A 254,067-nucleotide genomic window follows, 5' to 3' on the forward strand; every position below is an offset into this window, starting at 1 on the left:
CAGGTCCTTTGGCTTTGCAGGCAAGTTCCTTAACTGCTGAGCCATCTTCCAAGCCCTGAGCCTATCATTTTTACCAGCGTTCAACAATAACTCTTGGCAGGCACACTTTTGGAAGGTGCAGGTTTTGGACAGCAGTAGGCTAGAAATTACTGCGTTGTCTCTGGTGGCCTGCTGTGGGCAGAGAGAGAGAGAAGGCATTTCACGGTCCTTCGTTAACAAAGTGCCTAGTTCCCAGCCTCCTCTCTGGCTTCTCTGTGGTTTGTCTTACCTGGACTGTGGCTGTGCTCTGACACTCGGCTGTTTCTATGTCATTACTCCTGCGGAACTCCTATACTGTAAGATATCTGTTTGACATTCCAATAGGGACACGCATGATCTAATGAGATAATACCCTGGCCTGGAAGGATGCAGCCTACCCCAGTGGCTGGAGAAAGGACTTGTTTCTCTCTCAGTGGTGCCTTCCTCTCTGTACCCTGCACTCAACACCATAGGGCTGCTTGAGGTCATTTCTAAAGGTGCTTTGACATGGGGAGGATTAAATAGATATCCTCAGAGTGTGTTCTTTTGCCAGCTCCTTGGGATACCCCCAATCTAATGTCTCATTTATTATTTTCTTTTTAGAGAGAACCCATGTAAGAGAGAGGAAGAAAGAGAGGGAGAATTGGTGTGCCAGGGCCTCGGCCACTGCAATCGCACGTCAGACACTTGCGCCACCTAGTGGGCATGTGTAACCTTGCACTTGCCTCACCATTCTGGCTTAAGTGGGATCTGGAGAGTTGAACGTGGGTCCTTAGGCTTCGCACACAAGTGCCTTAACCACTAGTCCATCTCTCCAGCCCTAATGTCTCATATTCAACAACATCACCATCTTGAAGGCAAGAGAGGTTGGTATGTGTGTGTGCTGGCTGAAGACATGTGAGGTAGGGTGGAAACACATTGCCCCCCTGTGAGAATGCAGTGGGTGCAGGGTTGGCTGATAACTGATGCTCTCTGCTGGCTTTCTCTTGGGGAAATTTCTCGCAGTGAAATTTTCCTCCAGGTCAGCCTGTACGCAGCAATTGGATACTTAGAGGGTATTGAGCCTTGGCTCCCAACCTCAAGACAGGACCTGGTCTCAAGGGTCATTTATTTGTCTGTATGGCACCCTGTAGGAGCCTCTGGAATCTATTGGAGGTCAGCTTCCCTCTCTGCTTACTGGTGTTTCCCTCACTCCTTACAGAAATTTGTCCCTAAGAGTGCTTCTGTGTGCAGATCTCAGTGTTGCATCTGTTTCTCAGTGTCCATGAGCCAGGACAGTTGGTATGAAAGGTGGTCACAGTAAGGAAGTTCTACAATGAGATTTTTTTTTAAATTTTTATTTTTATTTATTTATTTGAGAGCGACAGATACAGAGAGAAAGACAGATAGAGGGAGAGAGAGAGAATGGGCGCACCAGGGCTTCCAGCCGCTGCAAACAAACTCCAGACCCCCTTGTGCATCTGGCTAATGTGGGACCTTGGGAACCGAGCCTCGAACCAGGGTCCTTAGGCTTCACAGGCAAGCACTTAACCGCTAAGCCATCTCTCCAGCCCCTACAATGAGATTTTGACTTGAATCCCTCACTGGCAGGCTGATTATGAAAGGCTCATCACATGATGTAGGAGAAGCACTCATACACACTCTCTGAAAATCTCTGATAGTCATTGTTGCATCCTGTAACTAGGTCAGGTCACAATATAGCTCAGCTGGGGAAGTCCTAAGTGTAAGAGAAGGAAGGAGCTACAGAGCCTGCCGACATACCGGTGGAATCTGGTAGAATATGTTTGTGACTTGATCCTGAGAGTTGTAGCATAAGGTTTGATCAGAGAAAGTATACTAGTTATCTATTGCTTTGTAGCAATACAGCCACAGGCTTGGTGACTTGAAACAACTCACCCTTATTTTCTCACAGTTTTTGAGGGTCAAGAGTTCTAGCACAACTTTGCTGGGCAAGTCTGTAATCAAGATTGCAGCCCATGCTGAGATCTTATCTGAAAGCTGGTCTGCGAGAAGGAGCTACCTCCAAGCTTGTGGGGTTGTTGGCAGGATTTTCAGGTCCTTGCAGACTTTCAGACCAAAGGCCTTCATTTCCTGCTGCCTGTGTGCTGGGGTCACCCTCCGCGCCTTGCTACCTGCCTTTTTCCATAAGGCCACTTGTACCATGGTGGCTTCCTTCTTCAAATCTGGCAAAGAGACAATGGAGCAGTTACCTTCTCGTTGATGGCACAAAACACCCAACCAGACCAGCCTATGGGAGGAAAAGGTTTATTTCAGCTTTCCAGTTTTGAGGGGAAGTTTCATCATGGTAGAGAAAGGGAAGGAGAGAGAGAGAGAGAGAGAGAGAGAGAGAGAGAGAGAGAGAGAGAGAAAAGCATGCATGAGCTAGCTCTGAACATCCAGTGGGCTGAACTGATTAACCTCAAGGCCTGCAGCACCCCTCCAGCAAAGCTGTACCTCCTAAAGGTCCCACCAGCTGGAGACTAAGTAGACTCAATCATAGACACGAGGCTATGGGGAACATTTTATATTCAAACCATCACAGAGAGTCTTGTAGCAAGAGCAATATTTCAGTCTTAGGTAGAATAATCACACATTCTTGATTCCAAGTATCCCAGCATGAGTTCTGATATCATCAGGGGAGGGAACCCACAATGTGAATACGGCAGGGAGGATCATAGGGGTCACTACAGACAGTTTATAGAACTGTTAGCCAGATGCACATGGTGGCACATGTGTCTGGAGTTCATTTGCAGCGAAAAGAGGCCCTGGTACACCCATTCTCTCTCTGACTCTCTCTGTCTCTCTGATAAATAAATAAATAAAATAAAAAGCCTCTGTCTACTGTAGGAATAATGAGTGAGAGGCAGAGAGGGAGAGATTGGGGGAGTGAGGGAGGAGAGACAGAGAAAGAAAGAGAGAGACTATGAAGAACTAGGCTGTAATAATGATGCTCAGTAAAATATCTGATTTTATGAACTTTAGAGCTGGAATATACCTGTGATGGTTAAGTTTGTGTAGTTTGTGTCAACTTGATCTGTTTAGAAATCCACAGACATTCCTTATAAATGGATCTCTGAGGTTGCTTCCAGGAAGGATTAACTAAAGGAGGAATCCTTCCCCCAGGGTGAGCCCTTCCCTGAGATTGGATGGCCCCTCTCAGAGTGTGGGGGGGGGGAGCTTTATCTAAGGAAGCCCTGGGAAGGAAAGTCTCCCCGCCTCCTGCCCACCTGGCTGTGGGTGCTGCTTGCTGCCTTCCAGTGTGGACTGAAGACCAGCGTGGACTGAGGAGTAGAGTCTCTTCAGGGCGCCTCCAGGCTTTCAGTGCTGGATTGGGACTGCTGAGGCATCCAGCCTGGTGGACTGAGCAGATACTGGGTTCCTTGACTCTCAGGCCTGCTATTGTTGGACTGCTGTAAAACAATCCAGTAAATTCCCTGTTAATATAATTCAATCTATTGGTTCTGTTCCTCAAGAGAACCCTGACTAATACGATCTCCAAAGGACTTTAGATCAACATACTATAGCAACACATCACAAGCTTCATGGTAGCCCGAGTCATCAAGAAGCCTAGATGTCCATCAACAGGTGAATGGAGAAAATATGGTACATGTGCATAATAGATTTTTACTCAGTCATAAAGAACAAAAAAATTATGTCATTTGCAGAAAGATGGATACAACTGCAGATCATCATATTAAGTGAAATAAGTCAGACTCAAAAAGAGAAATGTTGCAAATGGACTCCAGACACATGCCCTGGTGTGTCCATTCTCTCTGTCTGTCCATCTCTCTTCTATCTCTTTCTGCTTGCAAATAAATAAATAATATAATATTAAAAATGAAAGACAAATATTGCATGATTTCTATCATTTATGGATCCTAGATTTTATATTGCTACATAAAATTATATATATATATATTTGTGTGTGTATATGTATGTATGTACATATGTATATATATGTATGTGTGTGTATATGTATATATACACATACACATATGTATACATATATGTATATATGTGTGTATATATGTATATATGTGTCTATATACACATACATATATATCATAAAAGTAGAAGCAAGACTGTCCAGGGGAAGAACTGGTGATAATAGGAAGGGGAAAGGAAAGAAATGGAAGGGATGGGGAGACAAATGTTGTGAACACACATCATATATTTGGATGAAGATGTCCTTAGGAGCAAGCCATCACTTTGTACAGGGAATATACACTGCTATGAATTTATAACTTTGTAATTTTTATTTTTTTATTTTAGAGGGAGAGAGAGAATTGGTGCACCAGGGCCTCAGGTACTACAATCAAACTCCAGACACTTGTGCCACCTGGTAGGCATGTGTAACCATGCACTTGTCTCACCTTGGAGCATCTGGCTTACCTGGGATCTGGAGAGTTGGACATGGGTCCTTAGACTTCTACAAGCAAGTGCCCAAATTTATAATTTAATAAAAAGAAAGAATGAGGGCTGGAGAGATGGCTTAGCAGCTAAAGCACTTGCCTGTGAAGCCTAAGGACCCCGGTTTGAGGCTCGATTCCCCAGGACCCACGTTAGCCAGATGCACAAGGGGGCTCACATGTCTGGAGTTCATCTTCAGTGGCTGGAGGCCCTGGGGTACCCATTCTCTGTCTCTCTCTGTCTGCCTCTTTCTCTCTCTGTCACTCTCAAATAAAAAACAAAAAAGTTTTGTTTTGTTTTTTTTTTTAAAGAAAGAATGAGAAGCACTCTGTAGGTAATGTCATCTAATCATGTGGGAGTTCTCCATCCCCATAAGCTCATAACTCTCACATGGACATCTCTTGCTGAACCTTTCTCCTGAACTTCAAAATAATATATGCAATGGCTGTTCACATCTCTATTGAGGTGTCTAACAGATATCTTGTAGTCTAGGGGTGTGGCAAACTAACAGCACGGTAAGAACTGAGTGTCAGAGTGTAGCCAGGCTTTAGACAAGACAAACCATGGAGAAGTCAGAGGGGGCGTTGGTAATGCGCAGACTTTACTAATGTGGGACAGTGAGATGCTTTGTCTCTCCTTTCCCAGGATAGGCTGCTACAGACAGGGCAGTAATGTTCAGCCCACTGCTGTGTGATCTGTTTGCTTTCCTCCTTCCTCTGTGCAGAACGACATTCTTAGCAGCTCATTTACAACACACATAACCATTAGTCTCTACAATCTTCACCCTGCCATAGTTTTCATATATTGTTTGTTTTCTTGATACTCTTCTACCCCACCCCAGGATGTAAGTCCTATGAAGGCAAAACTGCTGTTCACTACTGCGCCCCCATCACCAACAGCAGCATCTGAACCAAACTGAACACTCCACAAGTATTTTTTACAAGAATAAATGATTGAGTAAGCACACTTCTATGGTAGAGACAGGACATGAAAGATTTCTTTCCAGGTTCTTAGAAAGTATTCTGTGAAAATCAAAATCAAAGGAGAAGGGACCAGCCAGTGTAGTGTCGTGTGTGTGTGTGTGTGTGTGTGTGTGTGTGTGTAGGGATTTCCCATCCTGTGTTTGTAACTGGTTATCATCTCATTTAAACTACAATTCTCAAACCTCCTGGCTTCTACCCAGACCAACAGAGTTTATGACATGGCCCAGGCAAACCCTTTCTTCTCCATCCATTTCCCAAACATTCATCCACATCCACACCCACACTTAGCCTTAGCAATCAAAATCCTCACAGAACACATTAAGCCATCCTAATGTATGAAAATCTGTATTTACAGAAAGATTAGGAAGTGTTTATTCATTTCACAAAAGGGTCCTTTGCTTTGCACAGAGTCACCACAGGAGTCCTTTCAATGACATGGTCACCAAATAAAACAAAAATAGGACTGGCTTCAGACATGTCAAGGAGAAAAGGAAGAAGGTTATAGTCATCAAACACCCGCATGTTCTCTTCACTGGGTCTGTACCACTAGGGATTACTTAATCCTGATACTTTGTGGGAATGTGTTATACTAGGGACTAATCTAGTGATCTTAACAGTTTAGCTGTATCTTTTTTTGAGTTTCTTTGAACTTTACAATTCAATTCATTTCATCCAATTCATTTCAAAGGAAAATATAAAAATATATAACATTGTGAGCTCTTGAGTTTGAAGAGCAAATAGATTTTATATACCCAAAGAGACAGCTTTCATTTCTACCCATTGTGGAATAACTAGCAACAGACTTATCTTTCTGTTGTAAACAACTCAAATTGGAACGAATATGTAAAATAATTGTTTTCAGAGTTTTAGACAGAACTGTGATTCCCAAAAGAAGGGAAGCAAATAAGATGAACCTGTCAGCTTCTCTGGTTATGTCATGTGTACATGTGTACATGACATAACCTCATACATGCTAGGTAAGCACTCTACTGTTGAGCTGTGTCCCTAGCTCTCTTTTAGCTTTTTACTTTGAGACATAGTCTCATTAAGTTTTACCCAGGTTGTCTTGAACTTACTCTGTAGCCTGGGTGGACCTTGAACATGTGAGCTTCCTGCCCCATCATCCGGAGTAGTCAGGACTACAGGCCTGTACTGCCTGCCCTGGGGTTTTGCTTGGAAGTGCCTGTACCCAGCATTGCGGGGCTCCTTCCAGCTCAGGTAGTGCCGAGGGAAGGACCAGGCCTGCTGGTTCCTCCCTAGGGGTTGAGGGGATGATGAGCATCGGACGACTCAGAAACCTCTCCTGGCCACCGGAGACAAACCACACTGAGTCGGGAGTCTTTTCCATGCAGGAACAACTCGCTTTATTACTCTGAGCAGTTGCCTATATCATGTTGGGGGTGAAGGCGGGGATTTTAGGATGGGGACAGAGGTAAAGGCCAATAGTAAACTGTAACTATTGAAATGGTAATTACAATTGCCACTTGGAGGTGGCAGGCCAGGAGCCCTTAGGCGTCCTGCTGAGTCATAGCTGGCCAGAGACAGGTCGCCAAACTTTAGCTAGGCTCAGGAAGTTCCACTAGGCCTCATGCCTGGGCCTTTCAGGGCCCAACACAGCATGGTACAGGGAAAATGCTCATAGACAGCCCTGTTGTTTAAACAAGACGACAGAGACCAGAGTTCAGGTCTACTGGATGTTGGAGTTTCTGGCCAGAGAAGTAACTCTAGAAAACTGCTTCAAGGTTCCTTTTTTTTGTTTTTAAGGTGAGTATTAATATCATGGGGTAAAAGACCATGTGTCTGGACAAAGAACCACTACCAGAAAGAACAGTGACTGGGTACTATGAACTAAACAGCTAGTGAAACTGCCACAGGACTAGGAGACATTTAGGTTCTGACAATATGGAAAAAAATCTCACTGGACACTCCAGGCAGTCAGTATAGAGCCCAAGAATGCCACATTGTAGGGGCAGGGTACGCTAAGGAAGCTTCAAAGCAGATTTTAGGCTGGGTGAGGTGGTGTGTGCATATAATCTCAACTACTTGGGATGATGAGGCTGGACAATCATGAGTTCAGGCCCATCCTGGACTATATTGCAAGATTCATCTGAGAAACAAATTAAGATGTTGGACCAAGTGTAGAATCCCAACATTGGAAAGCAGAGGCAAGAGGATCAGGAGTCTGAGGTCATTCCTGGCTTCATAGAAAGTTCAAGGCCAGCCTTAGCTATATGAGACCCTGCCTTCAAAAACAAAAATCATAAGATTAAAAAAATCTATATGAGACCCTACCTTCAAAAACAAAACTCAGAAGATTAAAAAAAAAAAAAACAACAACAAATAGGTCTCACAAAGTTAACTGCTTGAAAGAATGAAAATCAACACTCTGTTAAGGATAAAACAATAACAGCAACACTGATGATGCCCAGCACCCACTCAAAAATTACTAGACATCTAAGGCAGCGGGACAACATAACAAAAACAAATACCAGCCAATAAAGCTTCCAGTGTTTCCTCTGCAACATGTGCATATGACTTTTGCTTTTAATGCTAAAAACTGCACATTTGGCACTCACACCACCACAATCATGGGCAAGGAGCCCTAAAGATCATTTACTGCCTTAAGAGAGAGATGAGAAAATGGCTGGATAGCTTTCCAGATGTAAGCATGTCCCATGCTGCCTTTAAAACCATCTTGTTATTTTTTTAAAGTCCTACAATATTTATTATAGATCTGCAAAAAGAGAACTATGTTAGGCACTAGACATAGAGCTATGACCAGTCTCTGTTTCATGGATCTCTAGTCTAGTGGAAACATCACAATAAGCCTCTTTCCCCCTGTCCCCCCCAAACTACACAAATATATAAGAATTCCAGATTAGAGCCGGGCGTGGTGGCGCACGCCTTTAATCCCAGCACTCGGGAGGCAGAGGTAGGAGGATCACCATGAGATCAAGACCACCCTGAGACTACATAGTGAATTCCAGGTCATTCTGGGCTAGAATGAGACCCTACCTCGGAAAACCAAAAAAAAAAAAAAAAAAAAAGAATTCCAGATTAGGGAAATTACCATAAGGAAAAAGGGGCAGGTAGGGAGTGATTGGGGAATGATAAAGTTATCTGATTTGGTTTGTATGGTGAGAGAAGTCTTCTTTAAGGAGGTAATAGAGAGGCATGAATGGTGACAGAGAACCATCCATATGAAAATCTGGAGGGAAGCCATTCCAAGAATGGGGACAGCCAGGGCAAAGGCCCTGAGATAGGCGTGGGCTTGGTAAATGCCAGAACAGGGAGTGGAGAGGAGAGCAGAGATGATAAGCCTGGGATGCAGGTTTGCATCCTCAAGCTGCTGCTAATTTACCGCATTTCCTCATCAAGTCTAGACCACCAAGAAAGTCCCCATTAGGCTTCAACTTAGAGTTATCTTATTTATTGAGTTCCATGTTCCAGGTGCTGTGTGGAGGGAGTTTCAAGTAAGATGATATCCTATGATATGGTAAAATGAGAAGAACTGAGATTTGAAACCCATCAGACGCATATGGATCTATGTGTATAAATCATATTTGTTTGTTTATTCCGCTGCCTCAACTTCTCCAGTGCTAGGATTTTAGGCATGGAGTTCCTTTGCAGTGGGAATAAGTCCATTCTCTCTCTTTCTCTCTCCTTGCAATAAATAAAATGTTAATGAGAGAGCACTCTTGCAGTAAGTGGTGGCAAAGATCCTGGTGAGATAAGAGGAGCCCTGACCTGTGGGATGTGCTGTTTATGTGAGAAATAAGGACAATTTAGACTAGTATGGTGTTCATACAAATGGCAAGAAATGGAATGTGTTTGGAAGTCAACAGAGCTTGCTGGTAAGACTGCCCGAGGGGTGCCTTGAGCCATGGGGGATAGTGGTACCACCAGGGCCCAGAAATTGCTAAGATAATATACAGCTGGGCGGGTCATAGGTTTTATGCAGGTTTCCTATAGCAGAATGTGAAGGGTGCTGGGGTCTGGAGGTGGTGAAAAGACCTTGCAGATTGGGAGAAGGGAGGAAGCAGTGGTCAGGGCTACAATGGAAGGACAGTGGTTGGGTCTGTCTCCTGACTGTTGCTTCAGTTTTTGTCCAATATGGATACCACTGGCTTGCTGTGACCTGACACCCTTCACATGCTTCCATGAACTGCTTTCTTGTTGCCTGTGACTGTTTCTACTCAGGAACCTAGGAGTCTCTGTCATACACAGTGGTACTCTGAAAAATAAATCCAAAGGACAAAAACCAACCACTCAAAACAGGGACTCTGAGCTGGGTGTGGTGGCGCACGCCTTTAATCCCAGCACTCGGGAGGCAGAGGTAGGAGGATCACTGTGAGTTCAAGGCCACCCTGAGACTACAGAGTGAATTCCAGGTCAGCCTGAGCTAAAGTGAGACCCTACCTAAAAAACAAAACAAAACAAAACAGGGACTCTGGGTCATATCTGTCACCGCTTCCTTTGTTGAACAATAAGGGAATTACCTCTGTTGGATCTCTGACTGCAATGGGACTGTGGAGCATGGTGGATCCCCCAGAGAAGGCTTGGATGGAGGCTCTACAGAGTAATGAGTGGGTTAAAACATGTTTTCCTTTCATGTCTAATGTCTAATTAGGAAAAAGATGTGATAACTAGACCCCTCGGTGGAAAATCTCCTCACGAGATGCTGCACTTATCTCTAAAGAATGGTGCTCCAGGGTTTGGGGACGTGGCTTAGTAGTTCGAGTACTTACTTAGCATGCTTAAAGACCTGTGCTGAATCCCCAGCATTGCCTAAACCCAGGCATGGTGGCACACACCTGCAAATCGAGCATTTGGGAAATGGAGGCTGGAAGATCATAAGTTCAAGGTCATCCTTGGCTATATAAGAATTTTGAGGTCAGTCTGAGCTACATGAGACCCTGTCTCAAAAAAAAAAAAAAGCATCTGGGGATTGGTTCAGTAAATAAAGCACTTCCCATCCAATTCTGAGTTTGGATCCTCAGACCACACCTAAAAGCTGTGGCAAGTTCCTGTAACCTCAGCACACCCAATGGCACATGGATGAGAGATGGAGTGAGGAGAATTTTCCAAAAGTTCACAAATGAACAGGAGGAGTGGTAAACAATTAGAAGCCTTGCTTCAAATAATGTTGAAGGGAAAGATTAACCCAAAAGCTGTACTCTGACCTCACATACATGCCATAGCATGTGTGACTGAATCACACACACACACACACACACACACCAAATAATTTTTAAAAGAAATGATGCTCCAGAAGTTTGTGCTTCTGATGAAGATTCTGGAAGCTCTGTCTATTAGCACTTTGGGGATAGGCTGGTATTATCTGTATGAGGTTTAAATAACAACAATGGCTCCCTATCTGTCCCCTCTACCAAACAGGGTCTGTATCATTTTCTCCTTTCAAGCTGCAGCAGTATTTCAGTGCTCATGTTAAGTACACAGTGTTATTTGCAGGAACTGTGTCTTGGGTACTTGATGAACCAGGACAAGTAACAGACCAGCAAAAGCTGCTCCACCCAAGTGGTTTATGGCCACTGTCAGCCTTGAGTATTTGACTGGTTGAGTGAAGGAAACCAAGTTGGGCTTTAAAGCTGAGAAATTTGTCTCCTTGGCCATTCCCTTCTTTTTCAGATGCAGGTAGTTTAAAGGGTTATTTTGTGTAGAAAAGAAATATTGAGAATGAGTCAATTTAAAGAGAGAGACCTGGTGGTTCATGCTTGAGAGGCTGAGGCTGGAAGATAAGGAGGAACTTGAATTTAGAGTTAGCCATCTATATAGTGAGACCCTGTTTTAAAAAGAAGAGGAAAATTAATTTTAAAAAATAAAATGACTGAGATCTGTGTCATCTGTGAGCTTGCACAGGCAAACTGTTTCAGATCTAGTTGGTCTTGGTAAAAGAAGACTGACCCCAAGGTTTCACCAGGCCAAAGAAAGAAAGGTAGACAGATATAGAATGAAACAGTGAAATTTATTGGAGGACTTACTGATAGAAACATGGTCCCATGAAGCAGCAAAACCAGTAGGATCTCCATAATTTGGGTAAGAAGGGGTATAATTTTTATTTTGTATAAACGTGACCTACTTCACCCTGTCTCAACTGTACCTGGTATATCTTCAGACATTATCAAAAAAATCAAATGCATTCCTGCAGCCAGGATTCTACTGTAAAGTACCACATGTGATTTTAATAATTATTGCCTATTTATAGTATGCAGGGAAACTATGCAGGAAAAACCAGCTACAGTTACTGAGAAGCCGTGGTTACAACTCAAAATGGCTGCTGTCATGTCAAGCTGTACCAAACATTCCACCCTGCCAGGCAGAAGTTGAATGACTGTGGATGACCAGGAGTTACAGTGTACCTCTTCTCTGTGCTGTGGTGTCTAAAGCATTGCTCAAGAACTGAAAATGTCATAGCCTCTCCCTTGGCTCTATGCCTGATTTTCTGGACTTAGATAATACATCTTTCAGAATTTCTTTGCCTTCACTTGGGAGTAAAGACAAAAGACATTCCCCAATGTTATAATAAGTTGCATTGTACTGATGGCATTATGATAACTGGTGGTGATTAGACTGTTACAGGACACAGTGGAACAACTGAGCATTCATCTGTGCACAAGGGGATGGGCCGCCCCAAGATCAATGGCCCTGGACCACCTATGTACATCTACTATTTTGTAAACTAAAAAATATATTTGATTGAAAAAAATAATAGAATGAATGGAGGCTCCCTACATAGATAGATAATATTACTTCCAGAAACCATGGGTTATTAAACAAAAATATCAGGGCCAGGTTGGATATCTCCTTATGAGTTGTTAGTCAAGAAAGCCTTAAAGACCAACAAAACAATATAGGCTCTTGGTTGCTCACTGTAACTGAATTATATAAAACTATTGCTGAGCCGCGCATGGTGGCACATGCCTTTAATCCCAGCACTCGGGAGGCAGAGGTTGGTGGATCACCATGAGTTCAAGGCCACCCTGAGACTACATAGTGAATTCCAGGTCAGCCTGGGCTACAGTGAGACCCTACCTGGGTTGGGGGGGGGGCTCTGCTGCTGAAGATACAGGTTGCAGGCTGCAGCAATATCAGGCTAGAGCTAAGCTGGATGCTTCCTCGCTGCTAGGCTAGTTTTCACAGTGTAAGAAGTTGTTGTGTAGGCTACCCAGGGGTTAGGCAGAAATATTACCAGTGCTCTCACCCAGAAGTGGACCTTATGTGCAACAATACTGACCGATCAGGCAAAATGTGCCCACTGCTGCAATAGTACCATAACTACTATGAGGGTAACCAACAACTCCCTGCTTGAATTTAAAGCCCACTCTACAAGAGGGAAGCCATGCCCAGTTCTGTAAACCTGGTCAAAAGCCCATGGTTGGGGAGGCCATAGACTTGAGGAAGGTATTTTTGGTTTGCATGTGAAATGTCCCCCGCGTGCTCATGTGTTTGAGAACTTGTCCTCACAACTGATGGCACTGTTTTGGGAGGTTGTGGAACCTTTAGGTAGTACAGCCTTGCTAGAGGAAGTGGGTCTGGTAGCAAGAATTGAGGTTCAATAGCCCTACCTCCTTTATGCTCTGTGATTTCTGTTCTGCCAAGGTGTGAGAAGATGCAGTGTCCCTGCTGCACTCTCTGGCCACCATGGAGATGCCTACCACCATGCTGCCCTCCATGATGGACTGGATTCCTTAAAACTGTAAGCCAAAGTAGACCCTTCCTTCCTCAAGTTGTTTTTTGTGAGGTATTTGGTCACAGCAACAAGAAAAGTAACTAGAAACACAGGTTCATTTCATTCCTGTGGTTCATCCTCTAAATTGTTTTGTTTTTCATTTTTTTTTTTTATTAGAAGAAAGAGGGAGAGAGAGAATGGGAGCACCAGGGCCTCCTGCCACTACAAATGAACTCCAGATACATATGCCACTTTGTACATCTAGCTTTACATGGGTACTGGGGAACTGAATCTGGGCTGTCAGGCTTTGAAAACAAGTGCCTTGTACCACTGAGCCATCTCTCCAGCCTGTTTTATTTTTAATTTTGTAATGAATTCTCGGAGGTAGTAAGTGGAGAAAATCATTAAAAATCAATTCAAGCTGTGGCCTTCTGAGGAAGGGAGGTGATGTCATATGACCTTTTTTTTTAAGTGTGAAATCAAATCTACATAAAGTATGGAGCTCAGTTCCTCTGGAAAAGCTTAGATGGAAAATTAGAGACAAACTTAGACAATATGCCAAAACTCAAATGTTGGATTATTAATGACATGTGTAAAAATTAATCCAGCCATTTTCCTGGTTTTCAGACAAACATGTTACCTTAGGGAAGAGCAATGCTGTAGGCTTGGCTTGCTATGAAACAATGTGAAGATGCCAATATTTTTCTTGCAAATGGTATTTGGTAACATTTCTTCATTTTACAGAATTATTATAGTATTCACAAGTGGTTGGAAGAAACCAATACTTTTAAGAATGATGCTTGATCTATAAATTTTTTTCCATTAGTATTTATGGGGAGGAGAAAGAATATATTAGCAAGTGATCAAGGTTGCCATGTTGAAATTGATGTGTGGAGTACACCTAACATCATTCTGCTTTTGATTTACCAACTTTTCATAGTTCTTTTTTGGAGTAACAGGAAAAAAGTCATTTAAAAAAAAAAATCATACAACCCACAACTCTTAAGCAAGTCTTAGAGCTATGGTCTTTTTTAAGGACATGGAATCACTTAAGAATTTGATGAAAACTGTGACCTGTTTGCATATGTTAAGAATCTCAGCAAGAGACATCTATTTTTTATTGTTGCACTTGTCTGGTTGATGAAATATGTTTAACTATTTCTGTGCTGGTACCTTGTTATTTTTGCTTTATGATTTTGTACCAAATGTTATGTCATTCCTAATGCATGTGTTTATTCTTACTCATTTTGTCTGTCTCCAGTGGTCTTGCAATATTTGATATTTTTCAATTTCAATCTTTCCTCAATATAAGCAATTTATAACAATCAGCCCTTCATAATTTACTACTTTAGCTGCCTATTTGCATAACTTTTTATAGTTTTTCAAATCTATATGTCCTGTGCTTGATGTGACATGTTCAAGCTATGCATTATTTAGAAGTGTTTTTAAAATTTATAAATGTATTGTGTATTTTAAAAATATCTTTTACATACTTTTAAACTCTTACATTGTGGTCAAATCAGTGTGGTTAAGTTCTGTGGTATTTGCTGAGACTTCCATTGTGGTTCTACTAGTGGTTTTTTTAAAAAAAAATTCATGCATACAAAATTCTTACATTTGGGAGCTTGGAATCTTACATGTGCTTTTTAGATCAAGCTTAATTGCATTGTTCAATTCGTCCACATCCAAATGCTTGTTTTGCTTTTGAGACAGGGTCTTGTTATGTAGCCCAGATTGTTCCTGATCTTGGAATCTTCCTGTTTCAGCATCCTGAGTGCCCCACCACACCTGGCTCTCCAAGTCCTTCTCATTTACCAGTCTCTAAGTATGATGAGTTAACATAATGATGCAATTGGCTGTTGCTCCTTATGATTTTGGCTTTAATGCACTAGAATAAAAAGAGGTATACATACACACACACACACACGGGTAAGTAATGCAATTCAACTGTTTGGCAGAAACTTGATATAATACTAGTAATTCTAAATGTCTAAATGTCCATTAGTGTAAATAGGATGAATTAACTATAGGAAATGGTATGTAGCCACAAAAGCACAAATGGGCATTCTATCTACTAATCTAATGGGAGACCTGTGATATACAAAAGACATGTTGTAGGGTATGTGACTGTGATCCTATTTTTAGTAAACCAAAGAAAACCCCTATGCTTATGAACATATTTCACGTTTGAGTTTGGAAAAGAAAAAAAAAAAGACTTTAACACCAGTTCTTCCAGGGAAGTGACTGGAGGAGATGGGAAGGATAGCCTTATATACCTTTGTTTATTTTTACCTCCTACAAAATGGTTTACTTTGGCAGTTTAAGTTGGTTTAGTAAGAAATGATTTGTTCAGCACTCATCTGAGAGAATGTGTTCAAAATCAGAAATGTCATAATTTTTTTTAAAATTGCAGTGACTCGTGCCTACTGATATGAAGTGTGTGGACTGAACACAGGCCCTTAAGCATGCTGGGTAAGCTCTCTACAGTGAATTACCCCCAGCCCTTTGCGTTCCTTTAACACATATATTATGAACAAGAAAAATAACGTTTAGTTAGAACACACAACTGCAACAGGGTTCTGGGACTATCTCAGGAAAACCCATAACAGCCCCCCACTCCCCATCACCCCCCCTTCTCTTCCCTCATCTTTCTCATCAACATATTTGGCTGAGGCGTAATAAAAGCTGTTAGCAGACCAAGGTGAGAACTGAATTATGATCAAACAAGACACATATTTAATAATTGATATATATCTTTTATTATGCACAGATAAAGGACTTAAACTGTGGTTATCAAAACTATACATCTAAGCATGTTCACAAAGGAGCTGACACACTGCACAGAGGAAAGATTGCGACGGGGCGTTCAAACTGGCCACAGGGATTTACAGGGTACTCTCCTACCCTTCTGCTGATGAAAACAGCAACAAAATCAGGCTCATTCAGGAAAAACCAGAAGAGAGAAGTATTGTACTTGGAAACTGATAATAGTCCCTTTTTAGGAAAAAAAAAAAAATCTGTCAGTTTTATGAACAACCCCCAGATAAAACAAACAGGAAAAAAAAATGGCATACACAACTCACCCAACAAAATGTGCTCTGTTAACACAACCAGCAGTACGTTCATCATTCAAACCATGAGGTAGTTACAATATGAAAAGACTGGCACGCCCTGCGTACCCCCATACACACTCAGTCACGCCCGCGAAGAACACACAGAAAATGGATTTGCAATCTCATTACAAGACGAGGAAAAGACCATTTTGTGTTTAGAAAATGCAATGCACACAGCTCAGACAGAAACAACAATAAAAAAAAGAAATATCTCTGGCTTTTTAAAATGCAGGGTAACTGCATATGGTGAAAAGCTATAGGATAGTACACAGATGATCTGCTTTGGAGCTCCAAACCCACCAACATAGCTGCAACATCAGGCAACCAAACAAAATGGGCTCTGCGAATTATTGGTGTAGCCAGTGGAAATCATGCAAGACTTTGCAGATAGATTTCAACTAGAATATAACAAGAGCTGTAAAGAAACTTGCAGAACATGTTACAAAAATTGAACTTGTACTTTGTATTAAATCTGTGAAGGCTGAAGCAGTCAGAAATGTAATAAGAAGCTAGGGAGAAAACACCCTATTTTTAAATGCTCATTTTCAAAGAAACATTGCAGAAATTCTTAGTGACATTCAGACTTCAATATGGGATTAGGTTTCTTAAGCTGAGCAATACCTCTAACAATAAAACCCAAAGAAATAAAAGGTGATTTTCTTTTCTTTCTCTCTTTTAAAAATCTTTTGGTTTTCATTTATAAATTTGTAAATTAATCTAAGATTATTTATAAAATCATTGGCAATGTAGGCTCTCTCTCAAAAACATATATTTAAATATATTACAGAAGTTTTAAACCCTCTCCATCTAAGAAATGAATCTTTTAATACCTTCTCATAACTAATTTTCTTTTTTAACAAGATGGAAAAAGTAATTTTTTCTTTTTAAGGCAAAGAACTGATCACAAGAATTCACAGTAACTGAAATCAAACATTTCATATGGAGTAACTTAAATTTATCTAAAACATTTAAATATATATTTATACAGAATTTTTGTAGTAAAATATAGCTATAAGTGACTTAAAGACTCTAGTCTTCTTTGAAGACATTTTAAAACTTTTTTATACATAGAATATGCTAAAACAATACATTCTGCTGAAGGTTAGGAAAAGCGCATTATTTTCAAACACAGGTAGCGTAATCCAGGTCTTCCATTCCGATACCTTTATGTTAAAATAATTAACTAAATAAAAATATTTCCTGTAGTTGCATATCATTTTGATTCATACATGGAGATCTCAAGTGTTTTTAATGTATCAGCCAGGAAATCTAAGCCCTGAAGGAATCCATCTTGGCTAAAATAACCTCAATTGCAGGTCCTCATTTATCCAATGAGGGAGACTATTATTCAGACTGGATAGCAGTGACTGCCCATCTCTGCTAGTTTGCTGTGTTTTGAATTTCACTAACATTTCCCATCCACAGAGGACCAGGCCCAATTGTTTTAAGGGCAGTTGGATTTTCATGTGAATATTTTGGGATAGAATCTACTTATGAAATTTTAAGTTATTTGGGGAGAATTCTGGATAAAAAAAAAATACTATCATTTGATTTGCAATGAAGCCGTCTCCCACGGTAAATGATCTGATTTGGAAACTGCCCTCTGGCGTCCTATTTTAGCATAGAGGTATCGGTAAGCTGAGTTGATTTATAAAGTGGCCTCATAGGATTGTTTCATAAAATTCACCTGAAACCTCTTTTGAGTTTGAGATTCAGTAAAGCTATCCAAAGAGTGCCCCTTCCCTATCTCACCACGCCCCTGGCAGCATTGGTGACACTCAGATAACCTACTAGAATCCACTGGGAAGGGCATCTCATAAGAATTTGGTGTTTATAAAAGGGCTTATTAGGAAGGTTGAAGTGTTTTGAGTGGAAACATTCATTCTACTAAATATAACAGTAAGTCCCAACTCTGGAAGCGTAGGGCATTTTCATTTTTTCTCTCCCCCACCCCCACCACAAGGTAGGATTTTACTGGAGCCCAGGCTGACCTGGAATTCAGTATGTAATCTCAGGGTGGCCTCGAACTCACAGTGATCCTACCTCTGCCTCCCCAGTGTTGGGATTAAAGGCATACGCCACCACACCTGGCTAGCATAGGGCATTTTCAAATGGGAAGATGAGGAACTCTCAATGCGCCAGATGACATATGACATGCTTGGACTTATGTACCTACACACACACATATATCACCTTGCAAATTTCTCCTCTGACAACTGAATTTCCCCTCCCAATTTAGATATTGATTAGAACAAAATGTCAGAAAGCGGGCACAAATCTGCTGTTCAGGATTTTGACCATTCCCAATTTCTATGTGCCTATTGGAAATACAAAATGCATTTTAAGACATTTTGGTAGTCAACGCGTTCATTGAGAAACAGGAAGCTGATGAAAGTAATCAGCATCAGTCTTGGCCCGGGGCACAAGAAAGGAATGTTGCCTTGACGCAGCCCCTGAGGACAGCACCCAGCAAGCCACACAAGGGACCAACGCAGGGCGTGGCAAACCAGACCAAGGTGCACATTCGACCCAGAGGGGCGTTTAGAAAACCCAGAAGCATTTCTTGTGTTTTACGGCTTGGTTCAGGGAAAGAGAATTTGGCCGCATCTCCTCATTGGTTCTAACGTCTAGCTATCCTTTCTTGACTCTGGGTAAAACTCAGGACCCCAATCATGGATGTTCTCATCTGGACAAAGCAGCATTTTTTTTAAAGAAACTGGCATGTGTTTCACATTGAAAACCCCCAGCCTGTGAGGGGCTGGTGGAGAAGGCCCCCACCTTAGCTTTTGCACATGAATTCTAGTGTGTTACGGAAGTTCAGGGGTCACATTGGTTGTTGGCTGCAGCGAGGGGCGGATACAACAGCTGATCTCCACACTGAAATGCAGCCTCTCTTTACAGGGGAACCCAGGTCAAGCCTTCTTCCCGAGTGCGGACACACGCCGCCCGGCATCCGGCCCTGCCGCTGGCCCCGGCGGGCAGCTAGGCCGCGCTGCTGCTGGAGCAGGGGCTGCTCTGCGTGCTGCCGATGCTGTGCGCCGCGCTGCTGTTCTCCGAGGCGGGCGGCGAGGTGGGCACCGCCTGCCTTCGCGCCGTCTCCCCTGCAGGACGTAAGGAAAAGAAGCAAAGGAAGACGTTACGCATGTGCACTGGGGAAAAGAACTTTTCTCTTTGTTTTGTCATTTGGTTAGATTTTTTTTTTTTCCCTACTCTCAGCAGAAAGTAACTAGCCTAGATCCCAGATGGCTGCCAGGTTTTTACACCGTAAGGTCTTCCTGTTTGTTCTTGTTTTGTAAGCCTCATGCATGGGGAAAAGAAGAGAGTTTTGCATCTGGAGAACAGGCAGGTATGGTGGCTAAAACTTCTGACAGCTGATGACAAATCCCCTAGATCTCAGGGTTGGAATGGCATGTCACCACCATCTACCAGGGGTGTCCACTCTTCTGATATTGTGACATGACATTGTCATCTACAAATGGGCTGGACTCAATAATCAGTTATCTTGGGACACATGCACACAAACTGCCAGTTGGACATGCATAATGATTCCACATAAACTGACTGCTCAGCACCTGTATTTAGGCACACACTGTTAGGAAAACATGGTAGAGTTTAAAGGGTGAAACTTGCCCGGCGTGGTGGTGCACACCTTTAATCCCAGCACCTGGGAGGCAGAGGTAGGAGGACTGCTGTGAGTTCAAGGCCACCCTGAGACTACATAGTGAATTTCCCATCAGCCTGGGCCAGAGTGAGACCCTTGAAAAATAAATAATAAAAATAACTAACTAACTAAATGGTGAAACTTTTCAATTATAATAGAGAACCTTAGCAGTTTTCTTTTACTTCCTGATGCTAGGGATGGACCCTAGGGCTTTGCACATGCTAAGCAACTCCTTGTGGCTCTCACTTGAATGCCCTGTTTAAAACTGGGATCCTGAAATCCCAATGCAGCCCTGGCAGAGAAAACTCCGTGTGCTCAGTACACTGCTTGCCTGAGAAATGGGGCTGAGGAGGGACTGCTATGGGAAACAGCTTGAGGGGAAGGGGCATAAGCTGTGTGCACATGAGGACCTCAGCGGCTGCCAGGAGACACCCCCCTTGTATGCTGGGGCTCACTGGTGTGTGCAATGTGAGTATCTCCTAACACATTAAGCATCCCACTTTTCATTACACACCCCACTGCATTTCAGCTAAACCTGTGCTTTGTGCCAGATGTGTGATGCTACGGAGAGGGAGGAGACCCCGGGTCACACACATGGTTCGCATTTAACTGTGCAAGAGGCCCTGCAGTTGAACAGCGAGTCTCCTCTTCAGTCGAACTGGCCTCAAAAATAATGGCTCTAGGTCGAGAAGAGTGATGGGTACTCTCCAGTGGACAACACTGCATTTCCTTTGAAAACTCGGAACATAAACTTCATAAACTTCTTGTAAGCAGTCCCCATCTCCCCGCAACGTGGGGAGCCACAGAGGGCCAGGTCTGTTTACCAGCGGAGGCTTCTCCTTCCTGTCAAGCTGCAACACACGTCTATCAGCAGGAGATAAGCTGCCCTCTCTTGTGCTTCATTAAAACAAAACGCGCAGCGAAAGGCTCTGCCCTCTGAATGAGAGAGAGTGGGAACTCCAGGCCACTGCTTCCACTCCCTCTGTGGGCCCCTCAAGTCTCTGCCAAGTGAGCTGTTCTGCCGAGAGCAGAACCAGCTCATGCCCTGGGTCAGGTTACAGCTTTCCCTGTGACACCCATTCTATGAACCCTGGCTCCCTGCAAGTTTGCATCCTCCCCAGCACACTTACAGGCCAGTTGGATATTCAGTCTTTGTGTTTCCTCTTAATTATCTTCTCTTCTGGGATTGAACGGATGGAGAAGGGAAGGGTTCAATATTCTTGAGGAATAGGGAAATGCTCTTTTTCTTCTTTTTTTTTTTTTAAATATATGTTATTTGTTAGAGAGAGACATATAGAGAGAATGGGCATGCCAGAGCCTCTAGCCACGGCAAATGAACTCCAGTCGCATGGGCCCCCTTGGGCATCTGATGTGAGTCCTGGGGAATCGAAACAGGGTCCTTAAGCTTCTCAGGCAAATGCCTTAACCACTAGGCCATTTCCCCAACCTTATTTTTCTTCTCCTTTTCTAGCAATCTGTATTTCGGACCTTCCCCAGTATTGTCCCCTACTCTTGTAATTAAGGGTGGGAAGTTTGTGTGAAGGTTGGGGATGTTTTTGCCAAAAAAGTCAGTTTCCCCAAACTGGGAGCTATTTCTAGAAAAGAAGCCAACCTCAGGAGCTGAGAGATGACTTAGTGGTTAAAGTGCTTGCCTGTGAAGCCTAAGGACCCAGGTTTGATTCCCCAGTACCCATGTAAGACAGATGCACAAGGTGACACACGTATCTGGAGTTCATTTACAGTGGCTAGAGGCCCTGACACAGCCATTCTCATTCTCTCTGTCCGTCTCTAGTCTCTCTCTGCTTGCAAATAAATAAATAAAATATATATTTTTAATCCCATCTCTTTTTCTCCTCGCTTTTCCTTTTCCCTTTCCTCCCTTTTCTCCTTTTCTTTCCTCTTTTCCTTTTCCCTTCTTTTCTTTTCTTCTTCCTGTTTTTCTTTGCAGTGCTGGGGACTACATCCCAGCCAAGTGTACCACTATTTTGAGGCATGTGCATGCACACATGTTCACACACAAACTTCAGAGACCTGAATAGCTCTTGCAGCACTTTTTATTCTTTAAGAATTCAACTCCCTTGCAGCTCACTTGTTGACTCCTCATGTTACCAATTACAAGGACTAATGTGATTATACAGGATCCATGGCTTAAAAATCTCTTCTTCCCATTCAAATAAAGGACATATCAGGAGAACAGAGGGGAAGACAACCCTCCTCCCTTTTCACTCTGCTGGCCTCTTGTGACAATCTGCTGAAGCAGGATGGCCTCCTGCAGTGATAGTGCACACATCTGTCTCCTCTAAACATAACATGTGCTTGATTATTCACCGTGGGGTGGTGGTGGTAAATATGCAGTACCATGCCCTGGCCAGGAAGTTTGAATATTTGCTTTCCTGTGTCTGTTAGCAAAATATAATTTGTTGCCATCTCAGTTAATTTTAATCAGTGCCCATTAAAAGAGATATTTGGGCTGGAGAGATGGCTCAGAAATTAAGGTGCTTGCCTACAAAGCCTAATGACTCAGGCTCAATTCCCCAGGACCCACATAAGCCAGATGCAAAAGGTGGCACATTCATCTGGAGTTCGTTTGCAGTGGCTACAGGCCCTGGTGCACACATTCTCTCTCTCTCTCTCTCTCTGCCTCTTTCTCTCTCAAAAAAATAAATAAAAATGAAAGCTCTTAAAAAGAGACCTTTTAGCTTCTAGTGTTCTGGCAATTTATGTTCTGGTAATACAAAAGCATTGCTGAAAGTAAGACTTGCAAAGAAAGAATGAAGGAGTCCTACACTGAAGCCCACAGACTCCTTACCCCGAGGGCCCGGCCTGTCATCCTGCTGCTCTGGTGGCTTTGGATCAATGAAGTGTCCAGAACCTCAAACTAAGAATCTGCTTGTGAATGTTAACCCCTTCGCAGCTATCCCTCCCTCCTCTGTTTCCATTTGCATATGTAACACACGATTTCCCCAGTATAACCAGGTCTTAAATAAAACCTTTACCTTTTGGCAAATTAAGGGAAAGGTATGTGTGTGTATTTTCCCCTTTGTATGAAAGGGTGCTAGAGAACACTTCTTTGTGAGGAAGAAAGCTTAAAGTATTGATGTTTCTGCTTACAAAGGACTGGTGAGTCCCTGGGTGTTTCTGAGAATGGGCCCTTTGGCTTTCTGCGCTCCATCACAGTGACATGGATTTTAAGAGCATTAACTTTCCTCAAAATGTTCCCTTGGGAAATGAATACAACCAGGCATCTCTGAAGGAGTTGGCCCAGGAAAGTCAGCAAAATATAAGAAACTCAAAGAAGGCTTGTTTCGTATCAAACTTGGCCATCAGAGACAATGTGCTCAGTCAGCTTTGCTCCTAACATCTCAAACCACATGCAGGGCAGAGAGATCTGGGGAGGATGGAGAATGAGCAGGGAAAGAGGTGTTTATAGCCCAGGGTGCACTAGGGGGTGGGGTGCTGAAGATGAGAACACCAAGGATGAACTCCACCCATCCATCTCACAACTAATCTGTGGCTCAGCCTGGATGATGTCAGAGGTCTTTTAAGAAAAAGAAAAAAAATACATAGTCTTTTCTTTCTTTCTTTCCTCTCTCCCTCCCTCCCTCCTTTCTTTCCTTTCTTTCTTTCTTTCCTTCCTTTCTTTCTATTTTTAGGGGGTGGTTGAGATAAGGTCTCACTATAGCTCAGGCTGACCTGGAATTCACTATGTAGTCTTAGAGAGGCCTCGAACTCATGGCAATCTGCCTACCTCTACCTCCGGAGTGCTGGGATTAAAGGTGTGTGGCCACCATACCTGGCTACAGAGAGAATGGATACACAGGGACCTCTAGGCTCTGTGAACAGACTCCAGATGCAGGCATCACTTTGTGCAACTGGCTTCACGTAGGTACTGGGGAACTGAACTCTGGTCATTAGGCTTTGCAGTGCAAGCACCTTAACCACTGAGCAATCTCTCCAGCCCAGAAACTATTTATTAAGTAAGAATCTGTTTTGTTTCATTTGGTTAGTATGGTGTTTCCTGGATCTGATTTTCAGCCACACTTATTGGTCTATTTCATGACTGGCTTCTTATCTCTAAGTCTTTTGCTGTGTAAGTTTAAGGGGAGATGCGGAAAGAGATGTGAGGGGCATATAAACATCACCAACAGACAGGCTTGAGAGGAAGGAGAGAGGAACCCAAGTTATTCAGCCCAAGGGAAATAAGTGGGGAACAGAGTCCACGGGGACTACTGTGAACAGCAGCAGACACTTACTCCCTGCTGGGCAGGGCATGAGGCAGGGGCCTAGGTGAGATAGAAAAAGAATTTACAGGTCACAAGGCCTGGTTATTATGGAGGGAACTCATGGGATGTCTTTCTCAGGTGATATTTAACCACAGTATTGAAAACCATATGCCTGGGAGGAGATTTCAGTTTTATATTCCTTAAGGTCCCTGAGGCAGTGGTTGCAATTTTGCACCAATGTGCATCAATTGCTTGGCGTTCTAACTGTAAGTTCGTAGGCTGGCTTCTGGAAGGAGGGCCAACGAGGCTGCCTGCAGTTTGGAGAAGGCTTCCATCACTTTTCGTTACTTTCAAAACGGGCTCCTCTCCACTCTCCAAGCAAAAAGTTCTCTCTTTTGCAGGCAAAACTCTCCAGGCAGGGTGGGTTTCTTGGGGACAACAATAACACTCCAAAGCAGGCCAGGAGAGTCTGCCTAAAGCCCAGCACTACGGCCAACCTGCAGGCACCTGCAATTTGGTTTTCTGCATCTTCCATTAACTCAATGTCTGTGACTCTGAACAGGATGTCTTCCATGAGTCCAACAAAAAGAGTAAGAGAAGGGGGCGGGAGAAAGGAACAGGGGTGACTGGTGGGGGAAGAAAGCCATCCTACCAATGTATCTTTTTATTTGTGTATTTATTTATTTTGAGATAGAGTCTTAAGTAGCCCAGGATGACTGAAAACTAACTTACTACATAGCTGAGAATGACCCTGAACTTCTGATCCTCCTGTACTTCCCAAGTTCTGGGGTTATAGGTATGAACCACTATGCTGAGTTTATGAGGTCCTGGGGACCAAACCCAGGTCTTTGTGCATGCTAGATAAGCAGCCTACCAACTGACCAGATATACATGTCTTTACAACCCTTAGGTATGGTCTACTGTCAAAAACTGGAGTTAAAAAACATTTATTCCACTGCAGATCTTGTTCCATGAGCAAAGGGTATTAACTATAGTTCTCCTTTAGTAAACACAGAAAAGCCTCTACTTCACAAGGTCGTAGGGTAAGTTGCTTAAGCAAGAAATGCATATGAAAAGCCTTTTGCACTCCAAGATGCTATAAAAATGTCAGATATTTAAGGCTGTTCAGATGTGTAAGCAGAAAAAAAAAAAATTAAGAGTAGAAGGAACACTATGCCTCACAGAACAAAATAAAATACAGAGATTTTGAACAAGGACTGCCCGGCCTGATCCCAGAGGCTTCCGGCAAACGATCACATCACATGTTCTTCAAGCAAAAGTCACGCGCATTCCCCAAAGTTCTCTGAGTCAGGAGAAAGCTTTAATGAAGAGCATCTCTGGGGACGTCGGTGCTGTGAGAAGGAAGTGGCGCTGAGTCCCCCTCCCCCACATGAAAAGAGAAATTGCCCGAGGCTAGGCTAAGGTGTGCACAGAGCCCAGGAGTCAGAAAACGCAGCTGGAACAGATGAGAACCCAGTATGACTGTAAAGACGGAGAGAATTGCTCTCATTTCACTCCAAAGCCTCTCACGACCCTTTTCAAAAACAGATGGTTGAACGCCTTTAGCTTTCCTGCCCCTGTGTCTTTTCAAGAAGCGAGACCCTCCTCCCATAGCTGCTGTCCAGCCGTACGCTTCCCTTTCTGCATAACCTTCCTTAGTGACTAAAAGTTTAACAAGACATTTCATTCTCAGAATAATACTTTGGAAAGACCCAACTTGCCAATTCTGTCCTTCTGACAAAACGTACTAAGATGCTCTTTCCCTCAAGGCTGATATTTGTCCCCATGTCTGGGTTTCCATCTGAACCACTCTGGCCAGTTTGCTTGCCATTCTTTCCCTCCTAGTGTGCGTAAGCTCCCTGAAAACAAGGGCTCTGGTGTGAAATTCACCATTCTGCTATTCAGAAAGCCTCGGATAGTCACACGGTCCTCTGGCCTATGTCCCCTATGCAAAAAGGAAGCCGGCCAGTTATTTCCCAAGAACTCTCTTTAAGGAACTGATAACAATAACAATAGCAACAACAAAACAAAATACTGGGGGTAAGAGGATAGAGTCATATAACAGAAATACTCAGACTTGTATTTCCTACCTATGTCTCACTAGAATGGCAGTAAGTAGATTTTGAAAAGGTGTTACTCCCCCCCCCCCGCCCTGCCCCACTAAAAATACCCAAATATAATTTAACAGAAGTGAAAACAACAGCAATAAAATATGGGAATCTAGGCCTGGGGAGATGCCCAACAGTTAAGGGCACTTGCAGAGCATAACAGGCTGGGTTCTATCCCCCAGTACCCAGCTAAAGCCAGATACACCAAGTGGCACACACATCTGGTGTGTGTTTGCAGTGGCAAGAGGCTCTTGTGTGCCCATTCATTCTCTCTCTTCCTCTTGCAAATAAAAAATATTAAAAAAAAATATCGGACATACCTCAAGAGGGGCCCAACTGAAACTAAGGACAACTGGCGAAACAAGCAAGGGTGATGTTTTCCTGTGAACCGGATACCAGCACAAAGGGGAAGGAGACCAACGCAGAGAAAAATCAACTCCTACCAAATCAGAGAGCCAGAGCCTCAGAGGCCCCCCACATCTCAGCACTGAAGCAGACCAAAAATGAACCCAACATGGCTCAGGGAAATTTTGCGGAAGAGGGGGCAGAAAGAATGTCAGAGTCACATGTTGGGTCATGATTTGCAGAGACATTTATCATACCAATAACTGGGGGCTAACTCCACAATGCACGACCCATTTACATCAACAAGGAGGGGCCAATGGGAGGGAGTAGATCACAGATGAGCCTAAACAATGGTACCAAACTGCCTGTATTTGCTGAAAAGAAAACTAATAAATTAAATTAAATTAAAAAAAAATACCGGAGGCTGGTGAGGAAAAGGGTTAAAGGTAACTGACCTAGCAGACTCAAGGGAGCCCAAACCTAAGCTAACCGTGGGGGAAAACCTGAGAAATGGCTAGTGTATGTCACAGAGCCCCCCCTCCAAACCCCAACATAGTAGCACTAGGCCCCCCTGGGACAGAGGGCAAATCAATCACAGGCAATCGAGCCGGGTTGACTGAGCCTCTGTATAGAAGCAGTTTGGTTCCTTGAAGTCTTCTCTGTCCCTCTGCTAGGCCAGGACGAAGAAGAAGACAGGAAGTGTACTCTCTGACAAGTTCCAGAAATGTCCAACGCTGGCCATAGCAGAGAGCACAAGAAGGGTACTTGGAAGGGGACTCAGTGACCACCTAAATGCCTTTAGCTCCATAGGCTTCGTTGCCCAGCCTTGCAACAGCTAACGGCCTGGTCTCCTCCAGCTACGGGGCACACGTCCGTCTCATCCCGAACATGATGTGTGCTTGATGATTCATATTCAGGAAAAGTGTCAGGACTGTGCCTTGCCCGGGAAGTTAGAGTATTTGTTTTCCGGTGTCAATTTGCCAAATAGAATTTGTTGCCGCATCAGCATATTTTAATCAATGCCTACTAAAAAGGTCTCCTAACAGCCAGACCTATACATTCCAGGTGGGAAACAGGAAGGGCTGTTTTATGGGAAAATCTGATGAGCTAAAAGAGGAAGGATCCAAGAAGGTGACGATCAGGGTTCATCAATAAAATGGCCTCGTTTAGTTCACCCTAAGGAAGTTCACAAGCAAGTTGTACTACCCACAAGGTCAGAACTTTCCCGTCCTTAAGTCATCCTGTGTTCTCGTCAGATAGAAGAGACAATGCATCCACAAGGCCAGAGCAGAATGTTAAAAAATAAAAAAAGGAAACGCGTAGGAGAAAAAGTCCTTGGCATTTACAAATGTCAAGGTGGTATCATAATGGCAACTAAAAGCAGGGACAAGGGAAAAGAGGGCACCAACACATTATGTATCCATATGAAATATGTAAGAAGAATAGTCGTAGAAAAAAAAAGATAACAATGAAGATCTCTTCCAGAAAACAAAGCAGGAAAGACGAAAAAATAGAAAAGGAAGGGAAGTGAGACTAGTTGAGAGTTTCATCTGTCCAATAAAATAGCTTATGGAATAAGAGAATACAGAAAATAAAAGGGTGAGGGAAAAAAATTGAGTGTGGTGACACGTGTCTTTAATTCTAGCACTCAGAAGTCTGAAGCAAGACTACCAAGTTTGAACCTAGTTTAGGTCATGTGGACAAGACCAACCTATACTACACTGAGGGACCCTGTCTGAAAACTAACTCCAAAATTAAAAAATAATACTCAGAGTGATGTAGGAAAACACATCTAAGTCAGGTATGTTACTACAGAATTTCCTCCAGAAAGAAAAGACATGCCATATATAAACAGGATCATGAATCTTAAAGGGCTGGGCGTGGTGGCACATGCCTTTAATTCCAGCACTCGGGAGGCAGAGGTAGGAGGATCATCGTGAGTTTGAAGCCACCCTGAGACTACATAGTAAATTCCAGGTTAGCCTGGACTAGAGTGAAACCCTACCTTAAAAACAACAACAAAAACAGAAAACAGAATCTCAAAGGTCTTGAACCTCTCACAGCCAGCCCTCAGAGGTAGAAGACAATGAGGAATATTTTCAAAATTCAGAAGGGAAGTTATTTCTACTCTGACAGCACCTTGCTGCACTGCCCGCCAAGTGTTTTGTAAAAGGATAAGGCATGAGCCATACTTACCTCCTAGGTTGTCTTTAAATCAAGAAGAAAGAAGGCTTGGGATATATGGCTCAAGATATCTGTAACTCAAAAGAAATGTGAAGGTAACTCCTAGAAAATAGCAGGGTCCAGCTATCAAAGGTACTAGGTCCGACAGGAACAAGTCAGATAGCTCCAGCAAAAAATTGAGAATGGATGGAATGTCTGAATGTATTAAGAAATCAAGACAATTGGCAGAGAACCAGCAGATGACTTAATGACAAATATATAGAAAACTAAGCTAATAGGTGGGATGGAGGTTGGTTCTAAAAGACTATAAATTTCTTGGGAAAATTAAAAGACATGTAAAAGAAACAATACAAAGATTAGATTACATGACTAATTTGTGATTACCATTATAATACCATAGTCATAATCACAGTAAATATGGATCTAGCTCATATTTCAGTATAATTCTATTACTTGGGGGGGGGGGAATGGATGTACAATAGGAGCAGTGGGGTGAAACAGAGCTAAATCCTCATTCTCCATGGTAGGATGTGGACGGAAGAGATCCAAACTTGAAAATTAAGCAGCAGCAGTAGACTCATGTCATTTACAGACACAAATTAATATCCAAAGAATCAGTTAAAGAGTAAAAGATGGTGTTCTGGGGAACAAGAGAGGAGTAGGGCAGAGAAAGGATTATGATGTGTCTTCATAACAGGTCTTGTAGAACCATTAAACAATGTGTGTGCATTATTTTTGGGAGGCTTAAAGCTAAACATAAGAGCTTTGGTCCTCTAGAAAACAGATATAATTGTGCATGTCACTTTAAGGATCTCTCTGAAGTTGCGACATTGAAGTAGCAAGTCTCCGACCACCACAGGAGAACAAGATTCAATATTCCCAGACTGGCAGCCTGACCAGTCCTGAACACCCCTCCTCTCTGTACCAGGAGACAAAGATTTAGCGATGGTGTTGTTTGTTACATGACAAAGTAGGAACCCCACCATTTTAGACTAACATCCGTAACTTGGTTTTGGGCAGCGTGCTGCAGACAGAATGGAAAGTGGAAGCAGGGGGAAAGCCATCCACACGAAGAAAGGACTGCTGTTGGTGTTGAGACCGATGCTGCCTGAACCCCCAAATACACCATGTAAGGACTGAGTTCCACAGCTGAGCTTACTGTGGCAATCGAATGGACTGAGCATGTATTTGGATGGTCACTTCTGCTCACTGACCATGGCATTCTGAACCCCACACCCCAATTCATCTAAACTGTCACTAAGTGACCTCACACAGAACATGAGGAGGCTCTGTACATGAAACTCTCATGTGGTGCTAAGCTGAACATTATTTTTAAATATTTTATTTATTTGAGAGAGAAAGGCAGATAGAGAGAAAGAGAGAATGGGCACACCATGGCCTCTAGCCACTGCAAATGAACTCCAAACACTTGCAACCTCCCCCGCCCCCTTGTTCATCTGGCTTATGTGGATCCTGAAGCAATGAACCAGGGTCCTTAGGCTTCAAAGGCAAATGCTTTAACCACTAAGCCACTTCCCCAGCCCCTAACCTGAACATTCTTAATGCTTGCATGACACTGAAAGTCCGTAGGAGCAGTCTGTAAAATAAGCCAGAGGCTATAGCTTTGAACAAGAAGCAATTTGGGGGCTGTATGACAAGGGAATGCCAACAGTTCAAGCCCAAAGGACAATGTCTATAAACCTTTCCACTTCTGAGTTGGCATAACTTTTTTTTTTTTTTTTTACTGGAAAACAAAACAGAAGGAATCACTGGTTTTACTTTATTTGCACACTTATTTTCATATTAATATTCTAAGCTCCCCTCCAAGGACTCAGGATTGGGAGAAGGAGGTTAAGAACAGCCTTCAAGTTCAGAACATGCTTTGTCAAGGCTGGTGCTTGGCTGTGGGCAAGTCTAGAATCACCACGGAGAATCTCAGAGGGACGGGTATGTGCCCACAGTGGATACCACTGGTAGCTCTACATTCTGTAGAGACCTGGCTTCCCAGACCAAGATGAGCCGTGTGGGCTTGAGGGTCAGCTCTATGGCCAAGGCCAGTCAGTGGCTATGCAGGCACATGGAAAACATCCATGGGTGGCTAGCACACATAAACTCCTCAGAGCTACACACAGTCTTCTTGGAGAACATTCAAGTCCATTTCCAGCAGACAACATGGGCTTCCAAGAGCCCTAGAACCTCCTCCATGCAGGAGGCTGGAAAAAGTTGCAAAGAACTATCACTTTGAGATCTAAACATGTCAGTATTTCTGTGACAAAATTATTTACTCCCAAATGCTACTCTGCTAAAAGCCGTCTCTTCTGGTCCTCTTATAAACTTTTCATGAGGAAAAATGCTCTTAAACTGATTCATAGTTATTTATATAGTACTCAGAATTATTCCACGTCAGGGTTTTATTTTCTCTCACACACATGAAACACATTTCAGTCAAAGGTTTCTGATTGGAACACTCATTTGAGGACTCCCAGCCTCACTATTAAACTCTCCCAAACTTCTGCCAAGGGGTTGGCATTAGATTGGGTGACTTTACCCTGCCAGGTATAAAAGGGTTTGTTCCTCTCTTGCTTGCTGCCATAATCTAAAGTGCCTTAATCAGAGGGCATAGTATTTGAGTGAAATTAGAGTGAATAAAAATCTGAATTTTTGAGCTGGGTGTGGTGGCGCACGCTTTAATCCTAGCACTCAGGAGGCAGAGGTAGGAGGATTGCCATGAGTTCGAGGCCACCCTGATACTCCATAGTGAATTCCAGTTCAGCCTGGGCTAGAGTGAGACCCTACCTCGAAAAACAAAAACAAAACAAAATAAAACAAATCTGAATTTTTAACTAACAGAAGACCCTATGTGGATATAGGTTTTTTTTTTTTTTTTTTTGAGAGAGAGTTTGAGGTGTAGTCCAGCAACTAAGAAGTAAGATAGGATGATTTCCCACTGGCCTTTAGCATCTCTTTCCTTTATATCCACCATCCTTCCAGCTAGGCTAGTTGAACAGCCAAAGGTGAGGCCAAAGTTTGTAGCATTCACTGGTTGTGTGGACAATGGATGAAGTTCTAGCTTGTTTCTAATTGATGGATCTATCATAGTTTGCCCATGGTCCCAGCATAAACTACAAGTATCCGAGAATAAGCAAGACTCCAGATGGACTTTAGAAGGTAGGCCATTTCTTCATCAAGAAAGAAGCAGTAAGAGTGGGGATACAGGCTCCTAGCCACTGAGCTACAGTCTTTTTCAGTCTGTGCTGGCTTCGAACAAGTTCTCCAGTCAGGCTCAGCCTGTATGTTTCAACCTCGGACTGGTAGGCGGGAAAGGGAACACCAGAGTTTTGAAGGTTGGCACAGCAAAGTTAAAATTTTTTTTGCCTGTTTTTTTTTTTAAATTATTTTCCAGTATTGAGAATACCTTTTGAAAAATGTAAACAACTTTGTTGAATGATATGAGTATTTTATGTTTACCAAAGACAATGGAACTCAGGTTATAAAGGTGGAGAAAGTGTGGTTTAAGTCATTGATTATACTGCGACAGGTTTGGTAATAAGTAACTGGCTTTACTTTTCATTTTTTTTTTTGCACATTTATAGACCTATTCTTTTTTGTTTGGATTTTTTCAAGGTAGCGTCTCACTCTAGCCCAGGGTGACCTGGCACTCATTCAAGTAGTCCCACGCTGGCCTCGAACTCACAGCAATCCTCCTGCCTCTGCCTCTTGAGCCCTGGGATTAAAGGTGTGTACTATCATACCTGTCTTATATATAGGTCTACTAATGTCTGAGGAATGGTTTGTGTTCATTCACTTTCATTAACTCTTTTTGTTTTTAATGCTTGTGTGTATGCACATGGGAGTGCACTTGTACATGAGCTTGTGTTCTTGTATGCATAGGCACGTGTGCATGCATGTACATGGAAGTCAGCACCATTTCAGGTGTCATCCCAGGGAATGCCATCCACCTCTTTTTTTTTGTTCTTTTTTTTAAAATTTATTTATTTGAGAGCGACAGACACAGAGAGAAAGACAGAGGGAGAGAGAATGGGCGCGCCAGGGCTTCCAGCCTCTGCAAACGAACTCCAGACGCGTGCGCCCCCTTGTGCATCTGGCTAACGTGGGACCTGGGGAACCGAGCCTCGAACTGGGGTCCTTAAGCTTCACAGGCAAGCGCTTAACTGCTAAGCCATCTCTCCAGCCCCCACCTCTTTTTGAGACAAAGTCTCTCACTGGCCTGGAGTTCACCAATCAGGATAGACTGGCTGATCAGGAAGCCTCGGGGGTGCTCCTGTCTCTGCCTCCCCAGTGTTGGGATTACGGCTGTGTGCCACCATGCCTGATGTCTTTATGCAGGCTGCTGGAGATCAAACTCGGCTCCTCACATTTCCAAGACAAGCACTTGACCACCCGAGCCAGCTCCCCAGCCCCTACATTCTCTTTCATTAAATTCTAATGCCAAAGTGGCTTTATCACAAGCTGAAGTTTATCAAAATCACCATTAGAGTCAACAAAAATCGGTTAAATATCCCCTTTTCATCACTGTTTAATACAAATTACATATTTTTATAGAACTCAATTTATAACTAACACAGAAGTATAAATAGTGGTAGCAAACATTCTCTTCTTTTCACTCATTACCTCACACATTCATTGGTTCAATCAACCTAACACCAAGGCTGTCTCGTATAGCATGTTCCTAGGTCAAGCACCAACTAGTGAGAGTCAACGGTCCCACTAACCTGTGTGGGAATAGATGTACCACAAGGCCCCTGTCAGGAGTGCTCCAATCACAAATGCCGCAAACGCGATGCCCATCACGGTTAGTGTGTCCAGACCATGGAAAATCGCTGTGAGGGAGGGAAAGCAATACACATGCCAAGTCAGCCTGCACCATACACCACGATGTTTTATTTTATTCATTTGATTGTATTTGTTTATACGTTTTATAAGCACTGTCATAAAGGCTAAGCAATGCCTAATAAAACCTGAGACTGTAATAAGGGTTATAATAAAAGACCCTATATTTTGTTACTTGCCAATTGTTTGGCACAAGGGGGGGAAAAATGAAAGGATCAGATTTCTAAATATTCTGAGTTTTCTGTGTAATTTGAAGACAGTAATTTTTTTTAAAAATCGAATTTGTAAATATTATAGAACTTTAAATCTGTAGTCTCATGGTCCCAATCTGAGAACCTGCTATTTGAATGGAGGGGGCTTGAAACACAGGTGAAAATGCTTTGGGAACTAAGGTAAAGATATCTGACTCATGACTTCTTATCCATGGGTCACCTCCCAAACTGTGAGACATATTCCATAGGAAATATACCTTTAGTATACGTTATAGTATTTTCTGAACATAAAAAGGCATGAAAGTTAAAAGGAAGATAAAGGGGTGTGAAGAAGGAAACAGAATAGAATGAACTATTCTCACAGATTATAACATGTCACTGATCTCATATTAAATCCCCAATCTAACAACTATACATTGTGTTATTTTAAACATCCTGCTTCTTAGCACTTTTCCAACTGTGGACTTTCTAGGAAGGGGGAAAAAAACAACTACTACTTCTTGGTGGGTTGGGACATTAGTCTCATGGTCATCAAAACATATAAATAGAATCAATTGTTCTTCCATTTGGCAAAGATTCTTTTTATATTTGAAATTAATTCCAGGCCACAGAAATGTGATATTTCCTCTCATTGAAGAGAACTATCCTCTTTGAGTTAGAATTGGTTTTTAAGGGAAAAAATATTTTGATAAAATAACAATATAAAGTCTTCTAGGGTTTTTTAAAATATAAATTAAAAGTATAAGATCTGTTCACTATTTAAATACATTGTCTACCTTCCACTCCATTCACAAGCACTTCAGCGGATCCCATTACTACATATATTAAACCTCTGCTTTTCAACCCACTTCAATGCAAATGATTCATTTCTAAACAAATGTGACCCTTGAACAGCCCCAGTACTTCAAAGGGCTTGGGAAAGTATGCCCTGATGAAGAAGAGTCTGGAAGGACTCACACTCCCAAATATGGTCCCTATTCCCTGTGCCCTCTGGTGTATTCATTTACATTTAAAAAAAAAATGAGGATGACTTTACCAACCAAAGGCAGGGGCTGTGCAAATGTAGAAAGACTCCTGGGGGATGGGGAGATGGCTCAGCAGTCAAACACACTTACTGACAAAGCTTGCCGGCCCGGGTTCAATTCCCATTACCCATGGAAAGCCAGATGCTCAAAATGGTGCATGGGTCTGGAGTTCACTTGCGAAAGCAAGAGGCCCTGATCCACCCACTCATTCTCCCCTACCCATAAATAAAAATATATTTTTCAAAAAGAATAAAAACTGGAAAGAGCTTGATGGGGGTGGTGATGAAACAATTCAGCGACCTGCTTAACTCAATCCAATCTATAGACACTAAAAGATGATGCATCTTTTTATGTCCACAAATGCAAAGATGGAACATGATTATGAGTTTATTGCAAAAAACACTCTAAAATTCCAAAGATAAAGATGTCATTTATGAAGATCAGACTAGGGAAGTATGAAAGAATGTGCCCACATGGGTCTGTTTCTGAATTCATGACAGTGTTTCATAACTGTGTCGAAATAATCCACTTAGGGTGTAACAAGGGCTTTGTATAAAGTCACTGTAATTGTGCACATGTGGGGGTGTCTCAGAGAAGAAAAAATGACTAGGTTCTCCTCACAAGGACACATCCCTTTGGAAGAACCCTGGGTGGGCGGCTGGGAAGCCGATGTGGAATCCAGTGATAACCATGGCAACTCGCTGGAATATTTCTTGTTAACATACAAAATAATGAAACTGACCCGCCTACTTTCCAGCTCATCATTCTGTAGTAATGGTGTCGTATTCTTTATTTTCCTGCGTGCCCTCCCTTTCTCCCCTGACCCCTCGGCCTAGAGATTGTCTTGAATACATGGTGGCAAGTTTCCCTAGCACTGTCCTTGGAGTAGGCTAGCACTAAAGCAAGTCACTCGTCCAGCTGGATGTCACATGTAAACATTCTAAAGTGAAGTTACTCCCCTTCTGTTCAGGGTACTCATGGCAATGGGGCAACAACTTAGTATTTTAATGTGGGCAAAATGAGTTGGCAAAAATAAAAGAAAAAAGAGGATAAAGAAAAGACAGAGGAAAAGAAAAAGAAAATATGAAAAACAAAAAGGGAAAGAGGAATGAGAGCAGAGGTCTCCTTATCAAGACTTGGTCTGGCAAAGCTCCCCTAACCCACTCATTCCTATAAAAGCCCAGGAGGCTTTATTTTGAAATAGTTGCATAAAGACTTACGTGGAGAATTTGGGGTTGGCTCCTTCACATTTGGAACATTTTCTGAAACAAAAGCATAAATCATCACAATGCATTCCACAAAGAAACAAAGATTTAAGCAAAGGGTTATCGAAATCTCAGCAGAAGTTGCTATTTATTAATAATGGTTTCTCTTTATTAATAACTACTTCATTAAGGCATGTCTGTGACTTCCACTTTACACATCAAACCTATAACCCAGAAAGTTTAAGCACTTGTAGGTTGTAAATGATCAATTGTAGAGGTTCTCTAGTTTGCAGAAGACTTGAAAGCAAACATCTAAACTTAAGGAATTTGAGCCTGACAGTTCATATATAAAGATGCATACATATGTATATTTAATCGTAAAAGGACTCAACACCTTTAAAAATCATGCTTCTCTAATATGTTCGCAATGCTATCCCATTTTAAAAAAAAATTCCTCCAAGGATTTTAACAAGTTGTATCTTCATTATTCTCTCCTTAATGGTTTGCCCTGTGGTTCAACTCTCTTCCACTCATCCAGATGTGTTTCCAGAGGTCTCTTCTCCACTGCTACCTTCCTCCCAAAATACTTCCTTCTCCACATTTGTTCTCAAAGTGAATTTTCCAGAGCCCCTAAATGACTTCCCTTTTTTGTGTAGGGAAAACAAAAAGAAGTCCAATCTGTTCATGAAATAAATCCAAAGAGCTCCCTCCCTCCTTTCCTGGGTCCTTCACCCATGCTGGCTCCTCATACTCCGTTATCTCCGCAGGCTCCTTCCTGTCCCGTGTCGTGACACTTGGCAAGCCATCCCCCTAAATGGCCTCCTCTCGACCTGTTTTCCCATTCATGCAGACAGGCCTTCCCTGACTCTCACCAGCTCCGTCCCCTCTCTTCGCCAGCCTGCCCCCCCACCCCCAGTCCCCAGTGGGGATGGCCTCCCTCACCACTGCTCATTTTCTAGAAAACTTGTGCCATAGATCACATCCTAACTCGCTGCGGGAGGACGTTGTTCTGCCATTTCTCTTTCTCCCCTTTGGGAAGATTTCACTCTGTGTTATTATCTTCAGGGTTGAGAATGGCATGGACTCAGTCTTCCAGAAATATTTGTTGAAGGCACATTACAATGTTGATATTATTCTTAAAAATGAAGAAAGCAAGAAATAAAACTATGAAAAATACTTGTGGGGCTGGAGAGATGGCTCAGCAGTTAAAGGTGTTTGCTTGTTAGCCAAGCCTGAATGCCTGACAACCCCATTTCACTTTCCCAGTACCCATGTAAGGCCAGATGCACAAAGTGGCATATGTGCCCGGAGTTTGTTGGCAGTTGCAGGAGGCCCTGGCATACTCACATCTACTCTCTTTCTGTCTGCCTCTTTCTGCATCTCTCTCAAATAAATAAAATAACATCTTTTAAAAATGCTAGTGTATTTCTATAATGCTTCATGTTCATAAAGTACCACACCCACCAAGATCTCATTTGAGGTTCACCCCAGGCCTGTGAAGGAGGCAGAAAAAGAATTTTAAATCACTGTTTTACAAATGAGCAGCCTGAGAGTCTGATATTCTATGACTAGCCCAAGGTCACAGCTGGAAAACATCAGGGCCTGGGTCGGATCACAATTCCATACTCCAGCCTCACGGGCTAAATGATTGGCCAGTGTGACTCTGTCCTGAGCCAGGAAACACTGAAAGAGTAATTGCCACTGCCCAGTACTCACTACCCTCGGCAGTAGGAATGGCATTGACCAGGGTGGAGAGACTACATACAGTCCATGAGCTAAGACTGGATTTTATATGTCGAAATGGTTTCCTAGAAGTCAAAGGAAGAGGACTGGGAGAAGGATAATGTGGTAAACTGTTTGTTGCATAAGTGTGAGGACCAGAGTTCACATCTCCACATCCAGGTGGATGTGGTAACCCACCTGTCAGCCTAGCACAAAGAAGGCAAAGGCAGGTAACTCTGGTTGCAAGCAGGCTAGCCAACCTGGTGTGCTCTGGATTCAAGTGAGAACCCTGCCAGTGGTGGTTTGAATGTAATATCTCCATGGCCTCAGGTGGTTTCGATTATGTGGAGGTGAAGCCCTGCTGGGGGAGGTAGGGTATGGGTGGGGGGCCCTTGGGGGTGGAGTCCAGCCCCAAAGTGTGCTCTGAGCCAAAATCAAAAGACAAGAGTAGTGCATGACATGAAACTCAAATTTATGCCATCCATGAAGTTTTATGTGATCATTGCATAGGAAATAACCTATGATTACTTTCCTGCTACAACAGTCTGTGCCCCCAAATTTCTGTCTTTTTCAAGAAAAGGAGCGCTGATCCCTGGCTCAGACTCTAGCCTTCTTTTTAAGGTTTAATATATGTTTGATGCTTCACTGTCTAAGCTCTGATTTCATTCAATAAAGAAGGAACATACACTTTGTATTGAATCCACCATGCAGCAAAAAAGAACTTGTAGAAATTTGAATGAAATAAGCAGCATGTGAGTTGATCTTTATAAAAAGTAAAGAATGTGCTAGACAGATGGCTAAGCAGTTAAGGCCCTTGCCTGCAAAGCCAACAGACCCAGGTTCAATTCTCCAGTACCCATGTAAGCCAGATGCACAAGGTGGTACATGTATCTGGAGTTCATTTGCAGTGGCTGAGGGCCCTGACATGCCCATTCTCTCTTTCTCTACCTGCCTCTCTCTGTTCTTTCTCTCTCACTCACATAAATTAAAAAAATAAAAATTAAAAAAAAATACTTAACAACATAGAAGGTTGGCAGTGTGAAAGGAGACAGGATGGCGGAGTAACCCCCTCAACTAGACTGCCAGGCATCCCGGCTGCCTGCCACCCCGGCACTTGAGAGGTCTGAGTTTGCAACTGGCTTAGGCAGCACAGAGAACTGCAGGCCAGCTATGTAAGCTACATTGTGAGGGAGCCTGTCTGAAGAAAAATGAAGACAAATCTAAGTCAGTATCCAGCACATGCAGGCATGATACTGACTACACAATGTGCTTTCTGAGGAGTTTGGTCTTGTTCGCCTGTTGGCAGCAGTAACAATGGTGATACCTTACATTTGTGCTTTTCTGTCGTGTTTTACAGTTGACAAAAGCCCTTCGTTTATATTATCTCATTCTAAACTCCCAAGAACTCTATGAAGTAGGAGTATCTCACCACAAAATTCGCCTACTTTCAAGAAGTAATAGTTTGATTTGCTGAACTAAGTCCAAAGGCATTTGAAGGTCTCACTAGTGTGCATCATGTGAGAAGCAAACACACGCTTCTGGGAAGAGTTCCATCCAATCCACCGCCTGTGGTTAAACTCTGTCACTCAGAATCCCCCGGCGGTTTGAAAAGAATGATTCTCTCCTAAGGAGACCTCACATGTAAGAATTTAGGTTTTCCGACAAGGCCTGTGTAACAGATGACATTGTTTAAGAATTCTTAATGGACTTACTCTGTAACCTAATCATCTCCCACCCCAAAGAAGGCCTTCTCAGAGAGCTAAACAGTTCTTGCCTACTTCTGGGTGAACTGCCTTTATGACTGGGCACAAGCAATAACAAATGGGCCCTAGAACCGAGGTTCAGGGATTTATCCTCTAACTTTTTGCTCCCCATCCCCCCCCACATATAACTAAAATAGCTCCATCCCCTCCAGAACCCTATAATTCAACTGGCTTGTGGGAAGGAAAGAGTGGATGTAACAATATTTGCTTTGGGCTCAGGGATAAGATTGTTACAAAGGAATCCTAGCTATTGCAGTACAGAGAATTTAAACACTAGATTTCTTTGCAAAAAAGAGAAGCTGTAATCAACATTTTGATTCACATCTTTTCATATTTCTCTGAACAAATTTTGGTCTACCTCTAGAACCAAAATTTGTTTCCTCAGATTGTCACGTATGGTTTTCATAAACGGGGTATTTCTGAGGTTGTGCATGAGTAACTGATCACAGCTTTTGGCTTACAGTTTTCAGTTCAGTTCTCCTCAACCCCGTAAGCCTGAGCAGTCCCGCAGGGAAACACAGCAACACACTGGTACCCACATGTACGGACACCCGGTGAAGGCGGGGGATGGAGAATGTGCAGGCTCCATTCAAGACATAGCCTTCACTCACCTAAACTTCATCATTTCTAAACCCCTCTGTGGGTTCTTTTGGTATGTATGGCCTGCAGTATAACAGCCTATTCATTTCCTGTCAATAGATAGTCATTCTCACCCCAGGGAGACTTTTGGAAACTTATGTCTAGAGACATATTAGGTTCAGAGCCAGACTTCCTAAATGATCTAAGGATGGAATACTTCCTCAAGAGTTTTGATGGTTCTAAACCTTCAGAGGTACCAACTGGATTACTTATGGATGAGATTAAGTGTTTGTGTTTCTCTCCAAACAATTCAGGAGGCAAGAGGAAGTTAAAAAAAAAAAAAAAGATTCGGCATGAATAGGTTTTGTTGGTAAAACCAGATGGTGGGTTTGTGGGCGCTCATTCTATTTTTGTACATATTTGAAATCTTCCAAAATAAAGTTTTCAAAATGAGAAGCAGATGGAATGATGAAAATCCCTGAAATTCCCCCCTTCACCAGCTGGAGACTGAGTGCCTTGCTCTGTGAGTTAAGCATTGCTACCATTTTTCTACTGTTTCCCTTATCTCTACCCTCAACCTGAGGACAAAAGCTAGCTGTTTTTACAGAATATTTTTGGTTCTGGAAAACCTCAATGTGTTCCAAAAAGTAACGCCTCTCTTGGATGAGTTTGCTACTGACATCCACAGCTTTCTTTTCCACTACCTCTTTCCTTCCCCTTCCCCCCAAAGAGCCCTAGCTTGGCTGAGAGGAAAGAAAAGAAATTAACATTTACTGGGTGTCTATGACATGCAGGTGCTTTTATCTTTAAACGCGGTGGAACTATGGAGACGAATCCAGAGTATTAATGTGCTAAGAATTAAATGCCATATATAAATCATGGAGTATCTGGGAAAGCTACTCATTATTCTCTCCTGACCACACTTCACACACATGCACTGCTTTGGAGAAATGATCGATCATTCCTTCTTCTTGCCATTTTGCAAAATCATCACCAACATGGTGTAACCCTTGTAATCGTGCAAGCCCAGGTGCTCTCATAGGCTGTGAAAAAGTCGCGGCCAAAGCAAACAGCGCTAACATGCCTGGGTTTCAAAATCTCCCAGAAACGATGAGAGGATGGCACCACCTCAACTATTTTAATTGTTTTGCCATAAGCCATAATATGCATAAAGTATGTATGGTTTCTTTTAGGGTGACTTATAGTACAAAGTCACAGAAAAGCCTCCTAAACTTACATTTTTGGGAAGTTCTCAAAGTTCTTAGCCAGGCATGGTGGCGCACACCTTTAATCCCAGCACTTGGGGGGCAGAGGTAGGAGGATCCTCATGAGTTCGAGGCCACCCTGAGACTACACAGTGAATTCCAGTTCAGCCTGGACTACAGTGAGACCCTACCTCAAAAAACCAAAAAAAAAAAAAAAAAAAAAAAAAAAAAAGCCTTAAAAAGCTCATAAGTTTCTTAACATTTTAACCCTTTAGAGGAATACGCTACCTAAAATTTTCATCTTTTCAGTTTATATTCGTTAGAACAATTGGGTGAATATTTGAATACTGATGTGCTATGTGATAAAGGGGGGGAAGGAAGAACAGAGGATGAGGGCTGAGAAGCTAGTTCCCTATGTTGCTGGCAGCTTTTATTAAAACTAATTCTAGCTGTCATGTGTGAGGAAGAGGCAAATTTACATAGGCTGTAAAAAACTGGGTTTCAGTTTCAGATCTGCCATTCATAGGTTGTGTGGCCTTGGTTAAGTCATTTAGTTCCTCTCTCTACAGAGGTTCCATGAGGATTAAGTTCAGTGACTTCATAAAGCATTTAGCATAGAGCCTTGGACAAAAATAAATGCTAGGCTTGGAAGCCCGCCAGTCCCCACTGCCATCAGCACCGTCACCTATGGCTGACAGCTTAAGCAGCACAAGGGCGACCACCCAGTGCTCGTTCCCAAGGGTCTTTAGAGATCCGAGGTGACAACCTCAATAAGGTTCCATTAAAAAACAGTGGCCCTAGGGAGCTGGGGAAGATGGCTCAGCAGTTAAAGGTGCCTACCTACAAAAGCCTGCTGGCCTGGGTTCCATTCCCCATGAAAAGCTAGACCCCATGTAACACATGTATCTGGAGTTTACCTGCAGTGGCAAGAGGCACTGTTATGCCCATATTTGTTTATTCATTCTCTCTTACTCTCTTGCTTTCTGCTTGCAAACAAATAGGAACATTTTTTAGATGGCGGTCCTTTGGAAGGACTCAGAATTATTTGTACAATATTGACGTCCACTCTCCCTCATCACAAAGGAAGAAACACTGTCCAAAGGATGCCCGTGCTATGGGCAGTGGCAGACAGCATTCTCTCCCTGTCTCTCTGCCTTTACCTGCTGTCCTGAAAAATAAGATGGACCAAATGGCCAGGGACAGCTAAAGCTATGACGTAACCTTCAAAGGGCACCTACGTACAAAAACGAAGCATGCTGGGAAGTCTTAGCCCAAAGTTCATCCCTGATCTTCTACTCCCAGGAAGAATACTGGTGATCCTGTTATTATTCAAACAAGCTGATGCTATTAGGTAAATGGATACATGCTTTTTTTTTTTTTTTTTTTTCCTAATGGTATTCCAGCTCTATGTAAGGCTGAGAGAATCCCAGACTTTAGTGGTCTGCTTGGAGGAGAAATGATTTTCGGGCCAAACAAAATAAACATAAAAGGTGAGAGGAGTCATAAGAGAACTGAAAATGTCCAGAAAAATCTACCCATTCAGTACAAAGGAGAAAGTGAATTTGCACAGCTCATGGGATGCTGGTCGGTGGTTTAACCTCCTCAACCTCAACTCTGCTCGTCCACATGCTTCTCCACAAGAAGTCTAGTCTCAATTAGTAAATCTCATGAAGTTGCCTCGATATTTGGTAAAACTTTCCTCTTGAGCTTTTATGTGAAGAAAACACTGGCTTTTTGGTGTAATCACGCTGCTTTTAAATAAAAGTAATGACCTAATTTACAAGAGAAATTACTTAGAAAAATACCACCAGACTTGAAAGAAGAATGAGAAAATGGCCAGAAGTTATAGTGCTGTAATATTAATGCCTAATTATTGTCTGGCATGGGGAAAAGCAAGCTGCTGCCTTCAATTACCCACAGAAAACCTCTCTCAACATAGGCCAGGGGAACAGAAGGAGCACGAGGTGGTGGAGGCTGTGAAACCATGTTCTTCACAGAACAAGCTGTTGCCCCGGAATGACTTCGTCACAACACAATTAACTCCTGCTTATTTCTTTTCCCTACATCCAGGGAAAAGAAACCCATACCTGGGTAACCCAGTTAACAAAAGACTATCTGTTATAACTTATGACTTTCAACCCATGAAAGTAACACAAGCCATCCTACCAACAAAACCAATGAACAACTGACATGTACGTTGCAAGTTTACGATGGCTGGGAAATGAGTTAAAAATTCTTTTGCACCTTCCAACAGCATAGTTGAGGGCTGTAACCGAAAGGCTTTCTGCCTGTCTATCCAAACCACTCTTTTCAAATAAACAGCACGAAGCTCAACAAGGTAAGGAGAGCTCTGCAAAGCCAGTTGGGGCGGCAGGGTCAACAGCAGTGACCAAAATGTTGGGCTGAAAGTCAGTGCCACTTGGAATGGTATAGCTACTGTTTTTAAAAAATGTGTGCTTAGGGCTGGAGAGATGGCTTAGTGGTTAAGACACTTGCATGCAAAACCAAAGGAGCCAGGCTCAACTCCCCAGGACCCATGTAAGCCAAATGCACAAGATGGCACATGCATCTGGAGTTCATTTGCAGTGGCTGGAGACCTTGGTGTTCCCATTCTCTCTCTTATCTGGCTCATTCTCTCTTCCTTTCTCCCTCCTTCAAGTAAATAAATAAAAATAAATGTATAAAAAAATGTGTGTGTGCGCACAAATTTTCACATGCATGTGAACACATGTGTGTGTATGGGTGCTCACAGAGGCCAGAGGACAACTTCAGCCATCATTCTTTGGTCCATCCATATACCTTTTAAAAAGTTTAGTTACTTATTTATTTATTGAGGACAGAGAGAGGAAAAGAAAGAGGGAGAGAGGGAGAGGGAAAGAATGAGTGCAACAGGGCCTCTAGCCAGTGCAAATGAACTCCAGATGAATGCGCTACCTTGTGCATCTGGTTTACATGGACCTGGAAAATCAAACCTGGGTCTTTAGGCTTCACAGGCAAGTACCTTAACCACTAAGCCATCTCTCCAGCCCCCATACACCTTTTTTGTTCCAAGGTAGGGTTTCACTCTAGTCAAGACTGACCTGGAATTCACTATGTAGTCTCAGGGTGGTCTTGAACTCACAGTGATCCTTCTACCTACCTCAGCCTCCCGGAGTGCTGAGATTAAAGGTGTGTGTCACCACGCCCGGCTCCATTCACCTTTTTGGACACAGGGTCTCTCGTTAGCCTGGAGCTTGTCAATTCGAATAGACTGGGAGGCCGAGGAGCCTCAGGGCCCCACCTGTCTCCACATCCCCAGAGCAGGTATTACAAGTGCATACCACCACTGCCATTCTGTCATAGTTCCTTGAGATAGGGTCTCTCACTGAACCTGGTGCTCACACTGCTTGGTTAGATTAGCTGACCAGTGAGCACCAGCAAGTCCTCCTGTCTTGGCCTCCCGCACTGCTGGGTTTACAGCTGTGGGTGCTGGAGATTGAACTCAAGTCCCGAGGCTCATGCGGTAAGCACGCTTACCCACCGAACCATATCATCCCAGGCCCTAGACCACACAGCCATGGGAAACCAGCCAGCACCTACCTGTATCTATCCATCCCGGCAGGTCCTGCCTGCTGCAGACCCAATGCCAAATCCCAATCCAGCGCTCAGGGTTGTAAGTGCCAGCAGAGTTTCATCCCAAGCCCCAGATCTGGTACCAGCCCCAGTCACCACATCTCCTCGCTAACGCCCAGCAGCTACAGCCAGGCTGTTCAATGGCTTTGGTTAAGGTTCCTGATGTCCCGGGCTCCACTCTGCCCCCTTAAAATGGTGGGTGGTGGCCTGCGACTCCAAGCTTGAAATATCTCACCCTAGAGACTTGGCCCCGTCTTTCACACCCCCAGCCTTTTCTCAGTTTGACACATTTAGACAGCAAGGCTCCTGAAAAGTGACAGGCTGCTTCTAGACAGGGACAATTGTATCTGCCCAGATAGCCCAGGTGACATTTGCTCTCACCCCTCAGATGTTGACAGCTGTCTGATAAGTCCCGGCCTGTTCACGCCCCCGATGCTTTGCCGTGATGAGGTCCCTGTCTGATGGTCTCCTCACAGTCTGTGGGGTGCCCCGCAGGTCCTGCTGGTCCAGACTATGCCATGTCTAGACCTACCCCAGCTGCCCTCCCCGGTGCCACCACCATGCCTCACAGGACCCATCTTTCCATTTCTCCTAGCAGATGCAGCTTGAGGAATGGATTCTGCCCATGTAGAAAGGGGAAGCCTCTGCTTTGACTGTCAAAATGTGGTTGTGAGAAATTCTGAAAACCCAACTATAAGACCCATCTGGGCAGTGATTCTCAATACTCTTTCTGACAGAGCACCTAAAATGGACTCCAGTGACAGACAGAACCTTCTCCGCAAAGGAACCTGTGGTTACGACACAGCAGGACAACAGCTTGTAGCCGGCACAGCCACTGGTGGTGGGTCACCGACAGACGGCCTATGGATGGGGTCAGGACCCAGCAGGAACTCCAGTCCTTTCTGGTGAACTCAGAAGTACAACTCACTGCAATGGAGAGTGCCATGACAGAGACAACCTTGACCTTAATGTAATTATATATTATTAGTTTTTTTTTTTGTTTTTTTTTGTTTTTGGCAGGGCTTGGGATTGAACCCAAGGTCTCCAGCATGCCTGTAAGTACTCTGCCACTGAGCTCACCCAGGCCAGGTGTGACCCAGCCCCAGGATCCAACTCTCCCTCCCTCCATCCGTCCCTTCCTTCCTTCCTTCCTTCCTTCCTTCTCAGGCATGGTGTATGCATGTGGCCACACGTGTGCGCATGAATGTGGAGGTCAGAGTTTGATATCAGATGTCTCTGGCAGTCGCTCTTTACCCTCGGGTTTTCAAATGGCATACCTCCTTTTATTTTATTATGATGTTTGTGCATGTGCCTGTCAATACATGTGTGTTCACACGTGACTGGGCACGTGTGTAAGGGTGCATGTGCACGTGGAGATTGGAGGCTGATGTTGGGTATCTGACTTGGTCTCTACTCTATATACTGAAACAAGGACACTCAGTGGAACCCAGAGCTTGCTGATTCAGCTAGCCTAGCTAGCCAACTTGACCTGGGGCTACCCCATCTTGCCTTCCAAATGCTGGGATTGTGGCTAGCTGGCTGCTATGCCGACCTAGCATTTACATGCTGGGAGCCAAACTCAGGTCCTCATGCTTGCAGGGCAAGTGTTTTACCTATTGAGCCATCTCTCCTGCCCTCCACCTTATTGTTGCTATTATTGGATTTTCAAGGTAGGCTCTCACTCTAGCCCAGACTGACCTGGAATTCACTACAGAGTCTCAGTGTAGCCTTGAACTCACAGCGATCCTCCTACCTCTGCCTCCCAAGTGCTGAGATTAAAGAGTCTTTTGCTGAATTTGGAGCTCACTTTTTTTTTTTTTTTTTTGGCTAGACTTTCTCCTGTCTTTGCCTCCCTGACACTGAGTTTATATATATGTGTCACCATGCTTGTCTTTTATGTGGGTGCTGAGGATTTGAACTCAGGTCCTCATGCTTGTGTGGCAAGCACTTTGCCCACTGAGTTATGTCCCCAGCCCCAGATCTAATTCTTTGCCAGTGTATCTATCACAACTCAGCTACAATGCCAGCAGGAGAACCAGCTAAGGAAAAAGAAGGGCCTTGGCACAAAGACCTTCTAAAGTCACCGACTCGCTCTTCATTTATCTGTTGGATAAAACTGGACTTGGATTGAGAGTATTTGAGCTTTCTAAGAGCAGTCCTTAGGGTCCCTGTCCTCACCTTTAGGCTCTAGTTTGTGGACCACAGCCAGGGGCTTGGTGAACGTCCTCTTATTCTGAATCATGGCCCAGATCATGGTAGCGTCCAGGGAGTCGCAGGCCTCGTCGGTATGCACGCACTGTGGGGAGTCAGAGCAAAGCAGTCAGGACTCCAGTGGACGCGCCTCCGGCCGCCCAGAGCACACAGCTGTGCCATGGGCCCTTATCACACAGCTCCCAGATGTTCACCACAGGAAAACAGACTTGTGTGTTTTTTCAAAGAGCCCTGAGCAGGAGATAGGTATGTTTTCAGCTACACTGAAAGACGCAAGCATCACTGAATGACTTATAAATATTGTCCTCCCCTTCTCTTCTTCCCACGGAACAGCTTGACGTCTCAGAATTAGTCTGAAAAAATAGGAGAACTTAGTCATGTTGCTGGCCCCTCACCAAGATGGCTTCATATAAGCTGTGTGGTGGTACTTGCGATGTCTCTGATTTAGGGTTGTGAGGAAACTTCACTTATTTTGTTGTTTGTGTAAAAAATGGACATTGGTTACCTAAAAGATAATCATATTGTCAAGTTTATTTGATTTTTTAAGGCTCTGCAGAATTAAATTCTTCAGGATCATTTAGTTTTCTTGTTTTTTTTTTATTTTTTTATTTTTATTTACTTATCTGAGAGTGACAGACAGAGAGAGAAAGAGGCAGAGAGAGAGAATGGGCACGCAAGGGCCTCTAACCACTGCAAATGAACTCTGGATGCCTATGCCCCCCTGTGCACCCGGCTAACATGGGCCCTGGGGAATTAAGCCTCGAACCAGGATCCTTGGGCTTCACAGGCAAATGCTTAACTGCTAAGCCATCTCTCCAGCCCTTGGTTTTTTGTTTGCTTGCTTGCTTGGTTGGCTGGTTGGTTTTGTGGGCAGGAGGGAGTGTAAAAATTTAACTCAGTGTTTCACACATGCTAAGTGTGAACTCTATCACTGAGTTACACCCATAGCTTAGGATATTTAGTGGACCAGCACGCAGGTCCCAGGGAGTGACACCCATGCATGTGGGGGCCATGAGATCAGCAGCTTCTTATAAAAGATATATCTGGGGGTCACTACTTCTGAAAAAAACGTATGTTGCACTGAGCCACACACATATGAAAAGACAATCCTGGGGCTGAGGAGATGGCTCAGTGGTTAAGGGCATTACTTGCAAAGACTGACATCCCAGGTTCGATTCCCTAGTATCCACATCAAAGCAAATGCACACAGTGGCACATGCATCTGGAGTTCATCTGCAGTGGCAAGAGGCCTTGGTTCACACCTTCTCTCTCTCTCTTTTTCTCCTTTAAAATAAAATTAGCACTTAAAAAAAAAAAAAAGAAGAAGATAATCCCACTAATCAGGGCCCCAAAGAGCTCTCTTGTAGAGGGAAGTCTTGAGTTTTCCGTGGAGAAGCACAATTATTGAAAAGAGCTGCATTTTACTTCCCTCCTTTATTTTACTCTTACCATCAGTTAAGTAAGAATGTATGATTCTGCCTCTGTCTTGAAGGGCAGCCCTGGGCCAGACACTGAACTCTCTGGGCCTGCCTTATCAGCAGTGGGAAGGGCTGGATTTGGTGATCTTTGAGGCCTCTTCCTCAAAGGTTGTTAGGCTCTATGTACTGAAGTCACTAGAAATATGGAATTACTCCCTTTAAGGAGAGGTCAGGGGTAACACCTCCTCCACAGCCCCTGCTGCGTGACATCTATTGCCTCATTTGCTCTTCAACACAGGAGGAAGGCCAGATATCCTTATTTTGATGTTCAGATGAAGTTGTACAGATTCTGAGACAGAGAGAGAGAGGTCTAGACTTGCCTGAAGTCCTATTAGAAGGGACAAGGCCTTCCTTCTCAGCTCCCATTTCTCTCTTCTGTGTCCTACCTTGGAGGTAAATACTGACTTGAGGTTTAAGGTAATGTCCCCATCATTTCATCCCCTTAGAGGAAATATCAAGTTGAATTTTCAGATTATCACACTGTGAAGTAGGGTGGTGCCTGGCCAGGCTCAGAGAAAGGGAACAGCAAAAACTTCCAGCAAGGATCCCTGGTAGCTGCCAGGACTTCTCTGCTACCCTCCCTAACCCCTTAGTGATTCTTCCACTCAGGGGTCATCTGGGTCCCACAGCCAGGCACCAAGTTCTCCATGACTTGGAGAACCACTGTCTTGATGACTACAAGGCTAAAGTACCACAGCTTCCAAAAGCAAAGAATGAAGAGTTTAAGTCACCTGCTGTGTGTTTCCTAGGGATAGCTGTTTGGCTGCATTTTCACAGGTAGCCAAAATTCTCAAGGAAATGAGTGTTCAGGGAAATGGGGCAAAGGATTTGGATGAATGTAATCTAATTGATAATAATACTTTTTTTTTCTCCTTTTATATACCATTTTCTTATAGTCTATACAGACAAGAAGGCAGCTTACACTGTGTGTGCCGTATCTGCTGAATGAATGCACACAGGAAATTACACATAATGATGGCAGGTCACAGACACCTTTGACCCACAAGGCCAACCAAATAAGGTATCATAATTGACCTTACGGAGTCCCTGCCGTAGCTACTCCAAGAAGGTCAAAGGGTTCTGATTTCTGTTATGGCAACAGAACGTCCCAGCTCAATATGGGGGACGACGCAAGGCAAACCATGATCAACTGATAAGAAAGTCAGCAAAAGTAAAATATTTGTTATTTTCTCTGAGAAATCCTCCTGAGACAAGGCAACCTTATGATTCAAACAGACAGAAGGTCAAAAAACAATTGCAATCCAAGTCTCAGTGGGACCTGGAAAAATTAATCCTCACATTGAACTTGTCCTTTCTGCTGGCTTTGCTTCCGGCACTGCGTCCTATCTGAGCAGCAGAGATAAAGCCAGGCCTCTCCCCCAGTGGAAAATAGTCCTGATTTATCACTCAGAAGGTACAACTAAGTAGCTCACTCCAAAAGGGGAAAAAAAAAAAAAAAAAGATCATATGGTGGGGACTTTTTCTCTAAGACTCCATAAAGCTCATGGTTCCCTGGTCATACTTGCTTCATTAATTCAACTGGTTATTTCAAAAGCCCAAACTTCAACCTGCTATAGCTTGGATGAAACTTTCCCAGAAGGTCACTTCCTTATCTTAAACAAACAAACAAACAAAAAAAAAAAAGCCAAAGTTACAGGCCAGATGGATGAAAGCCACTCACCCTGGGCAACTGCTGGGGGCCCTTCTTCTTGGTGCAAAGCGTAAGCTCACACTGCAGGAAGAGGAGGGAGGTGTTGAACATGGACCTGAAGACGAAACTGAACCGCTTCTTCTCAATCTCAGCATCTGGGATGGGAAAGTGCACTCTCTTGGAATTGTACATCTTCACAGAGTCATCTGTGGGACAAATGTTCTCAATGATGGTGTAATCAGACATCCTATCAGGGTTCGAATATGGAGAGATGAAGCAGGTTTGGATGGCAAATCCCAGATCTTGGTCAGCCTTTGTGATAGACACCTGCAAATGAACAGAAAGATTCACCCAAAAAAGGGTTAGCATCTGATTTCCTTTAGTCGTGGGAATGACATGACAGCATAGCCCTTCAGATGAGATATCACTTTACTTCCATAACATTCTTTATTGTATAGTCTTCTAACTAAAAGAATAACACAGACCAATTGAAGAAAGAAATGGTTTCCATTTAAACTTCATATGGGGGCTGGAGAGATAACTCAGCAGCTAAAGGCACTTGCTTACAAAACCTGAGGGTCCAGGTTCAATTCCCCAGTACCCATGCAAAGTGGTGCATCATCTGGAATTCATTTGCAGTGGCAAGAGACCCTGGCATGCCTGTTCCTCCTCCCTCCCTCCCACCCGCCATCCCTCTCTTCCTTCTTCTCTCTCTGTCCTTATAAATGAATAAATAAAAATATTAAAAAACTAAACTTTATATGGACGATGACAGCAAGCTGCTCACTTCAAATATCACACTAGAAGCTTCAAATCAAGATGAGTAAGTCTCTTTGACCTCCCATAAGTCTGCTGAGAGATAAAAATAAAAGCACACTGTGCACCTAAGTGGATTTTCCAAAATAAATAAAACACAGGCAAAGCTCCTACCGTCATAATAGAGTATTACTTACAAAACAAGCTTTCCAAAACTACCCAAAAAGAACAGTACAGAGGCAGAATCTATCTAACCTAGGCAAGAATGACACAGCAATGGTTCACAGCAAACCTGGAACATTTTAGCACAGTCACAGACTCATCCAAAGTCCTCCTTGGTCAGCAAGTGAGTAGAGCTGATCTTTGGTGCCATATGTCAAGGACAGTGCAATCTGGTGGTCATCCAGCATCTGGCAAAGTGTCCCAGCTGTTCCCAGGACCAACCCAGCCTTGCCAAGTACTCTTCCTTCGGTCTTAAAGCCCAGGGGTATTTTAAGGGAAAGCTAATCTGGAAACATTTCCAACTCATTTACACTTCCCTCTTACAAAACACTTGTGTGGGCTAGGTCCAAATCTTACTAAGGTTTTTTCCTTTTCCTTTTTTTTTTTTTTTTTCTGTAGAAACAGGAAGTAGTGTTTAGCCAAGTGTAAACAGAATTCAAACTTCAACTCTCCTGAACTCAGCTAAAATCCCTGGAACAGACTGGATTCGCCATTTGGTGACACAGGGATCACAGTGTGACCTCCCGCCCGCTCCCCCCCACCCACCTCCCTCTCTGACTAAACTTAGGATCAAAATAAACTTAAACACTTTAGAAATAAAGTTAGTCCTTACTCATAGGCCAACAGCCCCAGAATGCTTTTGAAAGACATGGAGAAATAACCTTTCCATTCAGAGGTGCAAGGGCTCTGAATCACAGGCTGTGACTGATCCCTTCATGGTCATCCACAGGACACTCACCACGAGACAGTTGCCAAGATGGAAGATGATAATGGAGATAATTATGATACTGTCACCTTGTGGTGACATTCTATAAAGATTTGCATTTCATTATCTTTGCAGCATTTCTGCAGGATAAGATATCCTATCTTGGAAAAAGCATAATTACATAAATCCTATTGATAAAAGTGCCATTTCATATAAACTCAGAGCTCACAATGCAAAGTGTGTAACTCTTTTCTTACTCTCAAAGACCGTATGTCATGGCAGACTATCTAGAGTATCCCAAAAATCTGTCTTACAGAGGAAAAATTATTAACCAAGTCTCTTACAACATAGTGGACTGAAAATGAATATTAGAAAGATTACAGGCTGCAGAATGAGACTAGTCCAAGGAAATCACATGCTCTGCTGCTCAGACGCACACTAAGACTCGGTTTCCCCACTTTTAGAGCAACAAGAATAGGTGCAAGATACAGTTCTTGTGAGAAATATTAATGTAAAAGTTATACGTGGGGGGGCTGGAGCTATTGCTCAGTGGTTAAGGAGCTTGCCTGCAGAGTCTAACAACCTGGCTTCCATTCCCCAGGACCCACATAAAGCCAGATGCACAAAGTGGCACACACAGCTGGAGTTTCTTCGCAGCAGCTAGAGGCCCTGATATACTCATGCTCTCTCTGTGTGTCTCTCTCTGCTTGCAAATAAATAGTTTTTAAATTACACATAGAGCTGGAGAGATGGCTCAGAAGTTCAGGTGCTTACCTTCAAGTCCTAATGACCTGGTGTGGTAGTTCAATTCAGGTGTTCCCCATAAACTTATATGTTCTGAATGCTAGGTCCCCAGCTGTTGGCAATTTGGCATTTGGAGCACCCTGGAGGTGAATTATTCTTGGGGGTGGGCTTATGGATGTTACAGCCAGCTTTGCCTTGCCAATGTTTGGCACACTCTCCTGCTGCTAATTGTCCACATGATGTTGGCCAGGAGGTTATATCCACCCTCTGCTCATGCCACCATATTCCCCTGACACCATGGAACTTCCCCTGGAGTCTGTAAGCCAAAATAAACCCTTTCTTCCCACAAGCTGCTCTTGGTTGGGTGCTTTCTACCGGCAACATGAAGCTGACTGCAACACTCTAGTTCGATTCCCTAGTACCCATATAAAGTCAGATGCACAGTGCTGCATGCATCTGGAGTTTATTTGCAATGTCTGAAGGCCTTAGCATGACCATTCTCTCTCTCAACCTCCCTCTCTCTCTCTCTCTCTCTCCCTCTCTCTCTCTCTCTCTCTCACACACACACACACACACACCTCTACTTGCAAATAAATAAATAAACATTCTTTTTTTAAAAAGCTACAAACCACACAGCTTCCCGGTCATTAGAAGCTCCCAGTACTAATTAGTAGGATGATTCTAGATCTTTTTTAAGATCAAATTCTTGGGAGTTATATGCAGTTGGGCTGTTTTAGTTCACCAAGGAAGAACTGTCTCATCACCCTGGCCACCCAGAAATGAACCAAAGGGCAAAACTGATAAGGTCTAGGATTAAAGCAAGGAACTGTGTTCTAGAGGGAATGGAAGATTTCAGGAAGAGATAAGGGGGATGGCTGGAGCAGAAAAAGATTAACTCAATGATTTATTAAGTTTTACTAAGTAAAAAAAAAAAAAATTCCTACCAGTAGTAGTGTCCAAACTGGGAAAGAATGACAAGACATGGCCAGTTGCTATCCCATTTAACAAAACATTTACAGATTCTTGGATTTTAGGTAGTTTAAATCAATTCTTTAAACATTTTCCCAAATTCTCCTTAATGCACTTGATATTTAAAATGGCAGCAAAAAGATTTGGTCTGCTTTGTACTTTCTACCAAATTTAACTACTAAAAATACAATATTTTTAAAGATTTAAATGGAAAAACAAAGCAAAAAAAAAAAGTTGGGAGGGGAAGAAACCTAGTAACAATGTAGATCATGTAGGCCAGTGGTATGGAGATAGGTGGGGAAAAAATAACCAAACTATTCAGGGTAGGCTACCTAGAGAAGATTACTGATTAGCATAAGTCAGCAAAGCTATCAATTGGCAAACCCAGCTACACATGGAAAAGAACAAACTGTGGGGCTGGAGAGCTGGCTTAGTGGTGAAGGTGTATGCCTGCAAAGCCTAAGGACCCAGGTTCGATTCTCCAGGTCCCACATAAGCCAGAGGCACATAGTGGTACATGTGTCTGAACTTTGTCTGCAATGGCTAGAAGCCCTGGCACACCCATATTCATTCTATCTCTCTCTCTCTCTCCCTCTCTCTCTGAATGCAATAAATAAATTAAAAAATAAAATCTTCCAAAACAAAAACAAACTGCGGTTAATCACCCCTAAGATCCCGAGCACTAGGGCGAGTCACTGACCAGCAGCATGGGGGAGGGGGAGCAGAAAAGACTGAGGAAACCAGTGCTCTTGCACTGGGAGAGAGAGAGATCTGGTTAGGAGCAATATCATGCACCCAAAGAAAGAGAAGCATCTCAGAGCAAGGAGACCAAGAAGGGACAGAATCCATGGGATCAAGAAAAACAAACCTAGTCAGCAGGCTCCGCCCCAGAGCCATGCTTAGGCGAGTCCTGAAGTCATTGTCCACCTATGAAAGGATATCCCATTTCGACCTCGCCCTCCCACTGCGAAGCAAAACACAGCCTGAGACTTCCCACCCCCGCTAAGACCAGCACCCACAGTTTGCTCAATGACAACAGCGCACAGCATATGGCCCGGTGCTGTTGATTGTCTTCCCCAGAATGGAAGCTGCGAACCCAGAGATTCACATGATCAGAAGTCGATTCTCTTCCCTTTGAAGTGAGCAATTGTGTTCCAGTCTTACCTCAACGTAAACAGGTCCATTCTCGGCCACTGAGAAGACCCCCTGGACGGGCACCAAAAAGAGGTCAGTATTGTACAGTTCCATGTTGAAGGTGACGTGTTCATTGGTCTGATCTTGGAAGCTGCTGGGATTCCTCAGCTGCCGTAAGCTGCAGTTAAACTGGAAAAAAAAAAAATAGAAGTCAGTCACACCAAGAATAAAGATGCTATAGCTTTAAAGAGCCCTGGCCTTTAACATACCATTGATTTTCTGACAGTTCACAGTGGAAACCAACCAAGTGTGCAATATTGTCCCAAGGGAAACCAACACCTACCACCACGATTTCAGGCCGGCTAAAGAGGCCAGGTTCTCCCTCATCCATGTCTCCTGGAAATCCATTGTCACCTGACTCCAGGTCTTCATAACCATCTGGCCAACCGCTACTGTCCCCAGGAGACGGAAGCTGTATCACAATCTGAAAGGCAAAGGAAACACAGGCATCGGCAGAGGATCACCACACCACGTGCATCTGGTTCAACTGCCCGGGAACACCCTGCGACAATTCAAAGGCAAATTGAAAATAAGTTTTTTGTTTTGTTTTGTTTTTTTGAGGTAGGGTCTCACTCTAGCCCAGGCTGACCTGGAATTCACTATGGAGTCTCAGGGTAGCCTCGAACTCATGGCAATCCTCCTACCTCTGCCTCTGAGTGCTGGGATTAAAGGCATGCACCACCATGTCCGGCTTGAAAATAAGATTTTAATACAGAAATCCTCCTGTCCCAAAATCACTAATCTTTTTTTATAGTTCTGATTTTAAAGTGATAATAATAACAGGAAGCCCCATGCAGCCCAAGAGCGAAACTAAAATTTGTCTTTTTCTTTGTAAATTTAGATATATTTTAAAGCTACATTGAAGAATCATAAATTATTTCAAATAATGGGGAACGTCAGACACTGAAATAGAGTTGCCTGGATTTGTAAGCAGGCTTGTTTGCTCTGTGCAGGGACTTCTTATGCATTTGAAGGAGCTTTTGTTAGTTGTACCCTTAAAATTTTGTACAAAGTCTGGTTTGAGTTAAAAACACAAGATCTAATAGTATCACTATGGAGCCAGTCCTCTTTCTTTTCTTACACTCCTCTTTTTCTCATTTCTTCCCCACTGTCTTTCCACATAGTATATGGATGCAGAAAAGAATATGTTCTACTTTATGAAAATCTATGTCAACACTGGCTGAAATTATTGTTTCTGGGTTAGTTCTAAATAAGATTAAAACGTTCACCCAAGAACCTTGACTCCACAGAGCCCATCCCAATTTCTTTCCATTTCATATATTCCAATTCTGAACACAAAGCAAATTACAAAATATGTGCTAAGTTTGAAAGTTACTCTCAACAGTTATAATGGGAACAGACAGTTAAAATACTGAAGGGAAGAGAATGGGAAGGAAGAGAAGGAAAACTAGAAGAAAGCATGGGTTTGACTGGAAGATGTCCCTAAGGACTGCTCACTGGGACATTCCAATAAAGAAAATACAAATACCTGAAAAAAAGAACTTTTACATGTAATAGTATAATCCTCTCCTAAAGCTATCTAAGCATTAACAAATTACTATACCTTCTTATCCAAGTGTTAACTTGAACATCAATGTTAAAATGCCCAACCCAAGTATATCAGTATTATATGATGTTTATTGCATTCAGAGAAACTGGATAATTGTAAGCAAATTATTATAATTAGCAAGAAGTCAGCTGTTAATCAAGTAGTTATTTAAGTAGCAAAAAAGATCACGAAGCCAGGAAAGATGGGGGGATCAGAGATTGGAAAGATGGATTTAGTCCTGTCTCTCTGCTAACTAGTCCCTTGCATCTGAGCAAGTTTTGTATCTCTCCAGAACTCAATTTCCTCCCTTGTGAAATGAGGAAATTGAGTGAGATCATCTTTATACTCTTTCTAAGGTCTAGTCTTCTGAGGGTCTCTGAGGAGCAATGCGCTGAACTACAGAGAGCCACTACCCATGGAACACTGGCCAGACCATCCCCTCTCCAGCCTCTTCTCTTGATTGGGTGGGCATGAGCCAAAGCAGAATGAACCAGAAGTCCAGAGTCTCCAGACCAGGCCAGTGCTGGAGAACATGCTAAGAACATACACCTGCACATACCGTGTTCAAGACTGACACAGGGCCCTTTGAGAATTAAAAATCAGAAGTATAATTCTAACTGAAAAATTGGTGCTTTGAAGATTTCATGTTTCAATTTTTTAAACATTTTGTTTATTTTTATTTGAGAGTGACAGATAGAGAGAGAAAGGCAGAGAGATAGAGAATGGGCGCGTCAGGACCTCTAGCTGCTGCATACGAACTCCAGATGTGTGTGCCCCCTTGTGCATCTGGCTAATGTGGGTCCTGGGGGACTGAGCCTCGAACTGGGGTCCTTAGGCTTCACAGACAAGGGCCTAACCACTAAGCCATCTCTCCAGCCCACGTTTCAAGTTTTTTTAAACTATTCACTGTCTCATCTCCATCTCTAAGAGAATAGTTTTAACCTGAAAAGATTTTGATGACCTGGGAAAATGATTTCTGGAAAGTGAAGTTAGTGACTGTAATGGATCATTTTTTGGGGGGGAAATTTGTAGAATTCAAGCCATTCAAGACCAGATATATTCCTAAAGAGATTTTCTTCCATTAGTGTCTTTCCTAGAAATGTACCAGGAGAGGTTTAATTTTGTAGAGGTTCTTGTCAGATTTTAAATTCTCCTTTTGGATCCCTATTCATAAGAGAGGAAGAAGTGCTCTCACTCAAAGGAGGTCAGAGAGATAAGCATCGTGTTAGAGCACCTTCCAGGTTCCCCAGGGCTTTGAGATGTGAGCCCCTTGAGGACCAGGCCAGATTGCAGGGTGGCCTTGGAGAGAAGCCACAGTCACCTTGCTGGGGAAGCCCGTGGAAAGAGGGAGTGGATGATAGCACCCCCGCCCCAGCTAACAAAACAGGCCCTTCCAATCCCAGAGCAAACGAAGCGGAAGGGTTCAGGGTCAAAGGACATCCCTTTTGTTGAAAACAGACACCTGGCTTTATCCTTCTTTTTCGTAGACAAGTTAAAACTGACTTTAAATCACATCCAGCAATGCCCTGACAAAAGGACAGAGCCCTGTTCTGGAAAATACTCACAGAGTTATAATAGACGACACCGTCAGGGGCAGACTGCCTGTGCTGAGTACCGCAGCCATTCAGAGGAGACTCCAGAATGAAGTGGGTGTCGTTCATCTTGGCCTTACAGGAAGGATCCAACAGGGTGAGCTCCATCCCCGAGTAGCCATTGGCCTGAAATGACAACCACCAAAGACAGGTAGACTGGGGAGCTCGCAGGCAGTTCTGCATCCCACGGTTAACACACAGGCCTAGCCTTCCAGAAAAGGCCACATCGTGCCCCCTCCCCCACTTAACCATTTCCCTGCTGACCACCTGTCAACAGCCCAAGGACTGTGTTTGCTGGCATTGGAAATTCAGTAGCAAAATATTTACATCCAGGGATCTGAGCTTCCCCTCCCCCGCCGAGAACAACAGGAACTGGGTGAGAGTCCTAGCCAAGGGGAAGTGGGGCCCATCCAACTGAGAAAACAACCCTCCAGTGTCCCGAGTTCAGCAGCGGGGGCTGGAGGGAGATCATGAGCGCAGACTGCAGAGGCGTGGGGAAGGAGAATGGCCTCTCGGCTTTTCTTCCAGAGACTCAACTGACCTGGAAAGAATCTTTTTCTACAGCTACAATCATCTTTTCACTGTCACATGTGACTGACAGGGCTACATCCACGCTCCCTTGCACTTCTTCTGGCTCTCTGGGACCAGGAAACAGTTGGATACTAGGGTGGACAGTGTCCTTTGGCCGAGGGATCCTGTCTTCTGCTCCCTCCTTCCGGCCTCTCAGGGAGATATCTGGGAAAGGAAAGGGGAGACCTCCACCTCGGTCTCCCCCTCCCCGGATGGGCGGGTTGTCCAGGCCAGGCAAGTTGCCAGGGCCTAGCAGGATCCGAAGCTCAGGAGGGATGGTATGGACTTCCTCATCTCTCATCTCCTCTGTGGTGACAGAAGAAGGCAAACCATCATTAGTAGCCAGTGTGCAGCCATAGTTCTTATTATTAGAGAAAAAAAAGACAGGAAGAATTAGCACAGGTAGATATAACATTAGGCTCAGAAATTAAGCTGAAATTCTCTCTAACTAGTGAAGAAATGGCACTGCTGGGACTTGAACTTACGCTCATAACCCTCATCCTGTCAGTATTTCACTCAGTACTGGTACTGGAGTGAGGGACAGCTTGAGCATTAGAAAGCTGGGGGTGCACATCATGTTATCTAGAAGATTCCAGATACCCTTAAGACTTGTGGAGTCTCTGCTTTTGCTAGCCAAACTGGAGTGATGGCTCTGCCTTCGTTTTCTGCATAAGAAGCCTCAGTCTGAGCTCTCAGGACCATTTTCCTATCAGATTCAAACTCTGGCCACGGGCTTCTTCCTGTGGTCCTGATGCCTCTGTCTTCGCAGCTACGAGTGACCATTCGGTCTCCTGAGGGCAGAATGCAGGCTAATCTATTCCCAGTGTGACCACAGTGGACATGATCTGCAAAATTCTCTGACGAACAGTTCTACATCACTGAAAATATGTATTACAGTCTCACCTCCCCCAACAAGCTATCCCAACTCTAGACTATGGTCAACCTTATAGTAAAACATCATCAAAATAATATTGAAATGTCCAAAAGAAAAACAGTAACACACATGTGGAAATGAGAGAGTTCCGCACTGGAAAGTTTCACTATGGTTGGGGAGGGGGAGAGGCATGGGGTTATCTTTTATACAGCATGCAGGCAAAAATCAAACTTACCATTATTTTCAAGCCGAAGATGAAATCTATTAGCCACTGGAGCCACTGTGTATGATGTCACTGGACTATAACCATTGTCCAAAGCCCATTTTATCAGATTCTCTTGAGTGGAAGGAATGTCATCTCTTATTGATTTGGTCATTGTCATGGATCTTTCACTCTCTTTTCCAAAGCCAATACTATTGGGAGCCTAAAGGGAATGACAAAAATTTCATTCAAGAGTCTGAAATTAACAAGTGCTTTGAATACTAATTATCTGAAACAAATTCTAGGCTCTCTCATGAGGGCTTGTTCTTTTGATCCCCATTTTCCTCAGGTTCCGAACACCAGCATGAAAACCTCACCTTCAGATTAAGAAACCCATTCATCTGTCTGGTCAAACCCTTTGAGTTATTTACGCTGAGAAATATGCAGTTAAGTAGCTACATACTCCATATATCTACTCTGTTACTATTGAGCTGGATCAATACTGACCTTAGCACATAGTACTAAATATGTATCCCACATTTTCTCTTATTTTTACTTAAAATTATGTACAAAGTATACAGATATGCGCAATATATTGCAAAACAAGCCTGTGTTCTTATTTCTTGGACCTCTAGATACAAATGAAAGATGATGTAGTAATTAAATGAAGGACTGTGGAGACTCCCAATGTTGTTATTCCAAAGCCATTAACTTTCACATAGTGAAAAAAAATCTTTACATTTCATCTATAATTTATGATCAATTTAGTATTCTTGAAGTTGTATTCACTTGCCAATTCAATTGACCAAATATATTTACATTTTATGTTCTGCAATATTAGTTAAGGTTAGTGCCTAAGTCTCGATACTTTATTTAGTAATGGAAGGAGGTCACAAAATTGGCCTTCATGTACTCCCTTTATCAGAAAAGAGACTAAAACTGGAGCCATGCAGAGAATAGCGTATGGACAATGCTAAAGTGATTATTTTCAGGAAGGACATAAACGGCCTCTGAATATCCAGGATATGGACAGCACATATCTATCTATATCTATATATCTATATATATCTATATATCACTGGTGACAGTGACTCGCTGCAGCAGGAGCCTGTCAAAGGGTACGAAGGCTGAATGCTACAGAGGAATCAGTGGAAAGGCGCATTCTCAACAACTGCTCTGCTGGGGCTGGTGAGACCTCCAGTGTACCGATTATGCCATTTTCATGCTGCATAAAGATCACGTTCATTTCTAGGCCCAATGACTTTTTTCTCCTACATCTCTGTTTCATTTTTTTCCCCCGAAATTCCTCTTTTTGTTCCCTAATCTGTTTGCCCCAAACGTGACTAAATATTAATCCTTTCCCACTGTAAAAATCACACAGGACTCACAGGCTCTAAGTTCCCTTGTCCTCTTTGGATGTGGGAGTTTGGCGAAGACACACAGACTTCAACTCAAAGCTCAAAGGATCTTTATCTACCTGGCATCTTTACCTATCACCCAAAGTGCTCATCCTAGAGAACACTGCCAAAATGACCAATCAAGGCACCACATGCAAAAGAACCAACTCAAACCCTATCTGGGTTCTGCTGCTGTTTGTAAACCCAATTGCATAGGTTGCAAAGAGCTCTGCTCTTGATCACAGAAATCTTTTTTTCTTCTTCTTTTTTTTTTTAAAAAAATATTTTATTATTTATTTGACAGAGAAAGAGGGGGAGAGAGAGAATGTGCGTGCCAGGGCCTCCAGCCACTGCAAACGAACTCCAGACACAGGCGCCCTCTTGTGCAGCTGGCTAGCGTGGGTCCTGGGGAATCGAACCTGGGTCCTTTGGTTTTGCAGGCAAATGACTTAACCACTAAGCTATCCCTCCAGCCCATTGATCATAGAAATCTTTTGAAGGGAATAAAAGAGAAGAGAGAAAGCATGAAGGAGAAGGATAGAGGAATGAAAGGAAGGACAGAGGGTGGTAGAAAAGAAAGAAAAGGAAAGGAGAAAGACAAAATGAGAGAAAGAAGGAAGGAGACTCATGAGGTTCAGAAGAATCCCGCCGCTCTGAGCCCTGTTGACTCAGTCAGCCAACAGCAGTTGCTGAGGCGTGGCTCCCTCCAGTCTTTCAGAGCAGCATGGGCTTTGATTGGCTGGAATCGCAGCCTTGGCATAAACAAGACTGTCTTGGCTTCATCTGCCCCAGTCTTTCGTGTTGTTGGACAGCTGAGAAAATACTGCATTTCCAGAATCCCATCATCATAATGGCCACCTGTCCTTTGGTACCAATGTGGAAGGAATAATCTGTTCACACCTTTCCACATTAAATCTAGGAGCTGTCAGCATGCCTCATATTAACTGTGACTTGGAACTTACAAGGCTAGATGCCAGACATTGATCTACACATTAGCAAAGCATATTAGTAATAGCAGGCAAGCCGATTCCCAGCACGGAGCAAATACTTTACCCTGTATGTATTTCTAGGAATGCCCAGAATTTCCCCAATGTTAGTGTAGCTAAGAGGGTGCTCAAGGAAGTCTCCACATGTTACCTCCATATTCCCCAGCCTCACATTGTAAAAGAAGATATGCCAGGTGGAGTCCACATAGCTCCACATTTTCTTTTTTTTTTAAATTTTTTATTTATTTATTTGAGAGCAACAGACACAGAGAGAAAGACAGATAGAGGGAGAGAGAGAGAATGGGTGCGCCAGGGCTTCCAGCCTCTGCAAACGAACTCCAGACGCGTGTGCCCCCTTGTGCATCTGGCTAACGTGGGACCTGGGGAACCGAGCCTCGAACCGGGGTCCTTAGGCTTCACAGGCAAGCGCTTAACCGCTAAGCCATCTCTCCAGCCCAGCTCCACATTTTCAATAGAACTAATGGTGTAGGGAGAGGGACTTTGGGGAAGGGGCAGCAGAGAGTACAGTGCACATTGTCACAGAGATTCGAAAGTGATTTTTTTTAAGGAGAAGCCGAAGTTCTGAGGCTACATGAAGCAGGATAACAGGAAATATCTAACAAGGTTTCCTCTGTCCCTTCATGTCCTGGGCCATTTTTCTACCACAGAAGTAGTTCTTCAATGTCCACAAGAGCCCTGAAGAAAGAGCCCAAACCAGATATTTCCAGTGGCCCCATTCTTGCTAGCTCAGCCCTCTGCATCTCTTTTGACCATCTGCCATTATGAGGTTACATCCTGTCCATACAGCCTGTGATGATTAATCTCAGTTGTCAACTTGACATGATTTAGAATCACTATGGAGGGACTGGAGAGATAGGACTGGAGAGATAGATGGCTCCATGGTTAAAGTGCTGGCTTGCGAAGCCTGATGGCCAAGGTTCAATTCCCCAGTGCCCACGTAAAGTCAAAGTGGCACATGCGTCTGGAGCTCATTTGCACAGCACTGATGCATCCATACACACATTCTCTCCCCCCTCCCTCTCTCCTTATAAATATATAAATGAACAAACTTAGGATCACCATGGACGTGAATATCTGAGTATGTCTGCAAGAGTTTTTAGACTCAGTTCATTTAGTTGGGAGGAACCACTCAGACGTGGGCAGTGCCACCCTGTGGGCTGTGGTCTTGGATGACTTGAACTTAGGAGAAAGTGAGCTAAGCACCAGCGCTCACCACTGTTTCCGGACTTCAGATGCCATATGGCCAGTGGCCTCACGTTTCTGCCTACATGCCTTCCTCGCCATGATGGAGTACACATTCAAACTGTGAGCCCAGATAAGCCCAAGACACAGCCCTGCCAACCAGCTCAGGCACAAGCCACTGATGTTCAACGGCATTCTTTAAATTCACCCTGTCAAGTTCCAGATGGCTCACTGAGCAGACAATTTTCCATCTTGACCTTGGTTTAAGAGGAACCTTGATTGTTCCTATGGATATACTCCTAAAGAAATAACTCACAGAAGAAAAATGAGCCCCTTCTTCTATACTAGGTACTATACTAGGAACTCCCCAAATATTCTCTAGAGTATAAGAAATTAGGTGCTGCTATTCATTTGTAACAGAAGCAGAACCTGAGACTCACAGATTAAGAAACACATATAAACTACGAACTCATCGAGTGTCTGGTGCTTTAAAGGAGGGAGAGATCCTATAGGCCCTCAACAAGTACTGAATGAATGAAGGAGCAAATGAATGAACTCAGCCAAACTGCACAGTAACTTCCAAGGTGAGTGCTATCATGTTCCCATTCACAGGTGCATAAACGGACCCCACGTTCAGTCACTCTGTCTATCACGTTCTGCGAGCGATGGTTGCGAGAGATGTTTAGCTGAGCCAGGATTCTGCATCTCCTCTAGCTAGTTGCCTCTATCGGCAATACCACAACTACATTCTCTATGAAACATCTCTCCCTCTCTCGGCAGTAATTTAAACTTTGTCTTCGCAGGTACCTGTTCCCCACGGCACAGTTGGAATTCATGGCTGAGACAGGGAGTTGGGAAGTTAAATAGCATGAAACTGGGGGAATAAAAGAGAACATCATGAAACATTACCTAACTGTTTAGTAACGCTGTCATGCATTGTCCAAGATTGGCCTGGAATAGGAGTACAGCCAGAGAGAGGAATATAAACAGATCTTGCTGGGGATGAGCTCTCGTTTCTAGCCTTTCTGATTTGTACGAGAGACGAGGACATTCCAAGTGAACTCCCGGGCTGCCGTGGACCAAGCAAGCACGCTCACTCGTGGACAGAAAGCCACGGATGGGTCAGGACTGGGAGAGTATTTACAGAAGAACTCCAGCAGGGAATTAAAATGTACCCTATGTTTTCTGCCTTTCAAATCATGATTCCCTTTCCTGTTTTTGTTATTCTACAATTAAAAACACTTGGTTGGTGTGCCAGGCAGCAAAGCAATAGACATCCCAGATCACAACCACCCCTTGCTCCGTGCCAGGGGAAGGCAACCAAAATATCTGTGACCTTACAACTCATGGCTGGGCCTCGTGCTAGACACCAGATGAATGTGGCACTGTTACACACACTGGCTTATTTGGGACAGTTTCAAAGTTCAAAAAATAAACAATTACAACCCTCCCCACAAAAACCCCACAGGAACTAGAAACAATTACTTTACAATCTGCCCGCTGCCCTGATGAGCGCTTGTTAGGTGGCAAGGCTGAGAAAACTTGGTTTTACTCATTGAGAGATCACATGGAAGGTATCTTGCATGAATGAATAATGCCAAAGCAAACTCAGCCCTCTCCTAAAATACTGAAACCCCAAAACCCACTCTAAGTGATGGGATACAAGCACGAAAAACAAATTCAGAGTCTTCAAAAGAGATGCCAAAGAAGTAATAATAATAACAATAATTTGTTCCAATCATCATCAAAATGGGTATTTTTTTTTCTAAATATATCTGAGATAAGATTTATTTCACCAGGCTCCGGCATTGAACTTTTCAGGAAACTGTTTCCTAGCCTATCAACAGCTAGGCCAATCTCGAGCAACAAGCTGGAGCATGCCTGCAATTGTTGTTTCTCTGTCAAGAGTTTTATCCCTGAAAGTTAGAAGCAAACAAAAGCTCATGCCAATACCACATATTTATCTCAAATTAGAAAGTCTGTGACATGAGCCTGGGTCAGCCTAATGTTCCCTGTCTTCTCAATACCTGATCACAGGGTAAAAGCTGACATTCAGAACCCTACCAGGAGGCTCACAAAGGACACTCAATTGGAGAAGGTGGAATTGTATGCATTATTCTACACTTACTATGGCTGGAAATCACATTAAAACATTCCAAGAGCCAGGCGTGGTGGCGCACGCCTTTAATCACAGCACTTGGGAGGCAGAGGTAGGAGGATCACCATGAGTTCGAGGCCACCCTGAGACTACATAGTGAATTCCAGGTCGGCCTGGGCTAGAGGGAGACCCTACCTCAAAAAAAAACAAAAAAACAAAAATAAAAAAAAAATTTCATCAATGAGGCAGCGGAAGGTCAGAAAACTTAAGTGACTTGTCCAAGGTCACATTTTTTTAGTGGAAGAACCAGGACTCGAACTCATGTCTGCTTGCTATTGGCAGCCATGTTTTAGCCACCACACCACCTACCCTTGTGGGGAGAAGCGCAATGGGCATCCCATTTTACACCGCAAAAACAGAGAGTCCACAGAGTTCGAGCAGGCAGAATCTTTACAAAAATAACACAGGCAACCACAGTTTAAATCATCACCCTTCATCAAAACAAAGAAACGCTTGACCAACTTACGATCACTTTCAGGTCTCCTTTAACATTGAAAGATTTGATCACCCAGTTGACAGACTTTTTGCACTTCAAGATTAGGACAAGGTTTTTGACCACCTCAGGAGCCTCTCGAGAAGGTCTTATGTCAATTATGATGTCCACCTGGAAAGCACTGAGAGTGGAAAACAAAGGCACTTAGGACCAGAATGCCAGAAAGTTGCAACCATCTCCTCTCTTCCAAGTCTTCGTGTTTCTAGTGTCTGGCCAGTTGATTAAAAAGCTGGAGCAGATCCCAGGCAAGTGACATGTGCAAAACAGATTCTTATTGTGCACACAACAAAATGGGTTTACATAACAATAGAAACACACACGCCTGCTGATAATTAGCTGCCCGAGAATTAGTCGCTTGAGTTTTTCTCTTCTTTGAGGGTGGGGGGGGGAAGGTAGTTATTCATTGCAGCCACTGTTAGAAATGGACTTCGAGACTCTAGAGGGGTTCACTCTTGAAGCAAGATTGTTGCCTTTTCACCCTTCCACACCTTCATTGGGTAACTTCCCAGCATCCTATAAGCTCAAAGATCTTGGAAACAAAAAAAATGAGCAGTTTGGTGAGGGGGCAGCTGATAGCAGAGAAGAATGAAGCATGATGGTAAAAATACCAGGAAAGTGCAGAAGCAAGCAAGAAACAAAAGGTCGGAGGATTTCTTGATTTATAGAAGGTTTGTTTAAGCCATTAACTATTGTTAAACCATCATATCTGCATTTACTCCCCCAAACTTCTGGATATATAGTTATTAAAATACAGAAAACAGATGGTCAACAAGGTGACTGTTAGAAATTGGAAGAGTGCAACCCAAACTTATAAGAATTCAGTATAAAAGAGATTTTTTAAAAACTAAACAAGCACATCTATGTCACCCTGAATCTGAGGACTCTTTTTATTTCTGTGTTGGTTTGACACACTTGTAAAGCATAATGTGAGTGCTGTACTCAAATGACACCTTATGTTTAAGATCTGAGCACATTACCAGATTTCTTCTACTCATTCCTAAGTCCTTCATAGAGGACAGAATGGAATCCAACTAAAGCTGATCTGCAGTTTATATTCAAAATTGAAACCAAAGCTTGATTATACTTTTCTTGGTTTTTGGTTTTGCTTCAAGGTAGGGCCTTTTGCTTTAGCCCAGGCTGACCTGGAATTCACTATGTGGTCTCAGGCTGGCCTTGAACTCACAGCCAGTCCTTCTACCTCAGCCTCCAAAGTGCTAGGATTAAAGGTATGCACTACCATGCCTGGAACATTTGATTATACCTTTAACTTGAAGTTCCTCTAGAATAAAAAGTTAAATTTTAATCATCAGTGCACATGAAAAATGAATCAAAGTGGGGGAACAAGCTTTACTTTTATTCTTTTTTTTATTTTTAAAAATTCTTTACAGGAAAGGTCAAATTTCCAGTCCAGGTGAGAAAGAATAAGAACAGGAGTGGCAAATTATATTTAATGGGTCCTTCATATGTTACCATGAAGAACCATTTCCGCCAATTCATAGGGCGTGTGTGTGCGCATGTGTGTGCGTGTGTGTGCGCACGCATGTAAAAGCCAGGGGACAACCTTAGTGTCATTCTTCAGGCATGATCTACCTTTCATGATAAGATAGGGTCTCTCACTGGCTTTGAACGTGCCAAGTAGGCTATACTGGTTGTCAAAGAAATCCAAGAGATTTCCCTAAATCTGTCTCCCCATGCTGGGATTACAAGTGTATACCACCATATCTGGCTTTTAAAAAAATATTTTATTTTTAACTATTTGACAGCGAAAGAGGAAAGAGAGAGAGAATGGGTGTGCCAGGGCCTCCAGCCACCGCAAATGAACTCCAGATGCGTGTGCCCCCTTGTGCATCTGGCTAATGTGGGTTCTGGAGAATCGAACCTGAGTCCTTTGGCTTTGCAGGCAAATGCCTTAACCACTAAGCAATCCCTCCATCCCTTGGCTTTTTTTTTTTAAACATGACTATTGGGGATCAATATACATGTCTTCATACTTGCTAGGTAAGAATTTTACTAAGAAAACCCTGAGATAAAGGTTTAAAGCAAATAGCTATGAGTGCATAAGTGCTCTGAAGACACTATGAGCAAAATTTTATAAAAAAGAGCATCTTAAAATAGTAACTATGGTAAGTCACACCATAAGTTCCTTAAGAGGAAACTTAAGTTCCTTAAGCTCAGTCAAAGGGACTTGCAAGAGAGGAAGAGTGATAATGTCTTATAACTTATACCCAGAAATTCACAGCAAGCTTCAGGAATCCTTCTAGAATATATGGCATCTAAAGACAGATGAAGACATAAACTATATATGCACCACTGTGTCGTCGTCCTTTTGTTCAACTCCCATGATCCACACCTGAAGCATCAATGGCTCCTTTTCACCTACAAAGAGGGCCGCCACCTCCCTCCCTTAAGTCAAAAAGACTCTGAGTTTCATCTCTTCTCATTTCAGTGTGTGCATGCACGCACCCGCATGCACACGCCCACCCCCCCACCTCACCGCCCACCCCGTTCACCTGTAAGGGTTGGAGTTGGGGGTGATTAACTCAATAATGTGTACTTCTTTGTCCTGGCGCTGGCTGGACACCATACACCCTTCAGCTGCTTTGGGCTGCAGATACTCGGCAAGGTAATTGAGTGAGAGAAAGTTCTTCCCAATGTTGCACGTGGGAGGGAACACTTGATCTGAAAGTAAAGGCACGAAGGGCGATCTGTCAAACCACGGAGCTGTATGTAACTAGACTCGAAAGAAAGGGGTAGCAGCGAATATATGATACAAGGGACCATAAGCCCTTAGAAGGCCTCAGTCTGTGACATCACCCATGGCTCTGAAAGGTCTCCCATCATGGTCACTGGTGACTTCCTACTGGCCAACTCTAGTGGCCTCTCTTTTGCTCTGCCCCTCTCCTTTCTTGTTTGCTGTGACATTTCTTGTCCACATCTGTTCTTCTGACCTACATTGCAGTCTCTTTCACTGGAGTGGTCTCTCGGTCTTTGCTGTGTGTCAGAACGTACCTGTTAGGACTCCAGCCCGGATGACTGACTCAGAGGATCCATCGGAAGGGACATGGGCGGTTTGCTTTTGTGAAAAGCTCTGTAGTCAATGCAAACCGTGGCTGACAATGCCAGCTTCTTCCTCAGCCCGCTTTTCATCTCCTGTGCTCTCTAAGTGATCTCAGTCACTCACCAGAGTGCCCCCTTTTACTGGGATCATGACGCCTATTGTGAGCTGCACATGTGGACTGTCCCCTGTCTACCAACTGGCCCCCACATTCAATACTGAATCTGTTTCCAATGGTATCTCCAAATATGTTCCTGTATATTCATTCTAGTCAATTCATTCTCGGGTCCACACATGCAGCATTCATCATTCCCTGCTGTTTACTCCTCATAGTACTTTATACCCTGAATACTAAAAGGAAGAGTTGGAGGTCTGGGGAAATGGCTTAGCTTAGGTTGAGGTGTTTGTCTGAAAAGCCTAAGAACTCAGGCTGGATCCCCCAGGACCCACATTAGCCAGATGCACAAGAGGGCGCTTACATCTGGAGTTTGTTTGCTTTGGCTAGAGGCGCTGGTGCTCCCATTCCCTCTCTCTCTAATAAATAAATAGAATATTTTTTTAAGTAGGAGTTGGGGAAAACAGGGAGGTCAGACTTTCACTCTTTCTCACAATCTTGACCTAGACAAGTGGCACTTTCCAGCTTTGAAGATGCTTTTACTAACATCATTGTGCAGCGGACTACTCACCACCTCCACTGGGGAAAGTGATACAAGTAAGAGACTCTGAAAACACTCCCCCAGTGACACAAGCAGTTTACACAGCACCGCGCTTGATGGGATTTCCATCCAGTGGCTTAAATGTTTAAACAGAGCGTGAAAGAAACCGCTGGCACGGTGACAGCTGGGACCAGTGTCAAGGAAGTTCTAGGTGCAGCAAAGCCTTTCAGAAGGCGCAATTAATCAGAGCTGGCACCTGAACGGAACGGACTTCTGTCTTTTTCATTGTAAGGATGGGGTGCCAAGGTTGACGTCCACATGAAAGTCTCTCCTGAGGGCATGGAATCAGATCGGAAGGTTCCAGGGTGGACTTGACGCCCTCCTTCCTGAACTTGGGTAACTTCTCTTCACTGAAATCACCATGGCACGCATGCAGCTCCAATCACTGGGGCATCCTTAGTGCTGCCTCGGAACCCGGAGCAGAGCAGTTCATAAGCTGTTTGCAGGCTCACTGTGAGAGTGCTGCCCCCTGAATTCTTTTCCCAGCGACCCCTTCCTCAGAGAGGACAGCTTATGGCTCCAGGACTTGGGCCACCGGTACAGCCTTCCTCTACATCTGCTGAGGGTTCTGCCAGATGTGCAGAGGAGGAATGCATACCCCGCAGCTGCAGCCTTGTGATGCTTCCCCCAGGTCACAGGATGGAAAAATGATATTGCGACTGCACAGCTGAAGTTTAATTGAGAATCAGGAGGGGTGTGTATGGGGCTAGAAGACTTAAGAGACCAGGGCCCTCCTGGGACTGTGGCCTGCATGTCCATTACAGGCGTGCCTGGCTTGTAGTTGGCACTTACTAGGCAAATGGTATAGGTTTCCTGGATCTATAAAAGATGATGTAAGATTTGAAACAGACAGCAATATATATATATATATACACACATATATATATATATATATATATATATCATGCATTCTGATTTAATTATTCAAAAAATTACTGTTAATAGGGTTCTAATCTTTAAGGCCCCTGACACTAAGCAGAATGATGGTTTTATGAAAATTGTATGTGTGTGTGTGGGTGGGCGTGTACGTGTATGTGTGTGTGGATGTGCACAGATGTGTATATGTGGAGATATATATATATATATGTACTCACATGCCATGGTGGCATATTGAGGCCTGAGGACAACCTCAGGGAGTGTGTATGTCCCCCCCCTCCCCCCGGTCCTTCTCTAAGATGGGATCTCTGTTTTCCTGTTGTTGTGGCTGTTCTTATTGTTCTGTTTCATGCACCAGTCTGGCTGGCCCATGAGCGTTCAGATTCTTTTGGCTCTGCCTCTTGTTACCGTAGTCACATGGTGATTACATGTGCATATACCACTTGCACCTGGCTTGATGTGAAAGGAAGGCTTACAAGCAAGTGCCTTTAACTGCTGAGCCATCTCCCCAGTAACCTGATCACTTTTTCTTGTGTAGGGTTCCCCCACCTTCCCACCCAAACAACTTCATCAAATGCCAAGTGGAAAGAAAAGCCACAGAGGGGAATCCCCAGTGAAAACTTGGCAAGCTTTGTGGGGAGGGGGGAGCGGTCATATGTTTAATTTGTATTTTAGTAAACAAGTGACAATTGGCTTTGAGGCCTAGAACAATGTACTGTGAGAGCAGGAATGAAGCACTGAGGTAAGGCAAATGCTTGGTTTTTCTGCTGTGGAACCTGAGGTCATGGTGATAAACTCATACTGCTTGAGGCACAGGCCCGACATTCTAAATGTTACGACACCAAGGTTTCTTATTCTAACAAATTACTAGGGATGGTCAACATTCTTTCAGGCTACTGGAATTCTGCTTCAGGCACGAGGTGCATTTACTTGGACCTAGAATCTTCATTATAAGATGGATTTCACTTTGCCTCAATAAGGCTTGGCCTCTCTTATTATCTACCTGACCACCCAGAAAGGCAAGTAACAAACTGAGGCCATCCAAACCCCACTGTCTTCTCAAACTCTTCCTCTGCAACCTTTCCTGGATAAGTCTTTCCATCTTTGCACCCAGCAGTTCATCACCTTTATTTTCAGGATATGCTAAGACTTAAAATATAGCATTGGGTGATGACATGAGACAAGTGTCAGGAAATCTAGGTTTGAGATCTGGCTTTGTTACTTGCTAATGTTATAGGTTGGGTTGGAACAAGTTCACTTAACCTTTCCCTAAGCCCTCTACAAAAATGGCTGAAACAATGTCTCCTTCCGGGAATTATCGTGGTGTCAAGTGGGGTGTCTGTGAAGGGTCCTGATGTAGCCCCTGCATGTAGCTAACTGCCCCTGTCTCACAAAACTTTAAAATAGCCTAGATCCAGCCAGCAGTGATGGTTCTTGCCCACAACCCTAGCATTCAAAAGGCAGAGGCAAGAGGATTGAGAGTTTGAGGCCAGTCTGAGCTATGTAGCACGTTGTGGGCGACTACAGGATGAAACCCTGTCTTAAATAACTAAAACTATGGGCTTGGGAGATGGCTCAGTAGTTAAAAGAACATGCTTTCAAAGCCTGCTGGCCCAGGTTCAATTCTCCCAAACCCACATAAAGCCAGAAATACAAAGTGGCCTATACAGCTGGAGTTTATTTGCAGTGATAAGAGGCCCTGATGCATGCTCAATCTCTCTCTCTCTCTCTCAAATTAATAAATATTTTTAAAAACATCCCAGATGCAAAGAAAAATGGAATCACAGCATTCAACACCCTCCCTTCCCTGTGTGGAGGTGTCACTTGCTATAGAAATCAACAGAAAAGTACTGAATATTGAAGAACTGAAGCACAGGGTTTACGTAACCACCCAACAAGGACTCATTCACAGGAGTTATTTCCTACTAACTTGGGGGGGGGGGGGTGGTTACCAAATATACTCCACTAAAAATGATGATGAAAAGTTTGTCTTTTCAAATAAAAGGCTTTCAAAATTGAGTCATCAGTATTCATATCCTCTGCAAGGCAAGGAAATTAAAAGAAGTCATCTCTTATCAAGGCCAAATAAGTTCTCCCTGTAACAGCAGCTTGTACTAAAAATATATTTGAACACCTATTCTCTGCTATTATCCAAAATATAGCTGATGTCTCAGCACCATAAGCTGCTGCTGGCCTCTCTGGTACATGCGAAGGCTTCTAGCAGCCTCGGCACACGGCAAGCGCTGGTGCTTTGCTCTGCTGCACTGTCTCATACATACTTTCAAACCGCCCAGATCCAGCCACGTGTGGTAACACTCATGTGTAATCCCAGCACTTGAGAGGTTGAGGCAAAAGGACAATGACTTCAAGGCCAGCCTGAGACTAATAGCTAAGTAGACCTTACCTGTGTGACTCACCCCATCACCTTCTCCCTCCCCCGTTCCTTCCTCACCCCCAGTTTCTCATACTCCATTCTCTTCTTCTGCTGTCCACAAACAGCTACCTTTTAAATTCTACACAGCAAGCTGCTCTTCTCTCAACCACTCGACTCCCCATTTCTGCGAAAGGAGAAAGGAAGGTGGAGCTTTAGAGATGCGTAGGTCCAGTTCTCCCCCTCCGGACTCTGGAAGGTCCTGCATTCTGGAATCCAATAAGTCCTTGCCCTAACCACCTGATCTCCGAAAAGTTAACAAGTGGCAGTTATAAACAAGTCATTAACTGAAGCTACATGAGATTTACCTTCTCCCACTTTAATATAAATGTTTCTCGCTATCTTGAGTTCGGTGAAGGAAGTAACTGCTCCGTACTCCTTCCGGGCCCAATTGAGTAGATGCTCATTTCCATGGGGGAAGTTCCTTTCTTCTGTTTCTGCTGTCAAGGAGAAGTTTCCTGATGAAAACCGGACCTCAGAACCCTCGGACACCTGGAAAACACAGATTCGCCTGGTTAACATGACACGGCCAGAGGAAGCCAAACCAGTATTCGAGACAGTGCTTACAAAACATCGCGATGGTTAACCTCGGGTTCGTCAACCTGGTGGGATTTAAAATTTCCATGGAGGGCTGGAGAGATGGCTTAGCAGTTTAAGCGCTTGCATGTGAGACCTAGGGACCCCAGTTCGAGGCTCGAATCCCCAGTACCCACGTTAGCCAGATGCACAAGGGGCCCATGCATCTGGAGTGCATTTGCAGTGGCTGGAGGCCCTGGCATGCCCATTCCCCCTCTCTCTCTCTGCCTCTTTCTCTGTCTGTCGCTCTCAAATAAATAAATAAAATAAAAAATATACATAATCTCCATGGAAACAAATCTCTTGGAATATCTGTTTAGGATTTTCTAGATAAGATTTATATTGGGAAGACCCGACTAACTGTGGGAGGTACCATCCCATGGGCTGGGGTCTTGGGCAGTATATCAGGAGAATGCTGGTTGAGCACTGGTTGGTATTCAGCTCTTTCTACTGCCCCCCTCCCCACTGATGTGACGCCCACCTCCTACCCCTGCCATGCCATCCCCACCAGGATATACCTCCCCTCAAAAAGCAAGCCAAAAGCTAAACACTTTCCTTCCTCAAGCTGCTTCTGGCCAGGCATTATGTTCCAGCAAGGATAAAGTCAGTGGTCTAGATGTATTCATCAGAGTCGGTGTGTCCCCTCTCTGTGATACAGCAGGCAGCTACTTCAATAGCTGACTCAAGAAATAATAGCATGGGCTGGAGAAATGGCTTACGGCATTTGCCTGAGAAGCCAAAGGACCCAGGTTCGATTCCCCAGGACCCACGTAAGCCAGATGCACAAGGGGCACATGCGTCTGGAATTCGTTTGCAGTGGCTACAGACCCTGGCACGCCCATTCTTCTGTCCTTCTTCTATCTCTCTTGTTCTCTGCTTGCAAATAAATAAAAATTTAAAAATTATTTTTTAAAAGGAAATAATGCAAAATCAACTTCTCCCAGACACTCCTCTGGAGTATGTCCTTTTGAAATCTGAAAGAACTTTGCAATGAGAAACTGAACTGTTCATTGCGTGTAATCAGAACCCTTCCTACTACTTTCCGTATACCTTGGTTTATTCAAGGACAATCTTCCAACTGCTGTCAGGCTCCCATTTACACTGGTGCTGCATCTATAGACTGAACTCACCTCAAGTTGAAGATATGTGGAGAAAATACATCTGTTCTGAACACATATGGATGATTTTAGGGGATGGGCCCTTTGTCATTCCTTAAACAATACAGTGTAACAACTATTTGTACCATATTTACATTTAGGGATAATTTAAAGCATATAGGTAGATTTTTATGCAGATACTGTGCATTTTATATTTCATTTTTAAATACTTTATTTATTTGAGAGAGAAAGAGAGTCCAGGGCCTCTAGCCACTGCAAATGAACTCCAGATGCATGCACCACTTTGTACATCTGGCTTACGTAAGTACTGGGGAGTCAAACCTGGGTCCTTAGACTCCACAGGCAAGCACCTTAACTGCTAAGTCATCTCTCCAGCCCCTGTGTACTTTATATAAGGGATGCGAGCATCTATGGATTTGGGTATGGGAGTGTCCTGAAAAGAATCCCCACGAGTTTAAAGTAATGCAGAAAATGTTGTGTGCTGTGAATTTATAATAGACTGCAGGGTCAGGGAAACTGATTCTAAAGTCCTGGCAGCTGGAACCTGACTTCCTGCTCTTCCACGGCTGTAGCACCTGTCAAGAGAGCGGCCACTGCAGGAATACAAGGAGAGCCCTTTCAAGTTATATTCTCCTGCGCACTGAGATAAAAAGAATGACAGCTGGGCATGGTGGCACACGCCTTTATTCCCAATACCCCAACACTTGGGAGGCTAAGGTAGGAGGATCTATGTGAGTTTGAGGTCATCCTGGGCTAGAGCTAGACCCTACCTCAAAAAAAAAAAAAAAAAAAAAAAAGCAGCAGCAGCAGCAACAGCAGTGGAACAGCAGAGGCGCCCAGACTTCTACACATCCCCCCACTTCACAGGGGCGAGGTGAAAGTGTATAACAGCTTCTCCTGTAAAACTCTCAAATTCCAACAGGTAATGAAGTCAAGAGGCTGCTACACTTACCTAATGAAACTATGCAAGTGCCACATTATTGCTGCATGTTTTTAGATCATCACTGTCCTAGCACAGCATAGTGTATAACTAGTTAACACATCGGGGGCTGGGAAGATTGCTCAGTGGTTAAGGGTACTGGCTTTTAAAGCCTGTTGGCCCTGGGTTCAATTCCTAAGCCACCATATAAGCCAGATACAAAAAGTGGTACAAGTATTTAGTATTTGTATGCAGCAACAAGGGACCCATGCACATGCATGTGCTCATGGGGGGGGGGGGAGAAAGAGAAAGATAAATAAATAACACATACAAAGGAGGAATATCATCTTGCTCTTGAACTATAATCAAGCTTAATTACGGTGAAAATATATATGCCGCTGACATATTTGTCAAATAATCAATTTTACCAATGTCAAAGTAAAATCCCAAAATGTAGGTACTAAGGCTCACAAGTCGTGGAACTGCAAATGCCTTCCATTAAATTTTATATTATCTACTTACTTTTAACAAAAAGCAAAGCATTTATGAAGGGGTTATAAATAGCCAGGCCAAACACAAGCTGAGGTTAAGGGTTCTACTAATGGTTCTGTTATTAACAACTGAATCTTCAACCTTAACACACAAACTAGGACTTTCCCAGCGATTGAGAAGGGCACTAGCCTTTCTCTGCAATTATACAGACATACTTCTCATTTGCTCATTTTTCAGACTTGAACTTGAACTCTTGATCCTCCTGCCTCAGCTTCCCAAGTGTTAGGATTAAAGGCATGCACCATCACGTCAGGCACACATATTTTTAAATGCTGATTGCTTTACTAAATTGATCCATGATCTATACTGATGTGGGGTTTTTGGCATTTTTTATCTATCTATCTATCTATCTATCTATCTATCTATCTATCTATCTATCTATCTGCAAGCAGAGACAGAAAAAGAATAGGTATGCCAGGGCCTCTAGCCACTGTAAACAACCTATAGATGCATGCACTACTTTGTGCATCTGGCTTTACATGGGTACTGGAGAATCAAATCTGGGATATTAGGCTTTGAAGACAAACATCTGAGCCATCTCTCCAGCCCCTGATGTAGCTTCTATCTTGGCTGGAATGAATCATCTAAAGAGCTTCTAAATATCCTAAGACCTAGGCCATATCCTGGACCAGTTAGATTCTGGGGTATTCCCCAGGGAGCACCCTTTCTTAAAGCTCCCTGGGTTGTTCGGTGTACCTCCATGTTCAGGAATACCTGCCTGACTGAGCACTGTGGAAGCCACCATGAGAAAGGCAGTATTGGAGCCCAGGCTCCATGTGGGGTACCTCGGAGCCTCTCCTCCACCTGTGGTTCTTACACAAGGACGATTCTAACCTCTGAGAGATATCTGGCAATGTCTGTCACGAAATACTTTTGTCTGTCATGACCAGAGGGAGGTGACATGAGCACCTATCCAGGCCAAAGGTGTCGCTCACCATCCTATATTACCCAAATCAGCTCCCACAACAAAGAATGACCCCAAATGCCACCAGTGCAGAGCCTGAGAAGTCCTGCTGTAGACACTGGCAACTCACACCAGGGAGAGGGTAACAGAGATAAAACCAACAGTGACCAAGTGTTATTACCACCCAGACGGGACATCTGCTAGACACCCCAGCATGAACCCCCAAATATACAGCCCTTTCTATGACATAAATCAGGCTATTTAGCTGTTAAGAAATAAGAAGGTCTTTCAGGTCTATACTAGCTTGGGAAACCCAGATGTCATCATTAATTAACTGGGCACTAAAGTATGTCACAGCACCGACTATCATTGCCCACTAACTATCTATTAGGCATCCACAAAATGCTGTAAGTATGGTAATGAAAATTTCTATATGTCCTCATGCCAGTTATAAGCAAAACCAGTAAAGACAGGTTAGCTCTACCCTTGTTTTGATGTTGCACAAGTAAAAGCCCCCAAACCTCTTCCTGCCTCCACTACCCTCGCCACTTCCGGGCAACTCCTCTGGGGCACAGCCTCTCATCGGTACCAAACCTCAGACCATCTTTATCTAGCTTCCTGACATTAACCCTGGAGTAAAATTTTGTCACTGAAAAGCATTTGCACTAAAAAGGCATTTTAATGAAGCTTGTCCTTGAAAGCAGAAACATAACTCACAGTGTGCAGGCATGGATACCCAGATGTTACGCTGTTCCTCTCTCATTCACATGAGAGCCATGAATGTACAGACCTGGTTTTCTTTTAAGTATTTTTTATTTGTTTACTTGAGAGTGAGCGAGGGACAGAGAGGCACATAGAAGGACAGAGAGACTGGGCACGATGGGGCCTCAAGCCACTGCAAATGAACTCCAGGTGCCTGCGCCCCTTGTGTGTCTGGCTTACATGGGTCCTGGGAAATCAAACCAGGGTCCTTAGGCTTCACAGGCAAGCGCCTTAACAGCAAAGCTATTTCCCCCAGCCCTAGCCCTGGGTTTTAAGCATGTTCTATAATGAGTGTTTTTTCACAATGAAAGAAGGGGGAGATACACACACACACATATTTATATATGTATGTATGTATGTATGTGTGTGTGTATATATATATATACATATATGTGTATATATATATATATACACACACACATGTATATAATACATATATATGTATATATACACACACATACATACATGTATATTCATACATAGATATGTATGAACACACATACACACACACACAATATCATACCTATACATTCCAAAGGCAAGAACACAGGCTGTGCAAATAGAAGAAATCAGGAGTGATTATGAGATGTAGCCTGAACTAATTAAAAAGCCACATGGTGAGGAGGCTGAGGCCTGGGGAAAGGCTGACTCCCGCAGGCCCTTCCCTTCCCTCCACGCACCATCAACCTTGCCCCAGAGCCCTCTCTCCAGGCAGCAGCTGTAAGGTTCATAAACTCAGGGCTAAAGAATTTGGAAACCGAGTTAGCACCGCTCCTCAGGCACATTCCAATAAGAAGAAAGAGAAGCTGCCAGGGGTGTGAGGTGGCCCTGACTGCAGGTCAGTGGAAATTTCCTGCTTTGGCAAGCAGTTAGCCCACTTTTCCCAACCGCTAGCTCTCTGGGCTCTAGAAAGGGCTCTCCCAGCCTCAAGGGAGTTTCAGAAGTTATCGTTCAGATGTGACTGCCATTTGATCCCAGGTGAGGATTCTGATTTCCACAGCAGAGAAGAAGAAACTTCAGAGAGGCTAATGGCCTCCCCAAGGCCAGAGAGGCTGCACTGCACCCAAGCAAGGCCAGAACATGAGGCTTGCGACTTCTACTCGCAGTGGGGGCTCTGCTCAAAACCCTTCCAGAGAGATCTCCTCATTAGCCCCCAGGACATAGGATTTCTGTTGATTCATTCTATTCATAGATTTCCCCTTCTCTTAACTGGCCCAAGTCACACCTACTGGCTCAGAGAATTCCTTCCTCATTCTTCCATGAGACAAGCCTTCAAATATTTGAGGGTACCACTAGACCTCGCTGACGTCTTCACACTTCAGGGCAACATTTCCAGCTTCCTCACCTCCTCCCCAGACACCAGCATAGTCTCTTAACATAGCAAGATCCAGGGATTCCAGTGTTTAGATAAATGTGCTGTGTGTATGGGGGGGGGGTGGGGGAGGGATTACTTCTGGGTACCAACTTGCCCAAGTGTTTAGTCAAACATCCTTCTGGGTGGTTTTTTTTTTTTCCTGGTGGAGGGGAAGATGTTTTTAGTTAAGATTCACATTTAAATCACTGGCCTAGGGAAGTAGAGCCCCCTCTTTATAGTGTGGGCCTCACTCAACTATTGGCAGACCTACAGTGAGCAGAAGGCTGACCTTCCCTGAGCAAGAGAGAATTCCCCGGCCTGATGGCTTCTGTACGGGGACATCAGCCATTTCTGGCTCAACAGCAGTTTGCTGGCCTTCACACTCGAACTGAGGCATGGGCTCTGTAGATTTGGGGATTCTAGCTTCCTTAACTGTATGAGCTGACTCCTATAATTAATCCCTTTGTGTCTGTGGACACGGTGTGAGGTCAAGATCACATTACATCAATTGAATATTGCTATGATCTCACATCCATCCATTTATGATACACACACACACACACACACACACACACACACACACACACTCAACAAATACTCTGACTGCCCATCACCCGACTAAGTGTGAGTAACATACTAGAGAGTGTGACAGACAGCATTCCCCATCTTTGCAGAGGTTATGGCCTAGGAAGGGAGTCAAGAGGTGCAAATCAAGGGAGTGTCCTATATAACATGGTAGTGAGTGATAGAATAATGAATCAAGAGAAGAAGAAAGAGGTACTCTGCTGTAGGAAGGACTGAAGGAAATGAGAAAGTAGGCCAAGCTGTTTTCAGAGAAGGAACATTCGCAGTTGAGACAGTGGAGTGAGTGCGGTATGGCGAAGGAAGACAGGAAGCTAGTGAGCAGAGGGGAAAAGGTCCCAGAGGAGACCTCTGGGTGCACAGCACCTCGGAGAGCACTGGAAGGTCTATGGTGTTTAGTCTGGATGAGCACCCACCACTGCAGGTTCACTGAAACAGCTACCAAGTGTTTTAACAGATCCTTCCGGGCTATGTTAAGTCTAAACGGAAGGGCTGAGGAGCGGAGGCCATCAGCAGACTTCGGGGATCATCCAGATGTCTTTGTGCTGCTCTAGCAACATGCCTGGCACTGGGTAACTTATAAACCACAGACATGTATTTTTCACAGTTCCGAAGGTTGGAAGTTCAAACGTAAGGCCCTGACCACTTCACTGTAACGAGGATCGCTTTCTCTTCGTGAGATGACACCTCGGCGTGTCTTCACGTGGCAGAAGGTTAAAGAGCAAAAGGTCTGAAAGCTGTGTGAAGCCTCTTCTAGAAGGGCCTTAATCTCAATCCCACCTCCTAAATTCCCTCCCTCTTTTAAAAGAATTTTACTTTCATTTTTTTTATTTGAAAGAGAGAGATAGGGAGGCAGAAGAGAGAGAGAGAGAGAGAGAGAGAGAGAGAGAGAGAGAGAGAGAGAGAGAGAGAGAGAGAGAATGGGCGTACCAGTGCAAATGAACTCTAGATGCATGTGTCTCTGGCTTACGTGGGTTCTGGGGAGCCAGACCTGGGTCCTTGGGCTTCACAGGCAAAAACCTTAACCACTAAGCCATCTCTCCAGCTCAATTCCCTCCTTCTTAACTATTGATTAGGTTCTACATTAAGTTTGGAGAGGATATGATCCTCTCTAAATCACAGCACCTGGGCAAGCAGCAAGTACCAGCAGCTTCCACCAGGGATGTGTGTCAGCGCAAAGGCACACATGGGTCTGTCTTCATTTTCTCATGCAAGGCTCATCCCCCGCTCCCTCATGCCAGTGACTCTTTCAACGTAAGTACAAAGTCATACTTTTCTCCAGTCTTGAGTTTCAAGTCTGAAAGTATATGGAAAAATCCCTACTCAGTTAGCTATAAACAGATAAATTTCTAATGCATGCCTTTTGTATTTTCATCTATATCACTAGGAGGTTGAAAAGGCTAATGTCTCTGTCACAGATGCTCTAGATGTTCCTGCAAGGACTCAGGCAGTTTAGTCAACTGCAAAGTGGGCCTACACAGCTGTTTTCACTTTTGTAAGGGCATCATGCTAGACCCTTCCAAGGGCATGCAACAAATATGCCACGCCTACATCATCCCTTGACTCTCCAGTCAACATTCTGGGCTCTGCTTTCTTTCTCCTGCATGGTGAAGATGTCTGGCTTGGGTTAAAGTTTGTGAAGGAACATAGTCTACAAAGAGCAGAGCAAAACATGTAATAAATAGAGGAAGAATGATTTTTTCAACATGAAAATTAGTACTGCAGGGGAAATAACTGTATGAGTATATAGAGAAAAAAACTGTTTTTTTCTATATATTGTACCATTTCAACAGTTTCTGACAATAATGGTGGTGGGTATTTTTCTCACATCAACTAATTCTTCAGTTTATGAGACACCTGCTGCAGCTTGGGCCATGTCATTCCATTGAACTATGACAGTTTCTCATCAGAAATCATATCACATCTCACAGGCTAAGGGCTCAGGACCACCAAGCTGATCCCACTTCAGGCAGCAATGACAAGTCTGGTGCTTCTGATTGACAAGTAATAAGCCAGAGGTTTGGGGGTTTATTTATTTGCTGCAGTGGTTGACAGAACTCCCAGAAACACTGTACTTACATTTATCTGTTTATTAAAATGGATACTTCCAAATAGAAGAGATGATTGTGGCCAGGGTGGGAGGATGGGGAGGAGCACCCATGCTGTTGCAAGAACTCCTCCTCCTCAGGACTCCATCTCCACAGGACCAACAACCAGGAATTTCTTCAAACCCCATCTCGTCATTTGGGGGTCTTGTGGATGCTCCTTCAAGTGGGCAGGATTGAATCAAATTGCTGGCCAATGGTAATGAGGTCAAACTCCAGCTCCAATCCCCTCCCCAGATACGGGAGAGTTGGCTAGTAAGTCCGACCTCTTAATCCAATGATAGGTTCCCCTGGAAACCATGCTCCAACCTGAGGACATCTAGGAGACCCCAACCAATCAGTCATCTCATTAGTATAGAAAAAGACATCGCTTTGGAGATGCCAAGGATTTGAGGAGATGTGTGCCAGGCATGGGGTGGGGGGAGGGCCAAGACTAAGTATGTATTTCTTATTATATCACAAGTGAGTGTGGAAATGCTTTAAAAAGAATCAAAGGTTAAGAACAAGGCTGTTATATTTGGATAAAATAGCAGAAATTTCCCAAGGCTATTTATGCCATCACCCATCCTCCACCTTGGCTTTGGGTCCTTACCATGCTAGTACTCCATTTCTGGTCTATCTGTCTCAAAATAAATAAAACAAAATGCTGTTACAGTAACCAGTCCTGTTCCTCAATCCCCCTCCCATACTGTCACCTGGAAAAATCTTCCTAAAATATACACACATGATGATATAGAAGAAAACTAGTGAAGAACCTTAATGTGACACATGGCCAGGAGGCGGGAGGAGTCTCTGCCTGTCCACTTTCCACAGAGCCAGTACTTGTCATAAGGGAAGAGATCACAGCTGAACATATCACATAGCTATACCATCCAGATCTTCTTACATTTTGCCTAGACCACTGCTCCGTGCCTCACCTACCTGGCCAATGGTTTCTGGTCCACCTACAAGAGTCCCTCCTCTGTGACACCTCCCAGGCTGCCTGACCTCCTCCAGTCTGCTCTGTCTTTCACTTGAAGTCCTGAAGTATACCAAACATGCCTGCCACCTTCACTTGACTAAGAACAATACCTGAGGGCCAAGAAAACACTGTGTCCATTCTGAAAATCTCTTCACCTGGTACAGCACCAGCCACGAAGCAGGACTTGATAATTGCTTGCTGAATAAGAGCACACTGGTGCCGCTTGCAGGAAAGACCACACCATACCTTCTTGATTCCCCTTACCCGAACTCCTTGCTTCCCTAACTGCCCAGGGAATGTGCTTTCAGCCAGGATTTAACACTAAGGATTTGCTTATTCGCCTAATAACTCTAGCTAAAAACCAATTATGAAAGTATACTTAGTGGTTTTGTGCCCCCCCCCCCCACAGTGCCCTGAACTTTCCTCCTCTTTGCTAATTAAAACCCAACTATGTGACATTCCCTGACATGACAAATGTCTTCCTGTGGGAATAAACAGAACGCTGAGCTCCAAGAACCTTGACTCGTAGCAAGGGTCTACTGAGGGGCAACCATGAGGCATTTCACGGTCCAGCAAATTCTAGGATGCTGAGGTGCACCTGAGACCCCTCCTAACGGCCCTGTCTGAGCCACACGTGGCATTTGCATTTGAAATGCTGGTTGTGCTACCAGACTTTTTTAAAGAGCAAAACATTATTCCATCTGCCAGCTCTGGGAGTTTTATGACAAGAACTTACGGTTAGGCGATGAGAGCCAAGTTTTATTATTTTTTCTGGATTAGATTCAACTTCATCCAAAAGTGGACAAAAAAAAAAAGTAACAGAGGCATCCAGCCCTTTTGTTTCCACACCTGTGTTTGGGTTTTAACTCTTCAAGGTCTAAGTGGGTTCACAGAATCCTCTAGGATGATCTCATGCCCACGTGAAGGGACAGAGTCCTCACGTGTGGGTCCCGCTCCTTCATTTTAGTGTTTCTCTCGGCAGGTCAGCTGACACCCAGGCCTGCTAGCCACATTGCGGTTTCTCTCTGGGTCTCACCCAAGTTAGTGTGGTCTTCAGTGAGGAGGGAGAGGGGACCTTTGATGTGGACAGTGCCATGCCTGCCCAGGGGTCTCCTCCACTTCTGGGCCTCGTCTCCTGCCTCCTTGAGCGCCACTCCAAAATGAATGCTTCCCGATGAACTGTCCTCCTGAAAACTCAGGCCACACCAGATCACGGGTGATGAGCACGTCTCATCTTCATGTCCTCTCGTGTTCTCCTCACGATGGGGCCTGCTTGAGATCGACAGCTTATCCCTTCACCTTTCTCTGCATCTCGTTTCTATAATCCCCATCACTTTCTAAAATATCACATGATTTACTTATTATGTATTATACTCACTACCAATCTCCTTCCGAAAAGAACACAAGGTCCTTAAGAGGCCAGAGTCGTCGTCCACGTTGTGCAGGGGCCTCGCACCAGGACCGGGACAGTGATGAGAACAAACAAGGCGCTTTAATAAAATGAATCTTGAAGCCCCAGAGTCAGGCAGCACCCAGCTAAAGTTCTCTACTGAGGAGGAGTCCAAGGCCAGATTTAGGAATAGCAGAGAAATGGGAATGACTGTCACAATGAACTGTGTCTGCCAGGGACTTGGGAAAGCTACATTTGCTGTCACAGGCCACATGTCATCCATAAGCACCTGAAATGTTGCTCGGTAAGTTAAGTTGGGTCTTAAATATAAAATACATACCAGAGTTTGAAGACTGAGTACAAGGGAAAAAAATGAAAATAGCTTCTTAAATTTTATGTTAAATAATATTATTTTGGACATATTGACTAAAATTTATTTACTTATTTATTTATTGCTGAGATGAAGACTTGCTATGCCATTCAGGCTAATCTCAGATTTGTGGGCCAAGTGATACTCCTACCTTAACCCCCCCTTCTCACTCCTTTTTTTTTTTTTTTTTTGAGGTAGGGTTTCACTCTAGCCCATGCTGACCTAGAACTTACTCTACAGCCCCAGGCTGGCCTCAAATTCACAGCGATCCTCCTAACTGCCTCTTGATTGTTGGGATTAAAGGCATGCATATTCACACCCAGCTTAGCCTCTCTTTTAAAAAGTATTTTATTTTTTTAGTTGAGACAGAGAGAACTGGGTATGGTGGTGCACAGTTGGAATCACAGCACTAGAGAGGCTAAGGTGGGAGCATTACCATGAGTTTGAGGCCAGCCTGGGCTGCAGAGCGAGTTCCAGGTCAGCAGGGGCTAGAACGAGACCCTTCCTTAAAAAAAAAAAAAAAAGGAGGGCTGGAGAGATGGCTTAGCGGTTAAGCGCTTGCCTGTGAAGCCTAAGGACCCCGGTTCGAGGCTCGGTTCCCCAGGTCCCACGTTAGCCAGATGCACAAGGGGGCGCACGCGTCTGGAGTTCGTTTGCAGAGGCTGAAAGCCCTGGCGCGCCCATTCTCTCTCTCTCCCTCTGTCTTTCTCTCTGTGTCTGTCGCTCTCAAATAAATAAAAAAAATTTAAAATAAAAAAAAAAGAAAGAAACAAAAGTATAGAGAATGATTGAGGAAGACAACTGATGTCAACCTCCCATCTTCACATGCAGATGTACACACATACATATGTGCACCCCCTGCACATGTGGTAACACACATATGCACATACATACATGCAAAAATAAGTGAGTAAATAAATAATTAAATAAATTAAATTCAGATTCTAGGGTAGTACAGAATGGGAACCTACGATTCATTATTTTATAGCCCATGACTTCAATGTAATGCTGCTCTAGACCAAAGATATAAATATTATTTATTTACTATTTATTTATTTTTGTGTTCCTGCGGATTGAACCAAGGGTCTTATGTCTGCTAGACAAAGCACTCTACCGCTGAGCTCCAGTCTCTAGAGAATCTTTATAAAGCCTGAAGGAGTGGCTTGAGAGGTGGCTCAGCAGTTAAAGGTGCTTGCTTGCAAAGCCTGACAGCCCAGGTTTGGTTTCCCAGTACCCAATACCAAGTAAGCCAGATGCATAAAGTGGTGCATATATCTGGAGTTTGTTTACAGTGGCTAGAAGCCCTGGTGTACCTATTCCATTCTCTCTCTCTCTTCTTGCAAATACATAAATAAAATATTTAAACAACAATTTTTTTTAAAAAAAAAAAAAGCTTGAAGGGAGCTAGAGAGGTGGCTTAGTGGTTAAGCGCTTGCCTGTGAAGCCTAAGGACCTCAGTTCGAGGCTTGATTCCCTAGGACCTATGTAAGCCAGATGCATACGGTGGTACATGCATCTGGAGTTTATTTGCAATGGCTGGAGGCCTCTGGCGCACTCATTCTCTCTCTCTGCCTCCCTCTTTCTCTATCTGTTGCTCTCAAATAAATAAATAAAAATAAAATGAAAAAACTTGAAGGAGATTGTACAGAGAATTAGTAAGAATCTCCTCCCTTATACTGGGTCAAAAAACAAAAAAGACAGGAGCTCTCCAACAGTAAGGAAAAGTCCTGTAAAAATCTCAGAGCAGTTCCAGGAATGAACACACACACACACACACACACACACACACACACACACACACACACACAATCACTCAGCTGTGGTCAATGTGGAACATGAGTTATCAGTTGAGTGAGTGCCTATTATTCGGGTTTCAGGCCCTTGGGGCTGCTTCAACCTATAACCCATCTGCCTGGCATTGGCACTTGCAGAAATTCAACACTTGCACAATGCTGGTCAGCTCCTTGCCGTTCTGTTCTGCCCCACACCCAACTGTTACTCTGGCAATTTTCTTTTCCTAACTGCTTTATAAGCAAATCTCTTTCAGGAGTTGCCTGCTCAGGAAAATAGGAAGAGTCAAACAAGGAAAAAAGTTAAAGCAAACAAAAGCACACTGCTATTTTAGAAACACCTGTCATGCTGAGAACCTGCCTCCTCTGTAAAGGAGATTGGGCATTTCGCAAAACAACAGATTTATGTTTAAGTAAGATCTGGAGCTTGCCCTAGGATGCCTAACAGCCCCACCCAGAAAGGCATTAAGGAGCTTAGGCATGATGACTTTTATGTGCACAAAGTCCAACAAAAATAAATGTATTGGAATAGCACTAAAATATTTACCTTCCCAATGAGTGTGGAATCCTGCATTCTGAAAGATGAAAATCACATTTGTTCTACCAATTCCTGGGAGCACTGTACTTGCCTGTTTCCTGCAAAGCCCTGTGATGAGAAATGCGATCTGAAACATGTTTTCTATTAACATATGTCATGACTCAGTGTTGTGATTTTTTTTAACAAAGATTTATTTTAAAGAAATAATAACTTCCATACCCATGGACCTACATTCATAATTTGCAAAACTACATATTCATGAGCCGTATGATTATAGTATTTGCCAATCATGCATTTAGGAAACACAAATCCATGTAACTGTTTTTAAATGCTTTTTATTCTGTAACCCAAAGCAGATTACTTTCCTATAAAGTGACTTAGAACATACTTGACTATGAATTTTTCTCAAAACATTCATCATGATGACCATCCTGGGTGCTTTTAAAAAAAATTGCTGAAATGTAAAAAAAGGAAAATAGAGAGTTGAAATTGCCCTGTGTCTTTCATACTCTCACATGATTACACACGCCCATGTGGAAAGTTCTCAGAGGCTGCCCTTGAACACAAGCGTACACAAAAACCTGAATGAGAGCCAGTTCCAAAGCCACGCTCGAATCCCCCGCGGAAACACTACAAGCGTGACTCTCCCCGTGAGAGCATCCACACATGACGAACAGCAAGAGCGCTCGCTGCCTCTGAAAGCTGAGCTCAGTTCCCTCAGGTGACCTGGTTAATGAGGCAAGGGCTACATTCTAACAGTTCTCCACAGCAGATGCCTGGGCTAGCCAGGGATCCTCCTGAGCCTTACAAAAGAACCACCCAGATTTCTAAATTTATCCTGCCTCGCCTTCTATTGTTAGCGGAATGTTCGGAGGAACTTCAGCCAAATTTCAAAGTACGTTTGCCACCTAAAGGACGTTTTTCAGAAAGGCTTGTTTTTAAATGATGGCACTGTTACCATCATTTGACACATTCTTCAACCTGCCGCCACCCTCCAAGTAGGCTTCTATAGAACCCTTCTCTGGAGAGGATCTTTTCTTCCCTCTCTTTTATATTACATCCATTGTGCCAAGCTAGCTTTGATTACTGATTTCTGCGTGGATAATATATGAGATGTGTGTGGTATATGCGTGTACGTGTGCTGCTGTGGTGCCCTGTGCACACACCTGCAGTGGCTCAAGCTGAAGATCTGGGGTCCTCCTCCATCATTCACCTGCCTTGTTTTCCTTGCCAGGGAGTCCCTTACTGATTCCAGAGCTTGCCAGTCATGCGCCCTGGTAATGCAGTCTCTGATCACCACAGGCCTACAGACCTGTATGGCTAAGCCCAGCTGTTTGGGTGGGTTCTGGAGATTTGAACTCAGGAGGTCTCAGGCCCCCTCATGCTTTCTCAGGAAGGGCACTTAACTAACAAGCCACCTCTCCAGCCCCTAAGCCAGACTTAAGAGCACAGAATGAATTTTACACAAATGCATGATTCCACAACAGCTCCCCAGAACCCATGTGAAAATCAAACGCCAATCATGGTGTATGCATTGGTAATCACAGTGCTGGAGAGGCGGAGACAGTATGACTCGTGGGTCTCACTGGCTAGCTATTCCAACAGCATCAGTGAGCTCTGGGCTCAGTGAGAGACCATGTCTTGAAGAGTAAGATGCAGAGTGATTGAGGAAGAACTCTGAAATTGATCTCTGGCCTCTGAATGCATATGCCCACACAGACATGCACATACGTGCACCCACACACATACACATGCCTCTCCCCCAATGAATGTCAGGATATGTAAATATAAAATGTGAACACACTGGCAATGAGTAGTTTCATATGTAAAGTTGGTTGGGCCATAGTCCCATTATGCAATCAAACCTGCATCTACACGGAGCTAGGAAAGTGCGTCGTACGCATGCCTAAAGTCTAGAAGGGACAACCCTACGGCAGGGACTTCCCGAGGTAATATGGGTAAGCTGGTCACTCAGCACAAAGCCCTTAAAAGCACAGCAGGGCCCATCTAAAGAAGAAAGTCCAGTGGTAGACAGTAGTAGCATTAGCTCACGCCTGCCTGCAGTATCAGCTCTCTTCCAAAAGCTTCCACGTGGATCTCTGAGTTGTCTTGCCTATGTGCACAATGGCACAAGCCAATTCCTTACAGCAAATCTCTTCGTGTACATCCCCTGATGGGTCTATTTCTCTGAATGAACCCTGACCGATGCAGTTTCTGTGAATGGCTGATACGAGCCCTGGGAGAAACAGAGCTGCAGATGCTGGCCCGTTGAGCAACCCCAGACCCAAGAGTGGCTTGGGAATACAGGGTCCAGAGGAAATTTCCTTGGGGAGAGGAAACAGAGATGGGACCTTCAACACAAAACAACTGGTTGAAGCCCTTTGACAATTTCTGAAAGTCAAATCTCAAGCCAAGTCAGGGTCCTCTTAGCCGGCTGTATTCCTATGCACACCCCCATTTTCTAGTGTATATTTGTCTCTGAAGAAGACCATAGTGGGCTGTGCTAAAGCCAAGAAAGTCAAACTGAACACATTTAATCTCAATGATGAAACGATCCCCAAGGTGCCAAGGATATGTGTGGACTAAGCAAGGCAGCCTGAAGGAACTGAGCCAGGCACAGGCCAACCAGGAGCCCAGAGGAAATGTGCTCTGGGGAAAGAGGTCAAAGAGACCTTTATCCAAGTGCAGTGCATGCAAGGCCTAGATCCAAGTTTATGAAAAAGTTATTCACAACACGTTTCGCTAAAAAAAAGACCTTTGCTCACCTGACCTAATGCCCCAATTTGCTCTAAGGTTAATTCAAAGTCCTGTTCTTATAATCGCAATTAGGGGTCTATGGCCACACCACTTTGAATGTGCCCTATCTTGTCTGATCTTGGGAGCTAAGCAGGGTCAGGCCTGGTTAATACTCAAATGGTCATTAGGGGCTCCATGCTAGAGATCAAAGGTACAGATGGCGTCATAGTTCTGTCTTCAGGTTAGGCAGTGTGGCTTTCACCAAAAAGGCTCCAATTTATTATTTGAAAGGGTATTATGACTAACATTTATAGAGCTCTTTATCAAGTACCATATATTATTTAAGTTTTTTAAATGCATTATAGGGCTGGAGATGGCTTAGCAGTTAAGGCGTTTGCCTGCAAAGCCTAAGGACCCTGGTTTGATTCTCCAGGACCTACGTAAGCCAGATGCACAAGGGGGTGCATGCATCTGGAGTTCATTTGCAGTGGCTGGAGGCCCTGGTGCATCCATTCTCTGTCTCTCTCACTCTCTACCTCTTTGTCTCTCAAATAAATAAATAAATGCATTATAGACACCACTTACTAGCTATATGTTCATACACATGTTGACATCTTTGCTTGTCTTCTCACATTAAAGAAGGTAACAATAGCATCTACAGCCACAGGTCATTGTGAAGATTAAGTAAAGTAACTAGGACATAGGGCACACTATTTAATGTTTATTAAATATGTACACGTGTGGGGCTGGGAAAGTGGCTCAGGTGATAATGTCTGTCCAGCCTGCACAAAGCCCTGGGTTTGTTCCCTAACACTGTAGAAACCGGGTATGTTGGGGCACATCTGTAATCCTAGCACTGAAGAGATGGAGGCAGGAGAATCAGGAGTATAAGGCCATCCTCAGCTACACGGCCAGTTTGAGGCCAGCAGGGAATATGGGAGATTCCGCCTCAAACTCTCTCTCTCTCAACAGGCCACAAGGGATGTCTGGCAGACCTCGAAGTTGATAGGCCATGATTCATTCCTCGGTGGGGGAGACCCATAGCTTTCTTGTCCAAACAGACAGAAAAGGACATAAGAAACTTTCCAAGGGCTGGATTAGTATTAGCTCCAAACAGCAGGTCTGACCATCATCCCATAGCCTATATTCCCCCAGAAACTATAAAATGTTAAGAGCAGATTCCCAATGATAAACATCAAAGGTTTGGACCTGAAATGAGCTATCAGCACTGCCGGCTTCTGCCAGGGGTGGCATAAGCCCATGTCACTTACCACCTAAATGGGACAATGACGACTCCCTGACATGGTGACATTAGCAGCTTACATGTGCATCAGACGCCACAGGCCATCTAGGCAACAGGTATTAGGGAACTAATAGTAAAAATATAGTTCTGTCTGTGCACAGAAATAATAAAAGTTAAAGGGAGTCCTTCCTCCCTTATAGAAATCAGGAGTCTCTAAGACAGAAAATGAGATGACAAGGATTTGAGATGGGAAAACCACACGGCCTCAAATAACCTGTACCCAGGAAGGAGTTGGGCCACCCTGCAGGTGCTTCCTGAGATGGGACGTCAGGCCAGCTGTGGGACCCGACCACAGCACCCGCTTGCATGTAGGTCCAGCCAAGCGCTTTTACTTCAGCCTCCCAGAGCCTCCTGGGGGATAGAGCTTTCCTCCTTCCCACTACATGAAAATAAAACATTCTGCAACCTCCCTTAACAAAACACTCACATTCCCCCCACCACCACCACCAAACTGGTCTCTGGAGGTTACCTGCCATGGTACCCATGGCATGAGAGATTAACATTTGATACAATTGCCCAGTGCTTGCGAAGGGCCGAGGCATCCGATTACCAGATTAGCCTTGCACAATAAAGCCTTAAGGGATGCCATGGGGCTCCACACAAAGAACCGCCACCCTCGCCTCTGTGAAAGTGAGTTTATTTAACCTCAATTTGCTGAATGAAAGCAAAGCCTTCACAGACATGACACAACACGTCCAGTCAGAGCCAGGAAAAGTCTACGCTTGCGTGACCCCTCCTGGACAGGATGTCTTGCTCAGGAAAACACACCAGGGCGAACCTCCCAAGGGCTCCAGGTCACTCACCCACTGGCAACATCCCCCACCTTCCTGCAGTGAGTTAGGCTAAATCCTGGGGAGTTGTTCAATGTTAGGGAGCTTTTCAAACCTTTCCTGGACCAGGTTTTGCAGTTGAAACTGACTGGAATTTCTCCAATATTCTCCTTGCCACAGTGACATTTAGGAAGTGCTTTCTTACCACAAAGGGGCCAGAAACTCGTTCCTAGGAAATATGGTAGTTGACTGACCCCAGCTCATGAGAGGATCAAGCCCTGTATAATTAAGGCTCTTAGGGACAAGCCACAAAACCAGCAGATAAGCAGTCTCTGGAAAAGAAACGCATGGTACACAACCACTTGGAATCTCCTCAGGACACAATGAGTCATTCCACCAGAGACACTGAAGAGAACCACCACCAGCCTCGAAGCGTTTATTTAATTTGCCTTCAAGAAGAGAATTTATTTGGTGAAAGACCTCACTGCAAAACCCAAAATGGTATATCCAGACCCATACAGAACATGGGGGTGACACTTTCAAACCCCGAAGAGTATGTGTGTGTGTGTGTGCGCGTGCGCGTGCAGGACCTCTGGCCCTTCTGCCACATGCCCCTCCCCAAAGTGGGCCTCGTAGGGACACCGCCTCAGTTCACATGCAAGAGTAGAATTGCATTTTCCCTAACTTCCAGGATACAAAGAAAAGGTACATTTGTACACACACACACACAAAAAAAACCTCAGCTGTTCAGATGTGATATGTATGCCTTTAATCCCAGCACTCAGGTGGCCAAGGTAGGAGGAACACTGTGAGTTCGAGGCCAGCCTGAGACTGCAGAGAGAATTCCAGGTTAGCCTCAGTTACAATGAGACCCTACCTCGAAGAAACCAACAAAGAAAAAGAAAAATCTCTGCAACTCCCAAATTCCTAACCAGCTCTGCCCTATAGAAGGAAGCTCCCGGAGGCCAGGCCACTCACCCCTTTCCTCCACGTTTCTATGGTCACCCCAATTCAAGAGAATAGGGAGAAAGACTGACTGTTGGAGGCATGAACAAACCAGGCATTCCAGCGCTGTGTTTTTGTTTTTGTTTTTAAGTGTGCCAAAGAAGGGAATGGAAGGTATTAGAAAAGAAAAAAAAATCCAGATTTTAAAAAAATGTAACACAATAGAACACAGATTTTTAAAAATCATTTTATTTATTGATTTATTTAGTGGGGAGAGGGAGAGTGTGTGTGTGTGCCACAGCTTCTAGCCGCCGAAAAACAAACTCCAGATGCATGCACCATAATGTGCATCTGGCTAACGTGGGCCCTGGAGAATCGAACCTGGGTCCTTAGGCTTCGCAGGCAAGCACCTTAGCTGCTAAGCCATCTCTCCAGCACTAGTACACAGAATTTTTTAAGGTCCCTCCTCCACACGCAAGCTTGAATGTCTGAGTTATTCACAGGGCCTTTCTGGACGTTTCGTGGAAAGCAATGGAGGCACACGCGTTGTGGTACAGGCTGAACGGTACCCTTCCAGGGGCAGCTCGAAGCTTACATCTGGGGCTGGTTAACAACTGATTGGAAACTCAGCCTTTGATTTCCAGTTAAATATGAGGCCCAGGCAAACAAATAGCACTTGTTTTTCACCAAGCCTTGTCAGTCATCCAGGCTGCAGCACAGGCCAGAGAACGGCTTGTGGTTTGGTGGCAGGGGCCCAAAATATTTGGACTTTTTTTTTCCCCCCTCCAGTTTAAGTAAAAGGAATAAACCAGATTTTGGCAAGCATGACTATTTTTTTTTCAACCACCCCTCCCCCTGCCTTGGAAATGCAGAGCTGTTTTTAAATATTAAGCATGTTCCTGGTATTAATTTACATCTTTCATTAGGATTAAGTTTTGATTTGTTTTTAATCCAAAGCCAATAGCATAAGGTTTGGTTTCTTTCATTTATTTCAACTGCCCTGCCTTGATATTTACTTGGATTTGCTGAAGACGCAATGTTCATATTGCCATTTTCTGTTTCCAATTAAGTTGGGATATAATATCTAGCAGTTGTATTATCAAAGAATCAGAGAGTTTAAAAGCTGGGAGAAACTTTGGAGATCAGCTAATCCAACTCCTTCATCTTAAGATGCAGGAACCGGAGCCTGAGTAGATGAGTCATTTTGAATAATGATGTATATCCAGCTAGTGGTAGAGGCACAACTAGTAATCGGGCTTAACCAACACCCAGGCTAAGAAGTGAACAAAACACAGAAACCAGAATTAACCTTGGAGTTACCAGATAAGATACGAGACATTAGATGGGAGAGATGGCTTGGTGGTTAAAAGTATTTGTTCTGCAAGTCTAACGACCAGTGTTTGACCCCCAGAACCCCCATAAAGGCAGAGGCAAGGAACAGGCATCTGTAATTCCAACATACCTATAGCACTGCTATGTGGAGATAAGAGAATCCTTGAGCTTGTGGGCCAGCTAGTCTGGTGTTCCATTTGCAGCAGCTAGCAATGAGAGAGTCTGGTTCAGACAAGGTGAGAACCAACACCTGGAGCTTGTCCTCTCATTTCCACACACGCACCATAGCACACGTGCACACATGGATGCACACACACACACACAACACCAAGTTAAATGTCTCACAAATTGATAATTTATTTTATTTTGTTGATTTATTTTAGAGAGAGAAAGAGGGAGAGAGAGAATGGGTATGCCAGGACCTCCGGCCACTGCAAATGAACTCCAGATGCTTGCACCCCACCCCCCTCTTGTGCATCTGGCTTACGTGGGTCCTGGAGAGTCAAACTGGGATCCTTTGGCTTTGCAGGCAAATGCCTTAACCACTAAGCCATCTCTCCAGCCCACAAATTGATAATTTAAAAATTTTTTTTAAACATTTTTATTTATTTGTGTGTCTGTGTGTATGGGCACACCAGGGTCTCTTGCCACTGCAACAAATGCCAGTCCAGCTTTACATAGTTGGCAGGGGAGTTGAACCCTGGGCTTGTATGTTTTGCAATCAAAAGCCTTTAACCACTGAGCAATCTCCCCAGCCTCTGCAATAGATAATTTATTTTGGTATAACTATGTCTAAAACATTACATAGGCATACTAAGAAAACTATTTGGCATTTATCTGAAATTCAACTTCAACTGGGTGTTCAGTATTTTAAAAATATTTTTATTATTTATTTGCAAGGAGAGAGAGAGAGAATAGGTGTGCCACAGCCTCTAGCCACTGCAAACGAATTCTGGATACATGTACCACTTTGTGGCTTTATGTGGGTACTGGGAAGTCGAACCCAGGTTGTTAGGCTTTATAGCAAGTGCCTGACTGCTGAGCCACTCTCCAGCCCCATTTAGTATTTTTTAATTTTTAATTTTTTGTTTTTTGCAAGGTAAGGTCTCACTCTAGCCCAGGCTGACCTGGAATTCTCTTTGTATTCTCAGAATGGTCTCAAACTCATGGTGATCCTCCTATCTCTGCCTCCCAAGTGCTGGGATTAAAGGTGTGCGCCACCACACCAGGCCCCATTCAGTATTTTTATTTGCTAACTCTGGTAACTGTACTTAGAGACCACCATTCCCCTCCTTTCCACTTCCCCCAGCCCCCAAAGATACACATATCCACATGCGTTTACTTTCTCTGATTTGAATGATGATAAATGGCTGGGAAAACAGAAAGCACAGAATAGTATTCTCACAAGAGAATGCAGTTGGAAGAAGCTACTTATTTCTTGAGACTTTCCTAATCTTAGATACCTGTGTTTTCTTTATGGACATCCAAAATGGCCAAATTTAGTATAAATAGGCCAGCTGTGGTCTCTACTCCAGGCATGTTATGTTAGGAGATGTCAAGCATTAGAGTCTATTTTTTTTCTTTATACAGAGTATCACTGTGTGTAGTACAAGCTGACCTTGAGCTATTGATCTTCCCACCTGTACCTCCCAAGTGTTGGGGTTACAGGTGTAACCATGCCAGGCTGCTAGGGTCTCATCTTGAAAATTTCTGTGTGCCCTCAGCTCCAAGTCAGTGGTCCTCACAGGAGATAGTGCTCAGGATTGGAATGCAAATTAACAAAGTTTTTTTTGTTTGTTTTTTTTTTTTTTAAAGGAAGAAGGAAAGAATAGGAAGAACGAAAAGAAACAGAGGGGAGGGGAGGAGAGGGGAGGGAAGGGGAGAGGAACAAATGGAAGGAAAGGAAAAATTCAGGTACATGGACTAACTAAAGAGATACATTTTAAAACCTAGTTTAGGACTGGGAGTGCAGATCAGCAACAGAACACATGCTTAGCATGGATGAGGCTCTGGGTTGGCAGTCCACCTCCACCCAAGCTTATTTATTAATTTTTTAAAAATATTTTATTTATATATTTGAGAGAGAGAAAGAAGCGGAGAGAGGGGGGCAATGAATGGGGCACACCAGGGATTCTACCCATGCAGATGAACTACAGACACATGTGGTACCTTGTACATCTGGCTTATGTGGGTACTGGGGAATCGAACCTGGGTTTGCAGGCAAGTGCCTTAACCACTAAGCCATCTCTCCAGCCCCACTATTTAAATAGATAAGGTATAAAAATCAATAATTTATTTACTTATTTCTTTTAGTCATGCCCAAGCATGATTCCAAAATCAAAAGCTGGCCCTTGTACATGCTAGGCAAGCACTCTACCACCAAGGAGCTACGTCCCCTGTCCCTGCATGAGCCCTTTTAATGAGTATTACAGTGAGGTTTTCTTGATGTATCATACCACAATCATCACCCTTTTCAACTGTACAATTCAGTGTTTTCAGCATAATCTCAAAAACAGTGTGGACTGGAGAGATGGTTCAGTGGTGAAGGCGCTTGTCCATAAAGCCTAAAGACCCTAGTTCAATTTCCCAGTACCCAAATAAAGCCAGATGCACACAAAGAGATGCAGGCATCTGGAGTTCGCTTACAGTGGCTGGAGGCCCTGGTGCGGCCATTCTCTCATTCTTTTTTATTTTTGTTTTTATTTATTTTTGAGGTAGGGTCTCACTCTAGCCCAGGCTAACCTGGAATTCACTCTGTAGTCTCAGAGTGGCCTTGAACTCACGGTGATCCTCCTACCTCTGCCTCCTGAGTGCTGGGATTAAAGGTGTGCGCCACCAAGCCCAGCTCATTCTCTCATTTTTTCTGCTGGGCAGGGTGGCACCACCTCTAATCCCAAAATTCGGGAGGCTGAGGTAGGAGAACTGTTGTGAGCTCAAGGCCAGCCTGAGACTACATAGTGAATTCCAGGTCAGCCTAAACTAGAGTGAGACCCTACCTTGAAACAACAACAACAAAAAAGTATAGTCTATTTACCACTATGTTAGGCCTGAACATTTTCATTGTCTTTTCTCCAGATGTCACAGACCCTCATAAGTATTCAGGCACCATCCTCCCCTCCCATAGGCCACTGGTGATGACGCTTGGGCTTTCTGACTCTAGGGATTTGCCTGTCCTGGTAATTTCAAATAAAGAGAATCACACAGATACATACATAGTCTTTTGTGCCTGGCTTCTTTCAGTGCTTTCAGGGTTTATCCATGTTCCAGCATAAGTCAGAACTCTTTTCCTTTATTGTGGTCAAATAATAATAGCTCATTGTATGGCTAGATCTTCATTTTCATCCATTCATCAGTTGAACATCTAGTTTGTTACTGTCTCTTTTTTTTATTTTTTATTGTTTTTGCTATTATGAAAAATGGGGGCTGGAGAGACGGCTTAGTGGTTAAAGAACATGCCTCTCAAACCTAAGGACCCAGGTTCAATTCTCCAGGTCCCATGTAAGCCAGATGCCCATGGTAGAACATGCACCTGGAGTTCGTTTGCAGTGGCTAGAGGCCCTGGTATACCCATTCTCTCTCTCTGTCTCCCCCTCCCCCATCTCTAATAAATAAACAAATAAAATAAAATTTTTTTAAAAAGAAAGAAAAATGGCGCTTTATATATTTTTAGACACGTGTTTTATGTTATTGCTCCCCTTGTCTATGTCCAGCAACATGTATCTGTCCGTTTCATCACAGCCACCCTAGTGACCCTTGTACAGGTCAGAGAAGCACTCTGCCAGCTGAGCCACAGCCTCAGCCCTAAAGAAAAGATGACTTTTTATCTTGGTTGCACTGAGAGATGGCCTTAACCTATGAGTACCCTCAGGACCATCTACATACAGTGCAGACACGTGTGTGACTCATCATGAGACATTCTTCACCCATTCCCAACTCCTAGGTAGCCACAGCCGCTTGACTTGCAAAGAAAATCCTTTTCCCCATGCTGGACATGATCTTTTCCTGTGCCATGGAATCAGGAGGAGAATTTGACAAAAAGATGCCTGTATGAGACAGTATTAAAATCGAGTGTCTTTAGATTATTAAAAGTGAATACCAGGGGCTGGAGAGATGGCTCAGCAGTTAAGGCACTTGCCTGTAAAGCCTAATGACTCGAGTTCAATTCCCCAGCACCCAATGTAAGAAGCCAGATGCACTAAGTAGTGTATGCACCTGGAACTCATTTACAGCGGCTGGAACCTCTGGTGTGCCCATTCTCCTCCCCCCCTTTCTTTCTCTCTCTCTCCTTTCTAAATCTCTCTGCTCACAAATAAATAAATAAATATTTTTAAAAGGGGAAAAAAGTGAATACCCAAGACATTGTGAGTTACATAATTATGCAAGCATGCAAGCTTTCTGTTTTGAATTTGGACAGTTGTAACAATGTCGACCTCTCAGTTTATTAAAGGTAGAAGACATGAACTTTTCTCACCATGCGATTTAAGAAAAATAAATAACTATCAAAGTATTCTGTGACTCTTCCTGAAAAGTAAAGGCAGCTTAGAGTCATGGGAACCCTTCAGTGAGTATTACATGTCAAGAGAACACAAGACACGTGTATCGTAGACTGAGGGTCAAGGGACTCATCCTTTCTCTCCACTGCAACAAGCTCACTGGAGAACATGGAAAGGAATGATGAAAATGAGGAAGCCATTTCTGGAGCATCCCGAGGCCTGACTTTGCGTCAAACAATTTAGTTATCTCATTTTCCAACTCTGGCTTCTAACTATATCAAATGGAGCGACACGATGTGCTACCATACACTGTCTACCCATCACTGGCCCTCTGCTGCCAGCCCTGAGAAGTGGAAGGCGATGATGAAATTCACCTCAGGCCTCAGGAGGAGGGCAGGGCTGCTGGGCTGGACAGAGAGCTCACATGGCCTGTTGTGCCCTGCTCTGAGAACCTGAGGGAAGAGCAGGTGTTCTCACCAAGTCTTCCAGCCAAGAAATACGCAGATGGGAGGAAATCACTTTCCCTAAAGGAAGCCTGCTGGGGGTATGAAAGTCCTGGAACTTAAGCCTATGACTTTTCCCACTGCTGCCTCTCCAGGGCTTGTCACTTCTACTTTATAACTTGCTCTGCAATCTCCTTACATGGGATTAACTCCAAATAGGGTTGATAATAGGTTGTTTACTGAAACTGTCTCCTTTTTTATTGTGTATTTTAAACTAATGACCTAGAAGCGGTTCTTACAGCTACTAAGCAAAGTTAAGTAAATAAACAAAGATACTTTCCCCTAAAGCCCATAGAGTGGACTGAAGAAGGCATCCAAAAACCCAGTAAGCACAACTATGACACTGATGGCCTATGCTGTTCAGCTGGACCTACCGCCCAGGGAAATGGGAGCCAAGACCAGCCAAGTTAGTTATTTTATCCTTACAAATGTTAATTCAACACTCTTCCCAATTGCCCTTTGCTTTGGCTAATGATAATAATAACAGAAAAGAAAAATGTCTATGAATTTACCAAGACAAATTTACTAGTGGCAAGCATTGTAGAAAATATTTTATATGGAATTTCCTTTTAATCAAGATAGCATCCTTCTGGTGCAGGAAGCCATCACTATTCCCAAATTATAATTGGGAAAAGTCAAGTCTACAAAAACAGATATATCCAATTACTGCTCGGAATCAAACATCGATAGAGATAGTCTTTGTTTATGACCTCTCTTTAACTTGGCCACTGAGGTAGCTAGTAGCCTCACATAGCTACTGAAGACTTCCGATGTGTGGCTGAAAAATGGAACTAGATTTTTTTATTTTATTTATTTTCAGTCCTTTGGATTAAACACAGAGCCTTGCACATTCTAGGTAAGCACTCTACCACTGACTCAGCCTTTTATTTCGCTGTTTAAAAGTTTTGAGAGAATCTCACAAAGTTGCCCAAGCTGGTCTTGAATTTATGATCCTCTTGCTTCAGCCTCCAAGTAGCTGGGGGTACAGGCCCATGCAACCAGGATCAGTTTGCATTCTTTTAAAAGTTGAATTGGTTTAAATAGCCATTCGTAAGGAGTTCCCATAATACTGGACCATTCTGATCTAGAGGACTGATCTAATGACTGAATGTACACTTGACTTTATGATCATGGACTTAAGTCTTACTCTCATAAATAATTTTAATTATAGAAGATTGATGATGAGGAATATGAAGGGAGTCAAGTTAGCATACTACATATGATATGGGCCACAGCTAAGCCTCTTAGTTCCTTATCTATAAGAACGTTGTAAGAATTAAATGAGATAAAGTATGAAAGCCCTTAGTGTAATTCCTGAAATGTGCTAAGTACTTGATAAATGTCCTAATGATAAAATCATTACTTTTCTGGCCTTTTAAATAAAGAAGAAATGAGTTGAAATTCTAAAAAAAAAAAAAAGGCCATAATATGTTTTTGGTAACACACACCACCATGCAAACAGGTCTTTTGAATTTTTAACTGTTTCATTTTTTAAAATTTGTTTGTTCATTTATTTATTTATAAGCAGAGAGAGAGATATAGAGAGTAAAATAGACAGAGAGAATGGGCATGTCAGGGCCTCCAGCCACTGCAAATGAACTCCAGAACATGTGCCACTTTGTGCACCCGGCTTTATGTGGGTACTGGGGAATCAAACCTGGGTTGTTAGGCTTTGCAAGGCAAGCACCTTAACTGCTGAGCCATCTCTCCAGCTCCTCAATTTAAAATTAATTCATATACACAGCATTGCTGTCAGTATACTACAAAGAGCTCTAGTAAACTCTAACTAGCTTCACCAATTTTTAACATGTTGCCACATTTGCTTTATTATTCTGTCTATACACTGTATTATTCTGAACAATTTGCCCCTTACCACTTACATATATTTCTTAGTAAGAAGGATATTCTCATATTAAGCAACAGTGCAGTTATTGAATATAAGAAATACAGCATCGATATAATACTTTAATCAGCAGGCTCAACTCTAATTTCACCAAATGTTCTCAAGATCTCTATGGCAACTGCCCCACCTCCCAATAAGATCATACATCTTTTTAAGCTTTTTAAATCTTGCACAGCTCCTTTGCCTTTCTTAGCCTTTTATGACTCGCTTTTTAAAGAAGACAAGACTGTTTTTCTGTTTGGTTCTATCTAGTGTTGCCTCATAGCTGGATCCAGGTTGCATTCATTTCTGGCTAGAGTACTGTATTAGCAAAACTATGTTCTTTCTCAACGCTCAGTTGTAGATCCATCTGCCCCATATTGGTAATATTAATTCTTATCACTTGCTTAAAACTCTGATGGCTATTCCCCACTATTTATAGCAGCCACATAATATTTTCTCTTCCTTAATTAACAAATAACTTGTGGGAAAGTAAATTTTAGAATATTGAAATTATTGGAACATTAAAATATTAGAGTATTTAAGGATTTGTTAATGATCCCTGCTGGACCTACTGTCACTGTGATGGCTGAAAAGGGACTTTCTAATCCCCTATTCTTTTCATATGCATTTACTAACTACTATTTTATTATAAAGAAGTGTTTAACCACCTCCCCTCTTAAAATTTATTTACCTACCCATTAACTGCATAAGCTATGGGTTCTTACTTTATTCAGTGGGTACCTTCAAGTTTTTGAAAATAGTCATCAAATGCAAGTGGCAAAAAACTAGAGATCTAGACTAAACTCTTTACTGAGGAAAAGTAGATTCACTAGACAGAAACAGAACTACTCAACTGAGGGCACTTTTCATCTTAGATACCAGTTGGTAAGAGGGTTACTAGCCCAAAGCTCCATAGTGAAGATTCTTGCATGAAGGTCTCGCAATAGACAACGTGACTTATCACTACCACGCTGCGGGGCTGCTCATCAACAGACATGATGTCATACCCCAAGCATTCCATCCAAACAACCCATCTATTGCTCCATGACTAGCAAACTTGAATGTTCTGGCAAACTCAAAAAGACATGATTTACAAATAGTAGGTAATATTTGGACCATTCTGCAAGGGCTGGGCTCCAGTTTTTTTTTTTTTTTTTAATAAAATACAAATGATTTCATTTTGGACTCACTGTGCCACTTTCTCAACAGACAGTTCCTCGTATCAGAAGCAAGGCCTGTGTTACATACAAATAGGAGTGGGCTTGTGCCCATTTATTCTATAGTCACAGGCCACACACCGAGTGGCTGGTTACAGTCTAGACAGTGCCCTTCATGTTCTAAGGGGGACCCAGGGGACCTAAGAGCAGAGGTTGGTGCTCAGGCCACACAGAGTATGATTGCAGGTCCTGCACCAGATCCAACCCTCCAACCATGAAACACATGTGGGTGTCTTCTGCTTTTGGGGATTAATTCTGGAAGGCTTTCCTATGCCATCCAAATACCACCCCCCCCCCCAGTGCATAAAGAAAAATGTAATACCAAGGCTGAGGAAATGGCTTAGCAGTTAAAGGAATTTGCTTGCAAAGCCTTCCAATCAAGGTTCGATTCCCCAGTACCTATAGAAAACCTGATACAAAAAGTGGTACATCATGCATTTAATCCCAGCACTCAGGAGGCAGAGGTAGGAGGTTCACCATGAATTTGAGGCCAGCCTGAGACTACATAGTGAATTTCAGGAAAGCTTGGGCTAGAGCGAGACCCAACCTTGCAAAATCAAAAAAGAAAAAAGGTGTCACATATGTCTGGAGTTCATCTGCACCACCTGCAGCAATAAAAAGCCCTGCTGCATGCACACACACACATTTGTGCAAATAAATATCCTACAAACCAAAAACATAACATCCTTTAGTATTATTTCAATGAAAAGAAATCTTTTCCCAAAAAACTGTACAAGCTGGGTGTACAGCACTGGGGAGACTGAGGCAGGAGGACTGAGAGTTTGAAGGCAGCCTCAGCTACACAGCAAGCTCCCGCCTCAGAAAAACAAAACCAAAAAGACTTTCAAAATGCATGGGTTGCTGGACATGGTGGCATGCGCCTTTAATCCCAGCACTCTGGGGGATCAGAGGTAGGAGGATCGCTATGAGTTCCAGGCCAGCCTGAGACTACACAGTGAATTCCTGGTCAGTTTTGGACACAGCAAGATGCTACCTCAAAAAAGAAAAAAAAAAAAAAAAAGAATAGAAAAGGGTCACTATAACTTTGCACCAAGATTTGTAAGAGTTTTAAACACTTACCAGAAAAAGTCTGGAGACCCCGGTGGCCAGTCTCTCTGTCTTCAGACGCCAGACCAAGGGCTGTGGGGAGTTGAGCAGGAACACAACAGGCTTGTGATGGATGTGGACGGAGGAGATGGGGTTCAGATGCAGAGTAACCTAGGAGGCAACAGAAAGCGAAGACAAGTCTCAGAGTTGGTCTTCCACACACATCGCTTAAAACAACTCTGGACACTTTTCACAGCTCACTGTTAAAAGGTGCAAGCTGGGCTGGAGAGATGGCTTAGTGGCTAAGGCGTTTGCCTGCAAAGCCAAAGGATCCTGGTTCAACTCTCCAGGACCCACATTAGCCAAGTGCACAAGGGGGCACATGCATTTGGAGTTTGTTTGCAGTGGCTGGAGGCGCTGGCATGCCCATTCTCCCCTGCCCCCAAATAATAAAATATTTTTTAAAGGTGCAAGCTATAAGCCAGTTCCTGATCTATGAATATGATCTATGAGATCAATCTACATGATGTCACCAATACTGGGCCATTGTCTTACTATCTAATGGATATTTCATATGGATAAGCCCCACAAGTCTCAACCATAGCATGGCTCAACTGCTAAAAATAGAAGACAAATAAACAATGCGTTCCCTCCCCAAAATTGGTAAAGAAGGAATAAAAATTACATTCCCTCAGTCAAATGATCCTTCAAGTCAAGTGACTGAGCAGAAATCAAGAATCTCCAAGAAATGGGTCTTCTCTCTGAACCTTCAGAGAAGCGACTTTCTTCTCTCCCAGGTAGGTTCCAACCTCTACAAAGTGAAGTGAATTCTGCCAAAGAGAAGTGCCGAAAGAGAACAACAAGGGTTCTGCCAAGGGGAGCTGGCAATGACTTCCTCACCCCAGCTACTCGCACCAAGGGGTTTCCAAAGAAATGAAGGCCAGAAAGCACACAGAATGAACAAAGACTTCCAAGACCAGAGAGGAATACAAGGAACCCGCACAGGGAACCAGTGTTCCCCTCTGACAGAGGACTATTGTACCACCACCCTCCCCTTATCATTATCAACATCATCAAAAACGACCTGTGAGCTGGGGAAAGTTAACTTGACAATGTCATTTCAGGCACAGAAGCCAAGGTCAGTCAACATGAAGCCAGGCAAACAAAAGGGTATGTGAAGAAATACTCCCTTGGTGCTTTCATATCAACATGCATCACTCCTGGCTTTCTCCACTAAGGGATGGAGCAAGTCCTAAGAATCACATACTTAACCAGACAGGGTGAACTTGCCAAAGATCCCCATAAAGCAATAAGAGTGGGAAAGAACAAAATGGGTCGTTGTCCAGCAAGGTACAGTCTGAGCACTCTGCTGGGAAAGATGATACCTTCACCATCACCCTCCTGAGGACGCAGTGGTCTAGACCTATGATCTGAGTGTGGAATCTTCAAAGACAAGAATACTGAAAGCCAACGAGTTCACAACTTCCTCCCAGCTGCCAGTCCACTTTAATCTCAAGGTAGTTCTGTCTTCCTTTCTAAGGGCAATAGACACTCAGCATCATTTACTGGAGTACACAAGGTCATTAATAAACAACGTACCAAGCTTGACTCATCATGAAAAAAATCCATGCTTTTGCATATGGCACACTCTGCAAATGTCAAGAGAATGCTTTAATTCTCTGCATTTCAATGTCATGAAGTATGTGATTCTGCACATAATTTTCACCCTAGTATATTATAGTATCTTGTTTTTTAAGTATTATGTGTGTACAACTTCCAAAATAATTGTAGAAAAAGATATGTCTTACACTTAATATTGTTCTAAACATATCATAGACAATAAAAATATTGGTTCACTACAGCAAATCTGTAAATTTTATATGTTGCTTAAAGGTTAAAAGGGGCTAAAGATAGAGTAAGTTCAAAAGGATTGAGCTAGCTAATTTGCAGAAAAGCACAAAAACATAAGCAAAACACCAACTACCATGAGCTATTTCTGCACACAGTTTGGATCACTTTTAGATTTGGCACAAGCACAGTGCCAAATCAAAGTACTAAATGAACTGTGATGTCAACTACAGCTACAGCAAAATCACATGTTCCTTGGTTCTGCAGACACACAACACATTCTGCAGTCGCTGTCTGCATCTAGAAATAAACAGACTGATAACACTGAACATGAGAGAGAGGCTGCAATACCAGAGCCCACAGAGCCATAGGCTGCACCATGATCTGAACAGAGAGGTGCAGGCTACAGAGAGCGCACACTGAAGAGTGAGGAAAGGAGACACAGCATCACGACTTGTTCATGGGCTTGAAAGATTGCTCAATGGTTACGGGCACTTGCTTGCAAAGCCTGTCAGCTGGGATTCAACTCCCCCACACAAAATCTGATCCACAAAGAGTGGTACAAATGTCTGGCCTTCTGTTTGCAGTGGAACAGACCCTTACACACACACACACACACACACACACACACACACACACACACACATATATATAAAAGAAGAATACCTGAAAATTGCAAAACAACATGAACTCTCAGAATAATAGCAAGTGTCAGTAAAAGGTTTCCCCATGGCCTTGTTCCTCAAGTGTCTAGTGAATACCATAATGGTGATGTTATCCCTGCATAAAGGACACCAGGTCTTTCTCTGCTTTGCGGTTCTCAGATGTGCAATTTTTCTTAAAGCTACCTAAGTATGCAGAAGTTTGGATCAAAACATTCAATACAAAATAAATATGTGTCTCAAATGAACAAGAACTTTTTTTAAAAAAAAAAAGTGCACGGAATGAGAAGATATATGGGACAGATATTGGTGCTCAGGTCCAACATTTTCCAGATGGTGTAAGTGTCAAGGCCTGGCCCAGACAATCAAGGCAAAATTTCTAGGAGGCTCAGCTCTCTGAGCCTTCCTGGAAATGGCTCTTTCTTCAATATGTGGCAGTGTCTGGCCAACATGAAATTCTGACTCTGGCACACAGGTTCCAGGCAGAGCCTCAAAAGCCACTCGGCATAAAAGAATTCACATTATGGTTGGGAAATTAAAAGAAAAATACTCCTTACTGTCTTTAAAAAAAAAAAAAGCTTATTTGTTGGGAACAAATTGTTCTGTAAGAACTGGCTCACCTAATCCCTCAGCAGTCCTCCTCTTCCACGTTTCCTCCACGTGAGCAAACCTTTTTGAAGGGAAGATAGAGACAACCAAAATAACTAGGAGAGGAAGGTGGTGTAAACGCTCCCAGGAATGTGGGGAGAACATTCCCAGATGTCTCAAAGAATCACGGGCTGAGTTGTCAATTTTCCTTTTGGCTGAAGACATAAGAAAAAAGATAAAGGAGAGGTAAGAGAAAGAGAAGGGAGGAGAGGAAAGGAGAGAAAGAAGCGAAGATTATATAAGAGCTTCTTTCTGATTCGCTGTAGCTCAGGAACAACACCACTTACAAACCAGATATGCTGTGCATGCCTGGAAATCCCAGCACTCAAAAGGCTGAGGCTGGAAGACCAAGAGTTCCGGGCCAGCCTAGGCTACACAGTGAGACCTGGTCTCAAAGAAACAAAAACGAAGGGCTGGAGAGATGGTTAAAAGCACTTGCTTGCAAAGCCTGGCAGCCTGGGTTTGATTCCCCAGGACCCATGTAAAGCCAGAGACACAAAGTGGCACATGTATCTGCAGTTTGTTTGTAGTGGCAGGATGCCCTGGCACACCCATACTCATTCTCTACCTATCTACCTATCTATCTGGTTGTCTGTTTCTCTCTCTCAAGTAAGTAAGTAAATAAATAAATAGCCAAAAATGAATGAATGAATGAATCATGCTAAACTTTTCATGGTTAGGATGCTCATGGTAGTGGTCTGAGGTAGCATTCAGCAAAGAGATATCCCATGGAGAGATATGACAAATGGTATGGAACAATTTCTAACAAATCCAGACAGTAGTTTTCAGAGTTGACTCCCAGTCTTTACCACACATGAAAATATAAATAACAGCTTCACAAGTCACAGAAACTGAACGTAGGAGTGATGCAAGCTGGGAAGGAAGGATCGGGGGGATAATGGGGAAGCCTCCCAAATGAAAATGCCCTATACCAGGGGCTTCTTTGTTAAGCTTTGGGAGTCACACAGCATTTGGGAAGTAAATGCAAGTATGACTCTCTTACACACACACACACACACACACACACACAGAGAGAGAGACAGAGAGAGAGACAGAGAGAGAGAGAGAGACAACATCTCATGTCACATAAAGTTTGCAGACATGATTAGGGAGACACCATCCATGGCAGGTCCCATGACCTCCAGGCTAAGTACCTATAATGCAGGTAAATGAAAAGCAGGAACATTCTAATGGCAGAAAATGGAAGCAAAATGACCCCACCTAATTAAACTACAAACCATACTTCTGGTTTCAGCATGCCACCCTTCCAGGGAAAACGTTTAATGGATGACAATTCGCAATTACTCCCTAGAGTTTCTGTAGCCTCTTCGTCCCCATATTCGGAACACACGCTGGTCCACGAAGCCCAGGCCGAGTTCCTGCTCTAGCCACGTTTGTGTCAGATGTGCTGAGGGCTCTGGGCTCCCAGTGATGTGAGAAAGCACAAGCGAATCAGGTCTGTCGCATCCCATATGTCCCTCACACCTCAGGGATCCCTCCTGTAGGAGGAGGAATGCTGACTGCACTGATGGGTTCTCTGCTTATGCCAGGTTTTCTGTGAACTTCGACAAACGTGCTGGGTGTGATTTTACAATCAAATTCAATGCAATTATTTTCTGAGTAGTTTGTCAGAGACTCTCCACACAACTTTGTCCACAGTTAAGGTCAACACTAAGGAGAGTGCAGCTTCTGAGTGGTAAGTCGGCCTTCTTGGTTTCTGTTTGGTAGGGATTTCCTGACTCATGCCATCACCAGAAGAAAAAAAAAAAAATCACAAGGGCAATTTTCTGTGAACCTTGAGATAGTGAAAACCTCTGTGTTCTCTCATGTCTCCCCTCTACCTCCTCTCTTTCTTCCCCATCTTGTTATTAGCTCTCACTGGTCTGGTACTTAATATGTGGCCCAAATTGACCTCGAACTCATGGCAATCCTCCTGCCTCAGTCTCCTAAGTGCTGAGATTCCAGGTGTGGGCCACTATGCCCAACTGGCATCTCCATTTCCTAAGTATTATTACATTTGATAAGAAAATATGTATTTGTCTCAAACTCTGTAAATCAGTTTATGAAAATGAATGACATGCTCACAGAAAGGAGGAATTTCTATGGATATTTATGGAATATTTGTGGAAAGATGCCATCTGAAAATTGTTTTAAATTTCTTGGAATTCAGTCTAGATGCAAGACATTCCTATCGTAGAGATTTCAAAAGAATTCTTACTAGTAAGACCCCTGCTCCTGAAGTTGGTTCGAACAAACAAAAGCAGAGTAAACAGAACTATATGAAAGCTTAACAGTTGCCCATTTCGGCTAACATGTCTGAGGTTCCAGCATTTCTGACTCCTAGAACAGCCCTATGGACCCAAACAGCAATGAAGTCATCCAAGACACAACCAGGGAGACTTCTATTATCTAAACCCAGACCAAATAATGCTCAGAAATGGATGATTCAATAATCAGTTTACACTAAGCTAGATAAGAAAAAAGAACTCCAGCAGCGTGCCTATAACAGATCTGTAAAACCACAGGCTGATCTGTATAAACTTATGATCTGTCCCCTCCACAGAGGTAAGAAGGCATCACTTGGCAACCATGTTGGCATCCTAACTGACATCCTAAATCTTGATCTCTTGGCACATTACACAAGAGACCAAAGCACCAACTCATCCCAAGACACTACAGTCTCATGGTGAAGCTGATGGTTTGGCATGGCATTTGGTAAGTCGCTGTAATAGTGTATTAAAGGATATTCCAGTCTGAAGAACCTACTAGTAGGCATCTTAATTACCACACCTGTCTGTCACCATTGGGAACTGATATATAAAAATATCATTTAAATATTCTTAGAGGGGTAGATTTGGAGCTTCTTTAAAATGTCCTTTTAAAAGTTCTTCAATTTGACTGCATTTTAAAAGAAACAGCAGTTAGTTGCTCTGGCATGTAAGGTATCCTGATCTCATAGTGTCCCCATTCCACCCCAAGAAGTCGTGGGATCATCCTCCCTGGTCTAGGGAAGAACTGGGGTCAAAGACTTCACACTGTGATGTCAGAGGACCTCAAGCTCTTTCCCAATGGTTTTGCCATGAAGGCACTTGCTGTGCTGAGAGGGACACAGTCCGCCAATTCCCAAACTAGGTCCAGCCCGCTCCCCTCCCCCCGCCCTCCGCAACAAAGACACGATTCTGGATTCCCTGGGAGTCTCTTAAAATAATCTACTATAACCACACAAAAGAAAAAAAGTATCCTAAAAGTCTGAAATCTGATGCAGAAATAAGTCTGTCTTCTCTGCTCCATATTTTGAATGCCCTGGAAAAATCCTGAGAACTAAATATGGGTTGGGGGTGAGGGGCAAGAACTCATATAAACAGAAGAGTATTTATGAAACTATAGGTCAGGACCCTCTGAAGGGGTCCTGGGAGCCTTGCACGGGGATTCCAGGGGCCCTGGACCTCCATTCCCAGAGAAGACCATGGTTCATCCACGACAGAGAGATAGGCAGGACAATTGGAAAGCCTGCGTCTAGGTACGTTCTGGTGGAGACACGTATCTGAGTCCCTCAGTAGGACACTGCTGATGGAGACTCTAAGGACAGTGGTGGGCACTTTTCTACTGTCTTGAAACGTGAAGCATGGGTCACTAACACACCAAGTCCCTTCAGGCTTCTGGCTTAAAATACACCATACAGCCATGTTCCCAGACTGACTCTGTGACTCTGGTGACATCTTTTCCCATCCCTTAGGCAGAGGCACTCACACTGTGACATCCTCAGGGCACATTCCTCAAGGGCAAAAATGGAGTCACATCACAGATACCTAATGAGCAATCAACAACTTAAAATAATAAAAACACCAGGAACAATCAATCAAACTAATGAAATATGATTCAATAATGGCTTCAAAGTCAGGTGTCCTTTTTTTTCAGGCCAAAGCAGAGGACCCCCTAATAAAGACTTTCACTATTCAGTACAACTTGAACTTTAAAGCAGAGTGGAGAAAAGCAAACAAATTCCATCTGCCAAGATGAGTGTAAAAGGTGCATCGACCATGTATTCAAGGTCACACCTAGGAATAAACACTCAAACTGCCATCCTCTGCTGGGTGCATAGGACAGGATGGCACAGCTCTTGTGACATATATGGGAGTCACAGGCATAAAAAAAGGAAATATTATCAGATATGCAAATTAAAATATGTAAAGCGTTAAAAAATGAAAATATTTTATGCTTCTCAAGGTTAAATGCCAAAGATAAACAAAAGATTGGTCAAATGCTCCACGATCTTGCAAAAGCATGGTGCCTTGAGTGATTTTCATTTAGGCAATGCAATACATTAAAACAACTAGAAATGGGCTGGAGGGATGACTTAGTGGTTAAGCCACTTGCCTGCGAAGTCTAAGGACCCAGGTTTGATTCCCCAGGTCCCATGTAAGGCAGGTACACAAGGTGGTGCATATATCTGGAGTTCATTTGCAGTGGCTGCGGCCCTGGCATGCCCATTCTCTATCTGCCTCTCTTGTTCTGCTTCTTTCTCTCAAATAAATAAATAAAAATTAAATTAAAAAATAGCTAGAAATAAAAATTCTAAGGAAACTGAAGGAACCCAGTGTTTGCACATCTATAAGAGAAAAAGGTTGGCTCTTATCTTGTTTATGTCAACTGTCACATTTAATAAACAGACACATTTCAGTCACTCTATTTATTTATTTATTTTTGTTTTTCATAGTAGGGTCTCACTCTGACCCAGGCTGACCTGGAATTAACTATGCAGTCTCAGGATGGCTTGAACTCATGGTGATCCTCCTACCTCTGTCTCCCAAATGCTGGAGTTAAAGGCATGCACCACCATGCCCCGTTCAATCACTTTATTGTTTCTAACACTAACCAATGACCTATTATTTCAATTTCTGCAAGAAATTAGTTTTTTTCCCACTCCTTTGCTTAGAAACACAGTATTTTGGCATGTATTAAGACTTTAGTAGTAGAATATTATTAGAATGGCCTGTGTGCCACTGCTGTGGTAAGCAGTTACATAAACAATCATCAGTATTATCATTAGACACTGATTCGTAAAACAGGCAGGGCAAGAATCCAGTTCCCACATGATCTAGGTACTGGAGTAATCATTTTCAATCAGCCAACTATTGTCATGATTTCTAGTCACACACCATCTTAAAATCAATGTATCTGTATCAGCAAAACCACAAGATTCAATGGTGTTTAGGCAGTGACTTAAGATCCTCCCAGCATCAAAGGATGATGTTTGGATTCCCTAGGGCTAAAAGATAATCTCAGAAAGTAGATTAACCTGAAGCAGGTTAGGAATTGTGAATGGGGCTATAGTGTTATCTTGCTAGCAGAAAAGGAAAACCTACAGAGGAGTGATGACTGAAATGGGCATTCACAGACACATTAGACAATAGCTGTTAATGAGAATTATGGTGGAAAACCATCAACACTATCTTCCAGGAAAAGACAACAGGTATACCTCATGGATCTTTCTAGTATGTTAAGACTTGCTGCTCTTATCAGGAGAAATCATTTTGCATAATTATCTATAATCTCATTTTAAAGATGAGAGAATTGCAGGTAAGTTATCCAAGGTCTTATGGGAGTAGGATGACTGTTTCTCATCTGGTCCCAGCCACGCTTCTCACCCCATTCTAATTTTGGGTGTGATCTTGAGATGGGAGGAGGATCTAGAAGTTACTATAGATATACTGTTGTATTGCTTGGAGAGAAGTAAGGACAGAAGGCAAGGGAGAGCACTGAACTAACTACACACATTCTGAGGAGAGAGCAGCAGCTTAGAGACCAGTGAATAGTCAACAGTGACCAGGGTCAGAGCACCAGATGTTCTCCTAAACAGAGAGCTGGTCCTCAGTGCTAGCGAGGGCAGTGAGATGCTGTCCAGTGAATCACCTTCATCTCTGTAAAAGTTGGGCATCATAAGGCTTGCTATTGTCATGAATGAGTGCCTGGTGGAACTCAGAACTCCAATCCAAGCCAGTCAAGTGTCTCCTCAGACATTTCTCATGTAGACCCACAAAGCCAAGGAGCATGAAAGCCAGAAGAACGTAAGGCTCTGGCACTCTGCGGACATAAACCCTCTTCTGGATTTCTCTAAACTCCAGGAATATTAGAGTCCACCAATCATTCCTTGAGCTGCAGGGGTCCCCAGCTGATAGGTGATTAGACATAATTCCTCTCCAAGGAAAGTCACTCTGGTCAGGGTAAGAAAACCTAGGGAATTAACTTCTGCGAAGTCTGGCTTCCTTTGAAAGCTGGAGCTGAAGTTCGCAGTCCTGTCCCCTGAGGGTAATCTTGTTCAGCCAGGTTATGATTGGAAGGAAATGGCTTTTGAAGAAACTTTACTTTCAATGTTACGTAAACTTTTTAGAGAGAGGGAGAAAAAGTCACCTTTATTGGAAGCTGGATAATATGGTTACCAACCCATGTTTGGGCGGAACATTTTTTGAGAAATACTTTCTTTGACTAAATGTTCCACTATCTTTTAGAGGCATGAAATTATAAATGATTTTAATTTAGAATAGCTATTGCAGTTTGAATGTGAAATGGTCCCCATAAGCTTTGTGTTTGAACCTTTGGTCCCAGCTGCTGGTGGTGTTTTCTAAGGTTGTAGCACCTCCCTCACTGGAGAAAGTAGGTTGTTGGGGGAGGGCATTGAGGGTTTACAGCTGAGTACCACTTCCTGTCCCTCCCTCTTCCTGACTCCAGATAATAATGTGAAGGGTTGTTGCGTATTCCTTCCACCTTGGCTTCACTGCCATGGTGGACCGTATCAATATCCCTTCAAATTGTAATGAAAATAAATCCCTCCTCCTTTAAGCTGCTACTCATTAGGCATTTGGTCAAAGCAATGGGAAAAGTAACAAATACAGAAGCCTAATGAATAATGGAGAGCTCACAGTTCACTTCTTTTAGCTGTTTTCCTACATATGACCAGTTTACGATCACCAGGGTTTGCTAACTGAAAACAGCAGTTCCAAGTCTCGCCTCATTGAAGTACGAGGATGAGCAACAGAGAAGGGCACCTGAAGTTCTCCTCGCGCCTCTGTGCACACACACACACATGCCCACACGGTATGTATGCATCTGGACAAACAAGCCCATGCACAACACATGATAAACCATATCACACATATCCTACACACATGCGCACTCATAGGAAATAAAAAATAGAAATAAATGACCTTCCAGGGGGTGGGGGAGATTCGTGAAAACTCAGGAGTCAACAAGTCTGGGAAACAGGCCGCCTAATGCCTCCCTAAGTAAATGTAAAGGGAAAACAACTGCCTGGGGAGAGATTCATGACCAACTGTGCTGCCTGTAGGGTGTGTGGCGAGCTCCAGAGATGCAGCTTCCATAAGTCGCTACCTACGCTGGGGTGAGCTTTCCAGCGCTGCCGCTGCCTCAGAGTCATCTATGCTCTGAGAAGAAACCTGTCACCCTGCTTTGTAAGTAGCCCCCAAAAAACTCACTGGTTCACCCATGCAGTCATACTTTGGTCTGTTATCTGAGCCTTAACGCGGAGTGCATAGATGTATGTTCACATCTCCCCAGGGAGAAAGTTTCCTGTGACACAAAGCTACATGCATAATGAGAAAAGTCTAAGTCCTAATAGATCAAGTCGTATTACTGAGAAAAATGTAAGTGTGACAGTGTAACAGAAAAAGAAAACATATCAACTTTCTTCATTGTTTTTCATATTTGGCACTGCAAAGTGTAAGATTCTGCCTTTATATATGGTGATTCTGTGTCAAACTTTTGCTTTTCTAGTATCATTTTTATATTTCAAATGTGCACCTACTATCTGAGTTTTACTTAGTGCTGTAAACATGGGTGGGAGGCATTTGAGGATCTGGAGTATCTGGCCGACCTGCTAAGTGAAAGCTAGCATGCTGTTGCAGTCAGGTTCACATTGCTGGTAGAAATCACCCAACCAAGAGCAGCTTGTGGGGAAAAAAGGATTTTATTTTGGCTTACATGCTCGAGGGGCAAGCTCCATGATGGCAGGGAAAACATTGGCATGACCAGAGATTGGACATCACCCCCTGGCCAACATAAGGTGGACCACAGCAACAGGAGAATGTGCCAAACACTGGCATGGGGAAACTGGCTATACCACCCATAAGCCTGCCTCTAACAATACACCACCTCCAGAAGGCATTAATTCCCAAATCTCCATCAGCTGGGAACCTAACATTCAGTACACTTAAGTTTATGTGGGATACGTGAATCAAACCACCACATTCCACACCTGGCCCCCATAAATGGATAACTATACATGATGTAAAAAGCAATGCACTCAAAACACCTTTAAAAGTCCACATAGTTTTTATCAATTCCAATGATGTTCACATATCCCCATAGTCCAAGATCTTTTAACTAAGCCATAATACCAAAAAATAACCTAAAAAAACCCATAATGGTCCAGAATAAACATTTACACTGCAAAAGATGGCATTGGGCATAACAAAGAAATACTCAAGCAATACAAGATTTAAACAGGGCAAACACCAAATTCTGTAGCTCCAAGTCCAACAACTCTAACCAGTGACAAGTCTCCAAGTCTGGAAATTCTAACCAGCAATAAGTCTCTGGAGTTCCAATTCCACCCCTCCAGCTAGGCTACTCAGAGTCCTGGAAAACTTCATCCAGGGCCAGCAGCTTTCCTCAGTAGCCATCTCATGATCCCAGCACCTCCATTGCAATCCACAGTTCAGCATTATGGCTCCGTCAGGTCTCCATGCAGGCCCCCAGCAATCCTGCTTCACACTGCCTATGACCATTTCCAAAACACAAGAACATGTTGCAAACTCAGTGACCCTCTCTTTCCTGCATTTCTAATACTCCACAATACCAGGTAGGGTGCCTATTTATTAATCCAGGGAGGACTCTGAAGAACAGGACACTTCTTGAACACTCAGCCCCCTTCAAAAGAATCTAAATTCTTCCTGTTGCCCCAGTGCAGGTCAGCTGGCTCAATCTCAAAGGTTGTAAATTCTCAATTGCAGCTAAAGGGGCAACAGTTCACCCAAAGATTTTTCTTTCTGTGCCATATCCCTGTGCTCATACCAGTTCATTTCTACACAAAGCAGCCCTGCACAACTTCTCAGGACATGGGCATAACAGCAAGCTTGTCACACCAACTACCTCTAGCCCAGTATAAGCAAAGCTCTTTCTCACCCTCATAAGCCAAACCTCACAGTCCATAGTTCTTACTGCATTCAGGTCTTTCAACTCTGCCCAGAATAGTCCATCAAGCTGTACTTACAGCACTGCAAGGCATATCTTAGTCTAAGGTTTCAAGTCCTTCCACATTCCTTTTGAAAAATCAGCTCCAAAAGGCCAACACCACACAGTTGGGTGTCTAGCTGCAAATGACCCCACACACTGGCATGGGGAAACCAGTTATAACACCCATAAGCCTGCCCCCAACAATACACTGCCTCCAGGAGGCATTAATTCCCAAATGTCCGTTCGCTGGGAACCTAGCATTCAGAACACCTAAGTTTATGGGGGACACCTGAATAAAACCACCACACATGCCCATATATAAAGAGTTTGAAGGTACAAAAAGGTTTGTTTTACCATGAAAATAGATAAGGTCCAAGCTATTATTCCATAATATATCTCTAAAGGGTTTTCTCATCCCACTAAAGTCTGCAAGGTCCTGAGATATGTCAAGATCATACTCCTTAAACTCTTCTTTATACAGAGTTATTTGATTCAGTCAAATCCCAATGCTTATTAAGCTGCTTGACTTCCACTTCACATGCTCAGCAAAACTAATGCAGTCTTTGATTCTGCCTCCAACAATTACCTTGAAATTACCACTAATAAGCAGAAATTAGAGCCAAAGTAGGAAAAGTAGAAGTCAGGGTATAGGGTTACATGATAAACATTCATGCCTTGATGATAAATTTAAATATCACAAAGTCACCAGAATCTTATAGAAATAACTGAAATTCTCCTGTGTGGTATTCATGTAAAAAATTTTAAGAGAGCTGGAGGGATGGCTTAGCAATTAAGGTGCTTTCCTGAAAAGCCAAAAGACCCAGGTTCGATTCCCCAGAACCCATGTAAGCCAGATGCACAAGGTAGCACATGCATCTGGAGTTCATTTGCAGTGGCTGGAGGCCCTGAAATGCCTATTCTCTCTCCCTCCCCCTTTCTTTCTTTCCCTGTGTGTGTGTATGTATCTGTCTCACTCTCTCAAATAAGTAAATAAAAATATAAGAGCTTGGACTCATAATGTAAAAAATCTCTTTTGAAATGTGATTTGAAACAATTAAGATATGGTATAACCCATATAATAAAATATTATTTGGCAATAGAAAAGGAAGTAATGGCAATATGTGAAATAGCATGGCTAAACCTTGGAAACAGTCTGTGAAATACAAAAAGGCCAGACACAAGATACTATGTTTACATGTTTTTGAACTCCACAGAGGTAGAAATCAGATGGGAAGTTTCATGGCCTGAGGACAGGGGAATGAGGACCTTCTGCTAGTTGGCATATAATTTCATTATGAGGTGATGAAAATGTTCTGGAACTAGGTAAGGCAATGCCTGGCTGCACACGATCATGGATATGAAAACACCACTGAACTTCATATTTGAAATGTGCAGGGTAGGGTCTCACTCAAGCCCAGGCTGAACTGGAACTCACTATGTAGTCTCAGGGTGGCCTCAAACTCATAGCAATCCTCCTACCTCTGCCTCCCAAGTGCTAGGATTAAAGGTATGTCCCACCAAACCTAGCAAACTGCATATTTCAAATGGTAAAAAATAGCTATAGCTATATTAGGAATCTCCAGAGAAAAACAACTACTTTACAGATAAGATCCCTGAGTCACTGTGGTGTGGAACCAGCACACATTCAACAGAAACCATACTGTGATGGTTTTGATTTTGTTTCTGCTAATTTTTTTTTCCCTAAGACTGAAGTCTTACTGTGTAGTCCAGGCTAGCCTCAAACTTGAAATCCTTCTGCCTTAGCCCCCAGAGTAACTGGGATTGTAGACATACCACCATACTGGCTCATACTTCACATTTTGAATGCTGATCATTTCCCAGGCTAGTGATTTATCGTATAATGCTCTTTCCCCATGCTGGGCAGTGGCAGGGAGCGGCCAGGCCCACCCCCTCAGCCTTAGTTCACAAGCATAAGCAACATACTCTACCATGGATTGTGTGGCTAAGCCACAATGCTCACAGTGTGTTACATGTGCTTTCAACTTACAGTATTTTCAACTTGAGATGGGTTTATCAGAAAGAAGCCTAGCATCTCACTTAGAAGGAATACCTGCATAAGAGGGGATTTATGATGAGAATTAGCTCATGAGATCGTGAAGGCTGGGATATGCCATCCACATCCAGAGAACCAGTAGAGCCTCCGATGTTACTTTCAGTCTAAGACCCAAGGCCTGAGAACTTGGAGTTCTAATGACTACAAACAGGAGAAACTGGGTATATCAGCTCTTAAAGAAAAAGCGAATTCATCTTTCCTCTACTTTTTTTCTATCTGGGCTCTCACTAGACCAGATGGTGCCTACCAGCACTGAAGGTAGTTTTCTCTTAGGATTTTCTGAGTTGAAAATGCTAAGCTCTTTCAGAACCATCTTCACAAACCACCCAGATATAATGTTTACAAATCACGTGGGCAGTGTCCCAGTCCACTTGATATCAAAGTAACAATCGCAGTGGTAATTCTTACGTGTATTTTGACGCAATCAAATACAATTTGAACTTTCACACGAGATAGACCAGATCAAGTCTAGAGTTTAGATTCATACTGTGAAAGACCTTCATGTGATACTATAAAGAATTCATGGTATCTTAAGACATTGGAAGATCACATCCTGTCTTCAAATGTGTGGCGTTCAGAGCAAACCCACACCAAGCTAGGTTAAATCAATCTCCTGTGCTTCCTATGCACCGTTTGCCATTTCCACAAACAGTATTAGTTAAATAGCTATTATTTGCCAGGTAACATGTCAGTTATCAGCAGTGGAAAGAGGTGTGGCATGTAGCCTTCCCCAGTAGGCTCACAGTGGGAAAACAAATGCATGAAGAGATAATGATAGCCCAACACCCTAACTGAGATGTGTTCAGGGTCTATGGAGAGAGAAGAGGATAGGAGAAGAGGCAACATGCAGCCAGGGCTAGGAATGGATCTTCCAGACAGGACAAATTAGAACCAAACAAACATCTGCTAGGAGACAGACAAAAACCTATCATCATGGAAATTTGTCTTGTTTCTCACAATCTAAGCTACATGGATTAGCTGGATGTCCAATTATCAGAGATATTTTAGGAAAAACACTTCATAAATCAAGTCTAAACTAGATTGGATGACCACGAAGAGCCCGCTTGACCCTAGCATCTAGCGAGTCTATGACTTTGTCCTGAGACACTCCTCTTAAATAGTTTTCAGAATCTTGCTACCTACTTCACATTTCATTTCTTCTCCACGGATGGTTCCTGAATTTGTTATTTAAAAGGCCATGTATTTGGTAAAGTCCACCAGAGTGTTTCTCAACAGTAGTGATACCAGCAGAAAATGACGGAGACATGATAGCTCTTTAGTTATGCCACAGAGAATTTGGGCAGCACATGTAGTAGGTTCAGGTCACACTGTTTCCTTCTGGGAATATGGGAGACTGAGGAAACTTGCTGCCTCCTATTTGAAAATCCAGATTCTGAAATTAGAACCTGCTTTAAATGAGCCATTATGTTTCCTAAAATATTGTTAAATCTTTCCTAACTTTAAAAGAGACCAATGATGGAGGATATTGCTGAAAAAGTTAACTAATTTATACTTATATAACGTAATTCTTTGTAAACTTAAGGTACGAGGAAAACTTATTAGCTCAAAAAGACAATGAGTTCCATTTTCTAGACCTCTGCATATGAACAATATTCTAAAGTAGCCTCAGATCAGAGAGAGACCTGATAAAGTCAGAAGTACCTATATAGGGTCTGGAGAGATGGCTCAGCGGTTAAGGCGTTTGCCTGCAAAGCCAAAGGATCCTGGTTCGACTCTCCAGGACCCACGTGAGCCAGATGCACAAGAGGTCACATGTCTCTGGAGTTCATTTGCAGTGGCTGGAGGCCCTGCTGTGCCCATTCTCTCATTCATTCTCCCTCTCTCTCTCCCTCCTTCTCCCTTTCTCTCAAATAAATAAAATATATTTTTAAAAAGAAGTACTTAAATATTCTAGCCATCTCCATACCCATAAGCAAACCAGCTTTCTAACCAGTTAATAGGTAACAAAGTCATATGACTGTAATTTCCTCCTCTATAAAGTTTGCACTTACCATAAAAGGCTTCCAGTCCACCCTAAGGAATAAAGTATTGATGGACAAAATGGATGTCACCCGCCTCAGGACAGCAGGTCAAGATGTGCCATTGAGGTAAAAAGTCTTATGTTGGCTCCTCTAAGAATATCTAGCACTAGGGCTGAGGAGAAAGTTTGGTCAGCAAAGCGCTTTTCTGCCTGAGTTTGCTTCTTAGCACCCACGTAAATGTAATGGTGCTCACCCGTAATCCCAGTGCGGGGAAGGTGGAGACAGGAGGATTCTTGGGGCTCACTGGTCATCAGCCATTCTAGCCTCATTGCTGAGCTCCAGGCCAGTGAGAACCTCTGTCTCAAAAAGAGGTGTGCAGTTCTGAAGACCACCACCCAAGGCTGTTCTTTGACATCCCTACATGTGTGTACACACACACACACACTTACAAAAGAAATATATAGCATGGCTTCCCTTGGCTAATAATTTAGCCCTTAAAATAGGATATCCAGAAAATGAAACATGCCCATCAATGTCACACAAGGAATTACAGTGTGGACCACCAGCATGTGACCTCATATATTTATTAGGTCCCTGAGCCATGTGACCTGGGCAAAGTTGCCTGAATTGTCTGTGCCACTGTTTCTTCATCAAAGAAAGGAAGGAAGGGAGGAAGGAAGGAACGAAGGGAGGGAAAAAGAAAACAAAGGAACTAGTACCTACTTTTTAAAAATTATGTGGAACACAAGACATTAGTAACATGGCTGTCTCATAGTTAAAAACTATGTGTGAGGGGGCTGGAGAGATGGCTTAGCAGTTAAGCACTTGCCTATGAAGCCCAAGGACCCCAGTTTGAGGCTCGATTCCCCAGGACCCACGTTAGCCCTGGCGTGCCCATTCTCTCTATCTGCCTCTCTGTCTATTGCTCTCAAATAATAAAAAATAAACAAAAAAAAAATGATGAGCGAGCTACAGGTAGAATCTTAGTTCTCCCTTGCAAAGATCAATATTCTAGAGCCTTCTCAAATGCTTTTTCTTCTAGTGAAATGTTCATTATTCATTCCCCTGGAACTCATTCATACCAGAGCTGTGTTATAAAGTAACACTGTTCTACTGTGGGTTAGAAATCATCAAAGCCAGGCTGGAGAGGTGGCTTAGTGCTTAAGGTGCTTGCCTGTGAAGCCTACGGACCCATGTTTAATTCCCCAGATCCCACGTACATAAGCCAGACGCACAAGGTGACATATGAGAAAGTTTATTCATGCACACTAGGTGTCGCACATGTCCGACATTCGATTGCAGTGGCTGGAGGCCCTAGCATGCTAATTATCCCCAACCCCTGTCTCATAAAAAAATCATCAAAGCCAAACTATAAGCAAGCTCAGAAAATTAGACTTGTCAGGTCTAGAAAGTAGCAGTCTATAGTAACATTTTTAATTACATATATGTTCACATAGGGTCAATTTTGTTCTTCCCACAGGAAAAAACGAATGCCCTATATTTAAATAGGCTTCATACTCACTAGTGCTCCCCAAATGGAGCTCTTTCCAGCAAATGCTCTTGACCCGTATCCTGCTGGTGCTTCTCTTACAGTATTTATCAACTGCTATCTCAGATTCACTTTTTACACTTAACACAGAGAAAGTGCTATAGTTTAGATACCAAACATCCCCCAAAAGGCACATATTAAGTGTTGTTGTTTTTTTTTTTTTTTTTTTCCTGGAAGGTGACCTGTAAGAGGTGGGACCTAGTAGAAAACCCTGAGGTCATTGGGCACATGTCCTCAACTGGGAATGGTGGGACCCACTTTGTCTCCTGATGGATGAGGTTTCACCAAACTGTACATTGTCTCCTTGATGTGTGACCCTGCTACAGGCTCAAAGCAAATAGACCAATCAGTCAAGAACTGGAATGGCCAAAGCTGTGAGCCAAAATCAACCTTATCTCCTCATATGTTGATTATTCCAGGTGTTTTATCATAGCCACAGAAAGCCAAGTGACACAGGAAGGAGGGGGATTTGTGTTTTCGATACCTTAGAACCTAGTTCAATACTGGGCACTTTGAGGGAAGTGCATAAAGATGTAATGAATGAATAAGTCAGCCACAAACACATTCTAAAGCACAATTTAGTTTCTTCCAAGTCAGCCAGCATCTCCTGTAACCCAATCCTGTGGGTCACTCTGCCTGCCCGTCTAAGTTACAGGCACTTTGACCAGGGAGAGAAGAACAGTGACTCAGAGCCCGACTCTGAGCTGGAATCTCAGCTCTCACCGCTATCACCATCCTTGTCCTCGGTTTCAACATGGAGATGATCATTGTACCTCTCCCATCAGATGTCAGAGAATGAAATATGCTACATGTGAAAAGCACTTGAAGAGTGGCAGTCATGTGGTAAGGGCTCTGGGAATGTTATTCTTACATTCACTCCACTAGACGCACGGCTATTGTTCTCTGGTCCCTTGGCGCCTATGGAAAGAGGTTCTTGTCAATAGCATCCTGTGAGCTTTCCTCAGAGTCCTCCAAATTCAGAACTGCTGCACTTGACCTTATCTTCCTCCTGAACTGGCCTCGTCTTCCTGGGCACTTGTGAGTAAGCTTCCCTTTGCCGTCACTCTTTCTTCCACACTTGGGAACTCCATAAACACCCTCCATCTTTCTCCTGGGTCTTACTTGGATCGTTTTAATGATCAGCAACATCTCTATGACTCACTTAACTCGCCTTCATACAGACTTGGAGATGCTTCAAAGGCCCCACAGGATTTGGGAGGAGGACAAAGGAAGCTTTTTTTTTTTTTAATAAGCATTCATCTGGAGCTATAACATATCCTGAAGGAGATGCCATGTTTCCACATATTTGGTAACACAAACCCATCACACTACTGGGCTTGCCACAAGTTTGGTGAAGATGTTCACCAGATATTATACCAAAAGGCTGAGACAGCTGCAAAGGCTTCGGTTTCCCCAGCGATGAGAATTTCATGGAAGGTTACAAATCACCACAGCAACCAGATGACAAAAACAGTCCATGGCTTCAGCCCGTCACTCTGGTAAAGCAATTTGTAGCCCGTGAAAAGGCTAGCAGGGCACCGAAGTTGAAAGATGATCAAAGTAAACACTGTTCCTCTGGCACCATTCTCTTGTGCTGGTTTCAAGGCATCATGTCACAGTCTCAGAGCCCTCTTGGCACTGGGTACCAAGGATGTGCCAGGCCAAGCTGCCCGCTCCAGTGTGAAGGTCTATGGAAATTCATCCCATGTTTTTCCAAAACAAGCATTTCAAATTTGCTCTAAGAACAGGCCCGGGTAAAAATGTATGCCATTAGATCAAGTTACCCTGCCACACCAGAACAGCTGTTGATCCTAACCCTGGATTAAAAAAGAAGGGTGGTGATTTTGTCTGATAAAATATTAAACAGAATTTCTCCTAAGCTGACCTGACATAGATTAATTCCTGCAACTTTAAGGAAAAAAACCTCTAAAGCTTATTAAACACTAAATGAGAAAATAATAGGTTCTACAAGCTCTGGTCTGCTGTATAGAGTGTTTCTCTCTATACAGTTTAGATGTAGCAATGACCGAGTGTAGCAACCTACAAGCAGACATTTTGTCATGGATTTATAAAAACCTTGAATATTTATTAGTATAATTAATTTAATGGTAAACATTTTAACTATGGATTGAATAAACAACCATTTTTAAGGAACTCAAAGTGGTACACCTAAGCAGCCTTATAGTATCCTCAGAAAGTTAGAGAGGAAAACATACTATTCCCATTAGCAAAAATACATAAGGAAAAAAATCTTCAGGACTCTGTTATGGCATCAGGACACAACACATTCATAAAGAACACTTACTGGGGGCTAAAGAGATGGCTCAGTAGTTTAAGGCACTTGCTTGCAAAGCCTGATGGCCTAGGTTCAATTCTCTAGTACCCATGTAAAGCCAAATACACAAAAACTTATTTAAAGAAATATATTAATCACAATATAGTTAGTATATGGATACTGTACAAACAGAAGGCAGCACATAAAAAAAAAAAATACGCCTGGGAAGCATCACTAAATAATGAAAAGGCTCATATGTGAACCAGAGGAGGACAAGGAGATGGCTCAGTAGTTAAAGGCACTTGCTTGCAAAGATGAAGAAGCTTCGATTCAATTCACCAGCCACCCACCTAAAGCCAGACACAAAAAGTTGTGCTTGCAGTGGCAAGAGACCTTGGTGTGCCTATACCCAGATGTGCCTATACAGACACATTACTGAATGAATGAATGAATGAATGAATGAATGAATGAATAAGATTTTTAAAAACACGAATCAGGCACAAAGTTTACCGTGGGGGCAAAAACCATTGAGCTGTAAACACATCTTGAGAAGAGGTAAGGGGAACTTGGCTGGGCTCTGAGGGTGAGCGGGACAGGGACAGGAACAGGCAGGGCAAAGGGCTGGGCTGGGAGGAGACCAAGGGGAAGCTTGAGTATTCGAAGCAGCATGGGTATGTCTGAGGACCTTTGACTCAGATGTAAAGTAAAGACAGCTAGAGATATAAAAGCAAACTAAGCCCAGATCGTGATGGGCCTTGGAAGCTGTGCAAAGACATAGGGGAGGCAACAGGAGAACACCTAGCATACAACGTGGTCTTCAGTGCTGCAGCCAGGACTTGCTTCATGAAGATAACGGGCACGCTGACTTCTGACATGTTGCCACTTTATCACATTAATGTGTGAATTCACATGAGATGCATTTCAGCCTTCTAATCTACTTGCCCAAAAGAATATACATGATTAATATACATCACAGTCTTTCATCGTAGCCCTTTAGATTGTTACTGAATTACCAAAGAATACCTCAGAAGTGAGAAAGTTAAACTTTGGTCAACTCCAAATCTCCTAGAATTGAAGACTTTGTTCCCTGGCTTTAAACGCCCCCACCACCAGCCATAGGCCCTCTGTGTTAAATTATGGGTGATTTTAATAAAAAATAACCTATGGCCCAAGCATTAGACACAGTCACCTATAACTTTCAAGCCTGTGGTTCTTAGAGCTGTAGATGGAGTCAGTTAAGTTTTCAACACAAACAGATTCCTAGGGGTAGGTAATACACAATGGGGCTGAATCATCATTGTCCTAATTGCCAGGTCACACTAAATAATTTGTGAACACAAATAAAGGAACAATCGACAAGAGCTAAACCTGCCAAAGTGAATAGGAGAGAACAAAGCAGATCTTTTTTTTTTTCTTTCTTTCAGTAACTATAACCGTCCCACCATGAATTTATCGACTTCTTCAGACCAGTACGAACATGCTGCAGAGAATTCCTTCTCCTTTTCTTCAACGCCGGGGCAGTACGTGCCCTCAAGTCTTTTATGTTTGGCAGAAGCAAAACAGATCATGAAGTAGAACTAATCCTAAGAAAGAATCTTCACTGACAGTGCCTTTCAAAATAGGCAGTGTTGACAACATAATGGTCTCAAGACAGGTTCATTTGTTTGGCCTTGCCAATTTCTTTTAGATACATTTTTTTGACAGGAGAGCTGTATGATTTACACTGGATTACAGGAAAACTGATGACATTTTCCTCATTTTATATTGAGCTATATAGCTTCCAATATCATGAAATATGATTAAAATGTCAAAAGTAAGTGCAAATGACATTATCATACTGTCAGTTTCTAAAAATACCATTTCAGGGGCTGGAGGGATGAATTAGTGGTTAAGGTGCTTGCTTGCAAAGCCTGATGGCCTAGGTTCAATTCCCCACTACTTATATAAAGACAGATGCACAAAGAGGTGCATGCATCTGGAGATCATTTGCAGTATCAAGAGGCCCTTGTACATCCATTATCTCTCTCTGTTTTCTCACAAATAATAAATTTAAAGAAAAATACTCTTTGGATGCCATAAATCATCCTTATGAAAGACAGAAGCAGCTCTTGATTTGGGGGCACAGTTAAAAACATGTGAGAAGCTATGAAGTTCTTCATTTTCTCTATTGTTAATTTCTTTTATATATATATACTTTTTTGTCCCCTGAGTACTTTATTGCCTTACCCAGAAGTAAAGAAAAGAGAAAAAGGGCTGGAGAGATGGCTTAGCGGTTAAACGCTTGCCTGTGAAGCCTAAGGACCCCGGTTCGAGGCTCGGTTCCCCAGGTCCCACGTTAGCCAGATGCACAAGGGGGCGCACGCATCTGGAGTTCGTGTGCAGAGGCTGGAAGCCCTGGCGCGCCCATTCTCTCTCTCTCCCTCTATCTGTCTTTCTCTCTGTGTCTGTCACTTTCAAATAAAATAAAATAAAAAAATAAAAAAAAAAAGAAAAGAGAAAAAGAGAGAGAGTAGAACCTATGACTGAACTTGGCTGCTAGACAAACACTGATATCTGCCAGTGAGTTTGTTGTTAGTCAGGGAGGCCCCCAAGGCCTCCAAAGCAATACAGCCTATTGCCAGTGCTCTGTAAGACCCTATTGCTGAAGACTCCTCATCCTTTGGTTGAAGATACCGAGAAATCAAGCTGGAATGGAGCTAGAAACCTCCTCTCTCCTGGCTAGTTGTCATAGTGCTGGAAAGTGCCATGCAGTCTATAGGGAGAGAAAAGCCATCAATAGTCTTAAAGAGTAGTGGACCCTGCAAACTGTATAACTAGCCAGTCAGGCATGAGGAGGCCATTGGTTCCATAGTGGTTTGACTGTTATCGGGCAACCAAGTGCTCTCATTGGATTTGAGGCCCACTCCACAGAAGGGAATTCATCCACAGTCAAAAAGCCTATGGCTGGGACGGTCATGGGCCCTAAGGAGAAAGCTACTGCTATGGTTTTGTTAAATAAGTGTGTTATACCCATCAAACTGCCCAGTAAATACTTATGGTTCTGTCTCATAGAGTATTGATGTTCTAACTTTTGATGACAAAAGTGACTACTGAGGAGGCTCAGACCTTACCAAAGAGCTGAAAAGTGACAGTTAAATGCTCAGCATTAAATGAGACATAACTCACGCCAGTCACGGCTCAGTGAACCTTACAGAAGAGGGAGCAGAAAGAATGTAAGAGCCAGAAGATAGGGAGGAGTACTTTGGAATGCTGTCTTCCAGACATGAAGTGGCCATTGCATTCATGAGTCCACAAAGGCCGTTGTGACCAGCATGAGTCCTGCACAATATTGAGCCCATCAACATTCCATCATGAAAGACTGAGGAAGGCAAAAAAAAAAAAATCATTGAAATGGAAGAGAGACTAGTTAGAAAGAAGAGGTGGTGGAGTGGAAGGAAGATGAGAAACAAGAGAAGGCAATGGGAAGGAATTATGATCAAAGTACTTTACGTACAAGAAGGAAAGTTGTCAACAAAAGTGTTTTAAAGTCTAAGAGAGTAAGATCCAAAATGCAGCATGTTTACAATAAAAATCACTTATTTGGCGAGAGAAGAGATTTTAGTGATATTCTACTTCGAGATTTCACAAGTTGCCGAAGTTTCACAACTGGTGATGGTGTTCTGGGATTCAGATTCGTACTACTGCGGCTCTGTAGTATACTTTGAAATCAGGTGTATTGATACCTCCAGCAGTATTCTTCTGGCTGAGGACACTTTTGGCTATCCAAGGCCTTTTGTTATTTCATATGAATTTCAAAAATTGTTTTTCAGACTGGAGAGATGACTTAGCAGTTAAGGTGTTTGTCTGCAAAGCCTAAGGACCCAAGTTCAATTCCCTAATACCCACGTAAAGCCAGATGCACAAGGTGGCACATGCATATGGAGCTCATTTGCAGTGGCTAGAGGCCCTGGCACGCCCATTCTCTCCCTCCCTCCTTCTCTCCACCTCTTTCTCTCTTTCAAATCAATCAATAAATAAATATTCTTAAAAATGTTTTCCTAGAGCTGAAGAGATGGCTTAGCAGTTAAGGCATTTGCCTGCAAAGCCAAAGGATCCAGGTTCAATTCCCCAGGACCCATGTAAGCCAGATGTACAAAGGGGCACATGTGTCTGGGGTTCGTTTGAAGTGGCTGGAGGCCCTAACACGCCCATTCTCTCTCTCCCTCTCTCTACCTCCTGCACTTTCTCTCAAATAAGTAAAAAATGAATTTAAACGTTTTTCTATTTCTATAGAGAATGTAGCTAGGATTTTGATTGAAATTACATTGAATCTGTAAATTGCTTTTGGTATAATGGCCGTGTTCATGATATTAATTCTGCTAATTATGAGCATGGGAGATTTTTTTCCATCAACTGGTATCTTCCTCAATTTCTTTCTTCAGTGTTTTAAAGTTTTCATTGTAAAGGTTTTTCACTTCTTTGGTTAGGGATAACCTAAGATATTTAATTGTTTGTGGCTATTGTGAATGGGATTATTACCCCGATTTCTTTCTCAGTATGTTTGTCACTGGTGTGCAGGAAGAGTACTGTTTTTTGTGCATTAATTTCATTCTTGCCATTTTGCTGAAAGTGCTTATCAGCTTTAGGAGTTTTCTGGTGGAGTCTTGAGACTTTTAAATCATAATCATACCATCTGCAAGAAAGGATGGCTTGACTTCTTCCTCCCAGATCTGCATGCATTTTCTCTTTCTCCTGCCCCATTGCTCTAGACATTAAGTACCCTATTCAAGAGCAGTGGGGGCAGTGGACACCCTTGTCTTGTACCTTAACAGGAATGCTTCAAGTGTTTTCCCATTTACTATAATATGGGCTTTAGTTTTGTCATATATAGTCTTTATTCTGTTGAAAAATTATCCCTGGGCTCTCCAAAGTATTTATCATGAAGGGATGTCATATTTTGCTTAAGGTCTTTTCTACATTTGTTGAGATGATCATGTGATTTCTGCCACACCTCTTCCTGTCCTACAAGACCCAGGTATCCTGCGTTCAAAACCAGCAGGAAGGGCTGACATTGCCATATTCACCATCTTGTCTCCAACCCTGGAATAGCGCCTGCCACAGGAAATGCCCACTTTCAGAATGTGTGATTGGATTGATCTATGAAAGGCAGAAGAACAACCAGCCATCTGTAACTTGGTGCTAGGATGACCTCTCATTTACACTTTCATAAAGTTGAAGGGAAAAGAAAATAGAAACCCTACTGGCCTCTATCTAAAGTGTATCTTCTGCACACCTCCGACAAAAGGTCTGTGCCAATCAAACAAAAATAACCAGCTTTCAAACCAGTCAAGAGATGAAGCATTCAAGATCTAGTCAGAGTATGTTTCGTGTTCACCTGATTCTGCCAGCGGGAGCTGAATTTGGGGGTAGGTGAATGATGCATTTTGTTACTGAAACATTTTCTACGATCCCTTTCCAAATTCAACTTCATGGTCTTTCTTCCCCTAAAGGGCAAAACACTAACCTGTTTCCAAGCTAGTTAGTAATATGTTGGCACAAATAATCCAGCAAAAAGAGTCATTTGTATAGAACAGTTACCCTTAATAACAGGGCACTCCAACTTGTCCCTCTCCCTAAGCTGCTCACCTATAGATGACAATCCAGCCACTCACGTTTAATTCTTACCAGACGGCCATGTCACTGCAGCTCAGAGAGACTTACCTGTGATCTGATTAAGTCAACACACACCAGAAGCAGCACTGAAGCCCATCAGCTCAGTGGAGTGGAGTAGGGGAACCTGCTGGCCATTGAGTCTTGGCTGCATGTGACAAATTCTCAAGGCATGGGTGTCAGGGTTGACAGTGCCTGGCACCATCTATGACAAGTAACAGGTTCTTAGCAAGTAATGATGTGATGGTTTTAGAAACATCTCTGTCTGGGGGAAAGCCATCTTGCCAGAGCCCCTGCCTGTCAAGTGCAACTCAGGAGAAATGTGAATCCATCTGGGCGCCATCACTTACCTCCTAGCGCATGACTTTGCGGAGAACATACAGCTTCTCTCAGCCTCATTCCCAAGCCTACATAACAGAGCTAAGAACATCCCCCGTGTTGGAGGGAGGAGAAGCTGGGATAAGGCACTGGCTTTGGCAATTCTCTGGAAAGCAGCTTACCAGTGTACAGCTGTGTGGTGGGTGACACAGTTTACTTGCCATCTACAGGTCCCTTGGTTTTGAAGCAGGATGACAGCTGCACTCAGACCATTTTGATTTTTTAATATTTAATATTTTTGTTTGTTTACTTGCAAGAGAGAGGGGGAGGGAGAGAGGGGGAGGGAGGGAAGGAGAAGGGGGGATTATAGGCATATACCAGTGCCTCTTGTATGCACCACTTAGTGCATCTGGCTTTACGTGGGTTCTGAGGAATCAAACCCAGGCCTGCAGGCTTTGTAAGCAAGCTCTTCTAACTGCTGAGCCATCCCCTCAGACCACCAATAAAGAACCAATGGCTTTCTACTATTTATCTGCTTTCCCCTCACCTTTGTCGATTCAGGGCTTCTTTGAGATCAGGCCTGAGAAATAGAGCGTGATAGGTCAAGCAGGGTCTTTTCTGCTGTGGCCAGCTCATCTCTCTGTCTAATCCTGGTCAGGCACTGCTACCCTGCACAGGCCTGGCTCTTGCTCTGCATATGCCATGGCAGTTTTGGGGACTTCTGAATCCTGAGAATGCTATCTACATTCAGCTGTTCCCCATAATATCACATCTATTTTTTTAATTTTTATTTATTTGAGAGTGACAGACACAGAGAGAAAGACAGATAGAGGGAGAGAGAGAGAATGGGTGTGCCAGGGCTGCCAGCCTCTGCAAATGAACTCCAGACGTGTGCGCTCCCTTGTGCATCTGGCTAACGTGGGACCTGGGGAACTGAGTCTCAAACCGGGGTCCTTAGGCTTCACAGGCAAGTGCTTAACTGCTAAGCCATCTCTCCAGCCCAATATCACATCTACTCTTAAAGGACTCCACATTTCTGAACTCTGCTTCTGGCTCTGGGGGTATGCCTCCTGGAGAACTAGGAACATACGATGTGCTGGAATAGACCAAGGAACAGCTCCCCTGTCCCCTGGAGTCTCTGGATGGTAATGGAAAATGACAGCTTTCTCCCAGTCTGTACAAGGGAAGGTAGAGGGAAGATGTTTGTCTTCAGAGACCTAAAGCTATACCCCTTCCTGCCAGGCATGGTTCCAGCACTCAGGAGGCAGAGGTAGGGGGACTGCTCTGAGTTCAAAGCCAAACTGGGATTACAGACTGAGTTCCTGGTCAGCTTGAGCTAGAGTGAGACCCTACCTCGAGGGGGGGGGGGGGGGAGAGGGCTGGAGAGATGGCTAAGTGATTACAGGCACTTGCTATTGAAGACTGCTGTCCTGGGGTTGGATTCCCCAGTACCCAAGTAAAGCCAGATGCAGAAAGTGGTGCATGTGTCTGGAGTCCATTTGCAACAGTAGGAAGTCTTGTCACATTATCTGTAGCTCTCAGATAAGCAGAAATATTAAAAGAGATACCCCTGCCTAACATAGTAAATGACATAAAAGTCCCTGTCCGGTGTTAATGGTATCCATTCAGCTGGCTTTAACGACCTGCAGTAGTTCAGGGAGCTAAATGCCTCTTCTCCCAGCGAGGCCACCAGACACTCGCTGTCCCGGCTGCCAAGGCACTTTGCCGTCCTCAACACATTTCGCCCTCCTCAGCTCAACTCCGTACCAGTCTTCTCCTCTGGTCTTAGAGAATTCTGCCTCCAGCCCCCAGCCCCCAGCCAAACCGCATCTCTATTTCAAACTTCTCCAAATTCTCACCTCCAGAAAGCGGTGCCAGGCTAGCGCGCCCCTGGCTCCAATTACCCCAGCGACGAGCCCTCTGCTTCCAGGCCTTTCCACCATGCCGGATTATTTAGCCCTTGTTTACCTCGGCCAGCTGTAGCTGATTAAGTCTATGCGGTTACGTTTCTGTCGTGTGTGGTTAGGTCTCTGTCCTTTCTGACCACAGATGCTGTTCTTGCTCCCTGGGACGTGCAGCGGGCAGCAGCGCCAAGGCCGCCGCCTCCATCGCTCCCACAATGCTCTGCGCACGGCCCCAAGTGATGCCCTGCGGACTCCAACCTCCTGCTTCTAATTTACGTTGGGGATGGCCTTTCCCTCAGCAAACTGAAACGATTAACTCCTCTGATCTTTTTCGATTTCAATAACTAAAAGAAAGGGAGAAAGATTTGTGTGTGTATTTTGTCCTGATGGAACAGTAGGGCTCTTGGGAAAACCATTTTTACTATGCGAGGAAGATACCCCAAAGTATTTCTGTGAAGTATTGGGAGGCCACACTTGTTCTGGGATCTGTAAATCTTATTTAATCCAGATATATATATATATATATATACACACACACACACACACACACACACACACACACATATATACATATATATATTTGTTCTTTTATGTAAGTCATCAGCTGGGCTGCTAGAGGGCCTCCTAGCCACAGTACTCTGAGAATTTCTTTAAGGATATTTTCTGGGTTCACAATTCTGGAAACATTTTCAACTCTAATTTTCTATTGGTGTTTTCACTAACTGCAAATGATGCTGTTTTTCATATTGAAGGCAGGAGCTAGCTACATTAAAAATACATTTTTAATTCCCAGTGTGGACTCAGAAAATAGTGCTGAAAGAAACCATAGAGTTCCATCGTTCCAACCTCTTTATGTTGACCAAAAAGACTCACTGAGACTCACAATGTTCTGTGCATTTACTCAGATTTAAACAAAGATCAGGCTGGGCTGGGCTGGGGCTAAGTGTGTACCTCAATGGTAAAGTACTGGCCTCGCAAGCACAGGAGCCTGACTTCGAGCCCCCAGCATGAAAAAAGGGAATCATGCTACATAGAGAACCAATGCCTGCATTAAGACTCACAAGCCATGCTGCCGTTTATCAACCAAAACTGTGGCTTAAAATCTATTACTTGGGGACTGGGGAGATGGCTCATCCAATAAGGCACTTGCTTACAAAGCCTGTTGGTCTGGGCTCAACTTCCCAGTACTTATGTAAAGCCAGATGCACAAAGTGGCACATATATCTGGAGTTCATTTCCACTGGCAAGGAGCCCTTGTATGCCCATTTTCATTCACTCATTCTCTTGTGCGCTGGCTCATAAATACATAAAAATAGTCTTTAAAAATATTCCTTTGGGTCTGGAGAGGTGGCTCAGCGGATGGAGTACCTGCTGTGCAGTTGTGACAAGCGCAGTTCAGACCACAGCACAGTGTGTCAAGCCTACATGTAACTCCCCGCACTCCGCTCTGGAGGCAGAGCAGGGCTCCCGGGGGCTAGCCACGTCAGCTGTGGCTTCAGGTGAGACACCTGGCTCAGTACATAAGGTGGAGAAATCAAGGAAGACTCCAACATTAGCATCTGACCTCCACCGGCATAAGCACACTTGCAAATGTGCATGTGTGCACGCATACATGCACACACGCCACACACATATGCACACCAAGTGAAGAACAAAAAGCATCACTCTCAGTTACACAGTGAGATCAAAGCCAGCCTGGGCTACATATGACCCTGTCTCAGAAAGAAGGGAAGGAAGGAGGGAAGGAAAGAAAATGGAGGGAGGGAGGGAGGGAGGAAGAATGATCAATGAAGGCCTCTTGGCAGAAGTAATGACTGAGCAGGACTGGGTGGTAGGAAAAAGGAACCTCCTGAATGTCTGTGCAAGATGTTCCATGCAAAATGAAGGACCTCTGGGAAGGCAGGCAGGGCATCCAGGCCAACACCTGGGTACAGTGGGAAAAGGACTGAGATCATTTAGGGGCCAGGGCACTAGAAGTCTTACTCTAATTGTGATGACAAACCAGTAGTAAGGAGTGATTAGACCTAAGTTTTTAAAGAACCAGGCCAGCTGTTATGTAGAGAATAGATCTTATTAGTTTATAATGATAGTAGTTGACACTATTTGAGTGATGGTTTCTATTCAGCCACTGTTCTAAACTGCTTGTCAATTATTTATCTGTCACAGCAACCCTGTGAAGAAGACTGATAGTTATCTCAGAAGGAAAACAATGTAGAGAATTAACTTGCCCCAAAGCAGTCAGACTGGCCTTCCAAAGTGAGCCCTCTATCCCTTTTAAGAGCTTGCACTCTTATGGTAAGAGGTCTGCTGCTTCTCAGATATAAACCCGATGGTGGGCCTGGAGAGATTGCTCAGTGGTTAAGTGCACTTCCTGCATAAGCATGAAGGCCTGACAGGGCCTGAGATCACCAGATTTGATACTCCAGATCTCACATAAAGAGCTGCAAATGGGGAGCAGAGGCCATGGAATTGCTGTGGCTTGCACAAAATGGCAAGTCATGAGACTCCAGCTCAAAATGAGGATGGGCAAACAAGTGATGGAGCAGGACGCCTGACATTCGACTCCAGCCACCGCAGAAAAGTGCCATGCTCCCTGCTTCAGGCAAGCAGATGAGGTGCTACAAGGCACAAAAATGTTCGTAAAATGAACACACACACTCCCCACACACACACGAGAAGAGAAGAGAAGAGAAGAGAAGAGAAGAGAAGAGAAGAGAAGAGAAGAGAAGAGAAGAGAAGAGAGGAGGTAGAGAGATGGCTTAGCAGTTTAGGCCCTTGCCTACAAAGCCAAAGGACCCAGGTTCGATTCCCCAGAACCCACATAAGCCAGATTCACAGGGGGTGCACACATCTGGAGTTCATTTGCAGTGGCTGGAGGTCCTGGTGCACTCATTCTCTCTCTCTCCCCCCTCTCTGCTTCTTTCTCTCTCTTAAATAAAAATCATCAGGGCTGGAGGGATGGCTTAGCAGTTAAGGCATTTACCTCCAAAGCCAAAGGACCCAGGTTCTATTCCCCAGGACCCATGTTAGCCAGATGCATAAGGGGGCACACACATCTGGAGTTCATTTGCAGAGGCTGGAGGCTCTGGTACACCCATTCTCTCCCACTCCCGCTCTCTCTCTCTCTCTCTCTCTCTCTCTCTTTCTCTCTACTTCCCGCCCTCCCTCTTTCATTGTCAAATAAATAAAAAATAAAATACTTTTTAAAAAATCATCAAATCCACATGTGTGGACAAAGAGTTAATAAAAGGAGTCTCCACTGCTCTCTGCTTCCTGACTGTGGATGTGATGTGAGCAGCTCCTGCCACCGTGACTTTCTCACCATGATAGACAGTTCCCTCGAACTGTGAATCCAAATAAACCTATTTTCCTTTAAAAACAAAAAAGAAGAGTTAAAACATTGTCTTCTTCTGCATGAGAATTGGATCTTCTATGAGTTCTCTCAATTCTATCACCCTGGCAACCTGAGAAGAGAAAATGTGTCAGCCTCAATCCAAGGCAACTCACTTACTAGGCACCAGAAAAATAAAAAAAATATCTGACAGGAAACAATGCTGGAACCTCTCCTGGGAGCACTGGCGTGGCATGATGGTCACTTCCTATATATGACAGCTCCTAGGAGAATGCTTTAAACAAGGCCACTACACACGTGCACAAGTGCATGTATGTGAGAACCTACACAAACATACACGTACACACACACACACACACACACACACACATACACACCGTCTCCTTGCACTGAACCATCAGTAAGGTAGTTCCCTGTGATTATGAGAACTAATAAGACTGTGGCCATGCAGCTTGTTGCAGTCCATGCCCTAGAATCATTCCAATACAATGAAGACACTTATGCCTCAGAGCTAACATTTCTTGTTGGCCACATGTGACCAGTGTCATTTCAGTTCACTACTTCCATTTCTTTCTCCACCAAACTCTTTACCAAAGTTACCAGCAGAGCATTGTTTCACCAGTTCACCCTCAGCTGCTCTCAATCCTGAGCATAAAACTAGCTAAAGGGGGCAATGGAGAAAGAAAACCTGGAAAATGAAACTGTGGTAAACTCACAAAAACAGAGTTGCCATTCCCTGCAGAGGACTATGTCATGCTCTCGTGCTTCTGCCTTCCAGAGGCCTCTCCTAAAGGATTAAATGCAAAATCCTCAATCTACGTCTCTGCTGGAAGTGTGCAAGTGGCCTCATTACTCAGAGCCAAGATAAAGGATAAATCTTTATGAGTACCGTAAGTATGAGCCATAAAAAATAGGAAACATGTGTAGGACGTATACAGAGTCACAGACCCAAGCCAGAGCAAGTGTTTGGGAAATGGATATAAGAACACATGGCAAAGTGGGACTTGTACATGGCTCCAAAATATGTCTGCAAAGCTCACAGCAAGGCAAGGGTTCATTATCACTCTAGTCTCTAATAAACACGAGTCATTTCCCCATTTGGAACTAGCCCCCCCCCCCACTTTTTTTAATGCAAGGAGGAGGATAACTGAATCAAGAAAAAGTTACTTGGAGTAGGCCTTGAAAGATTTTATGATTTGGGAAATTTGAGTAGCTTCCAACTAAAACACTGGGAATTAGATCTTTAACGACATTAAAAATGAACAAGATTCTTTCAGAAAAATGCTTGTTCACAATGGCACTATTACCATTTCATGTAGATTCTCCCTATCCTAATAACCAGTAAGTGATAAGGGGAGGAGAGAGAGGTGGACCCTTCAGACATTATGAAAGCAGGAAACAAAAATAAACAGCAACACGTGTGGCTTACAAGAGGCAGGGAGTAATAAAGGCCAGCAATGAAGCCCTTCAGGATGCCGGGCTTGGGAGAAAGAGCAGAGAAAAGGAAATGCTCTTGGTCCACTACACTGGACAAAATCAGGCAGAGTTGGCAATCTAAGGTCAAAGGTAATAATCAGCCCTTAAAAGTCCTTTGGAGACAAATGATTAGGGCAAAATGTATCATCACTGGAAACAAAGTTGTCCAGTTATCTTTGATTTTAGACTCCCCTCCACCACCTTCCCCCCCCCCCCCACACACACACGAGAATGACTAAGGTAAGCATTATAGCTGGGATGTGAAATGTCCTCCACGGGCTCATGTGTTTGAGCATATGGTCTCCTGCTGGTGGCAGCTGTTTTGAGAGGTTGTGACCTCTTTGGGAAGGCAGAGCCTAGCTGGAGGAAATGAGTCCCTGGTAGGTAAGCCTTAAGGTTTCATAAAGTCCAGGTCCTTTTCTGGTCTTCTCTCTGCTTCCTGATCAGCTGAGATGTGAGCAGGAGCTTCCCACTCCCAATACCACAGCCACAAGCCACTCCCACTGCTGTGCCTCCGCACCCTGGTGGCCTCACCTTCTCCCCCTAAGTTGCTTCTCTCAGGTATTTTGTCACAGCAACAAGAAAAGTAACTAATGCAGTGAGACAAGCAAAAGACCACAGCTCACACAGAAGTCCGCACGTCCTGACGGAGTTGTGGCTCCCTTACATATCAGGCTCCTCTCTTACCTTTAGAAATTACTGAGTCCCAAGGAGAGTACCATTTGGGCATCTATCTATCTACCTGAGGTTGAGTGGAATAGGAAAGAGAGGTACAAAGTATCATTTGGAATGTCACTAAGTATTAAATTTACCTAAGACTCCAAGAAACTCACTGCTCTTTTGGACCCACTATAAGAAGGAATGCTCAACCTAACTTCCACTTCACACACACTGATGGTTTCAATCCGATGTCCACCATAAATTCATGTGTTTGAATGGTTGGTCCCCAGCAGTTTGGGAGGTGGGGCCTTGCTGGAGATAGTGTGTTGTTGGGGGAAGACTTAGGGATGTTATGGTCAGCTCCCCTTTGCCAGAACTCGGCTCATTCTCCTGCTGTTGTTTTCCACATTATACATCAAGGATGTGATGTCCAGTCTCTGCTCATGCCATGTTTTCCTCTGCCATCATGAAAGCTCCCCTTGAGACTGTAAGCCCAAACAAAAACTTGCCTCCCATCAGCTTTTAGTTGAATGCTTCATTCCAGCAAAGAGAAAGTAACTGCAACACAACAGTTAAAAAAAAATCCAACTGTAGGCTGTTAAGAGATCCCCTGCAGCAAGGCTAGAGCTGAGAAGTGTGATAGCTCATGGTCCTTTGGTCCTCAGTAGCTATTGTATCTCAGGTGCCTGAGCATGTGATTATATCACTGGGGGGGGGGGGGTGGAGACCCCCCCCTCTTAAACACATCAGTGCACTTCTCACTTGTCAGATTGCAGGCACTGAGTACTGACTCATTGGCAAATACAGGGTCAGACACACAGAAAATGCAGCTGCATTTCTAAGTTACGGTAGCAAATAATTTTTTAAAAAGTATGTGCATACATTCTCAACAGGTAGAAATGAAACACTGATGTACAAAGAGTGGGTGGTCTGGGCTCCTGGCAAGAGGCTATGGCCTGGATCCAGGTCATGGCTTTGGCCTTGGCTCACAGTCACATCTGTGACATCTGATCCAGTCTCTATCTTCAAAAGAGGCCAAATCTGGACGTGGTTGTGCCCGTCGAATTGCCCTCTAAATATTTACTTTGGAGCCCATGTGTTAGGGCCGCTCTCATCTTTGGTCAGAGAAGCTTCTTTTTGTACTTGGCACTGATCACTGGAAAGGCTCAAAACTTGTTCTGAGAAGTGCCTGTCAAGTGCTCAGCTGAGTGTCACATCTCTACCGTACCCTCCAAGACCCAGGGAATATGTCAAAGACCAGCAAGAAAGAATGTTAGAGTCAGGACGGGCAGGAGTGTTTTGGAACGCTGTCCTATGGACATCAAGTGGCCCTTGCATTCATGACCTCACATGGACAGTCACTCCCTGCACAGGATTGGGCTTGTCAACATCCTGTCATGGATGCTGTGGGAGGGTTAAAAATAAAGACAAAAAAATAGAAGATGAACTAGTTGGAAAGAAGAGATTAAGAGGGAGAGAAAAGATAGATGGTAACGGGAGGCGATTATGATCAAAATACAGTATATACGTGTATGAAAATCGTCAGTAAAGAGGCTAAATCTACTTGTGATCCCATCCTCCTTCTCCAAGAGACGTAAATGTTCTAGATTAAGCTGAAAGATTCTGATTCAGGGGGAACATGTCATTCTATAAGTCTTGTGGTAGGGTTCTTAGAATCAAGATGATAGGAACCAAGAATCGCTCAGGAACTGAAAGTTGTAGCCATTTCACAGCTTTCGCAAAATCCTACCATGGTACTAGAAAATGGTGATCGATTTATAAAAGACAAAAAAAAAAGAAAAGGAATGCAAGTCTCGTGTGTTTAAAAGACTACTGAGTGTCTGGGCCTTGAAGGCAAGGTCAAGGAGTTCAGGGAAAGGATGACTTCAATTAGCCCAAGATATAACTGGGGTGTCCTAGGTGGGGGGGAATGGTAGAAAGAAAAGGGTCCATGAATGCAGTGGAGGCCAAAGAGGCAAGACTCCCAGCAGAGTCAGTCAGGTTCCTGTGTCTTTAAGAGCAGACCCTCATAAATGGCTTGCTTCTGCTGGACACCATGCTCTAAGTAAACACTCTTCTGGCTGACACACAACTTCCTGTAGGGTTCTGGTGGGTAAAGTTTGAAGAGGCTGCCAAATCCAGTGACCAGCAACTTCTGAGCTGACTTAGAAAACAAGCTACAAAGACATGAGTCCAGAGTAAACAAAGGAAAGAGCCACATTAAACAAGGAACAAATTACTATACAGGCAGGGATATTTTAAGTACTCACTGAGCAAGAAAACAAAATCAAAAAAAATTAAGTTATTAGGTATTTAATAATACACAGTAGAGGAAAATGTTCTCTTAATTGAAGGAACTTAATTAATGCCAGAACTATTAACAACTGGCTGGGAGTCACCCACTCCCCCAACGCACATATCACGTGGACAGATTATTCTCAACGGCCCAACTTCCAACTCGGCTCAGATCAAATGAGTTACCCAGGGGAGCAGCGTGGAGTCAAAAACCATTTATAGCTTTATACCCAGCTGAGGGAAAGACTAACTAGTTGACTAGAAGATAACCAAAACCTCTAAAAGAGAATTCGACTCAGAGTTGGAAATGGGCTAGAAATGAAACAAAGATCTACAGACCATAGAGTAGCAAGATGAATTAAAGGAGGTTTAATTAGGAAAACACATCAAAGCAGAAATTTAAAAATGGAAGCGCTTAGACACCCAACACCAAGTCCACTGATATAATGCAAATCAAACAAGCATACACTGTGAAAGAGTTAAAAAAAAGAAACTTACAATTAATCTTTTTTTAGAATACATTTTATTTTATTTATTTATTTGGGGGGGGGGAGAGGGAGAGAGAATGAGCTTGTGAGGGCCTCTAGCCACCACAAACAAACTCCAGAGGCATGCGCCACCTTGTGCATCTGGCTTATGTGGGTAGTGGGGAACTGAACCTGGGTCCTTAGGCTTTGCAGGCAAGTGCCTTAACCACTAAGCCATCTCTCCTTTAAATCTCATCTTTAGATACTGCTCTCCTGTTGCTCTCAAATAAATAAAAATAAACAAAAAAATAAACTCAGTTTGCATTATGCAAAAGAGACCCCAATCCCAGTTCCCATCCACTCCTAGCTGGGGGCTCAGGGTTAGCACACAGTATCTAGAAGCAAAGAATAATAAGTAAAAGAAAAGAGAGAGAAAAAAAAGAAGAGATTGTTGAAGGGATAAGACTTCAACATAGGCTTCTAACATGTAACATGGCAAGGCATGGGAGAGGCGCATAGAAGTTCATGTAGAGGGCTGGAGAGATGTCTCAGTGGTTAAGGCACTTGCCTGTGAAGCCTAAGGACCCAAGTTCAACTCTCCAGGACTCAAGTAAAGCCAGATGCACAAGGTGGTACATGCTTCTGGAGTTTGTTTGCAGTGACTGGAGGCCCTGGCATGTCCATTCTTTCTATATATACCTTTCACTTTCACTTTTTCTCAAGTAAATAAATAAATTTTTATTTTTTAAATATTTTAAGAAATAAGTTAGAAAAGGAAGTGCAGGTGGAATTCAAAATAAAGGTATGCAGCAATAGATGCAGCTATTAAGCCAGGACTAAGGCTGTTCATTGTTGGGTTTTTCTTTGTTTTATTTTCACTTGTTTATTTGTTTCTTTAATGAACAGCATCTGATTATTTTATCCAGCTGGCCCTAAACTTTGGGACTCAAGCAATCCCACCTCAACTTCCAAGTAGCTGGGACCATAAGTGCACGCCAGCAGACATGGGGATATGGCCCTGAACTCTGTACTCATAAGCATTCCCAAACAATTCAGATACGGGGTTTCATGTACCACACATGCTGATCCACAAAGCTACTTATATGACTTTCCCAGTCTCATCTTCCAGTCACAGGCCCCAGCCCAACCCTATCACTGTTTGAATCCTCTATCCCAGAGCTTGGCAAGTTCTTTCTGCAAAAGGATAAACAGTAAATATTTAAGGCTTCACAAGCCATACAGGTCTCTATGACAGTATTCAACTGCCATTGTAATAAGAAAGCAGCCATAGAGAATAACAAGTGGGTGTGTCCTAATAAAACTTTATTTACAAAATCAGGCATCAGGTTGACAAACAGATAAACAAATGAAGTGTATTCAGGAATAAAAAGAAATAAAATAACTAATACATGTTAAAGCATAAATGAATCTCAAGTTCCTTTCGCTGAATGAAAGAAGGGAATGTCACCTACTGCATGATTCCACTCACATGAACATGCCAAACTGGCAAACTGAGAAAGTACATGAGTGTGGCTGCCTTGGGCTGAGCATGAAAAACAGAAAAATGGGGCAATGACTATTAACATGTACATAGTTTCTTTGGGGAGGGTGATGAAAATGTAAAATCAGATTATAATGCCCTAACCTCTTCACTTTAAACAGATGGAATTTGGGTATGTAAAAGATAACTCTCAATGAAGCTATTAAAAACACAAAATCAAAAGCTGGGCATGGTGGTACACACCTTTTAATTCCAGCCCAGAGGCTGAGGTAGGAGGATCATCAAGAGTTTGAGGACAGCCTAGGTCTACAAAGTGAGTTTCAGGTCAGCCTGAGCTAGATAGAGTGAAATCCTGCCTCATATTAAAATAATAATAACAATAATAATCAGGCAGTAAACAAGATTTGGCCTGGAAGCAACAGTCAGTTTGCCAGCCCTCTCTAGAGAGCAGCCACACCATGTCCACCACAGAACTTCATGTATGCATGGTTTCTGGTCTTCCTGCTATGCAAATAGAGGCCCACCAATGTCTGCTTGTCTTCCTAGCCTTCCAGGCTATTCTTTTTCTCCTGGGATTCTTCCTCTCACCTCCAGCTACCATGACCATTCACTTCCTGAGCTTCTGGAAATTTCTGTGCATGTCTTGGTTAGAACCTTTGCCATGGTGTATTAAATGTATTCGCCTTTTAGTCCTAGTATAGGCGTTAAAGACATGAAGATGAGTAAGATTCCAGCAGCGTTTACCCAGCACACAGTAGGTTCTTGTTAACGAATGGGACTGTGGATAAGTGAGTGAATGAATTATGGGAATATTGTTTATGGAAGACTGGTTTTATGAAGTGGTTCCCAAGCAGCATGGAAAGAACCAGGGCCTAAAGCTGAAGACGCCAGTCCCAGGAGACCAGTTAAGGAGGCTTCATGATAAGGGAAGAGGAACAGAGAAATCCAAGGGCAGTTGCAGAGGAAATGGTGATAAAACCTTGCCATTGACCAAAAATAGGGTTTAAAGGCATAAGTAAATCTAAGATGGCTCAAAAGTTCCAAAACAGATGGTGAGGGTGACATTGATGGGACCAGAAAGCTGGCCTGAAAAACCAGCCCTGGGATAACATCAGGAGAACTGACTTATTAGAAAGGTTCTCAAATTCTGTTCCAGAGATACTTACGCAGCAATGCTGGCTAACATTTGACAGGATGCTGTGTGCCGGGCATGCACTCCAACCCAGAGTGTCCTGAGCATCTCTCAACCAAGGGCCGATCACGCTGATATCAAGATATTACTCCATTTCACAGATGAGGAAGCTAGGCTTAAGAATGCAATTGTTCATCAGGGGCACAGGCTTGGGAAGCAAATACCAGAGCCGAGATTCACCCAGTCTCTGCACCACACTGATCACTTCCCCTCCACACCGTATCTCCGTGACCCAAGAGTTCAAGGTAGGACCAGGAAGTGGGGTGCTTGGAGAGACCCCCCCCCACTCCTTGGAGCTCCACGTGAGAAGTTATCATAGTTCAACCCAAACCTTAAGAACAGACAAAGCACTTCAAGGAGGACAAAAGGAAAACAGGACCAATAACCCTTCAGAGGAAAGAAAGTCCAGCTAAGGAGGAATCCAGAAAATCAGTAGGACAGGGGTAGGAGGATCCAGATAGCATAGCTTCTGGAAACCAAGAGGGAGGTGGCAAGAAAGGGGACACTGAAGAAAGGCAATGGTAACAGAAAGAGCTCTTAGGTCCTGTTCCTGAGCGCCAGCCTAGCACTTGACAGTGAGTGAATGTCACTTCTCCCTCTGCAGGTGGGCATGCCAGCAGGGAGTCCGGACCCTCCCCTATGCCAGCAGTCCATGTGTTAGCTTAAAAAAAATGACGGCTGGCATACATGGCATCGAGCAGCAAGCTCTGGAGAGCAGAAGTCCGGCAGTGGGCAGGGAAGAAGGGCGCCCAGGTGTTTGGCCCATCAGGAATTTGGGTAGGAAGAGGAAACAGAGACACAAGGCAGTGCCCAGAGGCAACCCGAGGGTCCAAGCGCACATCAGGCCTCGTCAGCGTTGGAGAAAGAAAAGCAAAATAATTCAAATAATTCCCCGTGTCCAATTTATACAGAAATATTTAGAAAACGCAGGGGAAGGATGGAAGGTAATGTAATAAATTCTGCTGCAGAATTTGAGTCTCCAAATCAAAAGATATTAGCAGTAAATTTCCTTTTATTCTCAAACAAAATGTCAAGATAGCAGATAAGCTGGATGACTAGATACTGTACACACAGACTGGGCAGCTGTCCACTCAGCATAGTTAAGTCTCGGATTTGTAGACCTACTCCTTACCTTGGCCTATTTTCATACTCTCCCCAAAAAAAAAAAAAAAATCTAAGAGGCAAAAAAAAAAAATCAAATCATATTTTGAAATGTGAAGGGCAGGTTGTAGAAACATTTTTTCTAGTAATATTTCAAGAAATTTAAAAAGTCAAGGGCAGCTGGGCAGGGTGGCACACGCCTTTAATCCCAGCTCTCAGGAGGCAGAGGTAGAAGGATCGCCATGAGTTCAAGGCCAGCCTGAGACTCCATAGTGAATTCCTGGTCAGGCTGGGCCAGAGCGAGACCCTACCTCAAAAAAAAAGTCAAGGGCAGTCACCATGACAGCTAAAGGGAGGGTAAGGGTTGCAAATCTCACATCCAAAAGGACAAAATACCCGCTGGTTGGGTAATGCTATTACTGGACAAATTTAAAAGGGGGAAGCTGTCAAGGCCAGTTGCTTGTCCATCCTAAAGAGGCAATAAGAAGAGAAGGGTTCTTCCCCACTTGTCAGCTTCCAGCCAGCACAGAACCCAGTCTGCCATCACCTCATGCTAAAATGGAAGAGGCCAGCTGGGCTCAAGTCCTCCCCTCTGCCAGGGCAGAGGGCCATGCTCTGCTAGGGCAATTTACAGCCCGTGTCAGTCCTATGGTAAATGTGAAGTTTGAAGCGATATAGCCTGCCAGAGCCCTGGTACGAATGCCTCAACTTCTCAACTTAGCTAGTAACCTGGCTTGTTTGCTAAGCCCTGGTGTTGACCTGTAGCTCTGAGTTCTGGCTTCAGGATTCCAAGTTTGGTTTTACAGAGTCCTCAGTTGAGAGTTAGCTGCAGTCTCATGTTACACATCTTGTCCCAGCATGTTAGAAGTCGTTCTCCAATACAGGCCCAACTCTGGTTGCATCTTTCTTGCGACACCCTTGCCCTGCTGTTCCTACCCTGCTCCTCTACCCAGACCTCAACTGACATCTTTACACAACCCAGCAGGTTCCACCATTGAAACTTCACCGGGTATCTTCAAGTAAAGAGCCAACCCTTCTTAAAGGATGTGTGTGCTCTATTCATTTAGGTCCACTCATCCATGTGTCAGATTCAGTTGTCTTGTGAAATAATTTCTAGTAATGTTCAAATGACTAGAGGATGAAGGGAAGGACAGGAAGATAAGAGAAGGGAGAAAGAGAAATCCCTAGAAAATTTAATAGATCTCTTATTGGTCTGTGACAAAATGATCAGTTCAGAAATGATCTTATCTATCATATCAAGGTGATTTCCAGAATAATCACCTTTTTTAAAAAAATATTTTTTATTTGTTTGAGAGACAGAAAGAGGGAGGGAGGAAAGGAGAGAGAGAGGGGAAAAAATGGGCATGCTACGGCCTCTAGCCACTGCAAACAAACTCCAGACACATGTACCACTTTGTGCATCTGGCTTACATGGGTACTGGGGAATCAAACCTGGGTTGTTATCTCTCTAGCCCCCCCCCATCTCCTTTGAATGAATAGCAAAAAGTACTTACATATGGAAGGTGCTTTATTAGAAACCAAATGTTATCGGTACACAGTGTCATGTGTGGGGAGTTTACTTTGACATTTGCTTACTCCAGACTACATATATGCTATCACAAACATAAATAGCCCTGAATGGTATCTTTCCTTTCTGATATATACAGAACCAGCACGGAGGAGTCATGCATGAATAACAGCAGAGTAAACAAACACCCCAGGTACAGAAAGAATGTAGCTAGTTTGCTGGTGCTCACTTGACAATTTTCCTCCCATATATGTGTTCTGCAAACAGCCAGCCTTGAAATTTTTTATTTTCTTTTTCAAGGTAGAGTCTCACTCTAGCTCAGGCTAACCTGGAAATCACTCTGTAGTCTCAGGGTGGCCTTGAGCTCATGGCGATCCTCCTACTTCTGCCCCCTGAGTGCTGGGATTAAAGGCATGTGCCACCACGCCCGGCTAGCCTTGAAATTTTTAATCAGTTCTTTTAGCAGTGGTGGGTACAAGAAAGATTCACACTTATCTCTCCTACTCCAGACACTACTGTGTCAGTATTTTAGTAGGCAACATTGGGGGGGGGGAGGTTGGTTTGCCCGTGTGTGAATATTGAAAAAGCTAAAGGAAAGGCTGCCTGAGTAAGTAAATAGGGAGACAGTTATCCAGGTAGTCAGGTAGATAGAGATATCCAAAACTGCCAACTCCCTCACAGTAAGCAAAAAGATAGCCGATCAGAGAATAAGATCATTTATTTTGGTTTGTTGTGTGTATAGAACATATGTTGTAAGGTGTACATATGCGCGTGTGTGCAGAGGTATGTGCATGTATGCAGAGTATATAGTGCATAGTACATGTGGTGGATGAGGCATGTGTATGCATGTGTGTGAAGATAAACGTATGTGCATGTGTGCTGAGCCCAGAGGAGAATAATGAGTGTCCTCCCCTATAGCTCATCCACATGTTTCCTTGAGACAAGGTATCTCGCTGAGCCTGCAGCTGACCAGTGAGTCCCAGCAATTCTTCTACCTAGGCCCCACCCCTCAGGACTGGGGTTACAGGAATACAGGGCTATGCCCAGCTTTTTACATGGGTGCTGGGGATCAAGTTCATGCTGGCTGAGGTCCAACCAGGCTCTCCTGCTTATGTGGCAAATGCACTTACCCCTAAGAGATCCCCTTGCGACCCCCCCCCCACCCCACCCCAGATGGTAAAATCTTAACACTGAAGCTCTTTGTCTTCACTGGGAGCCGGAAGAGACTCGGTGTGCCTGTCCACCCTTACCCACCTCAGGCGGGCTTAGTTCCAGGAAGTGCCAGTTTGCAAGCAGTGGGCGGTCGCAAAGGCCACTGAAAGCACCAGGAATCATGGGATGGGAAGACAGACAAAAGTCCTCTCGGTGGGGCATTTAGTGGGGGATTAACAGTCCCCCCAGAACACAATGGCTCCTGAGCTCAGCTCTGAATTTCATAACTGTTGACATTTGATTTGATAAGCGACGCTGGCACACAGGCACCAGGCTTAATACTGCCCTGAAGCCGGAAGGGAATTAAAGAACAAAAAAAGGCCCCAAGGACTGGAAAGCTGTGACAATGACGAGACTATACCTAAACCCCAACCCCAACCTGAGAGATCACTGTCTCAGCTAGCTGAAGAAGCCCACCGCAGCCCTCACCCCCAGTCCAGATGGCAGGCTTGTCACCCACAACAAAGGAAAAGCTAAAAATCAGCCGGCACTGCTCGGAGGCTGGCTCTCCCGCTCCTGGTTGTAACCTTCGCAAGCCCAGACGGGCACCTGCTAAAGTGACCCTGGCTTTCAGGCTGCTAAGCTTGCTGGGACTGGCCCACCACAGGTGGTAGGCATGGGACTCGAATCGCAAGAGCTGCTGGTATTGTCCTGGGGACAAGGGAGCTGTTAAGAAGCCAATGGGACAGCTCATATTTTCACCGTCTTTCCTGCCTTCTCTTTCTCCTACTTATCACAGGTCTTTCCTGCCCTCAGAAAGAACCAAGAGAGGGATGAGTTCGTGCCCAGTCCTCGGAGAAGATCTAAAGTGGAAGTGATTTGGAGCCACGTGTGTGATTAACCACACACCCCATTTGGCGTGGCTGCCAAGAAGCTTGGAGCCAAATTTCAAACAATCACAGCAACCACATGAGCCCACACAGCCAACAAATTGCACTCCTCCTTTCTCGCGGGTCTTCGCTGGGCACTTCTGCTCACACCGTTGTCGGCGCGCCTGTTATTGGAAGTCCATCCCAAATCTTTTGAAATGAAGTCGAGAAGTCAGTGTATCCAATGAGGAGGGGTTATAGGCTCCCTGGAGGGTGAGAATCATTAAGCCCGGGCCCCATTTCTATGTCAGTGGGGCCTTGTGATCCTCCCTCCAGCCCCACAGCTGACACCCCGTTCCAAGTCCCTCCTTCAGCGTCAGAACCAGTGCACAAGCATAACCGGCGTGTCTTTGTACACACGTCCCGGTGATGGCTGACTGCAGCTCGCCCTCCGCAGCTCTTCCTAAGAAGCCAGCAATAAAGATGGGCCGGAAATAAGAAAAACATATGCCACCACATAAAAGCAGATTCCTCGCAAAAATGAGGCCACAGGAAACAAAACAGTTGCCATTCTAGCATCTCATGAAAGCTCGTTACTGTAAACAAGCCTTGCGGGGGTGCTGTGACCCTTCCCAAGAGTCAGGAAACACCCCGAGGCATCAAACTCAGAGGCCACAGGAGAGAAAAGTTGGGTTCTATTTTAACCAAAGGCTGTAGAGTATCCATGCTCTCATTTCTATTGAGTACATACCTAACAGTGGAACTTCTGACTTGAAGGGCTCAAGAGATTTTTTTTTAAACCTGTTAGCACAATTGCTACAATCTACCTCCCGTCATCTATGAAGAGGCGTATTTAATACTTCTCAGGCCTCACCTTGCTATCCATTTCTTTGATTCTTTGTCTACTAACAACCTTTACATTCTCTCTGTATACCCACAGCAGGGCTGGAGAGGGCTTAGTGGTTAAGATGTTGGTCTGTGCAGCCTAAGGACCCAGGACCCCCAGTACCCACATAAACCAGGTGGCCCATGCATCTGGAGTTCATTTGCAGTGGCTAAAGGTCCTAGTGTGCCCATTCTCTCTCTCCAGCTGCCTCTCTCTCTCTCGAATAAATAAAATAAAATACGTTTTATATACCCAAAAGATTCCAAGGTCTACTATATGTACAGCCAAATGGAGTTTTCAATTATCCTAACATCATGTTTTCAAACAGGATTGAACTACAAGTACTTAATCCTTAGAGATCTCCAAAGAAGACAATATGCAATTCCCCTCAGCGATCTAGTCACAGAAATGCTTTTAAATCACTAGCTCCAAAGCATACATACATGTACCACACAACTTTGGAAGGGGGATCAGGTTGAGGTTTTCAAAGAAGTCTGAGACTAGACTGCATATGCCTTGTGTCTTCTCTTCTCACTGAAGTCACATGGTCCCTAGAGGTTAGCTAATTTTATCCATCCTCAGTATACTGTGTTCTATTTTAAAAGTTTACTTATGTGTGTGTGTGTGCGTTTGTGTGTGTGTTTATGCGCGTGCGTGCACGCAACGCACCCATGACCACACCAGGGCCTCTTTGCCACTGAAAATGAACACCAGACCCTTGTGCCACCACTTTTAGCATCTGACTTACATGATGGCTGGGGAATTGAACCTGGGCAGTCAGGCTTTGCAAGCAAGTGTCTTTAAATGCTGAGCCATACTCCCAGCCCCCCGCCCATACCACTCTGTTCTAAAATGAATTCCATTTTGATCCAACATAGTAAATAAAAGTATAGGAGAGTTCTCCTGTCCCTCCTTGTAGTATTTTTCTCTTTCTGTAGTAGTCTTATTGGATCTATTTTCAGAGTCAACAACTGTACTGCATAATTTAACATTAAGGATTTTCAGCGGCAATGCTTCCATCACAGCTTGGACTTTCTTTTCCTTCTGTGACCCTCTGAGAGAAGCATATATAAAATGAGTAATTATTGCTGCTGAGGAATTGCTGGAGTCAGCAGCGCGCCTCGTAGGAGCTGTATTTCCTCCTCTTTCCTCCTTCCCTCCCACCACAAACTCTCCCACGTAAGTTGAGAATTAAAGGCATATTACTGGGATAAAGAAATCTGACCTGAAATATGTCTTGCAGCAACAATGGCAAGCAACCAAGGGTATTAACAATAATTTCCAATAGAACTAGAAAGGCTAGGCAATCTGCCTTAAAAATGAGCCAACCCTGCACACTTTCATCAGATTAAAGTCAGTTTGCTTTTCCTTCTGGAGGATCGATGCTTCTCCTATCCCTACCTTTTGGGGTGGGAGGGGGGTGCTTGAGCCATATAAACAAGTGCTTAGGGAATTTCACTTTTTGCCCAGAAGAAAGCTGAGAGATAGACAAACTCTATTCTGTGGGAGCTTTCCTCTGGCTTACTGTGACCAGGGTTTACTCTTTTTTTTTTTCTTAGCGAGATTATTCCTTAGTGATACCATCTCTGACACAGAAACTCAAGACCAGAAAGAATGACAACTATGTGTTATTTCGTGTGTGGAAGTCTAGCAAAGGAAGCATGATGACCATTCACCCACCATCCAGGCCATCTTTGAGTCGCAGGGAAGAATGGGCCATTTCTCTCTGCAGCTAATGACCTTGGACCTGTTTCTTCGCCTATAAAATAAGCAGGATGAAAATCCCTCGGGGGCTCACGTAGGCAGGGTTCAAGCAGTGCTGAGTCACTGGGAGCCTGTTCTACCGTTTTCATCGCCATCACCACCAAGACCACCACCATCTTGGAGAAGCTGTCTCCGCAGCCACGAAGAGCCCCCTCCAGGTTCTTGTCAAGCATAAAGTGCTAACCCCTTTGTTCTATGTTCCCCCTTCTCCTAGGTCACCCTGCAGGTGCCATACATTTGTAAGACAAAATAAAGGAAGTAGGGCTGAAGAGATGGCTTAGCTGTTAAGGCACTTGCCTGCAAAACCTAAGGACCCAGATTTGATTCCCCAGCCCTACCCATAGAAGCCAGATGCACAAGGGGGTGCATGCTAGAAGCCCCGGCAAGCCCATTCTCTCTCAGTCTATCTGCCTCTCTCTCTTCTTTCTCTCTATCAAATAAATAAAATAAAATATAAAAATATTTTAATCTTTTTAAAAGGAAACTAAATAGACAAGAGGGTCGTAGGCAAAGAAAGAAAGACATTTTACAGTTCCAGAAGAAAGTTACTTTTCTTATGGTTGTTTTCAAAAGGTGAAGTTCTTACAGAAATTCTTTCTGATCGAGAGGACTAGACAGAGGGGTCTAAAGTGATCCAGGCCACAGAGCAATCTGTTTATTCTGAGCCCCACTCCGTCTCTAGTGCGTAGACATGATCATCCTTGTTGAGCTCCAATGGAGAAGGAAAGGACTTGTTTTGAAAAGCATCTTTGCAGACTCAAGAGGGCATGAGCCAAAAGTGGCATTTGTTGTGCCTACCTCTCTCTGTGGCTGGCCTGGCCCCTGGTCCGTGGTGCGGAGGTTCAGGACGTGCACCTCTTGTGGCAGCCCGGTTGTGCCTCGGCTGGCACAGCCGGACAGGACGGTGAAGCTCTCCATCAGGGCTTGGACAGGGTGAGAGGCATTGATGGGTGACAGCTCACAGTGGGTACCAGGCTCTGGACCTGTGGATAGAATCGCAGATGTGAGCTGTTCAGTAAGATTGGGAGCATTTTGGATGATCAAGCCATTGCAAACCCATGTGAGGAGTCTTTGTAAGTAAGTACTCTCCAGAACTGAGTGATTAAAAGTCCTAGCCTATTTATCTTAAATCTTGGTATCTTACACCTCTTGAATAATTTTTGTTTAAATTCCTTTTAGACTCACAAGTCACCAGTGTATCCTCTAGCAGGAGAATGCTTGCCATTTAACACTTGTCTTCTCCTTCTCTTAGAAGAAAATATGAGGTAAAGGGAATAAATTGTTTAAAGGTCAAATGATATTATGCATACATATCAATTGCCTAAAATTATACCTCCCAAATACTTTATTTTTATTTACTTATTTTATGTTTGGTTTTTCAAGGTAGGGTCTCACACTAGCTCAGGCTAACCTGGAAGTCACTGTGTAATCTCAGGGTGGCCTCAAACTCATGGCAATCCTCCTACCTCTGCCTCCCCAGTGTTGGGATAAAAGGTATGTGCTACCACACCTGGCTGAAATACTTTATTTTTTAAGAGTTTCCCTTTGCTAGAGAAAGTAAACAAATTTAGGAAGTATACAATAAAAAAAATGTGTTAAGCAGAGGTAGTTCAGTCAGATCTGCACAACAAAGTTGGAACTAGACTTCAGAAAAATCCTCCTCAAAGAGGCAAAAATAAGACCAGACAGAGCCGGGCATGGTGGCACATGACTTTAATCCCAGCACTTGGGAGGCAGAAGTAGGAGGATCGCCATAAGTTCAAGACCACCTTGAGACTACATAGTGAATTCCAGGTCAGCCTGGACTAGCATGAGACCTTACCTCGGGGGAAAAAAAAAAAAAAAACAACAGATTCCGAAAGAGGAAAAGCAGAACTCTGGTCACACTTGGCTCCTGCTTCCTTGCTTTGTCTTTCTTGGATTCTAAACCTATCAATTCCTCTTCACCTTTACTTCCCAGACAATGACAGATCTTCCTACAGAGAACTTGGAGCTTCAAACTCTCCAAGCCATCTTCTATACAAAGGGGGTCCTGATAAAAGAATACTAAACTCCATGGATGTTTCAAATGAAAGTGCCCACCTCTACTATCCACAGGTATGCCTGACCCCTGAAAATTGCAGAGGAAGACCTGAGCTCCCCTAACAGGGCACACAACATGGTCTTCCTTGATCTAGCATCTTTTATCCTCCCAGCCCACCTCACTCCCCATACCAGTAACACCAGGTTGCTTAAAGATCTCCAATTTAAGGGGCTGGAAAGATGGCTGGAGGCCCTGGTGCACCTATTCTCTATCTCTTCCCCTCTCTCTCTCTCAAATAAATAAATGAAAATAAATATTTATAAAAAGATCCCCGAATACAGTAGAAAGGTTCCCAACTCCATTTCTTTATTCAAGTTTGTCTCAGCTACCAGAATTCCTTTGTCTCTGTAACTCCACCCCTACAATATACACCCCACGTGAAGTACTCCCTCTGTTCTACACCTCTTCTCCCGCACCCCTCAATTTCCCTACCCATCTCCACTGCTTCATTTACCCCACTGACCACAAACTATACACACCTCTCACTACCAGGCAAGTGTGACTTCCCTATATCTTACTACAGATTACTCATCTTGGGTTCCTCAGGACTGCACAGGGACACTTGACATATAGGAGATGCTAAAAGGATATTTGTTGAATGAATAAATAGATCATTGAGTGTTTTCAATAACTTCTCATTTTAAAATGATCCCTCTCTGATCAATGAGTGGGGCACTATTCCAAGGACTAAAGCTGGCTCTAAGGAACTAGTATGGGAAATAGGTTGCTACGGTGATGGGACCATAATCCCACTATATTTCATCCTCATTTTATATTAGCTGGATTGGTAGACAGACATCTAGAAAGAGGAGGGCCTGGAATATTAAGAGAATCCAGGAACTGTCACCCCTAAATATAGCACCCCAAGGTTAGTTGCTTTAAATAAAGGGACTCAGAACAGCAGGTACTGGAGAAAGCTTCCCTCTGGTGCCTTCTTGTCTGTTTAAAATCTGGACCCCAAAGAAGAAAATGATTACCTCTGGACCCTTCCCAGAGTTTCTATCAACTAAACACATACCACAAGCAGAGAGACTGGAGTTTGTCAATACACCTGGACAGAGTTAATTCACACACCATCGTCTTCTATTTTGGTCCTGATCAATATTCCAAAGAGAATCATTTACAGACCTTTGTCTGTTCTGCAGGCAAAACAATGTCTGTCCTCTGTGTGCTCTACAAACCAAACTGTGTTAAAATAATTTTCAGGGCCTGGGGAGATTGCTTGGTGGTTAAAAGTGCTTACTTTAAAAGCCTGCCAGCCTGGCTTCAATTCTCCAGCCACCCACATAACGCCAGATGGGCATTGTTTGCAGTAGTGAGAGACACTGGTATACGCATACAAACACATCATCATATCTCCACTCACTTCCCCCCCACATGCAAATAAAAATATGTATTTTTTAATATGTCATTTTTCAGGGGATGGGGAGATGGTTCAGTGGATAAAACACTTGTTGCATAAGTAGAAGGACCAGTGTTCAGATCCCTAGGACCTAACCCAAGTATCTGTGGAAACCTGCTTGTAATTCCAGCGCTTAGGGGATCCCCAGGGCAAGCCGGGTAGCTAGACTAGCCAAACTAGTGAGCTCTGAGTTCAAGTGAGAGTTCCTGCCTTGGTAAATAAAGTGGAGAGCTAGCAAGGAAGACACCCTGCATCAACCTCTGGCCTGAACACACACCTACAACACACCAACATAAATACAAACATGCATGCACGTTTGCATACCACACACATATTAAAAATAATCATTTCCAGGACTAGGGAGATGGCTCAGTGAGTAAGAGCACTTGATGCACAAGCATGAGGGTCCTAAAGAGGGCCTGAGTTCAATCCCCCAGCACTCATGTAAAAGGCCAGGCATGGCCATGCACGCCTGCAACCCTAGTCCTGTGGGCGCCCGGAGACAGGTCTAACTGCAATGACAACTCTAGGTTCAGTGAGAGAATATGTCTCAAAGAAATAGTGAAGGAATGATAGAGAGGGACACCACCTTTCTCCTCTGGCCTTCACACCAGTGCACACAGGGTACATGCATCTGTGTGCACATGCGTGTATACACACACACACACTATTAGACACACATGCACAAAAATGATTTTAAAATAAGCATTTTCAACTTGTCCAATTGTCTCCATTCCCCACTCTTCTCCCTTGTAGGAATGAAGCCAGTAATTAATCACATTCTTACCATTTCCCTTTATACTATAATTTTCCCTTCTTTGCAAGTTGTAAGTCTGCATCCTTTTCTTCTGCTTATTCTGTCAGGTTATCCCAGTGAACCTCAGAGGACAGTGGTAAGGGTCCCTTCACTCCTACACTTCATCTTCACCCACCTCGTGAGCTGCCTACACCCACCTCCATTCAGTAGCTGAGGAGCCTGGGACTGAACACTCAGCACCACTAAGCCACAACCTTTCCAATGGAGCCAAAAGGCCTGGATGCGTTCCAATGAGCTCCTCCTGGCTTCTAAAAAGCAAAGGTATTTTCTAGAATTGCAGCCTCCACTTGCAATGTCATTGTCGCTCAGACTCAGCCTCGCCTGTACCCCATGGCTTGTCATACATACACAGACACCAGTCCTAGTGGGCCAAGTCTATTTCAGGACTCATGGAAATTATCTACGTTGATAACGGCAATCTGGTCTAAATGAAGCATATGCCCTTTCAAATAATCAGTGCCACTCTCTCTGCTGTTGGACTGTGCCCAGCTGCTTTCTCAGAAAGCAGGAGGCAGGGAGAGGGACGTCATGGTCGCAAATGCATGAAGGGTATTTCTGGGTGGATCCCAGAGCCTCAATTCTGGGGACACACACTGGCTACTGCTTTCTACTCGGAAAGCCTCAGAGTTGGTCTCAGAGCTTCCAGCCATCAATTTGCAACGATCCCAAGTTCAATACAATTAAAAAAAAAAAAAAAAACCATGCTCCTAAGAGTGTGTGCACAAAGCTTTGACTGGTTTGTCCTTTGGTCCAAAACACATCTGTCAAGAGATCTACAATCTATTTGGCTCCGCAATGATGTCAACTGGAACTGGGGTCTCCCAGGCAGAAATAACAAGTCAGTGGGAACAAATCAGAAGACAAGGTCCTTCCCAGAGAGGAAGGGAAGCAGAGCAGGAAGTCCCCAGTGCCAAGAGGATCCACTTTAGCCTTAAGTCCAGGAAGGACAGACCTCTTCCATCTGGGCCATGGCCCCAGCTATGGGATGTATGAGTCAGTTCAAGGTCAAACCAAAGAGAAAGCAATGCATACAGCACAGTGTTCAAATGGTGGGACAACATCTCCTTAGGTAGCCACTGAGGTCCGTGTTTGAATGCATTCAATGCTATGACTTAGATCTTAACTGTCCCCACTCCAAGGGCCCACATGGTGAAGGTTTGACTGCCCATCTGTGCTGCTATTGGGAAGTGATGGAACTTGTAGGAGGTAGAACCTCAGGGAAGGAAGTTAGGTCACTGAGGGCGAGCACTCTCAGGGCATAATGGAACCCTAAACCCTTCCTCTCTCTCTCTCTCTCTCTCTTTTTACTTCCAGGGCCACCCTGAGAGGAGCAGTTTCCTCTGCCACCTGCTCCTGCCCGGATGTTCTGTGTCCCCATAGACTGGAAGTGACAAAGACAAGGGACCGTGGACTGAAAGTTCTGGAACTGTGAGCGACACAAAACCTTTTATTTATCTCATATATTTTGTTGCAGCAATAAAAAAAAAAAAAAGCGGGTTAACATACTCAGTACAGAGTGCTCCTGACCATCTGACACACTGGATTTGTTTTGTGTGTGTGTGTGTGTGTGTGTGTGTGTGTGTGTGTGTGTGTGTGTGTTTCTTTATTGAATTTTTTCTCATCCAAGTTGTAAAAGAAAACCAGTATGTGACAAAACAACACACCAGAAAGACATGGATGTGTGCATAAGAAATTTTCAGCCATCACTGCCTGGAATAAAATATAAAAAAACAGCGCCTTCAACAGTTCATCATACAATGTCAGACTGTTCTGGTAAAAAAAAAAAAAAAAAAAAAAAGAATGAAAGCCAGGTGTGGTGGTGCACACCTTTAATCCCAGCACTCAGGAGGATGAGGTAGGACGATCTCCATGAGTTCGAGACCATTCTAAGACTACATTGTGAATTCCAGGTCAGTCTGGGCTAGAGAAAGAAACTCGACCTTGAAAACCCAATAATAATAACGAGAGTGATGATGATAATAATGTGAAAGTAACCATTCCCATTTATGCAGTTCCCACTGTGCTCTGGGCAATGCTCGGTGCTATACACCATCAAGAGGTGGCATTAGCCTCGTCCTAAGGAAAAGAAGTGCCCATTACACTTATGCAACTGTTCAAGGTCATGGAAATCATGTGACATCTCAGTCTACGACCCCCTCTCCTAGCAGGCAATAAAGTATCCTGAAGAACAAAGTTACCATGTCCACTTTCTATGAGAATCAAAACACCATCATGCATGTAGGGCAAAGGGCCCTGAGGTTTGTAATTCACTCTGATATCTATCCACATAATAAGATGGGCTGATGGCTGGATACATATTTGATAAAGCAACTATTGCAAAATGCTAACTGTGGAATCAAGATGTTTGCTGTATAATGGTTTCAACATCTTTGTATGTTGAAATGTTTCATTTAAAAAAAAAAATATGAGGGCTGGGGAAATGGATCAGAGGTTAAAGGCATCTGCTCCATAAACCTGCTGACCAGATTTCAAATCCCCAGCCAGATGCTGGGGTACACACTTCTATAATCCCAACATGTCTAAGGCAATGGGCAGGGGGCAGAGCCAAGAGAATGTCTAAGCTCAGAAGTCAGCTACTCTGATCTTCCCAGAGGCAAAAACAAGAGACACCTTCTCTCAGGCAAAGTGAAAGGAAGCGTCCACACCCCAACTTGGTCCTAGGGCCACCACATGTGTGCAGCAGCATGTATGTGCCCCCCCACACAGAAATAATTATGTTGATAATAATAAAAACTGTAATAAATAGATAAGAAGGGGATACCCCTTAAAAAAAAAAAAACTATACAGGCCAAAATGTTTCCACAAGCCACAAATTGCAGATGAGAGAGCAAAAGCATCTATCCTTTGGCCTAGCAACTTTCCTCTAGAAATTTATCACAAAGAAATACTTGGACAAGTGTTGCAGTCCGGTTTGCATTGCTGGTAGAAATCACCTGACCAAGAGCAGCTTGTGGGAATAAGAGGTTTATTTGGGCTTACAGGCTCAAGGGGAAGCTCCACGATGGCAGGGAGAAACAATGGCTCGAGCAGAAGGCGGACATCACCTGCTGGCCAACATAGGGTGGACAATAGCAACAGGAGAGTGTGCCAAACACCGACGTGGGGAAACTGGCTATAACACCCATAAACCTGCCCCCAACAATACACTGCCTCCAGGAGGCATTAATTCCCAAATCTCTATCAGCTGGGAACCTAGCACTCAGAATACCTAAGTTTATGGTGGACACCTGAATCAAACCACCATATTCAGCCCCTGGCCCCCATAAACTGATAACCGTACATGATATAAAATGCAATGCAATGCAATGCCTTCATCAAACTTTAAAAGTCCTCATAGTTTTTTATCAATCCTAATGATGTTCAAACATCCCTATAATACAAGGTCTTTTAACTGAGCCACAATACCAAAAATCCCCCCAAAATCCATAGTGGCACAGAATAAACATTCACACTGCAGAAGATGGTATAGCAAAGAAATATTCAACCAATACAAGATTTAAAACAGCACAAACATCAAACTCTGTAACTTCAACTCCAACAACTCTAGCCAGTGACAAATCTCCAAGTCTAATAATTCTAACCAGCAACAAGTCTCTGGCATTCCAATTCCACCCCTCCAGGTAGGCTATTCACAGTCCTGGAAAACATCATCAGGGCCAGCAGCTCTCCTTAGCAACCATCTCGTGGTCCTGGCATCTCCACTGGGTCTCCACTACAATCCACAGTTCATCCTCATAGCCCCATGGGGTCTCCATGCAGGCATCCAGCAAACCTGCTACACACTGCCCATGGCGATTTCCAAAACACAAGACTGTGTTGCAAACTCAATGACCCTCTCTTTTCTGCATTTCTTATGCTCCACAATACCAGGTACAGTGCCTGTTTGTTAATCCAGGGGAGAATAAAGCAGACTTTGAAAACAGGACACTCCTTGAGCACTCAGGCCCCTTCAAAAGAGTCTACATTCTTCCTGTTGCCCCAGAGCAGGTCAGCTAGCCAAGTATCAAAGGTTGTAATCTCTCAAACAATCTGCAGGTGAACAGGCATCAGTTTGGGCCCAAAGATTTCATTTTTTCTGTGCCATATCCCTCTGCTCACACCAGTTCATTTCTATACAAAGCAACCCTGCACAACTTCTCAGGTCACAGGCATAACAGCAAACTTTTCACACAAACTGCTAGCCCAGTCCAAGCAAAGCTCTTTGTCACCCTCATAAGCCAAACCCCACAGTCCATAGTTCTTACTGCATTTCAGGTCTTTCAACTCTGACCAGAATAGTACTTACAGCAATGCAAAGCATCTCTGAGGCCAAGGTTTCAAGTCCTTCCACATTCCTCTTGAAAATCAGCTCCAAAAGGCCAAAGCCACACAGTCAGGTGTCTAGCAGCAACCCCACTCCTCAGTACCACTTTACTGTTGCAGGTTTACATTGCTGGTAGAAATCACCTGACCAAGAGCTTCTTGTGGGGAAAAAGAGGTTTGTTTTGGCTTATAGACTCGAGGGGAAGCTCCACAATGGCAGGGAAAACGACAGCATGAGCAGAGGGTGGACATCACCCCCTGGCCAACATAAGGTGGACAATAGCAACAGGAGAGTGCGCCAAACACTGGCATGGGGAAACTGGTTGTAACACCCATAAGCCCATCCCCAACAATACACTCCCTCCAGGAGGCTTTAATTCCCAAATCTCTATCAGCTGGGAACCTAGCATTTCGAACACCTAAGTTTATAGATGACACCTGAATCAAACCACCACAAAAAAAAAAAAAAAACACAGATTGTCTCAATGACACAAACTCAAACTCAGAGAGAAATAAAATAAAATCCTTTGAAACTATAAGATTGAACATGACCTCTTTTATTTTTTTTTTTAATTTACTTGCAAAGAGAGAGAAAAACAGAGTAAGAATGGGCACACCAGGGCCACTGCCAATAACTGCAGACAAATGTGCCACTTTATGCACCAGGCTTTATGTGGAGAATGGAACCAGGGTAGTTATGCATTGTGACCTTCTTAAAAGGACTTTTACTAAACTCTCGTCCTCTCCAGATGAACCACCCCAAGGCCCTGCCCCCTACTCTGGGCTCAGCTCTCATGGCTCTCTTGCCCACTGTGTTTTAGTCACTCCGGCTGAGGCACACCTGCTAGCTATCTCCCAATATAATTTACTCTCCTTTTCCCAACTGCCAGGCACATGGCTGCCCAGAACAAAAGCTGTGTGTCCCAGCCCCACTTGCAAGCAGCCATGGCCACGTCACAGAGTTCTGGCTGAGATAGGACCAAAGACTACACATATAATTTCTTCTTCTTTCAAGAACTTTCCTTATGCAAGGAAGGAGTGTGTCTTCTGTCTTTTCCTTCTTCCTGTTGACTGGAACATAGATATCACACAGAGTGTTACAGCAGCTAATTGGGGCCATAAGATGGAAGTCATGTGCCCAGGAGGACGAAGCAGTAAGGTGTCGCTTCAGTACCCGGTAAGCATGGAGCCATCTCTGAAGTCCTTCCATTCAGTTCTGGCCTGTTGTGATTTGTTTGTTTGGTTGTTGTTTGTTTGTTTGTTTGTTTGTTTGTTGAGACAGGGTCTCACCATGTAACCAAGACTGGCCTCAAACTTCCAGGGATCCTCCTGCCTCAGCTGAGGTAATAGGTGTGAGACATCATACCTGGATAGACTGCTTCTTTATACATAAAAATGAGAAAAGGTGTTTGGAGTTTTCTGACACAAGGAACTTAATTAATACACTTATCTTCCTTTACTTCAATCCAAAGAACCACCCTTCTTGCCAGAAGTCTCCACATACCCAAAGTTTTCATCTGTTTACACGTTCCGCTAACGCATTCCTTCCCCTGCCTGGCTAACTGTGCAGACCTCCTGAGGAAGCCTTCCTTGCCTTCCTCCCTGCATGGTAGGTCTCTTCTCTCACACTCTCAAGGGCTCTCCACTTCTCTTCACAGCACTCCATGTGTCTGCATGTCCACAATCAGTTGTCTAAGTATTTGTTCAATGGCTACACATGCCCAGAGACCGCAAACACCATCAAATGACTGGAACCTGCTAATTCTGTTCACGTTGGATGCCTGACCCTAGCCCAGGGCCAGGCACACATAGGGATGCCAGTATTAGTGAGGCAAGTAGAAAGAAGCACAAGGTGGCCCAGGTTTACTAAACCTCCTACCAGCAAGAAGCTGTCCATTCAAGAGATTTCCCTTTCACTCTTTTCCTAAGAACCAAAGTTTTGTTCTTATACCAAAGGAGACATTGATCATGAAATGAAGGAAGTGACATTTTGGGTTCCTAGGAATCAAGTCCCAGTTTGGACTTTACCACCCTCCATTGTTATAGCAGGCAGCAAACCAAAACTTCCTTTGATGTCTCATCCAGGAGACTGGTCACACCTCCCCAGGTGCACATCGCAAGACCCCAATCTCACCCTGTGACCTTGCATCAGTCTGAACACGCCCTGTCCCTCCCTGTTCCTCAGCTACAGTCTGCCACCATCAGGATCGTGGTGGTTCCTGGTCAGTCCGTCCACACACAGCTGGACTTGGCTCCTTCACACAAGCCTCCACCTGGGACCAGTGTGGCCCACCCTATGGGCCCCACTGCACATCCTGAAGGACCATTGTAATTAACCACCTCGGTGCAAGCACACAGTACCTCTAACCACAGGGTCCCAGACACCAGGAGAACATGCTTGGAAGCCCTGTCTGACTCATCCATCACTCTATGGAGCCCCTGTGAGCTGCTGAGCTTCCTGTACAAGCCTCACCACCAACGCCCACAAGCCACAGCCCTGCTCTTCCCTACGCGTCTTGTCACTGTAGTTACCCACAGTGAGGGGCAACCGGGATACAAATGTTCCTAAACACACATGCTGAAAAAGACCTGGGGACATAACTCAGTTGGTAGAGTGCCTGCCTACCGCGCGTGAAGCTCTGGGTTCAATCCTCACCACCACATGCAACAGGGCAGCTGAGGCAGGAGAACAGAGGGTTCCAAACCAACCTGAGCTATATAGCAAGACTCTGTCTTAAATAAAATAATAAACGTGAAAATAAACACACAGGCCATTACCCTCACTCCATATGCTATAGTTAAAAAGCATAGAGATGTTTTCTCTGAAGCTTCATGGAAACTTCGTGAAGTGGGTAGAATACATCTTAGACTATGACAAGTAAATTGTTGCAAGCCGCTGAGCTGGGCACCTCTTTCTGCGAAGCACTTCCTGGCAGAACTATACACAGAGGTCTCCCCTTTCTCACCTGTGCCTCCCCAACTGAGTCTGGTCCTCTACTACATGACCTTCTCAGGATTCTCTGGGGGTCATTTCTGAAAATAAATAAATAAGTCTAAGTGTCCTGTGGTCTCAAAGTGAGAGCTGAGGTGATCTTTGTGAGCTGGCTTCTTGGGAAATCTGACCTCAGATCGGACGGGGCACAGAATCTTATCTGAACCATCCTCTTCCTTCCTGACCTGAGGTCAGCTCCGTTCTTCCTCTTTGCTGCACCCTCCTGGCCAAGGACGGACAACCGGCCCATGCCAGAGCCACACTGACAAGGCCACCACCAAGCCAGCCTTCTTCACAGGACAGACTCCCCACCTCCCAGGCTGCTGAGCAGCTGGGAACCACTTGGTAGTGCCCAAGGCGTCCACCCTGGGAGTGATGACCCCAAGGTGGACTCTCCCTGTGAAGGATTCGCATGCAGCCACACCAGCCCTCGGATTCTGTGCGTCTTACTTCTTACGTTCCTAATACAGTATTGTTATTTTGATTGCAACACCCCCATCGGCTAATAAGGATTTCTGCTACTGTCCCATGGGGGATGCAGTAGTATTAGGAGCGTAAGAAGTAATATGCACGGTGTGAAAATTCTGATTTGGGAGTGGCGGAAACTGGCGCACAGAGGGAGACGAGTCACACTGTGCCAGCCAGTAGCAGCAGGGAGATTTGAACCTGGACTTCTCAGACTCTAGGTCCAGCATCCCCTGCTTCTGCCCTACACTTCCCAGTTCTTCCCCGAGGACTCAACTCACAGCCTTATAAGCCAAGCATGAACATGAGTTCACCTCTGACAAGGTAAAATGAAGTAACATTAAAAAAAATAAAAACCACTGAACTATTCAATTCATTCTTGTAACCACTAGCCGACTTCAAAGACTCCGCGTTCTCCATGAGGAAGCATGAGTTCCTGTCTCATTTTACCCAAGGTCCCTTTTGTCTTTTCAGTTAATGCTTGATTATCTGGACACATGGGAAACGTTCCTGAGATCTGACTGTAACATCAATATCTGAATTCCCAGTTCTACTTAAAGACAAAAATGCAAAAAGACTCACCCTTTCATTATGTCCTGGAGCTGGGACCCAGCATTCCAAGCTCAGTGACAGAACCCCCACATCCATGCTGGCGGTGGGCCAGAGTCAAGCCTTGCTAGAGTGCACACAAAGCACTTGGGAACAGAGGCATTCGCCGCACATGCTAAATTTAATCTACCCCTAAAGAAATCATTGACGTTACACCTCATGTAGCCCAGAGGAAAATATTGAGGAAAGGGTATTGTTTGGAGGAAGGGATCGTAAGTAATTTTCACATTTAATCAATGTGACCTGCAAGTGTTCAAAATCCTAATGCATACCAAGTTGACACAAACATCTGGTACCTATTGCACATAATTTCCAGTGCTCTGATTCTCCATATCACCCAGTATACTAATGAGGAGCGTGTGTTCAGCTGTAATAAAAGTAGTAAAGATGCTGAGGGAATTAAGAGGTAACATTATAGCCTGGGACCAAGACATTGCAGTGGGGAGGTTTTTATTGCAACAACACCATTGGCTAATAAGGGTTTCTGTTATTGTCCCATGGGGAATTCTGCAATGCTGTCAGCTGCAAAGAGGGACAAACTCCCACAGATTGTGAGACTGGGCCCTGCCTAGCCTATTCTATCCCTGAGCAGAAAATTCCTTCTACCCACCGTGGGATGCTAGAATCAGTAAGAAAGGGCACCCAGGATGCTTTTTCAGCCAATAGCACAGTCTGGCTCTCAATGAGGCGTAGGAGAAGGAATGTTAGGAAAACTGAGATATGAAGCAAAAGCAGCTCAAAAGAGAGAAGCACCTGGAAGCCCTGGGCTCCAGAGCCCATGGTCTGTACGGAGCGTGTGCTCATGTTTATACCATCTCAAATTACAACTCAGTGGTTCCTATGGCCCCTTGGGGTTAGCACTGTGGAATGCACCACCATTAAACTCCTGAAGGGGCCCTTCAGCCACAACATCCACCTGGGTTTTTTAATAATAAAACTTAGCTGGAAGCCGAAATTTATTTTTGATAGGGAAAACACAGAAGAGTCCTAAAACATGAACTAAGGGTTTCATAAAGGAAGAAAGCCCAGATTTTTCTACAGCCAAACTCTTGAGGCATCTCATATCAGCGTTTCTTGCACCCTTCCTGTGAGTATCAGAAGCCAAGCCTTCCTCTTGACAAAGTCGCCCTCCTCCAGGACGTCAAATGCCAATTTTTTGGGCTAAAAGCCAGGGCATATTGTGTTGAAATCGCGGTGCAACCACGTTGAAGAATTTCCTGTGTTCAAACTGTGCTTTTAAATGTTCAAAGGAGAAACAAAGCTTCGTTAAGAACCGACTTTCTCAAAAGGTGGGAAGTGCCAAGCTAGAAAGGGCCGTGTGGTTCCTCTACCTGAGTCAGCTGCCATTCCACTCCACGCAAGCACCGCGGGTGGGATTTGTACGGCTCTGGAGGAAAAGGTGTGGTTCTGTTTTGGGGTTTTTTTTGGGGGGGGTGTTTGTTTTACCTTTTATGACCCCAAGAGAAGAGGTAGCAGAGGGGGCAGGTCCATGACTCCCCATCACACATAGCAAGAGGACCCTATAAAGGGCTGAGGACGCAGCTGTGCTATAGAGCAGGTGTTTGCGCCACCAAGGCCCTGGGCTCTATCCTCGGCACCAAAATTATTATTTTGTATTAAAATGATAAAAGGCAAGCCTTACCGTAGAGAGCATGAGTTATTGGACCGGGGGATATGGGACCCTGGAGTTATTACTAAGTCCACAGCTACTGCTTACTGGTTGCTTGAGCTTGTGCTGCTGGTGAGGAGGAGGGGCTGTTCTGATCGCTGTGTTCTGCTGGAGGTCAAAGCCAGGACCTAACGCAAGCCCTGTACCACCGGGCTACACTCCTAGCCCTGACCTTGTAAGCCTTTACCTCTTCCTTATTTCACCAAAGGCTTGACTTCAAGATAAGATGAGATATTATATGTAAAAGTGCTTTACAGATTTCAAGCAGTATTAGAGACATAAGGTCCCTTGGGGGAAGGAAAGATTAGTGAATGAAAAGTATTTTCCTCAGTTGCAAAAATGTTTTCTCTGTGGCCTGTTAGAATACTTAATAAACTATTTAAGATAAGGATGTTCTTATAATATTCCCCAGCCATCACTCCCATCCCCCCAAAAAATATTTCTAAGAATTGCAGTGGGAAGATTTCAAGTAAACTATGCATTTGAAAGTCACAAGAGGGCTAGTTGGGAAGAAAGGGTTTAGTGGGATTGGAAGGAGGATGAGAGAAGGTAATGGAGTGAATATGACCAAAATACATGACATGCACGTATGAAATAGTCTAAAAGAAAGTAAGAAAAAAAAAATAGTAAACCTATGCAGGATCTTAAGAATCAAATTCCTGTGCTCTGAGCACAACCTGGAACCGCAACTCACAAAGGTGAGACAGGCCATGTTTGTGCTTCCAAAGAATGCCAGCAGTCTAGAAGGAGCACCGAGTGCTGCCACATTGGCCAATCTCCTTGCCTACTTCCCACCTGTAAGAGAGCACACCTGCTCCTGTTTGTCTGATGCGACACAAAGGAAGCTGAGGTGGACGGGGACACCAGCTAGTGTCCCTCGATGAGGATTATAATCTATGAGGGAGCACTGCGTTCTACGGGCTGGCACTGCCCAGAGAGTCATCACAGGAACCAAGAACAAATCAGGAGAAGGTTTGGAGGACAGAGAAAAGAGATTCCTTTTTTCCCCTCCTGCTCTGAGTTTGGAAAACACAAAATGACTATAAAAAGAAAATATGCTTCATTATTTAAAAAGGAAAAAATGCTTGATTGATCTGGATTTATAATATTAACCTCATTAGCCACTTAATAAAAATTATAACTCAATTCCTACTAACACAGTATTTAATAGTAAGGTGACAGTTTAAATAATGTCAAGTTGTTTCCCTTTCATGATAAGATGACATTCCCAAATTCATCCACTGCTCAGATCCTGACTTATACCCAAAGAAATTCATTGTCAGCCAGGTATAGTGGCACACATCTTTAATCCCAGCACTTGGGTGGCAGAGGTAGGAAGATTGCTATTAGTTTGAAGCCAGCCTGAGACCACTGAGTGAATTCCAGGTCAATCTGGGCTAAAGTGAGACCCTACCTCAAAAAACAAACAAAAAGAAAAGAATTTCTTCCTCCTAGCCTGGTACTGGGGGCTTGAACCCAGGGCTTTTCCATGCTAAGCACACACTGTACCCCTAAGCTACATCCCTGGCCTGTTTTGCACTTTCTACCTCCAGCAAACTGGTTTCTGATAAGAAAGAAAAGGGAGGGGGCCCAGAGGTGCGCATCTTACACAGAACCATGGAGGTCTAACACATAGCAAGGCTCACCCAGCACTCAAGAACATTCTACTAGGGCTGATGTACAGAGTCTGGAACAGACAGTATATAAGTGGCAAGAGAAGGTATAAGAGAGGGATGGACAGGACGCATGGAGGAGGGAAACCATAACTTCTGGGGACTTGAAGCAGAGCCCAAAACCACCAGTCCTGATTATAGATAGGAGAGAAGAAATTCAAAAGGAAAAATCTACAAACTTGGTTTAGCCATGCAAAACATTGCTAATTCTAGCCATGTGTACAAATTGGGTCATGAACTGAAACACATTTACTTTAAAGATTTTATATATAATCAGGGCACTCAACAATTGGTTCTTAAGGCATGAAGGAAATGTTTAACAGGAATGCCAAATTACCCTGCTTTAATGTATATGCCAAATCCCATTACCGGACTCAGCTATCCACCTGCCTCTTCAGGCCGCCCAGGTGCTTCTGTTGCAGGGAAACTGACATGCAGCCGGTGGCTTGTAGACAGCTCTGTGGACATCTGGCGTCAAGGGCACTCTTGCTCCTTTCCCAGTGAAGCTGAAGGCTCTGGAGAAGCCACAGAGCCACAGTTCCCAAGCTTTGTGGAAGCTATGGGCTCCTCAAGGAACGTGAGCTTTAAAAGGGCAGAAAGAAGCCCAGTGTGGTGGCGCACGCCTTTAATCCCAGCACTGGGAAGGCAGAGGTAGGAGGATCACCGTGAGTTCAAGGCCACCCTGAGACTCCATAATGAATTCCAGATCACCCTGGGCTAGGGTGAGACCCTACCTTAAAAAACAAACAAAAAAAGGCAGAAAAAGGGGCTAGGGATATAGCTCAGTTGGAAGAGGATTTGCCTGGCATGCATGAATCCCTGGGTTCAGTCCTGAGCACTGCATAAGCCTGCCATAAAAGTAAAAGCATGGGGGCTGGAGAGATGGCTTAGCGGTTAAGGCACATGCCTGCGAAGCCTAAGGACCCCAGTTCAATTCTCAGGTCCCACATTAGCCAGATGCACAAGGGGGCGCACGCGTCTGGAGTTCGTTTTGCAGTGGCTGGAGCCCTGGCACCTCCATTCTCTCTCTCTCTCTCTTCCCCTCCTCCTCTCTCCCCCTCTCTCTCTGTCTCTAATTAATAAATAAAAGTAAAATCTTAAAAAAAAAAAAAAAAGAAAAAGCATGTAATCCCAGCACTCGGGGGTGGAGGCAGGAAGAGAAGTTCAAGACCATCCTTAGCTACCCTGTGAGGTGGAAACCCACCTGGGCAACCTGAGACCCTGACACAACCAAAAAGGAGGAGGGTAAAGGGGCAGGAAAAGAGGGGGACGATGACCCCATGAAGGTAACAACAAAAGGACTGTCCCCAGCTCATTAGTCCTGGTCCCGAACCACACTGGCACACCTGCATGAATACAGATGCCCCTTAAACCTGTTCCATTTACGCTACTTTCCCTTTGTGGTAAATATCAGCTTTTACAAATCTACGGTTCGAGTTATTTGTGTTACACTGTCCTGTTGTTTAGTTAAAATCTCCCCCAAAATTCAAAACAAGGATAAATGGGAGACCTGTCCCACGGAGCATCTGCTGAGCATGCTCACGCCAAAACCACACACAGGGACACACTGTGGAACACACATCTGGGCCTCACAAGGCAACCTTTCAAGACAGGTGTGTGTGTGTATGTGTGTGTGTGTCCGTCCTCTCCTTAGCTGGAAACTCCATGAAGTCAGGAGCCACATTCCTTTGGCTTATTCCCTATCCCAGTACTAACCACCATGCCCAGAATGCAGCAGGCATTCACCACTGTTTGCTGAGTGAGGAATCAATTCATCAGCCGATCCACCACAAGCCAAGGCGCTGCTACGGTTCCAACCCCACAGATCTGAACCTCCCAGCAGCTCCTGAACCATTCCATGCCTGTGCCTTCACCTCTTCGCTGGCAATACTAACAGGGTTTCTCTGAAGAGTTAGTTGTTTTTATTTGTTGTAATATTCAATACAGTATTTCCCAATGATGGCATACATTCTAGGGGAAAACGCCTATTAGCCCAGGTCAGTCTCCTTTTGCATTAGGAACCATAGAATAACAGAGCTTGAGTGCCAACATAGTTCACTGTCCTCACTGGCATCTGTCCACAGGATTTAAGGGAATGCTACAAATTAGTTAGCAGAAAGACCCTTCCAAACCCTCTCCCTACTTTTTCGAACAAGTTCTTCCATGGTTTTCCAGTCCAAGAGGTGTAAACTTGATATATCAGGATTGGCCCACCCCTTAGTAAGTTGCTCATGCCCTGGTAAATTACCTACTGAGTGTGATCATGCAGACAGCCTTAATTAAACTCTGTGGGTCATTAAAAAAAAGAAAGAAAGAATATCAAAGTCGAGGGGAGATAGTTGAGAAGGAGAGAGGGTTTAGCAGGAGTGGGAGGGGACAAGAGAGGATAATTGAGTGACAAATGTGATCAAGATACATTAAAAATGCATGTATAAAATTGTCAAAAATAAATTAATTAAAAATTGATCAGTCCACCCAGTCTTCAGTTTTACCTGTAGAAAAGTTTCTGATCTAACTAAAATATTGTGCTTGTATATTTCTTTATTTTTTTTAAATTTTTTATTTATTTATTTGAGAGCGACAGACACAGAAAGACAGATAGAGGGAGAGAGAATGGGCGCGCCAGGGCTTCCAGCCTCTGCAAACGAACTCCAGACACGTGCGCCCCCTTGTGCATCTGGCTAACGTGGGACCTGGGGAACCGAGCATCGAACCGGGGTCCTTAGGCTTCACAGGCAAGCGCTTAACCGCTAAGCCATCTCTCCAGCCCTATATATTTCTTCATAAACTCAACTCTCTCTAGAAAGGAAATTAAGGGGCTTATAACAAAAAAAAAATCCCAGAAATTTGATTTGATCAATCAATTAGCATCTCTATGTTAAAAGAAAATGGATCAGCTCTTTAGACAAGAAAGTGTTTTTCCTAGGTTTGAAGTTAAGAGACTTATAATAAGGATGCAAAGATCAGTGGCTTCGGTAGTCATTTTCCATAAATTACTGCCCCATTGTTGAATGAAAGTTCCGCTCAAAATTTAAAGCTGGATGCCAGGCGTGGTGGCGCACGCCTTTAATCCCAGCACTCGGGAGACAGAGGTAGGTAGATCGCCATGAGTTCGAGGCCACCCTGAGACTACACAGTGAGTTCCAGGTTAGCCTGGACTAGAGTGAGACCCTACCTCAAAAAAAAAAAAAAAAAAAGTTAAAGCTGGGATAAATAGGATACCTGTACCTGAGAGCAGCTCCTGAACATGTTCATGCCAAAACCACACACAGGAACATGCTGTAAACATATCTGCCTCACAAAGAAACCTTTCAAGATGGACATGTTCTATGATGTTTCAAAGATGAAGCTGTTTCTTGGTTTGCTTTTTTGATTTTTAAAGTTTGTCACATTCACTCAAAGCAATGTCTGTTTTCCTAAAATCTGTGGGTGTTATTTGGGGGGGAACTGTTCTTCAGTGTTTTTCCAGTCTGAATCAACAAGCTCCTCTCTTTTCCTCCCAAGAGAACCTTCTAAAACCACTGTGCCATGGGGAATTCTCCTCTTCTCACAAGGAGACTTTTTAAATTATCAACCTGAGAATGAAATGCTTTGCACACTAGTCCTACAACAAAAAGGGCTTTGTTTCAAGATTTGCACAGAAAAACACATAAAAGGAATACCTACTATTTAAACTAATACTTTAATTTAATTCCTTCTCTCACTATTTCATATCATACTCCTATCTTCCTACCAAACAATAAATGTCTCATATATTCAACACTCACTGCTAATAAGATATTCTACATTAGCAAATTTCCCAAGTAACTACATTCTATTCCTTTCAAGAAAGAAAATAACTTTGGTCATTTTAAAGGAAAGCAACCTAAAATGTACCACATTCATACATAGATACATAAATAATTTCCAGACACACTAAATATTTTGAGCATCCTCAAAAAATATGGGGCTGGAGAGATGGCTTAGCGGTTAAGCGCTTGCCTGTGAAGCCTAAGGACCCTGGTTCAAGGCTCGATTCCCCAGGACCCACGTTAGCCAGATGCACAAGGGGCGCATGCATCTGGAGTTCGTTTGTAGTGGCTAGAGGCCCTGGCACACCGATCCTCTCCCTCTCTCTCTCTCTCTCTCTCTCTCTCTCTCTCTCTCTCCCCCTCTTCCTCTCTCTGTCTGTTGCTCTCAAATAAATAAATATAAATAAAAAATAAACAAAAAAAATTTTTAATGGTTATGACTTACTGCATGTTCCTTGAATAGTTAGTGCCATCATTATAGATACTAACTATAGTTTATTAAAAGTTGCTATGATATTTCTCCACCAAATAGCCACAGAGTTTTACACTTAATAGTTTTGTCTATACTTTTCATACTTCTGGAGTTTATTTCTGCCTCCCTCCTTCCCTTTCTCCCTTCCTTCTTTCCTTCCTTTTGTTCTTTCAACAGGGTCTTATATAGTCAAACTGGCCTTGAAATCACTATGTATCCAAGCATGACCTTAAACATCTGATTCTCCTGTGTCCACATCCCAAGTGCTGGGATTGCAAGCATGCACCACCAATCCCAGTTCGTGTGGTGCTGACATTGAATCCAGGGCTCCCAGCATGCTAGGTAAGCACTTCACCAGCTAGACTACATCCCCAGCCCACTACTGTAGCTTTTTAAAGTTAAGTTACAACTTGCAATCTCAGCCTTCCCATGTTAGAAACAGGATCTGACGATGCTCTTTGTAAACCAAACCAGACATATAGACATACATGCATACAGACAGGCCCAAGAAGATTCATTTTTTTAAAACTCTATTCTGAAATGAAAATGTTTCTCTGGATCCAAAGATACCTCATAGTTCATGCTCGATTTCGATCTTTTCTACTATAAAAAAAGTATAGGAAATTGCAAGGAAACAGTGAGTGGAAATGCACTGCTTTTTTGTTGTTGTTTGGGTTTTTGTTGTTCTTATTGTTGGGTGGTTGGTTTTTCTGAGGTCTCACTCTAACCCACGTTGTCCTGGAATTCACTCTGTAGTTCCAGACTTGCCCCAAACTCACAGTGATCCTCCTCTGCCTCCCAGAGTGCTGGGATTAAAGGCATGCTCCACCACACCCAGCTGGCAAGTGCACTTTTTTAATCAAGCAAGAACAGGAAACTTTCAGAAGCTTTTGGTAAAACTGCATTTGAGCAAAGAAAAAATAAAATGAGCTCTTTTAACTCCTAACATTTTACCCTTCTTCATCCAAAACATACAAGAACACACATAACTGACAACCATGGAACAGATCTTAACACCAAGAGAAAATTAATATTGGCAGCCTTCAAAAACGCACGTCCTCAAATTACTTAATGAATGTCTTCAAAAGCCTGCTCTTGCTTCTTCTATGATTTTATGGCCAAAATGAGTCATAATAAAACTTTGGAATGTAAAGACAATAAGTGAGGAAATTCCAGAAAACATAAAAACTGTTTTAGGAAGCCAAAACAGAACTATATTTATTTTTCTATCTAAATACATAGGAATGAATAAACCAGCAATTGAAACAGGCACTCACAAAAGTAAACTTGAATCTGGCTGCAGCCCTGCAACACAAAGTCTTCCAAATTTACCATCTCTTCCTACTAATTATTCCTTAACACAGAGTTAACTTCCAGCACCCCTGAGAATCCCTAAAGCTCTAGTATACTATGAGCAATTGTCCACTTTTTTTTTTTTCATCTTGGTAATGAGGACTGAACCCAGGGTCTCATGCATATGAGGCAAGTAAGTACTCTACCACTAAGCTGAATCTCCCTTTGAGCAACTGAAAAACAGGTAGTTTTGAGCCCACAGCCTAATACAATGACAAGCACACAACAGGGGCTGCAAGCATGTCACGTAAAGGGGAAAACGTGCATTTAATTCCCACTGGCTTTAGTCACATTACCACCCTGCCTGGGCTATGGTTCCAATCCCACTAAATATTACTTTCCCCAAGTGCTGGCAATTCCTTTCTTTAAAACAGGGACAATACTGTTTTAGCTATCCTTAAGGAGGTTATAAAAACAAATAGGACCACAGACTTAAAAGCCTTTTGTAAATTAAATCAGGAAGTTCTATGCAAATATAAATATATTACCAATAATAGTGTCAATATATGAAAAGTCAGTGAAAAAGTATCCCCTTTCTCCTTCTACCTGACTCCACTGCCATAAAAGAAACCCACAACATAATGCTGAGAACCATGGGAAGAGGAGAGATGGCTGAACTTGGACTCCACAGACCTGGACTCCACTACTCAGTTGTCCCACTTGGACACCCCCCTTCACTTCCTTTTTCCTGTGCTCCACCTGAAGCTCATACTACCTGTCTGGCCAAAATGCTCAGAATTGCTGGCCATCAAAGAATTCTACAAACTTAAGAGGGAGATACCTAAAATAGATTAGTGAATTGGATTTGTCCAACAAGAACCCTGAACTTTGGGGCTGGGAGTGTACCTCGGATGTATGAAGCTCTGAGTGAAAAATTTAAAAATTGGGCTGGAGAGATGCCTTCATGGTTAAGGCACTTGTCTGCAGAGCTAAAGGACCCAGGTTCAATCCCCCAGTACCCATGTAAGGTAGATGCACAAGGTGGTGTATGTGTCTGGAGTTCATTTGCAGTGGCTAGGGGCCCTAGTGTGCTTTCTCTCTCCCTCTCTCTCTCTCTCTCTCTCTCTCTCTCTCTCTCTCTCTCTCTCTTACATAAATAAAAATATTTTTAAGAGAAAAATTTTTAAGTCTAGACCTCAATGGCATAGGTTCTAAAGTTGATTGACAAGGAAAGAAGTTGGCTATGATAAGATCCTGAACAAGTGAGGAAGAAACCTCCACAGAATGAGCTGTGAAGAGCTGGGTTTGGGTGTTAATTATTTAGCGAAATAAGGGCTTTAAAAGACCGGAATTCTGACTGAGCATGGTGGTGCACACCTTTAATCCCAGTACTTGGGAGGCAGAGGGAGAAGGACTGCTGTGAGTTTGAGGACAGCCTGGGAGTACAGAGTGAATACCAGGTCAGCCTGGACGACAGTGAGACCCTACCTCAAAAAAAAAAAAAAATTGGAATTTTAATCTGTGGATTAGAACCCCCTGAGTCTACTTAAACTTGCAAATTGAAATATCAGGCCAGATTCTCTCTATTCCTGGTTAAGACCAGGGCACACAAACCCTAGTTCTAACTGTGGGTGCCCCAGCACTCCAGGGTAAACAGCAACTCGAGGAGAATGCAACAGAAGGGGGGCAAGAGAAGAAAATAGATCAACAAACTACAACAGATTGGTCTCTTAGTAATTAAAAAGAAAAGAAAATAACCTCTCCAAGTTCAACTCAAGGCTGAATTCCTATCTGGAAACTACCAGAAGCCAAAGACTACATCTGGATAATACTTTAAATCTGAGGCTGGTCTTTGAAAAAACATTTAACAAAGATTATCAAAACATCTATGTTTCTTTCTTTTTACTCATTTTCCTTTCTCTATTATTTTCCCCAAAATTCTGGTGAGTTACTTACCAGTCCCACTTTCTTTATGGTAACAGGCAAATGCACATGAAATTGGCCTGAACAGATACCATATTAGATGTTCCTTTATATCTGTTCTTGCTGTTAGGGTTTTCTCTTGTACTTAAGAGTGAACAGAACATATATATATATATATATATACACATAGTCACACTACCGAGCCTAAATCTTCCTGGATTAGCAAATACTTATCATTTCATCCGGCTGAGCCAGTGGGGAGGTCTTCCATCTCATAGCCTAATATGCAAAGTACTTACTGTTGCCCTAAATTAATATAAGAGTTTGACTACATTAAGATGTGATTATTTTTTTAAATTTTTTAAAATTCATTTTTATTTATTTATTTGAGAGTGACAGACAGAGAGAAAGAGGCAGATGTAGAAGAGAGAGAGAGAGAATGGGCATGTCACGGCCTCCAGCCACTGAAAACCAACTCCAGACGCGTGCGCCCCCTTGTGCATCTGGCTAACGTGGGTCCTGGGGAATTGAGCCTCAAACCCGGGTCCTCAGGCTTCACAGGCAAGCGCTTAACCACTAAGCCATCTCTCCAGCCCGAGATGTGATTATTTTTTATTACACCTGTGGAATGGCCATCCTTTATGTGTATGTACGTGTATGTGCGTGGGTAGTATATGCAGTGTGCGTGCAGATGCACGTGCCCCATGCACTCGGATGCAGAGGCTAGAGGGGGATTTCTTCTTCTATTGTTTTTCTGCCCTGTTGGCTGAGACATAGTCTCTCACTGGACCTGTAGCTTCCGGTCAAGCTGGCTGACCAGGGAGCCCCAGTGATCCTCCTGTCTCCACTCCCTCAGTGCTGAGGTTGTATGCATCACTGCCACGTGCCACATTGTACAGCGCCAGGCATTTCGTTCGGGTTCTCATGTTGGAACAGCGAGTGCTCTTCCCCACTGAGCCATCTTCCCAGCCCGATAGTGGATATTCTCATTAAAACAAGCATCTTGATGTTATCATATGTGAATAAGCACCTTATTGCATACCATCTCCACAAGTACGTATTTGACAGACTCAAATCGTGCTCCTCAGTCGTGATCTTATACCCTAAATCTGATCCTGTTCTCTAAGTCCTTAGCCTAACTGAGGATCTCAGGCTCGCCACACAATCTCTAGTTGATAGGCTTGCTTTTAAAATAAGAATGGTGGGCTGGAGAGATGGCTTAGCGGTTAAGCGCTTGCCTGTGAAGCCTAAGGACCCCGGTTCGAGGCTCGGTTCCCCAGGTCCCACGTTAGCCAGATGCACAAGGGGGTGCACGCGTCTGGAGTTCGTTTGCAGAGGCTGGAAGCCCTGGCGCGCCCATTCTCTCTCTCTCCCTCTATCTGTCTTTCTCTCTATCTGTCGCTCTCAAATAAATAAATAATTAATTAAAAAATAAAATAAAATAAGAATGGTAACTTATAACTCTATGCCTTGGTCTCACCTCCAGCCTGAGGGTGTGGTGACTACCACAAGCCTTGACAGCAATCAGCATTATCAGTGAACCTCAGTGGCCACCTTACAGCCTAATTAATAGCATTTTCACAAAGGTATATGTATTATTTCTTGACTTTCATTTAGTAGTGTCTGGGATCAAACCCAGGCTAGATAAGCCACATCCCCAGCTGACAATATTTTCACAGGCAACTCAGGGAAAAACAGAGCTTAGAATGTATAGAAACCACTTTCTGAGATGTGTATTTGATGAACTGTAGAAAAGGACTACAGATATTAGGAGAGTGTGACAAACGAGAAGTAATTCTCTCTTACCTAGCAAGGCCAGCTTCAAAGAACGCTCTGCCCTTGGCAAAGTTCTCAAAGGTCCAAACAGGGCCTTTGGGAAGTGTCGGTTTGCTTGTTTGCAAATACTGTCGATCTTAAGCACCCCCTTGGTTTGTAAGTTGAAAAGAAGACAGATGCGTACATCACTGCAGCCACCTTCCTCTCCATGTCTTCTCTTCTGCTTGATAAAGCAGCCCCGTAGATACCAACCTCAAAGGGCCCTGGCCTTGCCAGGACAAACGCTGGCTCATGTACTCCAGCAAGGCCATGAGCATTCTGGTGGACGATTAATATATGGATTGTTTCCAACCTGAAGGGAAGTCTGTGTTTCCTGTACTCAGTCTGGACTCAGTACACTGAGACAAGCAAACCAAAAACTGGGGCCGTCCTTCATTTTCACCCAGCACTTTCTGAAGGATGACACCAAGAACAATGTGGGAACATGTGAATGGCCTTGACGGTCAGACAGCCCTCGGTCTTGGCTTTTTGTTGTTACAGAGGTGCACGCAGATGCTTGAAATAATTCTGCCACTAAAAAAGATTTAGATTGAAACTATTTGGTTTTCAACACTGCTCCCAGAAAAGGCTCGATGTATTACTTAGGTTTTTCACTTTTCTATTTCACTAAGTTTCTACAAAACCCTCCTACAGCAAATGACTGACTTAGGATAATGGTTTTCAAAAGGGAAGATAAGACAGAGGAACAAGCAGCGCTGGGATTTGATCCCAGAACCCACTTAAGGTAAAGCCAGGTGAGGTGGCATGTACTTATGATCTCAGAACTGGGGAGGTGGAGACAGGCTGGTTAGCCAGTCTAGCCTACTGGGCAAATTCCAGGCCAATGAGAGACCTTGTCCCAAAATACGTGGAGGACAGCACACTGGAGGAACATCACCTGAGGTTGTCCTCTGGCCTCCACACACACGGGCACATGCATATACATATTCACACATACAAAAAGAGAAGAGGGAAAAGGAAAGCCTTTTGTGCATGTGTGTGTGACATGCAAATGCACACACCCATGCCAATGCATGTGGAGGCCAGAGAAGAATATTGGGTGTTTACTTTTATTTTATTTATTTGCAATCAGAGAGAGAGAGAAAAACTAAAGAGAGCCAGGGCCTCTTGCTGCTGCAAATGAACTCCAGGTGCATGTGCCACTTTGTGTATCTGGCTTTATGTGAATACTGGGAAATTGAACCTGGGCCAACCTGGACCAGCAGGCTTTGCAAGCCAGCACCTGGAACCACTGAGCCACTTCCCTGGGCCCTGGGTGCTTTTCTCATGTCACTGACCCACATATTTCCTTGAGACAGATTCCCTCTCTCAATCCAGATCTGCTGTCCATCCACAAGCCTTCCAGAATATTCCAGTCTCCACCTCCACCTCCCACAGACTGAGGTTACAGATGTGCCTGGCCATGCCCAGCTTTTTGCTTGGGTTCTAGGGAGTTGAATTTGGCAGTCTCTGGCCCGAGAAGTTCCCATACGTAAGTGTAAAATCCACACCTGAACCATCTCCCCAGTGCAAGCTGGGAAAAGCTTTTTGATGACTATTTCTTATGAAGTGCTAAAAGCCCAGTTATTTCCAAGCAGTATGGCACGTGACTGGAAGTCAGCAATCTGCATCCCATGTTACAAACATAACGCTCTGCTTTCTCTGGCACACTGCAATAAAAATAAATATCAATTGCATTTGTGTGTGTATGTGTGTGTGCATGAGGAAAGTGAGGCCCAGAGAAATGAAGAGCTGGTTCACGGCTTGGTAGTCAGCAACTAACGCAGCAAAACCCACTTTCTCCCGGCACCTGGTCAGCCAGCTAACCAGGCCTCAGGTTCCCACAGCTCCGTTTTATCTTATAAGCATCTGATAAATATTTTCTCAGTGGAATAAGCTGACCAGTGAGCAAAATAGTATTTCTAGTACTCCACAGTAACTAGTCAGCGGCAGACATAAAAATAAAATCCATGGGCTGGAGAGATGGCTTAGCGGTTAAGTACTTGCCTGTGAAGCCTAAGGACCCCAGTTCGAGGCTCGATTCCCCAGGCCCCACATTAGCCAGATGCACAAGGGGGGCGCACACGTCTGGAGTTCATTTGCAGTGGCTGGAGGCCCTGGGGCACCCTTTCTCTCCCTCTCTCTCCGTTTCTCTCTCTCCCTCTTTCTCTGCCTCTTTCTCTCTCTGTCACTCTCAAATGAATAAAAATAAAAATAAATTTTAAATAAAATAAAATCCATGTTTCATGATGACCAATAGCAATGCAGCTTCTATCATAGTGGAAAGAAAACCGCCCCGGGGAGGGGGGGGTGCATGTTGAATATGCACCTGTAATCTCAGCACTGGGGAGCTAAAGCTTGAGGCCATCTGAAGCACACACACAGTGAGACACAATCAGAAGGGGAAAGGGGACGGGAGGAGACAATCCTACGCTGCATTTGCACCTGTTCTCACGGTAAAGTGTGTTTTATGCTCATCTGTACACACACATGCCCTCACAACCAGAACAGAACAATTTTAGTTTTAGTTTTGAAATAGCCCTAATTGCTTTTTTTGTAAAATTTTTATTTATTTATTTGGCATAGAGAGAAAGAGGCAGATACGTGGAGAGAAGGAGAGAGAGAATGGGTACACCAGGGCCATTAGTCACTGCAAATGAACTCCAGATGCATGTGCTACCTTGTGCAGCTGGTTTACGTGGGTCCTGGGTCCTTTGGCTTTGCAGGCAAGCACCTTAACCGCTAAGCCATCCCTCCAGCCCAGTAACTGCTATTTGTTATGTGGATATAGGGGTGTCAAACAAGTCCTCAGCTTCCATGGCTATGCTCTACCCACTGAGCCAGCTCCCCATTCCCCAAGTGCTATTTTATATTTTCACCCTTTACTGCTAAGTATGTTGTTGTTCCGGGTGTAGGGTCTCACTCTAGCCCAGGTTGGCCTCAAACTCACAGCAATCCTCTTACCTCTGCATCCTGAGTGCTGGGATTAGAGGTGTGTGCCACCGTGCCTGGTGGCTAAGCTTTTTTTTTTTTTTTAATTTGAGAGCAACAGACAGAGAGAGAGAAAGAGGCAGAGAGAGAGAAAGAATGGGCGTGCCAGTTTGCAAACAAACTCCAGACGCGTGCGCCCCCTTGTGCATCTGGCTAACATGGGTCCTGGGGAACCGAGCCTTGAACCAGGGTCCTTAGGCTTCCCAGGCAAGCGCTTAACCGCTAAGCCATCTCTCCAGCCCGGCTAAGTATTTTTAAGTCTGGATCATTTCCCTTTTACCTTCAGTCTCACTCTGTAGACCAGGCTGGCCTCAAATGTGTAGCCATCCTCCTGCCTCTGTTTCCTGAGTACCACCATCTCTGGCTCTTTCTCCCTCTTTTATTAGAGAAAAAAATTAGGACAGCAGATAGCAGGGTGGAGGCACAAAGAACAGCTAACTCTGCACATGCCTTATTTTCTAATTTCATTCCAGCACAGTTGTGGTTGGAAATCAGCACGCAATTTTCCCCAGGGACCTGCAGTCCCTTGTCCCCGGGGTTTTAAGAAATTGTACTTTCTAATCCCACTCAGAGAGGTGTGAGTCAATTGTATTCCCCATGGGTGTACATGAGGCTCATATGTATGTGTGTGTGTGTATTATCTTTACAGAGGTAGCCAAAATATGTGTTTTGGGAAAAGGGGTTAAAATGGGACCAAGGGAGTATTCAGAGATGTAATTACACACACACAAGTGGGATCTTTAGTGTGTGTATTTTGGAGGTGGGAAGTTTAATGTAAACATTGACTACATTTGTGCTTTTGAGTTTTATATATTCACTGCATTACCACGCACTTGAGTGCACGCATGTTAAAAATGCTGACATGTTCTTTTCTTTTTTTCTTTTTTTGGTACTGGGGATTGAGCATTCCAAGTGGGCAAAAGGCTCTACCGCTGCCCCCATCCCTTCGACATGTGATTTGGGAATCACTGACCCTATTGTGGGAATTTAATGGGCTTGGAAGTGGTTGATATTCCCCACCCCCCAGGTTTTCTTTGATCTGGTCTTCAAGCACATCTGATAACTTCTAATTTCTACCTACTGTCCTGTCCACAGGATCCTCCTCCACTCCGTGGACTCAAGTCTCTGGCCGTGAAGTAGAGCTGATTCCTAAAGGTTGTCCCCACCTCCTCCCGTGGACCTGCAATCAAAGAGCCCATGAAGAGCTCAGAAGCACCCGTTCCATGCTGTCCTCATCCAGTCCACTGACTTTGGCAAAGGGGCCAGTTCTCAGTGAACTGAGCTGGCCCATGGGCTGAAGAAACCCTTTGACCCACACAGAAATTAACTCTGCTAAGAGCCATTCTCCACTTGGGAGATGCCTTTAGGAGTGAGGAGCCCCCAAAACGCACAGCTGACTCTACTAGTGATTTATTTCTAAACCTACAGCTCCCAATAGTGGGGCCCAAACGTCAATCACTAATGGTACATGTGTTACCTTGAACTAGTTATAGTACACTTAAAGCAGTACTGCTCACACTATGGAAGTATCTTCATGACATGAAGGGTGCTTTTTGCTTTTTGTCTTTAAAGTTCTCCTTATTAAAAATATTTCATTTGGGCTAGAGAGATGGCTTAGTGGTTAAGCACTTGCCTGTGAAGCCTAAGGACCCCAGTTCAAGGCTCAATTCTCCAGGACCCACGTTAGCCAGATGCACAAGGGGGCACACACATCTGGAGTTTGTTTGCAGTGGCTGGAAACCCTGGCGCGCCCATTCTCCTCTCTCTCTATCTGCCTCTTTCTGTCTTTGTCACTCTCAAATAAGTAAAAATGAACAAAAAAACTTTTTAAAAAATATTTATTTATTTGAGAGAGAGAGAAAGAATGGGAATGCCAGGGCCTCTAGTCCCTACAAACAAACTCCAGATGCATGCACCACCTTGTGCATCTGGCTTACATGGGTCCTGGGGAATTGAACCTGGGTCCTTTGGATTTGCAGGCATCAAAATATTTCATTATGCCAAGTGTGGTGGCTCATACCTTTAATCCCAGTACTTGGGAATCAGAGGTAAGAGAATCATTGTGATTCTGAGGCCACCCTGAGACTACAGAGTGGATTACAGGTCAGCATGGACTAGAGTGATACCCTAACTAAAAAAAAAAATCATGAAAAATATACACTTTGTGTAAATTGTATTTCAGTAAAGTTGATTTTCTTTGAAATAGGGTTTCACATTTAATTTTGTAGTGCAAGCTTATTTGGAACTCATTATGTAGCCCAGGCTGGCTTCTAACTTGTGATAATTCTCCTACATCAGCCTCTCAAGTGCTGGAGTTTCAGGTATGGATGATCTCATCTGGCAATAAGGTTCTTATATTCAAATAATAGGCAGGAGAGAGAACACCAGCAAAAACTTAGAGATAACAATCAATATGGTGTTTTGAGGATTATGAATAATTTGTTATACAAAAGCATGCATTAAAAACATCTTCTCCAATAGATGGTGTTGGGAAAACTGAATATCTACATTTAGACAAATGAAACTAGATTCCTATATCTTACCCTGTACAAAAGAAAATTCACATAAGACCTGAAACTTTAAAACCTTCAGGGGAAAATACACAGATGTAGGTATATGCAAGGACTTTCTGAAAAGAACTCCATTAATTACCTAAGTTTCTGCACAGCAAAGGAAACATTCATTAGCACGACAAGACAGTCTGAAGAATGGGAGACAACTGCTGAGTGTGGTGGGTGTTTCACACCTGTAATCCCAATGCTTGTAAGGCGGAGATTGGAGAATATGATGTTCAAGGTTGGTCTCAGCTATACAAGTTTGAGGTCAGGCCAGCCAGGGCTATGAAAGACCAGCTTCAAAATAATTTTTAAAACCCAATGATAAAAATGGGAGACATTTTGCCAAATTTGTATGTGCGTGTTTGTGTGTGTGTGTTTACTTGCATGTGGCAAATGTCTTATCCACCAAGTGATCTTCCAGCCCTAATTGTCTGTTTCCTCTATTGTTAAGTCTCACTCACATTTATTTTTTCATAGGAAATCTCTAAGGTGGGCAGTGTGATTGATTCTCCAACTGACCAGCCTAAGTCAATCATTGCAACTACATTATTCTTTGTCAGCAACTATTTCCAGGAAGGGGCTAAGCCAATTCAATCAAGGAATGGAACATGCACGGAATTCTGGGAAAGAACTTCACTCAGTCTCATGAACACTGATGCCAGCAGCTTCCTCTACAAGCATACACACATCCCTGGTAGCTCTGACACCATCCCTAAACTCCCATCAGATCTGTCTTCAGTGGAAGAGGACCTGGTGGTAAGGTGAAGAGGCACAACAACCTAGGTATTGAATGAAATTAAATTTACAATCTTCCATTGTCCCCTGCCCACCATTTAATTTACTAAAGCCTAGTGATATGTCTGCTTCCCTCTCTGGTCAAGAAGTATTTATAGAACCAGTACCAGCGCTGCATGTCTGTTTTTATTTCAGCACATAATAAGCCAATACAAGAGACATAAAGAACAGAAAAAACAATGGGCAGGCCTTATTCATCTATGCTTGTTACGTTCACTGCAAAATATTTTTTAAGAAAACAAATTTAAAAAGAAAATGGTTTTACTTAAATAAAAGTCTTCTGTATTAAAATGATGAATACAGGCTTAGGGTAGAGAGAGAAGCTAGTATGGGTTTTCGACTAAATGGGTATGTTGTACTCATGAAATTGCCACTTAATATTTATGTTTATGCCTACTGATTAGTAAGAGAAATGTCTTTTTACAAATGGTGGTGACTAATTGAGAGACTCATCACTCACCAAAGTGTTTAAAAGAAGTGACAGTGGAGACTTCAGCACTCAATGACACGTCTCTATCACATCCTCCAAGGAACAGGGAACATTGCAGAAGAGAGGGCAGAAGACTGGGGGGAGTGCTTTGGAATGCTGCTTTCTGGATAGGAAATGACCATTGCATGGATGTCATTACCTGCACAACAGTTGCACAATATTGGGCCCATCAACATGCAGTCATGGATGAGGGAGGAAGGACATCAAAATAGAAGATGGACAAGGGGTGGAGAAATTGCTTAGTGGTTAAGGCACTTGCCTGCAAAGATAAAGGACCTCAGTTCGATTCCCCAGGACCCACGTAAACCAGATACACAAGGTGGCACATGTGTATAGAGTTTGTTTGCAGTGGCTGGAAGCCCTGGCGGGCCCATTCTCTCTCTCTCTCTCTCTCCCTCCCTCTCTCTCTCTCTCTCTCTCTCTCTGCCTCTTTCCCTCTCTCAAATAAATAAATAAAAATACAATATTTAGAAGAGAGACAAGTTGGGAAAAAGAAAGTGTTCAGAATCATGAAGACAAAAAAAAGGATTATAACCCAAATACATTATTGACATGTATGAAAATTGTCAACAAAAGATTAAAAATGGTGAATACAGTTTCCTTTATTGATTCAAGCAAAGATCATGCCTTACCAAGGACAGCCTTTTGTCCTTTTCCCCTCTACCACTTCCCAAAGCACCATCATGGACTTCTAGGGTGGCAAGCTTCTTGGGGTGGGGACCCTGCAGATGTGAGGTACAATGCCAGGCACATGGCTAGCATTTGAGGTTCAACATCATAGCAACAATCACAGCCACAGAGCCAGCGGAGGTACATATGGGCTGCTAGGCACAGCGTGGAATGGTACAGGTTTCTATTCTCGGTGTGTGTCACTGACTTACTGACAAGACAGTTAAGCATAGAAAGGGACATTATCAGTGGTGACTGGGATAGAGTTCCAGGGCTAGCAGAAACAAGAAACTCAAGCAATGATGCCCAGACCTCCAATTTCTTAATAATTTCAATTTCCTATTCGAAACCTTTCTAAAACTGCTACGCATAAAGTAATCTGATTTAAACTGACTGCTACTTCCTTTCTCTGGTGGAAGGCACCAACAGATAAACAAGGAGACTCACAAGGGACTCAAGTTATCCCTTCCTAGGCTTGTATATGTGTACCACGGGAAGAAATTCACCTATGTTTCCGGTTATGGTAGCATTAGGAACTTGGATCAATGTTTACGGAATGACAGTGGACACTGAGGGACAACATCCGAGTGTAGACAGAAGAACAAGGCCTTAACTCTCCTAGGATCACTTTTTTAGCCAACCCTATTAACAACAACAACAACAGTGGATGTCATTTAAAAAAAAAATAAGTCGAAAATAAGTCTATTTGAGTAGGGCTGCTGTCCCTCCCTGCTCACTGAATGAATGCATCTATTCAGTTTCTCTGACCCACATCCAAAATGCAAGGTAGCTATGGCCAGTGCAGACTTCACTTCCACTAACTTGTCATTAGCCACCCCACTGACATCAAATAAATCCCAAGGCCAGTCCAAGGTGCTGTCCAGAATGGTATCCTAGCCAACCATCATGGAGACCTGCTTTTCATCCGCCCTTATAGCTTCAGGGCAGGACCCTCTAATAAGCCTCTTCCTCACATCTTCCTCCAAGATATCCTGGGTGTCATTACAGTTACCAAACAACCCTGGAAAGGTTTGTTCCTTCCCTTAATTACATTTAGTATGAATACTAGATTTACCAGTGTCAATATCCCCATGAGGAACTCTCAAATATAACCAACCTGCCCCCCTTACACCCTTTCATTAATAACTATTTTGGCTTCATTAAGTAGCCAGAGGAAAGGGAGTTTTTCATACAGGCGATCTCAGCCAAGACAGGAAGGAAACATCACATGCATGGCCCAGTGTGTAAATGCTCAGCACCAAAATGAATAGAAACCAACCGGACACTTGAGGTTATACTTTAACCAAAATCCTCAGTTAAAGGAAAACTAAAGCTGGTTTGGTTTGGTTTATCAACTGGAGAGTTCATGAGAAATTATCATGAGCAAACAGTGACAGCCACCTAGTAACTGCCCTGGCCTCAAGTACTGGATGGAGGAGTAAATAAATTTCATTCCCTTCTTGACAGTGATGGGGTCCCTTTGGATAAACCGCCCCCCACCCTACCACATAAGGGGCAGCATCTGGTCAAGCCCTAGGGTTCACTGCAAGTTGGGAAATGAAGGGCTGCTGAGGCAAAGGCAGACCTGACCTCTTCTAAGAAGACTCTGGCGTAAGCCTGCTCACATCATTGTCATTGAAACCAGTAGCAACCCTATTCCCAGGCTCTTTGTCCTCTTCTTCCTCAACTCCTTGACATCTAATGGGGTAGGATGAACCACTGAGGCACTCCAAGGCCTTCTGGATACAGTGAATGGATGCTGTAAGCTTAACAGCTAAGGCTGAGTCAATGAGAGTCCTTCTTTCTATGGGTCATGTTCCAGGCATGTCTTCTGTTGGAAAGTCACCAATGCCAGACCTCTCTGCCTCCCCAACACCTCCTCCTCCATGGCACTCCAAGGCCACAGGCCAAGCAGACTCACATAGATGTGGTACAGTGTGGGAACACGAGCTCTAGGATGGCATCAGAGGACCCAGGCACTGGCTCAGATTCTGTCAAGGTCAAGTACCTATGTGAGGACACAGAACATGCATGTTCCAATGACCCAAGCCATGGAATCATGCGAGAATGGCAGAAGCACCCAACATATAGCAGAATCCTGAAGGGACGCTCTGGCCTTCAACGTACACTCAAAGGTGGCCACGGCTCACCACTTCCCATGGGAAGCTCAAACTACTAGGCTGCTTGTGGACACTGAGACCATCACTTTAAAAGAAGAGGTTCATCGTTATGGATGCAGAAGGAGTCCACACACGATCCCCCCACACCGCCCCGCCAGAAAGTCTATTGGCATTTAAAGGTTGAAGGGGGAGAGAGGCAATGTGCTCCAGTAAATGACCACCAAACCATACTCATGAAAACAATCCTAAATTGACTCAGTGGATCATAAGTATATAACTCAATAAATTTTTATAAGATATGAAAGTGGGAGGGAGATTAGGTATAAAAAAAAGAAGGGATTCAGTGGGAATGGGAGGAGGACAGTGGGGGATGAATGCGTCATACACATGTATGACATTGTCGAAAACAAAATTTAAATTTTACAAAAGGGGGGATCAAAAGAGGACAAACTCTAAACTTTGTTGTTCTAGGTCCATTTGGAAGACACAGACTCAAATGTAGCTTTACAGTTTACACAAAGGTACAATCCAAAAGGTTAAGGGCCAGGGAGATGGCTCAGTGGATAAAATGCTTGTCTTAGAAGCTTGGGTCCCAAAGTTCAGATGCCCAGCACCTGTGTAAATGCCAGGTGGGATCGTGCCTGTAATCCCACAATTTGGTAGGCAGAGACAGGCTATCCCCAAGGCAAACTGGCTGGCTAAACTAGCCTAATCAGTGACTTCTAGGTTCAATCCTGCCTCAGTAAATAAAGTGGAGAACAGCAGGGGAAGACCCCCAATGTCAACTTTTGACCTCCATGCACACCTACATACACACATGCACACACACATGTACACACCCCAGACATAAATACACATGTTAAGAACATTAGAAAAAAAAGTCAGATTCTTGGTACTGAACACCACTTCCATTCCTAAAGCACAGCTAGGATGCCAGGCCTGTGCAAATGTAAGGCTGGACTCTGAAAACCTCCCACCCTAGGGCCTTAGTCTTGGCCTTAGTCTGTTTCTGACATAACCAGGCTAAGCACATGCTGGGATATTCTGCCTAGCGAATGATGATATGGGCATTTGGGCCCTGGTGTGTGCCCCCAAGGGCAGAACACTTCCCAACTACTTTTGTTTGGTATGTCTTTGTTTTGGTTTAGCCCTGGTAATCTGGCAGGCGGTCAATTTCCAGTGGGGGAGACTCTGTCCATGGTGTAGATGCCCCAGGCTTGAGGTTCTTATTCATTTTTGTAAACAGAGCCCAGTTGCCACAGTGACTTGGTGTTGTGCGCAGCTGCTAAATAGCAGAGGTCACCCAGAGCTTTCCTTGGGCCCTAAAGTCAGTTCCTATTCATCTGTGAACAGGAGCTGTGGTGCCGCCATGCAGGACGTCCAGCACGGGCACCGGACCTGAGGAAGAGCCATCAGTCTCAGCTGCTACATACAAAAGTGATCTCACCTCAGGGTGGGGACTGTCAAGGGCACAGGAGTAGCAACTCCCCCCCCCCCCGCACCATGTCTTCAACAATGAGAGGGTACATGATTAGAGCTTATAGCAAAGAGAAGGATTTTGGAAAAGTGAAAGTGGAATTGGGCCAGAGACATTTCTGCACCGCATGCGCCAATTGATGTTCTCTCCCTTTCAGGGTAAGTAGGACCCCGTTCTCCCGCACACAACAGAAAACACACCATTCCTCCCATCCAGCAGGAGAAAATGTCCAGACTATCACCCCAAAGGCCCTTGCAGGTTAGAAATTGGCCCTCCTCCCACCTTCCCAGGGGAATCTTGTGGAAAGGCCCCAGGATCTGCTCCATCTGTAATACACACTTGGTAGGTGCTAGGTACAAGCTGAGAGTAAAAATGCATGCCCACCTGCCCACCTGCCCTGGGGACATCCATTTGCAGGATCAGTAACTGTTTCTTTTTTAATTGCAAAGTGCAGCTTGCTTCCTCCAATTACAAACTTTGGAACGGACGCTACTGAAAAAAATGAGACTTGGGGCTGGGGAGATGGCTTAGTGGTCAAAGGCACTTGCATGCAAAGCCTCATGGACCGTAGTTCTATTCCCCGGTGTCTAGGTCAGGTCAGATGCATTGTTTGCAGTAGCAGGAGGCTCTCTCTCTCTTTTTCTCTGTCTGTCTCTCTCTCGCGCTTTGGATTTCTGAGGTAGGGTTTCACTCTAGCTCAGGCTGACCTGGAATTCACTATGTAGTCTCAGGGTGGCCTCAAACTCTGCACAATCCTTCTACCTCGAAGGTGAATTAATTTTTAAATTAATTTCTAAAACTAGACTGCTCAGCAGGACAGGTCCTCTTCCCTCGGGCAAAATCAAATCACCATGACTAGGGCCCTCAGACACAATGGAACCGAACTGAGCATAAGCCCCTTTAACAGTCCTTCAGACCCATCCCCATGTTAGCAACATGGAGATAGATAATAAACAGTTTCCATAAGCCAGGTAGGAAGGTTCATGCCTGCGATCCTGCAGTTGGGAGGCCGAGGTAGGAGGGCTGCCTAGGATCTTAAGTGAAGCTGGGCTACATGGTGAGTTCAAGGTGAGCCTGGGCTACAGAGTAAGAACCTGTCACAAATGTGCAAAATAGCAAGAACAAATTCTTTACCCCAGTATTGCTTATTCAGAAGTCAGTGATTATTTTTTAAAAGTTAAAGGTAAGGTTTTTCTACTTCCCAAAACATGTTTTGTCTTTACCAATAAAGAACCAGTTAGATCAACTATATTAGAAAGAAAATGGAATCAGTGTAACTCAAAGCAAAATGTGAAAATATGGGCCGAACATGCTTTGCCACAAGGATCAAAATGTCCTAAGACAGGAACTTTTGTCATTCCCACTAATGCATTTTATTACAGGCTAGAGAAACACTAAACAGTTAAGAAATTTGTCCTTACTCAAATAGTTCAATAATTTAAACTTCAAAGACTCCCTATTAACCTCTGTTTACACCAAGTAATGTGTTTCCTTTGCCTACTGAACATCAAATGCTTCACAATTAATTACCTCTGTGTTTTAAGTCCTGTTAAATATAATGGCCAATATATTTTAACAGAGGGCCAGGGGGTGGGGACAGGCAGCCAGGCATGGAATGTTCAAAATAAGCTCCATCCTCTTCAAAGACAAAGTGATAAGACAATGAATGAAATTCTATTAAAATAAACAGTTTCAAAAACATACTTTTGAACTGGAGAGATGGCTTAGTGGTTAAGGTACTTGCCTACCCAGGTTCAATTCCTCAGTACCCATGTAAGACAGACCCACAAGGTGGCACATGCATCTAGAGTTCATTTGGAGTGGATGGGGACCCTGAAGTGCCCATGTTCTCTCTCTCTCTCTCTCTCTCTCTCTCTCTCTCTCTCTCTTTCTGTCTCTAGCTTCCTCTCTCTCAAATAAGTAAATAAATTAAGTTTAAAAGAAAATTATTTTTTTCTCAGAATTACAATTCTGTCTATTTTTTAATTTCAATTTTGCCTGAGACTGCTACAAGTCTAATAATGGAAAAGTAGCTTTTCTTCAATCCCCTAACTCAGGAGCTCAACAGCTCCAACCTCAAGTAAAAAGAATAGCTTAGAAAATTCCATGTTAGCTGGATATGATGGCACATATTTGTAACCCACCACTTGTGAGGTACAGACAAGAAGAATAAGAATTCAAAGAAACCCTTGGCTACATGAAATCCTGTTTCAAAAAGAAGATGAGGGGCTGGAGAGATGGCTTAGCGGTTAAGCGCTTGCCTGTGAAGCCTAAGGACCCCGGTTCGAGGCTCGGTTCCCCAGGTCCCACGTTAGCCAGATGCACAAAGGGGCGCACGTGTCTGGAGTTCGTTTGCAGAGGCTGGAAGCCCTGGCGCGCCCACTCTCTCTCTCCCTCTATCTGTCTTTCTCTCTGTGTCTGTCGCTCTCAAATAAACAAATAAATAATTTAAAAAAAAAAAGATGAGGAAGGGTGGGAGGACAGCTTGGGTGTAAAGGAGTTTACCTGCACAGCCAAAGGACCCAGGTTCAATTCCCCAGGACCCACGTAATCCAGGTGCACAAGATGGTGCATGCATCTGGAGTTCATTTGCAGTGACTGGAGGCCCTGGCATGCACTCCCCTCTCTCTCTCTCTCTCTCACTCTCGCTCTCACTCTTGCTCTCTCTCACTCTTTCTCTCTCTCATGCTCTCTGACTTTTATTTATCTCAAATAAATAAAAATATTTAAATAAAAAAAGAAAAGGAGGAAGAGGAAGGAAGGAGGAGAGGAGAGGAAGAGAAAAAGGGGAGGAAAGGAAGCAAGTTGAAAAGTTAGATTCAAAATCATTTCATTTCCAATAAGCATTTAAACTTCAACTTCTCATCAAAGCATCCATGCCTAGTTTGTGATCTGTAGAGTATCCTAGATCTTAACACCACACCCAGGATAGAAAAGCATCCATGGAAACACGGCAAGTGGCTCTGAATGGGAATCAACTCTGCCAACACTGTCCCCTTTGATGTATGGAGACAGGTAATCCATAATCCTTTGAGTCTGTGTAAAGACTTTTCAATTCAAAAAGTTCTTTTATCTATTTTCCACTCAAGTACCTTCAAAATATCTAGATTTGCAGGGACAATATTATCACCTATGGAGTGTTAGTGTGCCAGGCTCTCCTAAATCATTTACATGTAGCAACATGTTCACTCCTCCCAACCATCTTGAGATCTGTTGTTATTCTTAAAAAAATATTTCCAGGGCTGGAGAGATGGCTTAGCGGTTAAGCGCTTGCCTGTGAAGCCTAAGGACCCCGGTTCAAGGCTCGGTTCCCCAGGTCCCACGTTAGCCAGATGCACAAGGGGGCGCACGCGTCTGGAGTTCATTTGCAGAGGCTGGAAGCCCTGGCGCGCCCATTCTCTCTCTCCCTCTATCTGTCTTTCTCTCTGTGTCTGTCGCTCTCAAATAAATAAATAAATAAAATTTAAAAAAATTATTTTAAAAAATATATATATTTCTATTTATTTATTTGAGAGAGAAAACAGGGGGCAGGGGGACGCTTGCCAGGGCCTCCTGCCATTGCAAACAAACTCCAGATGCATGCACTACTTTGTGCATCTGGCTTTACATGGGTGCTGGGAAACCCAGGCCAGTAGGCTTTGCAAGCCAATGTTTTTATTTTTTTTAATATTTTTATTTATTTATTTATTTTAGAGAAAGAGGCACATAGAAAGAATGGCTGTTCCAGGGCTTCCAGCCACTGCAAACAAACTCCAGACACATGCACCCCCTTGTGCATCTAGCTTATGTGGGTCCTGGGGAATTGAACCGAGGTCCTTAGGCTTTGGAGGCAAATGCTTTAACCACTAAGCCATTTCCCCAGCCCAAGCCAATGTTTTTAAATGCTAAGCTATCTTCCCAACCCTGAGATATGCTATCCTTGTTCCTACCCATTTTTCATAGGTGTGTACATGTATATGTGGATGTGTGTGACGTATGGTGTGCGTGTGTGTATACACACATGCATGCATGCCACAGAGCACATGTGGAGGTCTGAGGACAACCTCAGGGTGTTTGTCCTCTCCTTCTATTTTGCTTGACACAGGCTCTCCCTTGCTGCTTTGTTTTTGCCACTTATGTGCATCAGTCTCTGCTCTGCTTCCCAGTGCCACAAGTGCTTTGGGATCCATAACACATGCCCACTTTGTGTCCAGCTTCACGTGGGTGCTGGGGAAATGAACTCAGGCTAGCAGGCTTGTAAGCAAACACCTTCAACGGTGGAAACACCTCCCCAGTCCCCATTGTCCCCCTTTCACAGATTAAAATAAAATAACAACAAAACTAAAGCTGAATGGTATTAAATAATTCACTCAAAAAGTTACTGAGTTAAGCCTGGCATGGTGGCGCACACCTTTAGTCCCAGCACTTGGGAGGCAGAGGTAGGAGGATGGCTGTGAGTTCGAGGCCTTCCTGAGCCGACATAGTGAGTTCCAGGTCAGCCTGGGGTAGAGTGAGACCCTGCCTTGAAAACAAACAAACAAAAAGTTACTGAATTAAAGGATTAATCCAACTCAGGCAGCAAAGCAAGAACAGAACTTGGATTTGAAGGCACACCAGCCTTCCAGGTTCCAAAATCAAACCATGGGTTTTTTTTGTTTTGTTTTGTTTTGTTGCCACAGGAAACACTGAACCAAGACAGACTAAAAAAATGTGCCAATGAGCTGTGGCCCAAACATATGCCCTCATTCTATGGAAAGCTCAGCTCTTGATGTAGTAAAGGCTGGTACAAACACCTAAGGAAAAAACAAAACCAAACCAGGCATGGTGGCGCACGCCTTTAATCCCAGCACTCGGGAGGCAGAGGTAGGAGGATCATGTGAGTTTAAGGCCACCCTGAGACTACATAGTGAATTCCAGGTCAGCCTGAGCTAGAGTGAGACACTACCTTGAGAAAACAAAAACAAAAAACAAAAAATGAAAGAAAGGAAGGAAGGAAGGGAGGGAGGGGGGAGAGGAGGAGGGAGGGAGGGGGAGGGGGGAGAAATAAAGAGGTGCTGTGCAGTTACTTGCGTTCTCCACTCTACCTTCCCCCAGCACTCACCGGACCATGGCGGATCCCCGGGTGAGGCACATCAAGATCAACACCGGCAGTGAAGCAATTGGTCTAAGAAAAGGTGATGTATGAAGAAGAAGAAGAAGAAGAAGCAAAACAAATAGAAGAAAAGGTTGAAAAAAATGAAAGCTGAAAATGGTGGAAATTATGCCATTAAAAAGTAGGCAGAGACCCTGCCAGAGTCCCAGATGATGATCCCAGATTGCAGCCCCGGGTAGAGGCCACCTATACTAATGTTCAGCTGACATTAGAAAGTGAAAAGACTTGGGAGAATTTGAAGACTGCAAAGACACGTGATTAGTACTGGATTCAGTGAAGTTGGAAGCCTGAAACTTTCCTATGCAGGGCGGGGTTTCTTTTGTGGGGTTTTTTGCATTAAATCCTGGGGTCCATTCTATAATTCATTATTTTTGAGACCACTTCTGTATGCTTAGTAATATTAGGATGTGATTCTTTTTATGCAATTGTATATCTTTTCTTTGCATAACTTAATGCATCAAATAAATGAGTTCATCAAAAAGAAGAAAGAAAACTCAGATTTCCTTAATTGTTCAAAATTCTCAGCCCATGTCATTTTAATTTATATATATATATATATATATATATATATATATATATATATATATATACAGTTATATATATATAGGTCTCACTCTAGCTCAGGAGGACCAGGAATTCACTATGTAGTCTCAGGTTGGCCTCGAACTTGTGATGATCCTCCTACCTCTCTGCCCCCCAAGTGCTGGGATTAAAGTCCTACGCCACCACGCCCAGCTTTTTGATGGCTTTTTATAATTCATGTTTCTGGTTTCATTAACAGGGAAAGTCAAATTAAGCTCTTGTAACCCAGGGCCAGGGCTGCACTGGAGTATTCAGCTAGTCCAATTAAAAAAAAAAAAAAAAGGAAAAAAACACGATTCTGATAGCATAGTACACTCCTGACTTTGATAAGATTAGAACCCTTCCTTTCTAGGAAATCCTCACACATCAAAAGAGAGAGAGGATACTTTTCTGTGAATGTATTTGAAAGTTACAAATAGTAAGAGCTACTTCTCCTGGGATCTCATTTGCTCTCCTCAGCAGGAAGGGGGTGGGGTCTTTTTTTCAGTTCAGGCCTAAAGAATAGAGCATGTCCTACAAGAGAAGGCAGGTTTTAATTTCCTGTGTTAGATGGAAATCGGAGATTCGGAGTTAACCTGTGACTCCATCATTTGAACACTGAGCAGAATGCCAAGTTCATGCGCTGCACGAGAGAAGCAGCTTCAGGCCGGGTGGTGCCACATGCTGGTGATCACAACACTCAGGAGGCAGAGACAGGAGGATTACCATAAGTTTACGGCCAGCCTGATCTACATAGTTCTGGGCCAACTATGGGCTGTCTCACAGTGAAACCCTGCTCAAAAGCCTACCTGAATGAATGAATGAGTGAGTGAGTGAATGATAACCAGCTCGACTTCCACTTTCGTGAAGCTTCCATTTTAGCAGAACAGACAATTAACACACATGCAAAGTTGGAAATTTTAAAGCCAAAGAATCCCAATATTAGTGTTTCAATATAAAATGTCTCCCACAGACTCATGGGTTGACTGAAATCCCCATAGAGTGATGCCATGTGGGGAGGTTCTGGAAATGTTTGGAGGTGGGGCCTGCCTTGAAGAAGGTCACTGGGAATGGATCCTTGGCTCCTTCCTGCCTTGCTCACTGCCACCTGTGCACAAGGAGGAGAAGAACCACACCCCTGCCACCATGACATCTACCCCAGTGCACCAGCCCAGGAGGCCACAGGCAGAACCCTCTGCAACTGTGAGCCCACATAAATCCTTCCTCCCTTGAGTCACTGGTCACAGTGACAATAAAACTGCCTCATTCACCCTATCTTCAGGAAAAGATAAGCACGGCAACGTATGTGGGGCTCCAATCCAGAGACCTAGCCACAGCCACACACATGCTCAAGGGGACAAACCTCCATGCCACATGCCACATGGACTTCCAGCTAGCTCAGAAGAGCTGAAGCTGCAAATGTGAGGCTTCTTTTGCCAACGGGAAGCAAAGTCTTTCAAGCCACCTAAATTTTGGTACAAACTATCTGCCCTTCTTTTTAGAGACAAGGTCTCATGTAGCACAGGCTAGCCTCAAAATGACTATGTAGCTGATGATGACCTTGAACTTTTGATTCTCCTGCTTCCACCTCTCAAGGGCATGTGTCACCAAGCCCTGTTTTATGCAGTGTTAGGGGATCAAAGCCAGGACTTAATGTATGCCAGGTAGAAACCCCTATTAACTGAGCTATATACCCAGCACCTATTTGATCACTACTATAAGACAATACCTTATTGTTCAGAACCCATTTGTTCTCTGTCAACATTGAGATGGGGTTTGGCTAGCTAAGTCCTCCACAGCTTTGCAGGTCAGATCTAGGTCTAGGAACAGAGGTGAGTTGCAGTGCAATCTAAGAAACAATTTCCCAAGCCAGAGATGTTTTTTTAATTTAAACAAATGCTGGGAGGGGGATTCAGTCAACAGGATATTAGAAAGGGGCTTTTGCACGTCAAGCTTAGTTGAAACAGATAAGGACTCTTCAAATGCCAACATATGGGCTAGAGAGATGGCTTAGTGGTTAAGGTGCTTACCTATGAAGCCTAAGGACTATGCTCCACTCTCCAGATCCCACATAAGCCAGACACACAAGGTGACACAAGTGCCCAACGTCCAACAGGTACACAGGTGGCACATGCATCTAGAGTTTGATTTCAGTGGCTGAGGCCCTGGCACGTCAATTCTCTCTCTTCTCTCTCTCTCTCCCCCCTCATAAAGGTATGTGCCACCACACTCAGCAAAAAAAAAGCCAACATACTAGTAGAACCCTATGAACGTTACCCTATGAACACAAAATATTCCCCAATATAACTGACTTGAGGACAATATTGTCAGCGAGATAAAAATGCAGATGTCATGAAGACATAAGCAACCTAAAATATGCCACAAGGTAAGTAAGCAGACATGGTTGGAAAATGCCCACTACAGTGGCTTAGGAATGCTTGCTATGTGCCAGGTAGGCAAGGTGGTTTTGAGCACTTAAAGCACAGGCTAAGCTGCCATTAAATCTTCAGAGAAATGCAGTGACACAGACACTGTAATTGTCCCCATTTGACAGATGTGAATGGGGAAGCGAGCAGGTCACAGAGCTTTCCCACAGCTGAGCCGGCGCATACACCTAGGCAGCCAGCTCTGGAGTTCATGCTCCGAAGCATTAGTCTCCATGAAGCCGGCTCGTTTGTCAGAGTGGGGAACATTCCCTCTTAGGCTGAGTCACGTGGATATCCTAGAATACAAAATAGCACTTGGAATGTGCTGAATGAGACTTTTTGAATATAAGATAATCACACATTTTGAGTTTCTAGTTTTTAGCACAACATGTACTAAGTTTGCTCTCCAGTGTACAACACTATGACAAACACACACTGTGGTGGCATTTATATTGCTGCTAAATATCAGAGGTGCCCAAAATGGTGATTCGGACAGAGCTGGCCTTCAACTGTGGAAGTTTCCATTACAAAATCTACTTTATGGGAATGTAAGATCCTGTTTAAAGACTGATGTGGACTGATACTTAATATTAGACAATATGTGATTGGTTCCCCTTCCCTTCGGTTTCCTCATTTAAAAAATTAAGCCAGTGGGTTGGGGATGTAGATCAATAGAACAGTGTTTCCCAAGATGTGTGAGAACTTGGGTTTTATACCCAACACTTGGGCAGGAAGGAAGGAAGAAGGGAGAGAGGGAGGGAGGAAGGGAAGGAGATAAGGAAGGAAGGAAAAGTGGAAGGAAGGAAAAAAAAGAGAGGACTGGAAAGATGGCTTAATGGTTAAGATGCTTGTCTGTTAAGCCTAAGGATCCAGCTTCAGTTCCCCACTACCCATGTAAGCCAGATGTACATGGTGGTACATGTGTCTGGAGTTTGTTTGCAGCAGCTAGAGGTCCTGGCACACCCCTATTCTCATTATCTCTGGTGCTCTCTCTCTCACACACACACAAGTAAATAAATATTTAAAAATTATAAAAAGAAAGAAAGAGAGGGAGGGAAGGAAGGAAGGAGGGAGGGAGGAGGAAAGGGAAGAGAAGAAAGCTTTTAAGTCCCCTCCCATTTAAGCTTAAAAAAAGAAAAATGTCAGCTCCAAAGTTTGAGATTCTTAATAGATTCAACTGGCATTAAAAAGATCTTAGGGGCTAGAGAGATGGCTTAGCAGTTAAGCACTTGCCTGTGAAGCCTAAGAACCCCAGTTCGAGGCTTGATTCCCCAGGACCCACATTAGCCAGATGCACAAGGGGGCGCACGTGTCTGGAGTTCGTTTGCAGTGGCTGGAAGCCCTGGTGCGCCCATTCTCATTCTCTATCTGCCTCTTTCTCTCTCTGTCTGTGGCTCTCAAGCAAATAAATAAATAAAAATAAACAAAAAAAAATTTTTAAAGATCTTGGGCTAGAGATCAGTGGTTAAAGGTGTTTGCTTGCAAAGCCTAGTGGCTCAGATTCAAGTCCCTAGTACCCATGTAAAGTCAGATGCACAAAATGGTACATTTGTCTGGAGTTCTTTTATAGCAGCAAGAAATCCTAACAAACCCATCCCCCCATCTCTCCTTGCAAATAAATAAATTTTAAAAAGAAGAAGATTGGACTGAGGAGATGGCTAGTTAAGCCATTTGCCTGCAAAGTCAAATGACCCAGCTTCAATTCCCCAGGACCCACATAAGCCAGATGCAGAAGGTGGCTCATGAGTCTGAAGTTCGTTTGCAGAGGCTGGAAGCACTGGCATGCCCAACCTCTCTCTTTCTCTCTCAAATAAATAAATAAAAATAAAATATTTTTTAAAAATGAAAAAAAAAGATCTTGGGGTTAGGAATTTAGTCTTGGTAGGTGGTTTGCCTAGCAATCATCAAGGCTCTGCATTCAGTCTCTAGCACTGAGAATAAAAAAAAAAAAGAAGAATTTCTTTATTCATAAATATTAGTGTTGGGCTGGAGAAATGGCTCAGCAGTTATGGCACTGGCCTGCAAAGCCTAAGAACCCAAGTTCATTTCCCAAGTACTCAGGCAAAACCAGCACATAAGTTGGCACATGCAGCCAGAGTTCATCTGCAGTGGCTAGAGGCCTTGGCATGCCCATTCTCTCCCTCTCCCCCCACCTCTCTCTGCCTCTTTCTCTGAACTCACTCTCAAGTAAATAAATAAAATAAATATTAATGCTGTCTAAGGTATCTGCCTAGTAAGCTTTTTAGTTATATGAGATATAATTCCTGAGTCTGCTTATCAGTGGTTTGTTAACAATTGATTAGCACTACTGAGATAGGCAGATCATTAGTTTGAGACCAGCCTGGAAAATATAGCTAGGACCCACCTTAAGCAAAAGAAAAAGGAAAAACATTAACAAGAGGCTGAGGAGATGGCTCAGGGGATAAAGCACTTATCACACAAGTGTGAGGACCTGAGTTTGGATCCCCAGAAACCATGTAAATCCAAACATGGTAGCACAAGTGTCTGTCATATAAGCATACCTGGGGGAGGTGGAGACAGGCAAATGCCCTGGCACATGCAGTGGTGAGCAGGAGACCCTGCCTCAAACAAGGGGGAGGTGAGGACCTGCACCCATGGCATGTACATTCCCACACACAATAATGCATTTACACACCATGCATACAAAAGAGTTAAGATGGTTATATTAAAAAGTATATAAAATGAAATATTCACATGAAATTATTACCTATAACATTATAGCAGAAAATTCTAGGAAAACGGGTACTTTTGCATGTGTGATATACATAAACTGACCAAAATCTTCAGCAATAATTAGAAATCTCCTTTTTGTTATAGTAATCATTAAATCCAATGATCATTAAAACTGCTGTTTGTTGGGGGCTGGAGAGATGGCTTAGCGGTTAAGCACTTGCCTGTGAAGCCTAAGGACCCTGGTTCGAGGCTGGATTCCCCAGGATCCACGTTAGCCAGATGCACAAGGGGGCGCACGCGTCTGGAGTTCAATTGCAGTGGCTGGAGGCCCTGGCATGCCCATTCTCTCTCTCTCTCTCTCTCTCTCTCTCTCTCTCTGCCTCTTTCTCTCTCTGTCTGTCACTCTCAAACAAATAAATAAAAAGAAACAAAAAAAAATACCTTTTTTAAAAACTTGCTGTTTGTTAAGGGAACTGTAAAAGAAATCAATGTACAGGCCCCAAAGCTCAGAAGGGTCTTCCCATCTCGCGCATATTACTGCATTCGGTGTAACCTTGCACATACCACACATGTGGCATTGCCCCACGTTGTCAGTACTGGCAAGATGGCATCTTAGAGCCACTGAGATTGGAATCAGAGTTTGAGATTAAAGGAAACTTCATGATCCTATGGGCCAAGCCCTTATCTGCCAGTTGAGCAAACTGTTACTCAGAGGCTGGGGGACTTCTGCCAGGGCCAGGGCTCCTTAGTGGAGTCCTTCATGAAATCTTTACTTAAGCCAGAACAAAAGGTCAGCTATGGCTTCTGCATTACTCAGAAATTAAATTTAAAGTACAGAGGACTAGCTGGGTACAATGGCACGTGCGGGTAATCATAGTTCTTTAAGGAGGCCGAAGAGAAAGGAAGAATTGAATCTGAGTAACTGAGCTCCCCAAGGAGAGTTTGTGTATATGAGTCATATTATTATACAGAATAAATGTCATATTATATAGAACTACTCATTTACCACAACAGAAATGAAAACTGAGAATTTATTTATTGTAAAGTGTTTAAGTATGTATTGTCAAAGTATTTGAGAATTTAGTTGTTGTATTTAAGTATTTGTATTCAGAACCAACAGCAAATTCATTGTGTGTTAAAAAAAAAAAAAAAAAAAAAACTTTTTCTGAACCGGTGAGCTAGTGAGAAGCGCAGCATGGCTCTGCATTTCTGCAAATCCCTTTAATGTCTGGCTTAATTAAACACAGCTGGCTTTTCAGATCTACTTCTGCATTTAATTTGTTAGGATACATTGTTCTGGTTGAAAGGCATGAAGCAATCTGGCCTCGCACAGACATACTTGGCCTCAGGTATCTTCGACAGATTGGTTCCAAGACCCCTGGGGTAGCAAAATCTGTGAATGTTCAAGTCCCTTATATAAGATGGCACAGAACCAGGCTGGGGGTGTGGCTTAACGGGAAAAGTGCTTGCCACACAAGCATGAGGACCTGAGTGTGATTCCCAACACTCATGTAAAAACCACATACAGCAACAACGTGCACCTTAATCCCTGTGCTTGGGAGGTGGAGGCAGGAGGACCCTTAGGACACGCTGGATAGCTGATCTAGCCAATGTGAACTCGATTTGGTAAGTGACCCTGTCTCAAAAGCTGTGACAAGGGCTGGAGAGATGGCTTGGTGGTTAAGCACTTGCCTGTGAAGCTAAGGACCCTGGTGCCAGGCTCGATTCCCCAGGACCCACGTTAGCCAGATGCACAAGGGGCACACGTATCTAGAGTTCGTTTGCAGTGGCTGGAGGCCCTGGTGAACCCATTCTCCCCCCCGCCCACCATCTCTCTCTCTCTCTCTCTGCCTCTTTTTCTCTCTGTCGCTCTCAAATAAATAAGTAAAATTAAACAAATTTTTTTTTAAAGATGTGACAAAGAGCAACTGAGGAACACATCTGCCACCGTTGACCTCTGATCTCCGCAAGCCTGTGTATACGCATGCACCCACCCACAGACATGCACCCACATCACACACACTAAACAAGATGGCATAGAGCATACCTAATCCCCGCCTGACACTTTACATTCTCTCTAGATTGCATATAATGCCTAATACAAAGTGAACATTGCATAAATAGCATTATATTTAGAGAATAATGACAAAGACAAAAGTCAACACATGTTTAGCACAGGTGTACATTTTTACAGATAATTTTGGGTCACTAATTAAGTCCTCAGACATGAGTCCTACGGACACAGAGGGGTTTACTGAATAAGACACTGGAAGCTGCAAATCTTTTTATTTTATTTTATTATTTTTGAGAGAGGGAGGGAGGGAGATGGGCACACCAGGATCGCCTGTCTGAACTCCAGACACAGGCACCACTTCATACCTCTGGCTTTACATGAGTCCAGTGGAATCGAGCCCTGGCTGTCAGGCCTTGCGAGTAAGCACTTTCAACCACTGAACCACTCCGACCTGGAAGCTGTACGTCTTAATAGTCTTTTCATGTACGTGCAGCCTCAGTTCAACCCATGGTCATTTCTCATGGTTTGTTGCACCACAGCATCTGAATCGCATAATGAACTTTTTAAAAAATATTTTATCTATTTATTTGAGAGACAGAGAGATAGACAGAGAGGCAAACAGACAGAATGGGTGCACCAGGGCCTCTAGCCACTACAACTCCAGACTCATGCACCACCTTCTACATCTGGCTTTATGCGGGTCCTGGGGAGTCAAACCTGGGTCGTTGGCTTTGCAGACAAGCACCTTAACAGCTCAACCATGTATCCAGCCCACAGTGAACTTTTCCTACCCAGTTACAATGAGACCCACTGCTTGCCCCAACTTGCCTGAGTAATTTCAAAGTGAAAAATAGTAACTTTTTAAATACACAGAGAATTTGGGGATATACTATGTTAACAAGGGACCAAGGTCCTACGAGCAAAAGATTAAATCATTGGCAACAAATGCTGTCAGTTGTTTTCATTAAAGCAAGAGGCTTACTTTGTACTTTGTCAAAAATACCTGCCAAGTATCAAAATCTAGATACCCATCATTTCTCTGTCCATTGTTCATTCAAATAAATGTTCTCCATGAAAAACAGGTGAGTTCAACTAACAATTTCAACAATGGCATAAGTGTTTTCCCTAAAAACAACCAATACATGAATATGAATTTGAAGGGTCTTTCCCCTTCGTCAACAACATTCTTAAACGGAACTGGCAATTGTTTGACTGTGAACGTGTGGTGGCCTCAATTCTTCTGAGGCATCGGTGGTTTTATCCAAGTGCTTTTATGCTACCTGGAATGTGAGCCCAGTGAAAAGGCCAGTGTCTTCGTATTGTTATACAAATGGTTTGACCTCAAAGAGCCCCTGAAAAGGTCTCAGATCCATAATATACTTTAAAAAGCACTCTTTAATGAGTTCATCTGAGGGTGGAAGAGATAGCTTAGTGATTAAGACACTTGCCTGAGAAGCCTAAGGACCCATGTTTGACTCCCCAGATCCCACAGTAAGCCAGGTGCACAAAGTGATGCATGTGCAAGGTTGTGCAGGCACACAAGGTGCCATCTGGAATTCGACTGCAGTGGCTGGAGGCCCTGGCATGCCAATTCTCTCTCTCTCTCTCTCTCTCTCTCTCTCTCTCTCTCTCTCTCTCTCTCTCTCTCTCCCTCCCTCCCTCCCTCCCTCCCTCCCTCCCTCCTTCCCTCTCTTTCTGTATATCCCTCATACAAAAAGAAAGGAAAATGTCTGAACATAGAATATAGCTTAAAGGATTGCTCAAAAATTTAAAGAGTTCATCTAAAATTTTAAAGTGTCTATGACTTAGCTGAGGATGTAGCTTAGTTGGTGGAGTGCTTGTCTGGCATGCAGGAAACCCTGGGTTCGATTCCCCACAAATGAAAGCAGACACGATGGTGCATGCCAGTGATCCCAGCACTTGGAAGGGAATGCAGAAGAATCACAAGTTCAAGGTTATCCTTGGATATATAGCAAGTTCCATCCAAGCCTGGGACTCATAAGACCTTGGTCTCAAAAAAACAAGTCTATCAAGGCCAATCATGACATAAGAAGATGGAAGAGAATCGCTTTCTTTGGTGGAAGTTTAAAAGTCTAACAGAGTCATTGTGCATCTTGAGGAAGTCCTCAGACATCACCCACACTCAGAGGGTGGGATCAGTACAGAATCCTTCAGTTACAAATCACAAACAAAGCTTCAACGGAGTGACTGTTCGACCAGCAAAATTCCTCTAAGAAAAATCCAAGGAACTGACAAAAGGGTGCAACATTCAGTCTTTGGATTCTGAGACTGTCCTAAGTCTGACCTTCAGCCCAAAGCAACAAGGATGCTCCTTCCACCACAGTGAAGAAGTGCTGTGGCTATTGCTGTTCCGCAATGCGATCCCTCACTCTCAGATCAAGAACTGTGCCTTCCCTTCTACAACTTAGAGCAAAGCTACCCTGGTCAGGAAAGCAGCTTAGCAAGTGGCCTTAGTTCCACATGATTGAGCTCACTCTCAAGACGGCCAGAGGGGGCCCATTTTTCCCATCAGTACTAATGAAGGGTGGTCAGAAGGGAATAGAATTAGAGTTATAGAAGAGGTTATTGGACCTAAGTCTAAGATCAATGCGGTCACTGCTCATGCATGAGCACACTGCAGTCTTCAAAGAAACTACCAATGGTACAGCACAGTTTAGCATGCACGAGGTGTTAGGTTCAACCTTCGCTGCTGCATGTGTGTACACACACACACACACACACACACACACACAACACCCATTGGAAACAATAAAAGTAGTGCTAAACTAAAGAAAGCCTGGCCAAATGGAAGAGCGTGCCATGTTCATAAGCAGCAAAACAGAACGCAACTGGCTGTACGTTTTTCTTTTTTATTTTATTTGTTTTAATTTTTATTTATTTATTTGAGAGCGACAGACAGAGAGAAGGAGTGAGGGAGAGAGAGAGAATGAATGGGCACGCCAGGGCTTCCAGCCTCTGCAAACAAACTCCAGACGCGTGCGCCCCCTTGTGCATCTGGCTAACGTGGGTCCTGGGGAATCGAGCCTTGAACCGGGGTCCTTAGGCTTCACAGGCAAGCGCTTAACCGCTAAGCCATCTCTCCAGCCCTGGCTGTAGGTTTTTCATTCTGTCACTCTAACCCCTCTCTCCCACTCCATGTGTTTACATACAAATAACCATGGTTATTTGAGTTTCATTTTATAATTTTAAGAAAAATCAAGTTCTAAAGACTACAAACTAACTACTAGTTATAGCATCATCTCACAGCTTAACCGGGATATACCAGTAGGCCTTGGCATTACTTTTCCAAAAACCAAAGTATAATGAAACTGAGAGAAATAAAGTGGGGGGGGGGGGCTGGAGCGATGGCTCAGCAATTAAAGGCACTTGCTTGTAAAGACTGATGGCCCGGTTCAGTTCCCCAGTACCTACGTAAAGCAACATGCACAAAGTGGCAAATGCAACTGGAGTTCATTTGCAGCAGCAGGAGGCCCTGGTGTGCCCATGTTCATTCTCATTCTCTCTCTCTTCCCCTCCCTCAAATAAATAATTTTTTTTAAAGGAAACAAAGTAGCAAAGAAAAAACTAGAGCTGGGATATAGCTCAGTAACAAAGTGCGGGCTTGGCGTGCGAGGGGCCCTGGTACCACACACAACAAAATTATAGTCATTTATCAGTTCAAAGGCTGTTCCCATGTTTTAAAGTGCCTTTCATGTTTCCTCGCAGCTCTGAGAGCTTCAGTCCTGTCGTCTCCATAAAGTTGGCTGGGGAATGTGTGCAGAAAGGGTTAAAAGTCCAAAGCTGCTCCGGCAGCTCGGAGTTTGCAGAGCAGCCAGCCTCCCTCGCGCAGAGTAAACACGGAGACTGGCCGCTGTGCACTTCGGGACAAGTTCCTCCAGCAGCACATTCTCTCTGCAGCCACTCATAGAAGCTTTTTCCAATAGATTCCAAGTTGAGTAGTAAACAGAAATAACAGATTTTCTTGGGCCCTCCTTGAGCTCAGGAAGATCTGACAATACCACAAAATAGCTCAGCACAGGCCTCTGAAAATTTTCATTAGAATTCTTTTCTTCTGAATCATGTTAATAAAGTGAGACTTGGTCTGGTGTTAGTGCAGAGCTACTTACTCACAGGCTGCCCAAGCCCAGGAAAGTGGGAAAAGATGCTGAGGCCCGGCTGTGGGAGGTAAGCCAGCTCTTAGAATGTTTCTGGATGGATGCTTTCAAACAGAACTAAGCTCTGTGACTGACAAGATGTTTGACTGGCTCTTAATTAAGAGTGAAACACCTTTCTCTTACAAAAAAATATTTCAGAGAGAAGAGAGATACATACACGAGAGAGAGAGAGAATAGGCACACCAAGGCCTCTAGCCACTACAAACTCCAGATGCATGCACCACTTCATGCATCTGGCTTTACATGGGTACTGGGCGATCAAAATGCATCCCCAGGAGTGAAACACTTCTCTTCACTTTCTTCTGCAACTGTCTACAGTGTCCTCGGACCTAATAGTAATGGGTACTTCCCTCAAAACCCTCAAATCTCTCCTTTAAGGAGCACAGACTTTTGCTATCTCTATCTCTCTCTCTCTCTCTCTCTCTCTCTCTCTCTCTCTCTTTCTCTCTCTCTCTCTCTCTCTCTCTCTCTCTCTCTCTCTCTGTGTGTGTGTGTGTGTGTGTGTGTGTGTGTGTGTGTGTAGTATGTAAGATGTGTTGTATATGCACACATAAGCCCACACATGTGGGCAGATGCATACAACCCATGTGCATGTGTGCAAAGGCCGGAAGAAGGCACACCCTCAGGAGAACATCAGGCGTCCTCCTCCATCGCTCTTCCATATCCTTTCCTTGGGTTGGAGTCTCTCACGGCACCTGCAGCTGCCATTCACAGTCAGATTGTGCCCTACAGGTTCTCCTGTGTCAGCTTCCCAGAAGACAAGGGTTACAGGCGTGGGTGGCCATACCCAGCTTTACACATGGGTGATGGGTGAATTAGACCCTCCTGGGTAAGCAAGTCCTCTTTCCCACTAAGCCATATTTATTTTTATAAGTCATCAGGCATAGCTAATTCTAGGAACTCTTGTTATTTTTGTTGTTGTTGTTACGTTTTCTTGTTTTGTTTTGATACAGGCACTCATGTAGCCCAGGCTGGCCTCAAACTTGCTTTGTAGCTGAGTGCTGAGATCACAGGTGTTCACCACCACACCTGGTTTATGCAATGCTGGGACTCAAACCCAGGAGCCTTATGTAATATACAAGCACTCTATTAACTGAGCTATAACCCTAGGTACTATTATTCTATAAGATATGCCAATCATAGCAAAATAATGCAAATCTATTTCATATATACAGTATACCCTGAACTGTCACTGGCACACACTTAATTGCAAATTGAATATGTGTTTGTAAAATCAGCATTTTCTGGGGCTATTGAGATGGCTCAGTGATTAAAGGCATTTGCTTGCAAAGCCTGACAGCCTGGGTTTTATTCCAGTATCCATGTAAAGCCAGATGTGGAACATGCATCTGGAATTTGTTTGCAATGGCACAAGGCTCTGGCATGCCCATTCTCTCTCTCTCTCTCTCTCTCTCTCTCTCTCTCTCTTTCTCTCAAATAAATATTTTTTTAAAACATCATTTTGGGGCTGGAGAGATGGCTTAGCAGTTAAGCGCTTGCCTGTGAAGCCTAAGGACCCCGGTTTGAGGCTCAATTCCCCAGGACCCACGTTAGCCAGATGCACAAGGGGGCACATGCATCTGGAGTTCGTTTGCAGTGGCTGGAGGCCCTGGTGCACCCATTCTCTCTCTCTCTCCCTCTGTCTGCCTCTTTCTCTCTGTCTGTCACTCTCAAATAAATTAAAAATGAACAAAACATATTTTTAAAAAGCATCATTTTCCCAACATTGCAATAGTTGAAAGTTTCATTTTCCACTGTCCCAAGCCACCTAAACAGAGGGGAAAATACTTAAGGAGTTCCTTGGAGAGGGCAGTAGTGGAGATCAAACCAAGGCTCCACAGTCACACATGTTGGGCAAGTGCTCCACATGCTCAGCCCCAAGATGCTCCCTAAAAGCCCAAACCTGGTGCTTTGAACATTTAACACTTAGAACCTGACTTGGTTAGTAATAAACCAGAGCTCCCTCCCCTCTCTTTAAGAGGCCCTTGGGAACTATTTATTTAGCTAATGAATGTTAAGTGATTGTGTTTCTCTCACAAAACAAAAACCACACAAAACTCCCTGAAGATGCCCTTTGGGTTCTCTATGTCTGCCAGGGTCCACAGGAGCTCGATATCCCCAGGGTCTGGAATGGTAAACTGGCAATTTGGAGAAGTGTACTTCTCCGAAAAGAAAAGTAACTCCTCTCTTGGCTCAGTTCCATAAAGCAATTGAGCTGGGAATGTCCAGGCTAATCTCTGTACAGCCTCTCTGCCAACTTTCTCCTGCAGGCCTTGGGCCTTTCAGCGTGGGCTTTGCAAATAGTCTAACACAATTCATTAGCGCTTTTGAATTCGGCCCCTATCATTAATGAAACGCTGCCAGGCAGCCTTTGATAGCGCACTCTAGAACTAATTAAGCTTGGCAAAAGCAGAAACACAGGACTGTAAGGCACCCGCCACAAGCCACGCGGAGACCTGGTGGGTGACAACCATCCGAGCTGTCCCTGCAAACAATCTGGGCATGACAAGGTGGTGGCTGGCCCTTAAGCTCCTCTATAAAATGCCAGACCCAGCTCTCAGGTTATATCATTACCAAGTGCTTGAGGTTCAAGCAATTCTTTCACCCCAAAGGTATTTTTTTTCTTCTATTTGGTATTGTTTCTAGGCCACATCCCCACACCTCCACACACACACACACAACCTAAAAAGATTACTTTAAGAAAACAAACATTTTAACTTTATCTTATAAGAAATCTTATCCCCAAATTCTATTCTTCTGATCAAGGAATTCTGCATAATCCATGACTAGTGTCATGAACACGTCACCCTCAAAGGCCCTCCCCTGGGGTAAGTTGTCCTGGTCACCATCACATTATGGCAACAATCATCAAACAGGATCCCCAAATCCACCCTGGCCCAACTGTCTGTTCTCAACACAGCAACCAGAGTGACCTTGGCCACACATCCTCTTGATCATAGGATCCCTCGGCTCAAGCACTCCAATGGCCCCGTCTGGCCCAGCAAAGTACCTGAGACTTGGTGACCATGAGACTGCAGGTTCTGTCAAAACACAGCAGGAATGGAAAAGTTTAAAGAAAATGCAACATGGTCAATGGCTCTCTCCATAACTTCAAAAAGAGCGGGACCAAGGTGGGAGGAAGTAAGCAGCTTTCTGCTTCACCCCACAGGGTGACACCAAGGCTTTCAGCCAGGAAACCACACCTTTGTCACCTCCAGATGTGCCCCACTGAGAACGGTCCTCACAGGAAAGGGCCCAGCAGCCAGGGGAAAGACAGCCATGAACTCTGAGCATCCTTCAGGGTATAAGGGAGGACCGTGGGACCACTGCTGTCTCTGATGGCTCCTCTCCACACACACTACCTTTTCAGGCATGTGGGACAAAGGGAAGACACACAAATAAATGCTAAGCAGTTCGGCCGAGACTTTGTTCTTTTCCTTTCCTTTCCTTTCCTTTTTTCTTTTTTTTCTACAATCCACCAGCTACCAGTTTCCGGGAAGGGATATTCTGCAAGCAAGTACTTTCTGAAGGCCTCCAGGATCTCACCTGGTCAAAAGAATCCTTTCACAAACCAAAGGAAGACCAGATTCGACTCAAGATAAGTTTTCTAAACCACTCTGGAAATGAGTTTTTAAAGATAAACGCAAGTCAGAGGTTTCTGTGGAGGTGGAGTGGGGTGGGGCGGGGTGGGCCCATTCCTCCAGAAGTGTGGCAAGAGTGCCAGGAACAGGGCCAGTCCTGGGGGAGGGCCCCGCGCTGGGACACTTCCCAGGGCACTGCTAGCTTCTTCTGTATTCACTTCCAAAGCCAGCACACCACTATCGGTGACTCGAGATGCCCCAGAGCACTGAAGATTGGTTATCAAAGCAAACAGTGACAGTCTCATTTCCTATGTACAGGATTGTGTCAAAACAGAAGCTTTTGGCAATTAAACATCTTCCTAGGAGTAAACAGATAGCTCTTTCCTGGTGAAAACGTTGATCACTGTTGATCAAACAGACCATCACGGGTATACTAAAATAATTCAAATAAGTCCAAAATCCAGAGAATAGGGTGGTAATTACATAGCCAAGGATAAAGATGCAGAGGAGATAAATGTGGGTTCCACTGCCCTGTCTGACATGAAATCTATGGAAAATAATAGTCTTACTACCTCGATAACCAACCATCTTTCCTATGCGATGTGTCTAGCTATTTGCCCAACTATTAGTAAACTCTTCTTGCAAATGAAAAAAAAATAAAAAGTCTTTTTAGTAGTATGTACCCCCTCTACACACATCACACACTGTGGTGATTTGATTCAGGTGTCCCCCATAAACGTAGGTGTTCTGAATGCTAGGCTCCCAGCTAATGGAGATTTAGGAACTAACATCTCCAAGAGGCAGTGTATTGTTGGGGACGGGCTTATGGATGTTAGAGCCAGCTCCCCCTTGCTAGTGTTTGGCACATTCTCCTGTTCCTGCTGTCCACCTGATACTGGCGAGGGGGTGATGTCCACCCTCTGCTCATGTCATTGTTTTCCTTGATATCGTGGAGCTTCCCTCAGAGTCTATAAGCCAAAATAAACCTTTTCTCCCACAAGCTGCTCTTGGCCGGGTGATTTCTGCCAGCAACGCGAACCTGACTGCAACACACACATACACACTGAACATACAACCTACATGCACAACACAACACACACAGTACGGTGTAAAGGAATCTGAAAATGAACTCACCTTTCTCTCGAGTAACTACCCCATTTGTGTGTGGACTATATGTGGGTTGTGTCTATGCAAAAACCCAAAGGAAAAGGAGGGAAACTTCATCGCCCTTGGGTAGATATGGTATCCCCAAGAGTACACAGCCTGAAATGCAGGCCACCCTAGCCACTCTAGATCCTTTAAGAATAATTCTTTGCTGGGCTGGAGAGATGGCTTTGAGGTTAAGCGCTTGCCTGTGAAGCCTAAGGACCCCGGTTTGAGGCTCGATTCCCCAGGACCCACGTTAGCCAGATGCAGAAGGGGGCGCACGCATCTGGAGTTCGTTTGCAGTGGCTGGAGGCCCTGGCGCACCCATTCTCTCAATCTCTCTCTCTCTCTATGTCTTTACCTCTTTGTCTGTCGCTCTCAAAGAAATAAATAAATAAAACTTTAAAATATAAAAATAAATAAATAAATAAAAGAATAATTCTTGGCCCTTTAGAATATTCTTGGCACTCGGGTGGTAGTAGGTGTCACATTGGCAATTGGCCTTCTGAGTGTGTAAAAGCAGAGGTAAACACAAAAGAATTAAAGGCAAATAATCAACAAGACTTAGGAGCTGGCAAGGGAAGGCCTCTTCTCCGTTTGCTTTGAGCCTTCAAGACTATCTTTCTGCGTGTTGGTTAATTTGGGGAGTCGAGCTCAGATCCTTGCTTAAGTGTGAGCTCTACCCTGCGCTCCGCTTCCAGCCCACCACCCCTGACGCTACACATCACTTCCTGGGGCCATTCCAAGCCAGCCCCCTCCCCACCCTCTTGTCCATCATGGTTACAGCCTTTTCGTCATTCCGTGCCCCTCCCCCAGAGATTCTTCCACCATTAATGCAAAATAAGAGAAAGAGTGAAGGATGAACGGATACAGGGTCTGATACAATGGAGTACTACTACCCAGCCCTAAAAGAAAGAGACCCTGTCCTTCCCTGAACCATGGATGAAAGAACCTGGAGGACTTTATGGTATGGAAATAACTCGGCCATAAAATGACAAATGATCTCACGTATACATAGACCCTAAGAAGATCGTGATCACAGAAACAGTAAAACGGTTACCTGAGGCTAAGGGTAGGCAAGGACTAAGGCGGAGGTTAATTAAAGGATACAGAATTTCAGTTAGGAGGAATAAGTTCAAGAGCACTAAGGAACACCACGGTGACTACAGTTAACAGTATATAGAACTTTGGGCTGGAGAGATGGTTTAGTGGTTAAGCGCTTGCCTGTGAAGCCTAAGGACCCCGGTTCGAGGCTCGATTCTCCACGACCCACATTAGCCAGATGCACAAGGGGGCGCACACGTCTGGAGTTCGTTTACAGTGGCTGGAGGCCCTGGCGTGCCCATTCTCACTCTCTCTATTTGCCTCTTTCTCTCTGTCACTCTCAAATAAATAAATAAAAATGATCAAAAATAATGATAATAAAAATAGTGTATAGAACTTTAATTGTCAAAGAAAAAACTAAGTGTTTTTTTTAAAGGACACCAGTCTCTTTGAGGCAGCATAGCAGAAAGTATGAAATATGTGGGGGTTTGTTTTGTTTTTGTTTGGAGGGTATTGGGTTTTTTTTCTTTTTTCTTTCTTTCTTTTTTTGAGTCAGGGTGTTATGTAGCCCAGGCTGGTCTCAAATTTGCTGCATAAAGCCAAGGACAACCTTCAACTCCTGATCCTTCTGCCTCCATCAGCAAGTCTGGCTAACATGCATGAATTCTGTAGTGGCTGTACATTAATGTTAGCTTTTTTATTTATTTGTTTCTCCTTATATACTGAATTTACCTTCCCTAAGCCAGAGTTGCTTCGCTTATAAGAAACAGTGTTGAAATATTAACAAAACAGTCATAGTTATGAATACCATGCCCATAGGATCTTGTAAAGATAAATGAACTGAGCCTGTCTTAGGAGCCCAGGAGAGCAGCTGGCCACACTGTGTTGTGAGGTGCTGAGGATGAGGTGTTGGGGGAGGGGCATCCCATAGCGGGCACAGCTACAGTTTTGCTGGAGAAGTGTGCCTGGGTTCTGGTTTGTCCGAGGCTTGATTCATCACTGGCTTGCTTAGGCTAAGCCCATCACTTTCATTGTAGAGATGAACAAAAGACCTGCCAACCCAAGACTGCTGGGGTGTTCAAATGAAATACTAGGTATAAACCGATTTTGAATTAAAAACTATAAGTAGGAGTTCAAGGCCTGACTGGGACTACAGAGTGAGTTCCAGGTCAGCCTGGGCTAGAGGGAGACCTTACTTTGTAAAAAAAAAAAAAAAAAAAAAATTAATTAAAAAAAAAGTCTTGGAGCCTGTAATCCTAACATTTGAGACATCAGAGCAGAAAGATCAGGAGTTCAAGGTCTGCTTGGGCTACAAAAGACCCTGTTCTCAAAAAAAATCGGCCAGGCGTGGTGGTGCATCAATCCCAGCACTTGGGATGCAGAGGTAGGAGGATCGCTGTGATTTGGAGGCCACCCTGAGAATACAGAATGAATTCTAGGTCAGCCTGAGCTAGAGTGAGACCCTACCTTGGGGAAAAAGAAAAACTACAATATGATCTAATTATTAGTTCAGACTCCCAAAGCTGCCAGCCTGGCCCATTCCAGACCAAAAAGCAATTCAGACTAAAACCATCTCCACTCTCCCGTGGTCTGCTCGTGGAATTCCAGGTACATCCACCAGAATGAGAAGAAACAGGTTTGCTCACTAGAAATGTGTGTGAAGATTGTGGGCAAGCTTCTGAAAGGATGCACCTGGGCACCACATCAAGACAGGAATGAGAGAGCCAGGCATGGCCTCTCGCCCTGGCACTGATGTCTGTGGCATTTCTGTGGAACTCACCTGGGCAGACCTCCTCTGACCCGGTGCGCGGGCCAGGGGACGATGCAGCCAGGTCCCGGTCCTGCAGCCAAACTGGCTTCCCTGAGCCCTCGGTGTGTGCCTCTTTTTCTCATTACCTAGAGGCCTGGAAACACAGCCCTGCTGAATGCTGGCAAGCCTCAGAGGCAGCAGCTAATGTTTTTCAAAGATGTGTAGCAAGTCTCTAAAGTGAGAATTTAGCTCATCTTAAGCCTGAAGTGGCAAGCATTAATTTTCATACTTCCTACTTTCCTTACATTACATAGAGCACAGAACCTACATTCCAGGGCCAGTCAATAGCTGAGTGTAACTTCTAATCTGGAGGCATCCTGGTTCTTCCATGGGCATGCCTTTGAAAAGCAGGGACTTCCCTCCCATGATGATGTGCAATAATTAAGGGAGAAAAGAGGGGAGGGGAGGGGAGGGGAGGGGAGGGGAGGGGAGGGGAGGGGAGGGGAGGGGAGGGGAGGGGAGGGGAGGGGAGGGGAGGGGAGGGGAGGGGAGGGGAGGGGAGGGGAGGAAAAGCCTTTCGTGAAAGGACCTGCCAAACCCATGGGGCTGGGACACATGGGACCCTGCTGCTTCATGTGCCCCCAGTAAGCTTGTCCCTTGCCCATCAGGTATCTGCAGGAAGACTTTTGCTCCCTCGATCCCTCCCATCTGTGACCAAAGGCTGGGCACTGTCCCTCTGACTTACTTACGGCTGCACGGCCCTTTTTGGAAAGTAGGAATACAAGCAATCAAGACCCATTACTTGAGAGGCCCTCTGCTCTGGTGGCCCACGGCCTTCTCTTCTGTGGCCAAGGGGTTTCATCAAACTCCAGGAGATCGCATTAAGTGCTCACCTAGAACTTCATCAGTCAAGCCCTCAGCTCTCCCCTGCAGGGGCTCTAGTAGAGCAGCAATGGGTGACTCAAGAGCCAACTGCCTGGGCTCAAGTCCCAACCCTGCCACTTATGAGTCACAGGACTTTGTCCAAGTCATTAAGCAAATGGAGTCTCAGTTTCTAGCTTGTAAGATGATCGTAATTCCCACCTAGCAGGGCTGTCTTAGTAACACAGACGTCAGCCTGCAGCCCAGGCACGGGTGTATAGAAGCTGGTGCATCTATATTCCCTGCCGCATTGCAGGAGGCCAGAGTTTGAATTCTTAAGATTAAGCAGTGCACCTCTGACCTCAGAGGATGGAAGGGGAGAGAGTCCAAACCTGAGAACGAAATCCACAAACCCAGTTCACACCTATGTCAATGGGAGGCAGAGCCAGAAGAATCTAGAAGCTCGTGGGCCAGCTAGACTGGCACACAGGAAGCAAAGCAGCAAAAAAACATAAGAACAAGGGAGACCCTGTATCGAGCAGGGTGGAGGGAGAGAACGAACACCCTAAGGTTGTCCTTAGACCTCCAGTGGTATATGTACACCCATACACACTCATCATACACATGAACACTCAGAAACATTCACACACACACACTAAAAAGAAAAAGGCTGGAGAGATGGCTTGGCAGTCAGGGCTCTTGTCTGAGAAGCCTAAGGACCCATGTTCAACTCTCCAGATCCCCCGTGAGCCACATGCACAAGGTGACACAAGCGTGCAAGGTTGCACATGCCCACAAGATGGCGCTCATGTCTGGCGTTTCATTGCAGTGGCTGGAGGCGCTGTCATGCTAATTCTCTCTCTCACTTTCTCTTTCATTAAAAAAAAAGGAAAAAGGAAAAAGACTCCCCTGAGTGCCACATACTGTGTAAATCCCCATTCTCTCAACTGGTCAACCCAGCGTCTTCCTGGATTCAATTCAGCCTTCAGGATAAAATTTCTCCCAAGCCCATCCCAGCAACCCTGGCCCATAAGGCTTCCTGTCTGAGACCCTTGCCTCAGGTTCTATGTGGCATTAGCCAGACATTGATCTTTGGGGGCGGGAGTTACTGCTGGGTTTTGTTATTGTTGTTTTTGTGTTTGCCTTGTTTGGGTTCCTTTGGAGAGCAAGTAAGGAAGGGTCTCGTGTAGACCAGGCTGGCCTGGAGCTTACTATAGCCAAGGGTGATCTTGAACTCCAGATCCTCTTGCCTCCAGAGCTGCCAAGTGCTGGGATTGCAGGCGTGTACCACCACACCCCACTCTGCTTATTTTGCAATATGGTTAGATTTTGCTGATCATACTAAAGTACAAGCACTTCCAAAGAAGGGATAAAGTGCACATTTCTTTGTGTATTTCTGCCAAGGACTGTCCAGCAGAGACTTGATGACAGTGATTCCCTTCATGATCTAAGAAGACAGATGCTTTGCACAATTATTATCCACTAAAACCGTGGGCAGGGCTGTAGATATGGCTCAGTGGTTAAAGTGCCTGCCTGCAAATACTAACAACCCAGGTTCAATTCCCCAGTGCCCATGGAAAGCCAGATGCACAGAGGTGCACACATCTGGAGTTTGTTTGCAGCAGCTAGAGGCCTGCTGTGCCCATTCTCTCCTTCTCTCCCCACTCTTTCTATCCATCTCTGCTTGCAAATCAGTAAATAAAAATATCTTAAAAAGAGGGCATAGATGGCTCAAGGTGAACCCATTATTACTCTTCCAAAACAAATACCCTTCAGATCAATATTCTCACACTGCAGAAATGTAAGGGCTCAATGGTAGAACATTTATTTGCCTAACATGATGAGGCCCTGGGTTCAATCCCTATGACTGAAGAAAAGGGGAGAGAGAAGAAAGAAGAGAGAGATACAGGAAATGAGTATGAATCAAGGAGATATTTATAAGAAAACTACAATGCCCATCATACTTGTTGATGGTGCAACATTGAAAACATTGTCTGAAAAACTGGAAACAAGACAAAGATGCCTCGGAGCATGTTTACACTTAGCAATGTCCCAGAAGCCAGAGCTAGTGGACTGAGGCAAAAATTAAAAAATAAAATCTCATAACTTAGAAGTTTATAGACTTACCAAAAACTACCATAGTTTATGGTCAAATCTGCCACTTATTAGCTATATGATCTTGAGGAAATGAACCTTTCTATATTTCAGTTTCCTCATTGATAAGCTGGAGCTATTCAGAATATTCACACTCAAGGTAGTTCTGGAAAAAAAAATGAGGTACTACCTAAGCAACACTTTGAATGGGGCCTGGTGCCCTGCACTTACTCTATAGACATTCATTAACAGTATCTCTGGAAGTTCAGCTCAGCCAGAATGTTCCAAAAAGCATCTGGTGAGCCTACATAGAAAGTCATCAGACATCGGCACATGTGAGAACGAGCTTCCCCCTTTCTTCATTCATTTGGTCCCCAGGTTGTGTAAAACAACAACCAAAAAACTCCTACACTTAAAAGGCACCGTGACTCTGTGATATTAGTTTCCATATGCTTGATAAAATGTGTGACTGTAAAGTGTGTGGTTTTAAAATGTGTGACTTTATAAAATGTGTGTCCCTTCTACCTCTGCAAAGATTTGAGTGTGTACGAAACTGTGTATGTTCTCCAGTGGCCCAAAAGAGAAAGGAAGATTTTCATCAAAACTGATTTGAAATCTTCAAGGCTACACAGCCACCATGCTTGGCACTTTCCCACAAAGCACCTCTTAAGTTGTGTCTTCTCTGCCTGAGCCAGATATTAACAAAAGCAGAAAATCCTGCCTCAACTTACCTACCAGCCATGGTTCTACCCCTTGTCACCAAAGCAAATTCTCTCTCTCTCTCTCTCTCTCTCGCTCTCGCTCTCGCTCTGTCTCTCTTTCTCTTTCTCTTTTCTCTCTCACTCTCGCTCTCTCCACTTTCAGGTTAGGATCTATTTTCAGGTACACACTAAATAACTTCAATCATGACACAAAGTGAAACTGCTGATGAAACTGCACAGAGAATGGGCAGTTGAAGTTCACACACTGGCATGCAAAAAGAAAAGAAAAGAAAAAAATCAAACCTAACAACTTTCTTTTGACATATTTATAATGAGGGGACATGTTCTGCCCTCCAGTTTCATACACCAGTTTCTGCCAGCTGACTTTTCCTCATTGGTGCTGCAAGTAGGCCCTGGTTTGGGTCTCCAGGCGCCTTCATAGTGAGATGGTCTTTTCTGTCCACCACACAGATTAAAAGCATCCGTGTGAAGCCTGGTTCATCCATTTCCTGGCTATATGACAGCGCACAAATTACTTACACATCTCTACATCTCATGTTATATAAATTAGCAAAATATATCTTTGAATTGTGATTGTACGAGCTCATTAAATGGAAATTCCCTCAATTGTTTTTATAGTCTCTGATTGCTAAGCCCCGGGACTGGCTGTAGTGCATACGCCATAATGATCATCACATTCCCACTCATGTGGATGTTCAGGTCAATAGCCAACATCAAGAGGCTGGTCATTTTTCAGGTTACTCTCGTTTCCTGAGAGTTTCCAGAACTCATCCAACAAATTCCTTGCAAGCAGTCCATCACAGAACAGGCACAAAGCAAATGACAACAAAATAAAATAAAATAAGCTTCCAAATTTATTAAATAACCTTGACGCAGCACACTAAGAGTTTACTGTGGGGGAGGGGCACCGATGCTCTCACTGAAGCAGCGAGCACAGCGTTCTAACCACATCATCGGCCCCCCTGAGTTACAGCTGTATACGCTGATGGGCTCCAGGAAACTCAAGGTATTTCTCCCCCAGTATCAGGGATAGAACTCAGGGCTTAACGCATCACCACTGAACTGCATACCTCAACCCCTTCCACCACTTTTTTTTTTATTTTATTTTTTTTAATTTGAAAGCGAGAGAAAGACAGATAGAGGGAGAGAGAGAGAATGGGCGCGCCAGGGCTTCCAGCCTCTGCAAACGAACTCCAGACGCGTGCGCCCCCTTGTGCATCTGGCTAACGTGGGACCTGGGGAACCGAGCCTTGAACTGGGGTCCTTAGGCTTCACAGGCAAGCGCTTAACCGCTAAGCCATCTCTCCAGCCCCTTCCACCACTTTTCAAAGAGTTACTTATTACCTGAAATCCTGGCAGCTGAGGCAGGATTACAAATTCAAAGCCAGCCTGGCCTACGATATGCAACCCTAGCCTCAATAACTACATAAATAACTTATTAACATATCTGAAGTATACAAAATGAAACACCTTTCAAGAAATCCCATGACAAGAGTTTCAGCTCTATCTAGGTCTAGTTATTTTCTAATAAAGAAGAGAATAAAAAGGCTCTTGGGATTCTTATTCTAATCTATGAATAGAACAAAATCAAGCAGGATTAATCAGTAGCCCATTTGTCCTCTGCCTACGTCACCTTGGGGTAGCTGGTATCTGTGTCATTTTTATTAGAAGACCTAGCACCAGCCCAGGAAAATATGACACAGACAGACAGAGTATGCATCTGTGTAGTGGACAAATCTTGCATTTACCTAAAGAACATAAATATTCAAGTTTTACATGAACCTCCTAGGGCCTAAATTTTTCTAGATTGAAGAGAATGAGGGGGGAAAGTGTATCGAGGAGAAAATAATGGACATGCAATTTGTAATGTGCAGTGATACCTGCAGTAGCCAGACAGGAACTCAGCAGGGCAAACATGACAATCACAGAGTGGGACGTCATCTTTTTTTTTTCTCCAACAGTGTGTCCCCTCTGGTCACCTTATCCTCTTGATTCTTCAGATCACAGTTGAGCTCACAAGTTGGAAGTGACCTGAAAAAATCCCTCGTTGCAATTTTCAAATTGCCCTGTAAATAAATAAATAAATAAAATAAGAAAACAATGTGGAAATTTTGTAAACAAACACACATTAAAGTTAAATTGAGGGTTTCTGAAAAGTATGTAAGAGTAGAAATATGACTTGAAAAAATACCAAGAGTTGCACTGCAAAAGCAAATTTGAGTAGGGGCAGTGATTATCTAAATATGACTTTTATAGCAAATACTTTTGGAAGTGATATGCTTATAGTTGACATTTTAAATCTTTGGTGGTAGGAGAGTGTCATTTGTTGTTATTTTTTTAAATATTTTTACTCATTTAGTTGAGAGGGGGTCAGACAGAAAGAGAGTCCAGGGGCACCAGGGCTTCTTGCCCCTGCAAACAAATTCCAGACGCACGTGCCACTTTGTGCCTCTAGCTTTATGTGGGTACTGAGGAATCAAACCCACGTCATCAGGCTTTGCAAGCAAGCACCTTTAACCACTGAGCCACATCTCTCCAGCCCCTCATTTGTTGTTTTAAGACAAGGTTTCACTATATTGCCCAGACTGGTCCTGAACTCCTTGGTTCAAAAGATCCTCCTGCCTATATATCAACATGCCCAGCTAGAACTTTGGTTATATAGAATTTTGGGGACTCTAGGACAAACTTGAGGTACACTTGTAATGTCACCAGCTATATATATATCACAGTACTAAGTAATCAGTGACACTCGATACTTGCAGTTCTTAGTGCCAACAGGCAAACAGAAACAGCTCTGATTAGAGACTCAACCCAATGTCATAATGACAGGGTTATCACAAAGATCAAATTGAATTACACTGAGAATCAATCTGGAAAAAAAAAAAAAAAACCACAGAAAGGCAAAGTTCTTATTTCAACTGTCCGCCAACATTTACAGAAGAGAAAATCCTCCACGCCACCGTGCTGGGTGATCCTGACACTAAGCTTCACGCTCCATAACAGTGCTTCCAACCCGTTCCGTTCCTACACAGATATCTAGATAGCTATTTTGAGACGGGTTCTTGCTTTGTAGCCTAGGCTAGTCTTGAACTCTCAGTTCTCCTGCCTTAGCCTTCCAAGTGCTGGGATTACAGACATCTATCGCCATGCCTGTCTTGAGCCCAGGTTTCGCATGAGAATCTCACTGTGGTCTGCTTCATATGACTATCTCTCGTGGCCCTGACATAACTTCCCAGCACTGTATTCCTGAGCCTGGCACAACTCACACAGGTTGTTCAATTCGCTTCATGTTCACTGAGTACCCGGCACCTACTGTAGTCGAGGCAGCACACTTTCTATCAGCATGAGGTAATCCACCTGCATAAAAATGTGAACACCTGGGCTGGAGAGATGGCTTAGCGGTTAAGCACTTGCTTGTGAAGCCTAAGGACCCCGGTTCGAGGCTCGATTCCCCAGAACCCACGTTAGCCAAGTGTACAGGCACATGCGTCTGGAGTTCATTTGCAGTGGCTGGAGGCCCTGGCGTGCCCATTTTCTCTCTCTCTCTCTATCTGCCTTTCTCTCTCTGTCTGTCGATCTCAAATAAAAAAATAAAAATAAACAAAAAAATTTTTTTAAACTGTGAACACCCTTCTTAGTGTTAGCCTTTGGTAAGGCAAGACGATACAGTTTCCATCAGGTAAGGCACAGTTTCCAGGTACTGTCTCCAACAGCTGGGGATTGCAGCCTTCATTCCTCACCCAGGGAACACCCTCCAGATAACCCACCTCTTTTTTTTTTAATTTTTGTTGTTGTTGTTCATTTTTATTTATTTGAGAGTGACAGAGAGAGAAAGAGGCAGAGAGAGAGAGAGAGAGAGAGAGAGAGAGAGAGAGAGAGAGAGAGAGAGAGAATGGGTGTGCCAGGGCCTCCAGCCACTGCAAATGAACTCCAGACGCATGCGCCCCCTTGTGCATCTGGCTAACGTGGGTCTGGGGAATCAAGCCTCGAACCAGGGTCCTTAGGCTTCACAGGCAAGCGCTTAACCGCTAAGCCATCTCTCCAGCCCCCCAGCCTCTTTTTTTCATGTAGCTATCACACATAAGTTTTTAATTAAATGATCTTCTTGCATCGTGGCAAGAGCTAAGAGAAGAATGTGGAAAATGGCTCCTCACAGCTATGAGCGCCACATGGCACAGGGGAACCAGAAGATGGGTAGGAAGGAACAGGTGGTGGGTTTTGTACCATGCACCAGAATAATGACAATAAAGTTTAAACTTCAATAGTTTCTTACATAGATCTTAAAATTAAATTCTTATGTGTGTGTGTATGTGTGTGTGTGCATATATATATATATATATATATATATATATATATATATATGGGAGGCAATGTAGTTTGATCTCAATATAGTGACTGAAAGTCATGGGCTGGGAAACCCTGGAATGACTAGAACATGCGTTATGGGTGGTTGGCTGGAGAGATGGCTCCACAGTTAAAGGTCCTTGCTTGCAAAGACTGGCACTTGAATTTGATTCCCCAGTACATACATGAAGCCATATTCCCAAAGTGGCACATGTTCCTGGAGTGTCTTTGTAGTGGCAAGAGGCCCTGGAGTGCCCCTTTGCCCTCTTTCTCTCTCTTTATAAATGTATAATTTTTTAAAAAAAAATTCTCCTGGCTATAAATTGACTCTGCAACCCACCAAATGCGAGAGATTAAACCAATTACTATTTACCTTTTTTTGAGATAGGGTCTCGCTATGTAACCCAGGCCCAACCTCCAAATCCTCCCACTTCAGGTCCCCAAGCGCTAGGGTTACAAACCAGATTAGTCTTCAGGAGCAATGACTCAATTTAAAACAAATAGACCACCTGGGAGATGAGTGTGACCAAAGAATGTTGTGGGTAAGCATGGCATAATGAAACCCACTACTTTACATGATTAATATATGCAATGTTAACCCTTTATTTTTCAATTTTTTAGTATTTTATTTTCATTTATATTTGAGAGAGAAAGAGGCAGAAAGAGAGAAAGAAAAAGAGAGAGAGAGAGAACGGGTGCACCAGGGCCTTCAGCTGCTGCAAATGAACTCCAGAAGCAGGTGCAGCCTTATGCATCTGGCTTATGTGGGTCCTGGGGAATCGAACCTATAACCCTTTATTTTAATTAGCATGCTAAAGATATTTAAGTGATTTTTAACTTAGAAGCATTTAACATGATCTTAGGTTAAAGAAGAGTCCCAAACCCCAAGACTAATGCCAGAAGTAATATAACAGAGTTAAGCCTCCATCATATGATAGGAGATGGTTTGTAAAGATTGAATTAGCTTACAGATACACACACACATACAATAGACCACATAATAAGCAACTGATTAAAAAAAATGTCAGCTACTCTTCCTGCTATTTCTTAATTCTCTTTTAAGTTCTTTATAGCGATAAGCTGGAAAGATAAGGGGGTGGTCATTTATGCAACTCTTAGATACTGTCAAACAAGTTTTGTTTGCTGCAAAATAAACATTACAAACAGACAAAAAAGATAAGCTAACGGGCTGGAGCACTAACAGAACAATGTTGCCAAGGAAGCTGGGGTACCCATCACTGGTGCCACAGTGGTCTGATCTCAAAAGCTAGCAAGGGTGCTGGGGAGATGGCTCAGTAGTTAAAGGTGCCTGCCATCCCAGGCTCCATTCCCCAGGACCAATGTAAAGCCGGTTGCACAAAGTGGCACATGTGTCTAAAATTTGTTTGCAATGGCAGGAGGTCCGAAGGTGTCCATCCTCACTCCTTCCCTTCCCCCCTCTTCATAAGTAAATAAAACTATATATATAATTTTTTTTAACTAGAAAAGCTGACAAGATTCAGAGTTGGTTCAGAAGCCATGAAATTGACTTCCGCCGCCCCCTGAGATCCAACAATTCTGTCACCATCGTGCCACAGCGCCTCTGGTGACATCAAGCTGCTGCAAGGAGAACTTGTTCCCATTTTTCCTTCAAAAAAAAAAAAAACAATTTGCAGGGCTGGAGAGATAACTCAGCTATTAAGGCACTTGTCTGCAATGACTAACAACCCCAGTTCAATTCCCCAGGACCCATGGAAAGTCAGATGCACAAAGTGACACATGCATCTGGAATTTGTCTATAGCAGCTAGAGGCTCTGGTGTGCCCATTCTCCTTCCTACCTCTCTCTCTCTCCCTCTCTCTCTCTCTCTCTCTCTCTTTTTCTCTCTCTCTCTCTCTCTCTCCCTCTCTCTTATTGCCAGTTCAAGGGCAACCTTGGCTTCATAATGAGAACCAGGCCATCCAGGGCTATATAATAAGACCCTGTCTCCAAAATCCATGCATACATACAACAAACCCTAAAGGTTAAAAAAATGAGATACCCAGAGTGATTTGATAAAGAGATTCTTCTCCAAAACAATATGTGAACAGCATCTCAGCAAATGCTAAGAGCAATACTTCCAGAGCAAACCCTCAGAAGATGGCCCCCCCAGAGGGTTTTTATGGGGCAAATAACCGCAGGCAGCATGGGCCTGTGGAAACGCTTAATGAGATGGTGTCACCCTGCCCACATCGACAGAGGGTCTGTGGGGTTATGTGTGTTAATCCAGGGGCTTAAGCCAGGCCCAGACAAACCTGTGGAAAGAAAGGCAAATGGTCCTATTAAAAATATTGACTGCAAATTGCTGACAAGAATATTGGGCAATTATTAAAAGTCAGCAATTACGCATATAATAGAGCCAAGCTAAACAGTTTGATGCCCGAAGGCAAACCACAGCAAGTTTACACCGGATCTTAAAAACATCTCCAAGGAAGTCCAGGGCAAGTCGCAACTGCACATCACAGTTACAAACACCGAGGGAGCTTTTTCTTCTTCTAGCTTAAAAGTCCTTCCATAATGTAACTTGTTAAAAAAAAAAAAAAAAAAAAAAAACCACAATAAACTACAGAGGGATTTTGTCTAATCTTCCCAGCATGGTGACAGGGTCCTAAGGCAGAGAAGAACCAAAAAGGAAGTGTGTGGTTCCCACCCGGCTGAGCTCCAGTTTGGGCCAAGACTTGTACACATCAGCGCCTTAACACATGATTTAGGGGTCCATTCATTGGGAGAATGCTAGATGACGGCAGGGTTCCCAAAAGCTGGAGCTCTGACTTAAAACCAAGAAACACAAACTCTTCTCCTCTGTGAGGTTCTGTCACATTCAGTTTTGCAAAAAGACCAGGGACGCTAAGCCTGGCTCTCTGACATCGTTGAATGTCTTTGGACTTCATGAAGTATATGTTTCCTTTGAAAATATAAATAAGTCCCCTGGGATCCTGAAGGAACAGTTAGGGGTCCAGTGTAGAATGATCGTGTCGTCCATATTTCAAAACCCATGTGTTCCATTCAAAGGGTATGAAACATTTAATAGCCACAAATTAACAGAAGAAAATTCTGAAAGAGTGTCATGGATAAAGAAATAAGAATGTGCTACAAATATAACTAATTTCAGAGTAGCATTGTATTTACTTCGGAGGCCATAAAATGGAGCAGGCTGCCCTACATTCCCTGGCTATCCGGCAGAACATGTGGGAAAAATACTGGGATTAGCTAAAAAGCCCTTCTCAAATGAATCTTTAACAACACCATGGGTTTCAATCAATGTTCAAAGGAACTGGTTGACAACAATATTCCCTGAACTGATTTTTTTTTTCAAGAGCAAGTCTTGCTTTTAGAGGAAATTTGTGACAAAATGGACATCTAGTAGTAAGATAAGCGCCAGTAAGAAAAATTACTAACCACCCTAGGTTAACATACCTGGCTACATACAAAACATCATTCAACATCAAAAATAAACCACAATTAAGGATAGGGAGATAGCTTGATTTGTAAAGTGCGTGCCTGGCAAGCGCGAGGAACTGAGTTTGATCCCCAAAACTCACTAAAAGATGCCGGGCTCCCCAACACTGGGAAGAATGAAACAGGCAGACCCTGGGCCTCACTGGTCAGCTAGTTTACACTAACTAATTGGTGAGCCCCAAACCGATAAGGGATCCTGTCTGAGAAAAGGGTGGATGGCATATTGAGGAATGACACCCAAGGCGGCCTCCATATGCAAGGGCAAACACATATGCATACACACGTACTTCTCACCCACACACATATACCACATGCACACATACATACGCAAAAAGACACAAATAAATCATAACTGCCTTGCAGCTGACCAGTTACTAGTTAAAAAGTTAGCTTGCTAGGAGTTGGGGGTGGTGGTGATCATGATTAAAGAATGCTTAATGCCTATGTGAAAATAGCATAATGAAGCCCCTTGTTTTATACAACAACTATAAGCTTTTTAAATAGCTTTTAAAGTTGGAAGCATCATCTGGGCTGCAAAGATGGCTTCGCAGTTAAGGCACTTGCCTGCAAAGCCAAAGGACTCAGATTCAATTCCCTAAGGCCCACATAAGCCAGATGCACACGGTGGTGCATGTGTCTGGAGTTCATTTGCAGTGGCTGGAGGCCCTGGCAAACCCATATTCTCTCTAAATAAATAAATACTTTTTTTTTCAAAAAGTTGGAAGTATCAGACATGATATTATGAAGGAAGAGGAGCCTTAAACCCCAAGGCTAACACTTATCCAAAGTAATGGAGTCAAAGCAAGAAGTAGGCAGGCATGGCGGCGCACATCTTTAATCCCAGCCCTTGGGGGGGCTGAGGTAGGAGGGCAGCAGAGAGGTAGGAAGATCACTGTGAGTTAGTTCAAGGCCACCCTGAGACTACATAGTGAGTTCCAGGTCTGCCTGGGCTACAGCAAGACCCCACCTCGATAAAAAAAAAAAAAAAAAAAAAAAAAAAAAAAGAAAGAAAGAAAGAAAGAAAAAAAGCAAAGCAGAGAAAGAAATGAAATCTCCTTGTACAATCCCCACTTTCCCTACCAGTGTTTGTCTTATCGCCACAAACTTGCCACCATTCTCATTTTAACATTCAGCCTCTAAGGGAAGACTGCCACCACTGAGGTCAAACACACACATTCTATGCAAATCGTTACTGAAAGTTCTTTACAGATGCAAAATGGGGCATGAAACGGAAACCTGTGCAGTGCCTTGTCCTAACACTGATGTCGGTTTGCCCCCAGTGTAGGTTAAGAAATGGGGACTCAGTAGACTTGAAGAGTTTAAGGAGAAATAGTGAGTGGAATTTAAAAAGAGGCTGAGGATGTAGCTCAGTAGGAAGAAGGTTTGCCTCGCTTGCTTAAATCCCTGCGTTCAGTCTCCAGCATCATATAAACCAGGTATGGTGGTACTTGCCTGGAAGTCATAGCACTCAGGAGATGGAGGCAGGAGAATCTGAAGTTCAGGGTCATCCTGAGCATACAAGCCACATGAAAAACACAAGGCCAACCTGGACTACATGAGACCTTATGACAAAATAAAAAAATGGTCAGCCGGGCGTGGTGCATACAACTTTACTCCCAGCACTCAGGAGGCAGAGGTAGGAATATCATTGAGAATCTGAGGCCACTCTGAGACTACAGAGTACATTCCAGGTCCGGTAGGGAGACCCTACCTTGAAAAGCCAAAAAAGGAAAAAAAAAATTTACCATTGCCCAATTTCAAATTGGAAATAGCATCCAAGCTACTAGTAGCTTAAAAATAAAATGAGAAGGGCTGAAGAGCTGGCTTAGTGGTAAAGGCATTTGCCTGCCAAGCCAAAGGACCCAGGTTCAATTCCCCAGTACCCATGTAAGCCAGATGCACAAGGGGGTGGGGGCGCGCATGCATCTGGAGTTTGCTTGCAGTGACTAGAGGCCCTGGCATGCCCATTCTCTCTCTATCTCCTCTCTCTTTCTCTCTCTCTCTCCTTGCAAATAAATAAATCAATTTTTCTTTTTTTTAAATTTTATTTATTTATTTATTTGAGAGCGACAGACACAGAGAGAAAGACAGATAGAGGGAGAGAGAGAGAATGGGCGCGCCAGGGCTTCCAGCCTCTGCAAACGAACTCCAGACGCGTGCGCCCCCTTGTGCATCTGGCTAACGTGGGACCTGGGGAACCGAGCCTCGAACCGGGGTCCTTAGGCTTCACAGGCAAGCGCTTAACCGCTAAGCCAACTCTCCAGCCCATAAATTAATTTTTTAAAAAATAAATAAAAATGAAGTGAGAAGAAGGCAAGATGGTTCAGTGGGTAGGGGCACTTACTACACAAACATGAAGGACTGAGTCCCATCCCCCGCGCTTAAACCCTGGCCCGCTCCAGGTTCCTGAGAGACTCTGTCTCAAGGAAATAAAGTGGAAGAACAAGCAAGGAGGGCACGGGATGTTCTCTGGCCTCCACCCCCGTGTGCATGAGGCATGCACATCTGCACACACACATAAGTGAATATAAATAAAGAAAGTGGTCAGAGATCAGTGAAATGTTCCTTGTCAGCCATTTAAGATTTATTTTTTTTTTTGAGAAACACATTTGGGTCTAAAATAGTAACGCTGAGGCTGACAGGGGGATTGTTCTTGTGGTTGCTGCACGTGTTATTCAGGGGGTTCAGAAAGGAGGCAGCATGGGGGCTGGAGGGATGGCTTAGCGGTTAAGGCGTTTGCCTGCAAAACCAAAGAACCTAGGTTCGATTCCCCAGGACCCACGTTAGCCAGATGCACAAGGGGGCGCACACGTCTGGAGTTCGTTTGTAGTGACTGGTGGCCCTGATGAGCCCATCCTCTCTCTCTCCTTCTTCCTCTGTCAAATAAATAAATAAATATAAATAAAGTAGTTTAAAGAAAGGAGGCAGCATGGATATCAATCCAATTAATGCCTAACTGGGCAGCCTGAACATAAGGAGGGTGCACGGGATGCAGACCAGATGGGGCCATTCGTCTTAAGGGTGACTGCAGACACCCTTTAGGACCCGTACACAGACACAGCAAAGCCACCTTTACTAACAGCAAGGACCCCCAGATCTCCTTCCACACAGAGAAGGTAGGCCATTCCCATTCCCCACTTCCACACAGATGTGGAATGGAGACGGGAAGCATCCTGGATTTGGATGAGAAATCTCTGGAATCAGGTCCAAGCATAATCGATGGTCAGAAAATATTTGCTGCTACTGTGTGCCAGAGGCTAGTCAAGGTGCCAAAGATGTAGAATGCCAAAAAAAAAAAAAAATCTGTCCTCGTGCAGCTTGTGTTCTAGTAAAAACAATATTGTTTGCTCTTTAGGCAAGAATTTCTTCCTTCAACAAATCTTTATTTATTGCTTACTCTGCACCAGGCAATGGGAACATAGCCGGCCAAGCAAGAAACTTGATCTTTTGCCTTGATGGCCTTAAAGTTTGGTGAAATAGGACATTGGTTTATTTTCGTGTGTGTGGATGTGTGTGTGTGTACTCACAAGTGCATCAGGCTCTCTTGCTACTGCAAACAAATGCCCAGTTGGCTTTACATGGGTGCTTGGAGTAGGGTGGCTAAACCCAGGCCAGCAGCCTTCTCCAGCAAGCATCTTTAACTGCTGAGCCATCTCCCCAGCCCCAAGTTTGGTGAAAGAGACAAAGAGTGACAAATACGTAATTCCACGGCACAATTAGAGCTCTAAAGGGAAAGTGTCCACACACTGAAGGTAAACAGAGCTTTTCAAAGTCAGGCGAGGAAAGGCTGTGGGAGAAGCCCATCCAGGTCCCCGACCCTGGACACGGGAAAGCTTCAGAGCCCACAGCGAAGCGGAGGAGGAGGAAGCTTGGAGAAAGGAGGGTGAGCAGTAAGCGCGCAATCAGACTGGGACTTTCAAGGGATGCTGCATGCTGAAGGGAGTTTTGAGTTCGTGGAAGACCAGCAGAGACTTACAGCAGATCAGACACCACGAAAGGAAGGAAGCTCCCCTCCGGGTGCAGCCTCGCCGTGTTACAGGTGAGTAAGCTTCCTACATCACGGGGCTGCTGCCACAGCCAATGTGACTCTGCATAGACAGGATAAAGCCTCTCATGACGTTATTGGTCATGAGCAGGCTATCTTGCCCAAAGGTATTTGCTACCCGAGGCCTAGGATTGATAACATCCCACCTGCCATGGTTGCAAGCATCAGGAAACACAAAGAAAAGATTACTCCTGACCCTCTGCACTGGTGGGCAGGAATTCGGGTGAGAGCCTGTAGGAAGGGAGGTAAAGGGCACCGTGGGCCCAGGGGACCACAGGAAGGCTGGGCCCAGTTTCCCCTCCCCATACCAGGTGACTGCTTCTGCCTGGCCCACTCTCTCCTGACTAAAAGCATCACACACCAAGCCAGAACATTATTGCTTTCCTAAGGGCCAAACCCTAGTGCCTCCTTTACAAGCCCAAACATGACAGGCTCAACCGGAGCAAGAAACACATCACCGTGGGGAATGTGCCGGGGGATCCGCTTCACAACGTTGGGAAACTCCATGTGTAACTCAGATTCACCCTTTGGATACTCTGAGAAATTATATGCAAGACTCTGGGCCAAACCATCAATATCATGAAAATAAACTAAAATACTGTCGGCCAGGAGTTGTAGCGCACACCTTTAATCTCAGTACTGGGAAGACAGATGGGAGGATTACCATGAGTTTGAGGCCAGCCTGGGCTAGAGAGTGAGTTCCAGGTCAGCTGGGCTAGAATGAGACCCTACTTCAAAAAGAGCAAAGATGAAATACTATTGTGTACACTACAGTAAAAGTAGCATGGAAGGCTGAAAAACTATAAGAACATCTCCAATAACAAATGATAAAGCAACAAACAAGGGGGCATACGAGGAGGAACTTGCACCATCCTCAAAAAGACGAGGCAGAAACCCTGGCAACAAGATGTTTAACCAATTCAGATGTTCTGTGCCTTACCTTTGTAGTCTCCAACATGAAGTGATTAAACCAAAAAAAAAAAAAAAAAAACTTTTATTCCATACCTTCTGTATACCTGTCGCTGTATGGATAAACAGCTAGTCATGGATTCCTCCCAGAAAACGAGACTTCAAACACATCTGTTTTTCTGCTTTTTTTCCCCTCCTATCAGTGACCATTAAGCATCTACTGTATGCTTCACAATTTCTTGTTTAAGTTTCTCAACCACCCATGTCTTTTACACTACTTTGGAGAAGTATGAGGTTTCCTTCAAGTTGATAAGCAACTTTAGGTCACCAGCTAAGGAGTCCTGGGCCAGAATTTGTGCCCAGGTCTGCCTGATTCCATAGTCTACACTCTTAGCTACCAACATGGGCTCCACCAAAAATAGTGAACTTCCAAAAGAAAAAAAAAGAGGAGGGAGGGAGAGAGAGAGAAAGGAAGGAGGGAGGGAGAGAGAAGGGAAGGAAGAGAGGGAGGGAGGGAGAGAAAAAGTAGGGAAGGGGCTGGAGAGATGGCTTAGCAGTTGAGCGCTTGCCTGTGAAGCCTAAGGACCCCAGTTCGAGGCTCGGTTCCCCAGGTCCCACGTTAGCCAGATGCACAGGGAAGCGCACGCATCTGGAGTTCGTTTGCAGAGGCTGGAAGCCCTGGCGCGCCCATTCTCAATCTCTCTCTCTCTCTCTCTCTCTGTCTCTTTCTCTCGCTCTCTGTCACTCTCAAATAAATAAATAAATGAACAAAAAAAATTAAAAAAAAAAGTAGGGAAGGAGAGAGGCAGGGAGGAAGGAAAGAGACGGGAAGAAAGGGAGGGAGGAAGGAAGGAACTGGGACTGTGCTTCATGGCTTTGGACACCAACCAAGCCCTTTAACCACAGCAGTAACAAGTGATAGGTAATCTGATGAGATCTGACACAGGGCCAAGTTGACTTGGTTTTAACACCAGAGTGGCAGCATTTGATTCAGTTTTATTGTATGTATTCACTCAACAAGTAATAGCACCTACGGAGCAGCGACATAACCACATCTCTGTTTTCATGGAGTTTACCTTCGGGGGCGGGGGACCAGACAACCATATGTATGTCAAGAGTGGTGTGTCCTATGACAGCAAAATGAAGCAAGTTGAAGACAGGCTGAGGGGTGCTGTTCTAGACAGGGGGCCTGGAAAGGCTTCCCACCTGAGTTGCTGGTTAGGAAAAGCTGAGACAAGGATAGAACAATACCTAGGACTGGAGAGATGGCTTAGCGGTTGGGGTGCTTGCCTGCAAAGCCTAAGGACCTCAGTTCGATTCCCCAGGACCCACCTAAGCCAGATGCACAAGGTGGCACATGCATCTGGAGTTCCTTTGCAGTGGCTGGAGGCCCTGGTGTGCCCATTCTCTCTCCCTCCCTCCCTCCCTCCATATCTCTCCCTCTCTCTCCCTCTCTCTCTCGTAAATAAAAATAAAATGATATCTAAAGGCAAAGCAAGGTGAGAGCAAGCCATGGATTCCAGAAGCAGACCATAGCACAGTGTAGGAGGAAGTGTGCTTCCTCAGCCCCCACTGCCCGACACACGCACACTGATGACCTGAGTTCAAGTCTCAAGTCTCAGCTGCACATCTTCCAAGCAATGTAATTACCAGCAGCTGATTCAAACACCCGAGCAGAGCCTGCTCTGTAAGTAGACATGACTTGATCTCCCTCCTGGGGGTGTTATGACGAGTAACTACATTAACAAGATATTAAGCACTTAAAGCCTAGTATACTGTCCAGGAAATGACACCAATAATTATCGTTAACTAGTCATTGAGAACTCAGCTCCACTCGGGACAATTTACTTCCAATATGATAGTCTTGAATCCCAAGGTTAAGTTACACTGCTGGCTTTGTCCACGGCCAGCAACTTCCTCCTAAGCCTTAGGCTTCCTTGGCTGGGCTTCCTATCCAGAGGAGGAGGAAGAGAAGAGCCCTGTGAGGTCCATACGGATGTGATCTGCCTAGGAGCAGGAAGGAGGCAAGTTACTCTAGTCCTGCTGTGGACTAACAGAAATTACACTGCTTGTTCCACAGCCCCCTCCCCCGCCAACCACAAAAATCCTGGCACATCTTCAGAAGGAAATTTCTTGGCCCCCTCGATGGAAGTCATTGATGTCCCCAGTCCCCAGTCTTCACGGCTGGCAAGCACCACTGACAGAAGCAAGTTGTAACTTCAAACACAGTCCTCCAGCTTGAGAAGAGTGAAACATCACTTCGAAATCAAGATTGGAGCACTTGGGAGGCAGAGGTAGGAGGATTGCGGTGAGTTCGAGGCCACCCTGAGACTACACAGTGAATTCCAGGTCAGCCTGGGCTAGAGTGAGACCCTCCTCAAGACAAAACAAAATCAAGATGGGAAGGGCTGGAGAAAGGGCTTAGTGGCTAGGGTACTTGCCTACATCGCCTATGAACCTAGGTTCAGTTCCCCAGTACCCACGTAAGCCAAATGCACAAGGCTACGCATATGTCTGGAATTCATTTTCAGTGGCTTGAAGCTTTGGTATGCCCATTCATTCTCTCTCTATCTCTCTCCCTCTCTCTCTCCTTGCAAATAAAATAAATATTTCAAAAAAATACTTGGAAGAAAAATTAAGATGGCAATTTAATTTTTTGTTTGTTTGTTTGGTTGGTTGGTTTTTGATTTTTCAAGGTAGAGACACACGCTAGCTCAGGCTGACCTGGAATTCACTATGTAGTCTCAAGGTGGCCTCGGACTCACCGCAATCCTCCTACTTCGGTCTCCCAAGTGCTGGGATTAAAAGCATGCGCCACCACACCTGGCTAAATTTTTAACGTCCTTTCTCCAATTTCTCTTCCGTCTTACAGTGGACATTTCAAAGAAAATAGAACAAAAGAGAATTCAAGAGAGGCATGGGGCCTGGATGTCTGGACACTGTTCCTTGGAGCATAGGCCCCAAGCAGGACAAATCTAGAATAGAGTTCTCTGAGGGGCTGATGGCATGGGCCCAGAGACGAGGATGGATGTCAGGGCCACAAGGAAGCTCTGCCCCTCTGCTCCACACACTCTCTCCCCCAGCCCCTTCCTCTACTGCTGTGTTTACTTTCCATCTTTGCATGTAGCAGGATGGGTTAAAGGGCAAACCACAGGCTGGGGGAGACCACAGCAAGCCCATGCCTGTTGGAGGTAAAGTGGGAATCCTCCCAAACCACTTGTAAGGCTGGGGAGAAGCATGGTGGCCTCTGCAAATCAGACAATTAAAAAGACATCAATGTTCTTGACCAACCAGTCTTAAATGAGGCTTTTAAAAGTCAGATAGTAGCTGGGTTTGGTGGCGCATGCCTTTAATCCCAGCACTCAGAAGGCAGAGGTAGGAGAATCCTGTGAGTTCCAGGCCAGCCTGAGACTACATAGTGAATTCCAGGTCAGCCTAGGCTACAGCAAAACCCTACCTCCACAAAAAAAAAAAAAAAGTCAGGTCTTCCTTCTCGTAGACAGACTGATGGGTTTCCCTTTCCCTTTGGAAAGATCTGAGTGTGCCTAACTGGAACTATCAGAAATCTGCGAAATCATGATTCTTCTCACAGTTTTGTTATCCCAGCAAAGATTTCTCACATACCTGCTCTATACTCTAGATACAGGGATTCAGCGGGGATCAGCATATAAAAACTCCTGCCCTCGTGAGGCTTCCATTCTAGTCTGAGAAGACAGACTCTAAACATGATATATAGCTGAATATTAGGCAGAGATAGATGCTAAGAAAGCAGAGAAGGGGAAGGAAGCTCGCGGGTAAGCCTTTGGTTTGCTTCATTATCCTGAGTAAGGACCTGCTGGAGTGAGCTACTGGGTGGGAAGGGGGAGCATTCCAAACAAGGGGAACAGTGCATGCAAAGGCCCCCCAAGGCAGAGTGCACCTGGGCTGCTGAAGCAGGTGGTGCAAGCTGAGGAGAGGTGACAGACACAACCCAGGCCCGAGTGCAGTGACTCTGCGCTGTCACACAATCCCACCATGATGTGCTCACAGGCCCCATCGATTCTAAACAAAGGTCTCCACAACTGAGCTCATCTAAGCCTTTTCTCTTCAGTGGAAGACCTACAGAGCCACCCTGCTGAAAAGACAGGCTTGCGATACAGACCTGAGGTTCCTGGTGTGTAGCCACGGCTCTGAACCTGAAGGAGGAACGGGAGCAAGATAATGTTTTACAGGCAGTCAGCCAGGGCCAGTGCCCAAGGAGAGCATGAGGGTCACCTGGCCTGCCCTGGCAGGACTAGAACCGACATCTGATCAGTCTCAGCCAAGATGGCTGCCAGCAACAATTCAGCAGTGTTTCCTGCATCTTCAAGTGCCCCGGGCCTGGCACACCTGACCCCTCCAGAGTCAGCCTCTGGAGTCCACCAACCCGTCAGGTCTCTCCCTTACACACCTCAGTCTGATGACGAGGCTCATTCTAATTGGATGTCTGACCCATCCCAAAGAGCCTAACCACACACGCGCGTGTAAATTTCGTGGTGCCTTTTCATTCTCCTCTCGTCTGACTGTCCTGGTCCTTGCTTTGGAAATGTAAATACAGGCTGAAAGAAAAGGAATGAAAACAAATTCTGTCGACAGTATGAATGTCTAAACCCATTCACCAAATTTGTGTTGAAATTTAATCTCCATTGTGAGGTATCCAGAAGACAGAACTTAATCCAACCATGGTAGTTGGGGGCGAGACCTTGGAAAGGTCATTTAAGTTACATGAGGTCACAAGGATGGGTCCCTAATCCGATGGAAGGGGAGCTTTATAAGGAGGAGATACTTGAGCTGGAGTGCTCTGTCTCCCCATCCCACCATGCTGTCTGGGAACTGTGCAGAGGGTCCCCCACCATCAAGAAATACCTCACCAGATACACTATCTTGAACTTCCCAGCCTTCCAGAATAATGAGCTCAACAAACCTTTATTCTGTATAAATGGTCCAGTCTTGGGTAGTTTATTATTGCAACAGAAAGCAGACCAACATAAATGCCGATACATAAGAGACGTGCTCGGAAGAGGAAGACTGCAGAGAGATCAGGACCATGAGGAAGAAAGCAGGAGACCAGTTTTGAGGAAACCACACACACACATGCACACACACGCACACACACGCACACACGTGCACATACGCATACGCGTGCACACACAACAGAATGTGGAGAGAAGAGGAGTGTGAAAACAGCAAGTGCATCAGGGGAAAGGACAATGAAGACTGGCTTGGAATTTTGCACTTTGCACTTTTGTGGGCTTTTTTTTCTTTTTTTCTTTTTGGCTCCTCACAGTGTGGAGGGTATGGGAGCCCACCTTCCCGGGACGGAGGAAGAAAGTAGACCATCAGGCCCTACAGGACTGGCTGTTGTGGGAGAGCTGGGACCATGAGGGAAGTCTCATTCCACACTCTGTGGAGGTATGAGGGTGAGAAACTGAACTCCCAGATGCTGCGGTGATTTGCCAGGAATGGAGGCTTTTTGGTTACTCTCTCGGTCTCCTCTGCTAATCCTGAAACCAGCAGTAGTCACTCAGAAAAAAAAAAAAAAATAGCTGCTGGGTTTAGTCGGCAGAGTGTTTGCCCAGCATGTACAAAGCCCTGGGTTTGACACTCGGTATTATATAAACCAGGCATGGTGGTGAATGCCTGTAATCCCAGCACTCGGGAGGTGGAGGCAGGAGGATGAGGCTTGGCTACATAGCAAGTTTGAAACATGAGACCCTGCCTAACAGAGAGAGAGGATTCTCCCATACGACATCCAAGTACTTACACTTCGTACCTCCTTCTTACCATTGCATCCTTTGGTCCCCCCCTCCAACCCCCGCAGCTTCTAGAACAAAACTGAGCAGTGGAGACTTTCCCCTTTGAAAGCAGGGTGGGCGTGTAAGCACACCACCAGTGCACAAGCTCCCTGTGTGATGCACGCACACGGGAGAGGGTTTCCCCCGGAGCCCTCAGCGTGAGCAGAAGCTGCCTCACTGCTCTTCTGTAGACTCTCAGAAAAGTGGAGGAGCCAGAGGAGGTGGCATGCTTTCACCCTAAAATCCTTCCTAATTTCCAATGCAAAGCAAGGTTTGAGAAAAACCTGAAAGTCAGCAGAAAGCACTAGAGGATTTTTCAAAAATGTACAGCTGTGGTCTTGTGTCCTTTACCCTCCTCAAGAAAGCCACTCAGCTCCCAGATGATCATTTTTCTTGGTTTAGTATCACTATTTTTTTGTGTGATACATGATTGGAAACAGACTTCTTTTTCCTGGCTTTGAGAGAACAGGATCTTAGGGGTTATAAGAACTGCCAACCACAGAACCAATTTTACCTTAGTAAAACTGGCTTTCTAGAAGCCCTAACCTGTCATGTGAGATGTAAATCAGTTCCGAAGAAAACACTGAAGTCCCTTATTACGATGCAATGATGAGCTTTCTCTTAATAAATTAGACACCTGCTTTCCTTCTCCAGCATCCCTACCCATTTAAACTGAGTGGAATCTTGCTTTGAGTTCAATTAACCCTATTCAAGCTTTGCACAGCTTGATGATATCTTCCTTGAAACCCTTTCTCGTTTCAAGAACTTAGTAAAACTCATTCTAAAGGAAATTGCTTTTTTATAGCCCACACACTGAAAAAAAAATTAAAACTGTGCACAGTGAAATAAAGTCACCACAAACTGAAAAAAAAAAGCATAAATTTTGCAAAGTGTGAAATGTAACACGTAAGTTATCTTTCCCCCAGACTCCTGTCAAATGCGTGAAGTATCAGTTGGCCATATACAATTGTGCTTAATAATGGATAGGATGGATTAAGGACAAAGATGGGCCACAGCCATTAACACACTTGCCTGCAAAGCCTAAGGACCCAGGTTCAGTTTCCCAGGACCCACGTAAGCCAGATGCACAAGGTGGCACATGCATCTGGAATTCATTTTTGTAATGGCTAGAGGCCCTGGTAAACCCATTCATTCTCTCCCTCAAGTAAATAAATAAAATAAAATATTTTTTTAAAAAAACCTTTCTCTCTAAAAGACAAAGAAAGAAAGACAGGGTACCAGGTACCTCCTCATCAAATGGATGGTTATAGCACATGTGTATTTCATGATTCATGTGGTATAGTCTGGCTACATGACATGTGACAATCTTTCTAAGTTATAAAACAAACAAACAAAAATAATGTCTGCTGAGAAATGCTTTGGCAGAAAGAGACAGACAAGAAATAGTAAACATGCCCATTTAGAAGATCAGAAACTTCTCCCACACACATAGGGAAGACCTTACAACTAACGCACACTGTATGGAATGAGTCAATGGTGCTTTCCCTCCACATTGACTATACACTTGCAAGCCAAATGTACACAGTCAAATATAACAACACGAGGCCCTTGTCCCTTACAGACACCAAGAAAAGTGTCATGTTTATGACTATGCCTTGTTTGTTTTATGACTGTGCCTTGTTTTAAAGAAAAGAAGCCACAGAGGAGAGAGCTCAGAACAGTGCGAGGATCACACAGAAACACGGAGGGAGCTCATGTGAACCTGAGCCCTTGTGATCAGTGTCTCACCTCAAATAACCTCCCAAGTGTGAAGGGGGAAGGCAATGTTCTGATCCTGTGATCATTACAGTTAGATAATTATGAAATGAAATCTGCAAACTGCCACCAGTGCATTTTTACATCCAAGGACCAACATCATTCCATCAAAACACATAAATCACCAAAAATGCTAACAGGATGAAACTGCCCAAGGGGACTCTTCACACACAAGAAGTGGAGTTAAGTATTCATTGAGTTTCCATTGAGAAACCAGCAAATAGCCAGGTGTGGTGGTGCACGCCTTTAATCCCAGCACTCGGGAGGCAGAGGTAGGAGGATTGCTGTGAGTTCGAGGCCACCCTGAGACTACATAGCGAATTCCAGTTCAGCCTGGGCTAGAGCAAGACCCTACCTCGAAAAACCAAAAAAGAAAGAAAGAAAGAAAGAAAGAAAGAAAGAAAGAAACAAACAAACAAACAAACAAACAAACAAACAAACAAACAAACAAACTAGCAAAGGAAGAAATACAAAGTTCTGCTAGACCCTCCACATGGCCCGTCTGGAGTTCTCACAAGAAAGATCTACGGAACTGCACCCTGTCCCAAGGAGACCTGAGCAAGGAAAGCCCAAGAGCTGCTTTTTATGATGGCTGTTTTCTGAAGATCACTTGTTCAGGGACCAATCAACTGAAATATGTTTGCACACAAATGGTCTATCTGTAATTTTAAACAGAAGTCTGATCTCCAGAACATCAGAGAAATAAGTTATGTGTTTGGATGGACAGAAAAGCAGGTGTTCCCAGTGCAATAAAACACCAATGCAGAAGGCACCTTTCACTGAGTCCAGGCCCCAAGAGACAGGGGGGAGCAGATACTTCTTGACAGTCCCTGTGTCAGTTACCTTCTCATTGCAGGGACAAAACACCCAACCAGGAGCTGTTTATGGAAGGGAAGACTGTGTTTCTAGCTCAGTTTCAAGGGGAAGTTTCATCATGGTGAGGAAAGAATGGCAAGTGAAGACAGGCAGACAGGCATCACATTGCTACATCAGCAGGGAGGAAGTGGAGAGGGAAAGAGAGAGAGGATGAACTGAGTGAGCCAAGCAGAGCTGGGCTTTCACACCCTGAGGCCTTCCCCCAGTGACACACCTCCTCCACAAGGCTCCCGTCTCCCAAAGGCTCCATCAGCTGGGGTTAAGTATGAGACTGTATCACAAACACATGAGGCCATGGGGGACATTCCACAGTCAAACCACCACAATCCTTTTTCTTACAGTGAACAAGAGAGCTTATAGTTCAGACTTAATCTAAATTATTATCCTGTCAACTGCTTGACTTTAAATTCTAGAAAACAAACCTGGCTTGCCTCTACCTATCACTTAAAGCCCTCTTCCCAGATTGGAAGAAGGGTTTGTTTATTTGTTTGATGAGACATGGTGTAACGTAGCTCAGGTTGGCCTCAAATTAGCTATGTATTAGAGGCTAGTCTTAAACTCCTGATCCTCCTGCCTCCACGTCCCAAGTGCTGGCATGCACTACCATGTCTGACTGGAAAAAGCTTTCAACATAAAGGAATCACTGATAGATACACCAGATTTTAAACCAGGTATCATCAGTAGGATGTTTCAGAATGACCCAAAAGCATGGTTCTGGAGTTCTCCTTCTCTCTCCCTCTCTCTCTCTTTCTCTCTCTCTCTGTCTTTCTCTTTTATTATTATTTTATTTTAATATTTAATTTTGTTTATTTATCTGACAGAAAGAGGGAGAGAGAGAGAGCAAATGGGCACACCAGGGCCTCCAGCCACTGCAAACAAACTCCAGACGCAGGCACCCCTTGTGCATTTAGCTAATGTGGGTCCTAGGAAATCGAACCTGGGTCCTTTGGCTTTGCAGGCAAACACCTTAACCACTAAACCATTCCTCCCACCCATATTATTTTATTTTTGAGTGACAGACAGAGAGAGAGAATGGGCGCTCCAGGGCCTTTCAGCCATTGTGAATGAATTCTAGGCGTGTGCGCCCCCTTGTGGCAAATTGTGGCAAAAGTGTGATATTGCATGCTTACATCACTATGTCTGGCTATGTGGGACCTGTAGATTCAAGCATGCATTTTTAGGCTTCACAGGCAAGTGCCTTAACTGCTAAGCCATCTCTCCAGCCCCATACCTCTTTTTAAAAATACAGTCTCCACTCCTGATAAGTAGCCATCAGCCTATTTAGGTGTCCAACTTTGGCCTAAAAAACAAGATTAACAACAACAAAAAAAGTCCAAACATTAGTCTCAGGCAGAATCCATCTCCATATTGCATCAAATCTAAAATATTAATTGGGATAACAAGAGAAGTTGAAAGAAAGAAGGGTGCAGTAGAAGAAGTGTGGGAGTAGGGAAAAGACAGAGGGAGGTGAGGGAACTATGATCAAAATACATTTTGTACATACATAAAAATTGTCAAGCCAGATGCAAAGTGATGCAAGCATGCAATGTCGCACTGGTGCCACCAGGGGGCACATCCGTCTGGAGTTCATTCGCAGTGGTTAAAAGGCCCTGGCATGGCCATTCTCTCTCTCTCTCTCCCCTCTCTGCCTTTTTCTGTTTCTCTGTAAGAAGTTTTGAAAAGGTCAGATAGAGAGATGGCTTTGTGGTTAAGGTACTTGGCTGCAAAACCTAAGGACCCAGGTTTGATTCCCCAGGTCCCACATAACCCAGATGCACATGGCCGCACATGCATTTGGAATTCATTTGCAGTGGCTACAGGCCTATCACACTCATTCTTGCTCTCTCTCATAAATAAAAATAAAATAAAATAAATTATTTTTTAAGCTTTGAAAAGGGCTGGAGAGATGAGTTAGCAGTTAAAGTGCTTACTTGCAAAGCCTAATAACCCAGGTTTGATTCTCCAGTAACCATGTAAAAGCCACATGCACAAAGTGGTACATGCATCTGGAGTCCTTCTGCAGTGGCTGGAGGCCCTGGTGCACCCATTATCTGCCTCTCTTCTCTCTCTTTCTGCTTGGAAATATATATATATAAAGTCCTTGTAGTCTAAGGTGGAAAAGAATGCTTGGAAATCTGTTTCATTTTAAGCAAGGACTTTGCAAGCAGGAAAAATAAGCTCCATGTCAATTAAGAAGCAAATGTGTGATTTCAAAAGATATAAAACAAAACAAAACAAGAAGATCTAGAAATGGACATCGCCCAGGAAATGGACCCAGATCTTCCCTATTCAGATTTTCCAAGTGATGTAGAAACTGAACGAATAAGCAACGGCTTGTGTTCTGTGAAATGCTGCAAAGAAATGCTGCTGTCACCCCGGGTGTTCTTTGAAGATATGAAGAGCAAGTACTGCATGGATCTCATCACACATTTCTTCTAATGACACAAACACCCTCCCTGAACCTGTTACTGCTGGTCCTTAAGGGCTCGTTTTCAAGGTCTGGGAATATTGCTCAGACTGTTTGCCTAGCATATACTAAGCCCTGGTTTTGATCCCCAGCACCAAATAAATAAATAAATAAATAAATAAAGTCTAGCTATTCATATGACCTAGGGTCATTCTTACATTCCTAAATTACCCACATTCCTCATGACAGTACAGGACTGCTTTTAAATCAAAGATCTCCAAAACCATTTCTCCAATGAAGTTATGTAAATTTCAAAATGTAGCCTTTTTAACTTAAAAAAAATTAATGTTTGAAAGTATAAGGAAAATCCTTCACTGGGCTGACTAAAATGGTAATAAAAATTATTCTTAGGGCTGGAGAGATAGTTCAGCAGTTAAGGGGCTTGCCTGCAAAGCCTAATGACCTGGGTTTGATTCCCCAGTACCCACATAAAGCCAGATGCACAAAGTGGTGCATGCTTCCGGAGTTCATTTGCAGTGGCTGGAGGCCCTGGTGTGCCCATTCTCAACCCTCCCCCCCTTGCAAATTAATATGTTTTTTTTTAATTACTGTAAAAATAACTGTTGGAGCTAGTTGTAGTGGCTCATGTCTATAATCCCAGCATTCAGGAGGCTGAGGTGGGATGATCACTGTGAGTTTGAAGCCAACCTGAGCCAGGTAAGCCTCAGGTAGAGTGAGACCCTGCCCCAAAAAATAAAAATAAAAATAAAACACTGGGGCAAATGATTGTTCTCTATTAACTAATAAATCTGACCATGGCAAGTTTTCACATAAAACCAATGAAAAGATACATTTCAAAACAACTTCTTATAAACAGTAATTCAAAATGACCACAGAAGAAAATCACCCAGGAAAAAAGCCATAGTAATGTTACTACCTATCCACCATCCCCTAAATTCTACCTGCTCTGTCTGTCTTAAAACATAAAGGAAGAACTTTTCACAAATTTTAGATGTCAGACAATTGGTGATCACTTAGGTGCCAAAAAAAGTCAATAGTGACTCAAAAAGACCACTGAATTCCCTAGGCTCTTGGGAAACGGACTTTTCCAAGCTGCAACCAAGGTGGCATGCAAAAGGAAATGATTTTCCCTGAGTCTTAAAAAGAACAGGACAGTAGTTTTCTTCAAGCAAACCAATTTTGCCAATCCTAAAAGACTTTCTATGACAAAGCCATAGGCAACCTTAAGCCAGTGCGACTCCCTGCTAGCTGGGGATCTGACTGCTAATTTGCTAAACTCTAAAGCCCGTTAGGCAGTAGGAGGTTGACAAACATTTGTGGATGACATAAAGTGCATCAGAGAATTGAAGACTAAATGAGATCCAGAATAAATGCTGCTCTGCGAGTGCGATGCTGGTATTTATAAAGAAGTGGCTGAATTTCAGTTATTTTAAGAAAGGGTCCATTTGACAACTCTAATTTAGCTAAGGAAGTATAGTTAAATCTATACTACATGATGTGCATGAAGCAAGAAAGGAAACTGACTGAAAAATATACACTGAAAATCTTTTGGGAAAAAACGAGGTCAGTTTGACTGACTTTCTAAGTATGTTAATTCCTAGACAGTGCCATGCATGTGTGTACAAGTGTGACAGCCATGGACACATGATAAATATGTATACTAGTGTGGAATATAATACTTCAAACTACTACCACAGGTTGAGCATTCATAATCCCAAACTCCAAAATCCACAAAGCTCCAAAATCCAAAACGTTTTCAGCACTAGTTGACATCACAAGTGGAAAATTCCACACTGACCTCATGTGACCAGCAGATGCCCAAAATGTAGATACATTAGAAATACCACTTTTGGGGAGATGTTAATGATAGATTATAATGCCATTGCTGACTGTGCCAACCTCCCTGGATACAAGTTCATTTTATCCTTTATTTTTCCACATGAGACAAATGAGAGTCATTCAAAAAGGTCTCACAGATTAATTTCTTTGAGATACCACTTCTCTGAAATAACATACAATACTACCCAAACGATACAGCGAAGTAATTTTACATGACTACCTTTCGAGGTAATCCAGTTAGAAGAAAGGAGAGACCCTAATGTTGAATTTAGTATCTGTACAGCCAACCTAGGGTTCTTATACATTTAATGTACAGGCTCTCTCCTCAGGGTCATTTATACTTTAATCAGCTGAAATTATATCCAGTTCTCCAATGAAAACTCAAAAAGCAACTTGGTTGTTTTTCTAGATAAAGTCACAATATTTTCAACTTCTGACATGTATGCTTAAATATCCTATGAACTGGTGGATGAGCCTAGGAGACGCCAATCGTGTGTTGTGCGCCCCCTGTTGGTGAATATTAAGAATAATCAATGGAGATTGCCTTTGAAGTGCTGGAGTTCAAAACTAAGCAGGTGATTTATTTTTTACTTTTTTTATGAGCTGAATCAACAATTGTTCAGCAAAGCTGCCACATAATGGTAAGATTCCCTCACGACAGAAAAATTTAAAGTCCACCAACTGAAAGGCAAAAAAAAAAAAAAAGCTGAAACTTTGAGACACTAAACAATGCAGAAAGAAAGCCAAAAGCAGAGAACATCAAGAAACGGCAACATCCTCTAACTAACACAATGGCATGAAATCAATTCAATTTTAATAGCCCTTGAGGGGGTAAGAATGATTTCCCTACCTCCTGTGCCAACGTCAAGCTGTTTCCTAAGGAAGCCCAGTAACAGCCATCAACAAGGGCTGGAGAAATCATAAAAGGAATTAAGAAGAAAGATCAGCATTCTATTTATAATTGCTTAGAGCTAGGCTCAGAGAAGCTGGAACTTGACACCCCCAAAGTATATGTATAATTACCTAAGTTAATCACAGATAGTTTATCTGTGTTTCAAATGCTGTGTTCGCATCAATGGGAAGCTAGGTGATAAGAGAGGGCCAAGGCGCTGGGGAGATGGCTCAGCAGTTAGAGGCACTTGCTTGCAAAGCCTGAAACTTGGGTTCAATTTCCCAACACCCATGTAAAGCTGTTTTGTGGGCCACATTTGTCTGCAGGGGAAAGAGACCCGGCCTCGGAGAAGGTGGACCACAAACTACTTCTCTGAAATCCACAGGTGTGCACACACACACATAGTTAATTAATGCAACACTGAGAGAAGGGGGGGAGAGAGAACCAGAGATCAGAGCCAAATGGCACAAACCTTACCGCACTTGTCCCTTTCCCACGAGTGACCTAAATGTCACTTTGGAGTTAAGACTAACAGAAAGTTGTGCGTGGCCCCTTGGACAAGTAATTTGGCCTCTAGTGCCTGACCTGTAACATGGGGTTTATAAAAGTGCTTTTAATCATAGAGTTGGTGTGACGCTCATGTATGACTGTAGTTTTCGAGACAGTCTCTGGCACATAGCAAGAGCTCAAGCCACGTTCCTTACTATATTTCCCAAAAAGAAGCAACCGATTTCTCACTGAAGTAAACTGTCTACGGCCAAAAGTACCACTCCGGGAATAGTACAAGGTCTTGGTGTGATTTTCTGCGTGTGGAGACTTCTCCCGAGCACCTCACTTCTTAGAAGGATAAAACTTTGAAATGCGAGTTCTCCATCTCTGTCTATGACTCCTTATCCCTGCCTCCAGACCTCCGTCTCTCTCCAGGGCAGGGCTGCAGCAAGTGCCACTGACACCTGTGTGGAGCCAGGTTCTGACCTAGTACCCAATACACACGGTCCTTCAAACCTCGCAGGAACCTTCTGGGCAGGTAAGGTTCCTCCCGTATCCCAGCTAAGGAAACAGAGCTGGTTTCTTCTCCCAGGCTGTCCCAGCGGACCCCAAATCCATCAGGCTCTACCTAACCAACGTAGTGTATGCAGGATGGCCACGCTAGTCCCCTGCACCGTGGGAGGCTGGAAACAGGCATATGCTAATAATAAGAGCCAGTCTGCAAGCAGATGCTTTTGGCAAACAGTCCAAGGTTCCCAAGTCTGTCTCAACCAAGTGCACATCCCGAGAGAGTCTTGCAAAGAAGCCTGGAGCGCGCGGGAGGACGCGGGCTCTCCGCAGGGACTCCGGGCTGCAGCGAGGGCGCGGCCCGTGGGGAACCGGGGACACCTCGGGGACCCGAGGCTGGCAGCACTGGTGCTCGAGTCGCGCGGCCTCTGCCTGCCATCACGGTTGAGTGCAAGCCCACGGCCAGCCTTTCCCACTCACCGTCGCTGTCACGCGCGCCTGGAGGGAAGAGACCAGGCTGGGGACAAGAGGGGACAGCGGAGAAGAAGGGTGCATAGTGTGTGTGTGTGTGTGTGTATGTGCATCGTCCCACCCGGGAGCACCCACGCCACTCTCCGAAACCCGGAGGTCCCCGAGGCCGGTGCTACCCCACCACCCTCCCCCGGGAGGACAGACGCTGGACACCCACGCCGCGCGCGCGCTGCCAGAGCCCAGGACGGTGGCAGCGCAGACGACCCGGCCCCGGGCGCCCGGACTGGGGATGTGCAGCGTGGGCCGAGCCCGCAACGTACCTGGCAGGCGGCTTGTCCCACGCACACGGTCCCGGGGCTCCGCGGGCTGGAGGGCGGCGGAGGGAGGCAAGCGTCCCCGCCCAGCGCTCGGGCCGCGGCGGCGGCAACTACGCCATCCGGAGCCCGGCGGCCCCGGGGACTTTCACCTCCTGCCGGGAGCGCCGGGGATCGCGCAGGGAAAGTGGAGAGCAAGCCCAACTTCTGCCCGGTCCTCTCGCTCGCGTCCTCCGGTCTCTGCCAGGGGGCCGGAGGAGAAGTGTCGCTCAGCGTCCCCGAACCCCTCGATGACCCCCCATCGGGCCGGCCCCGCGCCCTCCCCTCGCTCGCTCGCCCGCGCTCTCCCTCCCTCGCACACGCGCGCGCGGGCGGGGTCGGGCAGGACGCCGCAGCAATCAGCGCGCGGGGGGAAGGGCGCCTGTCCCTCGGCCGCGTCCCCACCGGGGGCTCCGGGCCGCCCAGAAACTCCTCCTCCACCTCCTCCTCCCGCCTCCAGCCTCCTCTCTCCACCCCTTGGCCTCCCCCGCCGGCTGGATGGATGAGCCCCAAGAGCCGGCTCCTCTGGCCTGCGTTTCCCTTCCAAGCGAAGGAGCTCCGGGTGCGCCTCGAACTCGGGGCGTCCAGGTTGGGGGAGGGCGGGTTGGAAGTCCCTCTGCCGGGTAGATAGGGAGATAGATGAGCGGTGTGACCTGTTGGAACCCGGCTGCCTCCTGCGAGTTAGTCCCTTGCAACTTCCCAGGGCTCTCTGGAAGAGGTAGTTTTTGTGGGGTTGTGTTTGTTTGACTCGTTGGTTGGTTTTTTGTTGGTTTGTGTATTTGTTTGTTTGTTTTGGTCCTGGATCTTGATAGAATTCTAAAACCTCAAAGAAGCCCCACTCCACCACGCGGCCTTCTCCCCGCCCCCAACGCCCACGCCACCCCCAACCATACGCCCCTGCGCCCCTCCACCACCACCACCATCTCCAATCCCACCGTTATCTGAAGATAAACCCTGATGAGGTGAGCGCCAGCGGACTCTTGCCTCTTTCCCTCCAACAGACCAGCGCTGCCATTTCCCCAGCTAAATAAATATATTGCTGGGGACAACGAGGCGGGGCAGCATTGCTAGCGTTCCAGTAAGGTCGCAGTAATGTAAAGGACAGGTGAGCGGGGCGACGGCCAGTACGCATACTTGTGAGCTGTGCCTTGCAAGAGTTGAACGCAGTCGTGAAAGCACGAGCTTGAGACTCCTATTTACACCCTGTTCTCCCATCAAGAAGTGTACTGAGGGGCTGGAGAGATGGCTTAGCAGTTAAGCGCTTGCCTGTGAAGTCTAAGGACCCCGGTTCGAGGCTCGATTCCCCAGGACCCACGTTAGCCAGGTGCACAAGGGGGCGCACGTGTCTGGAGTTCGTTTGCAGTGGCTGGAGGCCCTGGCGCGCCCATTCTCCCTCTCTCTCTGTATCTGCCTCTTTCTCTCTCTGTCTGTTGCTCTCAAATAAATAAAAATTAAAAAAAAAAAAAAAAAGAAGTGTACTGGGGATGTAGCTCGGTTGGTAGAGTGCTAACCTAGCCTACAATGGGGAGCCCCGGGTTCACGCCCCAGTACCATAAACCAGACGTGGTTGGAAGCAGGAAGCTCAGGAGCTCATGGTCATCTTTGTCTACAGATTGAGTTCCAGAAGATATATGAGACCGTTAAATAAATAAATAAGTAAATACCAGTATGCATAACAGGAAATTCTTTCATAGGTTAAATAGCAGGTGAAATGACCATGGTTTCAAAGCCAGGCTGCCAGGCCTGACTGCCACTTGCCTCCGCTGGGGGCCTTGCAGGACTCCATCTAAACTACTTCCTATAGTGCTGTAATCCTTGGCCTATAATATGGTGGAGAGGGAAAAGAGGGTGTTTTTGTTTTTGTTTTTGTTTGCTTTTTCAGGCAGGGTTTCATGTAGCTCAAGCTGGTCTCAAATGCACTAAATGGAGTCTGGCCTTGAATTCCTGATCCTCCTGCCTCCCTCCACCTCTCAAGTGCAAGGCTTACAGGTGTGGGCCAGCCACCACGGCCAGCTGGAAAAGCTTCTTAAAGCATGTATTATTATTATTATTTAAATTAATATTATTTGGAGAGTAGTGGAATCCTGTACTTTAACTTTATTTATTTATTTATTAATGAGTGAGTGAGAGAGATAATAAAGCAGATAGATAGAAAGGATGTCCATGGGCATGCCCTAGGCTCTAGCCACTGCAAAGGAACTCTAAACACATATGCCACCTTGTGTATCTGGCTTGATCAATGTGGGTACTGAAGAAATGAACTCCAGTCCTTAGGTTTTGAAGGCAAGTGCCCTAACCACTGTGATATCTCTGAAGTACAGAATCCTGCATTTTGAGAAAATTTAAACTACTTCTCAACTCTTTCTCTCATATTATACATAGAGAATCCACCCAAATAGAGAGCCATTCACAAAATCTAATGTAATGGAATGAGTGAATTGCTATGTGAACTTCCCCATTGATGACTTACCAATGTGTACTGAACACCAATTGTGTGAGAGATTTGAGCTAGGCTTTGGGAAGACAGACAGCCATTATGTCCTGAAAGAACAAAATCCAGAGAAACGAGAGTTAGCCTGGGTTTAAGGGACAGTCTAATTTAAGACCTTCAGATTTCACTAGACCCAAATTATACAATATTCATGCCTCGGATTATCAAGTGTTAGTTTCAAGTGCAGACATTAATACTTGAACTGGGTGTGAGTATTTAATCCCACATTTAACTGTATCAATCTATATTCAGGTTTTCTAAATAAAATGGCTTGCCAAGCATGGTGTGGCTTGCCTGTCATCTCAGCACTCAGGAAGCTGAAGTAATTGTGAGTTACTGGCCAGCCTGGCCTACATGGTGACATCCTGTTTCAAAATTAATTAATTAAAAATTTTGAAAAAAAATACTTTATTTTTATTTATTTATTTGAGAAAGAGAGAGAAAACAGGCACTCCAGAGTCTCCAGCCACTGCAAACTCCAGATGCATGTACCACCATGTGTATCTGGCTTACATAGCTACTAGGGAATCAAACCTAGATCCTTACACTTCACAGGCAAGCACCTTAACTGCTAAGCCATCTCTCCAGCCCATAATTATTTTTTTAAACATTAAAGAGAAAAGACGTAGTAGGTGAAGGCCTTGTCTTTTTTTCAATGCTGGGAATTGAACCCAGGGGCCTTGTACATGTGAGGCAATTGCTCTACCACTAAGCCACATCCCCAGCTGGCCTTGTCCTTAAACACGGGTGGAATATGACTGTTTCCAGGCAGCAGGATCCACATTAATAACCACCATTTTGAACAGTAACTCTTTGCCAAGCAGGACACTAAAGCTTCTGTACATTTGAACACAAATTGTAAGCCCTGTGAGCAAACTGAGACCTTGTAATAAGTGGAAGGCCAGTATTCATTCTAAATAACATTCACCTACCTTGAACTCAAGTCCTCAGTGACCAGGCTTTATTACCCGTTGCCAAAGCTTTACATATTACACAGTGGTGGGCTTAAACAAAAACATTCAGATATGAGGCTTGAGAATTGCCTCAGTGGTTAAAGGAGCTTGCTTGCAAAGTCTGGTGACCTGAGTTTGATTCCTCAGTACCCACATAAGCCACATGCACAAAGTGGTGCATGCATCTGAAGTTTGTTTGCAGTGGCAAGAGGCTCTAGCACACCCATACTTACTCTCTCTAGCCCTCTCTCTCTCTCTCTCTCTCTCTCTCTGCTTGCAAGTAAATAACTAAAAATTCAGATGTGTTTAATTAGATTCAGGAAATGTCATAGAAAATCCACAAGGAATTGTATTGGTATTTACAAAACTAACAATAACTGCAAAGGTATCAATTCTAAAGTGTTTCTCCCTCTGCTTCCTCCTTTTCTTTCTTTTTTCCTTCTTTTTCTTCTCCTTCTCCTTCTGCTGTGCTTATGGTAGAACCCAGGACTTTGTGCATGCTAGGCAAGTACTCTTCCAGAAAGCTATGCTTTTGTGAGACAGGGTCTCCCTATGTAGACCAATTTGGTCTTCAACTTTTAATCCTTCAGCATCTGCCTCCAGAGAATTGGGATTATAGGGTGTGGGCCACCACACCCAGATCCCTTTTCACTAATGGAAATATTATTGCATTTCTTTTTTTTTATAATTTTATTTATTTACTTGAGAGTGACAGACACAGAGAGAAAGACAGATAAGAGGGAGAGAGAGAATGGACACGCCAGGGCCTCCAGCCTCTGCAAACAAACTCCAGACACATGCGCCCCCTTGTGCATCTGGCTAACGTGGGTCCTGGGGAACCGAGCCTTGAACCGGGGTCCTTAGGCTTCACAGGCAAGCGCTTAACCGCTAAGCCATCTCTCCAGCCCTATTATTGCATTTCTAAGGGGCCAGAGTTTTTCAATGATCTTTCATCATGTAAGACTATGCTCAGTTTCCGGTATTTACGATCTTGGATACCTGCTTCCTTTTGGTCTGAGGTGGTATATGGCCAACTCCTTTTTGCTGTTTTATTACAATTTTAGTAAGTGTACCAAATAGTCAATTCTTTTTTCCAAAATTAATTGTAAACAGAGAGCTGACCTTAAAACATGTACTTTACCTTAACTGCACAAGGAATGTTTGACAGCAGAGGCCTAGTGATTGATTGACAGAGCCGGTGTCTCTCACAAGGAACCACCCTTCCTGTAGACAAGGACCCACTCTGACACAATGACTCAGGCTAGTGGCATGTCTCCAGATCCCATTGATAAACAGATAACTGAACAAATTCAAGATAACCTGTTTGTCACTAAGGTCTTATATTAGCTCTGCCCTGGTCCCTCACTGAAAGACATTAAAGAAATCATGTGTCTCTTTTTTAAAAGTCCTAATACAGAGCATAGCACATGCTTTGTACTTTATAAATTTAGCTCACTAGACCTTATGGCATGGCAGGGTTGGGGATGTGGCTCAGTTGGCCAAGTGCTTGCCCAGCATGCATGAAACCCTGGGTGTGACCTCCAATACCACATAAACTGATCATGGTGGTACACACTTGAATTCCTTTCACTCAGAAGGTGGAGGCAGGAGGATTCAGAGTTGAAGGTTATCCTCAACTACATAGCAAGTTTGGGTGACCAGACACCCTACCTCAAAAAGCCAATAAAAAATAAATAAAACTAAGGCCAGGCATCTTGGCGCACACTTTTAACTCCAGCACTTGGGAGGCAGAGGTAGGAGGATTGCCGTGAGTTGGAGGCCAACCTGAGATTACATAATGAATTCCAGGTCAGCCTGGGGTAGAATGAGACCCTACATCAAAAAATAAATAAATAAAAAGGAGGCTAGAGAGATGGCCTAGAGGTTAAAGGCACTTGCTTGCAAAGTCTGAAGGCCTGGGTTCGATTCCCTGGTAACCATGTAAAGCCAGATGCACAGAGGGCACATATATCTAGAGTTGGATCACAGAGCCAAGAGGCTGTGGTATACCTATTCTCCCCCCCTCCCCAAATAAATAAGAATACATTTTATTAAAAAAAAATTAATAAGGGCTGGGGAAATGGCAGTGGTTAAAGATACTTGCTTCACAAGCCTGTCAGCTCAAGTTCAGACCCCAGCATCTACATAAAGCCAGACACACGGTGGTGCACATCCTTTAACAGTTTTATTGTCCCCATTTCACAATCAGAAAGTGATACCCAGAGAGGCTAGGTAATTGGCCCCAGATCGCACAACCAGTGATGGCAGGTGACAGGGTCAGGTGACAGCCCGGCTCCAGAATCCACGTTCTGAACCTGTACTTTGTGCCGCCGATGGAAGTGAACCCCTTTCCCGTCATGGAAAGAGTGTCTTCCGATTCTGAAAAAGTCTCAGACGATAAAAGAAGAGCTTGTTTAGTAGAAGCCCTGCCTTACCACCAATACATAAAAGTGGCCTCCTTTATCCATGAACACACAGTTTGTCTCGCACAGAGCGATTACACATCTACTCTTGAGAATGTGCAACAGAACGTGAACCAAATGCTATTTCAAAATGGTTGGGACAGGATGTTGCTCTACAAACTACAGGGTTTGCTCTCATTTTCTGCCCAGCTGCTCTGCTATCACAGGCAGATTTACTACTTTATTTCTAAAATTCACTCCCAGAGATTCCAATTCATACTTGCGAGCGTTTTATATGCCATCATTCTCTAAGGCGAGAATTTACAGCTACATTTTCTATGTCAATTTCAGAGATTAGAACTTGGTTTTCACTGATGAAATATGCAGCTGGCAACTTGCAAATGAACAAGGAGGAATCACTCCCTGATGAACCTGTGTGCAGGGCAGAGTTCCAAACAAACACCTCATGCAGACCTGGGAAATTCCTCAGAGAATTTGGAAATGAAAATCTGCATCAAATTCCCTCACTGTAACCTCTTGCCAACTTGCCATTTCCTGAGGAGCAGGAACCTTGGATAGAGGTTTTCATAATACATCTCCAAGTTCCCCTCAGCAGCGAGTCTAATGAAGTAGAAAAACTCACACGGTTTCAAAGTGACAGCAAAACCCCCTGGGATCTCTGTGGTCTTCACTCCCTAAGGGACTGACGGGGCCCTGCTCTCAGAGCCAGGACTGGAGGAGGAGTCCATGCCACCCTCTTCTCCATGACAAGAAACTGGTCCATATCTTCTGTTTCTTCTGTTTGCCCTTGATAGGGTTTGGACAAGAGAAAAGAAAGTATTGTGGATTATGAAATGTTATTTTTGCCCTCAAGAGAACCAAAAACTGATCCAGGGGCTCCCAAGGCATTGTGGTGGCTTGAATGTGGAATGTCACCCAAAGCCTCATGTGTTTGTGTGCTCAAGCCTCAACTTCTGGAGCCTTTAGGAGGTGGAGCCTTACTGGAGAAGGTGTGTTGCCGGGGGTGGGCCCTGGGATGTTGTAGCCTAGCCCCCGTCGCCACCCTTAGCTCGCCCTCCCTGCTTCCTCCCTGCTATTGTGGAAATGTGACCCTTGCCTGTGCACTCCCACCATGCACTCCCTGCCATGATAAAAGATCCCCTGACAACCCTAATCTGGAAATAAACACTTTGCATCCATATGCTGCCTCTGGTCAGGTGTGTTGTCCTAGCAACGAGAAGGTAACAGCTACCTATATATATTACAAATACGTTATATACAGATATATGAAAAATAATGTGATATAAATATAAAACTAAGAGAAGAATAGAAACAAGAAAAATAAAGGAATACATAGTCAATGTAAGTCACTCTTTTGTTTGTGTGTGTGGTCTGTGAATGGGTGGTGTCGGCATGTGTATGCACAGATGTGCAGAGTCTGTCTATACACGTCTTGTGCCATGTACATAGGTGCTTTTCAGAGCTCAATTTCAGGTCCTAATTACTTGAAGCAAGCACTCAAACCTGCTGAGTCATTTTCCTGACCCTAAAGACATAAATTAATATTTGGAAATGTCACAAATCTTAGCCCATAACTCAAATATGCCAAAAGCACAGGCCTTTGTATTTTCTAAAACTGAACTGAAATACCGCTGTGGGACCCTTGGTCGGTTGAGGGTCTCCTCTTGCCTTCTGTTCAGGTATGGCACTGAAATTCGCGGTTGCATGCAAAGAGCAAGAGCTAAGCGACAGACCCATCCTCGGATCAAGGTCTGATGTAGCCTGGGCTGGCCTGAACTCACCATGTAAGTTGAGCTTCTGATCCGCCTGCCTCCAATTCCCTGGATTACAGGTGTGTATCACCGTACATTATTTATAGGGTGCTTGGGATCAAACCCAGGGATTTCCGCATGCTGAGCAAGTACTCTGCCATAACCTGAGCTAACCCCCAGCCCCAAAGTCTTATAGTACTTGTCTCATAATGTCATTCACCAAGAGTCATGAGATGATTATTCCCTTTTGCGTCTTCTTTTTCCTTTTACATAAGTGCAATTAAAACACCCAGACAAGGGGCTGGGGAGATAGCTCAATGGTTGGAGGCACTCATTTGCACAGCCTGCTGGCTGGGGTTCAATTCCCTAATATTCACATAAATCCAGTTGCAGAAAAAGTGGCAAAAGCATCTGGCAGCGTGTACACCCACACCCCCCCACACACACACACGTGTGTGCACGCCTGTGAGTAGATGAATAAATCTTTGTTTTAAATATCCAAGTATCTTAGAATCACTGGCTCCTTAGCAGTAGATGCAAGTGTAGATCATATGATGATTACCAGCTGAGCCTTAATTTCAGTCAAGAAACCATTAGGACCTCACAATCCTGTTTACATCAGTCCCCAGAGAAACCTGAGCCTGGGAGGCTTTGGAAGGTTGGAAATACCAGAGTGGGAGAGCTCAAAATACTAGGTGCTCCACCTACGCAGTCCCAGTCTAGCATCCCCACTCACTCACTAATCCTTCTCTTTCCAACTCATTGCTTCTCTAGTATCTAAATTCCAACAATTCTTGGGTTATTTTTCCCCATTGACCTATGCTTTGATCGCTTATAATCATGCTGAGTCTTACTTTAAATTTGTGTCCATGATCTCCATGGGCCCTCGGTGCTGCTCAGCCTTCACGGCCGCTCCCTCTTCCACCCTCCAGCAGGCCTGGTTGACTTTCCCTCTCTCCTCGAACCTTTCAGCTGGATGTAGTGGCTCATGCTGCACCCCAGCACCCTGGAGGATGAAGCAGGAAGACAAGATTTCGAGGCCAGCCTGAGCCTCATAAAAAACAAACTTAGGGCTAGAGGGATGACTTAGCAGTTAAAGTACTAGCCTGCGAAGCTAAAGGAACAAGGTTCAATTCCCCAGGACCCAATTAAGCCAGATGCACAAGGTAAAGCATTTGTCTAGAGTTTGTTTGCAGTGGCTGAAGACCCTGGTGCTCTCTCTCTCAAATATAAGTAAAAAAAAAATTTAAAAATATATTAGATTATAAAGCAGAGTCAAGGGATGTTGTAATATGTTAAAAGATACAGCGTTTGCCTTGCATACAAGAAGCCCTGGGTTGATCTCTAGCACCCATAACTCAAGGTTGATGGTGCATGCCTGTGATCCCAGTACTTGGGAGGCAGAGGCAGGTGGATCAGGAATTCAAGGTTATCTTCAGATAGTACATATAGAGTTAGAAGACAGCCTGGGATACATAAGACCTTGTCTCACAAAAGGAAAGAAAGAAAGAAAGAAAGAAAGAAAGAAAGAAAGAAAGAAAGAAAGAAAGAAAGAAAGAAAGAAGGAAGGAAGGAAGGAAGGAAGGAAGGAAGGAAGGAAGGAAGGAAGGAAGGAAGGAAGGAAAAAAAAGAAAGGAAGGAAGGAAGGAAGCTTGGCATGGTGGCACATGACTTTAATCACAGCACTCAAGAGTTCGAGGCCACCCTGAGAATACAGAGTGAATTCCGGGTCAGCCTGGGCTAGAGTGAGACCCTACCTCAAAAAAACAAACAAAAAAAAAAAAAAGAAAGAAAGAAAGAAAGGGAGGGAGGGAGGGAAGAAGGGTGGGAGGGAGGGGGAGACAAGCAAAATGTTCAATACCTCAATACCTCTTTCCTTTCTTTCAGCTCAGCTGATAACTTTGCTTATGATTTTACTGAGACTATTAAACCCCTTGAAAGAAAATATCTTCTCAGGCTGAAGAGATGGCTTAGTGGCTAAGGCATTTGCCTGGAAAGCCAAAGCATCCACGTTTGATTCCCCAGGACCCATCTAAGGCAGATGCACAAGGTGGCGCATGTGTCTGGAGTTCATCATTGCAGTGACTAGAGACCCTGGTTCACCCATTCTCTCCCTCTCTTTCTCCCTCCCTCTCTCTCTCTCTCTCTCATAAATAAATAAATGATATATTCTTTCCTATTATCACATCTACCAAATTAGCTGGTTCTGCTCTGATTTATTTTTATTATTATTTTGCAATGGTGAGAATCACACCCAGAACCTTGTGCACACTGGACAATCATTCTACACTGAGTTACCTCCTCAGCCTGGTTCCACCCTTCTCCTTACTCTCCATGTCTCCCTGGATGAGCTGGCCATGCTTCCTCCCCCGAGCACTCAAGAACTTACATCCTGTAGAAGTTCCCTCCTTTACCTGCATCGACCCATTTCTCTCTTCCCTGGCACATTTATCAACCTACAAACAGGCACAAAGATTCCTTGTGTTTAAAAATCTGACTTGATCCCACCTACCATCAGCCCCACTTCTTCATTATGTCTCCTCAAAAGAGATTCAGACATGTGTTACCCACGTACTGCCATTTCCTCCTCACCACATGCTGGGGCGCTTTTCCTTCCAAGTTAGGGGCTCTGTGCAGTCAATTTTTCTTCTCACTCACTAAGGCACACATAGCACCCCACACACACACACACACACACTGCATTTGTACACAGATGATAGTAGTGAAGTATAACCCTTCTACAGCCTTAAAACACGCCTCCTAGCTGGGCATAGTAACACGTGCCTGAAACCCAGCACTCAAGAAGCTGAAGTTAGAGGATCACCAATTCAAAGCCAGCTTGGGCTGCCTTGAAAGGAAAAAGACCCTACCTCAAAAACAAAACAAAACAAAAAACTAAAAGCATGTTTCCTGCATAAGTTCTATATGAGAATGTAAGCACCATGAGGGCAGGGACTGTCCCTAGCACTGTGTTCCCAGCTTCAACTTCACTTCGAGTGAAGGAAGATGAACACTAAGGAAGGGCCGCTAGAGCGTCTACAAACTAACCTTAACACTGTGAGGCCCAGCTGGAGCTAGTTGAGGAGGAAATGGTAGATGAATGTCCACATCCTTCAGGTTTCCAATAAACCTTAGCATGGGGATGGATGGTTTTATTCCAGAACTAGACGTTGGGAGACAACCACTGAGAGAGAAGACGTTCTAAAGACTCAATAAGACACAGGCCAACAGCAGGCCAACAATTTTGGCTGAAAAGTAATCCAGGACTTGGAAAGTAGCAGATAACATTTGACCTGATGGAGCAGGGACTGCTTGTCTGGGCAGGAAGCAAGGAAGAGGTGTAAATAACACGAGTAAAGCCTGACCTGGAGCCAAAGGTTCGAAGATGAAGAAAGGGCTTCCTGGCCACAGTGAGACTTTGACATAGAGTAGATAAGCAGCTGGAAAAAGGAACGTGCTGACTAAAATTGCCTGAAAGCGTAGAAAGGACCAAGTAGCCATAAAGGTGGAACTCATGTGGAATGCATTGATATTACTATATTGTGTTGGTAGAGACAAAAAGTGTCTCTACATTGCTATTATTGTTTACGGAATATGTTGGCTGTCTTAAGAGACACAAGGCCCTGATACTAGAATAGGAGAAACAAGCCCTAAAGGAGCCTTGGCTATGCCCCAACTTAGAGAAAGGAAGGAAGTATTCATTAACACGGTTCCCTTCCCTCCCTCTCAGCTCTTTCCCTTGCCCAGAAAGAGGACAGCTTATCTTCCTCTTTGCCTTGGGTCCCTGACCCTGCACATGGTCTTGAGTCTTCTCTATGAAGTGTTCATAGATCTTCAACAGTGTTTTAAAAACTCAAGCAAACTAATTGATCACGCTCTGTACTTTAAAACCAAAGGAAGTTTCATAGGGTTTGCTGTTTGGTGTATATGGGTGCGCACGCACATGTGTATAGAACTAGGGATCAAACCCAGACCATGCTGGGAAGTAGGGAGCAAAATGCCTAGCCATGTTTATGTGTTTCTTTGTAGCATTTATCTCTTCCGTCTTCTTTTCTTCACCAAATTTTCCTGCATCTTCATCCTGACTCCTGTAACAGACATGATGAT

The 254,067-nt window shown here is 44.0% G+C and overlaps 1 protein-coding gene and 1 pseudogene across 1 annotated transcript; one reads left to right on the forward strand and one right to left on the reverse strand.

Moving 5' to 3' along the window:
- Window positions 1-15,836: 15,836 nt before the first annotated feature.
- Window positions 15,837-242,550, reverse strand: Tgfbr3 (transforming growth factor beta receptor 3). Its single transcript, XM_045138245.1, has 17 exons — window positions 242,310-242,550; window positions 216,005-216,190; window positions 150,297-150,481; window positions 103,128-103,265; window positions 73,251-73,434; window positions 68,375-68,543; window positions 65,838-65,985; window positions 59,661-59,850; window positions 58,523-58,857; window positions 57,955-58,107; window positions 55,124-55,264; window positions 54,811-54,969; window positions 50,280-50,576; window positions 47,088-47,205; window positions 36,044-36,085; window positions 33,469-33,576; window positions 15,837-19,315 (listed from the first exon to the last, which is right to left on the reverse strand). The coding sequence occupies exons 2-17, from the start codon at window positions 216,063-216,065 to the stop codon at window positions 19,197-19,199; spliced, it is 2,547 nt and encodes an 848-aa protein (XP_044994180.1). The 5' UTR covers window positions 216,066-216,190; window positions 242,310-242,550; the 3' UTR covers window positions 15,837-19,196.
- LOC101597966 lies at window positions 191,012-191,347 on the forward strand (annotated as a pseudogene).
- Window positions 242,551-254,067: the final 11,517 nt, after the last annotated feature.

This window comes from Jaculus jaculus, chromosome 19 (genome assembly GCF_020740685.1).
Source record: "Jaculus jaculus isolate mJacJac1 chromosome 19, mJacJac1.mat.Y.cur, whole genome shotgun sequence".
Taxonomy (NCBI): domain Eukaryota; kingdom Metazoa; phylum Chordata; class Mammalia; order Rodentia; family Dipodidae; genus Jaculus; species Jaculus jaculus.

What these genes read in the sequence shown, in the direction of transcription:
- Tgfbr3 (XM_045138245.1), bottom strand. Translation starts at nt 216,065, where the DNA reads ATGACGTCCCACTCTGTGATTGTCATGTTTGCCCTGCTGAGTTCCTGT. An exon ending in TTCCTGTCTGGCTACTGCAG is followed by an intron (nt 150,482 to 216,004) that starts GTATCACTGCAC and finishes TTCTATCCACAG; the next exon opens with GTCCAGAGCCTGGTACCCAC. An exon ending in ATGGACCTGTTTACGTTGAG is followed by an intron (nt 50,577 to 54,810) that starts GTAAGACTGGAA and finishes GTTCATTTGCAG; the next exon opens with GTGTCTATCACAAAGGCTGA.